Raw genomic sequence first — 269,172 nt, forward strand, 5'->3', positions numbered from 1 at the left:
TTTTTAGTTGACTAGGGGGGGGGCAGCCCCCCCCCCCTCTGCGCACCCCTATGGTCGCAGGCCAGAAATTTCGGCCACCTGGGGTTCTTTAACGTGCACTGACATCACACAGGACACGGGCCTCTACCATTTTGCCTCCACTGAAATGTGACCGCCGCAGCAGGGATCGAACCCGCGACTTTCAGGTCAGCAGCCGAGCGCCGTAACCATGTTCACCGAGGCGGTCTGTTATGAGGAATATTATTCGAGCGTCCTCAAGCCGTAGACTGTAACCGGACAGTATTTACTGCTAGTATAAGTCCCATTTCAATCTTTCTTATATTTCGTACGACGCGTACAAGCATATTTTGTGATTAGATAAACATCACAATGGTGAAGAGTTCTTGACAGGATGTATGCACTATTCTTCGAACCCAAGAGGCACTTATTCTCTCTCTGTTCGGAACTACTTCAAATAATCACAATTTCTTCATAAAGTTGCATAGTGCTATAAATACTTAAGCGTATGATTTCCTGCCAAATGATTATGGGATCATCACATTATTGAAGTATGTTAGCAAAGCTTGTAAAGTATTGAAAATTGTACACCAAAACTTGAAGTAATCGTTCTTTTTGCGGCGCTATACTGTAACATCAGGATCCATGATGGCAGTTAGGCGCGCAAAGCACACAAGATACACAAGAAAGAACTAGACAATACGAGCGTTCACTTCAAACGTAATTTGTAGTACGCAGGGCTGTTTCAGTCGTTAAAATTTTCTATTCTCTAATCAGGCCGTTTTGTCGTCACTGATAGCCATTTGCACATGTCGTACAAGTGCAACGTCAAGACAAAACGGAAAGGCTAGACACACACGTGCGCAATCGTGTGTCTACGCACATGTGAGCCTATAGTCTTTCCGTTTTGTCCTGGGGTACCAGGTGTAGCGGAGCAAAAGAACGATGCTATACCAACTAGCCCGTGTCGAAGCCTTATTGACCTTAATCAATCCCACCGGTGGCGCTACCCACCGGTGGGACTGAAATAAAAACAAGAAACAAAAAGGAAGCGATGCTCACCGTCTTTAATGGGAACTTGCGCCCTTGCAAGGTAACCTCGAGACAGATGCCACTCGGATGACACTAGTATCGCTATGGCAACCAGAAGGGCCGGATTGAAATGCATCGTAGGGGTGCGTGTGCTGATTCGACGCCGTCGACTCTCGGAGTGAGTCTAGACTCCTCGAGTACGCCCACTTATGGCCGATGGATGATACCGGCTCGAAGGCGCTGACAGAGGTTCATATGTTTTCGAACGACGCCGCTGTTAGGAGCGTAGTCGATTTTTCAGCGACCTTTCCTCGATTCATTGGCGCCGACGTTGCTTTTACGGGTGCCATAGCCTCAGAAGAAAAGCAAAATGTCAAGGTCTCCTGTGTCGCAGTGGCGATGCTGTCTGCTGAACGAGGAAAAATCCGGTTGAGTTATGGTCTGCGTTACAAGTGGCAGAGGAATGTGGAGAGGGGAGAGGGGGGAGCGAGGGGGGCGCCTACCTTGACCGTGACTGGGAGAAGGGAGGAGGAGGTCTTCATCGTGAGGATGCAGGACATTGCGTATAAACAGACAGGTTCGCACACGTACCTAGTCTATTTAAAACGCAACGCTATATAGACTCGCCATGAGCCCTATCCTTCTCCCATAGATAGATAGATAGATAGATAGATAGATAGATAGATAGATAGATAGATAGATAGATAGATAGATAGATAGATAGATAGATAGATAGATAGATAGATAGATAGATAGATAGATAGATAGATAGATAGATAGATAGATAGATAGATAGATAGATAGATAGATAGATAGATAGATAGATAGGATAGATAGATAGATAGATAGATAGATAGATAGATAGATAGATAGATAGATAGATAGATAGATAGATAGATAGATAGATAGATAGATAGATAGATAGATGTTCAAAATGACGAGCAAACCGTACGAAAATATTTTTGTGTCAAGCGTGTCGGCCGGCGCCCGGCCCTCGTTAGGGAAAGACGTTGGTCTCAGGTTCGAATCCCGGAAAGCCACGAAATCTTGGGGAAGCTACCTACTTTTGTGAGACACCTGTATTTCCGTGTGTCACGACCCGCCACGGTGGTCTTGTAGTTACGGTGCTCGACTGCTGACCCTAAGTTCACGGGATCGAATCCCGGCCCCATTTCGATGAAGTCAAAATGCTGGAGGTCCGTGTGCTTAGATTTAGGTGCACGTTAAAGAAAGTCTAGGTTGTTAAAATGGGCCGGAGCACTCACTACTCTCTCATAACTATATTGGGGTTTTGGGACGTAAAACCCGTAGAATTATTATTATATTATGTAATTGCGTGTATCTTAAAAACTGGTAGGAGGCAATTTATTCCGTTTTGCTGCTGCTTGCGCATCTAAATACAATAAACTAGTGGAGTTTAGACTTCACTTCCTTTTGTTTTGTTTTGTTTTTGTCTGAAGCAATATCTCCGTCTCTACCACGCACTTCCTTTAAGTACTGCGGCCTGTTTGTGCGGCTCCGCTATCTCATTGGAAAAAAAGAACTCGCGAGTCATCGATCATCGCTAAATGCACAAAACGAATCAGAGAAAAAAAAAAGCTACAGATAAAAACTCATTATTATGCCTTTTTTTTTCTGCTTTATATTCTGACAGACGGTACTGAGGACAGGCAGCCGCGTAAATTTGCCAGTTTTACTGGGTTACAAATCATGCCTCTAATAATATGCAGCCGGCGTCCTCACAGACTTATAGAAAACTTGCGGTGTAAAAGAAAGAAACGAGGCGCGCGACACGTTCTCAATAGATACGCCCGAGTGTTTCAATGTGCGTCGACGCAAAACAAAAAACGAGCAAGGAATCTATCGAGGCAACCTGCAACTGGGTCTGCGCCTATTTACTCGGTCGCAAAGATACGGTGCAGTGAGTCGAGTTGCTGCTGCCGGCTTGCAAACAAGTGGGAAGAGAGAGAGAAAGGCTGTGAATGTGGCGCAGGTATGCAAAAATTCAGGAAGCTTCGCACTCGTGGTGCCAAGTCAGAAGGAAGAGCGGAGCTGGCTGGCCTTCTCTTTTTTCACTTCATTTTCTATTTCTTCTCTTTATTTCTTTTTCTCTCTGTTTCTTGTCTCTCTTTTGTGTATCTGTTTCTTTCTATTTCTCTCTTTCCCTCTCAATCCGTCGATGAAGTAGATGCGCCTGAAAGACGAGGACGAAGAGTAGACGGGACACACACTGCGCATGCGCAGTGTGTCCCGTCTCCTCTTCGTCCTCGTCTTACCAAGCGCATCCACTTCATCGACATGCAGAACCAACTGGCACTGACCCTCTCTATCTGTTTCTATTTCTTTCTCGATCTTTCTATATTTCTCTCTATTATTCCCTTTCTTTCTGTCTCTCTCTATTTATCGCTTCCTCTTTCTCTTTATCTCTCTCTCTCTTTCTGTCTTGCTTTCTGTATTTTCTATCTCTTTTTCATGTACGTTTCTTTCTGCATCTTTCTATGTCTTTATTCTCTTTATTTATCTCTATTTTAATCTTCCCCTTTCTTTCTATCGCTTTCTTTCGCTCTCTCTATTTTCTCTTTCTTTCTCTCTCTGTTTCGCGTGTTTCGCGTGCTCCACTTCGCCGAGCACAGTTTTCGTTTAACGCTCTCACCTGCTGTACACGGTAGTGGGGCTTGCCCAATTTCTATGGCGCATACCCACCTGAGGAGTTTTGCACGGCGGAGAACAAGTTACCGATAACTTAAACAACTTCGCTGTTAAATGGAAAGTGGTTAGGTGGCTATCTTACGCTGGTGGAGGGGAACCAGAGGCGGCGCCATGATTCCTTCTTTCTTTTTAAGGGGGGAGGGGGGAGTGCACCCACGTCAAGTGAGTTCCTCTCTCCGGGGAGGCAGAGAGACGGGGAACTTATTCATAGTAATAAACACCGCAAAAAACTAGAGACAAAAGGGTAGAACAACACGTCCCGTGTTGTTCTTCCATTTTGTCTCTAGTTTTTCGCGCTGTTAACTATTATGAATACATACGAACTAGCCCAGCTTACCACTCTCTTGGGGAACTTATGCGTTGTGTTTTGACTGTTTGCTCTTGAGAGGCAAAGGTGGTTCAATGTAAGCCGATCGAGAATACAAAGAAGACAATGACTTTCACCTTCGAATCGTCTTAGGCAAATACATGAGGGACCCTGTGACTTTTTGGACAGCCGCCAGGTGCGTCAAGTCAACTTGCGTTCTGTCTTACAGAAAGAAAAGACTTTGAAAAAAAAAGAAAGAAAGCTGTGTATAAAACAGCTTGACTAGTTCACAGCCCCAGAAAAAAAAACACAAGGACAAAAAGAAGTAGGAGCGGTAACGGCACCACGGTAAACATGACGGTATGACACTTCACGGGCCGTGGGCTACAACAGGGCGTGTGCATTGAAAGTGCATTTCTCATACATAGTTGTATATAAGATTCAAAACAATATTATCAGACTGTAAAAAAAAAAAAAGATGGCGTAGAAGACAACGGAGGCTTTGCTAGTCTACTTTAAGTGAACACCTCTCTCTGCGACCACCTTTAGACTTAGTGTGCTATTCCTAATCGCGCTGTCTCTCTCTCTCTTTCTTGTGCTCTTCGCAACCGTAAACATTGCATGCAACACTGTCAGCTGTTCGAATTAGTGCGAAAGGCAGCAAAAACAACCACGGAATAGATGTCCAGCAGCGATGACGTGCGGAAGGTCGTTGAAGCTGCAGGGACCAGTTTCATACGGGTCGTATTACATTCGCCTAACAACAGTGTGCGTGATATGCTACATGGAAATAACTGCCTCGCACCCTTCCCTTCCCTCCTCCGGTGACGAGTTTTGAGGAGACAAGCGAACCCTTGCTCTCCGACTTCTCCTCAACTGGCGCCTCTTCTTTGCGCTCATTTTTGGCCTCCTCCCCTGTGGCCTGTTTGTCATACCTCGTTTTGAAAGCTTAAGTCGGGAGTCAGTATTCCATTCGCATTCGCTAGGGAGCATTGTTCCCTCATTTCTTTGTTTATGTTTGGGTACTGCACTCTTTTGTTTCCCCTATCTTTAGTCATTTCCTTCACTCTAGTTAGAAAACGGGAAAGCAGTCATAACCTGTGCACGAAGACCACCTGTTCATAGTTAAAAACAGCGCGAGGTAGATACGGACAAGAATGCACACAGGACTAGCGCGGTGGACGGCGCTAGTCCAGTGTGCGTTCCGCTCCGTGTCTACTTCGCGCTGTTTTTAACTATGGATGCGTACCAACTAGCTCACATTCACTCGCTTTTAACCACCTGTTCATAACACCTCAAGCCTGCGCACATAAACCAGGACAACCGCCGAGATAAGCCTCTCGGCAAACAAGATTACAGTGTGTCGCGGCCGCTTCAAGGGGGAGATAAGAACAGACAGGTGATGAGTCAGGCATCGGGCTTAGTGTCCGTAAGAACAGCACCGGTGTCATATTATTACAGAGTCGAACGGTCACCTAACACCCTCACTTTCCTGTGGCTAGAGGACGCAGGTTTGATTTCCGGCACGACAGCTACATTTCCAAGGGGTCAAAATCCAAGAACACCCAGTGTACTTTGGTTTAGGTTCACGTTAAAGATCCCCGCATGGTCAAAATTAGTTAGGAGTCTCTACTATGGCGTTTCTTTTTCGCTATTATTGCCAGTAACTGCCCAGATATCGCAGGTTACGTTTGAAAATCACTGTCCTCGCGTTAGAGTGTGACAGGTTATGTATATGCTGATATAATGCGCATATTTCCTAGAAGAATGTCACCTGTTTTAAGGCTAGTGAGAGCTAACAGACAGCCAAGCCAAGGAAAGTATAGGGGATGTTATTTGTAGTAATTGTGGTATAAATACGAATAAACAAAAGTATACGAAAAGATAACTTGCCGCCGGCAGAGACCGAACCTGCAACCTTTGAACAGCGCGTCCGATGATCCACCAGCTGAGCTACGGCGACGGTCATCGTCCCGTCCCCTTTATATGGTATATCTGTGAATTTAAACCTGGGGATGTTAATCAGCACCGCTCGTAGCCAGATGGCGAGTGTGGATCAATCTTTCTCTTGCCAGCTGGCGTCACATAACACGTGATTTTCTTACGAGCTGGCAGCTGACCAATAATTCCTCTCATAATACCTTAAAGCACTTAAAATCCCCCTTCTTTCGTTCATTCATAGCAAGGGTCTTGTTCTGGCAGGCTTCAATCCTTTAGGTAGTGGGCCAGATATTATTGGTCAGCTGCCAGCTTGTAAAAATATCGCATATGCGACGTGAGGCCAACAGCAACAAAAAGAGTGTTCCACACTCGCCGTCATACCTACGAGCGGCGGTGATTAACAATCCCAGGTTTAAATGCACAGATATACCCTATAAAGTGGACGGGGTGATGACCGCTGCCGTAACTAAATTGGTAGAGCGTCGGACGAGTTATTCAAAGGTTGCAGGTTCGGTCTCTGCCGGCGGCAAGTTATCTTTTCATCCACTTTAGTTTCTTAATATTTATATCACAGTTACTACAAATAACGTCCCCCATACTTTCCTTGGCTTGATTGTCTGTTAGTTCTGACTGATGCTGTGCCTAACAAAGAAAAACAATCCCTTAAAATTCCACTTTTTTCGTTGTTTCGAGGCTAGGCATTGAGGTGCTCTATAGCTGTTATACATGTGTATTCTCCTGCCGTTGAAGATGGCCGGTAAGAAAGAGAAAAAAGCTACGAAATGCAGGCCCAGTTTGTTACCCTTCACGTGGAGATGAACGTGATAGAGAGAGAGAGAATGAAGGTGAGAGTTCACGTGCACCCAGCAACCTGCAGCGTTTCTCTCTACCAGCAATACGAGGCCTAACCTCCTGATACCGCAGAAGCAGTATTTCATAGGCAAAACTGTTGCCTGTATTAGTTGCAAAAGTTATTTAGCGCAGCCTATTTTGCTGTAATGACCCGTAAATTCCCTAACAAAACGATCAGTTAAAGTCGCACGTACAGTTCGTTGCGGGATTCAAACGGTGCTATTAAATCAAGCGCCGTCTGTTTAGGTTGTGGCCTTGATAACGCTGTACACATCTCGATCAAGTGGTGTGTACTAATAGACTTCGTTCATACAGGGCTGGAAAGAAGGCGTCGGTGCAGGGGCGACGCATGCCTTATGTATTTGCAGGGTGTGTGTGTGCGTGCGTGCGTGCGTGCGTGCGTGTGTGTGTGTGTGTGTGTGTGTGTGTGTGTGTGTGTGTGTGTGTGTGTGTGTGTGTGTGTGTGTGTGTGTGTGTGTGTGTGTGCGCGCGTTCGTTCGTGCGTGCGTGCGTGCGTGTGCGCGTGTGTCATTCCGAGAAATAATTAAGGAGGACAAGATTTAAAGTCGCTCGTAGATCAACCGAATGGAAAGAAAAGCGGAGCGCGCGAACAGCGGGCGATTGAACGCACGATCGAAGAGGCTGGCAAAGAAATGAGTCCACAGCTGGAGCGACGCCAGAAATGCTACTCAAGGTCTGGGACGTGGTTTTGGTCGCGGCCGTTGCTGGTTTCGTCTTCCAGGTCGACGCGGCCGACATGGGATGGGACGCTGTGACCGTTAAGAACGGTGAATTATTGTTATCACAGTGTTTAGTCTATTGTGTTGTATATCGCTGTTGCTTGCTCGTTAAAGAGACACTAAAGTTGAAACAATTAATCGCTTAAGACTGATAAATGTTACTCCGAAAACTCTGATGTCGTCAAAAGGTGTCATAGCTCTAGCAGACGCGGACGAGGAAGACACAGCGGGACAAACGCTAACTTTCAACTGAACTAATTAACGGCAATTTAAGAAATTCAGTTCAATTGAAACTTAGAGCTTGTCCCGTTGTGCCTTCCTCGTCAGTGTTTGCTAGCGCTACAACACCTTCTGATGCACTTAACCAACTAGCACATAAAGCCGCGTTGGCAAACTTAATTTCCAATTTCGTTAATTTCACCATCATAGGTTTAATAGCGGAGAAAACCAAGGGCAAAGCCTTATTTTGAAATTTCTAGCCGAGAATGTCCGCGCGTGACGTCACGGATTTCCAAGCGCATTTGTGTCGTATTTTGGAGAGACTGACCCAACGAAATTTCCTTAAACTTGGTATGTTAAGTCTATGGCTTCCTCAGAGGACAATGTCCTTTTTTTTCGATTAGGATTGACGTAGGTCATAATAGACGCCGTCAAAATCTATGACGTCATGGCGATTGCTGAGGGAACTTCAAGGGCGTTGCGACCCGCATTTTCTTTTTTCGCGTTTTGTCGCTTACCGAGCGTCTTGTCGCGGTAAGTGTGGCGATTTTAGTATAGTGAAAGAGTAGTTTACCAGTACGAGAACAATTACTTTTCTCTTTGATGTCCTTTTAACCGTGTCCCTTACCTAAACTCGTTCACACCTGCGGCTCGCACCGGTCGTGCGACATAGTCGCAAAGCGCAAATGGTCGCTTTTGTCGAAAAGCGACGCCTTTGGTCCATTCGCGCAACCGCAGTGTCAAACCTGTGAACTAATCAAAGGCGCCTGGAAGTAACGTCAGTTTTTTATTGTGATATCAATTGTATGGACCGTCTCGACGGGTTTTTGCCGTCGCCGTCGCCGTCACCGTCGCCGTCATGTCCCTCCCGTATGAAGTCCAAATCGATAAGATCCCCCCGCGCATCCTATGTTCTACCGCGGGTAAAAGCGCGCGAGCGGGGGCGACGAACGCGGCCGAAGCAGAGATCAAACGAGCCGGCCCATTTCCGTCGCACGGAGGGTGCATGCGATAACATCAGCCCGCTCGGGAGGCCTGCCGTCGAAGCAGACAGGAAGCGCCACGCCCTTTAACGAGCAAGAAAAGACGCATGCACCCTCCGTCGCTCGGAGGGTGCATTCGTTCGGAGGGGGGAGGGAGGGGTGTCGCGCGAGCAGCGCAACTTTGAACTTTGAATCTAAGAGCACGGTCGGGATCGCTGGCGCTTGCGCTATCTCGACAGCCATCACTGCGGGCGGCTCGTATACCCTTCTACGTGCTGCGCTCTAAACGCGAAGTGACTACGCGAAGTGCCAGCCTCAATTCGTATAACACTACAATTTGTTGCTATCGCATTGACAGTTTCACCCATGCGGTGTAACTGTGACTTTCATTTCTTTTTTTTTTTTTGCTTTACGGGGCAGTGGCAACGCGAGCAGGCGCGAATCGGTGTGGCTATCATAAGGACGATAGCGCGGCGATGGGTACAGGTCACACGCAGGTTTGAACCTGGTCGCCTTGAGTGGCTTTTTGGTCGCCAAGAGATCATTGGAGCCAACGTTTCGGCAAGCGGCCTTGAATTCCTCAAGGCTGCAAGTGCCCACGTTAGCGCGCGCGCGTGTGTGTTTGTGTGTGTGCTTGTGTGTTTGTGTGTGTGCTTGTGTGTTTGTGTGTGTGCTTGCGTGTGTTTGTGTCTGTGTTAGCGTGTGTATTTGTCTTTGTTTATGTATGTGTGTGTTGTGTGTTTGTGTGCGTGTTTGCGTGTGTGTTGTGTGTGTTTGTGTTTGTGTTTGTGTGTATTTGTTCGTGTGTGTTTGTGTGCGTCTGTGTCTGTTTTGTGTGTGTGTGTGTGTGTGTGTGTGTGTGTGCGTGTGCGTGTGTGTGTGCGTGTGTGTGTGTGTGTGTGTGCGTGTGCGTGTGTGTGTGCGTGTGTGTGTGTGTGTGTGTGTGTGTGTGTGTGTGTGTGTGTGTGTGTGTGTGTGTGTGTGTGTGTGTGTGTGTGTGTGTGTGTGTGTGTGTGTGTGTGTGGGCGCGCGCGCCAAGGTAGGCGCTTGCAGTCTTGAGGAAGACAAGGCCGCTTGTCGGAACATTTGCTCCAGCGACACCCCGTGTTGAAGAATATTTCACCTCCTAAATTTTCTATCTCCCCTGAAATTCTTTTTTTTCTTTTATGTCGCCAGTCGCATGGTCGCGCGTCCGGTGCTGGTTGCAGGTGCGAACGAGACCCAAGTGTTGTCGCCTAGCCTTCCGCAATCAAGCTATGATTTATCTTTCTTTTGGCTGGTCAGCGATCTTGGAGGTGATGACATGTTCGGACAGTCAATGACTTTGTGGCTATTGTTGCTTTGTTCGTAGTTGTGAACGTTGTTGTTACCGCCACCGTCGGTTAGTCCTCTTTCTTGTCTAACTCAAACGGTCCACTCGGGCAGTGATACTGCGCGACGTTCTCATTTTACTATTGCATTTCCCTTTACTGTTGTCATTTGTCAATATTGCGATGTCATCATTATAATTAACTGCCGCGTTTACCTCGCCGCTAGGCCCTGTATATGAGCAAAAATCTAGCATACATTTCTCACAGATATAACATCTTTCAATAACGTGAGGCGCAGATATCGAAATTCCACTTCATGTGGAATAACTGATGAAACATACGGGTCTTCAGGCTCAAGGGGGATACACAACGTATGACATTGAATTTCGCAGTTCCAAAACGCGCTTTGAAATGATTAATCATATTTACCGCAAGGATCACTGTGCTTGCCTGTTCAGCCTTTTTTTTTTTTTTTTGCGCGTCGAATTACCTCACGGCGCTATTAGTGTTCGATAGCACTGACACCACAAAGTAACAATGAGGTGCTTAGCTCTTAGGCCTACTTCCATGTTGGAACTTACGTGACTTTAAAGATTGCTTCACGGCCTCATTCTTTTTTGTATTTATTTTTTGTCTAGATATTTATCCTATAGCGCAGAGGTCTCAAGCTCATCTCAGCTAGCAGGCCGCAGACCCAAAATTTAGTACAACAAGGGTCGGGACAATGAAGAAAGTCGAAGCGGGGTGAACAAAATATCACCTAACGTTGCCATTTGAAAGAATGCCTTTCTCATGTCTCATACATGGGTCATATCTGCAGAGGATTTGACGTAGGCTTCGAGGAAGATATTGATAACGATCTGCAGAATGACTAAAATTCTGAAATAGAGTTTTTGTTCAACGGTGATGTTCCAACACATAGTGACCGCATTGGGTGCCTTAGGGAAAAAAATGCTTGAGACCAGTCTCGTCTCTGTATATCTTTCCTGAAAAATTCGTTATTTATCGCAAAAGGCGAGAAAATGATGCGAATACCATTTAGCAAAGGTACAAAAGTTCATTCCTTGTGAAGCGGCGGGCCGCGTGTTTGCGACCCCTTTTATAGCGTATACTGCAACTAATGCGTGAACGTATGACAATTCATTTCAATTCAATTCAGGCAAATGCCAGTACAAGGGCAAGGAAATACCACGGGGAAGTCACGTGGACATGGAAACGCCCTGCGAACGCTGGAAATGTGAAATCACCGAGAACCTCGTGCTGTTCTTAGGGTACGTCGACCAATTTATTCAACACGTTTGTCGGTGATAATTACTGCGCTTAAGCAGTACCTCTAAAGTCCGTCTTAGATTATCGTAACAACTTCAGCTCGCGTCACGCAGCCGCGTCACACCTGTGCGAATTGCAATTCTTTATTTACAATAAATATCTGACACGGAAAACAAAAGCAAATACCAACACTAATCTCAGAAATATGTTTATTTAGTGTCTCAATATGCAACGTGCTGGTTAGCGCAAACGAGGCGCAGGACTATAGTGTAGTAAGATAAAGACGGAAGGACAGGGAGGTTAGCCAGTTCTCAGACCGGCTGGCTACCCTGTGCTGGGGGTAGGGGAATAAAAGATGATAGAACAGGAATGGTACAAAAAAAAGAAGACGAAGAAAATAAAATTTAAAGAAAACAATAATGCGATAAACGACACTCATTAAAGTCTGTCTCTAAGACCAGTTGTTCGCAAGAAACGCAACAACGCTCTCAAAGCCTTCCGTGCCGAGGACGGTCTCGGCCAGAGTCTTGAGACCCTTTCCTGCGACAATAAGAATGCGCATGACATAGGCGTTGTCTAACAACTGAATATATAATGGAAAAGCATGAAATATTTGAACCGAAAAGGAGGCAGTGAACAACCGGACCGCACTCCCCTGAAAAAAATATATATATATATTTTCAGGGGATTGCAAAATAATATCTTTTTTTTTCCAAAAACCAAAAAAAAAGTCTCATCTGTCATGCAAACTGACAATAACGCATGTTCCAAGAAGAACAGCTTTCATGACAGATGAGATTTTTCTTTTTACAAGAAAAATATATTTTCTTTCAAGAGTGTGCGGTCCAGCTGTTCACTGCCACCATTTCTGTTTAAATATTTCCAGCTTTTCCAATAATTTTCCAGTTGTTAGACAGCGTCTGCGTCGTGTATACATTCTCGTCCTGTGTTTTGTTTGCTCTGGCCATCACGAATATGTTCCAACTCGCGAAATTTGCTACCTCATTCTAATACACAAATTGTGCCTCGCCACGGTGGTCTAGTGGCTATGGCGCTCGACTGCTGACCCGAAGGTCGCGGGATCGAATCCCGGCCGCGTCGGCTGCATTTTCGATGAAGGCGGCAATGTTTGAGGCCCGTGTACTTAGATTTAGGTCCACGTTAAAGAACCCCAGGTGGTCGAAATTTCCGGAGCCCTCCACTACGGCGTCTCTCATAATCATATCGTGGTTCTGGGACGTTAAACCCCAGATATTATTATTATTAATACACAAGTTGTGAATGTCGTGTCGACGATAAATGAGCTTCAACTGCCACTTCACAAGTGCCCATGCGCCACAACAATCTGATGTTAGGTCTGAGTACGGTTATCTCTGGAGCTGCAGATAAGTTCAGCTATTTTCTTGCCTCGTGTGGTACCATCGAGCCGACCTTCAAATGTCTATTATGTGGCCATATTCACACCGTTATGACTATCATTCAATAAGATTGAAGAATCAAGCACACCACGACAAGTAAGTTTTTCGGAAGGGATGGGGGGGGGGGGGGGGGTATTTATTGTGTTTTGACTATGGTTGCTCTTGGGGTGGGGGGGGGGGGGGTGAGGTTGATCTTGGGAGGGGGGGCTGCCGACCCGCCGTGCCCTCCACCGGCGCCATTCCTGCAACCTTTCGAGACAGCCTAACAAATCCACTCTTCCGCAGCTGCGGTTCTTCACAGGTAGAGGCTCCGTGCAAGACTGTCAAGGGATCCGGGGTGTACCCCAAGTGCTGTCCCAAAGCGGTGTGCCCTAAGCGTCATAGCCGGTGAATAAAGGTGTTCAGTATGCGTACGAACAGTTTCATTACTATATTGAACGCAGTCTTTGGTAAGTTTTTTAACGGATATAAGTTTAATGAGATCTTGGTGGTAAGTTCTTTAACGGACACAGGTTTAATGAGATCTTTGTGATTGACATTATTGCACCTCTTCATCTCATTAGGCAGTTTTAGAATAGCGTACGCAAAGATAACGTTCATTGCGGTCGCCCGCTATTTCCGTCACATAACGGGGACCCGCAAGAGGATAACGTACGACGCATGCGGAGTGGCGACAAACGCTAACGCAAAGCTTTGCGTACGCTATTCTAAAACTCCCTCTTGCGTTGTTAACGAGCATATCTCGTAGTCATGTTATGTGTAAGTGCATGAAAAACTACCTGTACGGACTTCATCCGCGGTAATCTGTGTGACAACCCTGTATGTACCGGACTGCGCCCTTAGAGCTATTCTTTGTGTACAGGACTGACCACATTGAAGGTGAACACCTCATTATTATACGAGCCGGTAAAACTAGAACGCTTATTCTGATTCACGAGAAAAATATCTGCTACATGACAGTCTAATCATGGTGTCGCTAAACACAATAGCCATTTTCCGAATAATGTATTAAAAATCAGCGTCTGTGAAGCGTTGAATACTAATGAGGCATTGGCCTTAAATGTGGACGGCGTTGTACGTAGTGCTTCTGATTATTTCTTTTTTTCTTTTCTTATTCTTCCTTGTTTTATTCTGTTTCTTTGTTTTTATATTATTAATATCATCTTGATGAATAGCCGGCTCTAACGTAGCCTGCCTTTCCATGTTTTTCATATATAAATGAAAAAAAAATGTACTACCATGTTTGCAAAACGTATCCGCTAAATAAAATATTTGTGGCGCAACTGAGACAAGCAAGAAAACAAGAGAAGACAAGATAAGGCACCAGTCCGCTAAATTCGGCATCGAAAATCAATGCTGAATTTACCGGAAAAGTCACAAATTTAATTTTGAGTCAATGTACCGAGTTGTGACTCGACACAGTCAACGTACGTGGTTGACCAAAGGTCCCGAAATTTTCATAGGCGGGCGTGCTTCGTGCTTAATGTCGGCACAAGTTCTAGAAAACTAAAAAGCAAAATGTATTAATTAGCATTTTGTTAGAGCCTACAGGTGCACTTCTTTCTAAGGCGATTTCGGAGGCGGTCAAATTTTAGTGCCAACACCGATATGTAAAAATCTTTTTTAAAAAAACGACTCCTTATTCCCTCCCCTTCACCCCCACCTCTTCTCCGATCTCCAAATATCCACAGTAAATTAAGATAATATGGAAGCCGAGCGCGCAGGGAACGCAGAAAAACCACCAGGAGTGCGACCAGCTCGGTCCGCCTCAGTGGTACAGTGGTTACGGTGCTCGGCTGCTGAACCAAAGGTCGCGGGTTCGATCCCGGCCTTTAATAAGCAAATCGTGTTGCGTATCACTGTGTCGGCCGCTACTTTCAATCCTGATCCCATTTGTTGGTCACGGGGCGTTTCCGTGTGACTTCACAGCGTGGCTGCCCTTTTTCTGCGTCTCAGGCGGGCTAGCTAGGTTTCTATCTTGCGGGGTTTGAGCATAATAATTAAATTTAAATGGCTCATTGTAGCTGTGATTACTAGTTCCGAGATCACACGGAAACACGTGCGTGTGTGTGTATGTGTGTGTTCAACAAAGCACGTGCTTACGGTGCTAACGGGAAACCCCGACGATAGCACGTGAAACGGAACAATACAACAGCGGACAGCCGTGCCGATCATTCATCCTAAATTTTATGCTGCTGCGTATTTTATGGCAAGCTTTGTACGGAATCGCTGCAATGCTGTTTATAAAGTAGACCTTTCTACGCTTCGCATTTGTCGATTGCGTAGCGTCACTGCGCAGTAGCCAATGACACCGTTTTCTCATTCATATTTAAATAATATAATAATAATTGTTAGGGTTTTGGATCCCGAAACAAGGACATGATTATCAGAGACGAAGTAGTGGAGGGCTCCGGAAATTTCGGCCACCTGGGGTTCTTTAACGTGCACCGAAATCTAAGCACTCGGGCCTCTCTCATTTTTGCCTCCGTGGAAGTCCGGCCGGGATTCGATCCCGCGACCATCGGGTCAGCATTCTAGCATCGTAACCACTAGACCACCGCGGCGGGTAAGTCTACAAGTGACGCCGGAATAAAATACCGTTGTACTGCAACATGATAATAATTTAGAACTGAAATTCGGGCGAGTTTGTAGACATTGATACTTTTACAGGAACAGGATTATTGATACTTGAACGCATTGATACATTGGTTGCATGGATACTTTGATTGCATTGATAATGCATGATATTGATTATTGCATTGATACATTGATTGCATTGATACATTGAACGCATTGATACTTGAACGCAGGAACAAAATGACCAGGCTAGCGCTAACTTCAAAATAAAGTTTATTGTCAGATATCCACGCCTATTTATCAAACAACACTGATCATTAAAAAGTACACCATCAATAAACGCTTATCCGGTCTTCTCGTTTCTTTTTGTGTCGTCTCACTGCGGTCGTTGTCCAAAAAACAATAATATATATATTTCTGCCTCCTGCGCAGCGATATCACGTGCCCCGAAGTCACGGCTCTCCGAGTGCGCTCGCTCGCAATACGCCCGCATATCACGCCACCACTGCTGCTGGGTTTGCTCGAAACAAACGGGGCAGTATATACGTGCATATATGTTCAGTGCAGACTTTGTACTGTTTGCTCCGACCACAGTGTACTAGTTCCTTGCGCTCCGACAGTCACTCGCTGCAGTTACACTTATACGGCACACGCGGACGCTGCATGTTGAAGAAAAAGAAACCGGCGCCAACGTCATGCTTATGCTTCTTACCTCATAGTCTGTAAGATAGGAGTCGAAACTGATATTGTTTTCTGTTTGCTAATGTATTTTGTTTCGTCAATACATGCGCGGTACTTATACTTCGCTGACTCATTTGTGTACTTTATCTTGTTTACTGACCCTTCAGTGACCCTTCAGTGCCTTTATATTTACACGTGAGAAAAACTTGGCAAACGTTTTGCACAGTCTCCTGTGCTTTTTCTGTTTTTTTTTAACAGTCGAGATAGCTAATTAGCTCGTAAGGTGTCGCGCTGAAGGTCGAGGGCGCGGGTTCAAATCCCAGCCACGGAGGTCGCATTTAGATTAGGGGTAAATTAAAAAAGGAAAAGCGCCCACGTGGTTAGACTTACAGGTGCACGTTGAAGAACCCCAGGTGGTCGAAATTAATCCAGAGCCCTGTACTATGGCGTGCTCCTTAACCACATTGTTGTTTTGGCACGTAAAACACCGGTAATTTATTCACTTTCCTTTTCGATATTTTTTTTTAGTTTTTGGTTATATTTTGTAATGGAAAGAGAAATCTAACGGGCGCCTGTAAAGCCGCAAATATCTTGTGTAAGCCATATCAAGAAAAATAAAAGATAAAAAGGATCTCCCCTGGAAGTTTCCGAAGCTAGAAAGTGCGCTAGAAACTTGCAACCGTCGATAAGTTATTCGCGTGTTTGCTTCTAAGCCCGCGCAATCGAGATTCGATTGTAGGGTTTGTTTGTCAGCGTGCATCAGCCCGTCGAAGAATAATCAGCGCGTGGAAAAAGCACTAATCGAAAAATACCGAGAAAAGGTGTGTTTGTGTCCGCGCGTGCATGCTGATGATTAGCGCGCTATAGAGACGCGTCGCAGTGCCGATAAACGGTTCCATCCATCGGCGCTGATAGCGTCGTAGACTGCGCTATCGAACCATAGGGACACTGTTGTTCAACCCAACAACTGCAGTCGAAGCCTCCTCCCTCCCTTCGTGGACGGCTACGAAGTAGAGCACATTGCCGACGCGTCAAGACGCTGTTGCTATCGCCGCTATTGTTGTTCGACGCTGTGGACGCTATGGACGCTGTTACGGCCGTTGTCTGCGTCACGGCATCGTTAGCGACGGTCTGGTGCGTGTCTGAGGCGTACCTCCGATACATCTACTCCAAGCGCGTCGTAGAAGGTAAGCGCTTTCGTTTTTCTTATGATGTGTTAGCTGTAGGGGTGCTTAAAGGGGCAAAGAAAGTGTACGAATTTGTGTGGTGGCGGCTACTTTGTGGTTGACATAGAGTACTTTTTAGGAGCGAAGTTCCTTAGGCCCAGACCCCGCCGTCGTCGTCGAAACTCCCTGCAACATAGATGTGGCGCCGGTGCAAAAGTAAAACGCCGCGCGCGGCGGAAAAAAAAAAAAAAAAAACAAGGCGCGCGGCATTCGGCGCGCGTTGCGCAAGAAACAAGGCGCGCGGCGCAATAAACAGTTTCAAAACGTGTACTACATACATAGTCGTTTGCGTGCCTTTTCTAAGTAGCTCCGCTCATCGGTTGTATTCGTACACGGAACAACTGCTGATTTTCGTTGTCTAATATTGCGTAGTATTGGCTACTATTACCTAATCTTCGCTGTTGTTGGCTACCAAGGTAATTGAAGGTAATTAGAAATGGTTACTCGCAATTCTGACATATTTCCCCTCGCATTTACCTCGAAATGGGCACTGAACTTACGCTTGTTACGCGCGGCATACCACCGCGGTGGTCTAGTGGTTATGGTGCTCGGCTGCTGACCTGAAGGTCGCGGGATCGAATCCCGGCCGCCGCGGCCGCATTTCGACGGAAGAAAAATGACGCCCACGTGGTTAGATTCGGGTGTATACGTTAAAGAACCCCAGGTGAGTCGAAATTTGCGGAGCCCCCCACTACGGCGTACCTCATAATGACATCGTGGTTTTGGGACGTTAAAACCAAACAATTATTATTAGTATAGTATAGTGGGAGACTTCGGATTAATTTAGACCACCTGGGGTTCTTTACGGCGCACCTAAATCTAAGCACACGGGGTGTTGTTTGCTTTTAGCGCCCATCAATATGAGGCCGCTGGGGGCGGGAATCGAACCCGCGCCCTCAATTTTAGCAATGCGTCAAGTTACGTTCTAGGCTGTCATGGCGGGTCTTGAGAAAAATCAAAGTGGTGAAACATTTCACGAATTTGTGTGAAAATGGCCAGTAGTTCTTGGTTGGCCTATCGTGTATTGGCTCGCACAGTCGTCTAATATTGCGTAAGATTAGCTTAAGTTACCTGCTTTTCTCAGATGTCGGTTATCAGGATAATAGAAGCTAATAAAAGGTAATCTAGTGCATTTTTAACGTATTTATCGCTCGTTTGTCGCTAATACCCCAGTGATATTTGTTTCTTTTTTTTCATTTCGCTCCATCACGACAAATACGGCAACAAAGCTATAACACTCAAAAGACGGGATGCAGCGCTAACAACCGAAATCTTTATTCCGGAAAAGTGAAGCAAAATGAACCGGTACCGACTAGCCCAGGTCACTGCACTGAATTTTTGCTTGTCAGCTGCGATAAGATGTTGCATTGGCACAAATATTGAAGCACTTTGCGGATCTAATTACTCCGCACAGCTATTCGTTGGCAATATTTTAGATTAACGGTGAAGGTTTCGCGCTGCATAGGTCGAGGACGTGGGTTCGATTCCCCGACCACGGCGGCCGCATTTCGATGGGGTGCAGTGCGAAAAACAACCGTGAACTTCGATTTGAGTGCAGATTAAAGAACACCAAGTGGCAAAAATTTATCCGCTTAATGTGACTAAGTTATCTAAGTTGAATGTGGCTGGCCTACTGTATTTACCCGCGTATAATACATGCACCATTGCGTAAGGTTGCGTAATATCGCCTAATATTGACCACTGTTGGCTACTGCTCTCTAATGTTAGCTAGTATCGGGCTGTCAAGGTAACTGAAGGCAATTAGGGGTAATTAAGGTTGATTCAAAAGCATTTATTTCTCATTTAGCGCCAAATCTCAACTTAATTACTTTTGCTCTGGTCGCCACATGAGATAAAAGCTGTAATAGCATGACATTACAACTTCGTGGATATGTGGATTCCGCGTGCAAATCCACATAGCCCACAGAGGTTATATCTATCTATCTATCTATCTATCTATCTATCTATCTATCTATCTATCTATCTATCTATCTATCTATCTATCTATCTATCTATCTATCTATCTATCTATCTATCTATCTATCTATCTATCTATCTATCTATCTATCTATCTATCTATCTATCTAATCTCATGGCGGCAGCTGTCAGTTTGTCTTCTTCATACTGGAACGGCAGCGCAACCACACACGGACAGAAGGAAGGTATACGTAACACAGCGCTGACTCACAAATGAACATTTTATTTCAGAAACGAAACGAACAACTCCCGTTAGCTTCCCGCATGCGCCAACTGAAGGAACGCACAAATCACTGCGTATGAACAAAAAACCAAGCGAACACACAAAAAAAAAACCTTGTACATCAAAGTCACATGTACTGGTTTAAAAATTCATACTCACAATCAAGTAACGTCACCGATGGTTCACTGGTGCATGAACCAGATTGGTTCCTGGAACGCACAAATACGCAGTGATTTGTGCGTTCCATCAGTTTGCGCATGCGGAAGCTAATGGAAGTTGTTCTTTTATGTGTCGTTTCTGAAATAAAAGATTCGGTTGTGAGTCAGCGGTGTGTTGCGTGTACCTTCCTTGAGTCCGTGTGTGGTTGCGTAGCCGTTCCAGTACGAAGTACGACCAGCTAGCCCAAGTTTCAGTCCTGTTAAAGTTTATCCTCTATTCAATTAGCCCTCCGAAATACCGTTCCAGATTGCGCCTGACATGGCGGAAAGAAAACAGCTCATAAGACTGAACACCAGTAAAGAGGAGGACACAGACATTAGTGCTGACTTACAGGTCTACTGCGCTGGTCTTTTTTTTTTTTTCACTGTGTCTTACCTACACGCATAAGCTTTCACTTCAACGCCAGACAGTAGCATGCAGTTTCAGGTCATCGTTCCACCGACTTTCGTAATCTGTAGATTTCAACACAACTGATTACAGAGGGTATATCAGCCTCGTCTAAGCAACCATTCGAAAAGAAAGTATGCATGCAAGGCGGGCATGTTAGCACAAACACGAAAAAATGACAAACCAATCGTCGTTGTACGTTTTGTTCTTGCGTCTACAGCACTGACATGCCTGCCTATAGTGACAGTATACATTTTAATGAACGTTGCAGGTTCGGTCCCTGCCGGCGGCAAGCTGTCTTTTCGTCCACTTTAGTTTCTTCACATCTATATCGCAATTGTTACAATACACCTAAAACAGTATAATTAACATCCCCTACACCTTCATTGGCTTCATTATCTGCTGGTTTTCCTTAAGGTTAATACATTCATGACCTGGCGCTCTTTGGCCATCAAATGGCTCTTGCTCCGCAAAACACCATACATCATCATTAAGGTTAATAAAGTGTAAGCCAGTTCAAGTTGCAGGGGTGCGTTCCCGATGCACCACTTCTACTTACGCTGACGAGGAGTCAATTTCTTCACTTTGCAGAAATATACGCTTATTTTATTAAGGCGAAAGCCGTAATAAAATAGTTTAAAAACAAATTTTTTCTCATCAAACGCGAAAATTGTCCGTCGGCGTCGGCGGCTTCAAGACGAGTGACGCGAAAGATCACCACGCGATGGTGTCATCATATCGCGCGTCATAATAACTTCACAGATCGCCAAAATTTGTGACGTCATCATGCCTTCACTATCGTCACATAACGTGAAGTCACATGATTACGCTTGGTCAGAGGTGGAGGCAGTGCAAAAGCAGGTGAGGTGGAGAAAGCTTGCAATGCCTCCGATCCTGGAGGCAGTGCGAAACCACGTTAGGTGCAGAAAGGTTTCGGAGGGGAGGTGGGGGAGGATCAGTACGTCGACCGAGAAGAAAAAAATGACTTTCGCCTTCAAGTCGACTCAGGCGAATGCATCAGAAACCCTGAGGTTTTTTTCTTTCTTCTTCTTCTTCTTCTTTTTTTTTTTTTTGCTTAGAGCTGCGGCCCTACAGGGACACTGTATAAAGTGAAACACTAAGTCAGTTAAGAATGTTAAGCTATTCTTTGATAACTCTATTATTGTTATATTAGCGAGCATAGGTTCGTTATTACAAGAAAAAAGTAAGCTCAGAAGATTAAACGCCACGCGTTAGTTCAGTTGGTGTGATTGACACACTACAGTTGTGTGTTTGCTCGCTGTCAACGTTTAGTTTTTTATCTCTGCCCGTCGCATACCACTTGAGCAGTCTAGACAAGTTAACGCAGTTCACCCCATTCGATTCCCCGGCGCGTATGATATCTACGACCCTTTGAAAGTAAGCTCACTAGATCGGGCATTTTTTTTTTTTTTCTGTCAAAATACGTGATACGCGTAGTCTGGAATGCACTGCGGTTATTGAACGAATTGTTATTGGCACTTACACAAAAGCGCCAGACAATGTACGAGTCATTGTGCGGTAAAAGAATTCGGTGAATGAACGGCAGATTATGTTTGAGTCGTTGTATGGTAAAACGTTTCGGTGATTGAACGAATTGTTATTGTCATTTATACGAAAACGGCTGACTATCTACAAGCCATTGTACGGTAAAATGTTTCGGTTATTGAAAGAATTGTTATTGTCATTTATACAAAAACGGCAGACTATCTACGAGCCATTGTACAGTAAAAAGTTTCGGTTATTGAAAGAATTGTTATTCTCATTTATACGAAAACGGCAGACTATGTATGAGTAATTGTACGGTAAAAAGTTTCTGTGATTGAACTAATTGGTATTGGCATTTATACAAGAGTGGCAGACTGTGTATGAGTCATTGTAGGGTAAAACGGCTGGATTAAGCGACGGCTTTAAAAACTCGCACGGTCTCTTATGCGTTCACCTAAGAATACTCGAATGCGAAAGCCATGCTCTTGTTCTTCGATTTTTTTTTTGTTCTCAGTCAATTGCATTGATTACCCTCCCCCCTCTCGCCGAAAGCTTTCTGCACCTCACGTGGTTTTGCAGTGCCTCCGAGACAGTAGCGCACCCAGGAATTCTCTCAGGGGGGGGTTGAAATTCTTAGAAGCCTACAAGTGTGGGATGGGGGGGGGGGGGTGCAGGCACATTGCATAATACGCCATTTCGTTGTTTAGGCTGGAGGATTGCAACGACAAAGAAATATGAGATACCAAATAGTAATAACAATACTACTACTACTGCTAATAATAATAATAATAATAATAATAATAATAATAATAATAATAATAATAATAATAATAATAATAATAATATCAGCTGTGATGATGATGATGATCTTTCAGCATTTTACAGCAAGATCTTGAAAAACTTGAGAGGGCCAAGAAACTGTTCAGTGAAGCAGCGCACGGAGAAAATAAATGGCAAATTGAATAAACCAACGCGTAATATAGTTCCAACAAAGATGCCTTGCAAATACTTATTTTTGCTAGTTTTTCAGCTCCAGGTAGTGATAAGGGTGCTGACGTGCCGGCCTGCTGGCGGTCGCGCATTGCTGTTAAAAAAATTATTACTATGTTAGCGCAAACAAATGGGACGCAAGAAAGGCACACGAGGACACCCGGCGCCGTGTGCCTTTCTTGTGTCCCATTTATTGTGTCTTGTGCCCGATTACCACAGTAATCAGGAAATGTCATACAAACAAGCCCCATTGGCAACTTTAGCAATTAAAGAACTCTGCAACTGAGAATGTTGTGCACAATGTGAGCAGAACATCCTATATTATACTTCCTTCAAGCCTCGCCAAACTACAAATCTGAAAGTGCATCGTAAATATTTACTATAAGCTTTGTGGCATTGATTATAAACAGTATATACGTGCAGCTCAATGCAGCTGCACTGTAGCCAGGCTTACCGTTTTGCCATGTCATTCGGGTGCACAGGTTCGGCGACTGAAGTATCCTCAGTGATAAGTGACTGATCGATAAGGCGATAAGTGCTGAGTCATCGCTTCCTTTTTGGCCGCAATCGGGCATTCCGGTGCTGTCGCTGCATCTCTTGAATCTGAACACGGACTCTTTTTCGGGAAGTAGGTGAGGATCGTGTTCGACTGGCGCTTCAGCGAAATGCATGTGATGTGGTAGCTCATTCGACGCAGATTCGCGCAGCAGACACAGAAGCAAGTTCTAGCAAGCGAACTGAACGTGTGCATGGGGGCACATCAAACTTCGTAGCTTCCGTCCGATGTACAACATACAAAAAAGAAGTGGTAAAAAGAGAGAGGGCGAGAGTTGTCTGAAAAAAAGAGAAAGAAAACGTGGCATCCCAATATAACTCTCGCACTTTCCAAAGCCCTTTTTTCTTGTCACGCGTCCTTGAAAACAATTACTCAGTCTGCCCCGTCGTCTTACTCCTCCCATCTTCGCAACGTATGGATTTTCGCATAGCATTCGTGCTTGCTTGGGGTCCCTGCGTGCGCGCGGTACTGCGGCATGGCTGTCGACGCACACACTAGTTGCGCCAAGGCTTGCTCATAAGTGCAGGAACCACAGTGTACGTGCTTAAACGAATATCGCCATGTGCTCGAGCTGTACGGCCTCCCGGGTTTGCTGTCGCTTTGACGAACGAGCCGCGTACGAGGTCGCCTTTCTTCTCGCCGCTCCAATACAGCTCGTCCGTCCTCTGTCAACAAAGTTTAAAAAAAAATGCGCGGCCACCCCGCTGGCGACACCATTTGCCTGTAGAAAACGCAAGCCCCGAAGAAAACAAAAAAACACTATTTTCGAAGCGCCGCCGACGCCCTCTTATCTTTGGAACTTTGAGTGAACATTTTTCTCTACTTTTCGGAATACATACGGTTCCTTCTTGAGCGGTCGAGGGAGGGATGAACAGGGCTTCTTTTCTTGTTTGGTGGGTATGAAAGGGTGAGGCAGGCGGCGGCAGTGCTCTTCGGTCAAAGAACAGAGGAGTGCGAGGGATTGACCGGTGGGAATGAGTTGAAGAGTAAAAAGTGGTGGGGAGCACCTTTGGCGTGTGGATGTGTCGAGGTGCACTGTTAGATGAGAGACAGGGAAAGGGGATACTTGGAGTGCCGGACTGTGAGGCTGTACGCGTACATCTTTTTTTTTCTTTTCTTTTTCTTGCGCTTTGCGCGGGGAAAAGCGAAGTCCTGCCAGCATTCATTTCCGGTAATTGGCTTCAGCTGCGATGGATTGGGGACGTCTTTTCCGTCTCTCTCAGTTCCGCTGATGCAGCTCGCGTCGCAGCCAGTACAATCAGTTTTGTTGAAGATGGCTTGGGTACGCTCTTCCGGTGGCCGGTTTTTGGGAGAAGGCATAGAACGCGCTATTGTGTTCGTAATGCTGCAAACATTTTCACGAACCGCCGGTCCCCATCGTCGGCTACGGGCCACACGCTCGGAGGAGTGGGGTGTCAACAAGACCGTTTCTTTTTCTTCTTTTTTCGGCAGCCTAGTACGCCGGCGGCTTTTCAAACATGTGGTTTCACTTTGAAGTCGCGCGCGCGCCACCGTTAGCGGTTTCGAACTGGCTTCGGTCAGGTCTTTATCCCTCCCGTTTCGGACTGCACGTGTGCATGGCACAAAGGCGGCAAAGCGCAAGAGCCGACGGGCCATTCGCGTTCTTACTGTCTACGTTACTCAGTCGGCCGCGGAAACGGGCGATGGTTTTGCTGGCGCCACGGATAGCGGAGATATGTATTTCTGTCGTGATGTTGATTGGGGGACACCTGTTACTGGATTTCTCAGCTTGCGTCTTTGTGTTTTTGGAAGCGAAATGCTTCCTGAATAAAAGATTTTGGGTAGCCGTTCCTGGCGCGTTTCCTGAATATATCGCGTTTTTCTTGTTTTTCTTTCTAAAGTTGTGTGCTGCAGTGCGTTCCGGCTCTTCGCATTAATATCTTTACTACTGATGTATTGCGGATTTTTGTGGGGTTCTAAAGTGAACTGAAAATATCGACTTGTGCAGGTGTGTTTGCACAGTTTCATTTGCAAGTTACAAGGGCATCTAAAAACGACAGGGAGTCTTCTGTTCCAAGGGTGAACTGTACTCGTTGGATAAATTTAGATGAGAGAATAATTGTGACTTATGACCTCTTGACGCTCGAATGACAGTCGTTGAGACGTATCTGTGAAAGATTTTTGACAGCGGCTGCAATGAATTAAGAGCTTGTTCTTCGATGTGTTTCATTGTTATATTTGCCATGGCGACAGACATGGGCACAGGGTTCCAAATAGTGAAACGTTTATGAGAAAGTTTGCATATTTAGCAAAATTAATGCATTGTGATAAGGCAGAAAAAGAAGATTCGCACCATATGTCTCTGGAAGTGCCCAAGTGCTTCAAATGCTTTTCTCCTTTTTTTTTCGTTTTGGAGGATCGATAGTTACCTTGGTTCGGTCCTGCCAATTAGAATTACGTTAGAGCTCGTCTGCACGTAAAAAGTGGCGCTAATTGGTAACACCGTGAATATAAAGGGCATTTTAGCGGTGACACGTGGCTATATACTTTAGAGCTTGCCGTTGAATGAGTGCCTTCATTTTCATTTTGTGTTTTGTCACGGCCAGAGGGCGTGGTTTTGTAGAGCCATCTATATGATGAAAAAAGAATGTTTGTCGGCAAGGAGAGCGTACATTATTGACTATTTAAAGGAAAACAAAGGTGCTCCGTGACGGACACAATTCGTGTTCACTATAATATCAAGGATTTAAGAAAAAGTAACGAGAATGCCACCGGCATCGCAACAGGAAATGTTCATCACGCTTAAGCGAGTTTCGTTTCCATAGCGAGTAAGGCATTGAATGTACATGAAAGCGCTTGTTATTTCTATAAAATGAGTTTTATGACGTAGAATTTGAAAGAAGTTGCACATTCAAGACAGAACCAACATATATTTATTGCGCAATTTTGTCGTCGCGCCATTAGTGCCATTAATACAAGCCATGTGACACCGACAATTTAATGGTATTTAGGCACTTGATATCTTAATCTCTAATTACATTAGAAGCGTCCCAGTGAACCAGGTATAATTTGCATGTGCGCAGGTAAGTGCATTAGATTTGCCCGTGTGAACCGGATAATAACGTTACAAACGGTAAACAACACTGCGAACTCTTGTTCTGGACAAACATGTATGTAGCACTGCGTACACAGCTGGATGAGCTGCTATACGTAATATTCTTCATGTCACATGCACTGTGCACCGACGTCTGTGGTCAAGTCACGCGGCGCATTGTCATTGTACACAGCCCCTTTTAGACTTCCCCCGAGAATCAAACAAATAAAAAAAACAATAGCTTGTTTCGAATATTCCGAAATATCTCCTTGCTCTATTGCAATAATCAGAGGGGGCAAGAAAAGAAGAGGGGTCAAACTGACGACCCGTGAAAGCATCTTTTCTTTCGTCCAAAGCCGCTTCACTGGAAGTGAACGCAGAGCCACAGAGCACGCGGTTTGCGCTCTTTCAGTTTAGGAGTAGATGGGTGAATACAACGTATTTCTGGAGTAAATGAGAGAAAATCGACCTCAGACCACCTCTTGAATTGAAATAACAACGTCTGAAAGGCCCGTGAACGTGTACGCTGGATTCTCGGCGACAATGACCGTGAAGCAGTTACGAGGGGGGGGGGGGGGTCAGGTCGGCCTCAGGGGGGGTTACAACCCCCAAAACCCCCCCCGTCGGTGCGCCACTGCTCCGAGATCTGCCAAACTTTGAACAAATGATGTCCTTTCATGACATCATCATGTGAAGTCATCGTGACGTCACAAAGTTTGGCAATCTGTGATGTCATGATGACGTGACATGGTGGCGTCATCACGTGATGATTTTCTGCATCACTCGTGTTGACGCCACCGGTGACGGTTAATTTTCGCGTCTGATAAAGCTTCTAAGGCTTCCGCCTTGATAAAATTTTGCAATATTTCGAAGTGCAAAATTTTTTAATGCGAATCGTCTTCTCGGTTAGTATCGTTTCTTCGCCTTCTTCATTCTATACTCTGTTCCAGAAGTTCCGTGCAGCACTGTGGAAGCTACAGGCCTTCTCAACCAATCAGGAGAGCGAGCACATCTAAGTGTATCCTTCCGCGCCCTGTCGTCTGCTAGCGGCAAGCGCTGCAGCGAAAGCGGCAAGAGCGTCTCGGGACACTGTGCAACTGCGCAGTGAGATGAGCTGTAATTGTGAAAGCGGTTAAATATTCTCCTCGGCACCGTAAAAGCGCGCGTCTTCGAGATACTTGCACGATATCGCACAGGTGAACCAGGCGCCGCCATTTTGACTAAGGAGTGACCAAATCTGCCACCGCGGACTAATCACAACCCAAGACTGGGTCCTCCGCGGCGCTGTGGACGCTCGGGCTGTGCGGACTACTCATAAAAGTTTAGACAGTGTCGTACCATTCCTTCGTACTTTATAAGTAAAAACATAACACATACGAGCCACAGCGTTATTTCTTTCGTCATTTGCATGTTATAACACGTACAAGCAAGAACTCTTTCTTCAGTATCATGGAGCCACAAAAATTGTTTTATACAGAAAATGCGACAAAATTGTCATACAAATCACAGCTACAACACGCAGAGAAGCCTTCAAGTAAAAATCCTCCGACGAGACCGCTTGCAAAAGTCATGAGGACAAACAAAGGGCTACGTATATGGGGCACTACATCTCGCTTCGCAACAACCTGCGCTCGAGGGTCGTGTAGCCTTGGCTCTGCTGCACGGAACTTCTGGAACAGAGTATAGTGAGATTGCAGTAAAACTTTTTCGTATACCCACTTATATAGCCCTCGACCGAGAACCTTGAGAGTTTGTAATCGCTGTCACGCAGTTTCCGGCTAGCATTACGCAAGCATCGCGGAGTGATACAGTCACGCGCACCAGCAATTTCTACAGTACAAGTACGTAGCAGGGGCGTAGCCAAGGGGGGGGTTGGGGGGGTTCAAACCCCCCCCCGAAATTTTTCAATTTTGCTTGCGCATATATACACGCACACATACAAACGCACGCACGAACATACATAAAGTATGATTGAACCCCCCCCGAAAAAAATTTCTGGCTACGCCCCTGGTACGTAGATCGCATTGGAGGGCGACTTTTCAGGATGCAAAGGTTGCGGGTGCAAGAAAAACTACTGAGCCGAATGATTCATCGTGTACATCTTCTCGCTTTAGCATTGTGCATGTTTCAGTCATTCAAGGATCTCGTGATCGTTGATACGTTACGCGTGAAGCAAGAGGACGTCTTGCACGTGTTTGTCTTGGATTCAATATTTAATTTTTTCGCTTAAGTGACGGGCAACTTCCGTGTGTAGTTGTACCTTTTCCATTTTTTCTATACGGAAAGCACGCTGCGATGCCGTTCGCGTAGGAACGGGCTTGACGAATGAAGCACCGTTACCAACCCAATACCATCGACAGTTCTAAGCAAAAACGGTCACATGCTGTCTAATATGCGAGCGCATAATTCTCGATTAACGTGGAGTTTCACCGCAGGAGTGCGATGAAACTTGACTCCACGTCAGTGGTCTCGGCAGAAATTTTTTTTCGGGGTGAGGGGGGGGGAGGGGAAGGGCACGGCTTTGATCCGACATGGGGTCCGGGCAGGTAAGTGTGGTCGAGTGTCATTTTGTGCTCCGTATCCCATGGCAGAAAAACAATTTCGGGGGCACTACAGAACATTCATATGGTGTTTCTTCCGAAGAATTTCGAGTGAGTGCGTGGCTCTGTGCCATACCGAATGCAGACCCAGTAAAAAGATAACATATAAATGCAAATAGACACTGTGATTTTAAAGTTCCGTCTGTTCATGAGTATTTCGTGAAAATTGTTGTCAAAGTGCGTGATGTGTACAAGACGACTGACTGTGATGAAGAGGTGATATCTTTGTTTGATGCATTAACGCACATGAAACGGGTGTAATGTGCGATTATTAGACTATCTTGACCTGTAGTCAAGAAGGCAATAAAGAAGAAAAAAGCGCGCGTGGCTCTGTGGCAGAACACTTGCTTTCCAGCGCTTGTATTTTGGAGACATTGCCCAACTCAAAAAACGTTCCTGAAACTTTGTATGTTCAGTCTATGGCCCCCTCAGAGGACAACGTACTTAATTTTGTACTGATTAGGAACCACGTAGGCCCCAGTAGACGCCGTCAAAATTTGTAACGTCATGGCGTTTGGTGCGGGAATTTTAAGGTGGCGTCGCAACCAACATTTTCTTTTTGCGCGTTTTCTCGCTTACGAAGAGTCTTCTCGCGGCAAGCGTGGCGATTTTCGAATTGTGAAAGAGTAATACTAATATGAGAAAATTCGTTTTTCTCTTCAGTGTCCCTTTAAACCCCATAAACCAACCGACTAGCTTTTTCTCTCGTTGTACTTCAAAGCTGCTTCCTGCACACAATGTGGGCGTGTGTTATCTCAGACAAATAAATGCCGCTATCTGAGTAATCTGTGCGGATCCGGTCCATTCCGCCTTGCTATCGGCAGTGCGGCTGACACGTCAGATAGCGCCCGTTGCGTAACGTGATCGGCTTGCGGAAACGAGGTATGCCCGACTCTGCAATTGATTCGCGCTAATTTTGATGTGACAGAACTCCACACAGTAGTCTAATGACATTGAGGAGAATTGTTAGCGAACCATTTACGTATTCATGGCAGAAGGACTGTGAATTTCGATGTTGTCGGTAGCGTGCTGGTTTGGGCGAGCTTTTACAGCAATACATGAGTATAGTTATTGATTAGATTACAGCAAACCATGAGTGGTTATATGGTGCTCCATGATAAAGGTCATTTGCGCGCCTGTAAAAGACGAAGGCTACAGATCTACCTTACGTGGAATGCTTGCATGGGTCATCTGTTTTCAATGGTGTTCACTAGTTTTGATAATTACCCACCACGGAGTTCTAGTGGTTACATTATGGTGCTCTAATGCTGACCAGAAGGTCGCGGGATCGAACACCGCCCGCAGCTGCCTCATTTCGTTGGAGGCAAAATGCCAGAGGCCCGTGTGCTTAGATTTATGCGCACCTTAAAGGGGCACTAAAGAGAAACAAGTTTAGATCGATAAACAGTGCTCTGAGAACTCAGTTTCATTTTTAAATTTCGCCATCATAGGTTTATTAAGAGAGATGAAAGTAAAGTTCAAAGTGTCATTTTTAAATTTCCGGCCGAAATCTCCCCGCGTGACGTCACGAATTTCAAAGTGTATTTATCATATTTTGGTGCCATTGGCTCAACAAAATTACCCCAAACTAGGTATGTTATGTCTATGGCCCCCTCAAAGGACAATGTGTTTCATTTTTACCGATTAGGAACTACGTAGTCCCTAGTAGGCGCCGTCAAAACATGTGACGTCACGGCGAATGGTGCGGAAACTTCAATGTGGTGTCGCCACCCACATTTTCTTTCTGCGCTCTTTTTCGCTTACTAAGCGTCTTCTCGCAGCAAGCGTGATGTTTTTGGTATTGTGAAAGAGTACTTCACCAAAATGAGAAAAATCGTTTTGCTCTTTAGTGTCCCTCAAAAGAACCCCGGGTGATTGAAATTTCCGGAGCCCTCCACTACGGCGTTTACAACGACGAAATCCAAGCGCGAGACGCGCAGATTTACGCATTTTGCTGACCGAGCTTCTTGCATAGCTACCCCAGCGTTGCACCCAACGTATGAAACTGAGTGCATACCGTGTCATCAGTGTCGAAAAATCTTTCTGCGCCAATTTGTGGCTCGCAATCACGTGACATCCTGTCTTTCCAGGAACGCTGCCCTCCGACGCTCGTCGATTGATGCTGTCCAGGTCGTACGGAACGCTGGTGGACGCTTGCCAAGAGATGACTCCGTCCTACGGCGGGAACCGGCTCGCAAGCACCGACGAGGGAACGCTGAACGCAGTGCTGATCGTGGAAGACTCAAAGCCACCGCCGTATGATCACTGCCTCTTACAGGAGTCCGAGCCTCCACCCTACGTGGAATGCTTGCCGGGAGAGTGAACGCCGCGAACGCAGGACGCTTGACCACTCGTAGCCTTAACCAGAAGGCATCATCCGAGCATACCACTACATGACGCGGACGAACGTCCATAGTCGAAGCTTGACGTCACGAAGTGACGGATGTGACGCAACGATGACGCCACTTCCAGTATCCTTGCAGAGCGCGCGGAGCTGCGTCACGTGACTTTCATGTTCCAAACGCCATACGTCATCGCGCCAACCCGAGCGTTTACGTTCTTCCCCGGTAGTGTGAAATGTCACTGCGGCATTTCATACGTACAGCTGATGCAATAGCTAAGTGTGTGCTAATTTCCTTCAAAGAAACATTTTAAGAACACTCGCGTTTTAACTCTTGACACCGAAGCCCCACTGCCATGACGCCGTGCTGCTCAATTAATAAAAGGCACCACCATTCGAACCACCGGCAAGCTAAATAAATTCAACGACCTCGTTGTGCCGTCAATAAAGTTTTTTTCTGAATCGCACGCAAATTTGACATCGTAGTTCTTCAGTGGAATCAAAGTTCTTCAGTACAGCACGCAGTGGCAGCAGCTATACTGTTCAACTGCTGCAGTGAAGACCTGCCGAGTCCGCTGCGGTTATACAGTGTTACCAATAAAAAAAAAAACTATTGTTATCAGTTATAAAAGGTAAGTGTGGATACTCATCACTCATTTTTTTTTAATAAACCTAGCAGCTACAGGCTCTAATGACGTTTTAACCGCAGTTAGCCTGCTCCTGGGAATAAGGAAGTATTCACGTCAACTGTAGCTTGCCAACTTTATCAAAGTTGACGGCCGCGTCATTCAGCCGCCAGCTTCGCATTTTGCCGACGCATACACTTCCCGAGTGTATCAAGTCCTTGTCATGGGGTTTTTATAGAAATGAAAATTCATTTATTGGGGTGAATAGGGGAGACGTCCGAATGTCCTGACCCACCTCTCGGAGGTGGGTCAGGACATTCAGTGGGAGTAGTAAGAGGTGGGAGGTTCTTTCCCTTTTAGCCGAGTAGCTAACAGTAAAAAAACAAACAAATCAATTGCGTCCAGCAAATTACTGCAATCTGACTCGATAATTACTTTCCTAATTACAGGAAACTCTCACTGTGGTGACATATCAAGTGCGTTTTTTTTTTTTTTGCTATGACGGCTGAAAGTAAATCCCGGGAAACGACAATGTGGCCATGGGCGTCCGGAGGGGGGTGCAAGGGGGGGCGGCTGCCCCCCCTTTGAATTTCGGATAATATTTTTCTATGGAGTTGCGATAAGCTAGATAGCTTGATTAGCACACTCAGGTACTGGCCTTCGGGTTTGCCATTCAATTTCGCGCGTTACAAACTACTGACTAATCTTGCCTGTCATGTCACGGCAGTAAAAGAAAGGCTGCCAGGGCTGAATGCCCCCCCCCCCCCCCCCACTTGCGTATGCACCGCCTGCAAAAAGTTCTGCGGACGCCCTTGAATGTGGCCACGCATGAAAAGCTGCCATGTGAGAAGGGAAGGGGACCAAAAAAACAGAAAAAAAAGCACGGGACGTCCAGGGAAGCGGAGCCATACGAAAGGGAGTGAAATCATGACTGGGCATATATATAATGATATATAATCGAAGCAAACTGAGTAGAGAGCTAATTAGTGATTGACAAAAGCTAAATAGAAAAACACATTAGCTATGATTAATTTGGTTAATTAGTTTGCATTAATTAGTCAACGTTGCACGTCGATATAGGGTGAACGGTGAAGTAGCCACACCGGATGGCAGTCGCCTTCGAGTCGTCTTAGTGCACTGCACAAGGTATACCTGTGAGCTTTGCCTGACAGCATACCAGCTAGTCTGTTCATGGCGCCGGTCACGTGGCACGTGGCAGCGTATTCAGGTGGTATCGTTTGTTTACTGGGATGAGTTCCTGAGCCAGAAATAAGTTAGCGGGCATTTAACACGTTGCTGAAAGCACCGAAGTTAAGCGTTAATTATAATTGCCTACGATTGTTTATTTATTATTATTGGGTCAACAGATATTCCTGAGGCAAAGCTCCCCGTGCCGTCTGATGACATGGTCCACTTCGCCTTCCTGGCACTCGTATTGCGTTTACATTACAGCGGGCTAACCTGTGACGTCATCATAGGTAATACATCGAGCAGCTACCCATTTCGATTTCGACACATCATTTTCCGATCGTTTAAAATGGTTGGCTAGTCTATAAAAATCTAAACGTCTGTATTGGTTATAGGAGTGTCGATACCAGTGGAAAAAGAAAATATTTTACTATGGTTAAGAAGTCAATGCAGAATTACCTTTAGGAGTTATGTAAGTGACTGATGCGCAAATGTTGTTCTGCCGTAAGAAAATTTAGTTGCGGCTTTCCCTGAACTGTGTTTTCGGTATTTATCGGCGAAGCGCCTTTCAATTTCTTTCTGGGCGTTTGCCAGTGCCCGGAACCACCCCATGGGACTCGCACACGCGACCATCGAAACGCGTGTTATTATCTAAATGTCGGAATTCTCCTTATGTGTGCAATCTTCTGTCTGGGTTTTATATATATTGTCATAGGGCGGCCTTTTATTTCACCAACACGAAACATTTCAACAGTGCCGTTATAGAAAGTGTTCTGCATTTATTTTATTATTTTTTTTTAATCGCGCGGTTGAACGCATTCATATGGTTCAGATGCATTCGCGCTCTGCAAGCGTTGTTGTTTAGCCCAGTGGGCAGGGCACTCGCCTTCCGAACAAGAGGTCTTACGATCGAAACTGAACACCGCAAATATATAGTTTTTTTTTTTTAATTCCTTAACGTGGATTTGTGTTGCGTGGCAGAGGCGGACGGACAGGTACAATCCTGTCATTCAGCCAGCGTAGAAATGCTTACGGCACGTTAAAAATGTGATTGGCCCATTGACGTCTTTTGCTCACGCCATGAACAGCACAACTACGCAGTAAAACGACAAACCTTACCTGGATGTCCTCAGCCAAATATGCTTATGTGATTATGATCACACTTCCTTTATTGAAGTAAATTTAACCCATCCATGTTTACTTTTTTGGGGTTTCTAGTTTGGTGCACACGCTTGGTCAGTTTTTCCAGAAAAAGTCACAGTTTCGCCGCAACGGCGAAGCAATGAATGCGATAGCAATAAATTGTAATGTAACGCGAAGAATGGAAAGCAGCTCGAAATTGCCAGCGCGTCGCTCGAGCCCAAAGGACGCACGAAAAGAACGCACACAGGACGAGCGCGAACTAATGCGTCACAGCTCGACACTTTGAAGCGCACTGCTCAAACATAAAGCAGGACGCACGAAACGAACGAACAGGTACACACAAGACGAGCGCGAACTAATTGTCACAGTTGTTACTTATTTCTGTTTGAACAGCGCGCTCCTTTCGCAAACGCGGCCGCTAGCGAGCGAAGCGAAGCACCCCACCGGCCACCCCTTCTTTCCTCGAGATAAGCGCACGAAAGCGACCACGCCCTGTAGAGCGAAGAGCAACGGCGATCGCAGGAGCGGCGCGCGCACGTCGCGCCATCTATGTAGCCACTAAGAAAGCATGCTGAATTACGTGGTGTATATAAATAGCGCACCGTTAGCAGGCTGAAAGACGGTGCTGTCGTGGCCTAACGTCTGATGCGGCGGGCTGCAAATCGAGAGGTCGCCCGTTCGATTCCGCGCGTCGGAAAGAATTTCTGAATTATTTTTCTTTATGGCTTTTTTATATATATATACATACTTATACATATACGGTGAATGACGGCGACGGGGACGGACATTTTCCAGCCGAGACTGTCCATATAATTGCTATCGCAATAAGCCGGGTTCACCACCGTTGACGTCTGTTCGTGCGCTCGTTTGTATGTTTGGGTGCACATGTACACATGGCAATTTAAAATTTTCGAATTTGATAATGGGGGGGGGTAGTGCTCCCTCCCCAGGCTACGCCAGCTACGGCCGTCTCGAATCGATGTTCGACGTTCTGCAGCCTCGCAGGGTTCTGTTCCGAGTCCCTGAGTGTCCTTACGATAATGAATGTATGAGAAAACAAGCACAGTCCCTTTAATCAAGCCATGATGATACCTCTTTCCTTGATGTTTTCGGTTAGGTATGCATGCTTAGTCAGTGTATTCCAATAGAAGCGTTTTGTGCAAAGGGTTGCCCTGATGCGCCTCCTTTACCGAAATTCACGCCGAAAAGCAGTCGAAATAGTTGATGCCCTTATCTCCCCTTAGCACCAGGGGAAGCTTTAGCTCGGAAGGCATTGCATGACAGGTCGATCGCTGCAAGGTGTGACGTCAGACAAAAGTTGAGCCTTATCATGGGTGATAAGGGCCTCAACTTTTTCGACTGGCTTTAGGCATCTATTGCGGGGAAGCAAAAGCACCAGGGGAAGCTTTAGGTCGGAATGGGCTTTGCATGGCAGGCCGATCGCTGCAAAGCGTGACGTCAGACAAAAGTTGAGCCTTATCGTGGGTGATAAGGGCTGATAAGGGCCTCAACTTTCTCGACTGGTTTTGGGCATCTATTGCAGGGAAACCAACGCATCAGGGGAACCTTAAGCTCGGAAGCAACGCATAGTAGGCCCATCGCTGCAAGGTGTGACGTCAGACAAAAGTTGTGCCTTATCGTTGGTGATAAGGGCCTCAACTTTCTCGACTGGTTTTGGGCATCTATTGCAGGGAAACTAACGCATCAGGGAAACCTTGAGTTCGGAAGCAACGCATAGTAGGCCCATCGCTGCAAGGTGTGACGTCAGACAAAAGTTGTGCCTTATCGTGGGTGATAAGGGCCTCAACTTTCTCGACTGGTTTTGGGCATCTATTGCAGGGAAACTAACGCATCAGGGAAACCTTGAGCTCGGAAGCAACGCATAGTAGGCCCATCGCTGCAAGGTGTGACGTCAGACAAAAGTTGAGCCTTATCGTGGGTGATAAGGGCCTCAACTTTCTCGACTGGTTTTGGGCATCTATTGCAGGGAAACTAACGCATCAGGGAAACCTTGAGTTCGGAAGCAACGCATAGTAGGCCCATCGCTGCAAGGTGTGACGTCAGACAAAAGTTGTGCCTTATCGTGGGTGATAAGGGCCTCAACTTTCTCGACTGGCTTTGGCCATCTATTGCGCGGAAACCAACGCATCAGGGAAACCTTGAGCTCGGAAGCAACGCATAGTAGGCCCATCGCTGCAAGGTGTGACGTCAGACAAAAGTTGTGCCTTATCGTGGGTGATAAGGGCCTCAACTTTTTCGACTGGCTTTGGCCATCTATTGCGCGGAAACCAACGCATCAGGGAAACCTTGAGCTCGGAAGCAACGCACAGTAGGCCCATCGCTGCAAGGTGTGACGTCAGACAAAAGTTGTGCCTTATCGTTGGTGATAAGGGCCTCAACTTTCTCGACTGGTTTTGGGCATCTATTGCAGGGAAACTAACGCATCAGGGAAACCTTGAGTTCGGAAGCAACGCATAGTAGGCCCATCGCTGCAAGGTGTGACGTCAGACAAAAGTTGTGCCTTATCGTTGGTGATAAGGGCCTCAACTTTCTCGACTGGTTTTGGGCATCTATTGCAGGGAAACTAACGCATCAGGGAAACCTTGAGTTCGGAAGCAACGCATAGTAGGCCCATCGCTGCAAGGTGTGACGTCAGACAAAAGTTGTGCCTTATCGTGGGTGATAAGGGCCTCAACTTTTTCGACTGGCTTTGGCCATCTATTGCGCGGAAACCAACGCATCAGGGAAACCTTGAGCTCGGAAGCAACGCATAGTAGGCCCATCGCTGCAAGGTGTGACGTCAGACAAAAGTTGTGCCTTATCGTGGGTGATAAGGGCCTCAACTTTTTCGACTGGCTTTGGCCATCTATTGCGCGGAAACCAACGCATCAGGGAAACCTTGAGCTCGGAAGCAACGCATAGTAGGCCCATCGCTGCAAGGTGTGACGTCAGACAAAAGTTGTGCCTTATCGTGGGTGATAAGGGCCTCAACTTTTTCGACTGGCTTTGGCCATCTATTGCGCGGAAACCAACGCATCAGGGAAACCTTGAGCTCGGAAGCAACGCATAGTAGGCCCATCGCTGCAAGGTGTGACGTCAGACAAAAGTTGTGCCTTATCGTGGGTGATAAGGGCCTCAACTTTTTCGACTGGCTTTGGCCATCTATTGCGCGGAAACCAACGCATCAGGGAAACCTTGAGCTCGGAAGCAACGCATAGTAGGCCCATCGCTGCAAGGTGTGACGTCAGACAAAAGTTGTGCCTTATCGTTGGTGATAAGGGCCTCAACTTTCTCGACTGGTTTTGGCCATCTATTGCGCGGAAACCAACGCATCAGGGAAACCTTGAGCTCGGAAGCAACGCATAGTAGGCCCATCGCTGCAAGGTGTGACGTCAGACAAAAGTTGTGCCTTATCGTGGGTGATAAGGGCCTCAACTTTTTCGACTGGCTTTGGCCATCTATTGCGCGGAAACCAACGCATCAGGGAAACCTTGAGCTCGGAAGCAACGCATAGTAGGCCCATCGCTGCAAGGTGTGACGTCAGACAAAAGTTGTGCCTTATCGTGGGTGATAAGGGCCTCAACTTTTTCGACTGGCTTTGGCCATCTATTGCGCGGAAACCAACGCATCAGGGAAACCTTGAGCTCGGAAGCAACGCATAGTAGGCCCATCGCTGCAAGGTGTGACGTCAGACAAAAGTTGTGCCTTATCGTGGGTGATAAGGGCCTCAACTTTTCGACTGGCTTTGGCCATCTATTGCGCGGAAACCAACGCTTCAGGGAAACCTTGAGCTCGGAAGCAACCGCATAGTAGGCCCATCGCTGCAAGGTGTGACGTCAGACAAAAGTTGAGCCTTATCGTGGGTGATAAGGGCCTCAACTTTCTCGACTGGTTCTGGGCATCTATTGCAGGAAAACCAACGCATCAGGGAAACCTTGAGTTCGGAAGCAACGCATAGTAGGCCCATCGCTGCAAGGTGTGACGTCAGACAAAAGTTGTGCCTTATCGTTGGTGATAAGGGCCTCAACTTCTCGACTGGTTTTGGGCATCTATTGCAGGGAACTAACGCATCAGGGAAACCTTGAGTTCGGAAGCAACGCATAGTAGGCCCATCGCTGCAAGGTGTGACGTCAGACAAAAGTTGTGCCTTATCGTGGGTGATAAGGGCCTCAACTTTTCGACTGGCTTTGGCCATCTATTGCGCGGAAACCAACGCATCAGGGAAACCTTGAGCTCGGAAGCAACGCATAGTAGGCCCATCGCTGCAAGGTGTGACGTCAGACAAAAGTTGTGCCTTATCGTGGGTGATAAGGGCCTCAACTTTTTCGACTGGCTTGGCCATCTATTGCGCGGAAACCAACGCATCAGGGAAACCTTGAGCTCGGAAGCAACGCATAGTAGGCCCATCGCTGCAAGGTGTGACGTCAGACAAAAGTTGTGCCTTATCGTGGGTGATAAGGGCCTCAACTTTTTCGACTGGCTTTGGCCATCTATTGCGCGGAAACCAACGCATCAGGGAAACCTTGAGCTCGGAAGCAACGCATAGTAGGCCCATCGCTGCAAGGTGTGACGTCAGACAAAAGTTGTGCCTTATCGTGGGTGATAAGGGCCTCAACTTTTTCGACTGGCTTTGGCCATCTATTGCGCGGAAACCAACGCATCAGGGAAACCTTGAGCTCGGAAGCAACGCATAGTAGGCCCATCGCTGCAAGGTGTGACGTCAGACAAAAGTTGTGCCTTATCGTTGGTGATAAGGGCCTCAACTTTCTCGACTGGTTTTGGGCATCTATTGCAGGGAAACTAACGCATCAGGGAAACCTTGAGTTCGGAAGCAACGCATAGTAGGCCCATCGCTGCAAGGTGTGACGTCAGACAAAAGTTGTGCCTTATCGTTGGTGATAAGGGCCTCAACTTTCTCGACTGGTTTTGGGCATCTATTGCAGGGAAACTAACGCATCAGGGAAACCTTGAGTTCGGAAGCAACGCATAGTAGGCCCATCGCTGCAAGGTGTGACGTCAGACAAAGTTGTGCCTTATCGTGGGTGATAAGGGCCTCAACTTTTTCGACTGGCTTTGGCCATCTATTGCGCGGAAACCAACGCATCAGGGAAACCTTGAGCTCGGAAGCAACGCATAGTAGGCCCATCGCTGCAAGGTGTGACGTCAGACAAAAGTTGTGCCTTATCGTGGGTGATAAGGGCCTCAACTTTTTCGACTGGCTTTGGCCATCTATTGCGCGGAAACCAACGCATCAGGGAAACCTTGAGCTCGGAAGCAACGCATAGTAGGCCCATCGCTGCAAGGTGTGACGTCAGACAAAAGTTGTGCCTTATCGTGGGTGATAAGGGCCTCAACTTTTTCGACTGGCTTTGGCCATCTATTGCGCGGAAACCAACGCATCAGGGAAACCTTGAGCTCGGAAGCAACGCATAGTAGGCCCATCGCTGCAAGGTGTGACGTCAGACAAAAGTTGTGCCTTATCGTGGGTGATAAGGGCCTCAACTTTTTCGACTGGCTTTGGCCATCTATTGCGCGGAAACCAACGCTTCAGGGAAACCTTGAGCTCGGAAGCAACGCATAGTAGGCCCATCGCTGCAAGGTGTGACGTCAGACAAAAGTTGAGCCTTATCGTGGGTGATAAGGGCCTCAACTTTCTCGACTGGTTCTGGGCATCTATTGCAGGAAAACCAACGCATCAGGGAAACCTTGAGTTCGGAAGCAACGCATAGTAGGCCCATCGCTGCAAGGTGTGACGTCAGACAAAAGTTGTGCCTTATCGTTGGTGATAAGGGCCTCAACTTTCTCGACTGGTTTTGGGCATCTATTGCAGGGAAACTAACGCATCAGGGAAACCTTGAGTTCGGAAGCAACGCATAGTAGGCCCATCGCTGCAAGGTGTGACGTCAGACAAAAGTTGTGCCTTATCGTGGGTGATAAGGGCCTCAACTTTTCGACTGGCTTTGGCCATCTATTGCGCGGAAACCAACGCATCAGGGAAACCTTGAGCTCGGAAGCAACGCATAGTAGGCCCATCGCTGCAAGGTGTGACGTCAGACAAAAGTTGTGCCTTATCGTGGGTGATAAGGGCCTCAACTTTTTCGACTGGCTTTGGCCATCTATTGCGCGGAAACCAACGCATCAGGGAAACCTTGAGCTCGGAAGCAACGCATAGTAGGCCCATCGCTGCAAGGTGTGACGTCAGACCAAAGTTGTGCCTTATCGTGGGTGATAAGGGCCTCAACTTTTTCGACTGGCTTTGGCCATCTATTGCGCGGAAACCAACGCATCAGGGAAAACCTTGAGCTCGGAAGCAACGCATAGTAGGCCCATCGCTGCAAGGTGTGACGTCAGACAAAAGTTGTGCCTTATCGTGGGTGATAAGGGCCTCAACTTTTTCGACTGGCTTTGGCCATCTATTGCGGGGAAGCAAAGGCACCAGGGGAAGCTCTAGGTCGGAATGCTTTGCATGGCAGGTCGATCGCTGCAAGGTGTGACGTCAGACAAAAGTTGAGCCTTATCAAGGGCGATAAGGACCATAACTTTTTCGACTGCTTTTCGACATCTGTTGCGGGGAAGCAAACGCATCACTACAACCTTTATCTCGGAAGAGTCATATAAGGAGAGAAGGTCCATCGCTGGAAGGTGTGACGCCAGACAAAAGTTCAGCCTTATCATGGGTGAAGAGGGCCTCAACATTTAATATCGAAGCTGTTTAGCAAATCTTTCCTTGTGAGTCGATCGCAGAAAACTCATCTTAATGGGTATGTGCCACTGTGCGGCTACCTGAGAGCGAGCGAGTACAGAGAGAAACAAAGAAAGATATAAATAACGAGAAAAATTTTTGCCAAAAAATACCCTTCGTGTGGCGGGATTCGAACACGCGTACCCTCGACCTTAAGGCGAACGTGCTAACCACTCGGCTATCTAGGCACAGTAGGGGAGCGTAGCATAGCCTTGTATAGTATAGTGTTGCAAGGGGGTGGGAAAGAAAAGTGAGCGTGAGGAGGAGAAATGTGATGGTGAGGAGGAGGGAAAGGAGGAGGCGAGAGACTAAAGTGTATCACAGAAAGAATGAGAGAGAAATAGAGAGAAAGGAAGAGAGAACATCAAGGAAAGAGAGAAATAATTAGAGAGAGAAAACAAGTTAGAAAGAAGCATCACGTCGCGTCCTCTAGCGACCAGATTCCGCACCACCTGGGCAAGCAGCGCATGCGCAGTAGCTAAGCCACGCCCACCGACATCGCGCACAACCTCCGCTCTATAATGCATAGCCTGGCTGTGTACTCCCGAGGAGCAAGCCGTGCATCTCGAAGGTGTACGTGTCGGTCGACGGGGAGTACGAGCGGCGACGGGTTCATGCTTCGGTGTGCCATGCTTTGCGCGACTTCGACCAACTGCCCGCAATTTTTTTTCGACATCTTTTGCGGTGAAGCAAACGCATCAGGGCTACCTTTAGCTCGGAAGGCTCTTATAAGCAGAGAAGGCCCATCACATTGCAAGGTGTGACGTCAGACAAAAGTTCAGGCTATAAAACCTGTATTAATTTCGACAAATCTTCTAATAATTGAAAATAAATTTCCATAGCTTATAGGCTTACCTTTTTTTAGGATAATGAACTAAAACCGATATTGATTAATTTCGACTAATCTTCTAAAAATTGAAAAATAACTAGTTTTCAAGAACTATACCAGTTTTTTAGAATGAACTAAAACCAATTTTGATTCATTTCGACTAATCTTTTAAAAATTGAAAAATAACAAATTTCCGAAGGCTATAGGCTTGCCTTTTTTTAGAATAATGAGCTAAAACCAATTTTGAATAATGGCTATGAATCTTCCAAAAATTGTAAAATAACAAATTTCCAAGGGCTATACGACTGCCTTTTTTTTTAGTTCTCAAAACCTATCTTGATTAATTTCGACTAATCTGCAAAAGTTGAAAAATAACAAATTTCCAAAGGCTATAGGCTTGCCTTTTTTTGAGAATAATGAACTAAAACCGATTTGGAATAATTTCGATGAATCTTTTAAAAATTGAAAAATAACAAATTTCCAAAGGTTATAGGCTTATCTTTCTGGTCGAAAATGCATCCAAAATAATTTTAAATAATGGGTGGAAACTATGAAAAATGGAGAAATTAAAACAATTCCGAAGGCTTACCTTTTTGGCAAAAAAATCTGGTGTATCTGGTGTTGCAGGGAAGCTCACTTCCAGGAGACAAGGTCGGACAGTTCAATTTCTTCTAAACTGCCCAACAATTAACAGATTTGAAAAATTCTTTGGGTGAAAGCTCCCTTGACAGCATCTTGCAACTTCCAGTGTGGTAACCCAAGGGCACCGATAGGGGCCCTTTAAATTAAAGCATGAGATCACTATTTAACTAAACAACGAAACAGAGACAACCAGTAAGGCTGACAAAAACTTTCTTTTTTAATGTTTTCAATTTTTCCTGCACTCTGCACACACAAATCAGGCATGCAACATTTTGGAAGTGATGACAGCATTATGCTGTTACGTTTCTAACCAACTCACACTTGACCACAAAGTACATAAAGTGATCTCGCGACATTACAAACAGCAGTTCTCGATACTTCAAGTTACATCAATTGGCTCTGGTGCTTGTGACATGTAATGAAGAAACAAGCTCGTGTGAAAACCAGTACAAACCTGGTCAACAGGCAACTCAAATTCTTGTGCTGTACATTTAAAAGAATAAGAATAAAAAAAAAAATGTATTTTGAGAACTTGTGTTCTCATTGGCTGACCGTTTGAGAGAACTTCAGCGGCAGCCAGCTCCGAAGGCATACCCTTATCGTACGTTAAGAAGACACCTGCCCTTTCTAAAGTAAAAACCTTTCAGTCACTCAACGAAACATGAACACAGACTGAAGAAACAAATAAAAACAAGCTCTCTTAATCTATCCGTAAAAGCTACTGCAACAGCAGATATAACTTTTCAGAACCAATCGAGACGGGCACAGACTGAATACTAAGTAATGAATAATGAAATTTACACATCGAAGAGGCCACAACTTTTGCGATGTCACTGCCTGAGAAGCGCAGTTCGTTGACAAGGTAACTACTTACAAATGTGGTTAACACCTGCAGTAGACAGGATGTGCCAGTCACTGCTAGATTGCTACACCTGACTTTCTCAGCTATGAAATAAGTGAGTTAGCTGCTTTCGGAAGATCCGGCATTGCTGTGACTTGATGGAAAATGGGAGCTCGACGTGGTACGAAGACCATGTTTCAGCGTGAAGTGCTCAGTATGTTTCGGAAAGCAGCGCGGAAATCGGAACAGAATAGATGAGGGGACGAGCCTCTATGCAGTACAGAAAATGAATTGCGACGTACGGAGTAGGCGACAGGTTGCTCAGACAGATTGGTATCATCTCTTCGTTACTAAACATACCAGAACTTGAGGCACCCAGTCAAGTGAGCTAGCATCCACAATTCCTATCAGGATCAAGTTACAATTCCAATGTAAAACTAGTACACTCAAACCTCATTATAACAAAGTTACATCTTACACAAAATTAACTTCGTTATATACGAAAATTCGTTATAAACGTACATATGTATTGCAGTACTATTTTTCCTTTACTTCGTTATAACCGATATTTCGTTATATCCGTGTTCGTTATATCGAGGTTTCAGTACTTGCACTGGTGCAAGAGATGACTGGTTGCACGTGCCAACGAAACTCGCCAAACGAGTCACTGCTGATCATCGGACCAAACATGGCTGGATAAAAGTTTAGAAAAGCTTGGTGACAGCTATATGTCAAGCTCATCAAGATTTGTAAAGCCTACCCTGTCTACAAAACTAAGAAACTTGCATCGAGATGCAGTAAGTGCACAAAATAAAATGTTGTTTATAACAGTACTATACATATAGCTACAACAACAAATCAACAGCCAAGTTGAAATCTCAGAGTGTTTATGTGTTCTGTAGCCACGGTGAATTAAAAACACTGCTGCCATTCAAAGCAGTGCATGAATTTCGTCGCATTGTCCTTCTGTGTGTTGCTGTTTGATATTTTACTCAAGATAAGTTCATGCAAGCTACTCCTAAAGCAATATTATGCAGGAGCCTACCCTACTTTCACGTAATTTGGAGGCACTAAACCATCAAATGCCCAAAAAGGTGTCTATAAAAAGAATTGAAGGTTAAACTCAGTGCCGGAGAGTGGTGAGGTTTATAGGAAGAACTAATGATACGGACCGTAGTATTAACGTGTTAACTGCAATGTTGTCCTTCATTTCGTTTGTTCTTCAGGCAATGCGCATCCAATGTCAATTAGACCGGCTCTTTTCATTCAGCACTTCTGGGAAATAATGCCATCGCAACGGCGCTTTCACACCAACCACACTTCCTGCCACTCCCTTTCCAATCAGCGCACCTCAACAAGAGAGAGAAAATACTTCTGAACATGAAAAACTATACAAGTATTGACGAAAAACAACGCTGGGCTTACACTTAAGCTCACTGCAAGAGTGCGTGAACTTCCCACTTGGAAGCGTCATGACTCCACCCCACAGTCGGCAATTGCTGTGCACTCATTTCACAGATACATCTCCCTATTTCCGTAAAGAATCAGCACCTATACCCTTCCATTCCCGTTCTGCAGCTACTTGGCCCCGCCTCGAACGCCGCCCGTGCGGCTCAAAATTGGTGCGGTCCGCGGCTCCGAGGTCCGCCTCCCCTCCAGTTAGGACTCCACATGAGACCCGCTGCACCTCGTATCTGGTGGCCCCTTCCCTGTGGACCCGCCCCGCGAGCCTGCGGGCCCGATCCGCGACGTTGAGGCACCAGGCCTCGTAGCCGCACGCGGCGGCCGCGCAGACCGCGCACCACGTTTGGGCTCCTCTGCTGCTGCGGTTGCTGTGGCGATGTGATGGTTGGGGCGGCACCACCCGCAGAGGCTGGTACCGCCACGGCGTGCACCGGCGGAGGCGACGAGAAGTGGGCGAGGCTCGGCGACGGCTGCTGCGCTGCCGCAGCTTGTGCGGCACCTTGTGGAGGCGTCACCGTTGCTGCTGCCGAGCTCAGAGGCCGGCTTCGGGCTCTTCCACACGATGCGCCGCCGCTGCGGAGGTGCTTGCTGCGTCAACAGCTGCTGTGCTGACTGCTGTTGTTGCTGCGACGACCCTCCGGAGGGCGTCGTCGTGGAACCATCTCCGCCTGCATATGATGCCCGATGAATGAACGTCAACAAGAACTGAAATTTGAGCGAGCTGGTAGGAATTCAAAATTGATAGGCTTGTGCGAATATTCGAGCAGTTCGATATTCCAACAAATATTACAGTATTCGAATTCGCTTCAAAACGAAACTTAATTATTCTAAATTTCGAAGTATTCGAAATGAACGAGTAGATATATATAAACCGCATTTAACCCCCTGTAAAGGTGATTTCACTGCAGTGGAGGGGTGCTATACCGTGAATACACCTTTCCAGGCGAAATCCGCACTGCCGCGAAGCCTCACTTAAGGTTAAATGAAAAATTACCCCCACACTGATTCATCATTTCTTATCATTTTTTAAGTTTAATAGCTTGTTGTACCGGCTTATGTGCTCTAAGTATAGTACATTTAAAACGTACGTATTTTACACGTTATCACTTGCATTCTACCGAAAGTAAAATCCTGTTACTATTGAAAGTGCTTTCCACTTCTCTTTGAACCAAAAAGAATGACTTGCACATGAGTTATTTCAATTTTAAAAAAATATTGTGCACATTAGTTGGGTTATGACAAATACACTAATGTGTCTTTATAATATATGATATATACTATTCGGATTCGATTGAAGTTATCCCACCAGATCACTATTTGCTTTGAATTCGCTTCGAACCTAAAATGTACTACTTGCACAAGCCTACTTTTTTGGGGCTTGGAGCGCGAGCTGGCGGTTGTCTCTCACAGAACGTCCGCGCGGATGATTCTGTGGCTCAGTCTCACGGGACTCCATGGTGAGTCGAACGTTGGCGACACCACATTTGTTGCATGTAGCATGTGTTACGTTGTTTGTGTGTCATATTGGCACTATTGAGTTATTTGTCACGTTACTGCAAGTTATTTCTAAGGTTCAGCTGGCGAGCTCAACGTTATGTAAGGTTGGTAATAAATACAGTAGAACCCCGCTGATACGTTTTTGAAGGGACCGTACGAAATAACGTAAGAGATGGGAAACGTAAGAGCCGAAAAACAGGAAAAAACGGCAAAATATTTAGTGGTAGCAGAATTTTATTTCAATTCTTACGAGCAGCACGAAAATTGGCGCGCTCAGCCGCGATCTAGTCGATGGATAGAAACGCGGAGCTTAGGACGGCCTTATCCACAGAAATGTAATCAACGTATGTGATTTTTTTAACACCAACAGCTGTAGGCATGAAAGAACTAAGCACACGCAATCACGCCGGCGCGGCGAGTCCGACCGCGAACCGCACGCACGACCCTGCAGCTCCAACCAGCTCGAACTCCTCCCGTTCTCCGACAAATAACGATGATGATGAGTCTACGCGAACGCGATGGCAGAAGTGAATGCCATCTCGAAGGCCTTGCTTTCGCAAGCAATTACGTCATACACGCCATGTTTGTGCAATGCAAATCTCAGAGGCTATGCTTTGTCAATAGTAAATGCCATCTCGAAGGCCTTGCTTTCGCGAGCAGTTACGTCATAGACGCCATCTTCTCAATTTGAATCTCGAAGGCCATGCTTTTGTTTGCATCAATTGAAAGATTCTGTTGCTTGGCTAAAGTCCCTAGATTTTTCGCTTTTACTTAAGTACCGACAACTGCCTCCTTCACGGCCCTCTCTCTACGCGCAGCTGGCGTCCGACGCCATTTTCTTCCTAACTTGAAGATTTACAAAGCCATGTGCGTCTAAGTACATTAGCCACGCACCTTTCAGCGGACAATATGCTACCGCAACGCGCCTTTCTCCTCCCGTCAACCCCCTGTCATTAGTGAATGGGGACGCGTTTCACCAGGTGCTGGAAAAGAGTTAGGAAGAACATGGCTGCCGAAAACGAGCATTAGCCAATGAGATTCGTCGCCGGCGCTTCAATGGTTGTCGGTACTTAAGAAAGAACAGGGAAAAATCTAGGGACTTTAGCTTGTGCCTCTCATGCGGCTAATATTACGGTCAAACAAGGCCAAGCTGCGTGAAAATGCCCATGGCCGCTCTCTTTGGTAGTCACTCGGTCGGCTCCTGGCGCACTTCGCGACGTATCATACGGGGAACGGTCCCGACAGTTACGACGTAACAGCGGGGTTCCCAATACATTGTATCCTATGGGAGCTATGCCGGGACCGGCGGAAAACGACGTAACAGCCGGGAAAACGCAGCAGTGAGGAACGTAACAGCGGGGTTCTACTTATATTATTCATCTGCACGACAGCATGTACTGTGTCCTTTTGTGCCAAGAGTGGCGATGTCGCAACGTATGCCACTATGCAAAGAACAGGTTACAACGGAAGACGGTCCCTGCCGGCGCCAAGTTATCTTTCGTCCACTTTAACTTTCTTCACATCCCAATTATTACGCATACATATCCTATACAGTAAAAGCTCGTTAATTCGGATTTCACGGGACCGGAAAAAATGTCCGAATTAACCGAATGCCGAATTAACGAATGAACAGGAAAAACAACATTAAAATCAAGTTGGAGAAGCATACCTTTATTTGCTGAAGTATTTTGCAATGGTCGTCTGCGTTTTCGCGCAGATTCCGGCTGACATTACAATTTTTCTTAACTCTTCCAAATGGCCAACAGCGCGCAAACTGTCGGAAGTGCTCAGGCAAACGTCCTCTAATATCAAAAGAGCCTCCGAGACTTCCCGTGAGGTGCGATGACTTCGCGACATCATTAATAATTTCTTGATCGGCAGGAGACCAGTCGTGGCGACACAATCATCAATCGCGATGTAGTCCTGAAGGGTCATATCTGAGGGAAGGACAGCATCGAAGGTCGGGCAGTCATCGTCGGTGGACTCGGCTGACACCTCGCCGATGCCATCGTCAGCTACTGCCGCATGCTCGGGGCCTCACATGTAAACACGGTCACAACGGGGAAAAAAGAGAACTCCGCAAGAAGAGACGGTGCAGACACAACACAGGGAAAATGGCGTCAGAGGCGCAGTGGAGCGAAGAAAAAAGACGCCGACGTTCGGTGACGCTGCGATCGCCCCCACTAGTTGATGACGATGGCGATGTCACTCAGGTTTCGGTTTCGCTCCAATGGTGCCAGCGCTGCCTTACCACACTTTTGTGTAGCGGCAGCCGTCACCATTTGTCCGAATTAGCGGTGCGGAGGCCCTATTCTGACGAATTAACGAAGGTTTGGTCCCTAGATTAACATGCACTTCGGCCAGGACCAATAGAGCCGTCCGAATTATCCGAATTTCCGAATTAACGGGTGTCGAATTAACGAGCTTTTACTGTACTTTCCTTGGCATTATTGTCTGTTAGTTCTCACTGATATACGTTGAGACCTTGCACTTTAGGACTTTCGCCTGAAAACTCACCCGACGTGCCGGCTCCTCCGAGGCCTGCGCCTCAGATCCCTCAGCTCCAGTATCGGTCGTTTCGCCTTCCAATGAAAGCAGCTCCTCTCTTTCCTCTGGTGTCACTGAGGAGGACAGGAGATGACCACACATGTCCACAAAACACAGTAAACACCATCGCGTTGCAGTGCGAAAAATTAAGCCACAGCAAAGTTTGATAATAACGACTGCAAACCCGAACTTAGAGGCAAGCCCAGAATGTGATGACAGATAACCCTGACAGGGAGACTGTAGTCACAGTCTTTTTTAGCTTATTGCGTTGGCGTAAACAAGAATTTTGCTCTAGCACAGTGGAATATGTTTCACAGTGATCAGCACATGAAAGCCGCCAAAAGATATATTCGCCAGTTCAGAAAATGGGCTCCAAAGAAAACATCATTTTTGACATGATGATCAGTGATAAGATGTACATTTGCTGTAATGTGCAGAAGTGAACAACACGAAGTACATTAAAAGCTCATTAAATTGAAGTCACTGGGACCACGTGACCCGTGAGCACACACGCTGCCTGCATCTGAGTACTGTGTTGCAATGAAGCACGCCTTCTCCCAGCAAGGACGATTTCAGCAGGGCGCGAAGCGTACTATGGACTGTAGTTTTTTTTTTGCCTTGGCAGCAACGAGGCTGGGGCGCTTCACCCTTAAATAATTAACATCACTATCTGGAATTGCCGTGTGGCTCCACAGGATCGTCGTATTGCCGGGTTTGCGGCGAAATCGGTATCGGGAATTGCTGCATAGCACCTAAAATCTTCAATGAAACCGGCCTGCACTTCAAAAAGTGCAGGCCGCCACTTCAAATTATCCAGTCAAACTTGCATCAGAAAATACGGGACCGCAGAAATTCTTCAAATTAAGAGAGATTTCGAAATATCTGAGTTCAAATTATCGAGGTTTTACTGTAAGTGCTTGTGGGGTCCACTCCCACACAGATTCATTTGAGAAACTTGAAACATCCCCTTCATGTCGTATTTATTAAAGAACTACAGAATGGATCTTTTTTCTTTAGATGGCGCTTTTCTTTCTTAGACACAAACAAATGAATCCAAAAGACAACTAGGGCAAAGGAAAGCATTGGTGACTTTAACTGTGTCTTCAAGTGTAGTGTGGTAATTACGACATAAATTGAAATCAATTAAAGTTGATGAAAAATCACCTTCTCCATCGGTGGGACTTGAACCCACAACCTTTGAGTTACACATCCGATGCTCTACCAATTGTGCTACAACGGAAGACGCTTCCCCAGCCACTTTGTCGGTTATTTCTGTATGTGCAATCCCTAGGAGTGTTAGCCAGTGCCACTCGTAGCCAAGGTGGCGAGAGTGCTGAACACTCCTTTTATCAGAGGGCGTCATATGGCACGGGACCTCTGCATGAGGCAAGCAGCGACCAATAACCCCCGCATGCCAACCGAAGGAATGAAAGGGCCCCTAAACCACCTCCGATAACTTTAGCATTTAAGTAAACCGTGCATCGAATTCAAAAGTCCAAAGGCCCTTGCTATGAAGGAACGAAAGAAGGGTAAATTTTTTTCCTACCTTCAAGAATAGGCACAGGAGAGACGACGATAGTGGGCGGTGGTGAAACGACTGCCTGTTCCGCCTTTGCCGGTGACTCTTCCGTTTCCGTAGGTTCCTCCACAATTGGGGGCACGGCAACAGCAGACGAAGGCCTAGAGATCGCAGGGATGACGCAATGTTATCAAAGCAACAAAGTCATGGAGCTAGGATGAACGTATGCAAAAAGCCTTTTTTCTACATTATAGCCTCATTATAACAAAGCCACATGTGATACAAAAAGAACTTCGTTATATCCGAAAATTCGTTATAACCATGCATTCATAACACTGTATCTATGACAGGACAATTTTCATTTACTTCGTTATAGCCGATAATTCGTTATATATGTGTTGGCTATATCGAGGTTTGAGTGCACAAGCAAAGCCATTAGCACCAGTTACGCTGCAACAACATTACAGTCACCGACCGTTTATTCGTACTTGGCGGAATTGCTGAAAAGTCAGAATAATCGGGAGTTCGAAAAAAGAATTCACCCGGAAAAAAGCACCTTTCCTGGTCCAGTGGCTGGAAAAAAACGTGTCAATGCACGTCTGTACACCATGCACCAAATCGGCCTGTATTTCAACCGATGTTTGGCCACTCCTGTGGGTTGGGAATAGCACTGCAATGGCCAGCTAAATCTGCATTTGATGGCTGTGGTGTGGGAGGTGCGTCTCGTCATTACAGCAGCTACTGTCCACATGCGCTGGTTAAATAGCTGACGAATGATCTCAGCGCCCCCCAACTCCACGAAAACTCCAAGAAACTTTCGGATTGAGGTCGGCCACCTTCTACCTGGCGAATAATCGCAACTTTTTTCGCCATCGTGAAAGGCCATGTAGTAGCCGCGTTACTTTAGTTCCAACGGGGCACATGGAATGGCGGCTTCAGCGGATCAGGCTTCGCATGTCAAGCAAAAAACAAAGAAGCGAGACAGAAAGCTCAAGAAGCAAGATCAGGCCTAGCTACGGAAACATCTGACAACCGCAAACTTTCAGCGCCAAAAGGGAACGACGGTGAGCTAGTTGATGTTGCAGGGCTCGTGTTGTCATACTCTCTTTGTCCGAGTTAGGACATGCGTCGTACTCGCACGCGATGTCATTCCCCTCAAACGCCGCACCGAGCTGATTCCGATCTTGGCTTGGCTTGGCCTGCTGTTTGGCAGTGGTAGCCATTCAAATGGTTGACTGGCTAAAGTCAAAAGGCCACTGTTACGTGTAGCCAACAAACATAGCCTTCAAGATTGGTAATTTCTGCATGGATTTTGACACCGGCACGATCTCCAGCTATAGCCAGTGCAACGTATCAGTGCTGGCAACTTAGCAAAATATTGTAAACATTGCTGACAGCTTGTCATGGCACTCGATCAGCCAGCTGAAGTCCGAAAAATCGAACGGTGCACTGTGGGATGTCCGAATATCGGTTGTGAGTTTACATTACTTCAATGGGACGAGTGGCGGTGCCGCAGAGGTGCCCGAATAAACGGTCGGCGACTGTACTACAAAAGACATGCTATTACACAATGTGACGACAGAGTCCATGATGCAAAGCACAGCATAGCATACAGCATGATGCAAGTACAGCTCTTGATCACACTGAAAGTACGCCCGTGCCTGAAGAAAAAAAAATAAGTACTCAAGGTCATACGCGCTCTGACGAAAGGACGCATTTTCTTTCCCCTTTGCATCCCTCTCCCTGCTTAGCTTTAGCATGCTCGCTGGTACAGGACAAGAGAGAACGCGCTTGAAGCATGCGACAAATCCCTGTGACTCCTATCGTACTTGACGAATTCTACAAAATTTGCAGCAGTCTATTCGTAAGCCAATAAGCTCTTTCAGAGAAGGCATTCGACGATTACTTGGAAAAGTGCCCCTTTGTGCAACTATACCATTCTTTTCATGGTGACATAGCAGGTTTACGCAGAGCAGCCACTTTGGTATAACGTCGATCACGTACCCTTCGTGGACTCTGGAGCCTCGGTGACCAGCACAGTGGGTGGGCTGCGTACGACAAGCGGTCCAACCTCCTCCTCCTCCTCCTGGGAGGCTGCCGCTTCCTCAGGCGCCTCCTCGGGCGGTTCCTCGACCACACTTGCATCACCTTGGAACAGCGAGGCGTCTCGTGATTCTGTGCAGCAGACAAGCAAAGTTTGGTTTATTCAGCCATGTAGGGATGGGTGAATGAGCATTATTATACTGTCATCTTAAAACATTTCTACGTGTCATGTTCGGCTGCAAAACCTGCTTTGTGGTGGTCAAGTTAACTCCCAGCCACAGCAAATACACAAAGAACATTGCGTTTTACATCAGCAAAATTTGATAACAGGCTAGATGTTGTACATGCTTAAATTTGTGCAAAGAGAAAAGGACTCAAACCAAATGCGCACACACAAACACACTATGACACAGGACACCATTAGTGTACTATGTACGCCTACGCTTTAGCGTTCTTGATATGTAAATTTCTGCACCCAAATTTTAAGTGTGATTTACACGAATGCTCACCGGGTGGAGACATCTGCAGCGGCGTTGATGGCACGCTGCGGCCACCCCCTTCCTCAAAGTGGGGACAGGTCCATTCGGGTGTCGTCGACTCCCACACCTGCAAGTAATAACCATGTGCATGATTATTATTATTATTATTATTATTATTATTATTATTATATTATTTAACATAACTTTTCAATGCACAAGCATTATAGGGTGATTTCCTGGAACATCTGTTATAAAAAACCTAGGCCTCATAGTGCTGCCTGCAGCTATATATACAACATTGGTTGGAAAACAAGAGCAGTAGAGAAAGAAAAGGAATACGATGTCACCAGATCAAAAGAAAAAAGACCAAAAGAACTAAAAACACGAAAATATGTAATGATTCGGGTGTTTTAAACAGTCTTTGATGGCAACTGTGAAATGGTGGAAAAGTGCAAACATGGCATAACCTTCCTGAGATGCGAGTTGCGACAGACCCGATGGCTCGGGTGCCGAGACCCCTCAGACGCAGTGCAGAACACGAAGCCTCCATGGGGCACATGAGGAGAGCTGCATAGAAATAACCAAACGTTAACTGCTTAGAAATAATAACAGCAGCTATAGGGCTAGTTGGTTTTACATCTTGGGGGTAATCGCGCTTTATTAACGTGCAGTAACTGACTGAATACACCACAAACACAGAGTGCAGACTAACAAGGGCTTATGTGTATATATGTGACTGAAACGCCTGGAAATAAAACAGTTGTTCGTCTGCACTCTGTGTTTGTGGTATATTCAGTCAGTTTCTGTACGTTAAAAAAGCGTGATTACCCCCAAGGTGCTTCAGTGGCCCAAACTGCTCCCTCGTAAGAAATTAGGCTAAACTGAAATTTCGTCACAGCTGGCCTTTCGAGGCAAACAGCAAATCTCCACATCGTCAACATACCCGACAGCCTCGGCGAAGCCGTCGGTCCTTCGGGGCACAAAGAGAGTCGGAGTGCTGGGTACAATGCTGTCGTCGCCTTCTTCAAAGCCTGCGGCACTTTGACTCTGCAGACAGCGAACGATGCAACAAAGAAAAAGAATGTCACTCGAGAAATGGTACATCGGTTCTGCAGAAACCCACAAAGTGGAGAAAGGTTCACGGAAGAAAAAATTGCGATCTATCCGTTCGTAAGCACGACGCTGCTAAAGAAATGTATACGAATTTCACAGAAAAAAGGCTTCCTAAATGAAAAAATCTTGTCCTGAGCCCGGATTAAAACCCAGGACCAACGCCTTTCTGGGGTAGTTGCTCTTTCAAAACCCGTACCAGGGGTGTTATCTTAGACACCGTTAACTCTGCCATATTGTTGAATTCCCTACAGGCAGTATTTAAGCCAGTCAGGAAGGACTAGACAGCACTCAATGCCAATCAGGAGCTGACAAGATGGCGAATCCGACAGTGTCCAAAAATAGCACCCCAGTGCAAATTTTTTGTCAACTAGAAAGCCATCTAGGAAGCCAGCAGAGGCCAACTAGGAAGCTTCCCTTCTGTGAAATTTGTGCGGATTTACTTTTTAGCTTTGTGGCTACGAACGAATGAATGACAAGTACTTTTTTTCGTAGAAAAAAATGGTGGCCACAATTTTGCAAAAGGGGATGAACCCTTGAGCAGGAGCACCAAACATTCACTTCATCGTTAAGCATAACAGGACAGCTCTACTTTCCCATCAAACACATCCCAATTCACAGCACATTTTTAAGGCACAATGTTGAATGCTCCTCATGGGGACATCCTTTGGACCTTACGTTCCCACAAATACAGGCCCTCATCTTTTGCAGGGCATAATAGCTTATGGCAGCATGCATCAGAAACATAAGAATAACTAAAAAAGTAAGCTCTGCATTTTTTTTTGTGCTTATGTTTCTGTCTTCTTTCTGATTATAAGATTAATCATGATTGACCAACTAGTCCATCGGTACGTCTTAAGGGGGGACACTGCTCTCAACATTTTTTTTTCTAATTTCTTGATCGATTTTGATGATACTTAGTGAGTTTATGTATAATTGTGCACTCATTTCAAATATGCAGTTATTTTTATAGTATAACCAGTAGTGCTTAAAATACAAAATTTCATGTGCCTTTTGGGGAGGCAGATTTTTTTTCAACAAAGAGAGTTACAAAGTAAATAAGCGTATCACAATAACCTGTAATCAGAACTGAGTGCAATGCAACAAAATGGATGTTCTAAGCCCATTACAACAAAGTTACAATATGTGAACATTCACGAGTGCGTCAATTTTAAGCTGCAACTTCCTTTGCGAATGTTCAACATGCTGTAACTTTTGTTCTAATGGGCTTAGAACATCCATTTTTGTTGCATTGAACTCAGTTCTGTTGACAGGTTATTGCGATACGCTTATTTGCTTTGTAACTCTCTCTGTTAAAAAAGATCTTCCTCCCCAAACACACGAAATATTTTGTATTTTAAGTACTGGTTATACTAAAAAAATAGTTGCATATTTGAAATCGGCGCATGAAATACATAAACTCACCAAGTATCATCAAAATCGATCAAGAAATTAGAAAAAAAATTTTAAGAGCAGTGTCCCCCCTTAACAATAGTAGTTACATTGCCGACTTCATTAAATTCAGGTTCACTACATTGAGGCTTGACTCTAACATGAAAAACTGCCAACTACTTTTGTGTATGCAGAAATTTCGCCGATGCTTCACATCTGCCACATTTTTCTACCAGAGTTGAGGAAATGTTTCTGTCGTTACCAGTTAAGCGTTTCCTTCAAGATTTGCCTCGACTGTAATTTCCCTAGGCACACATTCTATCGCCAAAGTGCTCGGCATGGCACAAATGGATAACATTTCAACACAGTCTGTCTAGACGAAGTCTGAAGCAACGGCTTCGCGGAGCAACGAACACATCACAAAAGACAAGCAGAACTAGAAAGTGACGACAACGGACTGTTAGCAGCCCCGAACATTTTATTAACAACATGCATTTGGGCAAGACCCGCGAACACTAGGCCTTACGTATCAGCGGCTTCTTTATACGGACATCTGAAAAAGCCAAAAATAAAAGAAGCATGGCTTAGGCACATTCCCGTAAGGTTTCGTAAGTGTTGCATTCAGGTGACCTTCAGAGAAACGTCGACAAATTTTCTTCAATGACCAGCTCACCACTATTCCTGCTTTGCGACGTGGCGACCTCATTAGGAGACACGACTTACTCTGCCATTTTTTGCACTATTGGCAAGGAAGAGATCGCAAACACTGAGCTAATGGTAATTTAAGCATTCTTGTTGCTGAAAGTTCTTTTATATCACTTCTGGTTGCAATATCTCGCTACACCCGATTACTTTGGTGAAGGCAGTACTGGTTTAATGGGACATTGGATGTGAAGCGCTTCGGCAGGAATTTCAAAATTTTTTTTTTTACCTTGTTTTAGGAAAGCTTGCTGCCAGGAGATAACTATCACATGTAATTTGAGTGGGCCGTTGAATTCAGTTTATGACGATGTATAGCATGACTGACTGTACTATATAGATCATTATTTACGTTGTCATGACAATTAACTGCTGTAAAATGCAGTGCAATTAATTCTAACCCTCCCACTTGCTTTGCATTTGTTCTCTAGAACCTTGGCATCAAATTATGAAAATTTTACACATTTATAAACACTCAATCATAATGATTGTTGCAAAGGGTTATTTTCTTTCTATTTGACAATGGAGTAGAATTTAGTGTCCTTGGTTGCCCATTTTGCCTCAAACAGACCATTTAGAAATACCACAATGGTTTTCCTGCAATACACAACTCAATGCAATACGCAATCTTCCATCCAGCGCATAGTGCAAGCTGTGATAACTGGCAGTTGAGACACTGTCACTGTTTTGTTACTATTTATGTTGTACTATTTATGTTGTCATTACAATTGATGGCTGTAGAATATACTATAATTTATTCTAACCCTTCCACTCACTTTAAATTTGGCCTCCAGAATCTTGGCATCAAGTTATGTAAATTTCATGCATTTATGGACAGTGAATCGTAATGCTTGTAGTAAAGAGATAAAAAATGGCCAATTGCTCATGTAAAACACCTTGCTAGAGCATTTGAATGCATAAGTGAGTAATCGAATAGACAAATAACCAAATAACAAATGAAAACAAGTTGTAGTTGTAAGACACTCATTGCGTGAATGAGAGGAAGACACACTTCTTTGGGTGGCAAAGGAGATGAACGCACCGACGGGAGGACGTTCATTGCGCACTCGGGGCAGCAGGGAGGGCCTGTGCTGTTGCTGCTGCAGCAACAGGCGCTACCAGCAGAGACGTGGCACCTCCGTTGGCGGAGGAAGTGTTGACGGCTGGCTGGAGCTCTTCCTCCGCCTCGACGGGCACGGCCGAGCAGGCTGCACGTCTTCTTCCTCGGCCAGAGGCTCCTCCATTTCGTTGTCCTCGCCGCGTCGTCACCGAGGTCTGTGTGCAAGATGCCGCAACGCGTTTTCGGAAGTTTACAAAATGGCAATGAAAAAAAAAGTCAGGCCAATGGTGATGTTGTCTATCAACATCATCATTCTATCACACCATCACGTCTATCAACATCATCCTCATTGTCTATCAACATCATTGGATTGCATTATTGTTAACTCAAACAGCAATTCCTAGTTTATTTTTCATACGAGTGTACTCTTCACAGACAGAAATAGAGATGAACAAATTTTTTTTCCTTGGTGGAACCTTGGTTTATGCTTCTTTATGGGTTTAACAAGTAAAGCTAGCAGCACAGACCAAATGATTGGACAAACCCCGTTTTCCTACACTAAACACTGCCACCATAGTGTTATGTCTAATGAAACGATAGCGAAATGATCGAGCAAGAACATGCCAGGTTTTATTAACCATGGAGGTGATAGGTGATGGGTGGACTGCTCGATTGTAGCTAGGTGACCGGCGCTTGTTATGCTTCGAAGTACGGTGTCACGTTAGACTTTTTTGTCACTCAATGTAGGGCGATTTATATTTTAGACAGTACAATTCAGAGTAAAAGTCCTCTACCGCTGTCCACTACGCTATTACAATTGTTAAGAATATTTTAAGCACAACCGAAGTGTGATAAAGTGCATGTCACTGTAACAGTGCATGCCCAGCTGCAGCGCCTTTTTGCTAAGGCTCGAGATATATCGCATAGCAAACGTCCAAACCCAAAGCCTGCAGCGCACACCATCGGCCCTGTCCACTGCTCCGCTGGGCGTACTGACCTACGATCTCGATCTCGTTGCCATCGTCCATTTCCCGCTCAGCGTCGTCCAGCGACTCCGGCTCTGCCATGTCCTCTTCCGGCACATCCACTTCTCCGGGTCCGCGACTCTGCGAATGGATCATTACCATGATGGAGCTGGAGCTTTCAAATTTCAGTGATGCTACCGAGGACTTCTGATTTGGAGCAATTTTTGAAGCAGCAAAATTTCCGTTTCGGAGCACTTTGGAGCAGCAAAATTTTCATCTTGGAGCACTTTGGAGCAGCAAATTTTACATCCTGGAGTGCAATACAGAAGCATTTACATTAACATTCAAGCACCTAAGTATTATTATGGGGCTCTTATGAAGGCTAGAAATATTTCGATTCATTGCAAATCTCATGGAAAAAATCATCTCAGGAGCATAGGCGTGCGCGCAGGGGGGGGGAGCCCCCCTAATCACCTAAGAGGGGGGGGGGGGCAAAATCTGCCCCGTACATTGACCCTTGCAATAGCAATTATATGGACACTCTCGGCGGATTTTCGCCGTCGCCGTTGCCGTAATTTTCCGTATAAAGTTCAAATTAATAACATCACTACGCGCATTCTAGCCGCGGGTAAAAGCTCGCGAGCGCTGGCGACGAACGCGGCTGAAGCGGAGATTAAACTAGCCGGCCGTCTGTCTCCGCCGCACGGACAGCGCATGAGATAACATCTTCCCGCGTGCGGGCCTGCCGTCGATTGCTCATCAAACAGAGAGGAAACGCCCCACCCGTCTTTCGTAAGGAGCATGAAGGGACGCCAGGGGAGCGGAAGGGGGGGCGCTTTCGAAGGGCGCAGTCGCTTGCGCGCGCGCTATCTCAAGGCATCAGGAGACGACTCGTAAACTTGCTGTGCTCTCAACGCTTATTTCGCGTTTAGAGAACTCAGAGCAAGAAAACGCTTCGGTTCCTGGAGGGGCCATTTTCCCTTAAACCAGCCAAAAGAGTTAGCTGCTAGTCTTACTTCGTTTCACAATACAATTTTTTGGTATCGCATTCATTGCTTTGCTCTTAAGCGAAACTGAGTTTTTTTTAACCGTTAGCTATTGACCCCCGAAAGCGAGGGGCGGACGTGTAACATGGCATAGCCGCTTCACTGTGGGCCGTCAGCGACGGGCCCGCTACTGACAGCTGCGCATTTGCGGCTGCTCCGACCAAGAGATATGATTTTACTAATGAGATGACATTTTTAAAAAAGCAAGCAAAAAATTCGAATAGGAACCCTAGCACGTGAGCTCAAAAGGGCAGGGCCTTTTATGGGGTATTTACCGCAGAGTGATTACAGACTCGGACGTGCTGGCGGAAGGAATTACGAAAAAGCTGTTCTGGATGAAAATCCATGGACAAAGTATATCTGAGGAAAAGTGTCAACGCGTTTCCACCGTTCGCGTGCTCTTCCATAAACGCGAAGCAAGGAAAATTCGATATTGTCCCATATATCTACTGCGAGCGATCCCAGATTTCACTCCGCGATGTCCGGAAACAGAAGTGACAGACATTTTAGCGGCACTCATGTAGTTATTACTGAACATTGCTTTCCCTACGTGCCCTGCAACGCTTGAAACGAGCTATCAGCAGCGTTTCTGGAACAGACGACGTCCGCCGATGAATCGCCGTCGCACTTTCTCGCTACCGATAGGCCTAGACGTCACGAGCCTCAGCGGAGAGCGCGTTTTGCTGTCGAGCCGACTTGCAGAACAGAAGCTGTCTCGGCACCGTGCATGGCATCGTGGCTTACTCGGAACGCACGCACGAGCGCTATTTATTCAGCGGAATAATTCTTGGTCCATGATTGCGACTTTATTGGCAGCCCCAAGATCGAGCTGCACATGTTCTGACGCGCCGGCGGTGCGATTTCCGGTGATAGACGCCCCCAAACCCGAGACTTTGGCGCAGTTTGGCGCAAATTTCGTCGATATTATAAGGATGGCGCAGTAAATACAATTTGGCGCACTTTGGCGCAGTTGGCGCAGGAGTGCAATCACTGAAATTTCATTCAGTCGTCTATTTTTTGGTCTTCACAACAACTACAACTACGTATATTGTGAAAGGGGCCAAGCAGAAAAAGCGATTGCTTTTACCCTTGACACCGGACACTCTAAAGTCCTTTCTCTCGCATACCGTGGTGTTCTCTCTCACGCAGCGTGCGCAACTCAACAATGCAGCCTTTCAACGAACGTCCGCATCACGCTGCTGCTAGAACCGCCAGGTTGAATTCCCCGGCAGTGTTACTTGCTTCGTCATGGTCTCGGGAGGCTATGGTTTTGTCGACAGTGTGGTGCATTCGAGTCTGCACAATGGGTGCCGTCAATAAAGGCCCCGAAAAACAGCGCAGTTTTTCAAAATGTTTGCACTCCCGCTGCTTTCACAAGCAGCGGCATTTCTTTTTGCAACATTCATATGAGGAAGCGGACCTAGTCACGGAGCCCACAAACCACCTAGAGAACTTGGCGCAGTGCCGTGTGTTATAGGCGCCAACTGCTTTCTGCAAAGGGTACTTCAGAGCAACAAAAGAAGTTTACTGCAAAATACTTCACTTCTGCCTATGTGTCAGGCATATTAATGGCGTGATGAGATCTTTAGTCTCGTTCTTGGCATCCGCAACATATCAACACTGTTGCCAATAAACAAAAAACAAACGAACAGGTGCATGCATACTGTTTTACTCTTATACAGTTGGCCACTGTCAAAATAATTTCATACTCAAAGCAGACTAGCTTTGAAGAAATCGCTGCCGTTCAGTGCATGAATGAGAACACGAAACAAATGTTTTAACTTTTAAAGTGTGAAAATATACAAGGTCAGGTAAAATTACGTAGACAAAGCGCTGTGGATTTTTACTTGCCCTTACACTTTTTCTCTATGTCTCTTTACATGTGCCTGCATACTTTGCTTCAAAGTGTGCAAATTACACAAGATATGGAGACTGAGATGTGAAGTGCTACATCTTCTTTACTTGTCCTTGCAATTTTTTCTGTCTCTTTACTTGTCCCTGTGCAATTTTCTTTGAAGTGCACAAATTATACAAGGACATGTAAAATACATACACACAGCATTATGGATTTTTACTTGTCCTTGTACTTTTTTCTGCCTCTTTACTTGTCCCTATGTAATTTTCTTTAAAGTGTGCAAATTATACCAGGACGTAAAAATACATACACACAGCATTATAGATTTTTACTTGTCCTTGTACATTTTTCTGTCTTTTTACTTGCCCTGTGTAATTTTTTAAAGTGTGCAAATTATACAAGGACATGTAAAAATACATAGACACAGCATTATAGATTTTTACTCGTCTTTGCACTTTTTTCTATGTCTCTTTACTTGTCCCTGCGTAATTTACTTTAAAGTGTGCAAATTAGACAACGACACGTAAAAATACGCAGACAAAGCACTATGGATTTTATTGTCCTTGCACATTTTTAAGGTTCTGTAGTTATCCCTGCATAATTTGCTTCAAATTGCACAAATTGCATAAGGACATGTAACAATATGTAGACAAAACGCTACGTCTTTAACTTGCCCTTGCCCTTTTTTTATCTCTTTACTTGTCCTTCTGTAATTTGTACATAAAAAAGCTAAGCGAAACGCCAACATGTCGAAACTTGCATTCTTTTAACAAATGTAACCACTGCAAAACAAAGCAGACGACTCACCGCACCACACGTCACATTCATCTCTTCGTCCTCGTAATCGTCTTCCATGCCAGACTCAGCCCCCTCCAACTGTTCAGTCTGCGCCATAAGATAGTCACAGCATGCATCAGTCTACTAGAAACATATTTACTTTCCCAGCCCCATGTTCCTATTATTATTACTGAACTGTTTGGAATGGAAAAGCTCCAAACAAAATGGTTTGTGGTGAGTGTGCTCTGCTACATTAGTGAGCCATGCAGTCTGGATGGAGACTTACTGGCAAATTGCGGCTCAACATTTCAAGTAAAAACAAAGCTAAGCAATGTCTGCTAAAACAGAATTGATGATGCTGCTACCACCCAGGATAATGTTAAATCACACCTGACCTGAAAACCAACTGAGCCTTACAGCTCTAGGGTCATGCAAATAGGGTAAAGCTTTTTATTTTCTATTATTCTCCATTGAAATGAGAAAATAATAACAAGAATCATATAAGATAAGTGTTGAAACCTTGTAATCTTGGTAATCCTATTTGGTTTCCATTATTCTTAATGCAAATACATTACTTCCCTTACAGAAACATCAAAGCCTTGAAAAAGATGAAGACGCATCAATGATATGTACAGGCGCTTAGGCAACATTAAATTCTTGTCAGACCGGCATTAATACATCAATATGCGCACTTTAGGACTGCATGACTGTAAACAGCCAGCATGCGGCTTTAAGGGGAGATGCAGGTCGAAAAACGCGAGTTTTCTAAAAAATTATCGATTTTTTGTTTTCACCTGTTTCGTTAAGATTAGTACCTCTACTGTTCTGAAAAAAAAGAAATCTATGTTGAGACTCAACTGGAAATGCTTTAAAATTGCGTCTAAAGAGCCCAAGGTGGCTGTCAAAAGGCCGAAAGTGTGTCATCTTCGAGCACCTTGCCGCTGATAATGTGCCGCCGCTCGCCATTGTCGACAGCATGAGGCAAAGTGCCGAGCCTCACTCTTCAAATAACGACGATTTCCCGCGCTGCTGCAGCGCAAGAAATAATAAAAGAAGCACGCTTTTGCTGCCTTTCTCGAGCGCCGTGACTGGCTTTAAATCACGTCGTATGGATCGAGAGCAGCCATTGGCCGCAGCGCTCCTGTGTGTGCTGTGAAGCCTACTTGCAGGATCCGTGTCTCGTCGAGCAGCGCAGCTGAACAACGCTTTTCTCGAGTGCTTATCCATTATGGATGAAGAAAGCCGTAGGAAGCGCGGTCACCGGCCTGTGAAATTTCACACGGCGCACGCGGCGTCGGCGTGCGCTGAAGAAAAAATCTCTTGTCGAGGAGTCAGCTCGAAAGAGCCATGAGGGCCAAACCTATGGTGCTGGCGGATTTTAATGGCAGTGGCCACTACAAGGAAGATTGTTCTTTCTTGTGTACAAATTTCGTCGCATTCAATGACATCTTTGATAAATAAACATGCAATTTTGACTTTAAAACTCGTTTTTCTCAAAACACAAATTTTACCATTTTTGTCAATGTGCCCCTCCTTTTTCGGGTACTTCTGGTGCTCAGATTTGCATGAAATTTTTCCCAAATTTTTTCCAAAGTACGAGAAATGCAATTATCTTGTTTAAGTTACAATATTCTTATTATATAATAAAAAAAAGTTATGTAAATTTTTAATAGGGTAGGAGAAATATGAACTTCCCACGTTAAAATTTTTCACGTCTAGTACATATCTTTTATGGACTTCCTAATTAGTTATTTGCATTCCACACTTTATTTGAAACATTATGAACTATCAATTGTAAAAATTATTGAAGTTTAGGTCTGAAAAGAGGGGGGCAAAAGGCTTAAGTTTTTCACTTTGTCATGTTGCAGAACTAAAAGTATGCAACTTCCAAGAAAACTAATTAATATTTGAAATCAGCGTAAAAATCTCTACAAACACCCTAAGTTTCATTGCTCTAGGATGAATATTTAAAAAAAAAAGTGTCTTCGACCCGCATCTCCCCTTAACATTGACTTATTTCTTTTAGTGAAACCTTCTACTAATCTAGATTAAGGAGAATTACCGCATTTACTCGAATATAACACGAATCTTTTTCCAGATTCCTGCTACCTGAAGTCGACTCTCGCATTACAATCTAATACCAAAATTACTGAAATTCAAGTTGTCTAAAAAGTGCATGATGCACACAATTTTCATCTTTGTTTTATTTTTTCTTCTTGGACGCAATGAAAATTCACCTCTCACGTTACAATCGAGTAAATACGGTACACAACGCAAGGAGCAAGAGGGTGTTCTGACCTTTGGCGGCTCCTCTTCAATCACCTCGTCATCGCTCTCGACGACAATGACATCGTCCACCGTGCTAGACTGCTGCGGCTCTTCCGCACTCGTTCCGGCGAGAGAACTCGACACACCTGAAAGAAAAAAAAAAGTCTTTCAATTTGAAAAGACGAGAACCCAAAACACACAACACAGAAAAAAATGTGAAATACTTCAGGCGTCGTCCTTTGTTATGCAGAGCTTATTTATATCTCCAACAATTCGTTAAGTTCATGTTTCTTATTAGAAGTTCCCTTGCATCACTTTCCACGACCAAAGTGAATATGCAACAAATTGTGCCAAAAGCAAGCCTAATTGTATGCTGAATACTTTTAGTATAATTTCTGAATGATGAACAGTATTAGCATCTATTAGTACACCGCAAGCAATGACACAGCAATACCTGCCAGATAAAAACACTAGTGGAGCTTTAGGAACAAATAATGAGTTACTCACACAACTCTATTTTCCCAAAGTTCAATGGTTCACTAATATGTTAATTAGTCTATGATGTAAAATTACCATAGAACAGAACATCAACGCTACGTGCGAAGTCACAGCTCATCTCTCTTTTTGCTTGAGCTTCAACATCTTGCTAACAAATTACCGTATTTACTCGAATCTAAGCTGATGTTTTTTCGAAAAAAACAATGTGCGAAAGTAAGGGGGGTCGGCTTAGATTAGAGTACAATGAACAGGTTTGTTTCTTTTCTGGCCTTGCGAATTTCGGGGGTCGGCTTAGAATCGGGGCCGGCCTAGATTCGAGTAAATACGGTATAGCTGTACCTGCTTTACCCTTCAAGCTTATTCAAGATTTGTACACAATTAATTAGCCAAGAAATACGGAGTCTTTAAGACGACAGCGGGCGAGCTGGGAAGAGACCCACCTTCCTCGATTGGTTCGACCAATGGTGATGCCTCCTGGGTGCAGATGACCTCGGCCGTGCTCATGGAGGGTTTGAGCTTCTTGGAGAGCGGGGACTCGGATCGTGGTGCGGTTGACCCCAGGCTACTTTGTGTGTCCGAGCTGCACGAACATCGCCCCTGTTCAACTACTGCAACACTTACCACAAAGCGGGGATGACAACAAGAATGTGCATAGTGCCACAAAGGCAAATATACCTGCAGATGACAGTTATTAAGACTCCACCTGCAACAAAACTCCACTTTGGCTAAATTGGTTAATATTAGGGGTGCGAATATTCGAAATTTCGAATATTTTTCTAATAGTCCTTGCTATTCGATTCGATTCGCACTGAAATTTTACTATTTGAACTTCCCAAAGACAAATGCAGTCAACGTCCGGTTGAAAGTGACCCCTTCAGATTTTCAATATGCCTCACCTCATTACACTCTCGTATTGCGGCAAAGCTGCCTTTCAAGCTCCGTTTCGGTCGAACTTAGCCAAAGACAAAGTCCGGTTAAAAGTGGTCCCTAGATTTTCAATATGCTTCACCTGATCACACTCCCGTATTGCGGCAAAGCTGCCTTTCAAGCTCCGTTACAGTCGAACTTGGGCAAGAGAGAGTCAACGTCTGATTGGAAGTGGTCCCTAGATTTTCAATATGCTTCACCTCCTCACACCCCCGTATTGCGGTAAAGCTGCCTTTCAAGGTCCCTTACGGTTGAACTTAGGCAAGAGAGAGTCAACGTCCGATTGGAAGTGGTCCCTAGATTTTCAATATGCTTCACCTCATAACACTCTCGTATTGCGGCAAAGCTGCCTTTCAAGCTCCGTTACGGTCGAACTTAGGCAAGAGACAAAGTCCAGTTGGAAGTGGTCCCTAGATTTTCAATATGCTTCACCTCATCATACCCCCGTATTGCGGCAAAGCTGCCTTTCAAGCTCCGTTACGGTCGAACTTGGGCAAGAGACAGTCAACGTCCGATTGGAAGTGGTCCCTAGATTTTTAATATGCTTCACCTCCTCACACCCCCGTATTGTGGCAAAGCTGCCTTTCAAACTCCGCTACGGTCGCAAATGTATTAACTCAAGAAAACGCTGGTTCCAATATGGAGATGAAAGATGTGGCAGAGTTGGGGGCTCAATTAATGCTGTTTTGGACCTGAAATTTGGGCAGGAAGTGCGAAAAATTGGACGCCGAAGCTTTTTAGCATCCAAAATTTCAGATGTTCTTATATATCGACGTCTACGAGGCAGATTTGGAACTCCGGACTTGAAGAGAGCACACCCTTGTCTGCCACATCAGTTGGCCTTCCACAAAAGTTGAAGGAGGAGGAGAGGCTGAGGAAATGGCATCTCTGCCTATCACGTGTAAAGTGTTGTCGGCAACACTTTGGTTGCACCAAATCATGTACATAAATACCATTCGGCCTCTACATTGTCTCATTCTTGATAAGAAAGACAACTATGAAATATGACCCCACCAGCACTTCAACCTAGCGAAAAGAAACACTTTTATGTTGCTATCTCACAAGAACATACTTAGGGATTCTTTGCAACATTTTCTGTAATTTCACTTCGAATTATTCGAAAAATGTTTGAGAAATATTCGAAAATTATTCCAAATTATTCGATTCGATTCGCACTCAATCTTTATTATTCGAATTCGCTTCGCACCAAAATTTTGCTATTCGCACAGCTCTAGTTAATATGCCACAGAAACTGAACCTTACCAAAGATAAGATTAGCTATGCAAATTCCACACACAATATTTTGCTGCGAATGTTTTTCACTGGATCGCTTCCGGCATGTACCATCCAATCGGCTCAAAATAGCAGCTTGCTGATACATGTATTTCCTCAATATGCAGGAGTCAAATTCCAACACAGTAATGTTACAGACGTGTTCATAGACCAATTACAATCACTTCATACATACCCATACCTTGGGAGCGTACACCAAACTGTTTTTTTTAATGAATCACATCTCCTTCCCCTGCCAAAAATCCTTTCTATTGCCAAACACATCCTGCACTCACATGCATGCCATTGCCTTGAGGGTTTCAAGTTTTCAACCAAACAAGCGACATAAGACATTTTACCTGGATGGCTCCTGGTCCACATCCCGCGGCCGCTTGTGTGCTCCGGCTGCTCCAGAGGCCGACGATGGGCCCATCGGTCTAGGTGGCTGCAGAGGAACAACACACATTTCATCATGCAAGACTCAAGTCATGGGATACAAATGACTCAGATACAACAAACCTGGTCATACTGAATCTCTCGTTTCTACTGACCATTGTAATGCACATGTTATGAATTAAGCGGTTTTTAAAAGATTGAAAAACATAGCAGCAAAAAATTTTAAAGTTGTTTGAATCACTAAAACTTTGAATTAATCGAGGCCTACTGTGTTGTTTCTTAGTAGTAATGAAGGTGGCGGATCTAAAAAAACAGAAAAAAAAACTTACACCATTTCCCGCTAAGAGGACCATGAGGCGATGCGAAGCCGAGCACTTGCATGATCGCGTTCCGTTGGCGTTCATTGGGCATGCTACCGACCTCGCGTCGTGGAACGCGAAGAGGACGCTACGCGCGTCTTGTCTTCCCTCTAGCCTGGCGTTAATTCTCACAGTGGCGAGCGGGGACCCGGTCGACGAGCGTGCAAGAGGGGGGCAGTGTAGGAGAGGAGAGAGAGGGGGAGGGCCGCGCATGTCTGGTGCTCATCGCGGCGTTGCGCAGGAGAGATTTCGGCATGTCTAGCCCGCGTTTCAGAGGAAGACTGGAAAGGGGAGGGGAGAGGGAAGTTGAGAGGGGAAAGGGGAAGAGGACAGGAGGAAGGTGAGGGGGAGTGGAGAGGAGGGTGTGTGGAGAGGGGGTAATGCACATGCCAGTAAGTGTGGTCACAGCACGGACACCACCACCACCACCACCGGATTGCACTCCGCCATAAGATACTTCGCATCTAAAAGAAGAAGAATGCTAGCACGCAGCAAGAACACTTTAAACCAGGGGTTTCAAACTCACATCAGCTACCAGGCCGCAGTCCCGAAATTAAGTCCCACAAAGGGCCGGGCCAGTGAAAAAGTTGGAAGCCGTGGGGAGGAGGAGGGAAGGGGTGGGTGGTTTGAACAAATGTTGGAAGAAGGCCTTTGCCATATCTCACATGTGGATCATTTATGAAACGAATTTGACGTCAGATTCGATAAACATATCGCTGCCTATTTCCACAATCACTAAAACCTGGACTGAAGTAGACAGAGTTTTCGCTCCGCAATTATGTTTCCACACAAGGTGATCGTATGGGGTGCCTCCGAAAAAAGAAATGCTTAAGACTAGTCACATCTGTGTAGCTTACCTGAACAAAACGTTCGTAATCAAGATAGGTGAGAAAATAATGCAGGTACCATTTAGCAATAACCGCTAGCCACAAAGTAAAAAAAAAAATGGGCGAAGACTATCATGTGCGGGCCACGGGCCGCTTGCGAAAGGTCGGTGGGCCGTGTGTTTGAGACCCCCTGCTTTAAACATTCACTACAGCAATATTTTCTCGAAACCGCTTTCTTTTTTGTTTGCGTGATGACGCAAGGGTAGTCATGTGGGGCAGAACGTTGTGACATTTTAGTGCTGGCTACTACGACTCACTCGATCCCTCGCCATCATAATTTGTTGTTTGATACAGCTACTGTAACGCAGTCTGACATAGCAGCATCACAAGCAATGGAGACACATTCTTAGCGAGCGCACTCTACTCCACAAAAGCAACAACGACCACACCGATGTGCAGACGATGCCACACATACCAGCCGCAGTGCTGGGCTCCGCCGGTTGTGCCGACGGCGTGACGGTGACCGACACCGTACTGGTTGGCACCACGAGTTCAACACCAGAGTCTGTTCCTGCAAAAGGAAGGTGGGAAAAAATATGATCAGACACATCATATCGCCACACGCGTTTATTAAGGCGAAAGCCTTAGATGCCTTGTCAATAGGGGTGTGCGAATATTCGAAAGTTTCGAATATTCGTCGAATATTCGAAAGTTTCGAATATTCGTCGAATATTACATTCGAATATTCGTATTCGATTCGAAAATCGTGTATTCGAAAAGTTTCGAATATCCGATAACTTCGAATATTCGAAAGATTCGAATATGCGATTCGATTATCATGCATAAATAACTCGTCTTCCCCATTTCTGCTGCGTTCGTATCGCTAAAACATTGCCGAGAGGGGCGATAACATCATAAGTACACGGAGGCATGATATCTGCCTGCGACGAGCGCCCCAATACGTATGATTTACTGCTGGTGCATCTCCGACGTGCAGCGCTGTTGGCAATCATGTACCGTACATTTTCAATATTATGCGGTCGTAACGTGCTGCACTACCACTCGTTCACTACGCGGGACCACTTCTGAAGAAAGACAGTGACCCACGTGACTGGTGGCGGACTGTAGGCACCTTCAGATACCCCAGTCTGGCAAAGCTTTGCCCCATGTACCTCCCTATACCAGCCACTTCTGTTCCAAGCGAGCGTGCGTTTTCAGTGGCAGGGGGGGTTGTCTCTGTTAGAAGGGAGCGCCTGCTGCCTGATCATGTGGAGCAACTCATATTTCTTCATGATAACATCTAGTCATCACTTTCATTGTGCCGTGATATTTGCTTGCGTTGTGGTGTGTATTGTGCTAGCCTGGACATTGTGTTCTGGAGATAGCAGTGTATGTTATGTTGCCAGTCAGGCTGTTAATGTTTTTTTTTCAAATAGCTACATGTTAAATAAATATTGTTACTGTGGAGGCATTTTTTCTTTGATATTCGATATTCAATTCGATATTCGAAGGTGGATACAGCATAGACCGCTTATAACGTAAGTCGCCGGAGTCGCGAATATCCGCACTATAAGCGGTACCGCACTATAACCAAAACAACATTTTTGAAAGGTTGCACGTGTGCAAAACATGACCAACAGGCAGGCGCGCGATTCCGACTATCGAAGCATGCGACTGGGACGTAAGTTTGCATCTGCTTACATTTGAAAATGTTGAACGGTTAGCGTCCGCGGACCTGCGGTGCCGACGTAACGAACGCGGAAAAAATGCGCCGTCACGATAAGTCGCCGCGGTATCGCACTGCGCGTGCGCGATTTCGAAAACGGTGGCGACCACAAACCACCACACCAGTGTTCCACACGCACGCCCGCGTTTTCGTTAGAGATGTAAGTTACCCCTTCTAAATGCAACAACTGCAAAATGTTTCATTGACTCGGCAGCAAACCGCAACTTCTGTAGTACGCGGCCGCCGACATGGCAGCTAGCGCTTGTTAGGCCTAGCGTGCGCGTTGCAACTTGGCATGCCGTCGCGAGAAGCTTGCACTAGACGACACGGAGATCGGGCGTAGAATAGATCGCACTCGCGAGCTAAACCGAGGGGCATCACGCGTGAAAACGAAGTTTCGGTTCGCTGTCGGGAGAACAGCCGCAGCAACCATCCTGAAAAAGTATTTCAAGCTTGTAAGTCCGCCTGTTGGTGGCAAAGGCGAAAGCACAATCGCGTCTCAAAGCATTGTTACTTGCGGGGGAATCGAGGTCGCACGCGCGATATCTGCGCTCTACGACGAAGCAACTATTTTCCCGACGAAGACAAACAGCGCTAACGCGCCCTTGATGCGGACGCGGGCGCCCGTACGTAGCGGAGCGCGCATGTCAAGCGGCCGAAGAAAGGGGGGCAAAGGCTTCTCCGTGCCTCCCACCGCAGTCCCTTTTTTTCTGCCCCCGCTCCTTGTTCGTTCGTTCCGCGTCCCCTCCTCCTTCGTAACGCCCCTCCTCCCTCCCCCGCCGGCGCATCTCCGCTGAGAAGCACGCTCGCTCCCTCGCATCTCTGAGAACGTTCCGGCAGCCGCATTATAACCGGTCTTTCATCTCGGGGGACTGCACAATAAGCGGTATGCGTATACATGGAGTTCTATGGGAGGGTAAACGGGAGTCAGAAAAAACCGCATTATAGCCGGTACTGCACTGTAAGCGGTTACGTTATAAGTGGTCTGAGCTGTATTCGTATTCGATTCGTATTCGAAAAATTTGATATTCACACACCCCTACTTGTCAAACATGAAAATTGACCGGTGTCACGCGTTGGCATCCCACATTGGCGGCGCAAACACGAGTGATGCAAAAAATCATTACGTGATGACGTCATCATGATGTCACTGTGATGTCACATCGTGACGTCACTGTGATGTCACATCGTGACGTCATCACAACATCAGCTTGCTTGGTCAAAGGTGGGGCGATCCTGTAGGCAGCGTAAAACAAGGTGAAGTGCAGAAAGCTTACAGTGCCTCTGATCCTGCAGGCATCGCAAAAACCCGTTAGTTGCACAAAGCTTTTGGAAGGGGGCACGGGAGGTTCAATACATCAACTAAAAAGAAAAAGAAGAATAAGATGGCTTTCGCCTTTGAGTCGACTGAGGCTGACACATAAGGGACCCACCCTGTGAGTTTTTTGTTGTTTTGATGTGATTGGGTTTCCCCCACAAAAACTGTAACCGCCGCTCGGCACAGGCCGCATCACAATGTTTGCGACATTTCTTGGTTATTTTTACACCATTCTGATAAGATTGCATGTGCGACATGAGTAACCTAGTTTATTCTGGAGCTAACACGAGCCCCAGTGACAACGCTGGAATTTTCTACAATTCACGCACAATGAATGACGCGTTCTCTTGCCGATCAGATTACCAACGACCAACGATTGTGCGTGCCGCTATCAGTGCACAGCGTGTATTGCTTGTACTTTGAGTTTTCATTTTCTGGGCATAAGTTAGCCCAATAAAGAGTTTCGTCATTACCAGTGTGACTGCAGCCTTCTTCCGCGTCACCACCACGCGACAATATTTTACAAATGCAGTAAAGTCAAACTTCTATACAAAGAAACAACGTAGTAATGAAACCAGCAGACATTATTTGCATCCTTTAACAGTATTGTACTATGACACAAATGGAAAGGAATTAAAGGGGCCCTGCAACACTTTTCCGAGTTATAATGGAATAGTCTCACTATTAGCGCATGACACTTCACGAATCACATGCCACAAAAATCTTTAAAATCTGTCAAGTACAAGTGGAGTTACAGGTATTTGTTGCACGCTTGAAGCGCTTTCTCTCTCCTTTCGTGCCAGCGAGCGCACTGAAAGCTATGCAGGGAGGGGGATGACAAGGGGGCAAGAAGATGGTCTCTTCGTCAGCGCGTGTCATGACCTTGAGCACTTTCTTTCCTTGTTTTTCTTCAAATGCGCGGCTTTCAGAGTGATCGTGAGCACGTGTGCGAGCAGGTGGTGGCATCCCACGGCAGCCACGGTAACTGCGCAGCCCGCGATGCTCAAATCAGCCAACCGCCGTGGATGTGGGTATATGGCGCAGAAATTTGGGTATATGGCATCATTTGTAGAGAGAAGAGGGGGAGATTTTTAGCTGACTTTGAGAATTAATTGTAAATTCTAGGCCTCGTGCCGTGCTATAATGTTTGGCTTGCGTGTTCTCGGGAGCCTCGACTACCGATTGGCAGTGCTTTCTGACCATGCTCAAAAAGTGTTGCAGGGCCCCTTTAAAGTGGACAAAAAAGCAACTTTGCCGCCAGTAGGGATCGAGCCTACAACCTTCGGATAACGCATCCTATGCTCTACCGATAGCGCATGACACAATGTACAATATATCTGAAAGACTGACGCTTCATCAGTTGGAACCTGTTGGTACCCGATGAATGAATTGTAGGTGGCTTTATTTGCAGACTATTCAATGCAGAAATTTGGGCTAGTTCGTGATACATTTTATTAAGTGCAAATCCACATTAACGCAAAGAACAGACACACATACAGAGCAGCCCATGCAGTCTATGTGTCTTTTCTTTGTGTTAGCCCTGTTTTATGCTATGTTCACTTTATTTGCACCTTAGGTGTACACTTGGAACTATGCCATGCCTAGGAACCAGCTACAAGGTGATTACGCATTGTACTTCCATCTGATTAGGCGTAACAGATGGTTTGTTCAGCTACTTCCCGGTTGTGTTTCACTTTAAGCTTATCGCAAAAACCAGCATTATTTAACACCCTTGGTGCATACCGGGCAACGAGACATCGGGTGTTGCTGAGCTCGCTTCCTGAACAGGTGCCACAACCACCGTCGCTGGCTGCACCTCGGCTTGCTGCACGGCAGGTGAGGGAGTCACCGCGGCAGCGACTGATGCAGACACCGCTGAGGACACCGCAGTGGACACCGATGTAGAGGTTGCCGCAGTGGGCACCGCGGCTGCTGTCACCAGAGTGGGCGCTGTTGATACTGCTGGACTCTGCACTTCCACTGCACCGGGAAAGCACTACTGAATTCCATAATAATAATTTGTGGGGTTTTATGTCCCAAAACCAAGGTATCATTATGAGGCACATCATAGTGAGGGGGCTCTGGAAATTCCGACCATCTGATGTTCTTTAACGTGCACTGACGTCACAGAGTACACGGGCCCCTAGCATATCGCCTCCATCGAAATGCGACTGCTGCAGCTGGATTCAAGCCCGCGACTTTCGGTTCAGCAGTAGAGGCCCATAACCATTGAGCCATCGCGGTGGATAACTGAATTGAATTCAAATAATTTTCCTTATTACATACATTACAAGTACCTTTCAATGTCTATTTTATAAAGAAGGAGGCCTCAAAGTCAAATGGTGCAAATGCTAACATACCAGCAAACCTGGTGACACCTCGAAAGGCTGCAGCGGCATCGTAAACAAATGATTGCCCGTAAAGTTTATAGATGTCAGTGATCATACTGGTATTCGTAACTATACGGCGTCGGCATGCATGTGTGATCTGCTGTCTCCCGTGCCTGATAACTGGTTGCCCCTTGCAATCTTAATGCACTTTTCCGCGTGACACCAGTGTACTGCAGTGAGAGTCACTTAAACATTCCGCACACAACCAGAAAGTTTTAGAGCCGATGTAGTTATTTTCTTTTCACGGTGGTGCTAGCACAGTATTTTGGGAGATATATGGCCATGCCCATACAATCAGAAGGATTGCTCAAAATTTGGGAGTCTCCCGGGCAAACCGGAAGAGTTAAGAGGTACGTACTAATATTTACACCATTTGAAACAGGGCTCTTTATGCGGTCAGTAAAAAAAAAATTATGGCAGCTTTGCACTAGTGGTGCCGGTCCTGAAGGAAGAGCGCAGCTGGGTGGCCTTCATTGTTTCTCTTTATTTTCTTTCTTCTCTTTCTCTCTGCTTCTTGTATCTGTTTTTTGTACCTGTGGTTTCCTATTTCATTCTTTCTACACTCAAACCTCATTACACCAAAGTCACATCTGCCACGAAAATAACTTCGTTATATCCGAAAATTCGTTAAAAACGTTTATTTGTAACACTGTATCTATGACAACACTATTCTTCATTTACTTCGTTATAACCGATAATTCGTTATATCCATGTTCGTTATATTGAGGTTTGAGTGTATTTCTCTCTTTCTTTCTCTTTCAGTCTTGCTCTCTTTATCGTGTCTGTTTCTTTCTATCTTTCTCTCTCTTTGTCTTTCTATCTCTTTATTCCCTTCATTACTCTCTATTTTTCTCTTTCTTACTCTCTCTCTCTTTCACGCGTTTGACATGTTCCATTTCGCCGAGCAGAGCTTTTGTTTTAACGATTGCACCTGCTGTACTCGGTAGTGGGGCTTGTCCAATTCCTGTGGCATATACCCACCTGTGCTTTTGTACGAACACCAAAGTTTCTACTGCCGGCTTAAACAGCTCAGCTGTTAATATTTTGTCGTAGTTAGTCTTTAAAACCGAGGTCTGCACCCCAACCACTCACCCTCTGGAGGTGGAGCAGCTGCGGCACTCAAGGCTGCGGTCGGTGCCACGGTGGCGAGGCGGGCAGCCTGGGTGATGGGCCGGATGCTAGCAGTAGGGGTAAGCCGTGCCACGCTGGGTCCTGGGCGCTGCAGCACGGCTGCACTCTGTGCCGGTGGCGTCAGCGGCCGCACGTTGGCCGTGACCGGCTCGCTGGGTGCGCCACTCCCATGGCCACTGCACGCATGATTTACGAATGATTTACTCTTAAAAGGGTGCTGTGCAAAAGAACCATAATACAAAAAGAAAGAACACGAACGTTATTTTGTGTACCACCGCTCTAAGATGAATTACCAAATCACCCAGCAGTCCGTCCTTCTGAAATGATTTACTTGCCGAGTGCTTTGCATGAAATCCCACAGTGTGTGGAATCCACCAGAATTTTTTTCCCAATTTGAACCACAGGTTTGTGCTATTTTTTTTTATGCTTCCGTGAAACACGTATCAGTGGTGCACTGATATGATGAAGCATAAATATGGAGCATTTAGCACTCTATCACTTGCAGTAGTGCAGGTTTCCGTTTGCCTGCACATGGCTTGAGACACCCACACAAGCAAAGCAAAACACATAAACATTCGCAGTCTGTGGTATTTTTGTCAGGAGACTTCTAAGAACGTAATCATAGACAGCTAAACAAAACTTGCTCGTTAGCAGAATTTTTCACATGCGACGCAACCTTAGTAAAATCGTACAAGTCTAGATACATGAAATTGACTTAAATTTCACAGATTTGCAGAAGCTTGTATGGAAGATTAGACAAAAGCAGGGAATTGATGAGAGATGAAAACATGCAGTCAACTCACCCTGTCCTCTCCACAGGTGCAGTTACCATGGTAGGTTTAGCTTGCTTCTGCTGCTGTTGATTCAGCTGCATAATTTTTTTTTTCAAGAAATACAGCAACCAAACCCATGGCTTGGCATGAGCCATGCATGGCATGCTAATATGAGTCATAGCACTGTCCCAAAGCTTTGAAGAATGATTTTGCCGTTAATTTTAATTTCAACCATCAACAGAGTGGCATAGCTGAAGGGCAAACAAAACATCAAAATCGTTTGCTGCTTGGCAATCATGACTAGAGAAAGCATTTCAAATCCTCAGTGGTCAGAGCTTTAAAAAAACTTGTAGAACATGCCACACAAGTTTTTCTTGCCTTTTTCAAGTCCTAGCTGTACAACTACAACAATAATGGACGAATTAAATTCAAGCAAAAAATTACAAAGTAGAACACAGCTTTCTATGCCACATCAGTTCTGCAGAATCCCATAAGAGAGTGGAGGAGTTATGAGAGAGAAAATTGCCATCCACTCATTTGGAGCACCAAGCTTCAAGGAGGGCGACTGCCTCTGCAAGGTGTTGGTGCCGGGCTCAAGTCCCACATCGGGACGAATTTTTCGTTAACTAGGAAGCTTTTCTTCCTGAGATATCCATATGAATTTCCTAGTAGCTTTGTGCTACGAACGTGAGGACAGCAGTTCTCCCTTTCATAGAAGAGCTTTCGCAAGCAATAACTTGGGAACCCTATCCTGCGCTTCTAATTACACTTGAACTCCATTACAATGAAGTTGCATCTGACATGAAAGTGGCTTCACTAAGTATAAAAATTTGTTATAAACGAACATTATAAAACCCCCAAAATTCGATTGGCCTCACCTTCTGGGTGAGTTCGTCCACCTGTCGCTGAGCCCTGTCGAGGGCCTCGCGGGTGTCGCGCATCTCCTTCTCCTGGCGCAGCAGCCGACCCTCGAACTGCGACCGCAGGCTGCTCTCCCGCAACGCACTCTCCTCTGCACAAGCCACAACAAGGAAGCCTTCTAAGACCCTTTTATCCTTTTGTTCCGTTTACCATTCCTGGGCCAATGATTCCTACAGGAATTGATGCATGACAGTAGCATCCAAGTTGTGAATTGTTGGCGTAGTCGTAGCAACATTCGTAAGGAAGACGAGTGCAAATGTGGTACAAAAAGAAGAAAAGACGTCGACAAGAAAAACACGCTGAAGCATCTATACTATCCCAACTCTTTTCATTTAAAGCAAAAGCCATTATGAGATCACAACAACAGTGCCGTAGTTGTCCACCGCTCCCGCCGGTGTCCGCAACCGCTATCACGCAAAATAAGAAAAATGAAATGATAAAAAATACCCAGGATCGGATGGGATTTGAACCCAGAACCCCTGCGTGGCAGTCGAGTATTCTACCACAGAGCCATCCTGGTGCTTGAAACTCCTTTGCAAAGAAGACCCTATACAGGTGTGATGTCGGGCAAGGAACCGCATTAACCAGGGATCACACAATGTGCTCAACGAGTGTGTTATTTAAAGCTTTCCACCCACTACAAAGCTCAGCCATAATTCTTCGTCATCAGCCACATGCAGCATCAAAAAGTACACATAATGCCTTAGAGATGTGTAGCGGGTACCTCGCTTATGCACAGAAAGACAAATAATGGCATTGTGGGAGCTTTCCTACTTCACAAAAATTATGATTTATGGCGTAGTTGATACCGTGCATGTGTACTTGTATTAGCTGCCCCAAGAGAGTTTATAACGGGCTCTAGAAAGGCCGCTCTTTCACTTTCACTGTGATTGTGCTATGCATTAAAAGCAGACCTGGCTTTTTTTATAGCAGTGGGTAATCTTTGCATGCTGTGATCATGCTGCTTACATCAGAAAAAAGAAAAGCAATAACAGTGCTGTTGCTCCATAGAAACGTGTCTTGAAAAGGTGCACTAGCGAACACAATGCTCCGGTACAACAATTATGCACCAAGTGAAACTGGTGGCTCACGTTTCAACTGCTCCATGGAGGCGATGCGCTGGTTGAGACCTTCGAGGTTCTGCTTCAGGGTCTGGTTCTCCTTGGTCAGGGCTTCATTCTTGGCTACATCATGAACAGGAAACTGAGTCATCACAAGTAGACTGAACGATGACACTGCAACTTTTCTCCACAAAGCCAGCAGTAAAATTGACAGCAAGAGTGACAGATTCAACAGGGTCATTACCTTACGCAATAAACAGCAGAGAAACTAAAAACTAAGTTAACTCCTGGTGCTTTACATACCAAAACCACAATGTGATTATGCAACCTTCAAGTGCCTTGCGCACTGATAAACAGTGAGATCTGTGGGCAGGGAGTTAAAAGAACGCTGGCAGGAGGAACAAAGCCAGAGAATTTGTTTCAATGTTGCACACGTACTGTTGAAGTCGGCGATGCGCTTGCGTGCCTGCACGATGAGGCCCTTGGCCTGGCTGGCCGCACTGTTTGCCTGCTCCTTCTCGGCAGCAAGCTGCACGCTTTCCTGCACACAAGAGGGCATGCACGTGCACCTGCAAATGCTTCTTTTTGCTTTGTTTCAACAGCTATGCACAGTAAATCACTGGAATCTGAACAAAACGCAAAGATTTATCAGACAGCTGCGCGTGACAGCCGCAACTTTTATGATTTCATTCATTTTTATGCCTGGGAGGTCTTACAGGTCACTTTAGGGCAGGGGCCTCAAACACGCCGCCCACAGACCTTTCGCTGGCGGCCCGACCTACATACGACTGTCTCCGTCCCACATCGTTTTTTTTAGTAAGTATGTTAATGACCTACATAGATGTGATTGGTCTCAAGCAGTATGTTTGTGAGGCACCCCACTCGGTCCCCATGCGTTAAAACACAACCGTGGATGCTTCACTCATTCAGGAGATCAGCACTGATACATTTCTCGAAACCCGACATCAAATCCCCTTCTGAAATGACCCACATACGAGATATGGGAAAGCCCTTCTTTCAAATGGAGTCCCCCCTGTTCAAACCTCCTTCACAAGTATCGCAACTGCAGCCCGCTAGCTAAAGTGAGTTCGAGACCCCTGCCCTACAGTCTTTGAACTATGGAACCCTAGTCTGTAAAACATCTCCTTCATTTTGTGCACCGCTACTCTGGTAACAGTAAACTTGAAGTTGAACAGTCACCTTAGGGGAAAGGGGCAAAACTACTCACGGCCTTGGCACGGTCCAGCTCCTGGGTGAGGCTGGTCTGGCGCTCCTGAAGCTGGCGCACACTGGCGTCCAGGTCGGAGCGTGCCTGTGCCCCTTCGGTCTCGGCCTTTGTTTGGGCCTCCTCCAGCTCGGAGCAGCGCTTCTCCAGGGACTCCTTGGAGGACTTCAGCTCCTCAAACTGACTGCGGTAGTGGCGCGCTATCTTCTTCACCTGCACGTGGCAGTCGACAAAGCTAATGCAATTCGTGCCAGCAACTTTTTGCTTCTTCCTGACCAGACTGCATGAACAAAGATGCGTGTCTTATGTGTAGTAATGAATTCAAGCAAGAGACAAGTTCGGGGCAAGATGGGGGCCTGAAAAGATGCCAAGTCACTGAACAAAAAATGCTGCTGGAGCCAAAGTTCTGACTAGGAAACGTGCCTTCGTGAACGCTTTGACAAGTCTAATAGTTGAAATGGCTCCAACGACACTGTTCAACAACTTCTCACGCATCAGGGGAGAACACTGTCCTATTAACAAACAGACTACAACACGTAGAAATTTAATAATTTCCACACCATCATCTGAGGTTTAAGTCATACTATAAAAAAATATCATAGGTCCAACTGTACACACAAAATGAACTTCGCAATTATTTGGGACAAAAATGCCATATTAATATGAATCTGACTACTCATTACGCCACATCAATACGAATCTGGCGGCATTTGTGCAGTCTTGACTTCTCTCTTGCATCCGTGTTTGCACGCCCAGTCTTTTTACATGAATACCTGCCAAGTAGCTCCGCTCTCTGTTATTCTAAGACTACTTAAGGAGACGTTGCCAGTGATGTCAGTGTACGAGTCGAAATTAGGCAGATGTTACACGAACTGAAGATGGTGAAAACAAAGGTCTGTGCATTATTTAGCCTTAAATTTAAGTGAGTTTTCGAGTACTGTACTCGTGTTTCAGTGTTGACCCCTTTCATGCCAACAGATGCCTCTGTGGCATGGCGATTAATTATAATAAAGAAGTGTGTACTAATCAGAAATGACTGTTAATCAAAGGGTATTTAATTATCAATTCGATCCATACTCTGAAAACATTTTAGCACCAGTGGACAATGACAGAAGGGAGAAGTAGACAACACAAAGCCAATAGTGTTGTCTATGTCTCCTTTCTGCCCATGCCCGCTAACGCTAAAATGTTTTGCGAGTTCAAGTACCAACACGCCCAACATACAGCAGTGCTATCGATTTCATTAGATCCATATCTAATTCAGCCTCCGGAAATGCCATAATAATTCAATAATAATAATTCAAACATAATAATTAATAACTGTAGGGGTTTTACGTCCCACAACCATGATATGATTGTGAGGGATGCCGTAGTGGAAGGCTCCGTAAATTTTGATCATCTGGTGTTCTTCAACGTGCACCTAAATCTAAGTGCACAGGCCTCCAGTGCTTCGACTCCATCGAAACACGGCCACTGCGGCCGGGATTCGATCCTGCAACCTTCAGGGTCAGCAGTCGAGCACCATAACCACTAGACCAGTGTGGCGGGTGCCATTCAAACAACTCCATGCTGGTACATCTATGGAAATCGTCTAATTGGACAGCAGTATATAAGTCATCAAACAAACATCGATTCTTTCACTTTGACGATCAACTTGTGAGGTTGTACCTGGACGATGGTCTTCAGCTTCTCCTCCTTGTCCGCGCGGAGCGCTTGAAGCTCGGTGGCCGCCTTCTCAGCCTCGGCCTTCAGCAGATCGGCTTCCGCACGGACGGCCTGGAGCTCCTTTTGAGTGTCCCTCTGCAACGCGGCAATCTGCGACGAGAGCTCGGCACGCACCGCCTTGGTCTCTTCCGCGGCTGCGTTGAGACGCTGCTTGTAGTCCGCCACCTCATCCCGGTACGTCGCCAACTGCCGCTTGACGGCGACCAGCTCCTCACCGCGGTTGTGCGCCTCCCGCTTCAAGTTGGTGTTCTCCTCCCTGAGTGAACAAAGCACGGTTGAAAAAATTGCCACAGCTTGCACTGGTGGTGCAAGGCTGGAGCAAACAGTGGGGCAGCCTTCATTGTTTATTTTTCTTTCTCTCCATTTTTTTTCTCTTTTTTTGGTCTGTTTCTTTCTCGCTCTTTCTATCTTTCCTTCTCTTTTTCTCTCTTTAATTCTCGCTTTCTCTCTTTATAATAATAATAATAGCAATAATAATCTTTATTCTGTGTCTGTTTCTTTCTATCTCTGTCTATTTGTTTTTTCTCTGTCTTTCTATCTTTTTTCTTCCTTCCCTTTCCCTCTCTCTCTGCACTCATTATCATGCCCGTCGAAGTTATTGCATCCCACGCTAGACAAATCGGCGCAGAGAACAGCATGTGCCAGGCGCACGTGCTCGAGGAGCGAAGAAGATGAAGAAGAGGATGACGAGAGTGTGCGCTGGCATGATGATGATAGTTCTTGCTAAGATGAATCGGGGGTTTGCTGAGCTTAAACTGCTCTGTAGTGAAAATGTTAAAAAATTGAAATTAAATTTTGGGGTTTTAAAGGGACACTAAAGAAAAACACGATTTTTCTTGTATTGGTGAATTACAATTTCACAATAACAAAGGCACCACTCTTACCACGACAAGATGCTTGGTAAGGGAGAAAACGCGCAAGAAGAAAATACAGGTGGCGATGCTGCCTCGTAGTCATCATCATCATCATCAGCCTGTCTACGCCCACTGCAGGGCAAAGGCCTCTCCCATGTTCCGCCAATCAACCCGGTCCTGTGCTTTCTGCTGCCACGTTATACCTACAAACTTCTTAATCTCATCTACCCACATAATTTTCTGTCTGTGATCTACTTACCTACCTATTTACTTACCTACCTACTTACCTACCCACCTATTTTCTGTCATCTACCCACCTAATGTTCTGCCATTAAATTGAGGACGAAGCAGCGAGCGATGGAAAGGAAAATGATAGGTGTAACCTTAAGATACAGGAAGAGAGCAGAGTGGGTCAGGGAACAAACGGGGGTTAAGGATATCATAGTTGAAATCAAGAAGAAGAAATGGGTATGGGCCGGGCACGTAGCACGTCAGCAGGATAACCGGTGGTCATTAAGGGTAACCGACTGGATTCCAAGAGATGGCCTTGTAGTGTCCGCCACCAATTCACCGTGACATCACAGATTTTGACGGTGTATGCTAGGGCCTACGTAATCATTTGTCACTAAAATTGATACACATCGTGTTCTAAGGGACACATAGTCTTAATGTTGTGATTTTGATAGAATCAATGTGACCAAAGTACGCAAACAGGCTTTGAAATTTATGACGTCGCATTGACATGCTGAAGTTTCAGCACGAAATTGAAACATGATACTTTGACCTTCTTTTCTGATAACCCTCTTCTGATAATTAACCTATGGTGACAAAATTAAATGACAATAGCGTTCTGAAAGAATAATTTACCTGTCTAAACTTAATGTTTCACTTTAGAGTCCCCTTAAGTGCCAAAACTGCGATAGGATTATGATGCACACAGTAGTGGGCGACTCATGGTTAATTTCGACCACCTGGTTTTCTCTAATGTATACCTAAATTTTTTCTTCTCTTTTGCTCAGCCATGTATTTGTGTATGCATGTCTGGAATAAAGACTCAGACTAAACCCAAACACATGGGCATTTTAGCATTTCACCCCAGGGAAAATGCAACCATTGAGCGCAAAGCCGGGAGGCAGGTGCTTTCTTTAATACAACTACTGCAGCAGCAACCTCTGTTGAGAGGCTATGCTACGGATTGCCTGGAAACATAAAGTTAAACACTATGTACAGTACTCATGCATTAAAACGCGACAACAAATTTAGCATAACGACTGGCATGCGCATTGCTCGAGATAACCACGTCATGTCGCAACAAATCTGGTCTCTAACAATAATGCTGGCGCTGATCAACGTGTTCGAGTAGAAATTAAGCCGATACGACCCAAAGTGAAGACGGTGGAAATGTAAGTATGTGCGTTTCGTAGCCTTAAATTGTCCTGTTTCAATCCATGAGTACTGTACGCCTTTTAAAAGTCCGAGGAGTGACTCATATTTAAAAAGGGGTTCCCTGCCTATAAATATGACAGGATGGAGCGGAATTTGATGTCGGTATGATAACGGAAAATGCTTTCTTCTGTTCGCATCTAGTTCCGTACATTGCAGCAGGATGTGAAGCACAGTAAGACACTCGCCACATTTATCACACAAGGATGGATCACTACCGGACAAAAGGTATGAGGGTGTGCTGTGTGTATGTCCTATCCTAAGTCTGCAAAGTGTTACTTCTCTATAGCACGTTTTTGATATCGGTGGCCAATTAACAAGATGCGGCTTGATAAGATGCAGCTTATTTTGTGTTCGCCTATCCCATAAGCATTGCCAATAAGCCCTGAGCTTTCGTTTTAGGAAAGGCTTTAGGTCTAGTGCAGGTACAGCTTTGGATGTGCCGGCACCATTTTCGTGGATGGATGCAGCTAGCTGGTCCACCAACACGTTTCCCTCAATCTCGCGGTGCCCTAGCACCCAGCATACTATCTATGCTGTTTGAACGTGAAGTTGAGCATAAGAGTGAGCAAAGCAAGACAAGGTTTTTATGTTTTTTCAGAGTTTTCAAAGCTTTTACAACGCTTAGAAAATCTGTGTATATAACTGCACTTCGTAGTTTTTAATTCTTTAATGTGTTTAACGGCTAAAAATATCGCATTAGCCTCTGCTGTGAAGATGCTTGTATTAGAGTGGAAAATGCCGGCATCTGAAAAGAATGGACCGACTGCTGTGTAGGATATACGAGCGTGAGACTTCGAAGCATCCGTAAAGAATTCAGAACAAGTGCATTAGTGCTGCAGTTCGAGGAAGTATGTACGGATATGTGCAATAGGCGCATGCTTCATAACTCATCTAGGTCCTCACATGGAGTAGGGCTGTCTCACCGAAGGACGGCTGTGAAAGAGGGCAGAACTGGACAAATCATTGATAGTAGACTGTTCACTTTGAGAAAATATACAAAGGGCATGTAGGATCTCTGCAGGCGGAGCGAACACACGTTTGATTCAACGTAGAGGCATTCTACGGGACTCATTCGAAAAGCACCCGTAGAAATGCGAATGCCCAGATGGTGGGCAGGGTCAAGCATCTTCAAGGCACTTGGTCTCGCAGACTCAATAGACTATGGCCTCGTAGTCTAGGCGTGTGTGTATGAGGCTCTTGTACAGATTCACGAGACATTTTCTGTCACTGCTCCATGCTGTACGTGACATGACCTTTAATATATTCTATCATAGACTTTATTTTAAGGCACTTGATGTGTGGCACAAAGGTTAGCTTCACGTCTAAGATTAGGCCTAAAAATTTATGCTCCGTTTTTAGACCTACCATGGGATTTTATGTGGATAAAACTGAATGATTTTTGGCAGTGGGGAAATTGTGCAGTAGCCCGCACACTTTGTTCTGTTTCTCACGAGCTTCACGGCGCTCGTCATTCCACCAAGGGACATGACGTTTGCATGCCACCCCACTTAGTTCTGATACACATTTCAAAGCAGCATCAATTATAAAACTGGTAAAATACTGAACAGCACCATCAACTCCCAAGGAAGACATGTCAGCCCACAAGATAGTAGTAAAACTTCAGAACTTTTCCCAATCGGCTGTGTCAATATTCCACAGGGGAGCCTGTGGTGAAAATTCGTTCTCTTTGTGTTGTCAGCAGTATGGGAAGTGGTCGCTCCTATAAGGGTTTTTAACCACTTCCAAGTTAAAATCAAGTAAAAGCTTGGGAGAGAAAAATGCTCAGACCAATAGATGAATATGTTTTGTTCGCAAGGCTAAAAAACGTAGGTTCTTTCCTATTTAACAGAGAGGCACCAGCTGAAAAGAGGAAGTTGTCAATCAAACGACCCTTCGCATCGCTGCGAGTGTCATCCCACAAGCTGCTGTGAGCATTAAAATCGCCGAGAACGAGGTAAGGTTCTGGCAGTTCATCCATAAATTAATGAAATTCACGTTTGTGCAGCTGGTACTGTAAGCAAATGATAACAAGTTTGTTGGAATACAGCTAGAACAGCCACTGCCTCTATTGCTGTTTGGAGTGGGAGGTGCTGACATGCCACATTTCTGTCAAGTATGATGGCCACACCGCCAAATGATGCGACTGCATCTTGGCGATGCTTGTGGAAAATTACACACTGACGAAGAAAATTCGTGTGTAGAATTTAGGTGCATTTCGCGCACACACAGCACCTTAGGACAAAATTTACTTTAAAGTTCTTGTACACCGTCTAGATTGTGAACAAGTTGCCTGATGTTCCATTTTATTGTTTCCATATTAAAAGTCTGTTAGTGCAGTGTGTCGACAGGGAGGAAAATTACTTATTTTACAGAGCCTTTGTCAGACCCTGTAATTGGGGCTCTGTCTTTTTTTGAGCATTCGAGGGCTTCTGGCCGCTCCTTGGGTGCAGCCTCCACTGGTGGGAAAGAAGTGTCCGATGCCTCGTGCGAGACACGCCAGGACCTTGGTCTAACGAGGTGTGTGTATGCAAAGTAGGCTTTGTCACTACGGACGCAGCCTTCGATCCCACCAGGCCAGAGGTCGAGGGGACCTCTTTAGCTTCTGGGCTGCCCAGGCTGCTGCCAGAGCTTTTAGAGGCCACTGGTGTGGCTGTGTTGACTCGAGCCTGGGCAGCCTTGGCTGCTCATACCATGGGGGCAGGTGTCAGCACAGCACACTGTGAGTGGCATGGGTGACCCTGTTGCACTACATTTGGCGAATAATGGTTTGTCTGCAATGTGGGGAGAGAGATAGGAAAGGGCAACTGCCGATTCCCCCTGGTTGGGTCAGCCCAGGGGTGCCATCCACGTGAAGCCGGGGCCTTAAAGGTCCAATGACCTGGCATCCACTCAATGACCACGATCCCCTTTTATCTGGACGTGGCTAAGCGTGGGAGGGGGTTGAACGCACACCCCACCCCCTGTTGGCTCATTTTTGTGGTGACGCCGACCACCAAACACCTGCTTGCGCATACGCCCCTGCGGGGGGTATTTTTCTACTCTGTCCCATTTTTCCTATGTTTGCATGCTGTGCTATACACTGCTGTCACGAGCTACAGCCAAGCACTCTACTATGTTGTCGGAGCTCTTTGTTGGCATACCGAATTTTACCCCTTCGCCCACCTAGTTCTGCACATCTGTGGGTTTCATGTAAGCTCTCACAGTTTTCTTTTTCATTTGGCCTATTTTAACGCAAATGCGTTACATCACGCGAGCTACAAAATGTGCAAAGCGAGACTACTAAGACAACAATACTTGAGCAGACGCTCCCATGACGTTGACAGCCAGAGTAGCCAGTTCCGCATATAGTCGGACCCCGCCGATACATTTTTCGCGGGACCGTAGGAAAAAAAACGTAAGGTCCGGGAAACGGGAACAAAATGAGAAATCAGTGTAGCGGCACGCAATATGACGCACACAAGCCTGAAGAAACGGCCGGCCTCGTCGGCGTTTAAAATGTTCTTCGGCTCGTCGTTCTTTATTATGCTCACTACGGCCTCCTCACAGCTGTCGACGGTTGCAATATCGGCGCTTGCAGCCTCCCCTCTCACAGCGCGGTAGGTTATGCCGTGTCTCTTTTTGAAACGGTCGATCCATCCGTTCGAGGCGCTGAAACCGTCGATGCCGAGCCCGCCGGCGATCTCCAGCGCCTTTTCGCGCAGGATCGTGCCGTCAAGGTTCACGCCGGCCGCCCTGGCCTGCTTAAACCACTCTAAACAAGCCTCGTCGAGCTGGACGTGCTTCGCGCTTCGGGCTTGCTTGCACTTCGTGTCGAACACCCGGGCGTGTTCTTCAATTTCGCGTTGTTTCGCGACAACGGAGTTCAGGGTGGAAGGCGTCAGTCCTAGCTCCCTCGCGATCAATAGCCTCTTCCTTGTCGGGTTCTCTTTCACTACGCGGAGAATGTCTAACTTCTCTTGCAGCGAAAGTGATTTCCGCTTTCTAGGTCTCATCCTGTTTGTCTATTCGGCGCTCGACATCGCACGGGCACACGACCAACGCAGCAGCCCACAAGAAAGCGCAAGAAAGCATTTCCTACAATAGCGATAGCGATGGGTCCACCCCCAGTAACGTTGCCGGTACTCGCTCCACGCAAACAGGTCGTCTCCGGGCGACAAAAACCGATCTCGGAGTCCGTACATTTGCGGCATGCATAGAAACCAATTTACCAATTTTTTGCACAAAAACACGTTATCAACACCATGTTTAGATGGGAAGATACAGATCTCGGAGGCCGTGTTTCTGGTGGCGAGATTTAAAGGGACGCTAAAGGGAAAAACGATTTTTCGCCTACTAGTAAATTACAATTTCACAATACCGAAAACACCACTCTTACCGCGAGAAGACCTTTGCTAAGCGAGAAAACGCACGAAAAGAAAATGCGGGTGGCGACGCCACCTTGAAATTACTACACCAAACGCCGTGACGCCATAGATTTTGACGGCGTCTACTAGGTAATACGTAGTTCATAATCGGTAAAAATTAGGTGCACTGTTCTCTGAGGGGGCCATAGAAGTAACATACCGAGTTTCAGGGCATTTCGTTGCGCCAAAATACGACAAATACTTTGTGAAATCCGTGACGTCAGGCGCGGAGATTTCGGCGCGAAATTTAAAAATGAAACTTCGGCCTTAATTTTCTCGTCTATTAATAAACCTATGATGGTGAAATTGACGACATTCGAGTTCTCAGAGTACAATTTATCTAAACCAATTAATTATTTCACTTTCGTGTTTCTTTAAAAAATTTAAGGCAACTTTGCACAAGTGGTGCCAAGCCTGAAGGAAGTGCATAGCTGGGTGACCTTCTCTTTCTTTCATTTTCTCTCTTCACTCTATTTTCTGTCTTCTTTTTCTACTTCTGTCTTTTTCTCGCTCTTTCTAGCTCTCTTTCTCTCTCCCTCTCTACTTCTTTGGTTCCTCTTTCTTTCTATCTCTTTCTCTTTTTGCCTATATCTTTCTCTCTCTTTGATTCTCTATCTTTCCGTCTTTCGTTCTCTTTGTGTTTTGTTTTTCCTTTCTTTCTATTTCTATCTCTTTCTTTCTATGCTACGCTTTACTCTCTCCCCTCCTTTCCCTCCTCCTCACTCTCACATCTCTCCCCCTCGCTTCCCTTTCCCACCCCCTTGCTATAATATATATTAAGCAAGCCTATGTTTTACTCTGCTAGTGTGCCTGGATAGCATAGTGGTTTCAAAGCTCGCTTTGGGATCGTGGGTACACGGGTGCGAATCCTGCCTCAAGAAATTTTTTAGCCAAGAATTTTTCTCTTTCTTTCTATCCCTTCTTTCTCTCTCTGAACTCGCTCTCTTGCCCATCCGAGTTAATGCACCCCACGCCAGAAAAAACGCTGCAGCGGGAGAGCCCCGTGCCAGGTGCACATTTTCAGAGAGCGAAGCAGATGATGAAGAGGACAAAGAGAGAGCACACCGGTGAGTTATTGCATTGCGTACGCTAGAAAGGCAGAGGCCATTTATGATGATAATAGTTTGTGCAAACGTGTAATGGTATGATGAAAAGTATAACAGCTCCCGTTTAGAGTGCACTATAGATACCGCCCTTCGATTCGACTATAGATACCGGCCAATTCGATTGTCAAGCCACCAAGCGGACCAAGCCAAGCGGTGTGAAAAGTCAACATGACTGCCTGGACTCAATGCTGAATTTGCGTTACACTTAAGGTCGCACCATCGCTGAGCTAGTATGCTCAAGGTTGTACAGAAATTGAGAGCACTTAATTTCATGGCTTCAACAAATTTATTGGCGTCAAATTATGAACTGGTGGGTATTCTTTCAGATTATGCATGGGTTCAATTTCTTTAATTTTGTTCTCTCTTTTTGCCTCATTGAGCCCCTTCAAAAGAAAAGGAAACCCTCGTGATGCAAAAGAATATGAGCATTGACTTTGTCAATTCTTGCTCTACGCAGCCAGTTTGTGCAGCACACAGCTTACAGAGCTGCAGCAAGCTGCCTACTATCTTTGAATGCCAGGGCACTGCGCTGAACATACAGGGTGCTTTGTTTTTTTGGACAATACAGATTTCTTATAAAAATTCTGTGACAGTCACGCTCCAGTCGTTTTCGCACATACACTCCATGTCAAGGCAGAAATGCTTCACCGCAACTAAAATGAAATTGACAAAACTAATTAACAGAAACTCATCCATTAGCTTTTTAATTATTGACATGAGGGCAGCTGTTTATACTATAAAGTTGCAGTGTGTGCCAATTTATGGCATACCCATTTTTTAGAAATTAAAAAGTTGCGCTTAATTCAAGATAGTCATCATTGAATTTTACAAGCAAAATTGAAACTGATTGCACCCAGCGTGTAGAAAATGCGGCCTCTCTGTTATGTAAGACCAGAACTACATGCGACAAGGAATTGACGAAATTTGAATCAGGGCATGCAGAAGTATAATTTGGTCAGGAAAATCAGCAAGCATTCTGTAATACACAAGCAGACAGCTTATACTTCAAATGGAATGTGTCGTGCTTATTTGTTTCTTTCGTGATCCATAAACAGGAGCGAAAAAGTATTTCGCCTGTCTGCAAGAAATGCCCCAGTGACTGCCTCGAGTGTTATGCTTCACAGAGAAAGAAAAGGTTGATATTGCGGTTTTCTTGCACACAGCTCAAAAGAAACAGATAAGTACCAAACACAACATGCAAAGTGTGCTGGTACCACTTGCCCGTCTTCACGCTACCAACGGTGGATCAAGCATTAGGCTCTCTGGCCGGTGCGAAATGGCTTTCGAAGCTTGACGCTTACTCGGGGTTCCATCAAGTCCGACTAAGTAGGGACTGTGAAGAACTAACTACAGTGCAGACCACTTATAACGTAACCGCATATAGTGCAGGACCGGTTATAATGCGGTCTTTTTCGACTCCCGTTTACCCTCCCATAGAACCGCATGTATACGCATACCGCTTATTGTGCAGTCCCCCAAGATGAAATACCGTTTATAATGCGGTTGCGGGAAAATATTTCTGACAAACGCGGTAACGAGTGCAGTTCTCAAAGGAGGTACGCCGCTGGGGAGGGAGCGACGAGGTCGTTACGAAGGGCGAGGGCACGCACAGTGAACGAACGAGGGGCGGAGGGAGGAAAAAGACCGCGGCAGCGCTGTGCGGGTTCGCCGAGTGGGGAAGGATGGTGGTTGCCTAGGCGACGGAGTAGCCTTTGCACCGGCGGCGGCAAGGCTCCGCGGCCGCTTGCAGGCAGCGCGTTCCGCGTGGAACGTTGTTTCCTGTCGGGAAAAGCGTCGTCGTTATCACACTTGCTACAGATATCGCGTTTGCTACCTCGTCCGCAAATTGAAAAGTTTTGCGGCTTCATGACGCGAGCTTTCGCCTTTTCTGCCAGTGCGCGGACTTAAACGAGCTTGGCGGGCTTTTGTCGCTGTTGATCTCCCGGGCGCGAACACAAACTTCGTATCACGCGCGCTGTTCTTGGGTTAGTGCTTGAGTGCGATCTTTTCGACGTCCGATCTTCATGTTGTCTTAGACAAACTTCCCGCGACAACATGCTGAACCGCAGGCTAGGCCTAATCAGCGTTGGTTGCTTTTCGGTAGCGGTCGCGGGCGATAAAAGTTGCGGTTTGGTGCGGAATCAACGAAACTTTTTGCGATGGCTGCACTTGAAGGGAAGGGAATCATATCGTTAATGAATACGAGGACATGGTTGGCACATGCAACTCTCGAATGGTGGTTCCGGATTCGATTGCAATGTCTTGGACATCGCGTGCGCGCCCGTGAAATCGAACGATCGGTACCGCTCAGCACGTGAAATTTCGGTCGCGATTCGACATGGTTTCTGTGTAATGCGCATACCTCGAGGTGGCCTGAAACGTAGTCGGCGAATTTCCGCGATGGCACATTGTTTTGTTTGCTTTTTTCCCCCGTGTTCATTTCGTTGGCAATGCGGGTCTTTGGCGGTTAATTTTTGAACATTCGGAGATTTAAGTGGTTGTAAGCGCCCCAAATCGCATAGGTCGATTATCGGACACGCGAGGCTACATGCTCAACACGTTTTGCGCAAGTGTAGCCTTTGAAGAAGGTTGTTTTGGTTATAGTGCGGTACCGCTTATAGTGCGGATATTCGCGACTCCGGCGGGAGGTACTGTTTTACTAGACTACCGTTCGAAATTACGTCCGCTCCGGAGTATTTCCAGAAAAGGATGTCCGAAATCCTATGCGGCCTGCCAGATGTTGTCAACGTCATGGATGACATTCTAGTGTTTGGTAATACGAAATCCCAACACGACGAACGTTTAGCAGAGGTTATGTCACGCCTGGCTGGCGCAAACGTGACTCTGAACAAGGAAAAGTGCCAGTTCGGCGTTAACAAAGTGAAATTTCTGGGCCATATTCTGAATGAGAATGGAATTGAGCCTGATCCAGCAAAGGTTAGCGCTGTTAAAAATCTAAACGCCCCGAAAAATGTCACCGAACTGAGAAGCTTGCTCGGCATGGCTAATCACCTAGGTCGCTTTTTGCCTCACCTGGCGCAGACTACTGCTCCGATGCGGGCTCTTTTGCACAAAGATAGCGAATGGGTCTGGGCGTGTGACCAAGAAAAGGCGCTCAACGAGCTGAAAGGGCTAATTTGTTCTGCGCAGTGTAGTATGGCCACGTACGATGCAACACTTCCTACCGTCCTTTCAGCGGATGCATCCTCTTTTGGACTGGGAGCTGTACTTTTTCAAACGCAGAAAGACGGCCACCGTAGACCAATAGCTTTCGCATCTCGGTCCCTCACGAACACAGAGCGGCAATACTCCCAGATAGAAAAGGAAGCGCTAGCACTGACGTGGGCAGCCGAAAGATTTGACGAGTACATCCGTGGCCTAAACGTTACCTTCGAAACGGATCACAAGCCCTTAGTGTCCTTACTAGGCCAGATGGCCATTGATGATATGCCCCCGAGAATTCAACGCTTTCGGCTCCGACTAATGCGCTATCTTTTCAGTGTTCAGTACGTTCCCGGCAAATCGCTAGTCACAGCCGACACCCTTTCGCGGTCTCCAGTTGCATGCAGCAATTTTGAAAAGGGCTTGTGTGTGTCAGATGTCACAGCATACTCTAAGGCGTGTTTGCTTGGCTTGGAAACGGGCGACAATTTTTTGTCTAGAGTGAGAGAATGTCAAATGAATGATCCCATTTGTAAACACCTGCGCAGGCTGTGTAAGGCCAATTGGCCAAGGAAACCGAATGTTCCGTCTTTCCTCATGCCTTACTGGCAAGATAGAGCATGCCTTAATATGATTGATGGTCTCTTGCTGAAAGGAACAAGGCTGGTAATCCCGCTATCTCTAAGAACAGATGTGCTGCGCAGATTGCATGACGGGCATCAGGGGATTGGGCGTTGTCGCAGTGTGGCTAAATGTTCTGTCTGGTGGCCAGGGTTGAGCACCGAACTGGCACAGTTCGTGAATCAGTGCACTGTTTGCGCACAGCATGCTCAGCAACTGGCCGAGCCCATGATAGCAACCGCAATGCCATCGTTTCCTTGGGAGAGAGTGGGAGTAGATCTGTGCGTAATCAACGGCCAGGTATACCTTGTCGCAGTGGATTATCTTTCACGGTACCCTGAGGTAGTCAATCTTCCCTCCACAAAGTCTGGAACGGTCATTGATAGACTGAAAGATATTTTTGCTAGGCATGGAATCCCTGAGTGTGTGCTGACAGATAACGGTCCTCAGTTCGTGGCCAGCGAGTTTGAACAGTTCGCGGTGTCATACGGGTTTCGCCAAGTCACCGTGAGTCCGAGGCACCCACAGGGGAACGGGGAAGTAGAGCGAATGGTTCAGACGGTTAAGCACCTCATTCTAAAGTCTAAAGACCCTTACCTGGCATTGCTGGCTTACAGGGCGACGCCCGGCATTCTTGGAGTCAGTCCTGCTGAAGTACTTATGGGTAGGCGATTGAGGACAAGAGTTCCAATGCTACCGCGTCATCGAAATCCGGAAAAAAGCGGCCCGAAAGAAGTCGTGGCCCGCGACCAGGAGGTCAGGCAGCGGCCGTGCCGCTACTACAAGCAACGCCATCGTTCCAGACGGCTTTCCAAGCTAGAAGCAGGGGACCTGGTCTGGGCGACAGACATGCAATCCAAGGCCACAGTCCTCGAACCAGCACCAAAACCGCGGTCATATGTAGTGCGAACAGACGACGGGGTGGTCCTCCGCCGAAACAGAACCGTCTACCAAAAGAAAGGGCCTACACGGAAACTTACGAATTTCCAGAAAGCTCAGAGGAGCCAAGCGGGGCACAAATGGCTCGTAGCCCAGATGGCTTGCCAGCAACAGATTCAGCGGTGCCTCCGACTCGCGTTGTGGCCAATAGTGAACCCACTCCCATTGTAACGCGGTTTGGTAGAGTGGTAAAGAAGCCCATACGACTGGGCATTGATGAGTAGTGGTTTGGTGTTTTGTTTTGTATAACATATATTCTGTTTTGTTTTGTACAACAGATATTCTCTATCATGTATGTGCGCATGTTCCGGTGCTTGGAATAAAAAAGGGGGGATGTGCTGGTACCGCTTGCCCGTGTTCGGCGTGTGACGTCAGAACAGATAGCGGGGCGACCACTGTGTGCGCCAAGCTACCTTGACCACGTGATGTTCCCCGGAGTGTATATTATCGACCGGCACAATAAAGAAGGGAGCTTTTCCTTTCGTCACCGAGAGCGCAGCTCGTCGACTGGTTATTGCGACACGCATACGCGTCGCGCTCGTATGCAGTGTCACGACACAAAGGCAATGCGATCAGCTGGCACAAGTGAGATGACTTGTCGCTTTTCACGAAAAGATACGGCCCCAACGCCCCTTCATCCAAATTTTGTCACTTCCTTGTCACGGGTAGTTCCGGTCTGACTTAAAAGAGAGGCCACCTAGATTAATTACTTTTTAAGCTTAAAAGCTAGTTATACGGGCTTATATGTGCTAAGTATAGCAACATTAAAACGTGACATACAGTCGAACCTCGATATATCGAACGGCACGGCGATCGCGAAATAGTTCGATATATCCAGAATTCGATATAAAAAATCACGTAAAAAATGCGTCAAGAACTTGTGGAAAACAACCAACGAACCAATCGTGGTGCAGTAAATACTCACTTGAAGATTCAAACAAAGTATTTATTGTGTTGGCTTAAAATACTGAAAAAGAGTAGCCTGCTTTTTGTTGGCAATGGCGTGTTTGACGACTGCGTCCTCAATATAGTCCAGGCGATCCACAAGTGAAAGGCCGGTGCCTTCAATCGCGCTGCAGTGGCGGCGCGCAAGGGCCAAAGCGGCTACGACCTCAGCTGATGTCGGGAGCGGGGCACCATCAGCGCTTGCGGGATCCACCTCGGCAGCGTCTTCATTCGGCTGCTCAGCGGTAGCTTCGGCGACGATCTCTACATCCGTTAGCTCCGCCGTTGTACCAGTGCTGTCGTCACCTCCAACGAAGTCTTCGATGCACATGCTTTGCGGCTCCGCACCAACAAAGCTCTCCAGCTTGCTCCACGTTTCGGCGAGCTCGCTTTCTTCATCTGCGCATGCCAACTCAGCTTCCTCGGATTCTTCCACTGATGCTTCGTCAGTGCGTCCACCGAAGCCCGCATGCCGAAAGCAGTTGGCTATCGTCGACTGCTTGACGTTTTCCCACAACGCCTTGAGCATTTGGATGGCGCCCAAAAGATCGATCTTCAGATCTTGGCCCATCCGGAGTCTTACAAGCAAAATGTCTATCAGCCGACGCTTGTAGATAGACTTAAATGTGCGGATAATGCCCTGGTCCAACGGTTGGAGCTTCGAAGTGGTGTTGGGCGGCAGAAATACCACTTCGATGCTGCTCAGCTGGGCATCGGTGTGGTGTGCCGTGCAGTTATCGACGATAAGGTATACCTTCCGTCCCTGACGCACCAGGTCCGAATCCCACGCCTTCAGCCACTTAAGGAAAATATCCCTCGTCATCCACGACTTCTTATTCCAGGCATAAGTCACCGGAATATTGGGGCAGTTCCGCATGCACCTCGGGGTTTTAAATTTGCCAATTACAAGTGGCCGCAGCTTCGTGCTCCCATCCATATTGGCAGCCAATAGGACCGTCACACGGGCCTTGCCTTGCTTGCCCCCGTGGCACTTGTCCCCGCGAGTGTCCAGCGTTTGCCGCGGAAGCATTTGCCAGAACAGGCCCGTCTCGTCAGCATTAAAGATTTGGCTCGGCTCATACTTGGCGAGAACTTTGGGCCACTCATGATCAAGCCACTTCTGAATTTCTTCAACATTGGCGTCCTCACTCTCTCCCGACACAGTCTTCACGACAATGTTGAAACGAGTCTTAAAACGTTGTAGCCAACCGCTACTCGCACTGAAATTCTCGACGCCGAGAATGAATGCAAAGTTCTTTGCCTTCTGTTGCAACATCGGCCCCGATACAGGAATATTTCGGGCCCTTGCGTCCATGAACCACTTGTGGAGAGACTTCTCAACATCTTCAAAAGCAGCTTTGCGTACACGCCGCGCGCCCGAGTGCTGACTCTTCTCGGCCTTGGCCTTTATGTCGGCTTTGTTTTTGAGCAGAGTACACAATGTGCTCCTTGGTATGCCTAACCCGTCCGCGACGCTCGACTTCTTCTCACCATTCTCAACGCTCTGGATTGCTTCCAGTTTTACTGCAAATGTCAGGGTCGTCCGTTTCTTCGCGTCTGCAGCCATCGCTACACACACCACAACGCGCGGCAGGCCTAACACACGAGCACAACAACGACCGATGCAACGGATGCCTGGCGATACTATCAAGGAGGAGCTGGTGCAACAAGTGCAGTGCGTCGTTGCTGCAAGGCTGCGGCGTGCGTATGCCGCTACGTTCAAGTGGCGCACTCGGCGCCATCGATGTGTGCAGCAGTCGTAAACGCCCACCGCGCTACCGCTATTTTCGAGAGTTGCGGGAAAGCTCGCCGCCTGTCAACGGAGCGCGGCGGGAAAGCTCGCCGCCTGTCAACGGAGCGCGGGCGGTTTGGGGTGGCCGAGTTCGATATATCCATTATATGTCAAACTTCGTTCGAAATAAAAAATTAAAAATGCATGCGATTTCCCACGTGATATAGGAACCGTTCGATATAGGCAATAATTCGATATGTCCGTGTTCGATATATCGAGGTTTGACTGTATTTTACAGCTTACAACTTGCACCCTACTTCTACGTAACTTGGTACGTAACTAATCAAAATTGCTCCCACTTCACTTTGAACCAAAAAAAGTGACATTCCCACACTCCTACTGTCAATTCTTAAAAATACTGTACAAATTAACTGGGTCATTAACTGGGTCATTACTCATTAGAGAAGTGCTCATTTTTCTTTATAATATGTGATATTACTATTCAAGCTATTTGATTCGAAATTATTCGACCGAATCCCCATTCGCTTTGAAGTCACTACAAACCTCAAATTTACTATTCGGCCATCTCTAGTTACAACAACTGCACTGCAAACTGCACCGAGTGAGACCACCATGGCAACCGCACATGAATAGACGCTCCCACGATGTTGACAGTTGAGCATGCAATGAAAGTAAAGCTTCTTGGCCACATGGCATGCCGTGCCAAACTCACGCGAGCTTTCGGAAGGCCTCAGGGTCGGTGCGGCTGGACTGCTCGAGCAGCTGGTTGGTGCGCTGCTGCCAGCGCTGCACCTCCGTCCGCAGGAAGCCCACGTCCGCCTGCAAGGCCTCCGCCTGGGCAGCGCGGGTGCGGACCTCGTCGCGGAGGGGTCCCAACTCCCGCTCGAGCTGCGCGCACCGTTCCTCCAACTGCTGCTTGCTATCCACCAGCTCCGTGCGCTCGTCTCGCAGTGCCCGGTTGCTCTCCGTCAGCAGTTGCACCATCTCCACCTTGCGGAGAAGCTCCGCGTGCTGCGCATCGCTCGTGGCACGTGCCTGCGTGCGCGTACGACCAAGTGAGTATGGGCAAACAGCGAGTGAACGGGCATGCAGAGACAAGTCGGCAAAACCCCTCACTCAGACCATAGAGTTTCCTAAAATGACCTAGAGGGAACTCTGGCACTGCGATCGTTCAGCCACCATGGGAATGATGGGTAGTACACGGATTTGCCTAGTCTTCGTGCTTGTGGGCTTCGAACGCACTTGTGGCTTTGTTTATTGCTATGTTTTGGTTTTCTTTCGGATAAAAGAATGGATCGTTGTGAACTTCGTGACCAGATTTGAATCGGTGAGCCTAAAGAAGTTAAAGTGGTGAAGTGAAACTGCTGATTTTTGCTGAACTTCGTTTTGCGACAAAGCGGATGCAGGCGACGCGGAGCCAAACGGAGCCGAAATAACGAAGTTTAGACAAATCCGTGTACTACCCATGATTCCCATGTTGGCCGAAGCGCGATGCATTGCAGCTCTCATAGACACTAGCGCCAGAGTTCCCTCTAGTAAGTATTGTAGGAAACTCTATGACTCAGACCACGGAGCAAGAAACATTTAGAATGTGCAACTCCATTATTTGAGGCGACCAGATAATGTCACGCTCCCAAAGAGCCACAACATGCTAGCGGCATTTGGCGGCAGACAAGGAAATTGCCGCCATTTCGGCTGCCAAGAGAACCGGTCACATGTGTTGCTTCCGTACGAAAGCAGTCACAGAAGGTGGACGTGGTGCACATTCGGCCGCAATCGTTCGTTTCAATAAAACTTCCTCTCGGGCTAGTTGGTGTTGTATCCCAGACGTCATATTTTTTTAGCGAACAGGAACAAAAAGAATGAACTGGCTGAGAAGAGGAGAAGAAGAAAAGAAGACAGTGCACAGGGCAAGCGCTAAACATCAACTGGCTTTATTTAGGAAAACAAACCACGGAAAAGACAGATCACCTAAAGCGCATGCGCGCAAACGTAGCATAGCTGATCGATCATCCACCTGAATAATCTAAACTCGTTGCCGTACAAACGTATGGACGTGTCACTAATACACTCTGTGCCCTTGCTCTTAATATAGAAAGCTTCCAGCAACTCCCTTCCCATGGCGTCACCACCCCTACCCAGAATCTTGATCTCGCTTAGCCTCGGTGCACACGTGCAGGCTGAGCAATGGACCGGCAAATGCGCATTACTATTATTTTTCAACGACAACTCATGTTCCCACGCATCATTGTTGATGCACCTCCCGGTCTGACCTACGTAGGTCTTCCCACATGATAGTGGTATGGCATACACGACGCCTATTGCGCACCTCACGTACGGTGGCATGGTTCTTTTTGCATCCATGCTTCTCTTTTTCATCGCATACGCGTGCGCACAGGCCACCCAGTTTCCGAGAGGCGCAGAACATTACAAACACCATGCTTGCTGGCAACCTTCTTAGGTGGTGGGACATCCTGTGGATATACGGTACCACTTCAGGTCCTTGCCTCACTCATGCGTCACTGGCAATTTGCGGTTTCATGCCTCTCATCTTCTTCAAGATGTTGCACTGTCTTCTTTTGTGCATTGTCTTCTTTTCTTCTTCTCCTCTTCTGAGCCAGTTTGTTCTTTTTCTCCTGTTTGCGCTAAAAAAATATGACGTCTGGGAATCATTCGTTTCTTGCTCCATCACCATGGATTCCTTGATTAGGTGCACGGAAACTGACTCAACAAAAAATTACGTGCACGCTAAAGCAAATGCTGCTCTATTCTGCTCACAAATGCTGCCAAACACAGCACACGGAGAAGTGCTCGCCCGACTGGCAACGTTTTTTGTTTTCCTGCTATGTGGTTGTGCCTTTGCCCCACAAGGCGCCGCCGATTAAAGTGCCTCAGTCGGTGCAAGCTATTTTTGTGGCATTATCTGATCGCTCGCGGTCGAGCATTCTAACGGGAGTTGCACGCCCTAAACGTTTCCTGCTCCATGATTCAAACTCATTCCAACACAGACTGACCAGCGAGTTTGAGCCTGAGCAAAACTGGCTGAAAAAACTTCTGGTGAATCATAGTCTCAGCGAGCTTGGCTGAGCGTAATTTTGGGGAATTTGAGCGCAAGTTGCAAGTTCAGCTGACTCTGATTCTTGTGATTTTGAGTCCAAGTGAGATGCGCTGTGCAGGATATTGAAGAGTCTGAGTTCAAGTGTACCCAATGGAATAGAATTCTGGTGAGCATGAGTCTGAGTGAGCCCGGTTAACTGAATCTGAGTGAGTTTGGCTGAGCTGAAAACTAGTGATCTTGAGAACCCGACAGAGCAAAAGTTTAGTGAGTCTGAAGTGAGTGAGCCCAAAGCAAAAAAATATACTTTTTGATTGAATCTGAATGAGTTCCACTTATTTTGCCTACCTATGAGGAGAGAAGAGATTAGAACTTAAAGGGTTAGTAATAGGGGTGTGCGAATATTTGAAATTTCGAATATTTTTCTAACAGTGTTTGCTATTCGATTCGATTCGCACTAGAACTTTGCTATTCGAACTATTCGAACTTCCCAAAAACAAATATTGTCAACGTCCGATTGCGAGTGACCCCTTCACATTTTCAATATGCTTCACCTCATTACATTGTCGTATTGCGGCAAAGCTGCTTTTCAAGCTCCGTTACGGTCGAACATTGCCAAGACACAGTCAACGTCCGATTAATAGTGGTCTCTAAATTTTCAATATACTTCACCTCATCACACCCCGGTAATGCGGCAAAGCTGCCTTTCAAGCTCCGTTACGGTCGAACTTTGCCAAGAGAAGGTCAACGTCCGAGTGGAAGTGGTCCCTAGATTTTCAATATGCTTCACCTCATCACATCCCAGTATTGCGGCAAAGCTGCCTTTCACACTCTGCTACGGTCGCAAATGTAACTCGAGAAAACGCTCGTTCCAACATGGAGATGAAAGATGTGGCAGAGGTGGAGGCTCAATTAATGCTGTTTTGGACCTGAAATTTGGGCAGGAAGTCCGAAAAATTGGAAGCCGACGCTTTTTAGCATCCAAAATTTCAGACGTTCTTATATATTGACGTCCACGAGGCAGATTTGGAACCCCGGACTTGAAGGGAGCGCACCCTTGCCCGCCACATCAGTTGGGCTTCCACAGAAGTTGAAAGAGGAGGAGAGGCTGAGGAAATGGCATCTTTGCCTATCATGTGTAAAGTGTTGTCGGTAACACTTTGGTTGCACCAAATCATGTACATGAATACAATTCGGCCTCTACATTGCCTCATTCTTGATAAGACAACTATGAAACACCACCCCGCCATTGCTTCATCAACCTAGCGAAAAGAAACACTTTCATGTTGCTATCTCATAAGAATGTGCTTAGGAATCCTCTCCGACTTTTTTTCTGCAATTTCGCTTCGAAGTATTCAAAAAATATTCTAGAAATATTCGAGAAATATTCGAAAAATATTCGATTCGATTCGCACTCACACTTTAATATTCGAATTCGCTTCGCACCCAAAATTTTGCTATTCGCACAGCTCTAGTTAGTAACAATTATGCCTCCTACCAGTGCCCGCTCGTGCTCGGTGCGCAGTTCCTGCTGCGCTTGCCGGAGACTGGCAGACCGATGCTCCAGTTGGACGGTGAGCCGTGCGCACTCAGCCTCGGCCGCTTCTGCCCGTGCCGCCACCAGCTCTTTCTCGCGGCGCAGAAAGTTGACCACCTCGCGGAGCTGTTCCATGCTGCGGTCCCCACTGACAGCAGCACCAGCCGCTGCACCGTCAGCAACCGGTGCATCGGGCCACGTCTTCTGCTGCAGCACTGCCACCTGCAAATGACACGAACACCAGCTGTGAACAGTGGCGTTGGGAAAACTTCTTGCGGATGACAAGCGCAGTTACGGCGAGCGAAAGAAACATTAGGCAGGACCTATTCGGGTTATGTACAAGCGAGAGCTCCATTGCACGAAGATTGAATAATGACAATATTGCTGTTATAACAATAGACCGGTAGCATTAACTAACACTTACCATCACTTAGCCAACATATGAACTATTCAGCCATATTCAGCCAGCATTAGGCTACACAGGCCAGTACTAACCAGTACTATACTCATGGACAACTTTTCTTGGCAATGAAGGGCACACTACAGAGTCAAACTACACATGTGCTACCGCGGCAGAATATGGTCCTACAATCTGCCTTTCTCACGATGCCACGACGCCTGCACCTTTACCCTAGCGGAAATGTCGCAAAACGTCTCTTTGCTTCTGCAGTAGTCCCACTTGTTCCGGCCCCTACCAAAACCCGACCAACACAGCAGAGGGCAGCACAGGAAAATGAAAGAGGCGGATTGCGTCCGCTTTTTCTGCATGAGAATTAAAAAAGACAACATGCTTTGTTTTCCACAGGACGCTGTTTGAAAAGAGGCGCAACACGCACCAAGGAAATATATTTATATATGTTTTACTTTACGCAGTGTCGTTTCACAAATTTGCACGTGTGAAAGCTTCGGACCTTTTACGTGCACCTCACAGTCAAAATGGAGTCTTCGTCTTCAGGTGAGCGCTCGTCACCCTCCAGCTTTCCCAACGACTCACAGAAGAAGTTTGGGATGAATTTCACTAACAAATGGCTGTCTAAGCAGACGAAGCGAATGGTATGCAATGCTATTATTTGTGCACGGCCGCTCGAGTAATCGAACAGCCGTCGCAGGAGATACGGAAGGTTCAAAACTGAAAATAAATTTAAAAGGAGCGCCGACCCAGACTACAGTAGACTCTCAGTAAACGAAAATCTCTTAAACGGAATTGCTGCTTAAGGGGGGACGTGCCTTTCGGAACGAACTTTCTTGTTTCTGGTTAGATCTTGATGAAAATTGGCACAAAGACTAAAAATGACCTCATAATGCTTACATAAAAATTTCAAGATGATATCACGAAAACTTTCTGAGAAACAAATAATTTCATTACTGGACCTCGTGGAGCGGCTGGAGAGTTTAACAAATGACATAAAAAGTTGATAAACACTGTGTGCAGAGGCAAATGTATGCTGAAGGGGGCTGCGTTTTCAAAATAATTTTTTTGCAACACTAAAAATTGTAGTTCATGTTTTCTCCACTGATACTTCAATGAGCACATTTGCACTACAAACAAGAAACCCTACCAAAAATTTTTAAAAGACTAAATTAAAAAAATAAGAACGCAGCCCCCTGAAGCAGAGTCCAAGGAGCATTACAAAAAAAACAGAATCAAAATCTGTCAAGTAGTTGCGAAGGTACCTGCTCCACGAGCTGAGCAACATGCCAAAAAAACAGTATTGAGAAAACGAGGTTCAAAGTTTTGCGTCACGTTTACATGCCTAATAGGCACCAGGGTTGTAGTCCTTAGTGTCCTTTGCAGTGCGGTGTCACTTGGACATCTGACCTTTAGCCTGATGAGCTTTCGCAGCCTTTTTTTTTTCCGCATGGCATCTTTTTCGGCTGCTCTACGAAGTGCATGGCGTCCAGGTTGGAGACCAAGAGATGCAAAATTGGGTGTAGGCATGGAGGTCTTGTGGTGAATTCCCCTATGTGATACATTCATCACAGACCAAAAATCGCTGAGTGCAGCTGATCCCTTTCCAATCGTTTTTATAGCTTGCATGGCCCGAATATTGACTTCAAATAACTTGCTGTTTTCCATTCGCGGCGACGACCACGCATTTTTCGCGTCCGCGCCGCAAGTAGTGCAGGTGAGCATCATCTTTACCGCTAACCTGTGCTTAGTTCCGTGCTTAGTCCCGGCTCTTTGCACTGCGGGCACAGGGCACTGCCAAACTGACCATTCAGGTCCGCGCGTTGTACGAGCAAAAACTTATCTTCGTCTTCCGAGTGACATCTCGCGCTCCGTCGCAGACACTGCTCTTAGGGACTCCTGAACAGCCGCGGCGCGTTCGCGAGATGTCTCCGCTGACACGAAACGAGGCTGTAATCGGGCCCGAATCGTGCTACTGGTGGTGCTGGTAGACAGCCTCGCAACCTCGCGCGAAGTACTTGGCTGAGCATCCGCGATGTCTACATCCTTGGCGAAGTGCTTGGCTGAGCATCCGCGATGTCTACATCCTCGCGCGAAATGCTTGGCTGAGCATTCGCGATGTCTACATCCTCGCGCGAAATGCTTGGCTGAGCATCCGCGATGTCTACATCTTCGCGCGAAGTGCTTGGCTGAGCATCCGCGATGTCTACATCCTCGCGCGAAGTGCTAGGCTTAGCATCCGCGATGTCTGCAGCCTGCGCGGAACGACGAACGGATGTTTCCTCCGACGGCACAAAGCACTGTTTCGTCGATACTCGCGGACGATGCTCCGTGCGTGCTTGTGCTCAGCTGCGAGTCCTCGTCGTGCCGCACGCCGTCGTCGCTGCTCGCAGAAGTCGCCGGACTGAATTTCTTTTTCACGATCGGCGGCTTCGGCTTACGCGCACCAAATCGCTGCGCAGTCTTGCGTTTCTTCTTGAACGATCGCCGGTCCATGATCGCATGCAGGAACCGCGTTGCGCCAAACTGGACAACTTTTTTCTCCTTTCACGAGCGCCGGTCTTATCACAGCGCGATGCGATCTCGAAACCACGCCGCGGCGAGTTGAAAACACACGCAGTAAGCGGCCCGTCAGCGCTGTCGGCGCATAGAGCAGACGACCTTTGCGCCGATTGCTACAAGCGACCGCACGGGCAACCAATGCGGAGCCGCCGTACAGTCACGTGACGCGCGTCGCCAATCGGAAACTGTCGTGATACCTTTAAACTTTGGCTTGCTGTGCGCTTGCTCTTGTCTGGTTCAGCCGGCCGAGGCGGCAAATTTGAAACGGAAGAATCGCGCTATCCGTAGAGACAAAGATGGCGGCGCTAGGTTACGTGGATGCGGAGATATCGCGGCTCGAAAAACGCCGTTTTTTCGCAATTTCCGTGAAATTCATCGCCACCCTAGCTTCGATAAACATTTTTTACGTCATTTCTACGCCGTTTTCAGGGACGAAACTTCGAAATTAGATAGAAAAGGGGTCACAGAATGTGAAAATGAGATTTTCAAAAAATCGATTTTTTGGCCAAATTTCGCGATGCCAAAGCCGCGTCCCCCCTTAAATGGAACTGCCTGTGCAATGATTGGTTTTGTGCTTGAATTCTGCACCCCTGTTACTCTCTCAGTAAACGGAACTCCTGTTAAATGGAACACATTTTCCTGGTCCCTTCAGGTTCTGTTAGATGAGAGTCTACTGTACTTCGCGGAGAAGCGCATGTGCTGTAGCTCCACCCTCGTAGCCTTTCCTTCATTGCCAAGAAAAGTTGTCCGTGTGTGTAGTAATCTGAAAGTAAATGTGGTAGGCCAAGGAACAACTGTTTGCAGTTCAGTGTTATCCTTTCACAAGGGGACAAGGTCACTTACCGTGTCCTTGTTCACCTGTGTCGTTGTGTCTTCTTGTGTCTGTTCACCCAGCTGAGTAAACAAGGACACAAGGACACTTACAGTGTCCTTGTTCACCTGCGTACTTGTGTTTTGTATCTTTGTTCACCCAGCTGAGTAAACAAAAGCACAAGGACACTTACAGTGTCGTTGTTCACCTGTATCCTTGTGTCTTTGTTCACCCAGTTGGGTGAACAAGGACACAAGACAAGACGACACGACACAAGGACACTTACCGTGTCCTTGCTCACCCAGTGCGATTTTATTTGACGATAATGTGCCAACAAACCCAGATTTCAACTATGCAGACTTCAACAAGTTTCTGCACAACTTCAGTGATTCAAGGGACCTTTGGCTCAAGGGCCTTCGAAACGCCTGAGTCGCACCATGCTGCTTCGTCGCACGGCCACACGCACCTGTGAGCTCAGCATTTCCATCTGTTGATGCAGCAGAGAGTTCTGATGCGACAGCTCCTCGACCCGCTTGGCCAGCGCGTCCTTCTCAGCGCGAAGCTGCTGTTCCTGCTGGGACCAGGACTCGCGGGCTGCCGTCAGTGTCTCCTCGGCGCCCTTGGCCTGCTGCTCCAGCCGGGAGATCTCCTGTCGCACCTGATCCAGCTACAGGTGTAAAAGAAGAAAGCCGCGAAAGGAAAGCCGAAGCGTCATGAAAATGCAGTAACAGGCCCTCCTCCCCTGGAGACGATTACAAGAATGTGAATGATAACGATGACCTGAGGTGTTATTCTGGACACTGTCAAATCCCAACCATATGATCAGATTTCACAATGGCGGCATTTTAAGCCAATCAGAGAGTCCGTAGCAGCCCTCTGAGACAAGCAGAGCTCACAAGATGACGAGTTCAACACCAAGGTGGCATTTGACATTGTCCAGAATAGCACCCCAGGACAGCACCAGGACTGCATGACAATAATGGTGATTGTAATGGCAACAGCAACAATGGTACAAAGATAACTAGACTGTGACAATGGGAACCATACTGCGACATTGACACAAGGACCCCAATGATGAAGCGAACTTCTTTTGCAAAACTCAAAATCCAGTGGCCCAGATAAAAGGAAAATGCAGCTGTGCGAAGAATGGGGTTGAACGGCTCTCCACATACTGGAGAACGAAATGCTTACATTAGTTTTTTTTTTTTGATGGAGAGCGAAGGTTACATACAAGAAAGTATGGCAAAAACAGAATCTTCACAGCTTACACACCTCTGCCCTTGTTGCCGAGAGGGCTTCAATGTCAGCCGCATGCAGCAGGACTTCCCGTTCGTACTTCTCTTGAGCCTTGCACACAAAAACACAACAACAAAATCAGGCAAACTCGTGAACGAGGGCTAGATGATATATGAAAAAGAAGGGAAAACTAGAGCTGTGCGAATAGCAAAATTTTGGGTGCGAAGCGAATTCGAATAATAAATATTGAGTGCGAATCGAATCGAATAATTTCGAATAATTTTTGAATATTTCTCAAACATTTTTCGAATAATTCAAAGTGAAATTACAGAAAAAGTTGCAGAGAATCCCTAAGTATGTTTTTGTGAGATAGCAACATGAAAGTGTTTCTTTTCGCTAGGTTGATGAAGCGCTGCTGGGGTCATATTTCATAGTTGTCTTTCTTATCAAGAATGAGGCAATGTAGAGGCCGAATTCTATTTCTGTAGATGATTTGGTGCAAAAAAAGTGTTGCCGACAACACTTTACACGTGATGGGCAAAAATGCCATTTTCTCAGCCTCTCCTCCTCTCTCAACTTCTGTGGAAGGCCAACTGGTGTGGCAGACAAGGGTGTGCTCCCTTCAAGTCTGGAGTTCCAAATCTGCCTCGTAGACGTCGATATATAAGAACATCTGAAATTTTGGATGCTAAAAAGCTTTGGCGTCCGATTTCTCGGACTTCCTGCCCAAATTTCAGGTCCAAAACAGTATTAATTGAGCCCCCAACTCTGCCAAATCTTTCATCTCCATATTGGAACCAGCATTTTCTTGAGTTAATACATTTGCGACCGTAGTGGAGTTTGAAAGGCAGCTTTGCCGCAATACGGGGGTGTGATGAGGTGAAGCATATTGAAAATCTAGGGAGCACTTCCAATCAGACGTTGACTGTCTCTTGCCTAAGTTCGACCGTAACGGAGCTTGAAAGGCAGTTTTGCCGCAATACGGGGGTGTGATGAGGTGAAGCATATTGAAAATCTAGGGACCACTTCCAACCGGACTTTGTCTCTTGGCTAATTCGACCGTAACGGAGCTTGAAAGGCAGCTTTGCCGCAATACGAGAGTGTAATGAGGTGAAGCATATTGAAAATCTGAAGGGGTCACTTTCAATCGGACGTTGACTGCATTTGTCTTTGGGAAGTTCGAATAGTTCGAATAGTAAAATTTCAGTGCGAATCGAATCGAATAGTAAACACTATTCGAAAAATATTCGAAATTTCGAATATTCGCACACCCCTAGGGAAAACACCAATTTCTATTAAAATCAGGTCACAGCATACATATTCATTCAGTAAATCTAACAAATTGAGTGCTACAAACTAAGCTCCAAAGCAATTTAGAATAACAAGACTTGGTCACTTCACAGCGGAACAACAAATTCACAAAATTCCCAAACCTGCTTGGCCAGCGAGAGCTGCACGTCCTGGTCAAGCACGTGCTCGGCGTCCCTCCGGGCTCGGTCTGCAACCTTGCTCTGCGCTTCCATCAGCTCGTTGCGCATGGCCGCAAGTTGTTTTTCCAGATCTTCAACCTGTGTGACAGATGTGAAGCAGTTGTGACGTGCACACAATAGATTCATTGTGCTTCGGTGTTATGTGGTTTATCAGCAAGACGACGACAAGGACACTGGGGCACGCGCAACACTGCGCCAACAACGCGGCGAGCTTGGGAGGAGACGAAAACAGAAGGCAGACAGTGTTTGGTGTTCAACACAGTCAGGTGACAAGGTCCAAATGTCAAACCTCTGCGACGTGGTCTGCCAGTTGAAGCTGCAGGCTTCACATGGCCGTTAATGATCTCCAATGCTCTAAATCAGCAAGGCACCTGCTTCATCAATAGCCTTCGCAAGCAGACACTGACCTCGTCGAAGCCACCTCATACCACTCACCATACCTTGTAGCCTCACCTCACTAAAGCCCTTTTTATGTGACAGTAGGTGAGCCCGTGTCGGTTCAGACTGCCTTTCCATCCTGCTTAGAAGTGACGCTTATTATCTAGCTCTTGCTTCTTCTGTGTTTGTATAGTTTACTGTGGTGTGTGCGCTTTGTGTATGTATAATACAAAGTAACGTGCAAAGCCTGCAAGCAGCATCATCGGTCTTGTGGGAACATCCACGTCCCCAACCTGAACATTTTTGCGAACCGCACCGTTCACACCCCAACAGCACACCTCTTCAAAGTAATGAATGCCATGACAAGTAAAATGGCTAATAGCGGCACTCGTGAAAACATATCAGCATGTAATAATTCAAGCTCATGTAAATTAATATTCAGACCAAATGGGGAAAAAACAAACTTTGAAATTTCGGCAGGCTAGCTATGTCTTGAAAACTTTTGTTTGTGTGATCTCGTAACTGAAAACTCATCCTGTCCAGTGCAGCCTGTCCTGCCTACTTCTGACAAAAAACTGAAGTGGCGAAGGGTGCGCTGTGGAAAAACGTTTGTGGAATTCTGCAAAAACTTACCTTGGCCTTGTTTTCCTCGAGCAGGCGCACTTTATCATTGGCCAGCTCATGGCACTGCTGCTCCAACCGGGCCACCTTGTCCTCAAGTTCACTCTTAGCTGCAAAGCACATGCAAATGTGTACACACCTTCATTTATGAAAGAAAACACGTGACTGTGCGCCCAGCACTCCACAGTGACTCCCCAGCGACCCGTGACATGCAGTTAGAAAACTTGTTTTATTGCTTGTTAATAACAACGTACATGGGCTACAGAAAAAAACAATAACTGATAAAAGTGCAAACATTAAAAACGTAAACCAAAGGGCCAGGCTTGTGCGAATAGTAAATTTTAGGTTCGAAGCCAATTCGAAGCGAATAGTGATTCGGTTTCGAATCGGATTTGAATAGTATATATCACATATTATAAAGAAAAATTAGCATATTTCTCATTACCCAACTAGCCTGCACAATATTTTTTAAAATTTAAACAAGGCATGTGCAATGTAATTCTCTTTGGCTCAAAGGGAAGTGGAAGCAACTTTGAATAGTAGCAGAATTTGACATTCGGTAGAATGCAAGTGATAATGTGTAAAATACCTTACGTTTTAAAATTTACTATAATTGGAGCATATAGGTCAACATAACAAGCTTTTAAACTTAAAAAATGATGAATCGATGTGAGGGTAATTTGTTCATTTAACCTTGAAATGGGGCTTCGCGAAAGTGCGAATATCCCTTGGATAGGTGTTTTCACGGCATAGCACTCCTGCGCTGCAGTGAAACCACCTTTACAGGGTGTTACATGCGGTTTACATATGTCTATTTCGAATAGTTCGAAATTTCGATTAATTTAAATTCATTTCGAAGCGATTTCGAATACCGTAATATTTGTTCCAATATTCGAACTGCTCGAATATTCGCACAAGCCTGCAAAGGGCTAAGAACGGTTAGTTAGTAGTGTTAGTAATGCATAGAAGCATAAAACTGTAAAGGCGTATAACAATAAAACCACTTCTCAAATACACTCAAACCTCGTTATAACAAAGTCACATCTGCCACGAAAATAACTTCGTTATATCCGAAAATTCGTTATAAACGTTTATTTTTAACACTGTAGTTATGACAAGACTATTCCTCATTTACTTCGTTATAACCGATAATTCGTTATATCTGTGTTCGTTATATCGAGGTTTGAGTGTAACTACAGTAGACTCTCATTAAAGGGACACTAAAGGCAAATAACAATTTATGTCAGAGAGAAAGCTCAATGTATGACAACTTATGTATGTCCCAGATCGGCGAGCACCTCACGCAGTTTTCGGACGCTGCGAGTGAGGTCGCTCATTTTCCAGCCATTTCTATGGTGGCAGAATGGCAGTAAGGAAAAAAAAAAAAGGAGGCAGCATGAAGCCTTGCGGTCAGCTTTCGCACGGTAACTTTTCTTGATGCCGTTCTCTGCAGCTACGACCTCCTACGATGAACCAAACAATGCCTTGGAACGCAAGAAGGCACAAATGCAAAAACTGATAACCACAATAACTTTCCATCGCATAAAGGTTCACTGAGTCCCTAAACTCGTCGATTCCACAATGTGCCACAAAAGGTTGTCCGTCTTTTCGGTAACGGCAGGACCGATCGATCGGTGATTACGACTTCCGCGCGACTGCGGCGATGCCTTCGCAGATAAGCATCAGACAAGAGCGAAGGCGAGGTGGCGGCCGTCGATGTACGTCCCACTATGACTTATAGCCAACGACCTTATCACAGTCATCTGTAGATATCTGCTCGGCTGTGCGTGTGGCGTACGCCGTACGCTGTGCGGATTGACGGTGGTACGAGCGCGCCATGATGCCGTTCACAAGTTTGCTGCCGCCGCGTCATGCGAGACCACGTCTCTTTGAAGAAACGAAAGTAGCTCGCTGCGTCGATGCACCGACAGCGAGCGTATACTGTGTTTGACAAGGTGGCAACTCAAGTTCACTGTGCATCGTCGTGCAGGGCCGCTAGAGCATCGCGGAGACGTAAAGTGCACGTTGCTTGCAAAATGCTTGTTTTCGCCGCGTTGAATGAATAGGCTACTCGCCGCACCTGTGCACGGTCCGGAGACATATGGCATACAGCTAGCGGCCCGGCAGTGACTCCGCAAGCCGAGTAGGCAACGTGCTGCACGCAACTAGCCAGGGCTCGTGAACATGCAGAAGGTGTCACTTCATGATGCGAAAAGACTTAGCTAGGCACCGGAGGGGTTGTTAGCACTTTAATAAATGTGCACAGAAAAAAAAGGCTTGGCCGCTAAGCGCAGTTTTTTAAGGGTGAGTCCATATACAACAAACTATAACGACCCCCTTTCGCGACACTTTCGAGTTCGTTATAAACGGGTTCAACTGTACTTTGAATTTTCCAGTAATTCAAATTCGTGTCAAAGAGAATTCCGGATATTCAAAGTGCTCGAATATTCACCCAAGCTTAATTAAAACATAGTAAACATGCCCATTTCTGTTCTTTCTCAAGTTCTTCCTTGATGGCGCGCGTCTTTTTTGTATTTCAGTAATTAATTAAAACAACTCGCCTTGCTGAGCCTGCTCTAAGGCCTCTTGAACGTGACTGCTGAGGGTGTCCTGTTCGGCAAGGCGTGCTTCAGCCTGAGAGCACACCGCTTGCAAGGACTCCGAGTGCTGCCGCACTGCTTGCAGCTCGGCTTGCAGCTCTGGAAGCACGGGTGAATGAAATGGGAATTAAAACACAATGCGCAAGAATGAACCAAAGAATGAAGAGATGCAAGCAGAGCTGCCAACACCTTTTTTTCCAAGGGTGTTCTTAAAGGGGCCCTGCAACATTTTTTCAGCATGGTCAGAAAATGCTGCCGATCGGTAGTCGAGGCTCCTGAGAACATGTAAGCTAAACGTTACAGCTCAGGACGCGGCCTGGTATTCGCAATTAATTCTTAAAGTCAGGTGGAACTTGTTCCCTGTTCTCTCAACAAATGACGCCATAAACCCAAATGACCGCACCGTAAACCCAAAGTCGATGGCCATTGGCTGACTTGAGCACCATGAGTTGCATAGTTACATAGTTACCACAGAAGCTACGGGATGCCGCCACATGCCCACTCGCGTGCTCGCAATCACACTGAAAGTAAGCCACGTGTTCGAAGAAAAACAAAAGAAAAGAAAGCGCTGACGAAGGGCCGCATCTTCTTGCCCCCTTGTCATCCCCTCCCCAACTGCGTAGCTTGCAGCACACTCGCTGGTACGAAAGGAGAGAGAAAGCGCTTAAAGCATGCCACAAATCCCTGTAACTGCGCTCGTACTTGACGGATTCTAAAAAGTTTTGCGGCAGTCAATTCGTGAGGCAATAAATTTTTGATGATTACTTGAAAAAGTGTTGCAGGACCCCTTTAAAGGCATTCAAGACAGTCACCCTGGCAGAGCATTTTCAAGGGTTAATGATGCCTGGAAGCTTGAAAGCAAAAAACTGTCTTAAACAACGAGCAAGCATTTTTTTATATAGCACATACTGTCGAGACATTTCTGTATAAACAATAATGCACCACCACAAACAAGACTGCTTCCAGCCATAAAGACGCTAAATGGATAGGTGTGCAGTACAGGTTTGATGTCGATTGAATGGCAGGTAAGCTTGCTGGTGCATTCAATACTAACTCAACAAATTAATTTCAACAATAAATGCCTGGCAATACATATAAATAGACCCTTTCATTAATTGTAAAGCTAGCTTTCCTGTGACGTATTTTGCCAGGTCAATGGCGACATATTACTTGCCGCATGTATGTGCACAGTTAGTTTTTTTCTTGTACATAAGGCAGGCCTTGGCGTGCACTGCTATCATTTTGCTTTCACAACCCGTAACACGATCACTAGTACAAATAACGAGAAACCATAGCAGGGGCTGACCTTTGACCTTCTCCTGGGTCTTGGTCAGTAGGCTCCTCAGAGAGCTCACTTCTGCTGACTCGGCTGCAATGCAAAAGAACAACTTTATGGCCGATGGATTATGACAAACACGAAAACACTAGCGACAAGTGGTGCACATAGCACGTTCACTTATGCAAAGTGAAAGCCCTTGGCTGTGCTTTCGCAAATATGCAACAATGGTCCCATTAGGGAAGCACCTATCACATTACAAAAAGCTTTAATGAGCTCAGTGCTAAGTACCACATGCCAAAAAAGAGACAAAATGACGTAAGGGCAAACTGCAACACTCTGGTTAAAGCAGTCATAAATGAGCAGGGTATACTGTACTTTCTCATGTATAACTCACCCTTGCATATAAGCGGCACCCCTCTAGCTACAAACAAAGAAAAAAAAAACATTTTTTTAAATTTTGTGAACCTGTCTTCCTTGCATTACCGTGAAGCAATGCCGTGAACCCAACGTCAACACCTAATTAAACGAAAAAAAAAAAAACGAAAAGAGCAAGGACTGGAGTATTGAATAAAATGTTGCAAAGCCCTCACCTGCGTCTTCGCTGCGTGCTTGATGCGACTGCTTCTCAGAGAGCTGGTAACAGAATAAAACAAATGAGAAGCAGTTTCAGTATATCCACCTCAAAGTACCAGACACACGAAATGATAGACAGACCAATGGGCTCTTCACAATGCCGGAGGCAGCTTCAATAGCACCTTCGAGCATATATCCCACCAAGCAGCCAAATGAGACATTTTTTGCAACTATACTGGTGAGAGCTACCATATTTTCTCGCACATAACCTGCCTCCTGCATATAACACACCTCCAATACGACCCACGTAACAATGTTCAGAAGATCCCCCCATGTATTACCCGCGCATTTCAACCATGCAAGCTAATTTCACACCTTGATAGAAATGAGCCCACTGACCATGCCCAAAGATCGCAAAAGCTTTATAGTTGAACTCGCATATATCGAACAGTCGCAGAATCCCTCGAATTCTACATATAAATTATTTTATATATCGAATTACCCATATATATAGAACTTTCTTGAGATCCCCTTCACGTTCGGTATATCCAGAGTTAAGCTGTATATTCACATGGTTTCAGCCACCACTGTCACTGATATCTTCCTTGCGGTGACGTGAAACCACCTTACACACCAAATTCGCATATAACCCACGCCCCTGCTTTAGCACTCAATTCTCTTTATTCCTTGCGTGGGTTATATGCATGGACATATGGTACAAATGAAAACAAGCACTCTGTCCCTTTGCCCAGCCATCTCTTGCTTAGTGCCACAACAGCTTTTACCGATAGTCACAACATATCGCCTAGCCCAATCCTCCATGCTTCTTACGAGAGGCAAGCTGTCGATAGGCATGGGCCAATATTCGAGCACTTCGAATATTTGGTGGAATATTACAGTATTCGAATTCGTTTCGACCCGGATTTGAAATTTCCAAAATTTCAAAGTATTCGAAACGAACAAATAGACGTTCTTTTTCACTGCATGTAACTCCCTTAAAGGGTGGTTCCACGGCAGTGTTGGGCTGCTAAGTCATGGAACCATCTATCCAGGGGAAATCCGCACTGCAGCCACACTGAAGTTAAGTGTGCATATTACCTGTACCTCAATAATTATTTTCGCTTCTTGAAGTATAGAAACGCGTTATACAGGCTTATATGCGCTAAGCATAACAAATTTTTAAAAGTAACATATTTTATAGCTTATAGCTTGCACCCTACTGCTATTCAAATCCTGCTACTATTAAAGTTGTTTCCACTTGAACCAAAAGGGTGTCATTCGTACATGCCTAGTTCCAATTCTTAAAAATATTGTGCAAGTCAGTTGAGTCATGACAAAAATACTAATTTTTCTTTATAATATGCGATACAGTCGAACCCGGTTATAACGAACTCGAAAGTGTCGCGAAAAGTGGTCGTTATATCAGTAGTTCATTGTATATGGACTCGCCCTTACAAACGTGCGCTTAGCGGCCAAGCTGTTTTTTTTTTCTTTGTGCACTTTTATTAAAGTGCTAACAATCCCTTCGGTGACAAGCTAAGCCTTTTCGCGTCGTGAAGCGACGTCCGCTGCGTGCTCACGAGTGAATCAACCGCCTTTGCAATGAGCTGACACCGTTTCACCGAAGTGCGGTACCGCGACGTGGAGCCGATCATCCCTGGCTAGTTGCGTGCAGCGCGTCGCCTACTCGGCTCGCGGAGTCGCTGCCGGGCCGCTTGCTGTATGCCGTATGCGCGCGTTTGTACATTCGCGCTTGCTTCACTCCGGACCGTGAACGGATGCGGAGACTAGCCTCTTCGTTCAACGCGGCGAAAACAAGCATTTTCCAAGCAACGCGCACTCTATGTCTCCGCGATGCTCTCGCGGCCCTGCACGACGACGCGCGGCGCACTTGAGTTGTCACCTAGTCAAACACGCAGTATACGCTCGCTGTCAGCGCATCGACGTTTCTCGGTGCCTGCGCCGCTCAACAACAGCGAGCTACTTTCGTTTCTACAAAGCGACGCGCACTTTAAAGCGGTCTCGCCCGACGCGGCGGCGGCGAACTTGCGAACGGCAGCATGGCGCGCTCGTACCGCCGTCAATCCGCAGTGTACGGCGTACGCCACACGCGCAGCCGAGCGGATATCTACAGATGACTGTGATAAGGTTGTCGGCTATAAGTCATAACTGCACGTTCATCGACGGCCACCACCTCACCTTCGCTCTTTTCTGATGCTTATCCGCGAAGGCATCGCCGCAGTCGCGCGGAAGTCGTAATCACCGATCGACCGGTCTCTGCCGTTACCGAAAAGACGGATGACTTTTCGCGGCACCTTGTGGCGTTGACGAGTTTAGGGACGCAGTGAACCTTTTTGCGATGGAAAGTTATCGCGGTTATCACTTCTTGCATTTACGCCTTCTCGCGTTCCAAGGCATTGTTTGGTTCATCGCAGGCGGTCGTAGCTGCAGAGAACGGCGTCAGGAAAGGTTACTGTGCGAAAGCTGACATCAAGGCTTCATGCTGCCTACTATTTCTTTTCCCTCACTGCCATTCTACCACTGAAGAAACACCTGGAAAGTGAGCGATGTCGCTCGCAGCGTCCGAAATCTGCGTGCGGTGCTCGCCGATCTGGGTAAAACTGGAGCGGGGCACGCGCGAGCGCGCGCCCCTGTCACGCTTCAGAAGGCCTGTTTTAACTTTTTTTCGCTTCGTATGCACCATATTTTTACCGCGACCGTGTCTGAAGTGTTCGTTGTAAAAGTAGGAGGCCTTGAAAAATGTTCGCTATATCTGGATGCAGCTTCAATGGTTAGCATAGGAAAATCGTAAGTGCACCCAAATATGGTCGTTATAACCGATAGATCGTTATATGTGGGATCGTTATAAGTGGGTTCGACTGTATATACTATTCGATTCGAAATCATTAGAACTATTCCCTTCAAATTCACTTCAAGCCTCAAAATGACTCTTCGCCCATCCCTAGTGAATGAAAAGCACCCGTACTTCTTGTCGAGCCTGATGGAGTTGCGCATAAGCGTCAACCAGCTCATCTGTGGACTTGCGTGAACGCTCCGCCTCCGCTGCGGCACGCTCCTGGGCCTCACGCAGCTGTCGCTCCCAGGCGGCTGCCAACGAAGTCTGCTGCTCCGCCTGTGCCTCCAGCTGTCTTTGCAGTGACTCACACCGAAGCTCCAGTTGAGCCATCTGCACCACAAATACATGAACTGACACCAGGCAGTGCTATGTGCGAATCACGGAATACTATATTTTACTTGCATTTTGATTGCTCTTTTTTCTTTAGGGGAGACGCTGGTTTTCTGAACCAACATACCGTATTTTTTTGCATATAACCCGCCCTTACATACTATATCCCGCACCCCCGCTTTTTAAGCACATTTTTCCGTTTTTCCGTGCAGGTTATATGCGAGAAAATACGATATCACCAAAAAATCGACTTGTTGAAAGATTTTTTTGCAATCTAGACGTCCGCAACAATGCGTTCTGATGTGTACTTATTTTTTATTGCACTCTGAAGTCAGCTTCGTGACCATTTTTGTTGACAAATGCACCCCCGGAAAGAGGCACTTTTTTCCTATGTGCTGTGTTATTGCCCACATTATTTTTCATGCAGTAGTCAGATTTCAATGATTCTTGTTGAAATTGAAAGCTTATGAGTTCCTACACACAATAAAGCTAATCAATTATAACATCTTTCATAACAAAATATTTTCTTTGGTGATACAGCTGATAAAAATTCTGAGGTGCGCAACCACTATAATAGACGTGGCAACAACTTTTATAAGAACAGAGCTAAAATTAGAGCGATGGTCTAGTTTTGATCTCTCATTGTTCTAGAATATGCCCATATAAATTTTTCTATGACATTCACTGATAAAATCACAGAAAATTTAGGCATGTTGATTTTTCAGAATATATTAAATATCTCAATAACTACTTCAGATGAGAAAATACATATCGCATATCTGCTCCTAAAGGCTGAAATATACCTTGCCTGCAAATTTAATTTGTATAAGATAAAAATTAAATTTTTTTTGAAAAGACCAATGCCTCTAAAAAAAGACTGTAGCAGATTTAGGGCGTGGGGTCTCAAAAGAGACCACCGCTCTCGGAACACACGGACACAGTCACGCCATCGAGCAACAAACACGTGGACATTTATTAACTGCTTTTACAAACGGCGAGCTCACCAGCCAAACCGAATACTTAACTAGTAACACGTTAATAACCAAATAAAATGCCAATAAAACACACAGTGAACATAACACACACAAAACAACATAACACATACAATGTACCATGAATGCAGTGTCGCCAACGTCTGACTCACCACGAGGGCCCATGGAAAGGAGCTGCGGTATCATCCCCGCGGACAAACCGCAAGAGACGTCCGTTCCCACATGCTGCCAAACCCCAAAGAGATTCGCTGCTGTTTCCTGTGCGCCGGCCTAACCTGCTTCCCGCCAGGCGGCACTGCTGGTGCCACCGCACTAGAGTTACTGTATATGCTACCTTTAGGTAGCAGAGTTGCGCATAGGTCCGCCATCTTGCCCGCCGTGGCATCCACGTTAAGCAGGAAAGCCACCTCTCTGGAATGTAGGAGCCGACGCAGCTGCTGTTGTTGCTGCTGTCCTCTCGGCGCAGCGGCTCCGTGCACCTTCTCGTTCGTTCATAACGCGTCGCTGGCGCAATGACTTTCGATTCGAAGAAAAAAAAAAGAATGGAAAGCTCGGAGAAACAATAATTTGAGATGGAACAGGTGGAGATGGAACACTATCGCAAGTAATATTTTTGTTTTAAATGACAATTAGGAAAAGTGCGACGGTCACGATTCTGGACCAATTAAATTCAGTCTAATTATTCGTTTCACGTAGTTTTTGATGCAGCGCTTCAAAAGATTAAGTGAATAGCTCGAGAAAACAAGTGCTAAAATTATCACTGTGTTTTACAAATAGCGCAAGCTAACGAGAATTCCGCGTACGTCTAGGTAGGTGTGGCATATAATAAACACTTGGTCATGCTTCAAACTTTTATGCCGCACAGTGCTCGGAATGACTCATGCTGTTTTGATGGACCTGTAAGGTTCATATTCACACACATCGCCTCCTTCACACAGTCACTCGCGCATATTTTTACCGTTTTGTCCCGTTCGATTTGTAGTCAACCTTTGACCAGTGAGAGAGAAGCGATATATATCCTGTTCGTTATCGCCGGCTTCTGACGTCTCATGCGCAGCAGCCACTTGAGACGGCGATGGACGACGGAGACAGACTTGCCACACGGAATCGAGAAGAAGGCCTTTCCGTGCTCTTGTCGGTTCGTGCAGTGGGGAGCGCAGCATCCTGTCATTGTCGCAACTTCGCAACACTGAGTCAGGGCGCTGCGCCGCGCAGACGTTCGCAAAAACGGACAGCAGAAGACACCACCGCAACAACGACAAACAATCCAAACTCAGCTGGACGAACACTGTAGCTGGACCGTCTTGCGCTTCGCCGGACGGCTTGATTTGGCTTGATACAGTGGTGGTGGCGCGGCGATCGCCAGCACCCGCGCGGCCGTGAAGTTGGCTTTGCCCAAAACGGATGCTTTTTGCGCACGTGAGCGCGCTGGGCGAATGGTGGCGCGAGCGGCGAGTTCTATCAGAGGCGCAACTCTGCTACCTAAAGGTAGCATATACAGTAACTCTACACCGCACTAACCGTACACCATGCAAGCACAGCACCACCTCTTGCTCGGCAGCATTTAAGCTAACGACTAATCTGCTGGATGCGCATTTGCCATGAGGCAAAAACGACTTTACAGGTGGTACTAGCAGCCCCACAAGGGGTATGATCATTACGTTGGTTAAATTGCAGAAGTTAACAAAAGTTGTATGTCGAAGGTTTAGAAGTTTTCATAATGGCTACCGTGACTATAACCAATAAATCGAGTTTAAGAAGGCCTACATTTTTAATAAATGCACCGAAAAATGAAACTTATTCAAATTTCAATTCCAATAAGTTTCTCTTTCATTCAACAGACATTTCACGACCCCTGGAAAGCTTGGCACTTACATAGGGGATTGTGAAACACTGTTAACCAGTAGCTTTGGCATCTCCAATGCCAAATGTATGCCATTTTGAAACAATTTAGCTGAAAGTGCAAGGACAAAAAGGATCTCAAAATTCCACATAAAGACACGTTTATGCACAATCCTCAGTTTGCACTCAAGCAATACCCTGATAATGTTTATTAAAGCGAGCAGTCTCAGAGTACTTTCACAATAAATTTTTCCTGATGAATGCACACCTTTTCCTCTCGAAAAATGAAACTTCACTTGTGAAACCTCACTCACCTTGGCCAGGTCAGCAGCGTTGCGCTCCGAATCCATACGCTCCAAGTTGAGCTGCAGCGTCTGCAGGTTGGATAGTATGCGCGCCTGCAAAAGAGATAAAGTGAAACTTGGAGGACGCTTGAGCTTCGCCTTTAACAGTACAATGCGATAGCGTAGTCGGGTCCCGGGTGCATCGCTTTCCCAACTCCTGGCCTGGATTCGGTTCTCGGTACGCCTCAACCGTGCCGCGAGGAAACGAACTTCTGTGCGCATAACATTGGCCATTTCAAGCTATCCTAGAATGCCTACTGCAAATACAGTTGCGCAGTGCCCACTACGCCATAATTCTTACTACGTGTCCGTGAGGCAACCCGCGCACCTGCAGTTTGTTGATGATGTTGCTGATAATGAGGATTAATTACGCCTGTGCGCTTTGTAATTGGTGGGCCTTTAGACCAACCACTCGCTGCACTATTCACACGTTTTGACGACTGTTGCAATTCTACGCTTCTGCCACTCCTCGCACTACATGACATTCGTATAGGGTTTTTTCCTGAAAGAGTATCAAGCTGTGGTGTAGATCTGTGGTAGAACACTTGCCTGCTACGCATAAGTCCTGGGTTGCACACAGTGCTTTTACAACCATACTTCAGTTCTTATTCATGATGATTTCCCTTTTCTCGAACTCTGCTCGCATTGAACGAAGGGTACAGTTATGTACGGCGGCATTCATATCTTGCTAAAAAACGCCAAAAGATGATCTGATGGCGTTACAAGGAGCCCTTTCTTATTTCGCCAAGTGAGAGTTTATAAACTGAAAGTAAGACGTGGAAAAGTCATTTGCAGAGAAGTTCAATACCCTCAAAAATGTACTCCGAGTGCAAAACACTCAAAATGCAATCAGACACGCAAAGAGCACGTTGAGTGTCTTGCGCTCAGAGTGCACATGTGGCCACGAAGGCAGCAACTTCACACATTTCCAATAAGATGCAGTTGGAGAAACACTGAACTATGACATAAACCTGAAGACATGCTGCTGTACTTGGCAATGTTAAAGGGGCCCTGCAACACTTTTTGAGCATGGTCAGAAAGCACTGCCGATTGGTATTCGAGGCTCCTGAGAACACGCGAGCCAAACATTATAGTGCAGCACGCAGCCTGAAATTTACAATGAATTCTCAAAGTAAGTTAGAAATAGTTCCCTCTTCTCGACAAATGACGCCATATACCTAAATTACTGCGCCATATACTTAAAGTCCATGGCCATTGGCTGATTTGAGCATCATGAGCTGTGTAGTCACCATGGCCGCCACGAGATGCCACCATGTGCTCGCGCACACTTTCACGATCACACTGAAAAGTAAGCCACGCGTCCAAAGAAGAAAAAAATGAAAAGAAAGTGCTTAAGGTCATGGCGTGCGTGTGACACAACTTTCCCCCGTGCCATCCCTCCCTGCTTAGCTTCCAACATGCTCGTAGGGACATGAAAAGAGAGAAAGCAATTACAGTGTGCAATGAATCCCGTTAACTCCGCTCGTACTTGACGGATTATAAAAATTTTTGCAGCGGTCGATTCAAGAAGTAATAAGCTCTTTTAATGAAGCCACCCAACGATTACTTGGAAAAAGTGTTCCAGGGCCCCTTTAAGGTACATTTAACGAGGCTTACCTGGGACCCTTTTTCCTGATGCAGCGACGCCAGGTCACGCTCCAATCGCAGGTTTGTTTCACGCAGCTGGTCGCGCTCGGCCCTTGCGCTCTCGAGCAGCACCTCGGCGCGGGACGCCGCCTCCTGTGCTGATGAGAGCTCCTGTGCAAACAAGACAGAAATGAGAGAAGTAAACCATTATCTCAAAGGACTCACTACAGTATAACCTCGTTACAACGTATCTGTTTACAACAGACATTCGGATATTACGTACCAATGTGCGGCGTTATGCCGACCTCCGTATTTGCTCCATTGATTGAGCTTCGTTTACAACGGATTCTGGTACAACGGACATTCGGATATAATTGACTAAAATGTCAGGCCAGCAAGGTGGTCAGGACTCCTTTAGAGCGGACTTTTCTACCACGGACATACCAAACTCAATAACTTCCGACTTCAAACATCGCTTAGCATACTTTCGGGACGGGAACAGCGCGCCGCGGATATCGACGCACCCATTTAAGAACGAAGGTCGCCGATCTCCGGTCTGTCAATGATCAGCTAAGCCTAGCTGTAGCGACAAAAAATTGGCGCACAGCGTGCATGGCGTTGCGTTTTGGGACGCAGGCGCGCGATATTGCTAGCCGCTGCCACCGCTTCTCCAAGCGGTTGCTGCGCGGCGAGCTTGGCCGGGGGATCCGCTGCCAATGGGCAGAATGCCCATCCGCGGTTCCTAGGAGCCAGCGGGCAACGTGATTCGTTGCTTGCGACGAAGGAGATTGCGGCTTCTTCGCTTTCGCATGTCCGCTAGCGTGATGTTCTTGCCCGCAAAGTTCGGGTTTGTCTCGTACATCGGCACCGTGAGCGGAGTTAGGCCTAGCCACGACATCGAGTAGAAAGCTCGGTTGCAATGTGCGTGGCCGCGGTGCCCGATGTTTCAAAGTACGTCATGCTCGATTGCGAGTGCAAAGAGTTGTCCCGCAGTGGTCTTCGTCATAAGCTCCAAAGTGCTGATAAGAAGAACCTCTAATAGCGGGTCCAACGAGTCAACGCTATTACAGTCGCACGTCTGCGATGTTCGCGATGAGTGCGGCGCGCTATCGTAATCTGATAATTGAGCTTCCGCTTGCAGCTGCCTAACTAAAGCGTTCTAAATTATCGTCGACCCGTGAACACAGAACGAGTGCGAACGCGTCACTAAGTTGCGCAATTTTCGACAGCCACGTCCTCGCGACGCAGAAACAGCAGACGACGATCCCGAAGCGAGCATCGCGGCAGAAGCAGCCAATCGGAGGCCTCAAATTGAACTTCAAACATGTGCTTTTTGTACGCTAGTTACTGGAGGAGCTAGCTGAAACGGAGAACTTGAACAAGGAGAAATGCTCTTTGGCGCCCGGTTACGCCGTTGCGGTTACGCCGTTGCCGGCGCCCGGTTACGCCGTTGCCGAGCTATAATTTTGAAAAACGCTGTTTTTTTGTTTTTGTTATTTTCGCAATTTTCGCCAAGTCGGCAGATGCAAAAAAGAATTGATATAGCATTTCTATGTAGTTTTCAGTGAAGATATCTTGGAATCGGATAGAAAATGGGCTACAGAAACTGAAAATGCAATTTTCCAAAAATCACATTGTTTTTGGTCCCCCGGTAAAAATAAGACCATGTTTGTGACTCGTAATTCTCTCCGGTTATAACAGACCCATTCGGTGTTTACATGAAAGTCTGTTGTAACAGTACACTCAAACCTCATTATAATGAACACAGATATAACGAATTATCGGTTATAACGAAGTAAATGAAGAATAGTCTTGTCATAGCTACAGTGTTAAAAATAAACGTCTATAATGAATTTTCGGATATAACGAAGTTATTTTCGTGGCAGATGCAACTTTGTTATAATGAGGTTTGAGTGTACTTGGATTTTACATACTCCCTTAATAACAGACCAAAATCCTCTTCACTATGAAGGTCTGTTGTAATGAGGTTATACTACAGATAAAATTCAATACAGACCCTCACAACATGAATTAAGGGATTATCTCAGTAAGGAACTTCAGGAGCCAACTGCTCCTACAATTACATAGTGCAGGGGTTGTGGGCTCAGTTTCCAGCAGCGGCAAGTTTTTTCGTTTTTTTTTTGTCCCCTTTTGCTTTGTCTTATAGTTACCACACCCAAGTAAAAAACCACAAACAATGTCCCCTATGCTTTCCTTGGATCGATCACCTGTAGATTTGTCGAAATACTTGTAGATGTGATAAATTCTGTTACACTAAGATATACTCTTGCAGAGCCTTTCTTTTTTTTGGTACGCAGTCACGCTGTTACACTACAAACCCTTACACCTGGAGGCCTCACTGAAAAATGTTTATCCATTAAATGAACACTGAAATGAATTTTGAATATTTTCCGATCATTGCTCTAAATAAAAACAGTAGTGCTGAGAACCCTAAAAAGAGTATTGCAGGGCCTGGGAATGCATTTAATATATATTTAATACCACTACCTTAAAAAAACACTTTTAGTTTTGATATAGAGGGGGCACACAGTGATGTGCAAACACAGTGTGACGTCACGGGAAGACAGCAACTTGCGACGTACTGGCAGCCACTCAGTCGTCTGCTGTCAGTCACACATGGTGCACGTAAACAAGCGATTTGTTGTTCAGCGACTCCGACTGCAATTTCTGCGATTTAGACTGCATGCAGGCTGCAGAGTTTGCAAACCCAGTGAACTGTGACACAGTTTATTGACTCGTCCTGGTAACGTCCACTGCGGCGGGGTTGGCTTGCAGATGCTAGGCAAGAAAAGCTTTAAGATCAAAGTAAAATATTCTACACGTTTTTTCCGACTCCAGTGCGTAAAGAGTGTTAGCATTAACGAAATAATTGTGTTACAAACTGAAAACAAGCGCTACAATTCTTTTGTTAAGCTATGCACCAACTCGCCCAATGTTACATTTGGCTAAAGCGTTAGCATCGCATACCAAGGAAACGAAAAATGCCTCTTTCGCGACGCCTCAAAATCGTGTCAGTACTCTTTTAACGACCGAGCGACACCAACCTGTCTCAGGGTAGTCAGTGCCTGCTGGTGTTGCACCAGGGTGTCGCCCAAGTGGTGCGAGCGCTCGCGTAGTGTTGCGGCCTCCTGCCTCAGCGGCTCGAGGCTGTCCTGAGCCAGCTTCAGCCGCTCCTGCACGTGCTTCAGCTCGGCCTCTTTCCGAGCCACGTCCAGTCGCAGCTGCAGGCCCTCCTCTCGGGCTGTCGACAGCTGCTCCGTCACCATTCTGCGTGACAATCGCGTGCAGGCCCATTTGTTGATGTGGTGTGATGATGAGTTCAATGGCACGACTATGGCAAATAAGCTAGAAGTTTGGGGAAGATGGAACCTTGAAGCGATGCAACATTTTGGAACACGGGTTGTTGCTGGAGCCAACGTTTTGGCAAGCGGACTTGTCCTCTTCAAGTCGCAGCCTTGAAGAAGACAAGTCCGCTTGTCAAAACGATGGCTCCAGCGACACCCCGTGCTCCAAGGATTTTTCATCACAACAATGTCATCAGTGGCGTAGTCAAGGGGGGGGGGGGATTCTTCAATTTTGCATGTGTGTATACAGTGAACTCCCGTTAAGACGAACTCAGTCGAGACGAATTCTCGCTTATACCGAACAACACGGGACCATTTGTTTGGTTTCCCACAGACCCTACGCAAAAAAAATTCGCTTAAGGGGAGACGCGGGCCTTTTTTTTATTTCTTTTATAAGCTGGGTGAACTGAACGAAATTTAACAAACTTATCCCATTTTTTCTGCAGATTCCAAATCTCTAATTAGATTTTTGGTAGCTGCCTTAGTACAAAAGATGTGCAATCTCTAAAAGCATATTTCTTACGGGAATTTTCGGCAACTTTGCTTTGTCAAACACAGAAACAAAGTATGTGGCAAGGCTGCCAGAGAGCTGGTTTAGCCGGTGATGCTAGTCCGATTGTCTTCAACAAACTTTGAATGCAAGATTAATAGACATAAATGTGAGTGAAATTTTTTTGCTGCATATTATTTCTGATAATCGAGAATTATAATATGGTGAACAACATTATAAGAAAATAAATAGCATCACCGGCTAGACCAGCTTCCTGGCAATCTTGCCACATACTTTGTTTTTGTGTTTGACAAAGCAAAGTTGCCAAAAATCCCCGTAAGAAATATGCTTAAATATGTGTTAGAAATTGCATATATTTTGTTCTAATGCAGCTATTAAAAATCTAGTTAGAGATGTTGAATCTGCAGAAAAAGCTGAATGAGTGTATTAAATTTCATGCCATTCACCCAACTTTTAAAAAAACATTTTTTAAGACCCACGTCTCCCCTTAAGACGAACCACACAAGTGTACTCTTCTGTTAAGACGAACTTTCGCGGTGATCGACAACGCTAGCAATTCTGAGAAACGAACACTGCAGTCTTGATGGGGCATTCAAGCGACCGAGAAAAAATCACAGCATATCCACAGAGTGAATGATGATGAGTGGGCGAAGCTGCGGAGGTTCATCGGTAAACCGTGAATCTTCCGTGAATTCTGCCCAGTACATCATCACCGACGTGAGATCGGGCGCGTTTATACTAAAGGTTCCATGAGTTATGACGACTTGCAGCCCACTTTAATTTTACATGTACGCTGTGAATTTTCATTGTTTAGAAAACCATTGCTTTAGAAAAATCTGGCGTCTTTCGTTAAGCAGCTGGCGTCTTTTCGTTTTGCTTTAGAAACATCTGGCGTTCTTTCGTTCTGCTTTTACAAAACATCTGGCGTCTTTCGTTGGTTTATTTCATCAATCAACGGCGTTTTGAACAAAATTTTTATTGTTTAATCACGCACAGGAGAAATCTCACCAGGCACTACCTTGGAGGTAAACAATGGCTGCTAATGGGAATGAGAGACAGAAGAAGTCGGCTTTTAGCTAACACTTACACTTCTACTTCTACTAACGTTTCCTACTGGAACATGCCAATGGCTGCTAATGGGGAATGAGAGACAGAAGAATTCGGCTTTTAGTTAACGCGCACGCTGCGAATTTTTTTAGTGTTCAACAACGCACAGGAAAAATCTCCCACCGGCACCACCTTGGAGGTCAAAGCGTAAGACTTGTTACGGACTACGACTACTACTACTACCTACTACTACGACGACGACGACTACGAGGGACGAACGGGTGCCGCCTTAAGGAGCTTCACCCCTAAAAGCAAAACAGATGAAAAAAAAGCGCTTCCTGGAGCAAAGACTCAAGCAAATCGCGACACAGAGGGCGCGAGATAAACGAAGACCGGTCAGCGGATAAAGGCAGTATACCCTCTCACCCCCAGCCTGTGCGTGGGGCAGGTGTGGGCTTTATCAGCAAAGAAAGCAACAAAAAGAGTAGGGGGATTTACAACTTGGACCCCCAAGCCATTGTGTCCTTTTGTATTCCCCCCCCCCCCCCCCGTTCTTCGGTTTCCCAGCTGGAGTACAAAGGAGAACAGAAGAACACAAGAGCTTGGGGCCCTTCCGCTACAATCGAGCCGATCACGGCGCACTCCCGTCAAAGGGGTCAGGTGCATTGTCATCGCCATCACACAATGGCGGCCGAGCAAATGTATTTTGTGGTCAATTCTTGTTGGTTCGCGTAGCACCTGTACGCGTTGTATCTGTTCCCAGTGAAGTGCAAATTGTGATGAGCCATTTTGATTATGGAAGCGCACGACAAAGGACGGCTATTTTGCACAGTGAATATAGCTGCGTAGTGTCTTTTTCGTGTGCGCGAGGCTTGTGACCGTGAGTAGCACGATGGGATATCTTCAGCTGCACATCGATCAGGGAAAGTTACTATGGGCCGAAAACGGGAAAATATCTGGACCTCGAAGAAAACCTTGCAGACTTTTTTAACCCTTTGCGGTCCAAAACCTTTACCCACTTTCCGGCTCTAGCGGTCCGAAACTATTTCGCCAGTTTCTGGCGCCGCGAATAAAAACACAAGCTGTGGAAGAGAAACGCACAGGATATTTATTTTTGCTCCTGCATTCTGCAGGCAACTCTTTTAGTGATATTTGGGCAACGTATGATACCGCTCAAAGCATTCCCCTGTGTGCAGGCCAGGGTTATTACTGCAGGTTTCCACCGCCGCCGTCGTCGTCTTCGTCACTCACTTCTGTCGAATCACTGTCATCACTGTCTGGTGGAGGCACGTAATTCTCTTCCTCACTAAAGTCATCCTCGCTTTCGCTAAAAGCACCGCCGTAAAACGCACGCGGTGAAAACGTGGCCATGCTTCTCAGCGAACCGCGCGCGCGAGTGGGTACGCTCTAGGCCCCGTGCTGATCATAGTGCTGCACCCTAGTGTCAAAAAAGTAAAACCTCAACAAACAAAGCTCACTTATTCCTCAAGAGATGGCCCTTCATGTATACAAAAAATGCGCGCGACTCGCGGTGAGAAAACAGCAAAATTTAAACCACGAACACCCTTGTCGGGCGGGGCCCGACAGCGGACCGCTACGGCCGTGTTGCGTTGTCGGGCGCTGCCCGACAACGGACCGCAAAGGGTTAAGCAACTCAGCGTATAATGACTTTGTCAAGGCAACAACACGCGACCAAGGCGTATCCAGAAGTGATCTCAGAGCCAGGAAAACAGGCTCACAGAAGAAAAGGAACTGCCAGGACAACAAATTTTACATTCTTTGAAGAAAAATTGTGCTTGTCTCTTCATTTTTTTTCTAATCGTCAACATAGGAGCGTGTTACAGTTTTATCATGTAAATGTGGTAGCACATACCTTCAGGAGCACTTTTATTTTTGAACACGCGAAATCGGGTGCTCGTAACATTCGTCTAAATACTCTGCTTGAAGGCATAGTTTTTCTCTAGATGAGCCAAATAAATTATTTTTCTTGTCTTTTTGCCCCCATTGTAAGTCTACTCCAGTGTTTTCAAGTAGTAGCATATTTGGATGCACTTGGCATGTTAGCATGTCTCTTTTTGGGGGCACTTCTGATAAGCCGAACTCCTGATAAGACGAACAGATGACCACCGCGGTCCCTTCGAGTTCATCTTAACGGGAGTCTACTGTATATACTACACGCACACATAAAAACACAGGCATAAACATGCATAAAGTATGGTCTCAACCCCCCCCCCCCCCCGAAAAAAACTTCTGGCTATGCTACTGAATGTCATGCTTAATAACAAGCCTTTCTCATGTGATAGACCAAAGCTAGAAAATTGTAATACCACTGTCGTTTATTAACGCAATAGCATTAAAGAGCTCGTTTGCCAGAAATTCCGGTGTTGACACCGGCGTCGGTATCTTTGGCTGTGAGCAAAAAATCGCCGTCATCTGTGAGTGAAAAATCACGATGGATTCAAATAAAAAAATCATGGGTCCAAGCAGGAATCGAACCCAGGCTTTCTGCGTTCCAAGCAAGTGTTCTACCAGAGAGCCACGCCAGTGGCTCTGTGGCTTGAAATTGTTATGGAAAAAAAAACCTATACATCTGTCATGTAGTGCATTAGTTCCCTTAACACACGTAATATTGCATGGCAGAAGCTTAGAATTGAACCAGGCATCAAACCATATAAAATGTGCAACGAGTGGGTAGTGGGTGGCTTAAAGGGCCATCGTTACAATGCGCTCAGGCATAATTAATAATCAGCATCAGCAGCAGCAACAGCATCAACAAATAGTGCAGCTCCAAAGGTGTGCATATTGCCTTACGGCATTCATAGCGAGTACACTTCCCTAATTTGCACAATGATGAATTATGCCACAGTGGGCACTTTGCAACTGCACTTGCAGTAGGCATTGTATGAATGTTACGCGCACTTTCCTCGCGGCCTGGCTATCAATTGAGAAGGCAATGAAAACGGGGCCCGATTACACTATTCGTCTACTCTTGAAGCCGAAGCTCAAGCGACAAAGTTTTATCGTGTACACTCGACTAAGGGCCGCGCTCGTGTAAGGGCCGCTCCCCCCAACTTGGCAGTCAAAATTTTGAAAAAAAAAAAGAAAAAATCTGTCATCATGTCTCGTGTACGGCTCATTTCGCGGGAGACACCAGATGGCAACAGCTGTCCTGCGGCTTCAGGCGCACGGCACTATCTGGGAGATCTTGTCGCTTTTCTCTCCGGCGCCACTGATCCTTTGTGCGGCCGTTCATTTTGACGACTGCCTATAGCACAACCGCTTGCGATGGAAAAGCTAGACGTCGGATATCCCGTCATTAGGTATATATGGATGGATGGATGGATGTAAAACTTCATTGTAAGTCCTGAGGTGCACGACGGGACAGTCAGGCCAAGCCCAACCGCCGCATCGTGGGCCCTCTGGACAGCCCATAGTTGAGCCTCGACATCAGGGCTCTTGATAGCGGATAGCCACTTGTCTTCATTGGATTGGTCCGTGCCCCGTAACGAGGGGCAATGCCAGAGCATGTGGTCTAGACTAGCGAATTCATTGCAGTGCCTGCAGGAGCTATTGGGATAAATGCTGGGATAAATTTTATGTAATAAAGCCGGGCTGGGATACGAACCCATCTGAAGTAACCTGAGAGTCCATGCCTGCGCTCGATTTAATTTCTTGTTAGGAAGGGGAAAGTCTCTTCTGTGGAGATAGAAGTGCTGCGTAATTTCGTTGTAAGTGGTCGGATAATCTCTGTTCTCCACAACTGCGGGCCGGCGAGGGAGTTCTCCGCGGTCGTGGAAAGCGAGACCTCGCGCCGTGGAGTGGGCCAGCTCGTTCAGGTTTGTGGAGCCTCCCCTGATGGATCCCATGTGAGCGGGGAACCACGTGAGAGTGTGGGTGGTGATGCTTTTGCCCTCCGGTATGTGACAGGCTTCCTTACACACGGCCTCAACGCTGAAGGCGCGGATGGCTGCCCTGGAGTCGCTGAATATATGTTCATGTTTATCGTCCAGAAGGGCCAAGGCGATGGCCACTTGCTCGGCCGCACACGGCGACGGGCATCGTACCGAAGCGGCGTTAATGGTCGCGCCCCTGTGGTTGATCGACACTGCTGCAAAACTATTGCTGTTGGCATACTGGGAAAAATTTGCAGCGTAAAATAACACAAGGACGAGAAGGGAGGACACAACACGTGCGCTCCCTTCTCATCCTTGTGTTATTTTGCGCTGCAAATTTTTCCTAATGTCTTACCAACAAGGCCGAATTTCTCCCCTTGGGCATACTGGGCTGCGACTACGAAGCAGCTGCCGCCAGGAAGTTCTGTCGCCCGACGTAGGAGCGCCGCCGCCCTGGCCTTTATTCTTTCCACGTTGCGCTTGGAATGCATATTGCACGGGGCGGGGGATATGATGATTGTTGTCTTTCAGCCCTTTCGAAAGGCTCTGGTAGGCGTCTTCAACCTTGGCGGGCGGGACGCCCATCTCTATGAGGAGCCATCTGCCTGCCCTTGTGCCGGAGAGTCTGACAACCTGCGCCCTTTCTTGCGCTTCTTCAATCTCTTCCAGAGTATACATGGCACGATTAAATAGGTTTTTCCATACCCGGATCGAAAATTGAACAGAAATTTCACACTTCCGTGGAAGGGCTGCACCCCATCAAAATCGCGGAAGTGCAGCCCTTACACGAGTGCATACGGTAATCATTTTCTTTTTACAGTGGGGCTAGGGCTGCTTTTCGGGAGATTTATGGCCATGCCCGTATAATTGGGAGGATCGTTCAATATTTGGGAGTCTCCCGGGCAAATAGGGAGAGTAGGCAGGTATGCATTAGAAACTTTTGTGCAACAACCAAACGTGACATTCCAAAGCAAGCAAGCTAGAAAACTAGCAGGGTCAGCAAAAATCAGCAGGCTACATTTTTACCCACCTGTGGTTCTCGGCCATTTCCTTCTTGTAGGTGTCAAACTCTTGCTGGAGTTCGGCCAGGGCAGCCTTGGGGTCCTGTGGCACCGCCCTGCTTGGTTTGCCAAGCGGCTTGTCGGGCGTGCGCTTACCACTCACAGCCGGCGTCGATGCAGCGTGCGGCTCGAAGACACTTTCATCTTCCTGCCAGAAAGAACAGAAAGCAGGTAGCAAAGAATTTCCTCACGAAAAATGACACAAAAGGACTCTCGCAAAAGGAAGATTTCTAGGTAAAGTATGATGGCGCCATCGCTTCTTTTAACCTCAGAGGAATTATGACTCGCCATGCCTCCCATCTCTCCATCAACGTGATCAAAACTGGTATGGAGTACCTTCAACCCTTTTTTTGGTTTCGTTTCTTTTATTGAGATAATAATTATATGGTCACTCTTGGTGGGTTTTTGACATCGCCATCCCTGTCATGTTGCGCAAAAGGTCCAAATCGATAACATTGCCCCATGCATCGCATGTTCTATGTGCCAGTGAAAGCAAACAAGCACTGCGGACAAACGCTGCTGAAGCAGAGATGAAATAAGCTGGCCATCTCCGTCACATGTAGGCTGCAAGCAATAACATCACACCGTGTGCGAGAGCTGCCATCAATCGCTCAAGCAGAAAAGAAAACACCTGACAGGATGAGCATCATTATATAGCTTGCGTTTTCAGCACCTTCAGCTGACAGTTAGCGCTCATCCTATAACTCAATCCTGGAGTTGTTTTAACAGTGGAGCCGTTTAAGCTCAGAGAAACTCCGTTGGTTGCGAACAGAAATCATCATCATGAATCGGCACGCGCTCTCTTCGTCCTCTTCTTCATTTTCTGCTTCGCTCCCAGAACACACACGCCGACTTGTCCGGCATGGGATGCAATAACTCTGATTGGGCGAGAGAATGAGTAGAGAGGGAGAGAGAAAGAAATAGAGATAGAAAGAGGAAGAGAGAAATAAAAGAGAAAGAAAGTGAAAGAAGACAGAAAAGGATAGAGAAAGGAACAGACACAAAGAAAAGAGATACACAAAACAAAAAGCAAGACAGAAGGAGAAATAGAGAGAATCAAAGAAACAGGGGGAGAAAGAAAGAAGTGAGAAACAGAGAGAGAGAGAGGGAAGAAAGAAAGAAGCAGCAAGAAATAGAAAGAAGTAGGATGGAAAGTTGGGCCAGTTGGAATGCATGCATTCAAGTGGCATGTTTGAACTAGTTCTTAAGAATGTGCACGTGTTGTTCAATAATATGCTTTACTGTCTTACTTATGCGCATGTTTGCTATGCCCTGCTTTGTATTTCCCGTTTTATTTTTTCGAAATAAACCTTTCAGTTGCGAGACAGCACTCGTTATGTGCACTCTGTGTTCCTTACGTCTTCGTCTTTAATGCTGCATCAATCATGCAAATAGAAAGAAATAGAGCGAAATAGAAATGAACAGAGACAAAAAAGAGATAGAAAATCAGAGAGAAAGAGAGGAAGAAACAAGGAAGGCTGCCCAGCTCCGCACTACCTTCAGGCTTGGCACTACTAGTGCAAAGCTGCCTTCTATTCTTTTTTCTGTCATGCTGACCTTTAACTATGCAACCGTACCAACTAGCCCAGCCTTCCACCCCACTGCCAAGAGAACGGCCGGCACCTACCATCGGTGTGGGCAGCTCAATGTCCTTGCGGCCGCTGCTGGTGAGCAGGGCGCGGTACATGTCGCGCTGGCGCGTCGTCGATGCCACCAGTGCCATCTGGCGGTTGCGCTCCTGCTCCAGCTCCTGCAGTTGGGCCATCACGGCTTCCAGCTTCTCTCGCAACTCGCAACTCCTGGAGAAAAACACAAATGACAGAAAACTTACCCCAGTTCTACCCAGCAAAAGCAGCGGAGCTGCAGTTCTCCTGCGTTTCCTTTGCGATTTTCTGTGATGTTTTGTGAGTTTGTGTGGGTATCTGTGACTGCGTTATTTGGAGGCGTGTGCGAATACTCGAGCAGTTCTAATATTCGAACGAATATTACAGCATTGGAATTTACTTGGACCCAAATTCAAGTTATTCTAAATTGCGAGGTATTCGAAATGAACGAATAGACATATATTAACCGCATGTAACCCCCAGTAAAGGTGGTTTCACAGCAGTGGAGGTATGCTCTACCGTGAATACACCTTTCCAGGAGAAATCCGCACTGCCGCGAAGCCCCACTTCAAGGTTAAATGAACATATTAACCTCCCATTGATTCATCATTTTTTAAGTTGTAAAGCTTCTTATACTGGCTTATATGCTCTAGGTAAAGTAAATTTCAAAACGTAACGTATTTTACCGGTTATCACTTGCATCCTACTGAAATTCAAGGTTGCTTCCACTTCCCTTTGAACCAAAAAGAACGATATTTGCACATGCCTTGTTTCAATTTTAAAATATATTGTGCAGGTTAGCTGGGCCATGAGAAATATGCTCATTTTTCTTTATAATATGTGATATACAGTATTCGAATCGAAATTATTCGACCAAATCGCTATTCGCTTCGAATCTGAAACTTACTACAGTAGACTCTCGTTATAACGAAGCGGGATATAACGAACTAATGGATATAACGAAGCAATCGTAATTCCCCTTGAAATTCCCATAGACGCCCATGTATTTAAAACCTCATTTTAACGAAGCTAAAATTTCCTCGCAATGGATATAACGAACCTTTTTTTTTCCCCACCGAGCATTTACTGATCATTTTGGTAGCCGGCAAGCCAATGTCTTATAGCGCGCGACCGTTTACGTCCCATCACGGATGCGGCAATTCAAAACTCGCGCCTCGCGCTCCCGAGGAGCCGCCTGCCAACATGCGCGAGGGTGCGCGCTTGCCTGCCTCCCCTTTCTACTGAAACTCGTGGACCCACCCGCACATGTCACCCGGCCTCCCCTCTCCCGCTGAACTCGTGGACCCGCCCGCTCTCCTGTTGCGCGCGTGGACGCCGCGACTCCGCGGCGATGACGGCGACTGCGGGCCAGGGCCTTGTTGTTACTTGTTGTTTGCTGCGTGCGCATCAGAACAGCGTCTCTCTCGGTTCCCGCCGCTAGACAGGAGATGGACGACGGCAACGGCAAACGAAAGCGCAAAACAATTACAATCGAGCAGAAGGTGGCTATGTTGAAAGCCGTTGAGTCCGGCGTCAAGAAGAAAAAAGTTGCCAAGATTTCGGCATAGCGTTGAGCACGGTACCGCAAGCGTGTAATCGACCGAATTCTACTCAATATGAGCATGAAGCGCGAGACTACAATCGACCTCTACATGGCGATCAAGATGCTACAGGCTGCTTGGATGTCTGTAACAGCAAGCACGATCGCCAACTGCTTCCGGCATGCCTCATTTGGCGTCAACAGCGGCGGTGACAGCGAAGATATCGGTGCTGCCGCCAATGAGGGTGCCGTGGGTGACCAAGACCTGGCGTCGTGGGACGCTCTCCTTGACGCCGGAGTTGTGCCCGACTGCGACACCTTCTGCACGTACGTGTACGTCAGTGCCGATGCTGACGCGGTGACAACCGAAGAGCTGACAGAAGCTGAAATTGTGCGCGCGGTGATAGGGGTGGTGAATGACGACAGTGACGAATGTGTCGACAACAGCCCGGAGTTGGCGACATGTGTTCCCCAATGTACAGACATGTGGTCTGTACATTGGGGAAACACGCATTGACAAGGTAAACGCGTATACTTACCGTGGCGTCACTCTAGACCCTTCATTCCACTGGACATCACATATAGACAATTTGTGTAGAAAACTAAGCTTTGCATGCTTTACATTGTTTAAAGCTAGGAACTACTTCAACTTACACACACTCCGTGTATTATACTTTAACGTTTTTCACTCTCACCTAACCTATTGCATTGAATGATGGAGCTACACATATGCTTCATATTGCTCCGTCGTTAACATTTTGCAAAAGAGAGCTGTACGAACCATTGCATCAGCACCCAAAGATGCACCATCGACTGAAATTTTCAGAAATCCCAACATAATGCCTTTTAATATGGCTAGGCAATACAAAAGCGCAACATTAGTACACAAAATAATGAATAAAAACGTGCCCCTTCACTCATCAGTCTTAATAAAACCTAGAGGTCACACTCGACAGGCGGAACAACTAAATCTTAACCTGCCGATAGTCCACAATGTTTACGGCCGTCGAACAGTATCCTTTGTTGGTGCAAAAATCTGGAACAGTATCCCTACCCTAATTAAATGCCTGCCAAATATGACGCAATCACTCAGGAAACTCTTCCTATCGGGGAGTTACCAGTCACCATATTGATATCGAACTAATAACTCTGTGTACATACACATTGATTCTGTTCTTTTTTATTTTTTTTTGCATGATCGTATCGTAAAATGTGATTTGTGATTGAATCTTATATATCAACATTGTAGTCGCTAAATAAACCACAATATGCAATGTCTTTAACGGATCCTTAACTAGCCATATCGGCTACGGATCCGGATGTTCTCGCAGCAATTTTGTAAATCATTTCAATGAAAATAAAAACGTTCTTCTTAACCCGATGTTCCGACGTCCGCGCAAGCGCTGGATGCGACAGAACTGCTTCGCCGCTTCTTCGGCGCTCACGATGACGGCGAGGACGGACTCGACATAGCGGCAGCGGCCGAAAAAGGCATCGTCCGCCTGAGGAAGACACGCCAGAAGTCTATTAAGGATTTTTTTTCTGCTAAGTGAGTCGCCAGCTGGAGTGCCGAGTTTGGCGTGAATAAAGTAGGAATTCTTCGCAGTTTTTTCTTTTACTAGTTTTTCTCCGTGCGACGGCCGTTTTTCGTTTGCGTGGCGGGCTGCTGTGAGATTCGGTGGTGAGTACATCCTCTAATTGTCGGTAGAAATGGATATTGGCTATAACGAACTAATGGTTATAACGAAGTAATTACGACTCCCCCTTCAACTTCGTTATAACGAGGTTTTACTGTATTCGCACAAGCCTAGTGATTACATTATTTGTAGAGTAGAGATGCAAGGGAAAGGACGTGTGGAAGCCCCTACCACACCGACTTTAGGCCCTTTTCACGCTCGAGCCGCCCTTCCCCATTTTACTTTGCAGCTACCGCTTCGTCCGCGGCCGAGGCAGTTACACCATCTATGGGTGTATCTGGTAACTGGAGCGTGACAAGCATCACAGACCCTCATCTATCGTCCGGCCCAGCCCTAGACCAGTTCCGTTAAAAGGTTGAGCAAAGATAACTCTACAGTGAGCATTACGGTGAGTCTTTGCACACAAGGTAAAATCCTATGAAGCGCTTTTCTTTACTGCAACAGCAGCTAATAGCTCAAATTTCAGTGATTTCGCGATAAATTCAAGACGAGTGTGTTACTGTTACCCTTACTTACCTTTAGTCACCTTCAAGTTACCTTGATAGCCCAGATTATCCAACAATGCTCGTTATTCTGCATGTATATACAGTAGGCAAACCACATGCAAACAGGTAGACTCCTGTGCTACAGGTTGTATGTTTGAATCCACTGAGAACATGATTTTCAAATTTTTAGTTTTAGTATCTTTATTATTGATTTATTTGAGCTTACCTCCTATTGTTTAGGTTTCATTTTCTTTTTTGTGTTTTCCCATTAGGGGGCCCTGCTATCGCAACAAAAAATTCACGCACGCTTTTTCCAAGCTTTTGGCTCATAATGCTTCTAAAGCTAAGACATTAAAAAGTGCAACTCTTACACGAGTGTATGTGGTACTTGCGGTCACCTACCTCTCCTCGGCGGCCTTCTTCTCTTCTTCCTCCTGTTTCTCACTCAGTTCTCGCACCACAGCCAACAGCTCTGCGTTCTTCTGTTGCAGCTCCTCAATGTTCCTGCACACACCAACAGTAAAGGACACGTCACACCTAACACTGTAACATTTTGCACCTAACACTGCAACAACCTGTCACACTTAACGCAACAACCCGTCACACCTAACACTGTACAACTTGCCATGCCTAACAGTGCAAAAACCCATCACACCTAACACTGCAACAACCTGTCACACCTAACACTGCAACAACCCATCACACATAGCAGTGCAACAACCCGTCACACCTAACACGGCAACAAACCTGTCACACCTAGCACAGCAACAACCCATCCCCCCTAACAACACAACAATCCATCACACCTAACATTGCAACAACCCATCACACCTAACACTACAACACCTAACACTACAACAAAAAAGATACTGTAAGTGATGCTAGATATTGTGATATCTCAAATGCTACTAGCATATCCACAAAGTGATAGGCGACTGTAGTAAAGTGACAAGTCCAGATCCATGCATAATAAGTGGACCTGGTCACCACGGGACCACACCTGAACGTGACGAGGTGCTTGGAGATGACTTCAGAGGCAGTGAGCGGAGGCGAGGCATCATCGTTAGAAGAGCTGACTTCCTCCTGCGACAGAGGAACACCACCACCGCGTGCGTCCTCCACCTCTCGTATGAGCTGACACACCTGCAACACCGACACATTTCCGCGTGAATGCTCTTTCACTTGCTTGTCACAACTAGGTGACAGGGATAGTCTGGCAGTAACACACATGAGAACACATACACTTCTAAAATTCAATGACTCACGTTGTCCTAAAAACCCCCAGTAGGCAAATTATTTGTTTGTTTGTTTGTTTTATTTCATACTGCCAGCTTGTTTTGCAAGCCATAGGCAGGAGTGGGTTGTACTAAAGAAAATGCTGAAAAATCTAATAGCTTGTGATGCACAAGAAACGATGATATCCAATATAACACATGGGAAGCTGCAGGTGAAAATATTAACGAATGCAGAGATTGCAAGAAGAAATAATGACAGTAAAGGACAAATAATAAAAAAATAAAAAATTACAAGAATGTGCAACAGAGCACATGTTCACAGAATGGTGTGCTCAGGCAATGAAAAAGAGCATCCTTTATTTGTCCTTATGCATAATTTCTGATTTTAAGAAATATTTTATAATGTGTAACAGAGTGAGAGGAACGAGCAAACATTTGGAACACGGAGACGTGAACATTGCTAATCAAAAATTCAACTTGTCTTTACTCGAGAACTACAGTCAACTGCTGATTTTTTGGACGTCTGATTTTCCGGACATGCTCGAAAATTCGGACGCTTTCGCGGCACTGTCACCAGCCCCATATATGTCAATGTATAAGAACGTCCAAAATTTCTCACGCGGAAACTCTTCCGCGTCTGATTTTTCTTACTTTCTGCTGCCCAAGTTGCGGGTGTACAAGGCATTAATTGAAGCCCCCACCTCTGCTGTGTCTATCATTTCGTAGGTTCGAACTACCGCTTTCGCAAGTCGATCTGTCTGCGACAGTAGCAGAGTTCGAAAGTCAGCTTTGCCGCAATGCCGAAGTGTTATGGGGTGAAGCAAACCACAAATTCAAAGGGGCCGCTATCACGGCGCCGTGCAGCGATGTCTTTACGGATAGGAAGCAGAAATGCGCGGAGGCGTGATGGCAGCAGGTGGCAAGTGCACCAGTATGGCTTAATCACTGACAACCCTTACGATAAGCATCTTCAGTTAACTGCTCGGTAGTGCACGTGGCCTACCGCAGTTACATGCGTACTGCACACATTTAATAGGCATGAACCCAAACGCGCCGCGCCACCATTCATGCTGCCTCTTTGCGTGAGACCGCTAAGTGCGCCGCACAGACGCCTTGCCTTCACGAATGAAACCAGCTCGCCATTGCCGCGCCCGTGTGCAGTCAGGAACAGAGTGGGCATCACGAACCCTTTCATGACAAACCCGTGCATACGGTACAGCAACAGTACAGTGGTGACATCAGCTTAGTTGGTGATGTGCTGCACACAAATCGAAATGATCGGCTTCACACAGCAGCAAATGCTGCGTATCGGCGGAGATTTGGCGATGTGTGTGCACATTGCTTACGTGTGCACATGCATCGGGCAATGTTGGACGTCACCTGCTCTACCGCCACAGTCTTTGTGTTCCGCGTCATCATTTTCGAACATTCCATGCGAGAGAGCCGTAATCTATTCCGTGCTTTGCTGGTATCAGCGGCGCTCATCACGAGACGCAAATTTGCAAGTGCGTTTGGCCCGTAGTTAAGCGGGGTTCGCGGCAGGTACCAAACGTATCTGCTAGAGGCTGGGTGTGCACCAAAATACAGTCGAACCCGTTTATAACGAACTCGAAAGTCTCGCGAAAAGTGGTCGTTATATCAGTAGTTCGTTGTATATGGACTCGCCCTTAAAAACGTGCGCTTAGCGGCCAAGCCGTTTTTTTTTTCTTTGTGCACTTTTATTAAAGTGCTAACAACCCCTTCGGTGACAAGCTAAGCCTTTTCGCATCGTGAAGCGACGCCCGCTGCGTGCTCACGAGTGAATTAACCGCCTTTGCAATGAGCTGACACCGTTTCACCGATGTGCGGTACCGCGACGTGGAGCCGATCATGCCTGGCTAGTTGCGTGCAGCGTGTCGCCTACTCGGGTCGCGGAGTCACTGCCGGGCCGCTTGCTGTATGCCGTATGCGCGCGTTTGTACGTTCTTCGTGCTTGCTTCACTCCGGACCGTGCACGGGTGCGGCGACTAGCCTCTTCGTTCAACGCGGCGAAAACAAGCATTTTCCAAGCAACGCGCACTCTACGTCTCTGCGATGCTCTCGCGGCCCTGCACGACGATGCGCGGCGCACTTGAAACACGCTGTATACGCCTGCTGTCAGTGCATCGACGTTTCTCGGTGCCCGCGCCGCTCAACAACAGGGAGCTACTTTCGTTTCTACAAAGCGACGCGCACTTAAAAAAAAAAGCGGTCTCGCACGACGCGGCGGCGGCGAACTTGCAAACGGCAGCATGGCGCGCTCGTACCGCCGTCAATCCGCAGTGTACAGCGTACGCCACACGCAAAGCCGAGTATCTACAGATGACTATGATAAGGTTGTCGGCTATAAGGCATAATTTCACGTTCACCGACGGCCGCCACCTCGCCTTCGTTCTTTTCTGATGCTTATCCGCGAAGGCATCGCCGCAATCGCGCGGAAGTCGTAATCACCGATCGACCGGTCTCTGCCGTTACCAAAAAGACGGAAGACTTTGCGCGGCACATTGTGGCGTCGACGAGTTTAGGGACGCAGTGAACCTTTTTGCGATGGAAAGCTATCGCGGTTATCACTTTTTGCATTTATGCCTTCTTGCGTTTCAAGGCATTGTTTGGTTCATCGCAGGCGGTCGTAGCAGCAGACAACGGCGTCAGGAAAGGTTACCGTGCGAAAGCTGACCGCAAGGCTTCATGCTGCCTACTATTTTTTTTTTTCCTCACTGCCATTCTATCACTGAATAAATGCCTGGAAAGTGAGCGACCTCGCTCGCAGCATTCGAAATCTGCGTGCGGTGCTCGCCAATCTGGGTATCTTAGTCGCGAGTAAACTGGAGCGGGGCACGCGCGAGCGCGCGTCCCTGTCACGCTTTAGAAGGAATGTCTTAACTTTTTTTCGCTTCGTATGCGCCATGTTTTTACTGCGACCGTGTCCGAAGTGTTCGTTGTAAAAGTAGGAGGCTTTGAAAAATGTTCGCTATATCTGGACGCAGCTTCAATGGTTAGCATAGGAAAATCGTAAGTGCACCCAAATATGGTCGTTATAACCGATAGATCGTTATATGTGGGATCGTTATAAGTGGGTTCGACTGTACTTGATAAGTGTACTGGGAGGCATTAAAGCTATTTCGGACGTGGCTGTGGCGATCTGACCGCCTGAGCGGAATAAAAAAGCATGAATTCATTTTTTCGGACTGCCCAATTTTCGGACGATTTCGCGGTCCCTAGGGAGTCCGAAAAATCGGACGTCGACTGTATTCACATGCTTGATATGCAGTTCAATTATGGCACTGTCTGACTGGTATTCGATTGAGCCTCAACAATCAACATTCGCGTACCTCAATTACAATGTAGCGTCCAAAAACAAAGCTTACCTGCCGCGAGAGGTCCTTCGCTTGCTGCTGCCACCGACGAAGCTCACGCTGAGCATGGGCAAGTGCAGCTCGTGCCTCGTCCCGCTCTTGCGCCCGCTGCTCTTGCTCAACCAGGGCACCGGTCAGCTGCTCCCTCAATGTCGCCACGCAGGACACGGCTTTTTCGTACTCCTGCAGCCACGAATAGGCTTGCTATTGGAACTCACGCTATAGTAGAATCTCAATCATTCTAGATCTTTAAATTCGAATTGGCAGATAATTTTGACTGCGCAGCTGTTATCACCTGAGATGTATGTATTTGAAAAGGAAAAAAACATGCCAGGAATTTCTATTCAAAGAACCATTCAGTGGTTATTTAAAACAAGATTACTTCCTCCTACAGACCACATTTTGGAATAAAGTGGTTCGTAGCTGGTGCCACAGAGAGCACACATAGCTAGGCTGCCTCAGGCTTTTCAGCAGCCCTTCTCCCCACCACCCTTGTAATAAGATTTCTTCACCTTAAAGGTACTTCTTTTTAATTATGCAATGTTAGCACCACTTAGTGATCATCACCCATCACATGCTTAGCCTTGTTTGCACTGCTGTGCACTGGCAGCTAGCACACCAGAACACTGGTACAGTCCTCGTGAAACTGAACAAGTGAGCTAGTACAGCAGCAATTAGGAAGCGGCACGGCTCCTCTGCGACTTTGCACATAAAACATGCTCCAAATATGCTATATAACTTTGGGAAGGGGGGAGGGTGGGGGAGGGGTTGAATATTTTGAATGAGTGCCTTGCCAATAGCATTAAAGAAATGACTTTTAATTGAATGCAAAGTAACGGGAATTGAATACTGGAAGTTTGAAATATTCGCAATACTACTGCCATATTTTCTCGTGCATAAGCTGTTCAAAACAAGCAGAAAATTTGGAGCTAATGCCAGGGTCCAGGTAATACACGAATTTTGGCACGCAAGTTGGTTTCATGGCACTGCTTCACGGTAATGAAAAGATGACATTACATAAGCATTAGTTTTTTTCCCCAATTCTATCTTTTTTTCACAGCTTGCAGTTGGAAGTGCAGGTTATTTGCAGGGGTGGGTTATACGCGAGAAAATACAGTAATACTCACCCAATTGGCAACACCACCCCCCCCATCCCTCCGAAAAGAGAGGTTTTCCAAGGATATCACTTGCCTGCATGTGTCGTGCCACTATGGGAACCTTGTCGGCCAACTCCTGGGAAAGCTCGTTGAGCTGCTGCTGCAGTGCGTCCTTCTCGCGGATGGCCTGTGTCAGCGCTCGCTGCTGCTCCAGCCGCTCCGACAGCAGCTCCGTCAGGCTCAGTCCGGATTCCCGCGCCAGGCCCGACACGTGTGCGGCAGGGAACAGCTTCTCCACAACGCTGCCTACACAAACCCACAACACAGCTAAGTGCTGGTAGACCTGGTACAAGACGAGCTATAGATTGTTTTGTTTGCTTACTGATACGTACAGCAGTGCTATTATAAGCACGCATTAGGGGAGCTATTCTCCACGTGTCCAACTAATAAACTGTTCATTTCAGCTGCCTCTGATTGGCTGGAGCTCGGTGAGCAGTGCGCCCCGGTTCCAGTTCTTCTTCCGCAACGTCATTTCGATGTCATAGAGCTTTCACAATTCGGCCAACAATATCGGCCAACAACTGCAGAATGGCAGGTGGCTGCATACAGTTTAGATGTCAAGAGCTAACAAGAGCTCACCAAGAAAGCATGGGCAGCATTTTTCACCAATGAAGTACCAGACTACACTCTGTTCCATACATAGCGGTCAATGCTGCGGAGTCTACGCAAGAAGTTTGATCAGCAAAACGTGTAGCTCCACGCGTCTCATAGCCGCGTTTCGTTGTAAGTGCTCGTGCGATCAAGCAAGGGAATGCGTGTCAAGCATTGTGACGCTTGTGGAGATAGGTTTGCACTAGGCTTACCTACGAGCGCGACCGTGTAGGGACGCGACGTTCTCCACTGCCGCAGCGAACAAAGACGCTACGGCCGGGTTCGTCGATTCTCCGGCACGGCGCAGAAACCACGCACGAGGCAGGTAACAACAACAACGGGTTTATTAACCCAAGATGCAGCACAGTACGACACTCACAGGCTTGCAGGCCGTAAGGGGAACTCCGCAAGACTGATCGAGTACGCTTGCCAGCAGCGCTAAGACTACCACACAAAGGGCAGCGGTCGAGCACACGAACGAGAAGCCGCCTGCTAGAGCAGCGCGTCAACCTCTCGTGCTAGCCTGAGAGCATCTGACGCGGGCAAGCCCGCGCCAGACAGAAGCGAGCTCAAGGGGGAAGGGGGTTGTCACTGGCGGCCAATGAGGAACGGCGTTGCACAGTGACGTAAGCTAGCTTGGTGGCGTGAGCATGTGAGCATGTCGAGGCATGCCCGGACGCGTGCCCGCGCGCCGGGAAGCTGACGCATGGCTGGCGCTGCCGCCGCGGTCGCCATACCGCCGATTAACGGCGGTCCCCGGCGCTCGAGCCGCGCGAGCCCAACGCACGTGCTAGCTGGGGAACGAGGCGCCAAAGGGGTGGGCGCGCTCGATTCCCACATTCCCCCCTCCTAAAGACCGAGGCCAGCCTGTGAAAGAGGCTGTCCGAGGCCAAGTGGCAAGGTCAGCTCAGCCGCAAGGGGGCTGGCCAACGGGGCAAAGTCCAACAGGGGGGTGTCGTCTTCCCAAAGGTACAAGTCCATAGGTCGTCCATGGCCACACAAAAGTTCCACCGAAAGTTCCACCACAAGGGGAAAGCCCACCGCCGGGAAGAAGGTCCACAGCCCAGGAGGAACGGGGACAAGACTGCACAAGGGCGGGCAGCCAGCCCGCTTGAAGTTCGCCGGAACAGCAGGCAGCCAGGAACGGAGGCCGGAGCGACCACGCTCGGGCCTGGGCCAAAGCTTGAGTGGGCGGAATAGCCGCCGAGGGTGGCTACCGAAGCTGCCAGGTGGGTAAGGCAGGGTGGAGGTGACTGCAGGGCAGAAGGTGGGTACCAGGTCACAGCTGGAGGGACCAGAGAACAGCAGGCCACAGGCTCAGCGACAGGCTGGGCGGCCCAGTAGAGCCAGGCGCAGGGAGATGACAGGGCGACGCAGGAGTGGACAAAAATGTCCCCGGCATAGCCAGCTTGCCAAAAAGGGTGCCTGCCTGACAGTGCTGCCCAACAAAGGGGGCGCTTGCCAGGTTATGGCTTGGACAACACGTCAGAGGGTATTTTCGGCCAAGAGGGCCTTCTACCACTTCCCGACGTGTGCCGCCGCACCTTAGCGGTTATTCTCCATTCACTGTCATGGTATGGAATAAAGTCCAGCTACCTGTCAGTGGGAGAAAGGTTGCTTAAGTGCGTTTCCGCAGATTGTACCGATGGCGTGGCTTGGAGCCAGCCTTCTCACGGTTTTCCTGCGGTTCCGTGACCGCCTCCCCCCCTCCCAAGTCGTTGCTGCGGGCAACGAAAGGTTTGAGGTCGGAGACGTTAACTGGACCGCCGACTTGTCTCCCTTGGGAGTCAGCCAGCCTGTACACCAGAGGCGACACTTTGGTCTGCACTCGGTATGGGCCCAACCACTTGGCCGACAGGGAGGCAGAGATGCCTTTGGCAGCGTCACTCAAGACGTGATTGCGCCTGAGGACGAGGTCGCCGACATCGTAGTGCACTTCCCGATGCGACCGGTCGTATTGAGCCTTCTGTCCAGCTCGCGCTTTTGCCAGGTTGGAACGCGCCAGGTCGAGGGCTGCGTCCATCCGTGAGCGCAGTTCCGCCGCGTAGCCAGACGGGCCGGCTTTTGTGGCGGACGCCCCGCTGCCGCCCCGCAGAACGCGGTCCATGGGGTTAGGCAGCTCTCTCCCAAAGTTGAGGAAAGCGGGCGTGTACCCGGTTGAACGGTTCACCGTGGACCGCAAGGAGAAGCCTATCTCGTTAAGACAGGCATCCCAATCCCTGTGTTGCTGCGCAAAGGCTGTCAGCAAGGGCTTGAGGTTTCGGTTTATCCGCTCAGTCGAGTTGGCCTGTGGGTGATACGTGGTTGTTTTGCGGTGCTTAATGCCAAAGGCAGCACACGCATCCACAAACACCTTGGCCGTGAAATAGGACGCATTGTCCGTGATCAACTCCGCCGGAAAGCCAAAGCGGGTAAAGACCTCGATCAACTTGTCCCAGATTGCGCGTGCCGTTAGCTTCCGAAGGGGAAACAGCTCGACCCACTTCGTGAAGTGATCTGTGACAGCCAGGAGAAAAACATGGCCTCTCCGGCTTCTTAGGAAAGGTCCCATTATGTCACAGGCCGCGACTTGCCAGGGTTGTTGGCTGTCGATCGGCTGCATGAGCCCGGGGGGCTTGCCACCACGAGGCTTCACACATTGGCACACGCGGCATGAGCGGGCGTAGTGAAGGGCATCACGCTTCATGCCAGGCCAGGTAGCAGAGCGGCACAACTTTTGAAAAGTCTTAAGGCCACTCGCATGTCCGGCCAACCGCGAGTCGTGGAAATAGCCGAGGGTGGCTTTCCTTAGACTGCGGGGTATCACCACCTTGAAAGACTCCTGGGGAGCTTCTTCAGATGGGACATAGCGCAGGAGAACGCCATCAGCATCAAGCAGATACGAGTCCAACGTGCCCGCAGCAATACCAGTCTGCGTCCGGCACTCGGCGCCGACAGCAATACCAGCTGCCCATTTGCGCCCGGCGGCTTGACCGCCCCGCTCCTCTTGGGAGCTCAGCTCTTTGAGCCCGTCAACAATTTGCTGACAAAACGGATCGTCCTGCTGTGCCTTAAGTAGGTCCTCTCTGCTGAAGACGATACCGGCTGACGTGACAGGGTCTACCAGGTATGCGTCCTCACCCGAGGCGGTCGACTCGAAAGCCACTGCGCCGTCGGGGTTCGCGCCGTTCGACCCATTGGAGCCAGGAGCCCCTGAGTCTACTCGGTGCGAGTGCTCTTGGGAGTGGCGGACACAAGTGTCAGACGCCAGAACGGGGGCACGCGACAAGGCGTCGGCCACGACGTTCGAACTCCCTTTCCGGTAGCGCACAACAAAGTTGTACCGCTGCAAGGTCAACGCCCAGCGCGCGAGGCGGCCCGAGGGCTCGCGCAAGCGCTTAAGCCAGGTGAGTGCCATGTGGTCCGTCTCCACCACGAATGACACACCGTCGACGTAGCAGTCGAACTTCCGGAGAGCAAAGACTATAGCGAGACATTCCCGTTCAGTCACGCTGTAGTTGCGCTCGGCGGCGTTAAGTGACCGGCTCGCAAAGGCGACTGGCCGGAGGACGCCGTCGTGCTCCTGAAGCAGTACCGCTCCGAGACCCCGGTCGCTCGCGTCCGCTTGGACAACGAACTCCTTGTTGAGGTCGGGCAGCTTCAGATCGGCTGTGGCCACTAGAGCTTGAGATAGAGCCTTGAAGGCTCGCTCTTGCTCTGGCCCCCAGCTCCATCGTGCCGACTTTTTCAACAGTGCGGTCAAGGGCGCTTGGAGGTCCGCGCAGTTTGGGATGAACTGCCGGTAGTAGTTCACCATGCCCAAAAAGCGCCTCAGGCCCTGAATGTTCGCCGGCGTCGGGTACTCCACAATGGCTCGTACCTTCTCCTCGCACGGCAGAACGCGACCGCTCTCGATGGTAAAGCCCAATAGTGAAATGCGAGTCTCAGCTATTTGAGCTTTCTTCGGGTTCAAGGTCAACCCGGCGGCACGCAACCTCTCGAGGACATCCTCCAAGTGGCGGAGGTGCTCCTCGAACGTTCGAGAGAAGATGACGATGTCGTCGAGGTACGCCATGGCGTGTTGCCATTTAGCGTCCCCGAGAACGCGGTCTATCAGTCTCTGGAACGTAGCTGCAGCTCCAGAACAGCCAAACGGCATGCGGGTAAACTCGTACAAACCTCTGTGGGAGGTGAACGCAGTTTTCTCCGCGTCAGCCGGCTCCATCTGAACCTGCAGGTAACCGCGGCTAGCATCCAAGGTGCTGAAGTAGCAAGCACCGCCTAGCGCAGCCACGATCGAGTCAACGTTAGGCATAGGATAAGCATCCTTCCTCGTGACCTCGTTCAGCCGGCGGTAGTCCACACAGAGCCGGTGAGAGCCGTCTCTTTTGGGGACCATTACCACCGGTGAACCCCAGGGACTGTTTGAGCGTTGGACAACTCCGGTCTCAATCAACTCATCCAATGCCTGGTCAATTGCTTTCCTCTTTGCCGCACTGACGGGGCGAGGATTGCATTTCCACGGTTGTGCGTCGCCTGTGTCAATCCGGTGCCTCACCAGAGAGGTGCAACCCGGGCGTTCCGTGAACATGTCACTGAAACGTGTCAACAGCGACGACAGGCGTGCCTTCTCATGTGTCGACAAGCTGTCCGGCAAAGGCGGCAGCGAGCGATCCGAGCTGCTGCTTACCGGGGTGGTCACCGGCGTAGCCGAGACCTCGTCCACCACGGTAGCGCTATGCTCGAGAGAAAGCGGTAGGCACGGACCGTTTTCCGCCGCGCCGGCCAAGGGGCCAGTCTTGGCGTCGGAGTGAGAGACGCGGGCCGAAGGGGCCACGCTTTGTCTCCTCTCCTCCTGCTCTCTCGTGGCGTCCGGCGACTTACGGGCAGCCGAGACCGCGGGAGGAGTAGCGAATGGCCGTAGGGCGCCGGAAGGGCCGTCCCTGTAGCCTCCGCTCGCGACGTCTATCACGATACCCGTGTGCGCGAGAAAGTCGCGACCAAGAATCACGGGCACGGAAAGACCCGGGAGATGCACGAAGCGCTGTCGGCGCGCGCGATTCTCCCAGCGCACAACCAACCGCGCAGCGCCGCACGAGGTGGCGGTACCGCTGGCGAGATGGAAGGCAGTGTCGCAAGCTCGAATGCGGACAGAGCGGTCGCGCAAATGAGCCATAACCTCTTCGCCGAACAGCGAGATCGAAGCCCCGCTATCCAGCAACGCCGCAAACTCTCGACCAGCGATCGTAAGGGCGATGAACGGCGCCGGCGTGGCTGGAAAGTCATGTCCAGCGCGACACGCCATCGGTGCCAGAGGTTGGGTTACACCCCCATGCTCTCGTACTGCTGTAGCCGCCGGCGAGGGGGAGCTCACCGACGGCTCACCCCGTTTCCCGACGGGCGAGCAGGCCCTTGCGTCGGGTGGGGCGCGTTGCATGATCGCGCGGTGTGGCCACGCTCATGACAACGGTAGCAGACGACGCCTTTTCCCCCATCAGTGAGGGATTTTGGCGACCCTTGAGAGCTAGGAGGCCTCCGTTCGCTAGCCGCAGGGGGGGCTCCGCGATCGGATCTCTTCTCGTGCGTTGGGGCACGGGGGTTCCGTTCTCGTTCGCCCTGCAGTGCAAAGGGGCACGCCCGGGCGTACGAGTACGGGTCGAGAGCGCGGTCCGAAACGTCCGGCGCGTCTCGTTGCTCTCTCACGGCCGAGGCCACCTCGTGATTAGGGGGATTACGGGGTGACGAGTCACCACCAGCCCACGCACAACGAGGCTCGAGAGAAGCGGACGGCGGCGGCGGCGGGCGGTAGGCTCTCGCCGCCAGTATGTCGCCCTGAATACGCTTCGCATCGGATGCCAGCTCGTTTAGGTCACGATAACGGGCGCTCCGAAGGTAAGCGGCGAAGGTTGGATGAGCCTGACGTATGACTCGCTCCACCTTCTCGGCGTCTGATGCCGTAGGATCGGCAAGGAGGTAGAGCTCCTGCAAAGCCCGGACGTACTCGAGAAGAGATTCGTCGGGATGCTGTGTGCGAAGCTCTAGCTCGCGACGCATGCGGCGCTCGTAGTCGGGAGGAAGGAATTCGCTACGGAAGAGCGCCCTAAACTCCTCCATCGAACGAGCTTGGTGGCCGACAAGTCGGTACCACCGCGCCGCTTGGGCTGTCAGCGATACAGGCAATACGCTACCGAGCATAACGCTGTCGCTCAGCCCCATCGCCCGCTGATAGCGGTGCAGCGCCTCGAGGTACTCTGTGGCACTCATGCGGTCCGAATAACCGCTGTACTCAGGCAGAGGTACCCTTAAGCTACTCGGTACGCTTGGCTGAGGGGACTCGGGGTCTCCCTTTACAGCACAAGGCTGCGAGCGCGCCGCTTCCAACAGGACGTTTAGGAGCTGCGCCGCAGTTGCGTGCAGCGGCGATTGCTCCGAGGCGGGCGCGGCCGTAACAGGTGCGCGCGCCTGTTCCCCAACATGCGCGTCCGACCGAAAAGGGCCAGTACACGGCATGGAGGAGGGTAGGGTTTGCGCTCCGACTGGTGCTTGAGGCCTCACGCGACTGGCAAACGGGTCGACAGCGGAGCACGGTGGCCCGCATCCGTCGAAAACGTCGCCTACGCGAGTCTCCGGCCAGCGAGCGTCGGTGAACGCGGCGACGTCGTCGGTTAAGCGAGCAGGCTCGCGAACGACACCGTCAACCCTTTGCGCTCGCGACCACGGCGGGTCAGGAAGCGCGTTCCCGCCAACACCTGAGTGCCCCCGGTAGGAAGGATCGGGTGCGGCGATTTGAGCTGTCAACCGTGCTGCTGACGGGGAAAGGCCAGCGAGCGGAGACTGCGCCCGGGACGGGCCCGTAAGCGCGTGAGTCTCGAACAGCTGATACAGCCCGTTACTGGCTTGCCTAGGACTGTGGTCCTCGTTCAAGCGGCTCGCATCACTGTAAGGGGCCCCGAAAAAGGGATCTCTCCCAGTGAACGAAAGCAGAGGGTCGCCGAGAGGGCCGTACCCCGTGCTGTCGCAGCCGTCCGCCTCGAACGAGATCAAGTCCGTCGCCACAGGATCGAACAGGAACGAGCGCCTCGAGGGGGTCTGCTCTGAAGCCATGCCGAAACCAAGTTGGGCGCCAGTTATGTGGAGATAGGTTTGCACTAGGCTTACCTACGAGCGCGACCGTGTAGGGACGCGACGTTCTCCACTGCCGCAGCGAACAAAGACGCTACGGCCGGGTTCGTCGATTCTCCGGCACGGCGCAGAAACCACGCACGAGGCAGGTAACAACAACAACGGGTTTATTAACCCAAGATGCAGCACAGTACGACACTCACAGGCTTGCAGGCCGTAAGGGGAACTCCGCAAGACTGATCGAGTACGCTTGCCAGCAGCGCTAAGACTACCACACAAAGGGCAGCGGTCGAGCACACGAACGAGAAGCCGCCTGCTAGAGCAGCGCGTCAACCTCTCGTGCTAGCCTGAGAGCATCTGACGCGGGCAAGCCCGCGCCAGACAGAAGCGAGCTCAAGGGGGAAGGGGGTTGTCACTGGCGGCCAATGAGGAACGGCGTTGCACAGTGACGTAAGCTAGCTTGGTGGCGTGAGCATGTGAGCATGTCGAGGCATGCCCGGACGCGTGCCCGCGCGCCGGGAAGCTGACGCATGGCTGGCGCTGCCGCCGCGGTCGCCATACCGCCGATTAACGGCGGTCCCCGGCGCTCGAGCCGCGCGAGCCCAACGCACGTGCTAGCTGGGGAACGAGGCGCCAAAGGGGTGGGCGCGCTCGATTCCCACACGCTTCAAATGAAAAACAAAGAAACGAAAACAATGAGATGGCAAGAGATGTAGAACAGCATATTCACAGCCATATAACAGTTCCTTATCTCTAAGCCACAAAAATTTAATTCATTACTCAGGGTAAAACTGAAGGAAATCACATTGTAGGTGCAAAACAAGAATGAACTACAGTAGACTCTCATTATGGAACCTGATGGGACCAGGAAAACATGTTCTGTTAAACAGGAGTTCCATTTACTGAGAAAAGAACTGGGGTGCGGAATTCAACTATGAAACCAATAATGTGAGAGCCAGCGGTTGCATTTAAGGGGGGGACGAGGGTCTTAAAATAGTGAAATATCGTAAAAGATGTCAACTTTTGATGTCGTAAAAGATGTCGTAAAAGATAAGTATTTGTAGTCCAAATTATGCTTTGGAAGAATATGTTATGGCAAAATGGCCTTTCTTTTTCTTGCAGGCTCAACAGATTAAATTCAAAATGTTTTTAAATATTGAAACGCGACTTTCCCAGCTTTGTTTACTTTTGTGAAGTGAATCTGCCTTACAAAAGTTTTGAGGAGCTTTCTGTGAACATATTTAAACAAACTTGGTATCACTCTTTTCAGCAGCACCTGAACTACAGGCTAAAGCTCTTTCTTTTTTTCTGAACCTTGATGCAATTGTAATTATTTGATAAGTACCTGCTAATTACTGGAAGCTAATTTTTAACTTCCAAGTTTTAAAATTGTTTCTGATCAAAGAAACAGCTGTTTTGACATCTAATTTCCTTTGCCTGTGAGGTGGACCTTTTAGAAGAACCACGTAGCCCTGAAAAGTAACTTTTTGTATTGTAAGTTGCCATAACGACACGTAAGAAATTACTAGAGCTGTGTGAATAGCAAAATTTTGGGTGCGAAGCGAATTCGAATAATAAAGATTGAGTGCGAATCGAATCGAATAATTTTCGAATATTTCTTAAACATTTTTCGAATACTTTGAAGTGAAATTACAGAAAAAAGTTGCAGAGAATCCTAAGTATGTTCTTGTGAGATCGCAACATAAAAGCGTTTCTTTTTGCTAGGTTGATGAAGCGCTGGCGGGGTGGTATTTCATAGTTGTCTTATCAAGAATGGGGCAATGTAGAGGTCGAATTGTATTTATGTAGATGACTTGGTGCAACCAAAGTGTTGCCGACAACACTTCACACGTGATAGGCAAAGATGCCATTTCCTCAGCCTTTCCTCCTCTTTCAACTTCTGTGGAAGCCCAACTGATGTGGCGGACAAGGGTGTGCTCCCTTCAAGTTCGGAGTTCCAAGCAGTGATGTGATTGACTGAAGCTGTTTTGGAGCAGGTTTTTGGAGCAGGAAAAAGGACTTTTGGAGCAGCCAAGAACGCGTTTTGGAGCAGGGAAAACAGCTTTTGGAGCAGCTAAAAACTCACTGCCAAGTGGAAAAATGGACCGTGTGAAGCAAAACAGTCAAATAAGGAAGGAAAGAGATGATTCTTAAGGGCTCGTTTATCTTTGTTAGACACAATATTATTGAGCACTAACAGACAATAACGCCAAGGAAAGTAAGGGGTTGTTATGTGTAGTATTTAGAATATAAATGTGAAGAAAGTAAAGTGGACGAAAAGATAACCTGCCGCCGGCAGGGACCAAACCTGCGACCTTCGAATAACGCGTCCGATGCTCTACCGCTGAGCTACGGCGGCGGTCATCCTCCCGTCCACTTTGTGGGGTATATATGTGCATTTAAACCTAGGAGTGTTAGTCAGCGCCAATCGCAGCCATGGCGGCGAGTGTGGAACACTCTTTTTTGCCTGTTGGCGCCACGTAGCACGTGATCTTTTTGCGAGCTGGCAGCCGACCAATAATCCCTCGCATACTACCTGAGGGCATCATGTCTGCCAGGACGAGACCCTCGCTATGAATGAAGGAAAGAGATGATTCTTAAGGGCTCGTTTATCTTTGTTAGACGCAATATTATTGAGAACTAACAGACAATAACGCCAAGGAAAGTAAGGGGTTGTTATGTGTAGTATTTAGAATATAAATGTGAAGAAAGTAAACTCTTTTGAAGTCAAGTGTTCTGTCTAATAACAGCCCCATTAGCATAAACATTGGCGTTGCAGTCTTACAATGGCTTAGAGTGGCCGAACTAACAACGCAGGTAGGGTTTCCCAGCTAAAGTTGAATTTCGGTGATACCAATCTGAAAGGGGAGCAATCCTATTGCCCAAACTTTCGTATCACCAAAAAACTAGCAAAACCTGTTTTCAAACCACGATATACACACAAAACATGTATTTCCGTCAAAAGAACTCGCGTACGACTTTGTGGGACACACGTGAACGGACCAATAAGGGACGGCGCAGCTGGCTGCCGCGAAAGCGCGCGTCAAAGCTTTGCTTGAGGCCAATTGAAAACTATAAGTGCCAAAGTCCGCTCCACCATAGTGACAAGCGAAGATCGACACGAACGCCGAAAGGCTTCGTGCCTTTTTTTACGACTATATTGCCTTTAATCTACCGCTGCGTTAGCCGCGTACCTTCGGAGCTCATAGTCGCTATCTATGATCGCGTTGATAGCGACCGTGGTTTCGTGCGCGGCAGTTGCGGCAAACGGTAGTTCCGTTTTCAATCCGCGTGCGCTGGCCGCGCACGTGCCTTCAAAACTACGTCGTTTGTTGCTATCTGTGATCGCATCTGCCGCGGTTTTGTCCGCGGTGTTTGCGGAAAGCAGCGTCGCTTTGACTGGGTGAGCGTTGGATGCGCGTGCACTTTCGGAGTTGCCGTCAGTTTCGTCGTCGCCATACATGATCGTGTCAAGAGCGACCGCGGTTTCGTCCACAGCGGTTGTGGCAAACGATAACCACAGTTCTCACAGCGTATGCGGTGGCCGCGCACGTACTTCCGAAGCTTCCAGCATTCTGCTCTCGGCCGTCGCTCGACGGATTCGGTACCAAAGTTCGTATCACCCGCCGCGACGCGGAAAAGTGTTCGGACCATCCGAATTTCGGCCCATTCGACACAGTGGAATTCCGCTGGGGAATTTCACGAATTCGTATCAGCCGCTTACGTTTACATCAACCCCTCCTTAATTGGTTTACTATGGGCTCGCAAAAAGCCTGGATCGGATTGGGCTGCAATTTTTGTCAATGTGGCTACATCACGCACAGAAATTTTGATTTCCAGATTTTCCCGCCACCGTACAAACGTAAGAATTGGCCGAAATCCGGGAGACTTGGTAGATATGCACTATGCAGGAGACTTTCATTCGTTTGCAGGAAAACTGTTTACGATTTCGCAGTCTGTGAACATCCTCTGAAATAAAGATGTGGCCGTATCTGCCCAAGAGAAAAATTCTCAGAACGAAGTCTCTCTGCACGAACCACGCGGTCGCCTGAGAACGTAGCTGAACACTGCGAGAAGCCCAAACACGTCTGACATGCAGGTCTTTGGGGTTTTCAGTACACCTGCTCAATTCCGGTACTACTTCGTAGCCTCAACGTGCCTCTTGCTTGTAGCATGTCGCTTTATCGCTGCAAAACCATGCTGTCCGCAGTTAATAGTCTGACTATGGACAATGCAAAATCCACTGCCATCGCTGCCTTGGCGACACCATCTTCGTCCATCTTGTTCAGGATGTCGACATTGAACTTGGTGGAACGACCTGAGGCTCTGAGACTGCGACACATGCACAAACAATGCGAAAAGCAATTCTCCTCAAGAAACGTGTAGCGATATACGCTTTTTGCTAATCCCGCCGAGGACGGAATAGTCTTTGTTGCTAGCCGTTCCACGGCGAACCTAGTTTTCCACGAGTTTTGCTCCCCTACTGGAGTCGCGTTCCGGGAAAATCCTCAAACAACACGAAGCTGCCAATTAACTGCGCCAGTTCACGGCTGGTGCGATGCTTGTCCGCCACCTTTCCAGCTTCTCGGTTTGCGATAACCGCGGTTAGGAGGCTAACTGCTGTTATGTCTGCTGTGTAGCTACCCCTAACCGAGGTTAGCCGTAACCGTAGTCAGCTTAACCACGGTTGTCCGTGTGACAGGGGTGTAACACTGGTTCGAGCAAGGGAATTTAAACAATGAGGCATAAACAAGACATACAAGGACGTCGCTGTACTAACAATTGAAATTTTATTTCTATGCTGCTGCGGTGGTCACACCAGCTCGCGGCAAGCCACTCCTTCCAAGGTGCATTTTTTGGGGGTCACGCCAATTTACAACAGCCTGGAGAGGATTCTGTCGGCCCCAAAAAGCCTGAGCAAGCCAAACCAGTGCTTAACGAGCCTTCCCATGAATCTGCGTCCGGTCAGGTACCCCAAAAAGCGCCGGGCGGCATGCCGCGAAAAATGATGCACAAACCCAGTGCTCTTGCGGCACGAAAATTTTGCCGCGCGACAGCTTTGGAGTGTCGTGTTTTGCCGCCGGCGGCACGCTGCGTACATTTTTACGCTAGTGGCGCAGTTTTGGCGCAGAACAGCAGAGATGTAGCAGGATGTAGCAGATTTCACGTCTTGGCGCAGTTTGGCGCAATTGGCGCAGCTATCACATCACTGTCCAAGTCTGCCTCGTAGACGTCGATATATAAGAACATCTGAAATTTTGGATGCTGAAAAGCTTCGGCGTTCGATTTTTTGGACTTGCTGCCTAAATTTCAGGTCCAAAACAGCATTAAGGGGGGAGGTGGCATTGAAAAAAAACTTTTTTGTTTGTTGACCTAGAGCAATGAAATTTGGCATGCATACTAATAAGTGTCTCGAATAGGGAAATATGCAGTTTCATCATGATACCTTGAGTAGTTCTCAAGTTACATCATGCTACATGGTCCAATTATATGGTCTGCTCGTGGAAAGCCTAACGCTGTAACAAAACATGCCAGGAAGCTGCAAATGGTGTTGATCTTTACTCAAAAGAAGACTACAAGGTATGACACTCTCAGAATTGTTTAGTAAATTCTCTCTTTTTTTTTAGAGATCATCATGGCTGCTGACACACATTGTCAGAAACAGTGTCATGGACAAATCATCATCTAGAAAAAAAACTGGGCCATAAACAAGAAATTGAAGAATGTCATACCCACAAGCAGTGTTCAGGGATTCAGGAAAAAGGAACAGAATCAAAATCGGTCCAGTCATTCCCGTGCTACTCTTTCCACGAGCAATGCACAATGTCCAAAACACACTTGTGAGAAAAAGCCTATCAAAGTTTTCGAAGTTGTTTGCATTTGTTAGAACGCACCAGCAGTGTAGTCCTTGGTGTCCTTGTGTAGAGGCAACCTTTTGCATCTCTGCCCCTTCACTTTATGCATGTGCAATGACTTCCTTGCTCGCTGAGCGTCTTTTTAGCAGCCCTGTGGAGGGTAAGGGCCCCAGGTTGCACACCCATTGCAGCACAAATCTTGGTGTAAGCTTGACAGTTGCCTGCATTGTACCTCGCAACTGCCTCATGGACTGCTACTTCCACAGTGAAGAGGGAGGCATGCTGCTGCTTAGAAATTAGTGACCAAATCACCAAGTGAAGGCTTCCAGCGGCATTTTGTGTCTTGTTGCCACTGCAACGAGCCTGCAGTTGAAGGTCAGACAGGCGTTGGTACACTGGCCACAACGCTTCAACAACTTTGTTGGGCAGGTTATACGTGTGTGGAGGTTGTGGCTTCCCTCTGCTGCACGGTGCCTGCACCAGCTGCGGGCACCGGAAGGACAGAGCTCGTGATGAGGTTCTGCATCTGTCGATGAAACATTACGAAAGGTGGCAATCACTGCTTTCTTCATGTCTTCGACGTCCGTGTTGCTTCGCAGTGCTAGGCCATAATAGCTGGTGAGCCTTTTGATCAAGCCCTGCGTCAGGCCAATGTTGTCACGGATAGCCAGGCCATAACAACTAGTCAGTCTTTTAATCAGGCTGCCCCATCCTCCTAGTCGATCCTTCTTGCTTCTTGACACGTGTTGGAGAGCTGTACCCATCCTCTCTTTGACATGATTTATACAGTCTTCTTTAGCCAGTGGAATAAATCTGTACGTTCTTTCTTCAGGAAGAGTGAGGAAAGTATCACTGTCTCCATCACAAACAATGAATGCGTACCGGAGGTCATTCTTTCCTGTGACCTTCTGAATAAAATTAAGGTGGGGGACGTGGCATTCAGTACCAACTTTCTTATTCCTTCGTAGGTTTTGATGAAAATTGGCACAGTTATTGCAAACATTTCTAGGATCAAATATCTGAGCAGTTTATTCAATAACACGAGTTGGTCAGATATAAATTCAACTCCCTGCTTCACACAGGCCACGCTCATTTGCAAACCTCACCTGTGATGCGTTTCATCATACACTCGGTCGCGGAAACGATAATTTGCGAGGCATTCGTTATCTTAGAAGATTCATCAGAGCTAGCGGCGATACCAAGCACGAATCCAAGCGTGCCTAAATTGCGTCACCAGCGCTTTCTTTCAAGCCGATGTACTCGGCCGCGGGGTCCGGGAAGTCGGCGCACGATATGCTGGCTGGCGGCATTCGGTGACAATGCTCCTAGCCGCGGCGACGAAACATCGGCGCGCATAACGTGCTTGGTCTCGCATTTTGCGGCGCCGACGCGCGAAATTGCTAGCCGCTGTTCCGAGCGGTCAATGCGCGACGAGTTTGGCCGGGAGGTCCGCTGCCGATTCGTAAAATGCCCATCCGCACTTTCGAGGAGCCAGCGGACGATGCGATTTGTTGCTTGTGACGAAGCACAGTGCGGCTTGTCCGCTAGCGCGATGTCCTTGCCCGCAAAGTTCGGATTCGTCTCGTAAACCAGCGCCGTGAGCGGAGTTAGGCCTAGCCACGACTCCGAGCAGTAAGCTCGGTCGCGGTGTGCGTGGCCGCGGTGCCCGATGTTTCAAAGCAAGTCATGTTCGATCGCGAGTACAAAGAGTAGTCCCGCGAAGTTATTCGTCACGGAGTACGAAGTGCTGACAAGCTGAACTTTTACCCGAGACGCGCATCTGCGATGTTCGCGACGAGCGCGGCACGCTATCGTTTATCGTACACTGATGACTGCGCTTCCGCTTGCAGCTGTCAAACTACAGGGTAATCATATTCTAAATTGTCGTCGACCCGTGCACACAGAACGAGTGAACGCGTCACTAAGTAGCGCGATTTTCGACAGTCGTAACATCAGGTAACATCGCGACGCGTAAGCAGCAGACGGCTGTCCTCTCGGAGCGAGCATCGGACCAATGACGAGGCGTGCTGGAGCAACATGGCGGACGCGGCCAATCAGAGGCCTCGAAACGACCTTCAGAGATTTGCTTTTTGTGCGCTTGTTTTCAAAGGGAGGAGCCAGCTGAGGCGGGGAATTTGAAAACGAAGAAATGCTCTTTACGGCGAGCTCAAAATGGCGGCGCCCGGTTGTACCGTTGCGAAGCAAGACTTTTTTGAAAACCACCATTTTTTTGCGATCTCCACAATAATTTTCGCCACCTCAGCACGTGCAACAAATTTTTTAAAGCACTTCTAGGTGGTTTTCAGTGAAGATATTTTGGAATCAGATAGAATAAGGGCTACAGAAACTGAAAATGTGATTTTCAAAAAATCGATTTTTTTGCCATTTTGCGCGATACGAAAGCCGCGTCCCCCCACATCTTTCATCTCCATGTTGGAACCAGCGTTTTCTTGAGTTTATACATTTGCGACCGTCGCAGAGCTTGAAAGGCAGCTTTGCCGCAATACGGGGGTGTGATGAGGTGAAGCATATTGAAAATCTAGGGACCACTTCCAATTGGACGTTGACTGTCTCTTTGCTAAGTTCGACCGCAACGGAGCTTGAAAGGCAGCTTTGCCGCAATACGAGAGTGTAATGAGGTGAAGCATATTGGAAATCTGTAGGGGTCACTTTCAATCGGACGTTGACTGTATTTGTTTTTGGGAAGTTCGAATAGTTCGAACAGTAAAATTCCAGTGCGAATCGAATCGAATAACAAACATTATTAAAAAAATATTCGAAATTTCGAATATTCGCACACCCCTAGAAATTACCTAATTACAATGTGGAAATTTGCCATTACCTCCTTTCAAAATGGGATATTAGAAATATGTTTGCAGATTTGTAATCTCCATTTAATGGTGCACGTGCATGCCGATTCAAGACTCTCATCCCCCCTTAAGCAGCAGTTCCGTTTAAGAGATTTCTGTTTACAGAGAGTTTACTGTATTTCCTGGTCTGAGCACATGTACTACAAGAAGTCTCACTAGCCTCCACAGCTAGGACTGCTATGTATGGAATGGAGTATAGGGACTCAAACATGACGAGCCTCTTTTAAAAAATCGTGAAGATAGTCATCGTCACTGAACGCTTGCCTTACCTTTACCCTCGAGCAGGCAGTTGGCCAGATGCAGCTCCTTGCGCAGTGATTCGATGATGGCCTCCTTCTTCGTCAGCTCCTCTTCGTGGCTGGCCTGGCACTCCTTCAGGGCCTCCTGAGAGCGTTCGGCCGCAGCCCGTGTTTCCAGCAGCAGCGCCTGCATCTCCTCCAGCGTGGCCACCAGCTCGTCGATGCGCTGCCGCCGATTCTCCGACAGCTCCTGCACACAAAGCCAATGAGAACAGACACCCACGAACGTGCACAGGGGCACCAAGTGCATCACTATCATCATCATCTGTCACTCTGGTGATACCGGTAGTACCGACACCTACCAAGGCCCTACCAAAACAGCAGAGGGGAGCACAGGAAAATGAAGAAGGCGGGTTAACCCAGACCTGCGCTTGCTGCGGCCACACTATCTCCACAAACTTATCAATCTCATCTGCACACCTAGCTTTCTGCCTGCCCCTGGTGCACCTGCCTTCTCCGGAATCCAGTCCGTTACTCTTACCTAGGGGTGTGCAAATATTCGAAATTTTGAATATTTTCCGCATAGTGTTTGCTATTTGATTCGATTCGCACTGGAACAAATACAGTCAACGTCAGATTGAAAGTGACCCCTTCAGATGTTCAATATGCTTCAATGCACACTCTCGTATTGCGGCAAAGCTGCCTTTCAAGCTCTGCTACGGTTGAACTTTGCCAAGAGACAGTCAACGTCCGATTGGAAATGGTCCCTAGATTTTCAATATGCATCACTTCATCACACCCCGGTATTGCGGCAAAGCTGCCTTTCAAGCTCCGCTACGGTCGAACTTTGCCAAGAGACAGTCAACGTCCGATTGGAAGTGGTCTCTAGATTTTCAATATGCATCACTTCATCACACCCCGGTATTGCGGCAAAGCTGCCTTTCAAGCTCCGCTACGGTCGAACTTTGCCAAGAGACAGTCAACGTCCGATTGGAAATGGTCCCTAGATTTTCAATATGCATCACTTCATCACACCCCGGTATTGCGGCAAAGCTGCCTTTCAAGCTCCGCTACGGTCGAACTTTGCCAAGAGACAGTCAACGTCCGATTGGAAGTGGTCTCTAGATTTTCAATATGCATCACTTCATCACACCCCGGTATTGCGGCAAAGCTGCCTTTCAAGCTCCGCTACGGTCGAACTTTGCTAAGAGACAGTCAACGTCCGATTTGAAGTGGTCCCCAGATTTTTAATATGCTTCACCTCATCACACCCCGGTATTGCGGCAAAGCTGCCTTTCAAGCGCTGCTACGGTCGCAAACGTACTAACTCAAGAAAATGTTGGTTTCAACAAGGAGATGAAAGATGTGGCAGAGGTGAGGGCTCAATTAATGCTGTTTTGAACCTGAAATTTGGGCAGGAAGTTAGAAAAATCGGAAGCCAAAACTTTTAGCATCCAAAATTTCAGGTGTTCTTACGACGTCTAAGAGGCAGATTTGGAACTCCGGTCTTGAAGGGAGCACACCCTTGTCGACCACATCAGTTGGGCTTCTACAAAAGTTGAAAGAGGAGGAGAGGCTGAGGAAATGGCACCTTTGCCTATCACGCGTAAAGTGTTGTCGGCAACACTTTGGTTGCACCAAATCATGTGCATAAATACAATTCGGTCTCTACATTGCCTCATTCTTGATAAGACAACTATGAAACACCACCCCACCAGTGCTTCATCAACCAAGCGAAAAGAAACACTTTCATGTTGCTATCTCATAAGAATATCCTTAGGAATCCTCTCTAACTTTTTTTTCTGCAATTTCACTTCGAAGTATTCGAAAAATATTCGAGAAATATTCGATTCAATTCACACTGACACTTCAGTATTCAATTTCGCTTCACACCCGAAATTTTGCTATTCGCACAGCTCTACTCTTAACCCTTTGAGGCGCTTTGTACAAAATTGTGCACACAACATGTTTGCGCTAGTTGTGTCAACTAGTAGCTAAGAAAGGGCAAGATACATTGAGGTTTGGATTGATTGAACCTCCTACGTAATAAATGCGCCTTCATTTAGGTGTATACTGTTGCATATGATCACTCTGCCAAAGGCACTACCATGTTCGAGATGTTGCCCTCCGTGATCTACATCAAAAGTATAATTTTTTTTTGCTCAAGATTAATACAACTGGAATCGAAATTGCACTATACAGTTGAACCCGACTATATCGAACCCATTTACATCGAATTATCCTGTATATCGAACAACTTCTGAACACAGTGTAGTTACAGTGAAAATATATAACGAAAATTACGGTTACATCGAACAAGAATAGCAGTGACTCGCAGTATATCGAACGTCAAGCGGGGCAAAAGTGACCCCGGAAGTTGGCTTTCCCTTGTAGCGGCGGGGAAACTGGCGCTTCTTTCCACTGCTCACTCCAAAAGTGGTTTAACCCGGCGGCGCATGACCCGCTCTCCCTACCGTGACCGCACCGCATCAGTCGAGCCGCCGTCACCCCCCGGCAAAAAATGATCCTGACCCGCCCGAAGCGCTTGCTGAGACAGCCAATCAAGGCCTCTTGTACTCTTATCGTGCGAGTTATCTCCCTGCATTTCTCGTTCGTTGTGTTTCGCACCATGTGCCTGTGCCGTGATGGCTAGCGTGAAGCGGCAGAATTTGCCTTTCGCCGTGAAGCTCAAAATTATAAATCCAGTCGAACGTGGTGAGAAGTCAGACGTCGCGGCAGCGTGCAAGATTACGAGGAGCACTCTCGGCACGATCTTGAAGAATAAGGCGGAGATTAGGGATAAAGCGGACAAAAGACCCAGTGCCCGTGGCGGCCGACGCGTACGCATAGCCATGTATGACGACGTCAAGGCAGCCGTGTACAAGTGGTTCGTTGATGTTCAGTTGCGCAACCTCCCCGTGTCCGGCCCCATGATAGAACAAAAAGCAAAGGACATGGCTTTTGACCTTGGCAAGGAGGATTTTCAAGGTGGTTCCGGCTGGCTACAGCAGTTCAAAGAAACGACGATTAGAAACGACGATCCTTTGCCCATATCCTCAGAGGTGATTGGTGCTCTTGCACTAGTCCTGCGCTTCTGCGCGAATGTGGAAGGTTGCGGCCTCGCCTGCTCCGACTCTTAGACCATGCTGAGAAATGCGTGCTGTCGCAGGCAGCGAAGTTGCTCAAACAGAAAAAAATGGAAGACTATTTCAAGCGCAACTAAGGTAGCTTCGTCAATAAAGTGCTTTTATGAATGGTGTGTGAATTTATGACGTCCAATTCTTTAGCAGGCTTATATCGAATTATGCCCTATATCGAACTGACAGGCGTTTTTTTGCGAATTCGATATATCCGGGTTTGACTGTATCTCTAGCCTGAGATCTGATTCTATCTATACAAAAACAGAACATTAATTAATTCAGGATAAATAGATATTTAATTCCAAATTAATCAAGATTATGTACTTTGAAACACACAAATCAAAGTATCAAGACATTACTTTTGTTGCAATACCAAGTGCCTTGAAATAATGTGTAGTTTTGACACATTTACAGACAGTTCTTCATAGGTCATGCCTGAAAGGGTTAGCGACCAGATGCCAGCACAAATCCAGCCACTCTGTGTTTTCTGCCGCGCCACAAACACTAAGAAGCCAAGCAGATTGGTCACACGAGTGACACACCAAGACAGATCCACATCCCAAAACACCTAAAACTTTGCGTGGTAACATGGTGTGATCTGCAGCAATTCGCATGTTTTAAACCTTAGAATAAGTTTGACTTTCATTAAATTCACATCCATAAAAATTCATTTTCATAATTCACTTTCTAAGAATTCACCTTCAAAAGAATTCCCATTCATTAGAATTCACAGGAATTCACTTTCATAGGAATTCGCCTTCATAAGAAATCACATTCACAAGAATGAATAACTTACACACTTTACGCAGAGCGCCTAAATCTGTCTTTTAATGACTCGAAAAGCCAATGCTAGTGGCTCATTCAGTTCGTAAAACATCAACAAAACTGTTTCAGGGTTAGTATGAGTATACACCACAAGAAGAAAGTGCATGATACACCAGACATGGCAGAGGCCGGCAAAAAAATGTAGAGCTCACTCAGACTCACTCAAGAAATGTGCCCACTCACTAAATTTTCCAAACTCAGACTCAGACTTGCAGCTCGATTTGAGCCTGAGCCTGGTGTGTTTGCCGACCTATGAACATGGCTATGTTGCCTAGTAGTAAAGGTCAAGGAAACACCTTGTGCATGTCGACTAGTCTCCGCTGTGCCTGCAGCTCGGTCTGGAAGTGAGCCTCGAGGTTGGCCTTCGCCTCCCGAGCTTCGTCCAGGAGGGTGGCCGTTGTCCTCGACCTCTCCTCCATCTCAGCCACACTCGAACGCCAGGTCTCCAATTGTCTGGTCAGGGAGCTTACCTACAAATGAGAGGCAAGTGATTATGTGTGTATGCTCTACAACTAATGTAGCACTTAGTAAATGAGAGCTTATCGGCAATGTAATGGTAATGTACTCTCAGTGAACAGAAACCTTTTAAACGGAATTGCTGCTTAAATAGAACTGCCTCTAATATGATTGGTTTCATACTTGAATTCTGCACCACTAATTACCTCTCAGTAAACGGAACTCCTGTTAATGGAACATATTTTCCCGGTCCCTTCAGGTTCTGTTCAATGAGTCTACTGTATCTAATGAAGCACTTGTCGGTAATAAGTGAAGTTTAAAAAGAGTTAAAGAAAGAGTTAAAAGGGCAACTCCAAGAAGAAGGCCAAGAAAATGTAATGAAATTTTTGTTTCACTTCAATGATGCTGAATTCACAGCTATAACTATTAAAGGGGCCCTGCAACATTTTTCCAGCATGGTCAGAAAACGCTGCCGATCAGTGGTCGAGGCTCCCAAGAACACACGAGCCATCTTATAGTGCAGCATGCGGCCTGAAATTTACAATTAATTCTCGAAGTCAGCAAGAAATCGTTCCCTCTTCTCTCGACGAATGATGCCATAAACCCAAAGTACACAGCCATTGGCCAACTGGAGCATCGTGAGCTGCATAGTTACTATGGGCGTCTTGGGATGCCGCCACGTGCCAGCACTCGTGCTTACAGTGAAAGTAAGCCGCGCGTTCGAAGAAAAAAGAAAAGTGCTCAAGGTCATGAAGCGCGCTGACAAAAGGGCACATCTTGCCCACTAGTCGCCCCCTCCCCCCATATGTAACTTGCAGCGTGTTCGCTGGTACCCCCTAACCCCATATGTAGTCACCGGACAATGTATATGTATTGACAACCCAGTGCTCCTCCTCTACCAGCGAGGAGAAGCACTAGGTCATGAGGAGTGGCAAGCCAACAAACGGAGAGTAGTGAAGACAAGATCTAAACGAGCAAGAGGCGCTTTCGGATCATCAAACACTTGTAACTCCACTATTACGGCACTGTTTCGAAAAATTCTCGCGGCTACTTGTCCGTTGCAGACTCATGCATAACTGCAACCACACAACTAAATTTTGACCTCTGGGTGGTTTGGGGCCCTTTAAGAGTGATCCGTACAGTGCACACTGGCAAACATGAAGCCACGGACGAGCCAATGAGTCAAACATGAGTGCACATGTAGACACAGGACAGGCAATTGCACACTTAAAAAAAAGAAGAGAATGCTGGCCAACCTGCTCCTTCTGGTGGTCTAGCTGTGCCTGTAGGTCGAGGGTGAGGCCCGCCTTGCTGCGGCGCAGCTGAGCTGCCTCCTGTCGGTGAGCAGAGGCTTCCTCTCGCAACTCTTCGACTTGGGCCTGAATCAGCTCCCGTTCTTGCTGAAGACGCTTCTCCGCATGCTGCACAGAGGTAAGAAACAGTTGAATAACAAAATCAAAAGGTGAAGACATCGTGAACGGTGTTGACGCATACCTGCCAACCTGGTAACCTCGAAATTCGGGAGATTTGAAAAGCGGGGGAGATGCGACAGAAGAAAGCAGGTGTACGTATTAATTTTAGGCGTGTGCGAATATTCGAAATTTCGAATATTTTTCGAATACTGTTTGCTATTCGATTCGATTCGCACTGAAGTTTTACTATTTGAACTATTCGAACTTCCCAAAGACAAATGCAGTCAACGTCCGGTTGAAAGTGACCCCTTCAGATTTTCAATATGCTTCACCTCATTACACTCTCGTATTGCGGCAAAGCTGCCTTTCAAGCTCCGTTACGGTCGAACTTAGCCAAGAGACAAAGTTCGGTTGAAAGTGGTCGCTAGATTTTCAATATGCTTCACCTCATTACACTCTCGTATTGCGGCAAAGCTGCCTTTCAAGCTCCGTTACGGTCGAACTTAGCCAAGAGACAGTCAACGTCCGTTTGGAAGTGGTCCCTAGATTTTCAATATGCTTCACCTCATCACACCCCCGTATTGCGGCAAAGCTGCCTTTCAAGCTCCGCTACGGTCGCAAATGTATAAACTCAAGAAAACGCTGGTTCCAATATGGAGATGAAAGATGGGGCAGAGTTGGGGTCTCAATTAATGCTGTTTTGGACCTGAAATTTGGGCAGGAAGTCCAAAAAATAGGATGCCGAAGCTTTTTAGCATCCAAAATTTCAGATGTTCTTATATATTGACGTCTACGAGGCAGATTTGGAACTCCGGACTTGAAGGGAGCACACCCTTGTCCGCCACATCAGTTGGGCTTCCACAGAAGTTGAAAGAGAAGGAGAGGCTGAGGAAATGGCATCTCTGCCTATCACATGTAAAATGTTGTCGGCAACACTTTGGTTGCACCAAATCATGTACATAAATATAATTCGGCCTCTACATTGCCTCATTCTTGATAAGAACGACAACTATGAAATATGACCCCACCAGCGCTTCATCAACCTAGCGAAAAGAAACACTTTCATGTTGCTATCTCTCAAGAACATACTTAGGGATTCTCTGCAACTTTTTCTGTAATTTCACTTCGAATTATTCGAAAAATGTTTGAGAAATATTCGAAAATTATTCGAAATTATTCGATTCGATTCGCACTCAATCTTTATTATTCGAATTCGCTTCGCACCCAAAATTTTGCTATTCGCACAGCTCTAATTAATTTACTGTTTCCCGGGGTCAAAGCAACGTCATAAGTGCATGATTGCCAGTGAAGTTTGTAGAAATTGGCGATCATACTGGCACTCATAATGAAACGGCGCGTGCACATGTGCGTAATTAAGGGAGAAAATAGCTAGCAAACCAGTGGCAATCTTAATGCGCTTTTCACATGACACCAGTGTACTGTGGCAAAAGCGACACCAGTGTACTGCGCAAAATGGTGGTCTGCTGTGCCAGTTGGTGAAACATCTTATAGAAGTATGAGCATCTGTCCTGTCAATTCCTTTCCATCTCTGCTGTTTTTTCCACTCATACTTTTACAATATGACGAGCGTTCCACACGCGATCAGAAAATTTTAGACAGCAGTGTCCTTAGTAATTATTATTTTCTTCTCGCAGTCAGGAGGATTGCTTAAAATTCGCGAGTCTGCTGGACAAATCGGGCGAGTTGACAGGTATGCTTACGAATGCATTTGGATGACCCTGCCTAAACGCGGTCTTTGTCTGGCCCGGGCACTTAATATGCAGCTACAACAAAAGCATTGACAACGATGTGTGCATAATAACGATTAGTGCTACGGGTACCCAGCATTCAGGATAGGCCATGGCAAGAATTTTTTTTTTTTTTGCACTCTATTCTGTGTTCATGCCAGGGTGAGCATGAACACAGAGTAGCATGAACACGGAAATAGACACGCAGTATAGCCTGGCATGAACACAGAACACCCTAGCATGAACACAGTATAGAGGCATTCTGTGTTCAGAATTCTAAGTTGCTTGGTGTTCATGCCGTGACCACCAAGCAAGCATCACTTGGACTGCTGATGAAGTGCGAATAGAAACATTGACATAGACCCATCATTATCAAAGTGCAGCATGAGTCAAGATTTCACACTCATAATTATGATGGGCTGTGAGCACATGAAGCTGTCGCGGTCCAAATCGATTTTAGCAGCAACAATATGAAGAATGAGCCTACTGCATAGCAGAATCTCAATAAGCGGAAAGTGCTTAACAGAACAGCTGTAAATCGAACTGCTTCTTTTTTTTTTTTTGACATTTTTGAATTTGGGCACTGCACACCAGTGCTACCTCTATCCCAGTAAACAAAACTTCTGTTAAATGAAACACGCTTTTCCAGCCGCGTCAGGTTTCATGGTGTTTCTACTGTATGCTGAATTTTTCACATAGCATCGGCACAGTTACACAGTAGACTCTCTATAAAAGGAATCTGAAGGGACCAGGAAAACATGGTCCGTTTAACAAGAGTTCCATTTTTTTAGAGAGGAACAGGTGAGCAGAATTCAAGTGCGAAACCAATTGCGTTAAAAGCATTTGTTCCATTTAAGCAGTGATTCTGTTTAAAAGATTTCCTTTTACTGAGTGTCTACTGCACTCAGTTATATTTGGAACCATATGCAAATGAGCGTACAAGCAGCAGTGGCGTACCTGTGCACTGAGCAGCTGCAACTGAAGCTCCTCGAGGCGCACCGCCTGCTCGCGCTGCTGCTGCTGGCTGCTGCTCAGCTCGGACTGTAGCGACTCCACTTGCCCTGGACACACATAGAAGAACACATGTGCAGTCACAAACAGACCTCAGTTCTCCCACAAGAACAGCAAAGCAATCATCGTCTTGTACGAGACTGGAACTTTCAAACAGCATAACTTCCAGCATGTAGCCATGATGCGATTATGCGATGATGCATGGTTAGTGATGTACATCCATGCAAGTGTGCAGTTCTTATGCATAAGCCTTGCAAGGAGGGGGAGAACTGTGAGAAGCAGTTCAACAACTGAACAACACTGCTGTATTCTGTAGCAGTAATTGCAAACGAGTTCTGCGGAATCTCGCAGGATGGCGGAAGCGTTTGAAATGAATAATTGACAACCATCTATTTGTACCACAAAGTCACAAGGAAAACACTTCCTTGTGGCTACAAACGAGTGGTTAAGAAAAGTTGGGAAGTTGGTACGGATTTATGATGTAAAACAGCGCATAAGAAAAGGGGCGGGTTGTCCTGAGTGCTGTCCTGAGCGCAGACCTTGTTAAAAGGGTACTGACAGGAAAATTTTCAGTTGTTTTTTAAGTCAAATGAAAGACAAAGTTTTCAAGAGCCTAAAAAATGTACTGGAAAGCGTGAGTGCACCCTGACAAATGAATTAGGGTACATGCTCTTAAAAGCTAGTTTCGGTTCTTACTGTCCCCTGACGTCGCGGCACAGTACGATCTTCTTGTCACGTGCTCGCGCAAAAGATATTGTGACGTTTCCTCAGCCGCTCCGCTGCATGGCTACATTGGCGATGCACAAGTGGCCATTCTGAGTGTTCTGGCACTTAACGTCACCACAATTAGCCGTGCTGGTGCGTGGAGTCACCGGAATTGACACTGCAGCCTGACGTCCTGATAGTGTCGATGTCAGTAAGTGCGGCAGGCAAAAATTGACTTTAGCGTCAAAATAAAATGTCTCATCAGCATTTACTGAGCTTCACACTCGGTCAGAGTCACCTCTGCATGCAGGAGATTTGTATGACGGAGCAAACTCATCTTCAAAAATTGGTGGCAGTACCCCTTTAACATAAGTAACGCTGCTGCTATAAGACAACCTGTCAAAGATGCAATTAGCTCAATAAGTTAATTGCTCGCTGTGAGACTTGCTGACGTACCATTGAGTGAGGACAGCTCCTGCGTACGCTTCTCCATGGCCTGCAGCAATTCCAGCTTCTCCTTCGTCACCTGCTCCAGGTTCCTCTTGCTCAGCTCCTAACGAACACACAAAGAAGTCCAATGCATCTAAATGAATGTTACGGTCACTCACCAAGACAAAGATTAGGAGCCCTTCCCATACCGGGAAAATGGAGGCAAGCGAAGCTTGGCGTGTGTGTGCCTGACCAACTACTTTTCTTTCTTTCTATCGCATTGAGCAATGCTCCCTCGTAACTTTTTCCTTCCTCCATGCAGGCAATCAGACCATCATCCACGTGATCAGCAGCGCAACACTTCAGTTGCTACAGGCAACAACGAAGGTCATACGTTCATATCCAGGCAACAATGAAATGTGGCGACGTGAAATGGCAAGGGACCTCGAAAAAGATCAGATTGTCATACCAGAAACGGCTGATCGCCGATGAGCCCATGAGTGGGAAAGCATCAATTATTGGAAAATGGCGCATACAAATATATGAATGTGACCGGAGCACCTTCAAGGGCCGCATTTCTGTACACTCGATAGCGCCAGGTTTTTCGTACGACACCGCCGCCGCTACCACCAAAACCTGCAACTCATAACAAGGTTCACTTGAAAAAGAATACTTCTGATGTTTCTGAACCTCTGCAGGTTCCTTGTTCACAATCATGATGATGAACGATATTGTGATGATATCAATCACCATGATGAATGAAATGAAATTCTTCACGATGACGAATGATCACAATACAAAAACAGCGCTGTCACTTGAAAGGACACTAATGCGAAACACTCAATTTAGACTCAGTTCAGACTGATAAGTTCCTCTTCGAGAACTCTACTGCCATTAAATTCACCATCATAGGTTGTTATCAAAAAGTGAAAACGAAGTTGAAAGCTCACTTTTATTTTATTGTCGAGCCCACAATCCACACAGCAGTGGAATGTCACCGATTTCCAGGTCTTTTTCTTTCTTTGTTGTATTAAGTCTATGTTCATATGTTCCCAAAACTTGCCACGTCAAGTCTCTGGCTGTCGCTTACACTGAAGCAAAAGCACAGACGGCCCAGCCAGTGCGCCACCCACGGCAAGGCTGAGCGACCAAGTGCCAACAGAGCAGTCGTTAAAGCTTCATCCAGTCATGTGGTACCGTAGCAGAGGCTACGAGCAAGCACAGCTGCGACGCGATGCATTTTCCACGGCGGATCACGCGGCGGGACATCGCGCCTGCCACACCTGTGCTCAGGCAGCTCGTGCTCCGGCAGCTCAAGGTCATTGCGACTCGATGACCGACCTTGGGAGACATGGCGTAGTAGAGCTTTCACTCTAAAGAGAAAGGAAGACTACACTGCAGCTGTCAAAGCAGGTATGTACATGACATGCGAGAAGAAATAGCTCTCAATGCAACAAGCCAGAGGTCCTCACCAAGTCAGCCTTGGTGGCCGCAGTCGTCGCCTTGGCCCCTTCCAGTTCCACTCGGCAGGTGCCCAGCTCAGACGCTGCAGAAACAACAGATATACAGTGTTTCTCGTACATTTAGCAATCTAGGATACCAAAACTTGCTCAGTGGTCATCCTTCACTTCATGTATGAGCACCAAGCTGACAGTGTACAGTGCTCACGGATTGAAACGCAACTATTTAGGCCTAAGTAATCCACGTATTTTCATTCCCATCATGTTCAGTTCATGTCATATAGGTGTAATTTTGACTCGAACACTGACATCAAGGCCAACATTGCCTTTAGCGACCATATTCATGGTTATATGATGCAGTTATCTTGATGCAAATTGTGTACACGAGTCATTATGGTAAAAGTTTTTATGTCCCGTTTCAATCCGTAAGCACCTGAGTTGCCAGTTCCGCTTATAAGCGGATTTGAGCTTCTTTTTTTGTTTTTTTGTTTTTTCACTGTGTCGCTTGTATAATTCTCGAGTTGATTGTTGTATTTCGGGGGCTTAGTTATGCTTTTCCTGCAAATATAGTTATTTTAGTGCTCTTCACATTCAAGAACAGTGCGCTGGTCGACGACTTTGCGTAATTGAGCGTTGAAATCGAACATACGTTGGGGGAATCAACAAGTAATGTTATTGATGCACTGGCAAACGTGCGCTGAAAAGAGGCAGTGACTACCCCGGAGGCTATGCCAAAAGTAAATATGTGCTTTCATGCATGGTTGTGCATATTTTCACTGTACAAAATAATAAAGGTTATTTTATACCTTCGCTTCGTACTTGAGTGACTTTTTCATTATAGTTAAAAGATATTTTAAAGAATGAGAAAATTTATTAACATTTCGCTTATTTTGGGCTTCTTCGCAAAATTCATGTCACTTTTTTGGGGGCTCCTTTTGGAATGATTATTCGCTTGTTGGCTCGTCAGCATCTGACAACTCTGGTGAGCACTGTAGATCAGTTGACATACGAGTGTCACAAAGTTCCATTCAATTCAATTCAATGCTTTATCTTTCACTGAACAATGAAAGAAAGGAGCAGTCACAAAAAGCTACTACAGTGAGTAGCTTGGCTAGGTGACTGCTCCCTTAGAACAACAGCAATGGACAGCATATAGAACATACATCACTAAAAAAGAAGAACACAAAAAAAAGAGGTACACGAGATAAAACTGTTACACATTGGTGCTAGATTCTTCAAGAGTGGATTAAAAGAAAAGCTTTCGTGTTAAACAGTTTTAGCGAGATGAAGCAAATCTATAAAAAAAAAAGAATTAAAAAATAATGACAATGGTAAAAAATAAGGCATTATACAGAACTCAAGCAAAGTTACTACGAAAAACTGCGCAAAATAAACAGGGACAAGTGAGACACACGCACAAGCGCAGACTAGCAACTGGAAGTTTATTGTAGGAGTATTGTAATGGAGTACCAACTCGCCCAACACTCAGTCCTTTCAAGCAAAGTCTAGTGAAATCAAATAATGTTGCAGATCGTCTCATACGTTACATATCTTCATAAAAACATGTCACAAACATCTTGCAATGACGTACTTGCAATGTCAGCACCTTTTTTTTTTTCGTTGCAAGCTGTTTAGCAATCAAGGTAGCTAGTACTGTAGTATGTTTTCCATAGTTGGTACTATAACTGAAAAGAAAAAACGAACATAGGAAAGGAACGCCCATACCGAGCTGTGCTGCCTGCTGCTTGGCCCTCTCGCAGGCATCTTCAAGTGCAGTGACCTGGGCACGGTGCTCAGAGAGCGCTGCTTCCAACTGGAACGAGCTGCGCTCTGCACAAAATCAAACCATCAAGCATGCATGAGTCTTGCAGTGAAGTCAACGCTGACAGCAATGCTTAGCTTCAGAACCAAACTGGTGTCAAGTTGAGAGCAGAACACGTAATGCAGGAATCGGGGAAAATAAAGAATTAAATCAACTGACTGAATGACTCTTTGGTGATACTGAATACATGAGACACTCTTTACTGCAATCAATCAGGACTGAATTCCTCAATTACAATTAAACCCCACCCCCCCTTCCCAAGTGCAATAAAAACATACAATTCCAAATGAACTCAATCACGACTGAAACTACTCCATTTGAATGGGGTAGGCACGGCCTATATAAGATGCTAAAAAAAAGTAAGCGCTGAACTAACCTTGACCAATAGGTGTTCTTGACATGCATTTTTTTGGATTTCTGCGTGCAATATAAATCAGGATGCGAACAAAACATCTCAATATCAAGCCCATGACCTCTCATCCAACAAGAAAAAAACACAATAAACGCTTGGTCACTATTAAACACTGCCAAGTGGCTGTTACAGGTTCTTGTCAATAACGTAGCCGTTCACATGCAATTGCTTACAGTAATACATGTAATTAATTACATGTTGTCGCAGTTCATCAATTAATTGATTAGTGGTGTTGCTCGGTAACACTCCCTGCAATTCAATTTGTTACGTAGAGGCATGGCTTCAAGTAAAGATTCTGTGCTGGGTATTATGGCAGCAAGGAAGATGTGTGCTATAAGCCCGTCAACTGACTGTGAATAGACTAGCTGTCAGCACAAAGACAGCCAACCGAGAGCAAACCTTCATACAGTGCAGTTAACTGGTTGTAATTAAACTCAACCTCTATTTGCTCCACTGATGTGTTTACTGGGCTTTCGGACCTTTCATATGCTTCCCATAAATTGTAAAAACACACAAGCCATGAAGTGTTTTATTTTTTTTGTATTTGAGTTCGGTTCGGTAATTAATAGTGGACACTGAAAATGAAAGAAAAGTTTTGTAAAAAACAAACAATGTTTCTAAAGATTGGCAAACAAAAAACATGTCTTCCACTCCATACGCTGACATCTATGTTAGCAAAACATTTGCGTAGACAAGTTCATCTTCATCTAGCCGTCAGCTCAACAGTGAACAACATAAACATAATTATCTACCTAAACAAGTTTCTTGTGGGCTCTGTTGAGAAAATGAGCTAGAAAATGTTGAGAAAATGAGCGATGACTTCCATGCCAATGACGCAGTAGGAACCCTAGAAGAGTAAATTGAATCTAAAGCCCAGACAAGTCCATTGGTAAACAATGTCAGATGAGTTGTCACAATCATTCAAGGCAAAATGACAAGAATAGAAACCAAATACAAAAAATGGGCTTGTAGTCCTCATCTGTCGAGTCAAGAAAAGCGCCATTAATTGTTGCTTTGTCCATGGCTATCAGAGCCTTGAATTAGCCTGAACAAACAACTTATTGAAAGTGCACACTACTAAACTATAGAGAACGTTAACATGGTTCATCAAGCTGGTTTAGGGCTGATTAGCTAGTTCAATTAGAGATAGTTAACAGCGTTAAAATACAAATACGACTCTTACACATGCTTTAATTGTACAGTGGACTTCCTTTGCAGTGAGAGTTTTATACCCAGACAGTAACCAATACATGGGCCAGTCTTCAACACGTCATTGCCTACCACCCTTGATTTCTGTGACAAAGAGGTAGCAGGAATTCTTGTAAATGTGGGCCTTCTTGTGGCTGTAACCTCCACACAATAACGAAAAAGCAATTGTTTTGCTTCAAGTGAACAGTGACAAGTACATACTTCTTAGAGTGACAATGGGTGCAAGCTGCAATCGCTCTAGGATTGTCATAGACGTGACTATTCGGCCATAAAGGCAGACTTGCCACAATCAACCAAAGTGAGCTTTCATTTTGTAACACGGCAAACACGTTTAAAGTGTTATGCAACATCGAGATGCGCAAGAACGTCAGAGACAGGATTTGTGGTTAGGTTACAGGTGAACGGTCTCGTTAAATTACGCGTAAGCATTGAGGAATGCTTCGTTGTGAAAAATTAGCGCTAAACCGACAGGAACGCAGGGGAAATAAACACAGGCCAACCGTTGTCTTGTGTTGATCTTTTTTTTCATCCCATCGGTTTAGCGCCAACTTTTTTTTAATACATCAGTTCCTACACGCCCAGCTATCGATACTTTTGAATCGAGCGAATGATTGTGTTATACTTTCAACAAACCGCGGTAACTGAGCACGTGAACACAGAAGAGCCCTCAATATAAGTAAGAAGCAACTTTAATCCAGGAATTTTGAATTTGGTACGAGAACACTGTACCGTCAACGTAGGTTGTCAACAAGATAGCTGTCAACGGGACAGTTGCAAATTTAAGGTGATATTTTCTCATACGTGATAATTCGTGTCATCGTCGCGCTGGTAAAAACACGCTTGAGTCATCTCGCGTAAAGGATGGCACGATATTTGAAACTACTAGACGCTGCCGGCTTACCGCATCGCGCCTTGAGTTGTGCGTTTTCCTCACGCAACTCTTCGGTGGTTTTTGTGTTCAGAGAGACGTAGCTCTCGAGCTTGGCCCTGCTGGCTTCAGCGAGGAGCTCTATCTCCTCCACGTCCAGAATATCCGTCAACATGACGCCGACGGCTGCACTGCCGGCACGACTTTAACAATTAACGGCGAGAAATACCCGCCATGTGCCGAAAGACGCCGGCTTTTCGCGATGATGACCGAATGGTGGTGCGGAAACGGAAACGCGGGGAAAAACATCACGTGACACTCGAAACGATAGAAGCGCGAAATCTGAATTTGATTTTGGGTGGAAGCGATGGCCGAAGCGCCCGCCTTGTATTTACACCGGATATTTGCTCCGTACGGGGTGGCACTGCACCCACAATCCGAACCTGAAAAGCATCGAACCAGATAACACATGCACGGCACAACGGGAGGCCACCCTGACGAATCCAAAGATTCCGGACAAAGATTTTCGGGAATGGCTCACAGAGAGGACAATGAAGTAGAGGGAACAGGGGCATCGCCAGGATTTATTTTTTACGGTAGGGGCTGACAATTCGCCCCTACCCCTGCTCTGGATACGTGTATATGCAACCTCACCTAGCCTAACCTGCACTAAAGATATCTTCTTTGTCAAGTCGCGTCTTCACTACCTCATTTCATTCTTTTTCTACGCAGACCCTATACTGTTTTAGCAACAACTTGTATGTTTGGGCGAGTCGGTTGATGATGTGAAAACTAGAAGCAGCACGAAAAAAACGACGACAAAAAAGGAACACACACAACAGGACTAGCGCTGTACTGCCAACTGAATGTTTATTGAAAGTTCACCAGTTATAGCTATGCCACCAAAAACGCCTTGTCACACAAAAAAAAAAACGCCACAAAAAATCAATGATTGCGGACATACGTATTGCTATACTAGCAGGTGTTTATCGAGAAAACATCTCTCATGAGTAGTTAAACTCAGTGACGCCGCGCTGACACACTTACCTCCAGCTTTATTGATGAAATAAGCTTCCACGATTTCTCTTTCTTTTTTGGGTTTTCCAAACGTCAAAAAGCTAGTTTCCGCGAACATGGGTGTGCATGCGCATTTTTTACAGTGGGAGGCTACTGCCATAGCCATTTTTCACATTGTTCTTATGTTGCCTGGCCCAATCATTAAAGCATTGCCCAGTTTGTCCGATGTACACTCTCCCACGACTTAATGGTATCTCATAAACAACATCAGAGGTGCACTTGGTGAATTATGGTTAGTAGTACATATCATTTGTTTTCGACTTCTGATGGAATTACACAGCGTTTGAATGTTTACGGGGAGCGGAAAATACGAGGTTAACTTGGCGCCTGTTGACCATTTTCTTCAGGTTATGCGATAACCTGTGCACATACGGTATCACGTGAAACGGTCTATTGTCTTTTTCTTGCTCATCATTTTTTCTTCCTGAACGCTTCAATCTTTGTAGCAAAGTTTCACTCACAGCTGTGATGACGGAAGTTGGATTATTAACCGAATGATTCAAGTCGTTAAGTCTGTTGCATTAGGCTAGCCTTCATTTGGTGCTTACATGATTTATTCATTGCACTTTGTACACAAGTGATGGCGATTCCCCTTTTTACAAGCTTTGAATGAGCACTATCATACGGAAGGATGCATTTCTTAGATCTAGGTAGATACGCCCCGCAGACATGTTAATTAGACGCAAGAAAGGAAATAGTAATGTCCAAAAACTGTATGGTATTATTCTTAGGCATTTCAAAAGTGAACTTCAGTCCCCTTCCATGCATCCTAAAAATGCCCAGAATATTTTGGACTTCGTCATCAAAACAGTAACCCGGACGTTTCTTCAAAATAATGAGGTAGTCATCAACGTAGCGATACATACCAGTGACTGGTGAGTCATTTAACGCAGCGCTAATACGGTTGTCAACGCTAGATAAAAATACGTCACTGACAATGGGCGCAATGGATGATCCACTACAAATGGCGGTGCGTTGAATGTAAAAAGTTCCATTGTGATTAGTGGCTGTTGAATTCAGATAAAATTCTAAAAGGGTGATGAAATTGTCAACGTTTATGCCTGCTGAGTTTTGGAAGTCTTGTTCATTTGTTTCACTGATTTTATCCCACACAGCGGCTAGCAAACCATCACATGGAAGAGAATAAAACAAATATTCTACGTCTACAGAAAACGCCGTCACACCGTTTCTGTTAGTGACACAAAGACCGCTTAGTTCATTCACGAAATCCTCAGAACTATTCACTCAACGGAAGTTTCTTCAAATGTCCTTGCAAGAACCTTCCGACATGCAACTGCCACGAAGCTTTTTCGGACACAATTATCCTTAACGGGTATGGTGGGTTTGTGCGTTTTACACGTGAAAAAGACGTCAAGGAACTCATAATCTGCCTTTCTTGTGATGTTCTTCAAATGTTCCAAATTAAGATCTCCAAGTAACTTGAGAGCTACCTTCCGTTGCTTCTTTGGATCGAAGTTCACTACCTTGAAGCGGTCTTTGTGTCACTAACGGAAACAGTGTGACGGCGTTTTCTGTAGACGTAGAAGATTTGTTTTATTCTCTTCCATGCTAGCCACTGTGCGGGATAAAATCAGTGAAACAAATGAACAAGACTTCCAAAACTCAGCAGGCATAAACGTTGACGATTTCATCACCCTTTTAGAATTTTATCTGAATTCAACAGCCACTAATCACAATGGAACTTTTTACACTCAACGCACCGGTGTTTGTATTGAATCATGCATTGCGCCCATTCTCAGTGACATATTTTTATCTAACGTTGACAACCGTATTTGCGCTGCGTTAAATGACTCTCCAGTCACTGGTATTTATCGCTACGTTGATGACTACCTCATTCTTTTGAAGAAACGTCCGGGTTACTGTTTTGATGACGAAGTCCAAAATATTCCGGGCATTTTTAGGATGCATGGAGGGAGACGGAAGTTCACTTTTGAAACGCCTAAGAATAATAACATACAGTTTTTGGACATTAATATTTCCTTTCTTGCGTCTAATGAACATGTCTACTGGGCATTCCTCCGTATGGTAGTGCTCATTCCAAGCTTGTAAAAAGGGGAATCGCCATCATTTGTGTACAAAGTGCAATTAACAAATCCTCTGAGCACCAAATGAAGGCTAGCCAAATGCAACAGACTGAACGACTTGAATCATTCGGTAATCCAACTTCCGTCATCACAGCTGTGAGTGAATCTTTGCTGCAAAGATTGAAGTGTTCAGGAAGAAAAACTGATGAGCAAGAAAAAGACAAGAGACCGTTTCGCGTGATACCGTATGTGCACAGGTTATCGCATAACCTGAAGAAAGTGGCCAACAGGCACCAAGTCAACCTCGTATTTTCCGCTCCCCGTAAACTTTCGACGCTGTGTAATGCTATGAAAGGTCGAAAACAAATGATATATGCTACTAACCATGAAACAAAATTCACCAAGTGTACCTCTGATGCTATTTATGAGATATCATTAAGTTGCAATGTGGGAGAGTGTACGTAGGACATTATTGACGACAGTGCTTGCCGCTATCAGTGTACAGCATGTATTACTTCACTTGCACTTTAACTTTTGACTTCCTGGGCACAAGTTCGCCCGAATAAAGATTTTCGTCTCGAACACGCCTACTGCCGCCTTCTTCAACGTCACGCCCACGTGACGATATGCATTGGCGTAGCTAGGGTGGGGGAGGGTGGGTAAACACTCCCCCTCCTCGAAATTTTTAAATATTGCATGTGCATATCTGCACGCACACATGCAAACACACACAAAGGATGCTTGAACACCCTCCCCCCCCCCCCAAAAAAAAAATAAAATTAATTAAATAAAAATTCTGGCTACGCCCTTGCCTACAGCTAAATTATACAATGATCGATGGTTGACCCTGCAACCACCACATATGTTTTTCTTTTATGCTATGTTTCTTCATACCTGACAGTAGATATTGTTAAACAATCTGATTCCCAGCGTTTCGTGTGACTGCCGAATGAGAATAACAGGCTGACGCTATTATAGAGTGGGTATGAAGGCAGGAAACAGTGAAATGCGGATGCTTTCAACATAATCAGTATTTTTTCACGATTTTCTTTATCTGTGAGAACCCCTCTCTCCACCAGTTTCGCAATCTGCATTCATACTCGTCAGCGAGTGCAGATTGAATGCGATGTGGGTCACTCGCTTGCATGTGCTGTTGTAGTGAACATCACGAAGCGTACGAAGCCGAGGAAAGCAGAGATGGCGACGCCAGGCAGCAACGAAGGTGCAACTCCGGTACAAGCGACCGGGACGGCAGCTCCGACCGTGTCTACTAGAGTCTCGACGTCGTCCAATGGCAAGAATAATAAGGACGTCGCAGAGTCTGGCGTTCCGGCGGTGCCCTGCGGGCCTAAGGACAACAGAACTACACAGCCAGATGCTGCGCCTTCGTCGACTGTTAAACAACGCAGCACTACAGAACACCACGCTACGGCGGCGTCAAGCAGTGTGAGTGCCGACAGCGCGGCAAAGGTCGGCAGTGCTCCGGACTACACAGGTGCTGACAAGGATGCAACTTCGACGAGTCATCTGAAGACGTCAAGTGGTCCGGTCGCTGACGTAACCGAGGCTACGGATGGGGGTGCTGCAAGAGGGCAGTGCGCTCAAAAGGGGCCGGGACCGGAAAATTGTGGAATACGAAGCCCTTCAAAGACTCGCGGCGCTGTCCATATTACCACGGCTACTGTGAAGTCGGGTGGAGACAAACCTGCCGGCACTAAAGCCTACGTCGATGCAGCTGCTGCTGCACCCGTCGGTGTCGTCGCTGAGGAAGTAGCTAACCGCGTAACCCTTCCTGTCGTGACGCCTCCTGGTTTGAGAACTTCTGGCGCGGCTACTCCCGAGGTGCCACCTCCGGGCGCGACGACACAAGCTCTGGCGACTCCGACGAGCCCGATGCCTACAAGCGGGAAGTCTCCCGGCAGTTCTGGTCCGGACGGCGCCGACCCAAAGAACCTGGGCGACGCGCATGCAGGGGCGAAAAGACCCACGGGACGTACAGCCGCTGCGAAGGTGCCACGCCTCGACAAGACTACGACTACGGACACTGGCACGGCGAATACCGACGCCGCTAGGCCTGCTGGCTCTGCAGCTACGCGCGCCGCTGCACCGCAGCCCACGGTACCTACTACGGTACTTGGTGGTACGAGCCTCGACGGCGCGAACGTTGATAAGCCTATCGGAACTGCGGAACCTGGACTGCCGAAGGACAATGTCTTTAGGGATGGTGGCTCCAATTCTGGTGGTGCAGTGGAGATGGTGACTCTTGGAGCGGTGTCCGGCGCTACCGAAGCCGTGGCTACCACAAGCACGGGTGCGAAAGCGTTCACCGCTACAGACGGTTCCGCAAGAAGTACTACCGGTCGCGACGCGCCTGCCAGTGCTGGAAACGTCGACGTTGCGGGGCCTAGTAGAGTGACGACGGTTAGAAGTCCCGGTGTTTCACGTGCGATCGCCACCGAGGAGTCTCCTCCTGGGCCCAGCTCTGCGAAGGCACCGCGCATTGCCGGAACGCCGCCACCGCCGGCGATGAATTCCGCGGCTACCGATCGCATCCTCGAGGAGCTGAACGATGTCGCCCGTGACCCGCCGCCAAATTGTTCGGCTGGTCTCGTCCATTCGGACGACCTTTTCAACTGGCGCGCCGTCATAGTGGGTCCGCAGGGGACGCCTTACGAAGGAGGCATGTTCCACCTGGCACATATCCTTTCCCGACGACTACCCTCACAGCCCGCCCAAGGTATACCGATATAGATACATCTTGCTCTAAACGGGACCCGTTCGGGGTGAGGGGGGGGGGGGGGAATAGCAGCCATGGCGTTTCACTGCCAGGTCGCAGGATGCAATACCTGCCGGTAAAATGCAAAAAACGAAAGTCTACCCTGCATTTCGTGCACAAGGAATCTCAGCTATTCAAACTTAGCCCAGTCTCTCGCTACGGCGTACCTCATCTGAATTGGCTTCGGCTCGTGAAACTGAAAAATTCACTCTGCAAATTGGTAGTAGGTTGACACTGACAATATACATATACCTAAGTTTATAGATGAATAGTTTCGTATAATAAATCACATGGATGGCAAATTCGAAATCACGCGTCAGATAAAGATTACGTGACAAAGACATGACCGTGTACTAGCGCAGTTCAGAGACAACACGTTGCCTACGTCGTTACATGTATGGTCAACTAAAGCGTGAAGTTTTGCTTATACATGCAGGTAGCCAGTTGATGTGAAATATGCGCATATACAAAAATTTTTCGTGTAAAACAACGAACATGGTCTTGCTGCTTTTTGTCCATATTGCGCTGAGCTAAATTGGGTAACGAATTTCACGAGCTTTACGACGCAGAGAAACACAACCAGGCCCGTAGCTGAAGTCCTTTACTATTTGAGACAAACACCTATTTTGATTATTTATTTTGGCTAAAATACACCCTCCATCAAAATTTCGTAGGGGGGGGGGGGCTCCGGGGGGGCACGAAGTCGGAGAGCGCATGCTCAATTGATAGCATACCTTATAAAGGCATACCTTTCAGTGATGATAAAGGGCTGATAAATTAGTCCTTAGTCTGCGCTCTTCTATCTCGCCTATCGCTATATGTTTGTGTCGTGACAAAAAATTCTTGAACACGGCGTGTCGCTGGAGCCAACGTCTCGACAACTGGCTTGTCTTCAAGGCTGCAACTGCCCACCTTAGCGTATACGTGTATACGAATTTGTACGAATCATACACACAGACGCGCTGAGATAGGCTGCCTTGAAGACAAGACCACTTGTTTAAATTCAGTGACACCCCGTGTTCAAGGGTTTGTATAGCTTCCATCTTCTGAATTTCTGCCCATGTTGTGTCGTGAAATTTCAATTTCCTGAATACCTTCAAAAGGGGGTAAGAAGGGGCCCACTGGGACAGAGAGGTCGGGCACTTATGCGTTGTGTTCCGTCTACGTTGCTGATTTTTTTTTTCTGAGGTTGGGGGGGGGGGGGGGGCAGGAGGGGACAGGTGAAAATTTTGAGGGGCAGCCACTCTGGCGCCGCCCCTGTTTTGCTGAATCATTGCCAAAATTGTGCATTGCATGCCTATCTTGGCAGAACTTGCAGCTGGGCTGGTTGGTACATAACTTCGGGAAGAAGCACGCTCTTTTCTCGTGCTTCTTCTTTCTGCTAGCGGTGCTTAGGCGCTTACGTTTTTCTTGAAGCCATGCCTATCAATTTTCCCACTGATTCCAGTTGAAACCTTGTGTTCCTTTTCTTTAGTGGGGGGGTTCAACTACCTTTTATGCATGTTCATGCCTGTGCTTGAATGTCTGCGTGTATATATACACACGCAAAATTGAAAACTTTCTAGGGGAATCTGAACCCCGCCGCCCCGGCTGCGTCAGCGGTTGGGTATAGAAGTGCCCTGCACTTTAGTGATACATGCAGCACTTCATCTCATCGGTTACTAACTGTGCAGCCTATCTCGGGCGACACATGCTTATGTATAGGACTGCGAACGGTTCTTGAACATCGCGTTTAAGCACAATCAAGATGTCTCGTTGCGCAGGTTACCTTCAAGACCAAAATCTACCATCCCAACGTGAGCGACGAGGGCGACATCTCCCTGGACGTCCTCCTCTGGAATTGGTCGCCACAGATGAGAGTGGGCCAGGTGCTGCTGTCCATTTGTTGGCTGCTGGGAGAGCCGGACATTGAGAACGCGGTCAATGAGCACGCGGCCTATAACTACACGGAAGACCCCGACGAGTACAACGTAATCGCCCGCAAGTGCACCGAGACGAACGCGTTATAAGGCCTTTGTAGCCTGAGCTATCGGTTTGTAATGGCAACGTCTGACCGTGGCTTTCATTTTAGAAGCGTGACAAGGCTCGAAGACGTGCCCTCCGAGATGCCCCTACGTAATCTCGGAAGCAATGTATTGTGCACGTTGTCTTGACGGAGAGCATTGTACGCCGTCTCATTTATCGCTATCAAATGTGTGCCTTGTGAACGATTTTTTAATCGAATGTGTGAATTTACGGCGAGATAAACGTGCGCTTGCGCGTACAAGCGCGTTATTCGACGGGAAATAAACGTGATGTTCGAGGTAAACAAACCATTTTTGTCTGTTCTTCGTACCAGTTTGTGCCAATATGGAGATGCGCACCGCCACGGTGAGTTATGGCGTTCGACTGCTGACTCGAAGGTGGCGGGAATCGAATCCCGGCCGCGGCGGCTGCATTTTCGATGGAGGCGAAAATGTTTGAGGCCCGTGTACTTATATCTACGGCGTCCCTCAATCATATCGTGGTTTTGCGACGTTAAACCCCAGATATTAATACGGAGAGGCGTTCTCTGGCGTCATCAGTTAGGGTTGGGGGCAGGGGGAGGGGTGTGACCGCCTTCCCCACACAGGGCCGCAATCCTTACCAGCTTCATTTTGATCAATCTGCGTAGATATTCTGCTGAGAAACTTGGGAACATAAACTTCCATGCACTGATTATATAAACAAAGCATTTATGTGTGCTACCATCAATGCATCAGGCGACTCCGCGTGTGCGTGCTGTCAAGCTTTTTAAAGGAGACAGGGAGCACCGCCGTTCTGGACTGCTGCACGAGTGTGGAAAGGCTGACGCACGGTGACGTAACTGCCTTCGCAGTGCTTTTTTTTTGGGGGGGGGGGGGGGGTACGAGTTTTTGCAACAGCCCAGAGCTAATTGCGGCGGCTCCCAGAGAGTAAAAGGACACAAGCAGAAAGAATAGCCAGAAGGCCATGCAGAAATGCATGTAATAAATAGCACCTGGTTACAGCAAACTGGCAAGATGACTGGCTCACCAAGATCATGCACGTAGAGTCATTATCATCATCATTCAACAAAATTTCTCGGAAGCGTTGTAGCTCTAATTACTAAGACGAACGTGTGTGAACGGTATAATTGCTTGCAAGAAAGAACGCTTTTCAAGTCCTGCCCCAGATAATCATAATTATTTGCATGAGCCATTTCATAGACGCGATCATGGCAGTAGCGTAGCCAGAAATTTTGTAGCGTTAGCTACACTTGCCTTGCCGGAGCCGATTTCGCGTGGATCGTCACAAGCCGTGCTGCGCATGCGCGAGGATCAGTGATGTCACACAGCTGGCTCACCGGAGCCGGCATCTCACGCGCTCTCCACCACCGCCGCCGGCCTGCGCTTTCCAGAGGAGTGACGTCGTAGCCTTGGTATACGTATTGGCGCCAGCGCGGCCGCTGCTATTCGCCTTCGCTGTGCAGTCGCCGTCTGACACTGTGCTGGAGCCGCTTGATAGCGCCTCTGACTGGCGTTTGCAGGTGGAAACGCCATAGAGAAGGAGAGCGCAAATGCTGCTCAGCGGCGCAGAAGAGCCGAGAAGCTTATCTCATCGGATACCGAAGTAGTTGCCTGGCAATTAGCGGTTCAGCGTACGAAGAATGAACAGAAGAAGGCTAATAATCCTAGACAATCTGGAAAGCTAAGAATAATCATCTGAACTTTTGCCAACGCTACGTACATCCTGGTATAGCCGAACTAAGCCGCTGCAATTTTTTTTAACAGCGAGGCTGTTTAGCAAATCGTTCCTTGTCCGGCGAACCAAAAAACTATCATCATCATGATCGGGTATGTGCCACAGAAATTGGGTAAATCTCACTACTCACCACTGGTTCACTAAAAATGAAGAAGGCAACAGTTAGCCCAGCAAATGGCTGTGAAGCGGTGGCGGCGAGCCGAAGACCCCGAGTACGAACACACACGGCGTGTGTGTTCCGAGTGCCAGGCATGACTGGTAGACAGAGTTTCATACTATACTATGCCATAACGCTATGTACCCATCCGTGCGTAGTACTATAGTTTCATAATATAGTATGAAATTCTACGCTGGCAAAGATAAGCACATGAGGTGCGATAGCGCCAGCAAGAACAATATTCTAGCACTACGGTGACGCAGGCAGAAAGCACAGATTCACCTAGCGACAGTCAAGGCACGTCGGAGTTTGAGTGGGCCGACAGTCACGCTGTTCGCGTTTCTTTCCATCGCGTTAGCACATGCGTGATACATAAGAATTGTTTCGGTGAGAACGCTTTTGATGATGATTATGATGATGATGATGATGATGGCCTCTTCCTGATGGCTCTCACCCACAAGGGGGGATGGGCCAATAACCGGGCGGCAGGATGCTTAAGGAAAAGACCTATGAAACTAAACAAATCTGGAAATTTAGATGAAAAATGAAACATCGAATAGGTGCGATTGTTTAACGACTAAGCGGTCAGACTATCGTTTGGGCTTTCTGAGATAAATAATGACAGATTTCAAATCAAGATTATGAACAGAGAAAAATAGACTAACACGGTAATCTTTTTGTCTCATATATGTAACCGAACACAGCAGGGCAGACATCCCTGTGGCTATAAACTAACGAAGTGCCACCAAATGATAAAATTACTGGAACATTTATTGCTAATCCTAACTTCTGAAATGGAGCTACAAGGTACCTTTTTTCTCTGATTAGAATAGCGAAGACAAAATAAAAAGAAATGCTCTATTGTTTCGATTTCGTTGCAAAACATGCATAACGAGGATGCCTTGAGTCCAGCTTTATGTAGGTAGCAATTAAATTGCGGAATGCTTTTGAAAAGAACCGCAGTAAGACGAAGACGACGAAGAAGAATACAAAATGGGGGAGCCAAGCAAGAAGGAGCCTGTTTCATTGCCGACCCCCCGCGGTGGGTTGCGCCAGGTCGCTCAGGGACATGCAAACAACGAACCAAATACTACAGAAAAGACCGCTGCGCCAAAAGCACCGACTGGACCGACAGCACCGTCAAAGCGCGCCGATTCCGAAGCCGCAGATGCCAGGGTCGATACTGGGAGCGGGTGCTCTTACTACTCTACCGCGCCGACCAACGACGTGACATCACCCAAAGCAATGGGCGCGGACGCTAATATTGCGAATCGCAAAAAGCTTCTGAGGCCAAGAACATCGCTTCCGGCACAGCGGAGCCCCGTGTCGGGAAAACTGCTAGCGTTACTCAGAGTGCTTCGAACGAAGCATGCGGACCAACAAAGAGCACTGCAAGCGTTGCTACAGGAGGGGGCACTGGTACGTTTCCGGTTGCTTTGTCATCACGTGGCGCGGGCCTCGTAATCTTACTGTCTAAAACAGCGACTGTATGTAGACTTCATAATTAGGAGAACCTCGCACAACGGCACATCGTAAGGTCCAGGGCAAGGCCGCCACGATGGTCTAGAGATTATGGTGCTCGAGTGCTGACCCGAAGGTCGTGGGATCGAATCCCGGCCGCGGCGGCTGATTTCGATGGAGGCGAAATGCTAGAGTCCCGTGCTGGAGATTTAGGAGCGCGTTAAAGAACACCGGATGGTCAAAATTTTCGGAGCCCTCCACGACGGCGTCCTTCAAGATCATATTGTGGTTTTGGAACGTAAAACCCGAACCATTATTCAGGTCCAGGATAGGTCACGGGGGAAGGGGTGGGGGAAGCCGCCCCCAATAATTTCTACCTGCCCCCCCCCCCCCCCAAGAGCACGCATAGTCAGAACATAACGCAGAAGTTCATCTATCTATCTATCTATCTATCTATCTATCTATCTATCTATCTATCTATCTATCTATCTATCTATCTATCTATCTATCTATCTATCTATCTATCTATCTATCTATCTATCTATCTATCTATCTATCTATCTATCTATCTATCTAATTGCAGCAACAGCTACCACGGGCCATCCGGTCACTGCAAAGCCTAGCAAAACCGAAACCGTTCTCCCCGGAACTTCACAGTCGCCTCAGAATGCCGCAAGTTCGGCATCGCCCAAGACCCAGTCGGCGGCCCAAAGACGCCTCAACGAGGAACTCGCAGATTTAGTCCGCGACCCGCCGCCTGGCTGTTCGGCCTATCCAGCGAGTCGCGACTACCCCTTCAAGTGGCGCGCCGTGATCGCAGGGCCCAAGAACACCCCTTTCGAGGGAGGAACCTTCAGCATAGACGTCACCTTTCCCCAGGACTATCCCAACCACCCTCCCAAGGTACTGCGCCGTAGATACATTCATAATGTCGAACTGATACGAGGGAAGTCGTTCAAGGCATAGGGTTTCATAATAATGCATTCGAGGGAAATCTGGCGTTAGTGTTTGAGGGAGCTGCAACTCACGACGCTTTAGCTAGCATGGCAATGATGGGTAGTACATGGATTTGCCTAAGCTTCGTTCTTTACGCTCCGTGTGGTGGCCTGTTGCATTTCGATGGAGGTGAATTGCTAGAGGCACGCGTGTACTTATAGATTTAGGTACACGGTAAAGAACCCCAGGTGGCCGAAAGTTCCGCAGCCCTCCACCACGACGTCCCTTGTGATCATGTCGTGGTTTTGGGACGTAAAATCCCATCAATTATTATTATAATCCGTGTGGCCTGTAGCCGCTTTGTCGCATGGCGAAGTTCAGCAAAAGTCCAGCAGTCCAACTTAACCACCTTATCACTTTTAGGCTCACTAATTCAAATCAGCTCATGAGGTTCACAACGAGCCGTTTTCTTATCCGAAACAAAAGCTAAAACGCAACAATAAACAGAGCCAAAAGTGCATTCGAAGCCGCAAGCACGAAGCCTAGGCAAATCCATAAGCTACCCATCATTCCACGGTGGTTGAACGATCCCTGCGCCCAGGGGCGTAACCAGAAATTTTTTTCGGGGGGGGGGGGGGGGGGTTCAGTCATACTTTATGTATCTTCGTGCGTGCGTTTGTATGTGCGCGTGTATATATACGCCAGCAAAACTGAAAAATTTCGGGGGGGTTTGAACCCCCCCTCCCCCTGGCTACGCCCCTGCCTGCGCCACAGTTCTCTCTAGTAAATATTGTAGGCCCCTAAACCACTCCGAGTTCGAAGACGAGAGAATGGTTTCTTTCTCTCCCTCACTACAGTTTCTACAGACGCTATCTCCTCCTGGCCAGTTATTTATTAATGAAACACTTGGACAATGCCAGCAATACGCGTTGAGGCTATCAGGATTTTGCGCTTTTAGGCAACACGCTGTTATCTCCGCTTGCGCATTTAAACGCACTAAACTAAATGAAAACTTTGTATGTTAAGATGTCTGTATTTTTAGACGAGCTTGCCCTCGTCTTTCCTGTGTTGCTGTGTCTACTTTCGCACTGAGCAGTTTTAAAGAGAAAGAAAGCACTCTCTCGACTATGAACTTGGAGTGTTGTAGTGGCCCTTTAAGTTCGCCCCCTTCAAATGTTACGGAAAGTAACATACGCTGCCAGTTTTATCTGCGGTTCTCTTCTCGCAGATAAAGTTCACTACCAAAATCTACCACCCGAACGTGAGCGAAGACGGCGACATCGGCCTGGACATCATACGCAGCAAATGGTCGCCGGGGGTGACCGTCGAATCCGTACTTCTAGCCATCGTCGACCTAATGAAAACCCCGGACATGAACTGCGTGCTTCACAGGAAAGCGGCCCAGCACTACAAGGAGGATTACCAGCTGTACGACACGATCGCCCGCGAATGGACCCAGACATTTGCGGAGCCGGATGAGGAGGATCCCGGCGTGTGGCCACCGGTCATCTAGTGGACGCCGCTCTTCTCGGAGGCACATCCACTAAGCAAGGCCGCCAAGAAAGTCATTTTGGAGATCTCCGTAAAAAGATAAGGATGAATAAAACGAGCTTGATTTTGAATGCCGTGTTTGGGCGATGCTGCGATGCCGAGTGACATGGTTCGTCGTCGTGTGTTTTTTGTAGCACCGATCGCACAGAAACGTATGAGAGATTATACGCCTAGTTGATCCCGCGAACTTTCTTGAGTTAGGCTCGCGCTTGCACCTAACGCCTTATAAAGCAAAATTCAGGCGCCCTTTCCTTATCGGGAAAATGCCGCCTCCTAATTGTCTTCTTCCTCCATTCCGGGAATTGGATCCCTTCATCCTCGTGCTTAGCAGCGCATTACTTCAGTTGCTACTGGCAACAAGGACAGTCATGCGCTCATATCCCGGCAACAATGAAATGTGGAAACGGGCGTAATGACAAGTGACCTCGATAAGCGATCAGACTGCAATATAAAAAACGGCTGATCGCCGAAAAGTCCACGATCGAGAGAGCATCAATTAATGGAAAACGGCACGTACACATGTGAAAATACACGTGACCGTGGCACCTTCTAGGGTCGCATTTCTGCACGCTCGACGGCGTCGGGCTTCCCACGTACGACTTATACCTACCGAAGTCTGTGTGTCCCTCACAGACCCTTCTGCGAGTAAGACACAAGACACTCTTGGATAAGGCCCCTTTGTTCAAGTGCAGCAATGCTACGTCATATACATTCGAGTTCAATTTTTTTTCTTTCATTGTGAAGAATCGTACAACCAGGACAACTGGTCGCACTTCCAGTTAGGACGTAACTGGGACCACTTGCTTTCACTTTAACTGGCTAGTTTCCAACTGGGACTAGCTGCTTCCAGTTCAACTGGTCATGGTTCCCGTTGGTGGCTAGTTGAGTTGTAACTGGAACCAGCTGCTAACTGGAACCATTTGTAACTGGAACCAATTGTTCCCAGTTGGTTCCGAACTGGGACCAATTTGATCCCAATTAAGTTTAAACCAGCTGGATTCCCAGTTACACATTTTCTTCCGGGATCGCTTGAATAAGAGAGGGTGTTGTTACAAGCAGGTAATTGCGAACGCTAGTTACTCTTATTAGGAAGAAGGCCTTCGCGATGAAAAGCAAAAAGGGCAAGAATGAAAACTTCGACAGCAGCAATGACCTTTGATTTGTTTTTCACCGCGTTCGCACCCTCGCAGCAGGCTGAAGTGTATCTCGAGGTCGCCTTGTTAGTGCCACGAAAACCGGATGTAATACGTACTCGGCACAGATTGTTGAGGACGACGTCGTCTTCAAACTTCCTGGCGGTAATGAGCAACAGAGACTTGTAGGACGCCGTCAGGATTGCCTGAGTTTCCGATCGGTCGCTGCGGTTGCACACGTAGAAAAGTTCTGCTTTCAAACGTGTCGGTTCGAGTGTCTTTGTCTCAGCAAAAAAATGATGCCCAGCGTGTTCGCCGTAGTCCTCTGGTTCGTCGGTGTGTACGCCTTGGACACCACGACTCCGAAGCCACCGGGTCAAGGCGAGGGTCAGCCTCCGTTCCCCGGTCCGGTGCCCATCATAGAAGTCAAGGACGTCGGAGTCATTGGCGGTGAGAGCTGTAGCGATTCGCTGTATACATCAGACCCTCGTCGATACAATTCTGCATAATACGTTTTTCGGCCTAATACGTTTATCTTTTATTCCCGGCCAGTGTCTCTTGGAAATAATGCATTTTCATGCATTTAATACGATTATAATCTTTCCCGAAATTGGATAATACGACCGCGAAAGTGGATCTTGACCGATATATCTAGAAATCCTACGTTTATCCTTCGGTATACTAGCTCAAACCGCGTTCCAGCAAGCCACGATGTGCACGCTGCAGAGCCGCTGATGCCGCAGCAGCGTCGGTTTTACGGCGAAAAGATCAATGCCATCGGCGAGGCACGCACTCGGACGAACACTTGGACCTACTTCGAAGCTTCGTTGCCAATGCAGAGCTGAGTGAACAAACTGCATTTTCTTTTTAACTTCTCAGAAGAATGTACTCCTAGACGTTGAAAAGAAGATTGTGCAAAGCAGATTGACCAGCTACTTCAATGTTGCTCAACAAAAGTGAATAGCTGACGGAGTATGCATATTTTCCTCCCTTTTTAAACCTTTTTGGTTAACACAATTTTTGCATAATACTTTTTATTTTCCGGCTCCCGTAAAAAAAAAAAAAAAACCTATCAAAGACATTCCACTGTATTACGGAGTTGGTGTTGGTCAATTTTATTGTAGAACGATAGAGCTAGGAACCGCGGCACGCTAAGATTAACTTTCATATATATATTTTTTTTCAATTATTTTAACATTGATATGAAAATAGGTACATCAGTTATCTTATAAAGGCAAAGCCCCATAACTCCATATAGGAGTCGTGAAGGCGGCCCTTATGTCATATTCTGTTATACAAACACAAGAGCGTGAGAGAACAAAGCGTAACGGTAGGAGTACGAAACATTCTCATCAGGCAAGTGACGCGAGTATAATAGAACGTACAAGGTTAGTTTCTGTAACAGGTAAATGACAGTGGTTCTGTTAGGTCTGTGACTAGTTCGTTCCAGAGCTGTGGTGTGTTATGCGTGAATGTAAATCGTCCATAATTAGTGCGAGATTTCGGAACGGTTAAAGTTTTTGAGGTCACCGATGTATGGGGCATTTGGATAAGCAACGTTTACCGAAGGGCACAGTATAATGTTGTGCATGATTTTGTAGAGCAAAACGAGAACGTGGTAGTCAACGCAACCAAGGCCCGTATTCTCAAACGATCGCAAAAGGCGATAGTATCGCGTTTGGTGACGTAGAATTTGATGCGTTCAATAAGTAAAAAAAAGACTTGCCTGTGACGTCATTGTTGCAACTGGCCGTTGGTACTACGAATGTCTCACAACACGGGAGTGAGCGCACTGTACCGCACTGTACGAGCGCAGAGCAACCCGAGTACGGCGTTTTCGAGCGTGTGCTGCTGCTTCTACGCAGTGGCCAGGCTTGGCCGGCTTGGCTGTGGCTACTTGAAGTGTAAGACGTGTTGAAAGTGCTTTCAACGTTTTTTTGTTCGATTATTTAATGCACAGTATAATATTTAAAGAATGCAACTTTGCGTGAAACGTATTTTCGTTGATAGTTTAACACGGCGTGCTCGGAGAGTTCAGCTGTAGCGTGCAGCCGCAGCGACATCGTCTCAAGATCTCAACATGTTGCCGGCTCGCGATAAGCCACGCGAGCAACGCACGGTTCATGCTCCTGGGACGTTCAAACCACGAACAAACACGCGCTGGCAAAGAACGAGTGCTGATAACACCTCAAGGTAATGCTCGATGAAAGCTTCAGCGTAAAAAATGCTGCGTATATCCACCGAGGATTGAATACTAGAAGCTACCGCCTACGTCACTGAAATGCTAGACTTCACCACGAACCGATGGTTAACGGTGCCTTCGCTTATTGCAAATATGTCGAGAGCACCGTCGAGCACCATGACGCAAAATTGACGTCGGCGGAACTACCAGATGGCGCCCTAACTTTTCCGGTTTGCTCAATAGCCAATCAGCGCGCACCAAAGGCGATACTTTTGCGATTGTCGCCTTTTGGGAATACGGGCCCAAATTCCCAGGTTTAGTTTTTCAAAGCAACACGAGGGGCGCCCAAAAGAGTATTAACGTGTCTCTTTAAAGAGGTTCAAATACGTAGCATGTCAAGACTCCCCGAAAGGAGTCACACATACTCATTTTTTTTTTCATTGCTTAGAGTCAACGTTTCTAGATTATTTTCAGTTAGCAAACTAGCTTCCAGAGGCGGCCAGGTTTTGTCGCCGTTGCGCGAGATGGCGCTGGCGTAGCGTTGAGATCGGTGACGCTTGCATCAGCCTCGTGCTTTTGCTTCGTTGTTGGTGCTGGCGCATTAATCACGAATGTATTCTGAGGTTTCACACGTTCCATAGACGAAAGGGCATTTTGCAGTGATCGTGCGTACGTACTTGAGTAGAGGCTGCGAAGTGTCAGCGCGGATTATCGACATGCCGAGGTGCAGCGCGCCGAGCTGTTCGGGGTATGCTTCGGCTTTAGCAAGTCCTGTACCGCGGCATTTCTTATGGGACCCTGTCTGTATGTTTAGAGGCATTTCAACCAGTTTTTCAGTTGAGCTGCAAAGGAACCGGGTCTGTTTCGACACTTTTTGAACCCTTCTTGGCGCACTTCGGGACTGTGATGTGGCATTAATGTGTCGGTTCTCCCGTTCACAAGGACACCACTGCTGCCATAATATCTGGGGCTTTTACGTGCCAAAACCACAATCGATATGATTATGATGCACGCCGTTGTATTGCCTCCGGAAATTTAGACCATCGAGTGTTTAACGTGCACTGACATCGCACAGTACGCGGTCCTCTAGCACATCCATCGAAATGCGACCGCCGCGGCTAGGATCGAACCCGCGACCTTCGGGTCAGCAGTCGAGCACCGTAACCATTGCAGCACCGAGACGGACCGCCACTAGTGCATAGCTTCTTCACTCATACATAGTGTCAAGGATGCATATTACTGCCAAAGATGCCTAAGTTCTTAAGAAAAGGTCGCATCCGCAAAAAAGAAATTAAAGCTAATGTGAAGGCTTCCCGTGCAGTTCCTTCTTCGTAAGCAGCATTGCGGTTGTATTAGGGGTGTGCGAATAGTGATTTTTGAGGACGAACAGATGTTCACGTCCTTGTAATAACTTCAGTATTTATTTATTTATTTATTTATTTATTTATTTATTTATTTATTTATTTATTTATTTATTTATTTATTTATTTATTTGTTTATTATACTCAAAAGTCTCAAAACGGGACATTACATTCCGGAAGGAAAGGTCGGTTAGGACGATGTCAAATAGAAGGGTATTCCATTTTTTTTTAAGTATACTACAGGCCCTTCACGGCCCGTGCGAGCAGTGGGTACATGAATACATGAAAGTATATACATTGCCGAACATTTGTGCTGAACATTCAGTATACTGAATGAGGTTCATGAAAGCGTCAGTCGTACTGCAATTTGCAACACACAATATCGTTAGATAAATTGTTCCAGTGAGACATAGCCGACGGAAAAAGGGAGTGTTTGTGAGCGTTTACACGACCTATAGTGACTGGCGATTTGCTTTAGAATGGTACGCCGACCATTAACGCGCTTTGTGCGGAAAAAAAACTTTATTTATGGGACAGAGGGATTTAACCTGAATTATGTTATCCAGCTAACTAAAATCCCCACCCAAGCACTATGCGTACGGCTAACCAGCGAAGCTGAAACGTGCGGCCCCTGTGTTCATCGTTGGGTTAATCGCCACGGTTCACTAAAGTATTTCTCAAATACCGTCTGTCTATAAATCGTAACTGCATGGTGTTTGCCGCCCATGTGTTCCCTTCATTATTATTGGACCGTTGCTGAGTAGTGGGGCTTGCCAAATTTGTGCCACATATGCTCTTGAGGTTTTTGGGCACATATAACGGACGAAATTAGGTTTCGCCCATACTACAGCTTGGCTGTAAAAGAAGGTCGACACGTATTAGAATGCAGGGGCGTAGCCAGAAATTTTTTTCGGAGGGGGGGGGGGGGTTCAACCATACTTTATGTACGTTCGTGCGTGCGTTTGTATGTGTGCATGCCTATATACGCAAGCAAAACTGAAAAATTTCGGGGGGGGGGGGGGGTTTGAACCCCCCCTTGGCTACGCCCCTGTTAGAATGGGCGCATATACTATAGCTACGCAGCATTTGTAGGCGTGTGGTGGGAGGAACGCATTGGAATGGTGATTTGTTTTCTTTTGGTCAGTGAATGAAAGCAACTAAAAAATTAAGAATTAGAGCACTTTCACCGCAGGAGTTGAGCGAGGATGTTCGTTCTGTAGGTAACAAAGTCCCCAAAGAGCGAAGTGGCCTGTTTCGCCACAGGAGCTCTCGCCTTCTAATACGCCCTACAGGGATGAAATTTACCGTACTTTTGCGCCAATTTTGTCCTTACCTCGTTGCAGTTGACATATTGAAATATTCATAAAATATTCGGGCTTACAAACGACGGCTATTCGATTCGATGATAGAATGTAAGATATAGAATCGAAGAATCGAAGGCAGATTCGATAGAATCGAACTGTTCCATTTCAATATCGAAATTTTCAAGTACTCGCACATATCCTGTAAATACATCGCTGCAAATAATGTATTTGTTGCATTCTGTTTCACGAAATCGAATGAAAATGACAAGACGTGTTTTTCTGGCTGTCTTGTTGGTTTTTGATTTGCTAGGTTTTTCAGCAGCTCGCGTAATACGTGTTCAGGTGAGGTTGGAATATGATTGAGCAGATGATCCTAATGATTTGCGCATATACTGGCGAAAAATAATGCCGGTTACAACGGGAAACGGAATGAAGGTAAGCGCACTGTGCAGCGTTTGCCTTATTTTTTACTTATTTTTTTTCCCCATGCCATGTCTTACGTGTTGTTTGCTTCTTGTTATAATGCTGAGATACAACTAAAGCTCGCGTTTCACTCAAGCCAAGTGAAATGAGAGCGACTACCACATCGAGTTAACCGTTGTGGTAGTTGTCGGCCCCTTTCAATCAGCAGCGCAGTAGCAGACGACGCGCCGAGACCAATCCTAACTAAATCCTAACGCGACCGCAGCGTCCCCGCCTGGTTGGCGATCGCGTCGAGCCGCTCCGCGCCACTGGAAGGCCGCGCTCTTTGCCAACTGAAGTAATCTAAAAACGTTGCTTAGAGTGCATAATGTGTCCTGTGGCGTAGTGGGGACGTTGCTGGTGTACTTGTATTAGTAGCCACAAGAGAGTTTATAACGGGCTCTAGAAATGCCGCTCTTCCAGCTTTCGCCGTGACATCCCTACCGAAAATTCTCGTATGACACATTTGCCTCGTATCCAATAATCTCGTATGAACACATATGAATCATATGTGTTCTCGTATGATCATACGAGATTATTGGATATGTGTCATACGTGTCATATGAGATTTTTCGATAGGGATGTGCTGCGCTATCCGCGCAGGCCTGGCGTTTTTTTTTTTTTTTGCTGTCTGGATCTCGGTAATTTGTTTATTTCCTATTTTATTTTTTCTTTCCTTCTACCTATCTTAATTTCCTCGAAAGGGCAGGAGGCGTTGTGTCCCCCTTGGTGGCAGTTGTCAGCCTGCCCCCTCCATATTTCCTCTGTGTCCTTGTATGCTTGCGTATACGTTTCAAATAATAACAGTACATAACTCTTGGTGCTACTTTTTCTTTTTTTCTAGGAAAGTGCTCCTATGGTGGACTAATGCTGGAACCGACCACGCTGAACCTGATGAAAGAACCCTGCGAAGCCTGGACTTGCGACGCTGAAAACTACACAATCACCATTCAGAGGTCGGCTACCTATACCTTCGGTTGAGACTGGTGTTACACACGCTGTGCTATCAAGCGCGGAAAGTTACCGACGGCATCGACGGCGTCGTCATGAGTGATCCAAAAAAAATCATCATCACGTGACGACGCCATCATGACGTCACAGGTCATCATGACGTGATGACGCCATCATGACGCCACATGTGCAGTTGGCGCACATGCCGCCAACTACAGCATGCGATTCGATCAATCTTCAATGCATATTTTGACTAGCAGGAATCAGGATTTCAGTGCAACAACTCGAACCGATATCCTGAAACTAGCGTCATTTCCACGATCTTATGCCAATTGGACGTACCCTAACGGACTAAGCGGTTTCGATTCTGCAAATAGAACATACGCGTCAATATTCCTTCAATTTTGCTGATATAAAATATTTTAGTACTGTAATCAAAGAACTAGGAAGAGGAAACAACGTTATTGATGCCATGGAATGGGTCAGGTGAGGGGGGGATGGGGTCAGCCCTAGTAGCACCAAATGTTGACACAACGTTGCCACCACATTGAGAAAGTTGCTTCAACGTGGTGGCGACATTGCGTGCTACTTGAGAGGAAAGACGATGGGCCCTCAGGCCGCTCTAGAGGGCCGAAAGTCTTTGTGCTTCGGCGACACCTATGGCGCAGCATACAATCTGGAGTTGGTCTTCCGGTCGTGAGCTGCGCAGAGCAGCCTCCCATCGCTCCTGTCTCTCAGCGCCCGCAAAGGGGGGATTCGGCTTGTTTGGACAATGAGGATACACGTGTTTAATGTCGGCTCGCGGACTCGAGCAGAGACGACAATGGGGTAAGGCGTCATCACCCTGACGAATTTGGGAATTGATGAAGTGGGAAATCAAGGTGCTCATTTGTAGTCGGCGCCAAACGATTTCACCAGCCTGGAACAGCAATTTGTGGGCTGGTGGGTATAGATCATGCGAGGATTGCCGTAATGTGAAGTAATTTCATGATGGGTGAGTAGGTATCCCCGCGGACTGCGAAAGGAAGGCAGACCGACCACTGCCCGCTTGACGAGTGCTCGGGCTTGTTCATGGGCGGCTGTATTCCCGGGATGTCCACAATGCTCTGGAACCCATAAAATAGTGATTATTCGTTTAGGGGGAGGGAGGGATTGTAGGATACGAGATACGGATAGGATACGGTAGGCGCTGACTCTTTATTATCTCGCAGTTTCTGAGACATGCGGTTGTCATGAAGCATTTTGGCTGTAATGAAGTATAGCCCCATGTCAAAAACACTCCTTCAGAATTCACTGGAGGAAGTTTGTAGCTTTAGTACACATGCGCAACAAATCAGTGCCATAGCCAAATTTTTTTTTCGATGGGTAAAGGGGGTGGGTGGGGTGGGGGGGGTTCAACCATATTTTATGTGTGTTCGTTCGCGCGTTCGCTTGTATGCGTGTATGTATATACATGCAAAATTGGAGCATTTGAGGGAGGTAGGGATTTGAACCCCCTCCCCCCCTTACCATGGCTACGTTAGTGCAACGAATGTTCAAGGAAGGAGCACTGGTATAGCTACCCTTGAATTCTAGTTGGTAGTCTGGAGTATTGCGTGCATTGCTCTGAGGCCGCGCATTCGGCTGCCACTGGTGGCAAGTTGTCTTTCACTTGAGTTGCATCCTTCTTTTTCTTCCATGGGTAAAACAGCGCAAAGGAAACACGGACAAGCAGGCGCAAGACTGGTCTTTTCATTCATAGTGTCCTACACTTCATATAAAAGAACACATATAATATACGTCACGCTTTCCTTGGCGTCATCGTACGTTGGATTCGTGCGGAACGGAAGACAATAGAAACAAAGGGCGTTTCACATTGCTTTGAGCGCTTGTTGGGGCTCACTGTTCAATAACGACAGAACGAGATCAAAATCAGTGACGTCAGCCTTTATCTCTCTGGGGCTCCAAATGAAGAGATTGTGTTCACTGAGAGCTTTACTAATCTCTAGTGATTGTTGATTACAAACAGACCTCCCGTAACAGCGACAGGTGTGAGCTTTTGTGTGAGCTAGGGACTGCAAGAAACCGACTTACAAGAAAATTCACGAAAATCTGCTTCATTTTATTTTCTTTTCGTTGGCCTCCGTGCTCGACAATATGAATTCAAAGGCTTATTCACAGAGTCACTCCTAGGCTTCAGCGGGAAAAATATATATCCAATCATCAAGTCAAAACTTTTGCCCGAGGTTTACAAAAACTGTCATGTTTCGAAAATTAGTTTGATGGAATAGTTTAATTAGGCTGCAAACCATTTAGCGTTTCATAGAACGGAGCCGCAAGCTAAGAATTCTTAATTAATCAAGTCAACGAAACCCTCGATTTCTGAGTAAGTACTTTAAAAATTGGACAGTTCAGAAGCTCAGTGGGAGCCTTATTCAGGCAATCAGACACTGGCCTTGAAAAATGTAGCGTGTGGTACAAAAGGCCCCGTTAACTTAGTGAGCTTAGTTATAACAAGATAAAAACAGGGTCCGAGGTGGAATCGAACCCACGTACTCTGCACGCCACTCAAGTGCTCTACCACAGATGCACGGGACAATCAGTGCTTACATCAGTGCTTACATCAGTGCTTGAAACTGCTTCAGCATGATATCCTATACAGTCGTGTAATGTCGGGCATAGTCGTGCCAACAGATGTGATATTGCGTGGAAGAAGCGTACAATCACACCAGGCGTCACACCATGTGAATTGCGTAACAAGTGGTTCGTTAAAAGCTGCCATTACGCTAGGATTGGACGAGCTATAATTCATCATCATCATCGACCACAGTATCAGCGAAGTGTGCAGCTGCTCACGTGACCTCCCGAGCTTCGATGATGGTAATGATGATGACAACATAGGCTCGTTGGATGGCTTTCGCCTTCGAGTAGTCTTAGGAGGATGCATAAGGGACCCTTGACTTTTTCCTTCTGCTTCATTGTTTCTTTTCTTTTTTTTCTGTTTACACAGATGCGGAGATTTCCAGGTGCCACAAAACTGCGAACTGGAGGCCGCACTTGAAGCCTTCCCAAGCTGCTGTCCGATTCTCATCTGCGGAGGAATTTGAGCGCGGATGCCGCTCGGTGGAAGGAGCGCGAATTTTGTTCCGGAAGGCTACGAATGAAACTACAAACATTTACATAAAAAAATAAAACACAAGACCATTCGCAGCTTTGCGAATGAGTACTTCCACGCCTTTCACTTTGCTTACGATGTACTTTGAGTAAGACGCCCAAGTGAGGTTTTCATGTAGCACAGAGCGGCTGCCCAAGTCAACTGACTCAGGGGTCAACATACGTGTATTATGGTCACTGTGGGTAAGTGATTTCAACGTTGGCTGCTAGCGACAAGGATATTTTTCTAAGATAAACCACTGACTCTTTTTATGATAAACTGCTATAAACTAGCCCAAGTTTCGATCATTCAGAAAGCTAATTAATTGATCTTAATTACTCAGCCGTATATGTATTTGCATCTTTTGTGCGAGTAATGTCTGCCGCTTGGAGTAATCAAGATCAAATACTACACTTATGCTATCGCTCATGGAAGAGTTCAATTTTTTTGTTTTTCTGTTTTTTTTTTAAGAGAAACACTCGGTATGACGAAACGTGGATTTCAGGATTGGAAAAGAAAAAAAAATTCACACTTTTCTTTTCGCTGCCAAGTACTTGAGTATGCATCAGCAGCTGTGCATACAACCTATAATGTCGATCTTTAAACTGAAAAAATGCAAAACCGCTAGGAGTCTTTCAGCCTTGTCCTTGCATGTAAAAAAGCTAAGTGCAGCATAATCACGAACGTTCACTAACTAGATCTGTCAATCGCTTAACTAAACACAATGAAGAAGATTGTCACGGTCCGCGTATACAAGCTAGTCTAATTAATACCTTGTTTTGTAGCAAATACTCACAACAAAGTAAGCGAGCGTGATCCTCAGCGGTATAGTATGCCGGCTAATTAGCGCTATTGTTTTGTTAATTAAGACGATAAGAACGTGCTTTCTTTTTCAAGCCGCTATGCTGAAAGCAGCGAATATTTCGCTTCAGATCTTTATCTTGCTCCTTTAGGTTGTGCGTTTTCTATGACAGCTACACTTTCGATACTTACCTGTTACACGTGCTCCATATTTCATATTACTGATCAGCATGCAGGAGCATATGAGAACGAAACAAGGTGTGATATTTTGTTGGGCATATTGTGTTAAACTCTTGTTTTTTCAAGGCGAAAGTCTTTGCCACATCAAACACGCAAATTGACTGTCGACGTGAACACGAGTGATGAAAAAAAAATCGTTATCACGTGATGTCATCATCACACGACGTCATCATGACGTCAAGATCTTTAAAATGTTTGACGTGAAGATGAAGTAATCATATGACACGGTCGCTTGGAAAGGGTGGGCCGATCACGGAGGCGGTGCAAAACCAGGTGAGGCGCAGAAAGCTTGCCATGCCTCCGATCCTGGAGGCAGTGCGAAACCACGTTAGGTTCAAAAAGCTTTCAGAAAGGGCGGAGGAAGATCAATAAATCGAGCGAGAAGAATAAGAAGAAGCTGTCTTTCGCCTTCGAGTTGTCTTAGGCGAATGCATAGGGCACCCTGTGACTTTTTATGTCGACTATATTAACGGCAAGATGAGAACTATAGTTTATAGCTTTTTTTATAGTTGAGACGCTTACACACGCACATGTTCACGCACACGGAGCTTTAATTAGCATAATCAACTATCCCTCAAACGGTTTGCACAGTTGAAACTAGATAGGGAGAGTACCACAGGAGTGAGGGGACCGAATTACTCTTCGTTTACTCGCTCGAGACATCTAACGGGGTGAAACGAATCGTTCACTCCGTGGAAAACGAGAGAGTGAAATGTTCTTTGTACTCCGCTTTCTTTAAAGCGTGTATAATGTTCGTTCTACTCTTGCGGCAAAAGACAGCAAATAAAGCATGTCTTATACTTCAGGTGCAAGGAGCCGGTACGGAAAATGGCGAGGTGTCGATATGAAAGAGTGAAATATGCAGCTCATACGAACGTGCCCCTTGGAGAGCCTTAATTTACCACTATATCCCCCCCCCCCCCTTCTGCGGCTTTATAATTAGGGATGCCAAAGTGGGGAAGAATGTGTATGAGTTCGTGTGGCGCCTAACGTATTTGCTGGCGCATTATCAGCATTGTTCACTGACTACGTATTCACTTGCTAACGCCAGCAGCACTGATGTTTATTAAAGTCCTTACTGCTGGCTAGCGTCAACTACTTTTGGTCATCAAGGTAAGTTTATCAACGTGGGCATTGGCGTAGCCAGGTGGTGACAGGGGGTTGATGGCGTCAACTCCCCTGAAGTTATTCGATTTTGCGTGCGTATACATATACATGCACACATACGAACGCACACACGGACACACTTAAAGTTTGGCAGAATCCCCCCCCCCCCCAAATAAAAAATAATAAAAGGGTTTTAGCGACGCCCCTGATTGTCGGTTATCAAGGTAACCAAGATAAGCTTATTACAGTCGACTATCAAGGTGAGAGTAATTAAATAAGAGATAATTAAACGTAATGATAACGCATTTCAGTCGTTTACTTACCACTAAATCGCCACTGATATATTTCATTTGCAAACGAAGTTAATTCGCTGGCTATTTATTTCTGCAAGCGTCTATCGACCGCGACCGCGTCGCCAGCACCGTTAGACTGAGGCGGGGTTTCGACGACGCCGAAACGGAAGTCGATGTCGCAGATGCAAAACATCCCGTTGCACCATGCCTCCTTGGCGCCGCGCCCGAAGCACTCGTCTTCGCACTCTTTTTCCGTGCAACACGTGACTACGGAAATCACCGCCATGCTGCAGATTACGGCCATCGTGAGCGGAGCGCAGGCAGCCGAGAAGGATCGCTGGCGTACCGAGACTCGCATGCTACAGCAAGACTGTTGACGTTCCGTACTTTTGTATGGATCGACGTTGGTCTGCTGGAAACACAGATTAGTACGCAAGAGATATAGATAAAACAAGACGAATGAGTTGCGCATACTACACTTTAACCCTTTCAGCTCTGAAATTTTTATTTTTGTCGGATACTTTTTAGTACGTATTTTCCTAATAGTTAGGACCTCAGAAGATCACAAACCAAAAATTTAGCCAGTGGTGTAAGTTCAAGAGAGTTGTAAGCTGGGCTAGTTGGTATGTATTCGTAGTAATAAACAGCGCGAGAAAAACTAGACACAAAAGGGAAGAACAGCAAAAAAAAAAAAAAGGAAGCGCTCGTCCCGTGTTGTTCTTCCCTTTGGTCTTTAGTTTGTTTTTTTTTCGCGCTGTTTATTACTATGGTGTAAGTATTTATGGATTTACAGACATGACCTCAAATTAAGCCATCAGGGCTCAGTGGTCATGAAATGAAAGAAATAGCTTTTTTTAGGGGCGAAGCTCCCCGCCGTCGCGTCTCCCGTATCATTCAATAGATGGCGCTGTCCCATAGAGATGTGTGCAATATGTGTGCAAAAAAAGAAAGAAAAAGGAAGAACAAAAGAAGAGAAAAAAGAAGAAAAAACAGAAAGAAAAGCAGCGGCACCCTGCACGCTAGATGGCGTGCAGTAATCAAAGCGGCGTATCGCTTTGATTACTGCTGGGCAAAACCACTGAACATTTCACGGTGTAACCATGATTGCTTCAGGAGCTTCGCCCAAGCTCTTCATCATTCACCCGTGGATATGCTGTAATTTTTCATTCTTGCTGCTCACTAGAGTACACAAAATCTGAACCAACGTCGTGTGAACCAACGTGAATTGTGAATTACGTGTGTTATTCATAATTATGTACATATTTTGCGTCTAACTGCTTGACTTCTGGAAAAAACGCGATGTTTTGATGGCACTTTATGTTCGCATTTTGTTATGTGATGTATGACTGGTTATTCATGTGTGTACGCTGGTGATCGGCGCTTTGTCAGGCTTTCTTCGCCTTTACGCCGATCCCCTAGGCAACTATGCATACTGGTTGTCTGAAATAAATATGATATTTGGAAGTGTGGAAGTCCCTTAAACAACTTCAGGACTTCGTCCCAAAAACGGCGCTTACCCGCCTCAGCTCGCCCGCGTCGGCGTCACCCATGACTTCGGTCAAGCTTCTTCTTCTTTGCGGCTCCCAACTCCACAAAAATGTCACAATGGTGGTATCGGTCGCAGTGGGGATCGTACTCCACCAACAATTAGCATTTTTGGTTTCATTTCCGAGGTGCTAGGGGAAATTTTGCGTGGTGTCGTCAATTGACGACGCCAGGGCCGAAAGGGTTAAGAAAAGAAAGACTCATTCGACTCTTTTTTGCTACATATGTGACTCTCACAGGCATAACTCTCTGAAGAGACACGCTAACTCTCTTTTGAAGAGTCGTCCATCCCACGACTCTCGTAAAGAGGGTCAAGTGTCTCTTTAAAGAGAGTTATACATGTGAGAGGCACTTATGTAGCAAAAAAGAGTAAAATGACTCTTTCTTTTTTTCTTAGAGTGTAAGGTTGAATGCTCTTTCAGGTCGCAAAGGAAACGTGGGTCGTATGAACTTCACCTCGCGGCTATCTATCTATCTATCTATCTATCTATCTATCTATCTATCTATCTATCTATCTATCTATCTATCTATCTATCTATCTATCTATCTATCTATCTATCTATCTATCTATCTATCTATCTATCTATCTATCTATCTATCTATCTATCTATCTATCTATCTATCTATCTATCTATCTATCTATCTATCTATCTATCTATCTATCTATCTATCTATCTATCTATCTATCTATCTATCTATCTATCTATCTATCTATCTATTTCAGATTCTTCTCACCTTCGGTACTTTGGTTTAGTTCCTGTTTTAGTTTCTCTTAGTTCTTTTAGTTTTTTTAGATAAAACAACTAAGTTTTATCTTGTCCTAAACTCATTAATTCTAGCGTTACCTAGCCTAGCTAGAATTTCCAGCGCGCGACAATATTTAAAAATTCGCATCTTCATCGCTTTTTTGTTTGTTTGTTTTTTTACTACAGGAACATACTAGCACACTTCCTGAAGAAAAAAATAAACGTGAAGACCTACCGGAGGGTTTCTTTGTGCTTTTGATATTGGCAATTTCTCGGCACTTAGCCTCACCCTGCGTGGCACGAAATGCCTACGCTCATTGGTCCTCGAGATCACGAGAGAGAAATTCAAGAACACAAAAGAGTGCCACACACAAAGGCTTGCGGCTCGTTCCTTACATTTTGGAAGCGGCGCTGAGTAACAAAACGCCCGCACCTAAACAAATATGCGTTAAGAATAGCACAGATTTGTTATTCAAGTGCTCGTGAAAGGCGCGAATATTTACGAAAGTGAGCTTTTCTTGGAATCACTCTAAAGTGTTGTGGAAAAGAAATCATCGCAATTTCCCGGGAACTGCACTTGAAGCATTGAGTACAAAGCAGTATTTCTTTCGGCGAGACTCGAAGTCACCCGCGCAGTTTGCCGAACGCGAAAACTTGGCGTGCTCTAGATTTTTTGAAACATTTTATTTCACTTCGTTGCGAAATAATATTGTACAGTTGGACACGAATTACATGAATTAAGAAATACGGCCTTTTTACCAGTATTATAATAAATATTTTATTCCGCTTGCGACAAGATAGTAATGATAATTGCCTTAGTTTTACTTGCCAAAACCACGATTATGAGGGACGCCGTAGTGGAGGGCTCCGGAAATTATGACCGCCTGGGGCTCTTTAACGTGCACTTAAATATAAGAACACGGGTCACTGGCATTTCGCTTCCCTCGAAATGCGGCCGCCACGGTCGGGATTCGATCCCGCGACCTTCGGGTCAGTAGTCGAACAGACCACTAGACCACCGCGGCGGGTGATAAGAAAGGATTGGGATTAGTTTAAAATAATTGTCGCAAACACAGCTGCAGGTTGGACAAGTTCGAGTTTATTAACCTTTTATCATGCGCGATAACATGATTACGGATGATTATCATATCCGGAGGTCCCATATTTATCAAACTGTCAGGGAGACACCCTAATGCTAAACACATGCATGTCAAGTGCAAATTGCCGCATAAGATAAAATGAACTCGATATTGCCAGCAACAATGGTTGAAAAATCCCGCCCTTCTTTCATAAATCAGCCCCCTGGGTTAAAGAAGTGGTGCCACGAAATTTGTGGCTTGGCGCTGTAAGCGTTTCCTATAGCTCCAGGAAGCATGATGCACGCACCAAGATTCATGTATTCTCGCTAAATAATTTATTATCGCCTTTTGATGTGGACAACTTTCGGTTTCGGTTTCTGGGCGCCGAGGTTGGGCAATGACGTAGAGGTGTAGGGGGCTTGGTCACGTTACCACGCAAGGCTCTGACGCACTTAGCGAGGAAGCGATCAAAACTCGGCGAGTGATGCAGCAACCGATGCTTTGCCGGAACTAGAATATATTCTAGTTCACTACAGCCGGTACGTACGTTGCGGAGGTGGCGGAGGTCCGGAGGTCACTCACGTCATTACTGCAGATCTGGTGTGACGTCACTACAACTTTCGTTGCCCATCCTGCAGAGCTATGTCAGAGTTGGCGCGCTAGCGATGGGTCTCGATCGAAAGAATGGGCATTTCGGTACACTTTGGAAGTGAATAAAAATATATTCTAAACGTTTGCTGTGTCCGACACTTCGTGTGGAGTGTCCTTGCATGCAGAGGAAACCCACAGCAGGCTTGTTATAGCCTCGAAATTTGATGGCACCACCCCTTTATTGGGTTACGAAGGCTTACAAAAATTAGGAGCCCTCGCCCTGTCGGGAAAGCGGGGGCAAGAGAATCTGGGCGTGTGTGCCTCACCAACGACTTTCTTTCTTTCTTTCTTTCTTTCTTTCTTTCTTTCTTTCTTTCTTTCTTTCTTTCTTTCTTTCTTTCTTTCTTTCTTTCTTTCTTTCTTTCTTTCGCCTTGCGCAATGCTCCCGCCTAACTTTTTCCTTCCTCCATGCCGGAAACTGGACCGTCATCCACGTGCTTAGCAGTGCAACACTTCAGTTGCCACAGGCAATAACGACGGTCATGCGATCACATCCAGGAAATAATGAAATGTGGCAACGTGAAATGACAAGTCACCTCAACAACCTCGATAAAATACCAGATTTTCGTATCAGTGACGGCTGATCGGCTACAAGGCCACGATCGAGAGACCATCAGTTATTGGAGGACGGCGCATGCAAATGCGCGTATGACCGGCACACCTTCGAAGGCCTTATTTGCATACACCCGCGTTTCTGTACGCTCGCGGACGCTGGTTTTTTTGGCGGTCACAGCTACACAAAAAAAAGAATAATATTTGTGAGGCAATACGAGGTTCGCTTGAAAAAGTAAAAGTAATATACACAAAAAAAGAAGCCATCAAGGCGTCCTTTTTTGTCGGTTCCTTTCCGCCCGCTTGACAGGTGTTTGTGAAACAACAATAAAAATGTAACATATTTTTTTGCCTTCTTTTCTTGAGTGCGAAGTCGTATGCGAGGTGAGTGCGCGCCACGAGGAATGGGCCCGTTTTTATGTGGATGCAAATGCGACAGAATGGCGTCAGCTATGTCTTATGTTCGGGATAATTTACGCACTCGCTGAGACGCCCGCGGGAGGGCTGCCACATGCAAATTGCTGCCGTGGTCGAGACATATTTTGTAGAAAATCAGCCAGTTCAACGCCGTGAAAAGCCGTCGGACAGTGAAGCTCTAAGCGCGCGAGTGTATGCGTGATCGAGCATAATCGTGATCTTGAGCATCATTACAATCATCATTTGGCATCATCATCGTCCTCATCATCATTCTGTTTAGTTTATTCCTTTATTCACTCCCTCCTCTGGTGACGTGACATGCATGACGCCCTACTACTACTACTACTACTACTACTACTACTACTACTACTACTACTACTGCTGCTGCTGCTGCTGCTGCTGCTGCTACTACGACCACGACGACGACGGCACAGACCACAGAGTAGATTAAGACAGCTTCCTATAAAAAAAAGCGACTAAAATACAAAAGAAAAGAATGTAGCTCTGCCGTCCTCGAGGTTGAAGATGAGCCGTAGGTCAGCGTTGAAGGGGCCCTGCGACACTTTTCCAAGTAATCGTCGAATGGCATCATTAAAAGGGCTAATTTACTCACGAATCCACTGCTGCAAAATTTTTAGAATCCGTCAAGCACAAGCGGAGTTACAGAGATTTGCCGCATGCTTCAAGCGCATTCTCTCTCCTTTCTCACCAGCGAGCGCGCAGAAAGCTCCTCAGGGGGGGGGGGGGGGGAGGGAATGACAAGGGGGCAAGGATATGAGTCCGTTCGTCAGCGCGCGTCATGAGCGTTAGCACTTTTTTTTTTCAACACGCGGCTTACTTTCAGTGATCGCGAGTGCTCGAACGGGCCCGTGGCGGCATCCCGCGGCGGCCACGGTAACTATGCAGCTCACGATGCTCAAATCAGCCAATGGCCGTGGACTTTGGGTTTATAGCATCGTTTGTCGAGGGAAGTGGGAACGATTTCTAGCTGACTTTGAGAAATATTTGTAAATTCCAGGCCGCGTGCTGCGCTATAGTGTTTGGCTCGCGTGTTCTCAGGAGACTCGACTCGGGAGACGGAAGGTGCAATCTTCACCTCTTAGAGGAAACGAAAGTAGTTTAAACGACAGAAAGATGATCTAGTTGTTAAGCATAGGCGTGCGCACAAGGGAAGGGGGAGCCCCCCTCCCCATAATCAGGTAAGGAGGGCGCCAAGTTAGCCCCATATCTTTACTCAGTCGGGCGTGTTCCGTCATTGTTTAATGTGCGAGGATATGGCTATGTAGGTTCCTGACTATAATGCGGTCGAGGATCCTGATGTTGCATCCGAAATACGGTTTACTTCCCACATTTAAATCCGTAAAGGGGGGCGGGGGGAGGGGCTCTGCGGTGAAATTCCACCCACTCCCTCCCCTCCAAAAGGAGGACCCTGCGGATGATTGTGTTGGTAAGAATCCATCGTCAATGAAGGGGTAAGGCGTGTAAACACGGACACAAGAGAATAGAACAACAGAACAAAAACGATGTTGGTGTTGTCTTGTTCTCTTATCTTGTGTCCGTGTTTGCACAACTTACCATAGTTTATAACGAAAGTATTCATCACTGTAACAGTTTTTTTAGTTGGATTATCTGCGCTGTGCTTTCGGAATGGAGCGATCAACAGTGCCTGAACAAAAGAAAAACTTATAGGGTCATTCGTGTATCGGCCGGAGTCGACTCGAAACGAATTACATCTTCTTCTTTTTCTTTCAAGTCGATGCACTGACTTCGAAGGTTTTCTGCAACTAACGTAATTTTTCAGTGCCTCCAGGATCGGAGGCATTGTAAGCTTTCTGCACCTCAGCTTGTTTTGCGCTGCCTCCGGGAACGGCCCACCTTTGACCAAGCAATGATGTCATGTGGTGACGTCACCATGTGACTTTCATTTCATTTTCGTTTCATTTTATTTCCTTAAAGACCCCTCTTGGGGGTGTTACATAAGGAGTGGATATATATCTAAATTGTACAAATAACCACATATGTTAATTGCGCGACAGGTGATGTGTTACACTTAGCAGGAATAAAGTCGGGCAGGTAGTGGCGGCAGTGCTGTGGGAAGCGACGACATGTTTACGTCATATGGTGACGTCATCAAGCGGGGGGACGCCGACGGAGACGCCGACGCGGGACGCCGGTCAATTTTCGCGTTTGATGAGACATGCAAGGCTTTCGCCTCAAAACTCGAACGCGTATGGTGACCGTAAATGTAGAATGACATATTAATAACCATGTCCGTGACCATGACCATGACCGCTCGATACAATATGATGTATCGAGCGGTCACAGCTATACTTTCATAAACGCCTAATAGATTTCGCCTTAAGTCTATTAGCTTTACTTAAGGGACCACAGTTACTTTTTTTTAAAGCCAGGCTCGTTTAAATGGGACATATTCCGGGAACTGTCCCGTCTCCTCTGCTACCTCACTGAGAAAGGAAAAGAGAGGAGTTGATTTAAGCGACCCAGAGTGACGGCGTCTGCCTTTTAAAGAGGAAAAGAGAGAAAGCCGACAGGAGGCAACATGGCGTCGCGTCGAAGACACGTTGTAATGAGTGAAATACACCTGCGACGGCGGCGGAAGCAGTCACCTTCTGCTTCGCGCTGGCAGCCGCTCACAAAGGCGTCGTGCGCGGCCCGAAATAGGAACGAATGAGACCTTGTTCGCGGGTCTTTACTTCACGCCAATGCACGCTCGCGCAACCACTGTGGCAGCGCGGCATAGAAGAGCGAGCAAGAAGAGAGGTTTGGACTCGAGTGCCATTGTTGTCGTGTTTGTTTGTTTTGTTTGTGTAATTCTCGTTTTTCTTGTCGTGTAACGTCGACGGCTTGTGGAACTTACCGAACGTGAGGCGTTTGTCGGGAGGGAGTGGTTATGGACAAGTGTGGTTTGTGAGGAGCACATTCCTGAGCGCAACCCGCACTGCCGAGGACCTGACTCTGGGGAGGCGAATGCCATTGTGAGCCCATCGGGATTTCGAGCCGCGGCTTCGCTCATGCAACATCGTGGCTTCATGTGAAGACGGGAAGGTAACTAAAGTGCCGATCCAGGAGGAGACTCAAGACAAGACAAGCCGGGACATCAACACCGTCGAATACGGTTGTCTACGCTTCTTGTCGGAATCGCATCAACCCGTAAGCTCTTGCATTGTTCAGCCAAGCTTACTTGGTTTTCATAGATGTAGATCAGCGGTCACAAACACGCGGCCCGCGGATCTTTCGATAGCGGCCCGGCCCGCACATGACTGTCTTCGTCCCATATATCCAATTTCTTAAGTATGTTCATGAGCTACATAGAAGCTACATAGCTACATTGACCGGTCTCAAGTATTTGTTTTCGTAAGGCGCTCCATACGGTCACCATGCATGTGTTGAAACATAGCCGTGGAACAAAAACTCGGTATTTCAGAATCGGCGTCCAGTCAGTTTGGAGATCAGTATTGCTGTTCCGCAAATCCTGACGCGAAATCCCCTTCATAAATGACCCATATACGAGATAGAGTAAAGGCCTTCTTTCAAATGGCAACGTTAGCTGGAATCTTATACAAGAACTTTCACCCTGCTTTACTTATTTTCTTTTTTTTTTTACTGTGCCGGCCCTTGTGGGACTAAATTTCGTGACTGCGGCCCGCTAGGTGGGTGATATTGAGACAAAATTCGTAAACAAAATTCGTTGCTGGGCTAGCTGGTTCATAATGTTAAACACTGGATAGCGCGGATTTGACACAGGACAGATAAATTCCTGTGCATCAATGTTCTGTCTCTGCCCTGTGTCTAAACCGCGCTATCCAGTATTTAAGATTATGAGTTTGAGACCCCTGAAGATCAATAACAGGTGTTGACAACTAAATATTTCGGTCCACATGGAAGCTTTCCTCTTTCGGTACTCGTGTATTTCTGATTAGAAAATGCGTGGCTGCTTTTCTGGGAGCGGTACGCTGCAGCTACATATTTATTGCGTAGAGCTATTTCTTTCCGAGAGTACAGACTTCTGGGCTAGTTGGTTCCGTGCATGCATTCAATGGAGCCATAGCGCTGAAAACACCGGAACCAAGTACAGGACGTGCGCGGACATCAAACAAATGTCCCGTCTCCTTCCTTGGTCCCTGTGTTTTCAGTGCTATGGCTTTTTTTTTATTAAGTGTGTTTAAGGAGAGGTTGGTGCCTAGGCATGGCTCCGGCTACTCCTCTTCCATTACGTAATAATTTGCGTCATGAAGTTATCAATAACAATAAAGTAATGCAAAATTTACGCACGACAATGTCCACTCACAAAAACAATGTTAACGCATCAACAAAAACGTTCACACACAAGAAACGTTCTAGCTCTACAGAAGAGGTCATCTTACCGTTCTTTACAGAAGGTGATCGCTCAACACTCACTCGGCAGTCGTCCGCACTTTAAACGCAGCTGTCATGAAACAAGAGAGACGACGAGAAACATGCGCCCAGAAGTACCTGGCGATAATTAACAATGGTAGCAATAATTGTTTATGTGAGTCAGTATCCTTCTGATATTCCTGATTCTTCTAAAATCTGTACTGGTGTGCGGGAAGCGATGTTTTCAAGGAGGAGGAAGGAAATGAAGGAAAGGCAGGGAGGTTAACCAGACGCGCGTCCGGTTTGCTACCCTACGCTGGGGGGAAGGGATGAAGGGATTAAAAGAAAGAAAGAAGAGGGAAGAAGGCACTGTCAGGGTACATATGCACCTGTCCATTGAATGCCTACAAGCGGTCGTTTAAGCCGGTCGATTTTAAAAACAGCAGTAATGCTCGCGTCGCTTTGCTGGCCTGCGATGCAAAGGGGCACGATCCGAGGATCTTCTCTTCGGAAAACGGTCTGTCGTCTAACTTATTCAGCACATCGCGCAGAACGTTTCGTTCGTTCACAAAACGTCCACAGAAACACAGTAGATGTTCTATCGTTTCGTTGCTATTGCACGAGTCACATTTTGAGGTGTCTGCCATTCCTATGTGAAAAGAGTACGCCTTCGTGAAAGCTACTCCTAACCACAAGCGGCACAGTAAAGTTGCATCACGGCGGGGGAGGTGCGATGGAACTTGGAGCTTCCTCGATGGGTCTAGTTCATGCAGGCGACGGTTCCAGACATTGGAGTCACTCAACCAAGTTTGCGTCATGGTGTCAGCGAACGAGCGCAGACCCCTTGCAGCGTCTGTCAAGAATTTCTGTTGACCATGTGCCCAAAACTTTTGCTTGTGATAGTGGCTGTCTATCCAACCTATTTAGTTTTTCTTCATTGAATTATTTCGCTCCGACCTCCGTGTGATCCATTACTCATCTCGTTTGACTTACTGAGCAGCTACGTCAGTTAGCACGCTCTTGAGCTTGATCTAGTTAAATCTTCACGATGTTCTGGTTAGTGCACACGTGTCCCGGTTTGTCGTCTACGTTAATAACGCGTACAGTCTACACAAGAAGTTTAGGCACCATGAGACGCATGAAGAAAGCTGAACATTCCCGCTACTTCGGAAGGCAGCCATGAATTTAGTTTTCCGGCCGATTCCAAAACTCGCTAACATGTAGTGCGCAGTTCGACTGAACACAGTCTCAAATTATTGGGTATTCGATGTTTTATTCTTTTTTTTTTCAGACCTAGTTGTCTCTAAACTTTTTACGCCGACTGCGCTTGCTGAGGTAACTTCGTTTATTGTCTGTTGTGAAGTTAACAGTCTGGGGAGTCGCTCCAACGCCGCCTACATGTGAGCTGAATGATGTTGTTTTCACGTGAGCTTAAGCGTACATTGTTTAAAAAAAAGTGGTAAAAAAGGTAGTAACTGCAACGTGTTTGCTACCCCCTTGACACGTTTACTACTTTCCGCTAACGTTTTCTACTTTAGAGGTAGTAAATATTGCCGTTACTACTTAGCGTGTCAGGGCTAGTAGAGGTTACTAGTTGTGTACGTGACGAGTTAGTGAACGTTACTACTCATATCGGTTGCGGTATGTTGAGCTGTAATTGTGAAAGGGCTATGAATAACGTAAAACTATAACGCCAAACTATAATTTTCTTAATCATGTTGGAAAAACAGATTTGTGCTACGCCATGGCACACGTCTATGCAAATAGTGAGGTATAGAAGTCCGGGTCGAAAACATCAAGTGTAAGTCTCAGTTCATAGTTATCTCACCTATACAACGTGTGCTACCCCAAATTAGGGCTGTATATGTCCTTATTCGGGCTGCTGTTAGAGTGTGTGCCGCCTAGAAGCCTTGGCATTCTGTGGGTGCCTATATGTGTGTGTGTGTGTTGTCGTTAATGGTTCGTTCATACCCCTGTGTATTTACCAAGGTAATCACATGAAGAGACAATACCATACGGTGTCGCTTTTTTATTAGAGCTTCTCAGGGCATTTAAGTTACTAACTTTGTATTACTACTTTCCTCTATGAGTAGTGTCGTGGTAGTAAAGTTACTAACTTGGCAGTTACTACCTTCACTTGCTGCATGAGTAGTAAACGTCGTGACAGGCGCTGACTGCTTCAAAGTTAGAAGTACCACCACTTTTTTTAAAGAGGGTAGCGTCTTTTTAAAATGGGCACAAAGTATGAACCAAGATAGGACGTTTTTCGTCAACAGCAGCATGACGACATAACACCGTTAGAAAGGTGAACCTGCGGTCATTACTGTAGCAAACGTGAACTCCTCAGGTTGTGTTGATTGACGAGAGGACTATATGGGTAGCAGGCCCGTAGCCAGAAGGAGTGCCCTAGGGGACCCCCCCCCCCCCCCCCCCCCCCCGAAGTATCGATGGAGGTCGTGGGCGCGTCCCGCAGACGAGGCTCCCTAGGGGGCCATCGCCTCCTCAGGACCAAATAAAGTTATTCAGTCATTCAGTCAGGGGAGTGTTCTACCGAAAGTAAGTGATGAAAATAGGTGTTTTTCTAAAATAGTCAAAGTCTTCAGCAAACCGTAAGTACTTTTTTCTCGGCTAATGTAAACATTACGCATATTAAAGGGGTCATGAAGCACCCCTTGGGCTTGTTGAAAAAACACATCCTGCGGAAAGCTGACACGGCTATGAACTGCTCTGCCAAATGTTACAGTCGTGCGCGCCGCGTAAAGGCCACAAGCGGAGCGCGAAGTTGCCGTTTCCTCAAGCGCCCTCTTTTCAAACAGAGGCCGGTTCTCACTCTCGTCGGTGGGCGGGGCGTCTGCCCGTTTACGTCGCGGATCTGCCTGTTTACGTCGCAAGAGACATAGCATGCTTATTGGCCGACAGGCGACGTAAATTGAGAGCGGCGTTCGGATCAGATGCGCTTCTTGCCGCGGGGTGCCGCCACTTGCCGGCGCCGCACTCCTCAGTAAACGGTAGCCGCAATCGCGCAAGCGAATCACAGCGGGAGAGCGATCGCGTTTCATGACGCGCGCTGACGTGACTTCGTTCCCCCGTGCCATCCCTCCCTGTCTAGCTTCCAGTGCGCTCGTCGGCACGAGAAAAGAGAGAAAGCGCTGGGAGCGTGCGCCAAACCCCCGTAACTCCGCTCATTCTTGACGGATTCGAGAATTTTTTGCCGCAGTCGATTCGGAAGGCAGTAAACTCCGATACTGAGGTCAATAGATCATTACTAGGAAAAGTGGTCCATGACCCCTTTAAGAAATAAAGGTTTGTCGTTACTACCTAAAACATTATGTTTGCTGAGAACGATGTCTGAATTCCTGATGAAATTTGCTAGGGCATTCAAATTTCCCACCTAAAACTAGCGACACAAACGTGTGTTTGTATGAACAAATCAACGATCTGAATCACTCGAGAAGGGTTTGACGTCGCTGAAATTAGTAAGCGTTATTGGATGGAGCCAATGAAGCTGTTATGCAAATCCTCTCTGTGGGTTGCAGCGATGGCTGAGGGTGGAGCTGAAGTTCTCTTTTTAGGTTGTTACTTGTAACCTACTTTAGCAACCAAGGTTCACAGAGCATCCAAGCAATGTAATCGTAGTAAAATTGCCGATGTCAAACGAATTCTTGCACAAGCCACACACATTACGTCTTTTTAGATTGAACGCTTTTAAGCGCCGTTTCTGGGCACATTTATTATGTGTAAACACTATTGTGGCGCGGTCGTTTATACTGTAGTACCGGAAATAGCAATGTATATTTCCACTTATGTGTAATTTTTTTACATTGTTGTGGTTATTGACAACTTCTGTAAACTCTTACGCAAGCAGCAGAAATAGACGGAGCCACGCCTTGGCATCAACCCATTCTTTTAAATACATTTATAATAACAAAGAAAGACAGCGTGAAGTGTTAACATTTTTAGCACTGAGTTCATTTTGCCTCTCAGACTGCCTAGACAAAGCTTTAGGTGCCTTGTGCGGTGTCGTTAATGTCACCATCATAGGCTCATTAAGAGAAGAGAGAATCAAAGTCAAAGTTTCATTTTTAAATTTCGCGACGAAATCTCCCCACGTGACGTCACGGATTTCAATATGTTTCATTCGTATTTCGGCCACACTGGCTCAACGAAATTTTCTGAAACTTGCTATGCTAAGTCTCTGGCACCCTCAGAGGACAATGTACTTCATGTTCACCGATTATGAACTACGTAGGCCCTAGTAGACGCTGTCAAAATCTATGACATCGCAGCGATTGGTGCGAGAACATCAATGTGGTGTCGCTGCCCGCATTTCCTTCTTGCGCGTTTTCTCGCTTACCAAGCATCTTATCGCAGAAAACGTGGTGTTTTTTTTTGGTATTGTGAAAAAGTAATTTACTAATACGAGAAGAATCGTTTTTTTCTCCTTAGTGTCCCTTTAAAGAATAAAGCGCGAGTGATTTTCTTCTTACACCTGCTGTGTAGACCCCAGCGAGCTGGGCAGGCCGGGCATATGTAAATCATTCAAGGTAGAGTGAACGACTCCTTTCAAAGGCCAGCCTAAATTTCCTTTTCGACAGGTACAGCAGCCGTTACTCCATGAGTGAGTGATTTACGCGATCCATAAAGTGCCAACGAAATCATCGTACTTGTATGCATACGGATGAGTGCGCTTTTTTCTTTTTTTCAATGCACAGTGGGCAATTTTGCGCTCGTTTGTGCAAGTAAGAGTGAAATCGCTAAAGCTTCTCTTCAAGAGGGGATCCCACATAAAGGAGAGCATACTACAGCTGGTCTGGTAGCAAAAAAAAAATCTTCGAGCTGTATACCACCTCAAAAGACAAAGCCAGCTTGCGAAAGACAAAGAAGTGCTGGTAATAAGTAACATCCTAAATAAGGTATTGATTTCTCCCAACTTACTACGTCAATTTTATAGAAAAACTTGTCTATATACAGTTGACACAGAAGTCGTGTTCTCCTGAAGTTTTTTAAAACCCACAGTGATTTTACAAGGAAACTTGTCATGAACAATACTCGCTTCGCGCTTGTAAATTTCGCTCATGAGTTTAATTTTACAAAATACTTCGTCAATGCAAGAGAAATATAAATTACAGATAAAATTAGACGAGCCACACTTGTCGTTCAGCGTTGGGGGAATAGGACGAATAAACTGCCCAAATATTTTTCTGCAGTAACTATGGTGGACTTGCGTGCGTAAGCGTTGTGTGCTGCCTGCTCATCTCCGTCGTTTTTGATACCGTACACGCTTGAAAGGCTCGGGGTGCGAGTCCCAGTACATTTCGGAGGCCACAGGTTCGATACCCTACACGTACGCATGGAAAATTGGGGCAAGCTGGATTGTCCGATATTTTACACGCTTGGAAGAGTCAACGGGTTCGGGTTATGTGCACTTTAGAGGTAGGGGGTTCGATACTATGCATGCTCAGATGGCAGAGTGCTCAAAGAAGCCCCGAAAGGTACGGTAAGCCGTGGATTCGAGTCGTTCTGGATCACTATACACCACTATATGTGTCTATCGCCTATTTCCTGTCTGCCTTCCCTTACACATCCCGCAGTGCAGAATATCAAATTCGAATATTCATCTTTAGGTTATAACCACCCTGCCTTCTGCATCTATCTATCTATCTTAGAGCTGTGCACGGGCCGTATTTCCGAGCCCGAGCCCGGCCCGGGCCCGCTGACTTTGTCGAAGGCCCGCCCGAGCCCGACGGCAAAGGGCTGCGAGCCCGCCCGGCCCGGCCCGACGTAAGAAAACACAATCCCGGGCCCGGCCCGGCCCGGCCCGGCTTTTTGAAGGTTCGCTGCGAAAACAAAACATTGTTTTCCGGTAATTTGGCATTTTATTGAGCATATCAAATATGATCAAACGACACACGACGAACAGTCTCTATTACACAGATTACAAAATACAAGGAGACGGCCTCATGCCAGCAACAATGGAGTTCGCTCGCCAAAGCCGTCACGTGTACGGGGTATGTCCATGCAAGCGTCAGCTTGCACGAAGGCGATCTACGTCGGGTCGTTCGTCGCTGTCGCGTGCATTTTCACTCATGGGATTTGGCCGTAAATCTAACGCGAACAGTCGCGTGGCGCCGTCATTAGCTCAGGTGGTGTTACTTCCCTGTTTGTCGGAGTGCAACAGAGGCAGTGCTTTACCTGCTCTCTTTTTGTTTAAAGTAGGGAATGGAAAGGAAAAGCGGTAAAGGGCGGTCGCGGAAAAGGCGCTGTGTGCGTGCTGGAAAACAATTCCCGCTCATTCTCTATATTTCGGGCTTGAGTCGGGCTTTGCGCCGGGCCCGAGCCCGGCCCGATAAAACTCCAAGTAGCCCGAGCCCGGCCCGGGCCCGAGGTGAAAGTACGTCGGCCCGCCCGAGCCCGGCCCGCGGGCCGGGTCGGGCTCGGGCTTTCGGGCTACCCGGAGCCCGTGCACACCTCTAATCTATCTATCTATCTATCTATCTATCTATCTATCTATCTATCTATCTATCTATCTATCTATCTATCTATCTATCTATCTATCTATCTATCTATCTATCTATCTATCTATCTATCTATCTATCTATCTATCTATCTATCTGTCTGTCTGTCTGTCTGTCTGTCTGTCTGTCTGTCTGTCTGTCTGTCTGTCTGTCCAAAAAATTAGTGCATATTCCACGTTACCGCTGCCCTTTTCATGCGCAGAGCCATGCGGAGACGCCCAACCCGTGACAAGGCCTGAGTCGACAAGTTTCTAGGGCACCACAAGAATCAAACGAGTTGGGGCGGCGGCTTTTGTAACAGTGACAAGAATCGACAGCCATGAACTCTGTAATCTTTCTGGCGCTGACCATTGCGTCTTCAACGCTGCTGCTAAACCGGGTGGCGTGCCAGATTGAGTGCGACTTGAAGAGTTGCGAAAATCAGTGCATGTCACTCAATGCCTGGCGGTGGAGTTGCGAGGGGGAAGGCTGTCTTTGTACGTTTCATCTGGACGATGCGAAGGCTCTGTGCGAGAAAGGTGGCGGAATTGCCGGCGGAAGCGGTGGCGGAAGTGGTGGTGGGGGTGGAAACGAGCCTGACAAGAAGAAAAAGGACCAAGAGCACGATTACGATGATGATTATGACGACATATTTTACGACGACAACCATGATGGCGGCTCAAGAGAAACTGGAAGACCCCCTGGTGGTCAAGGCGGCGGCAAGAAGACCACGAAGACTCCCGGTCTGTAGGAAAAACTTCAATTTACTTCATTATGGTTAAAGCAGCGCAGACAACATAGACCAAGAAAGTACGAAAGTAGGGGAATTGTCCGAGGGGCTAGTTTTTCTGTTATAGACAACTAATGAAACCGACAGAAAATTAAGCCAAGGAAAGCAGAGGGAACATTTTTTGTGGTTTCTTAACTGTATTGCAATGATTCTCACTTAAATGGAACGAAATAAAAGCGGGAAAAAATCCCCCTTTCCGTCGGTGGGATCGAAACCCGCAACCTTCGTATTACGTGGAATTGTCGGTTTCATTAGTTGTGTATAGATCAAGAAAGATACACAACACGCACTTACTCGCAACTGAAAGGTTTATTAAAAAAAAACATAAACAGAAGGTGAACTCTAATGAATTGCGCAGTCGAAGCCACGTAGAAAACTTGTCAACTTGCAAAAACGCAAAAAACAACAACAAAATAGTCGAATAAACAAACTTAACATCTTGCAACAGTATAAAAAGATGGCGCATAAGAATGACAACATATCTTCACAAAATGCCTTCAAAATCCCAGTAACCAAAAAATATGTGTACCCCGCCTCCAAGAAACTGATCTCGCTTCGCGATAAAGTCACTGAATAACAACTGACGCAGATTTCACCAGCATTCTTAATGAATTTTTAACTGGAATTTTGAAGGCATTTTTGAGCATGTGTTGTCATTCTTATGTTCTACCTATTTTTAATAATGCAAAATGAGTTTGCTTAGTCAACCATTTCATTTTTGTTTGCAAGTTGGCAAGTTATCTACGCAGCGCCGACTGCGCAGTTCATTTGAATTTACCTTCTTTTTATGTTTTTTCTAATAATTTTTTCAGTTGCGAGTAAGTGCCTGTGGTGCATCTTTCTGTGTCCGTGTTGTTTGCGCTGCTTTAACCATAATAGAACCATATCAACTAGCCCAGTTGTCGACTTTTTATTTATTTACTAAGGCGTAAGGCCTCGCATGTCTCATGCGAGAGTGACCGCTCTCGCCGTTTAGGCAGTGGTACGTATGAGTGGTCAGATGAGAAGCCTTATTTTTCCGCCGAAGAAGCAGTATTGTTTATGTAATGAAGTTCTAGATTTTACAAAGTACGTTTTAGGTCTTACATACTTCGTTGACGCGTCATGCCGCGGTGGTGTGACCACACGTACGCGTGGCAGCGAGTCAGCGCGTGGCGTGTAGACTAGGCGCCGCGCCCTGTCTCTAGGAAGAGAGAGGGATCACAGCTTCGTGTAGCCGCGCGTCCTCTCCCTCAATAGGGAGAGGGTGAGACGCCGAGTTTACACGCCACGCGCTGACGCGCTGCAATGAGTACGTGCGGTCAGGCCTTTACGGCGCTCGCCTGCTGACCCGAAGGTCGCGGGTTCGATTCCAGCCGTGGCGGTCGCATTTCGAAGGAGGCGAAATGCTAAAGGCCCGTGTACTGTGCGATCTCGGTGGACGTTAAAGAACACCGGACGGTCAAAATTTCCGGAGCCCTCCACTATGACGTGCCTCATAATCATATCGTGGTGTTGGCACGCAAAGATATTATTACATACTTCGTTGACGCGATGTTCTGTTTCACGTCCTTCAGAGCGTCCTCAGTGATAGTTGTCAGTAGACAAAATGTACTTCAAGGAATTACAAGAATCCTTGCTTTCAGCAACGCAAGTAACGCATTTGATTTTGACGAAACGACCAAAACATGTTTTTACAGTTGCTGAAGGATATTTGTGCAATTAGAAATTTGACTCAACCACTAGCTTCACGAACATCCCGAATTAGTTAAGCGCTTGCTATCTTACAATTATTCACACTTGCTGAAGCCCTGCGTACGCCAACATACCGTAGACAAACTTGTAGGCTGATTGTGTAATTGCACCAGTGGCATAAATCGACAAAAATCGCAAGAGGGTACACATCTTGCAATGGCGACCATTTCATCTTTATGAATATAAATTTTGTTTCTAACCATTTAGCAATTAAAACAGCGCATTGATTTAAAACACAAAACGAGTGTTACTTTTTTTAAAATAACACGATCACAGTCGAGCAATCGGATTCATAGATCATGGTTAATGGCTTCCGCCAAATCGTCTGCATGAATAACGGTAGGTGATCGGGGATTCTTTAGTTACTTTGCATATTAAAGCGCAGCGGAGCGAAACATTTGCGGCACGTCAACCCGTAGCATTTCAGACAGCTCGTGCTATACAGCGCCTCTTGAAACGAAAAGCGAATTTTCGCCTTTGTAGTTCGTTTTCGCTCTTTAGAAGGGCTTCAGATTTCAGGGTTTCAGATTTCAGAGCTCACTATACTTCACTGTCAAGCTATATAAATACGACGTTTGAAAGATAAATCCTCAAAGGGGGCCGGGGCAGGGGGGGGGGGATATTTGCAAGGGGTGTTTCCACCGACCTGAACATAAGGAGGGTCAGGACCATAGGCGTGCGTAAGGTTCTCCATTAGGGGGGACCGAGTTTAACCACAGCGCACCCCTCCCCCTTTTCCCATGGTCGAGTTCCCTTCCCCCCCCCCCCCCCCAAAAAAAAAAAAAAACGAGCTCCGCAATGGATGCAAAAGTGAAAATGCAGCGATTACGTGATTCTCACAAAGATCTGCCATTGGTCGCCGGTTTTCCTGGCTAAAGCTGCGAAGTAAGTAGGTCGATCTTTGCATGCAACATCAGGGGTCCTTGATCACCATTATTGTATAAAAACATGCGTAGCCATAACCCTGAGCATTAGAAAGTGACGCGAAACTTTTGACTGAATAAGGATTGGGGGGGGGGGGGGCACAATTGGCAACTCCTATAGATGGTTAGGGGGCGCCCCCTCCCACCCCCCTTGCGAACTCCTATGGTCAGGGCCCCCTTGGCCCCCTATGACCTACACCAGTGAGTTGCACGCTTGAATAAATTAACACGCAAGTTATCTCATTTAGGTGGCAGCAAGAAGAGCAAAGGCACGACCAAGCGGCCAGGAGGCGGTGGAAAGCCAACAAAGAGGCCAGGACAAGGTGGCAAGCCGCCCGGTGGCAAACCACCCGGTGGCAAACCACCCGGTGGCAAACCACCCGTTGGGAAACCACCTGGTGGCAAACCACCTGGTGGCGATAAGGGCAAGGTCACACCACCCGGTGGGGATTATGATGAGTCTGACGAGACGCTAAGTACTCCTGAGTACAGTACTTCCGACAGCACACCGAGCACCCCCGGATATAGTACTACTGACAGTAGCAGCAGCATGTCGTTTTCCAGCGAGGACGACTACGGACAAGAGGACTACGGTCAAAAGGACTACGGTCAGAAGGGCCACGGTCAGAAGGACTACGCAGCCAGGGCCAGACCATCGTCTCTCAGTCTCCTGCCCCGTAAGGCGCTGGAACCGACGAACGGAGGAGGCGGTAGCCGCGTCGGAAAAGTCGGGAAGATGCACATGCCGTTCGTCGTCAAGAGTCTGCACATGCCGTTGTCCTCCAAGCAGGTGATGGAACAGCTCAAGCGGCAGAAGGGAGACATTCCCATGAGAAAGATCGAGGATTTCTTGAGGAAGGGTGGTCGTTAAATAAAATCTCTACACGTTGTTGCTGTTGTATTTCTCTCGGGTAAATGCAGCGCAACTTATGTGAAGACAGGAGACTCAGATATATACTGCTAAACTGCAGAGCGCGAATTCAGTACAGGACATAGAAAAACACACAGAGCACAGGACTCGAATAAATTGACTATGCAATTACCACGCTCTCCTACGTCCCTGTACTGAGTTTGCTCTCTGCAGTTTAGCATTGTGAACCAACTATCCCAGCAACTAGCCCTCTACAGATAGATACATACGAACGCCGTATGCGTCTAGGCTCATTCACACTTGCGATATGTACCGGTCCCGCGACCGTTTGCAAGTGGCGACCAAAAAGCCACTCAAAAGCCACCGATGTTCACACCTGCGTGCGACGTTCACCCGTCGCCACACAGAATTCATGTCTGCTCGCACTGCCATTGCCCCGCAAAATGAGCTGACGCCCTGTTCCTGCGCATGAGATTGGTTCAGAGGCTTGCGACTGCAGTCGTGCGACTGAAAGACCGAGCAGCGAGCGACTGAACCAAAGGAGTCGCTTTGCGACCAAAGCGGCCATTTACGACCAGTCGCTTTAGGACTAACTTGGTCGCGTAACTGGTGCTAGTCGCAAGTGTGAACGAGCCTTCTGTCTGTGTCTCCTGTCTTCGTCTAAGTCGCGCGTCGCGCTGCATCTGTCCGAGTATGCATAGGCATGCGCACAGAAAGCGGGGGGGGGGGGCAGGGGGGGCGCCCCCTATAGTCACCTAAGAGGGGGGGGGGGGTCGCCGGGATTAACATTTCGACCCCTCCCTGTTGGGGAACCCTGCCTACGCTATGCGAGTATATATGTACCAACTCGCCCAAGTCAAGGTATTATTGTATTTCTCTGCTTTTATGTGCCAACGCGAATTTCCGTATCCTAAAGTGCGTGGCAGCTAAACTTCCCGTCCCCGCCTCATGCGGGAGGGCCACGTGACGAAAGCAGAAACAACCGATCATGTGTCACGTGACACGTCATACCATAAAAATTGAATGAAAGAAAAAGGCTCGACCTGGAGTTGCGTAAGTATATCGCTATGTTGCCGGCGTCAGCGGTTGGCCTCGAAGGCATTCCCGTAAAACCCCCAGCAAGCGCACCCTCAAATTCCGCTGCTATCTTCAAATTTCCACGACGTTTGGGCAGTACTGCGTGTAAAAAATAGACGTCAATTATGTGACCCCGTATCCACAAATATCCACAAAACGGCTGTTACGTTAGAACTGTTTATTAGATAGCATTTCAGGCCTATCCCGATAGTGGACATATTTATGTCAGAGTGTACGTATCGAGGAGTACAGTGCGTGCACGGAAGAAAACAGCGAGACAGAGAGAGAGAGAGAGAAAGAAGGGTAAAGGAGAGACAATTAGGTTAACCAGAGGACATCAGTTGGTTACGCTGCACTTGTACCTCTAAAGAAAGACGATGAGCAAAAAGCACAACTTACTGCCGTTTAAAAATGCCAAGCTACAATCGCATATGCAGACACGTCAGCGTAAATGAGCTTTGGTGGAGCAGCTGGCACAGAAACAAATGAAATTGTTATCTAATTGCTTCATAGAGATTTGCTGCGCGAAGGAGCTTAATTATATTAACTTTATTGGGACTGCGGACAAAAGGACCAACTCGTAGACTGGTTTCTTCGTTGGTTTCTTCGTTAGGCCTAGAGCTTTGAACTCGCCGTCGTAACTTATGGCGACTACGGCGTTGTACAGTTAAACATAGAGAGGAGGAGGTTGATTCCCGACCTCGTTTGCAGTATTTCTAAGGGGCGTAATATAAAAAAAGAAAATGTCCGCGTAAATTAATTTAGGTGCACGTTCAGGAAATGCGGTCACATTATTTCCGGAGTCTACAGTATACGGCGCGCCTCACACCGTGGTTTTGGCGGTAATGTTTAGTGGTATTTAGTGCTCGACCGGTAGTGCTTCCAAGTACTTCCGGTCGAGCACTTCTGGTTTTCCGAATACTCAGAAACTCTTCTAAAAAATAAAACTGGTACGAAATCGATTGTTCTGGTTCAAGTTAAGAGTTGTATTACATACATATGATATCGGAGCACACGTTTACTTAATATAAGGGCCAATTTGGTGTCAGGATAATTAATGAAAAAAAAAAAGATCTGAATGAGTTCATTGAAAGAGCAGACTGTTTTCTTGTGAGCAGCTGGCGTCGTTGCGGCACCTAGCGGAGCAGATCTTAACCACGCGCTTCTTTATGCATGGCCTCTGAGATCTGCTTCGGCAGCGCTAGGAAACAAAGTTAACTCAAGCAATACACCAGGGCACACGAACGCAGTCGTGCGACCCTTACAAAAATGAATTTATGCAATCTATAGGCCTTTTTAACCCATTTTTAGACAATCTATAGACCATCTACATACATTTTTGTACGGGGAGTGTTACTACTAGACTAGGCACCCAAGTCAAAGATTATATGAATCACGTCCAACATTTTAGCTGTTTTAAGTAAATGATTTCGCTATTGCTTTTTTTTCTTTGAACACAGTATTCCTCCTCTCAGACGGTGCAATAGTGCAGCCAAGTTTGCACTCGAATGCGAGTTAGTATACGGTCGTTAGTATTCTAACCATCGTCGCTGACGAACCTGACGACTGCATTAAACTTGTCTCAATTCTATATACGCTCATTGATCTAACGTAAGAGAACGCTTGCGTGCAGGGTGTGTCCGTATTTCGCTCTCTTGCAAAAGTATAGCGGCTTAGATTTGCACAAGACTACTGGCGGTTGACCGTTCTGACTTCTTTTGACAGAGTAGTACCGTGCGCGAGCAGTGTCTCTACATCCAATTGCAGTTAAGGGGCCAGCAATGTGAAAGGTGTTAGTCCGAGTGTCCCATTTAACAGTGGACCGTACTGTACAACAGCGATAAATTTTGAGCAGAATCGCAGAGCACGTTTCGCTCTTCCGCTGGTAGTTCATCTTGAGAGTCATGGGCACTTGGTGAAGCTCAAGGAGTACAGAAGTTGTTAATTTATCACTTTATAGTGTTTCTTTCTCGGCGCTACACAGCAAATGTCCAAGTAACGCGAATGGACGCCATTAGACCCCATAACCACTTTCTTCAACTACGACCAGCCCTCGAAGATGACGTAACAATTTTTTCGTTGTCGAGCTCTTCGGGGTGCGGAAGCACTTGCACACGTCCGGCATACCGTTACCACCCGGTACGCAGCATACGCCGTACTCCCAGCCGGCCTTTAGGCACTCCGTCGTGCACACTTCTTTGTTGCACGTACACTGGACGGCCGGTAGAAGCGTTGCCATGACGACGAGAAAGCTGAACAACAGCGCCACCTTGACGCCGGGACGGGCAACGTCTGGTAGTTGTGGCAGGTATACTTTTGCACGCTGCATGTCGATCTGCCTTCCTCCTGAATGTTAAAAGTCAGAGAGCAACACCTCTGTACACGTCCTTTCGATACAACAGACAAATATAGTGATTGAAGCACGTTCATTATCAATTAATATCACCAACGTTCATCAGGATTCCATAAAATCTAAAGTATCACGTTTGAGTCAACAGCTGAGCACAGCAACCACTGTACCACCGTGGTAGCTAGATAAGTTCAACTAGTAGTGTCTTGCGCGCAAGACAATCTCGTCAGAGACAGAGAGATAAAGGTAAGTGAAAAGCAGGGAGGTTAACCAGAAGAAAGATATCCGGTTTGCTACCCTGCACTGGGCAAGGGGGGGCAAGTGGGAAGGAAGGGAAGAAAGAACAGAGAGAAAGGATTAAAATAAGCAAACACACACACATGCACACATGCACAGAAGTGTCACAGTCGTTCAGTGAGGTTGGTGACCGCATAATCTTCAGCAACGCCTTATCAGAACAGTCTAAAACAGCTATGAAGGCTCCCAAACATTCCGGCGTGCCATGAACCGAGCGGTGGCAGCACGTGTAACAGTTATAACAGCATTTGTGCGTGAAGCGCGGTCGCATGAAAGTAAAGAAACAAGCGCGCGTGGCAATATTTAGATCACGTTCCAAGAAACGTATGGCTCAGACGGCACAAATGGGCCCACACCAGGGCGACAGAGGTGCCGTGACTCTTCCGAAGTGCTCAAGCCCTGTCTCACACTACATGTTACAGCTGCAAGCTCTGACCAAGATGTACGGTATTGTTGACAAGGGGTGCACGTTGTAGTTATATACCGGCAGAGGGAGTTTATTCCACTCCTGGACTATAAGCGCAGGTGTGTGTGTGACTAATCTTACGGGCTCATACAAGCAGCGCGAACGGGAAGGAAAAGTTGCGCGACGTCTTTACGGTTGGTATTAAACTACTCCCACGCAAACAAGGAGTATCTGACAAAAGATTTCAAGTAACATGAAATATTAAATGTATCTTGGTTTGTTCTCAGTACAATTCGTACATTGAGTAAGTCACTCTGGCGGCGCGCTGCTACACGAGAAAGGTAAGTGTACTTTGAAAATGATCGTAATGGCGATAGATACTTCACTACACTCCAACAAATTTTTGTTATTTCAGGCAATGTTTCTTAAGTAACAGTGTGTTACAGCTATAAGCAGTCCTTAAAATAAACTTAACGTACAAACGCGGCGGCTGCGGCCATTGCACGGCGTGCGTGTGCTGGGCATGTGGTCGTGGCTGTATACTGCCTAAGAGCGAGAACAGCAGAGCAGTTTTTTTTTTGTGTGGTATAGCTTGTTTTAATGCATCAGAATATTCCTAATAACGAAAAGGATAGTTTAAAAAATGCTGCCAACTCAGCTTCGGATAATACCTTTTCATTCTCGAGCCACTGCTACCGAGGCTAGGCACTCTGCCGCAGTGAAGTGACTTTAACGAACGCGTTCGCCAGCAAGTGCACTTTGCAGCGAGTGTCACTAAGCAGTTCCCGTGTGACAGCGTGCGAATGACGCTAGCGGTAAAGTGCACTCCCTCAAAGTGCACTTAAGTTGCCCCGTGTGACAGGGGTGACAGAGACACAGCATAAGTGTCAAGGGGAAGCGTGACTAAGATCAGAAAACTTAGAATTAGGAATCGGTCTTCGCATTGCCTCTATTCCTAAATAAGAATATTTTTCGAATAATTTACGGATACTTCAGAATGTTAAGTGTACAAAAGAAATTTCGGGAGCCGTCGTCCTATCGGCAAAATGGGGGCTAGCGAAGCTTAAATGTGCGTGCCTGGCGCACTGCTTTTCTTTCTTTCTTCTTCTTCTTTCTTTCTTTCTTTCTTTCTTTCTTTCTTTCTTTCTTTCTTTCTTTCTTTCTTTCTTTCTTTCTTTCTCATTGCACAATGCTCCCTCCTAACTTTTTTCTTCCTCCATGCCGCGAATTCGACCTCCATCCACGTGCTTAGCCGCGCGACACATCAGTTGCTACAGGCAACAACGATGGTCATACGTTCATATGCAGGCGACAATGAAACGCGGCAGCGCGAAATGACAAGCGACCTCGATAAGAGATCAGATAGCCGTATCAGAAAGGGCTGATCATCGACAAGCCCCGGTCGAGAGAAAATGGTGCGTACAAACACGCATGTGAGAGGCGCACCTTCGAGGGCTACCTGTACGCTCTGTACGCTCGCTGGCGCTGGGTTTTAGCAGCGGAGCTGTTTAAGCTCGACGTTAGGCCACGCAGAGTGAACAAAAGCTATCATCCTCATGATCGGCCTCTATCTTCTACCGCGTTGCCTGGCCGCGCGCGCTCTCTTCGTCCTCTTCTTCATCTTCTTAAGACCTCGTTAATTAAGCTTTATTACGGTTAAATGTTAATTAAGAGCATCATAATTTTGGTCAGCTAATTAAGACCATGTTAATTAGGACCTTGGTGATTAACAAATCTTTATTATGACCTTGCTAATTAAGGTATTGCAGTGTATTTATTCCTAATTATGACTGTCATTACCATGACATTGCTAATTAAGACAGAGCTTATTTAGAACATACTCATTAATGGTTCACTTCGTATAGCCAAGACGACGCTTCGCCAAGCAATATAGTTCTACGCTTGACATAGCCAAGCCTTGCGATGCTTAGTCAAACCTAGCAGCGATTCAGTCGAGCTTGTAAAAGCCGACAGAAGCTAAGTCTTCAATAAAACGTCCTATTGGGCGAGTTGGCGATCTATCACAGACGACATTTCTTAGCGCAAAAGTGGAAAAGGAAGGAATTAAGTGACTTTATTCTGGAAAAAATTACCACCGAAAGTAATTTTTTTCCGAAATAAAGTCAGTTGATGTTTAGCGCTCGCCCTGTGCACTGTGTTCTTTTCTTCTCTTCTTAATTCCTTCCTTTTCCACTTCTGCGCTAAAAAATGTCGTCTGTGAAGCTAAGTCGTGCCACAATCTCCGCTGATAGTCCAGTCTTGCATCACTAGTGCAACCTGCCCACATTTTTCTTTCCGCATACGGCGCCACCGAATTCTGTGAGTAATAACAAGTATCGCTTGAAAAAGAAAAAAAAAGATTGTGCTCGATCTTCCGCTCAATTTCTGAAGACGTGTCAATGAACGTGGGCATTTCCAGTTGGATGTATTCGGAACTTAAACTCGCAACAAAAAGGAAAACACATAGTACTGAGCTAAGAAACGACGAAAATATGACAGGGTGTCAGAACGAGGACGTGCATCAAAGACGTGGCTTACCGATACGAAGAACTCTTTTCGTCCCGCGCAGGCGTCCTCAAGGCTCCGCAATTCTAAAGCGACGTAATGGGAGAGCACATGCTTTCCTGGATGCTTCTCCGAAAAGTCTTCCTCGAGGCGGAGGCGAAAGATAAAAAAACGTTAATGCCCAGGCGCCTTATACAATCGTGCTTTCATCGCGGTTAATATGCGCGGGACTGCCTGTCAGCAGGCTCACACGCGCAGGCAAACACGAGCAAGCAGACGCATGTTCATATATATACACTTGCATTCAGACGTCATTTCAACGCTTAGTGTTATGCTGCTTATATGTATATCGTTTTTTGGCGATTGACAGCACATTCTGGCCCGGTGTACAGGAATTACTACTGGGCTGACAAACGCGTTTTCTTTTTTTGTGCTTATGTCATCTTGCGCATAAGGTGATAAAGATAAAATGATTTCGTTTTTTTTATTAGAGTGAACGTTTGTCGCCTTTTACACATGCCCCTCTTCACCTACTTTTATCGACACACACACACACACACAAACACACACACACACACACACACACGCACACACACACACACACACACACACATGCACGCACGCACGCACGCACGCACACACACACACACACACACACACACACACACACACACACACACACACACACACACACACACACACACGCACACACACACACACACACACACACACACGACGCACATGCAGCTGTCTTTCCTAGTACAGCGAGAGAGATTGATACATATTAGATTCGAAAAGCGGGGATATTAAAAAATATGCGGAAGGTACATACTAAATTTGCTGAGTATTTCTTTAGAAAGGTAGAAATATAAACATTAGGAAAAAGAGAACAAAGGTTGAAGATCAATTGGGCGTGATAATTCAAAAGTTGTGGTCTCGGATTCCGCCTACGGAAGGGGTGATTTTTTGACCACTCAAATTGATTTTTATTTACCGCGTAATTACCACACTACAGATAAATCCAATTAATGTCCGCTATGATTTTCTTGGCCTAATTGCCTGCAGGATTCATTTGGTTCTGTTGGTAGAGTGTGTTTGTTCTCCAAGCCTGAGGGGTGATTCAGTACCCCTTTAAAGGCAGAGACCCGCCACGGTGATCTGTGCGGTTATGGTGCTGGACTGCTGACCCGAAGGTCGCGCCATCGAGTCCCGGCTGCGGCGGCTGCATTTTAGATGCAGCCGAAATGCCAGAGGCTCGTGTGTACCTAGATTTAGGCGCACGTTAAAGAGCCCCAGATAGTCGAAATTGCCGGAGTCCTCCACTACGGCGTCCCTCATAATCACATCGTGGTTTTGGGACGTACCACTCCAACAATTATTATTATTTTTAAAAGCAGACTTAAGCGATTGAATGATTTATTGAGATAATTTAAATAAAAATCAATACCTTTACATACGACATGTACGGCAAATACACTGACAAGGCAATGGTCAGGCATGGTAAGGATATCATTAGGGAATTCTCGCGATCTCTCCGTAATATACCAACTAAGTTATTAAAGACAGTGAGGCGTTATAAAACGCTCAGTGCGGAGCCTGAATCCGTTAAACTCCACAAAAGGGTAAAGAAATGAATCCGAAGCCAAGCGAAAGCTTCAAAAGCAGCATTTTCTGTTCGTTCCCCTGGAAGATTTCTTTTTTTTTTCTCTCCGCCATATTCACAGCCATATGTTGCACAGACGCCTCGAGGCGTCACGTGAAACACCGAGAAAACAAATCTCACAGTTATTTTATGCATATTACGAGCGACACGTATTCACTCATCTGTCGTACAAACCACCGATAGAGGAAGGGGGATTACAATTATTTGCCTGCAACTTTACTTGTAAGTAAATAGAGAGCGCTGGCTATATTTTTTTTTAGTTTTGAATGAGAAGCATGTCTTAGCGAACCAAGGGCACTTTGTCCGCATCTATCTATCTATCTATCTATCTATCTATCTATCTATCTATCTATCTATCTATCTATCTATCTATCTATCTATCTATCTATCTATCTATCTATCTATCTATCTATCTATCTATCTATCTATCTATCTATCTATCTATCTATCTATCTATCTATCTATCTATCTATCTATCTATCTATCTATCTATCTATCTATCTATCTATCTATCTATCTATCTATCTATACGGCTACAATTGGGCGCTCTCGCAGCCGTCTTCTTAATTTGACACATAACAAAATTTGCATGGGAGACAATTAGTATAGATTTACTAATTATTTTAGATTTACTAATACTATAGATTAGTGTTCGCTATCGGCGTTTGTAACAATGTAATAAACATTACATATTAATTCCTATGACTCGCCAAGCTATGGTCAACCATTGCTCAACCAGGAGGAATACTGCAAAAACCGCTTCTTATATTGCGCACTGTAACTACATCGCACTGTAGCGTGCAGTGCATTTCTATAAATGACGTCTGTGCTCTAACGTGAGCACCGACGTCAAGGACCTCGTAAAACCACGATCAATCTCGTAGCCGGGGGGGGGGGGGGGGGGGGGGGGGGGGGAGGGGACGCTTAAGTTGTTGCTTTCTCGAATAGGTAGCGCTGGGTTTTTCACTTATGATGCCGCCACCACCACCGATATCTGTAACTCATAAAAAGCTTCGCTTGAATATTGATTAGTGTTGACAAGTGTTGCCTTATGTCGCGTATCATGTGTTCACTGTTAATAACACCGACATTTGGAACAATAGTTGCAAAACAAAGTATGTTCCTGCACGTTGTTTGCTTCCCAAGGATCCATTTATTGTACCCAGGCGCCACACAAGGTATGGAAAAAAGAGTACGAGATTGCTACGTTCCTGTACATTTCAATAAGCTACCTCCAAGTGTACGGCGCACCCGGACTAAACATAAGTCAAAAAAGCTTCTCAGGAGAATGATTTATTTATCGTCGCAAACAAAGTGGTTGTTCTCTCTCCTGTGCCGTATTTTATTTCATTTTATTTCATTTTGTAATATAAGCAAATGTATAACTTCAAAGATTGCTGTTTTCCGCTGCTGCCAGGCACTGCCGCTCAAGCCGTATGTGGCTTTGGCAGGCCTGATATGTGTATTACTTTCTCATGTAATGCACAATAAAGATTTGATTTGATTTGATTTGATTTGATTTGATTTCTCTAAACCCACTCAATCTCCACCCGAAGTTTGAGATGTCTACCAATCCTATGCCTTCCTTTTTCTTTTTTTCTCGACCATTAGTGTCCTACAGGATCGTACCGTCACGCAACTCCGGGAAAGGGGCCAGGCTGCGACAGAAGCGATGCTTTCTTGGTGCCATGAAATGACGCTGTCACCAACACGGAGCTACCACATCCGCAAGCCCTTGGCGTGCCGCGGAACGTCGTTTCTCGGCTCCCTGTTGCCTTTCTTCGTAATAGTCACCGTGCTTACGACGACGCCTTTACGTGCGACCGCCACGGAGGAAGGATGCGACGAGTACCCGTGTACGGCGATGTGCGTGGGCAAAGGGTTCGACGATGGCAGGTGCAGCAGCGAGCCCGACTACAGGGACATGTGCCGCTGCGGGTACGTCCTCGGAAGAGCGCCGAGGGAACCTCCTAGTGAGGCGGAGTAGTATTAACGTGCGGACGTGAACGAGGGAAAAAGATGACGGGCTCGCACTAAGCCACATCCGCCTGTGGGTAAAGTGAAATAAAGTTTGGATGGATGAATGGAAACAAGAAAATCCTGCGCTAATGTCGTTCTTGCGTAGGTCTTCGTGTAGTTCTAAATCCTGCGCTTCATGCACCTCCGTTACCGTGAAACCCGAAGAAGTGCGTAGCCCGGGCAACCCAGAGATTCCCTTGGCAATCGCGTGCTTGCCACTGCCTCAGCAATCGCGCGTTTGCCGAGGCGGTGGCGCCCTCTCTTGCGCAGCGCGGGTCTCAGCCGGATGCCTCAGAGTGTTTTGCATGATTTTAGGTAAATTACTGCGATTAATTATTGCATTAACTTACGCTGTGCCGTGTCGCGGTTCCCACTATTTTAAGGCGAAAGCCTTAGATGCCTCACCTAACACGAAATTTGACCGTCGGCATCCCGCGTCGGCGGCATCTCGCGTCCTGCGGCGTCGGGGACGAGTGATGCAAAAAATTGATCACGAGATGACGTCACCACACGACGTCACAGATCGCCAGAATTCGTGACGTCATTATGACGTCATAATGACGTAACGTCACGTGATGACGTCATCACATCGCATCACAGCTTGGCCAAAGGTGTCCGATCACGGAGGCAATGCAAAACCAGGTGAGGTGCCTCCTATCTTGGAGGCAGTGCAAAACCACGTTAAGTGCATAAAGGGTGACGGGGCAGCATCATTACATCGGCTGAGAGGAAAAAGAAGATTGCTTTCGCCTTTGAGTCGTCTTTAGTGAATGCATAAGGGACCCTGGGAGTTTTCGCCCGCATCACTACACTGGCAGAGCCAGGGCCGACAATGACATGCCACTCTACCAAGGACGTCACATGTGACGTTTATGCTCAGGTCGCGTGACCCAGAGTATGAGGCAGATGTTCAGGGGTAGATGAAAGCTTGAAGCGAAGAAAAATTCTTGAATACGGGCTTTAACTGCAGCCAACGTTTCGACAAGCTGTCTTGTGTGCTTAAACGCTGGAACTGCTTACCTTGGCGCGTGCATGTGTATGCTTCGTACACCCTCCTCCCCCCCCCCCCCCCAATCGAAACAGAAGAGGACCTTGAAGAAGACAAGGCCACTTGTTGAAAGGTTGGCTCCAGCGACAGCCTGTATTCAAGGATTCGTCACCCGAGGTGTCGAGGTACAAATAGAATGTCCCGTTGGAACTGTACACAAGCGTTTTCCTTCAACTCATTCAACGTTGAAACAAAGAGGCCTAGCACGAAGTCACGATGACGAGTACGTGTTCTATCCGTTTTATCAGCTTCTTCAGCTACAATGCAATGTGCTTTACTATGAACCGACCACAATAGGCTCTCCGATAGGTACTAGACTTTTCCTCTTCTTGTTTTCATCACAGCTGTGATGCGTACAGCAAAATGCGGTGTCCTTCAGCGCGCAAGATGTTGTAGTGCAGGTACCAGACGGAACGAGTGCCGTCCAGGGAGCCTGGAAAAAGGTGAAAATAAAAGCCTTAAATGCACACATGATCGGAGCTTCGCAATGAACGAAATGAAATGGTGAACAGGATTTTCAGAAGCCGTATTCAGTCACACAAGATTTTAAAGCGTGCAGGCGTGGCCAATCTTCATACTTGGTATGTGTGTGTCACGGACGGCGATTTTTGCGTCCCGGCGTCACGGCGAATTAACGGGCGCCGCACTTCCCCGCTGACCGGCGGGAGCCGCGTACTCTTGAAAAGAGCCGGGAAGTGCTGAATGGGGTGTCCTTCTTCGAACGTCGCCGCGGACGATTGATCCTTTGTACCTACGGCGGCGGCAGGATCTTGCAAAGGCCGCGAGGTACTCCGAACAAGCTTTTGACTTCAAGACGCTCCGGCTGAGAGCCAAGCAAACTGACCGTTCCCACGGGAAAAACTTCTGGTGGACAAGCCGTATGGCAGCACCCCGACAGATCGTCACCCTCGCTCAGTTGAGGACCCTCTCCTAATTAAAAGGGGGTGTGGTCAGTGTAATTTTAGGGCGGAGTTTCGAACGATGAAACGCGCATGATTGGACCCAGGTAGAGGTCCCTTGTTCCCCCAGGAAAAGGATGGGGGGACACGAGAATGATTTAAGCGCAGGATTTGGCCCTGCTAAGCAGTCTAGTCGCTTACCAACATGGTGTAGAAGCAGATCAACAAGTATCCCTTCTGGAAGTTTTTAGTGTGGCTCTGTATCGGCTGGCCACCTAAACTTAGCCGTTCGTTTAGTTGTGACGAGAAATTAACGTCCGCATCGTAGACATCGGAGCTTCCTCTCGGGTTAGCTCAACCTGCCCGAGGTCGCCTTCAAGCACTAGCCTCCCGGAAACACCAGCGTTGCAACACCACCGACATCGCAGTCGTGCCAGAACTCTCTGTGACTTCTCGCATCCGATCGTCGTGGACTCAACGCTGCGGTCATCACACGTATGCCTTCCCCTGTTTATATCTTCGAACTTTCGCATCAGTAGTTTCAGTGTTTGTTAGTTTTGTGTAGTTTATAATCCTTCTCTCCTGTATCTGATTTATTGTGTTTGTAGGTAGTTGTTAGTGTTGTGTAGTTTATAATCCTTCTCTCCTGTATCTGATTTATTGAGTTTGTATGTAGTTGTTAGTTTGTAATAAGTGCTGTATTAGAGTTCTTGTGCCGCAATATCCTTAGAGTAAAGTTCTTTTGTTTTGTTTCCCACGTCTCTGATCTCTTCACTGTCTCTGCTTGCGTACGGAACGAACTAACCTGCTGTCATTCCCGTCGCCGACTTCGCGCCGGCGACGCTGGTGGCAGCTTGTAACAAAACTGGCGTCTGCGACAGGACGTTCCGTACAAGAGTAAGACAGTGAGGGGTGAACGAGAACCGTGCGGACAGCGTAGCGATAGATCCGCGCAGTTGAAGCGGTTGCGTCCTGCATGCGTATTATGAGCGCACTGTTTTTAGAATGGTAATATAGTGATACTTTGTAGTATTGAGGTAATGGATTTTGATAAGTGGATCGCGTACTGCAAACAGTTAGACCTCGAGGGTGCCGAACTGAGACAATGGATTAAGGAGCAGCAGGAACAGGCGCAGGCGTTAGCCAGAGAAGAGCGGGCACTGGCCCGGGAGGGAAAGGAAAAGGAGAGAGAACGGGAGGAAAAAGAGAGAGAACGGGAGGAAAAGCACAGGAAGAGGATGCAAGTATTAGACGAGGAGTGTGAAAGATTGAAACGCGAGTGGGAACGACTGGAACGCGAGCAAGACAGAAAGCAGCGGAGTGATGAATCCGTAGATGTAGCGCACGAAAGGTGCGAGGAACAGTCGAGTGCGGTGCAATTCAGAGCCGTAGAGAAGGCTAGCACGAGCGAAGGTAGCAGCATGTTCAAGAATGAACCAAGGTTGGAAGCTGCGAAAGATGCTGCGCTAAGAGGACAGGCCGCCGAAGACCACAGTAAGCGCGACGAGGTGCTGTGTCAGTGGAACGCTACAGAAACAGCTAATACAGTTATGGAAAATCTGGCCCAAACACCAAGTGAGTGTGTCGTGGCGTTGGATCTTGCATGCGGTGTCCAAGGAGAATTCGACCCGCTAGGCAAGAATACCAGAGCAAGGTCAGGAGATGGCGCCAAAGTACAGAGTACTGATTACAATGCAGTTGTGGACAGCTCCCAGGCGCGCGACCTAGGTTGTTCAGAGGAAAGCAGCTGCATTGTCCCTAAGCGCGTTAGGCTGTCCGCCAGTCTGCCGAGCAAAGAAGACGATGACTTGTTCGTCGGTCATTTAGACAGTGCGGACGAGAAAGCTAACGAGAGCTTCGAGAAAGTTGATGAGCATCAGCTGCAAGCGGGATGCTCGAAGGTGAGCCCCAAGAAGAGGCATAGACGCAAGCGGCACCGTAGGGCGCGCAGGGCGGCAAAGAGCACTACGCGTGTAAAGAAAGACTCGAAACGCTGGAGCAGTGTAGCCGGAGTGAGGCGTTTGTCATCTTTTACAAGATTGTTTTCCACACATCTGCACCGCCAGACGAAAAGAAAAAGAAAGGCGGGTTGTGCGCCAATGCAGCCAGTGGGAAGGGGTCGGCTCTCCCGCCGTTCTATCCACGGCACGTTTGATGGGGCACGGGAGTGCAGAATCCGTGGTTCCCAAGAAGTAGCCCAACGAGGGGAAGAACGCAGGCCTCCAGCGAAAAGCTTGGTGGGGTTCGGAGGCGAAGCGAATGGGTTTCGCGATTGTTGTAGTCCCCGTCCCACAAGAAAGGCCCAGAGGGGGCGACCACCGCGCGTATGTCTCAAAAGTAAACGACAGCCGTCAAATTTTGAGTAACTGTCGCTACCGGATTTGTTTTCTTTGTTTTGAACTTATGTTTTGATTGTTTATTTTGGTTTTCGCATGTTTCTTTTGGTAAATCGGCTTCCAGATATTGTTTACGTGACTAGTTTTGAGGTTTTGATTATTTCTTAAGCGTGTATGTTTTTCTTTTGGAGATAAGCGTTGTGCGGTTGCATAACGACACGCATCGGACACAAGTCTAGGAGCAGTGCTCATGCAGGCCCACGAAGGCAAGCCCCACCCCACAGCTTATGCCAGCCGAAAGCTGCTTCCACGGGAGGCTGCCTATAGTACCGTCGAAAGCGAATGTCTCGCGTTGGTATGGGGAATTCAGAAATTCTCCATGTACTTGTATGGAGTACATTTTTGTGTCCAGACAGATCACCAGCCACTGAGTTATATCCAACAGGCAAAACAGCTGAACGCTCGAGTACTTCGGTGGAGTTTACTACTGCAAGAGTACCAGTTCACCATTACGCATATTAAGGGCAGCGAAAACGTGGGAGCCGATTACTTGAGCCGGATATAGTTCTTTGAGGTCTGGGGAGCATGTTAGCATTTTTTTCCTTTCGTCGTTGTTATATTTTTGTATGTGCGTATTTCATTGTATAAGAAGTGTATCTTGAGTTAATATTTTTGCTTGGTGCACCGGTTGTTCTTACATGTTGTAATGCACATGGAAGGATTTCACAGTAGAGGAGCGCAATGGTTCCGTTTTGTTTCGTAGTATACATTCGTGCAGTGTATTCTGTATTGATGGGTGCCGTGTACGGCTATTTCTTTTTCTTGTTTGTATGGCGCATTGACATTGTTGTGTGTAACTGAAGCTGGTACTCTAATAATTGTTTTTTGTTGTTAACTTGATGCGCTCTGCCTATTATCTTGTGTAAGAGAAGGACAGTCCTTATTTCTCCATTGTTGGTGGTGTTCCGTTCCTTGTTGTTGAAAAATTGCCCTCCGTGTGAGCAAATGTTATGAATAACATTCTGAAAGTGGGGGGCAATGTCACGGACGGCGATTTTTGCGTCCCGGCGTCACGGCGAATTAACGGGCGCCGCTCTTCCCCGCTGACCGGCGGGAGCCGCGTACTCTTGAAAAGAGCCGGGAAGTGCTGAATGGGGTGTCCTTCTTCGAACGTCGCCGCGGACGATTGATCCTTTGTACCTACGGCGGCGGCAGGATCTTGCAAAGGCCGCGAGGTACTCCGAACAAGCTTTTGACTTCAAGACGCTCCGGCTGAGAGCCAAGCAAACTGACCGTTCCCACGGGAAAAACTTCTGGTGGACAAGCCGTATGGCAGCACCCCGACAGATCGTCACCCTCGCTCAGTTGAGGACCCTCTCCTAATTAAAAGGGGGTGTGGTCAGTGTAATTTTAGGGCGGAGTTTCGAACGATGAAACGCGCATGATTGGACCCAGGTAGAGGTCCCTTGTTCCCCCAGGAAAAGGATGAGGGGACACGAGAATGATTTAAGCGCAGGATTTGGCCCTGCTAAGCAGTCTAGTCGCTTACCAACATGGTGTAGAAGCAGATCAACAAGTATCCCTTCTGGAAGTTTTTAGTGTGGCTCTGTATCGGCTGGCCACCTAAACTTAGCCGTTCGTTTAGTTGTGACGAGAAATTAACGTCCGCATCGTAGACATCGGAGCTTCCTCTCGGGTTAGCTCAACCTGCCCGAGGTCGCCTTCAAGCACTAGCCTCCCGGAAACACCAGCGTTGCAACACCACCGACATCGCAGTCGTGCCAGAACTCTCTGTGACTTCTCGCATCCGATCGTCGTGGACTCAACGCTGCCGGTCATCACACGTATGCCTTCCCCTGTTTATATCTTCGAACTTTCGCATCAGTAGTTTTAGTGTTTGTTAGTTTTGTGTAGTTTATAATCCTTCTCTCCTGTATCTGATTTATTGTGTTTGTAGGTAGTTGTTAGTGTTGTGTAGTTTATAATCCTTCTCTCCTGTATCTGATTTATTGAGTTTGTATGTAGTTGTTAGTTTGTAATAAGTGCGGTATGAGAGTTCTTGTGCCGCAATATCCTTAGAGTAAAGTTCTTTTGTTTTGTTTCCCACGTCTCTGATCTCTTCACTGTCTCTGCTTGCGTACGGAACGAACTAACCTGCTGTCATTCCCGTCGCCGACTTCGCGCCGGCGACGCTGGTGGCAGCTTGTAACAGTGTGCCTTACACTGTCTTTGTATTTGTGTATTCGCGCTACATTGTGACGTTTAGCGAGCCATCTCGAAGAAACGCAGAACATCAAAGGAGTTCAAATCGTCTCTTGGCCCATGCATGAGAACAAGAAAGCCCTGAAACAGCTGATCTCGTCTTCCCTCCTGAAGAGGTTAATGGCCATGGTGCGCGAACGGTGTCTTGTTTGTCCTATGTACAGCGCCTGTCTCGAATGCACGTTCCCGTAGAATGACATAACAGCCATATTTTATTAAGGCGAAAGCCTTAGCTACCTCATCAAACGTAAAAATTGAGCATCGGCGTCAACATGGGTGACGCAAAAAATCACCATAGCGTGTTGACATCACCATATGACGTCATCAAGACGTCACAGATCGTCTAAATTTGTGTCGTCATCGTGACGTCACGTGACATCGTCGCTTGGCCAAAGAGGGCCGATTACGGAGGCAGTGCAAAACCAGGGGAGGTGCAGAAAGCTTGTAATGCCTCCGATCCTGGAGGAAGTGCAGAACCACGTTAGGGGCGTAAAGCTTTTGGAGGTGGGCGGGGCAAGATCAGAGAATAAAAAGAAGACGGCTTTCGCTTTGGAGTCGTCTTAGGCGAATGCAAAACGAACCCTGTGAGTTTTCCATAAATGCCTACCGTACCTGCACCGTTAAACGCAAACTCTTATTTGGTGGGTTGATTGATTGATTGCAATAGCTTTAATGATTGAAATAACTTTAATGATTTTGTGGAGAGTTCTGGGGCTTTTTTTTTACCTTCCAGTGGCGTTCCGTCTTGGCGGAAGGACGAACCAAACGTCCGAGCAGTGACACCTCTTCTCGCCCCTATATGGCCAGAACTCGAGACACACGCCCGTCAGGTGGCGCCAGGAGACGCATAGCCTGCGACAAAAGGCCTCCTGGCAATCTCCGGAGTCGTCTTTTGTAGCCTCCGCTAACACTAACGTGGTCGCCAGGATCGCCATCATTACGTCCGTCGTTGTCATGGCGACCGGTGGAGTGACGAAAGTCTGATGGCTACATTCTAATTATATGATGGGTGCCTTTCTGAGCGAGTCCGCTTGGCATGTCTAGTTCCGTAGAGCTGGTCGTTGACTGAAGAAAAAAATAATAAAAAGACGATATAATCAAGTAAACGGTATACTACAACTGTTTTGGTCCATTTATACCGAGTGTGAGTAGTTCGTATGCGCTACGGCTAACTCCAAGTGTGCGCAGCAATTGCATTTTCCGTGGTTCCACTCGTCTGCCATGTAGCGCTCCACATCCATTAAAAGGGTACTGACACCATTTTTCGAAGGTGAGTTTACTCTGTCATACAAATCCCCTGTATACAGAGACGGCTTTGAGCTAGTGTGAAGCTCAGGAAATCATGATAAGATATTTTATTTTGATATTTTTCCGCGGCGCACCTACCGACACCGACAATAGCTTGACCTCGGGCTACAGTACTGATTCTGGTGACTTCACGCAGCAGTCCCAAAACTTCCAAAATGGCCGCCCGTGCGTCACTTACGGAGCAACGGTGCGAAGCAGCCGTGGAAACGTCACGATATATTGCACGAGCACGTGAAGAGAAGCTCACACCGCGTTGTGACCTCAGGGTACGGTAGGAACCGAAAATAGCTTTTAAAAACATATTGTAATTACCTTTTCAAAGTGCACTCATGCTTAACAGTACATTTTTTTGGCACTTGAGGGCTTGGCCTCTCATTTGACGCAAGAAAACGACAACTGAAAATCCTCGTGTCAATAGCCCTTTAAATACTTTTTCATTGAAAATAGTAAATTGAATTTTTCATTATATAGCAAATACTTTTTCATTGAAAACCAGGATATCTAACGAACCTACATTGATAAACTAAGTGTACTTTATGAAAAAATATATTTATGAGGATTATATGGTTTGTTTTAATTATGAAATAGTATTGTATGCCGTTCTGGTAAACTCTGTAATTGACCTGTCTGTTTGATTTTTTAAACACTGGACCGGAAACTAGCCTTCCTTGGCTATCGGTCCAGGTAATTGTACAAGTGTGTTTGTGTGGAGAAAAATAAAGCACTTCACTTCAAAAAAAAAAGGGGGAGGGGGCCTAAACAACATCTGAAAATAAAAGAACGAATGCGTTATTCTCGCTTGGCGTCTCCCGTCTCTTCGGCACAATTAATGACGCCAGCAGTCCGTTTACGCGACGTCATGATGAAATAAGCTCTCGATTGGTCCTTACACGGGGAGTATCAGTTGTGAATTGCCTCCTACCCTAGTTCGCCATGCAGTCCCACGCCCGTTCTGCCTTGACTCGCATGACTATCGTGCGCCAACTGATTTCGCTTAGTTGTGTGCGTTTAACTCCACAAGCGGAGATACCAGCGTGTAGCCTAAAAGCGCGAAATCCCGATAGGCACAACGCTTAGTGCCGATATTTTCCGCTTGTTTTTGAAGACATGAGTGCATGGTGTGGAGGAGATAACACCTGTATGAAAAATAGTGTAGGCGAGAAAGAAACCGCTCTCTCGACTTTGAATTCGGAGTGACTTAGGAGCCTTTTAATACGAATCATTCTTGGGGAAGCTCGCAAAACATCGCCAGGTCTCGCAGAGTACTATATACTATATTGTTTGGTCTCGCGATGTCTCGTAAAGTCTCGCCTGGATTTTCGTTTACAGTGAAGACCTCTCTGTTCACCGTAAAGACTGGCAGACAGACGCAGGCTAAAGATCATAACCACGTCCCCTTTTACAGCAAAGCATTTCTTCGCGTAGTAGACAGGGTCATAACAACGTTCGACACATTCGTCTAGAAAATGCACTAAGAAAACTCACTCGTAAAACAGCAAATGCCGTCGTCCTCTGTATTCGTAGATAGCGGCGGTGAAGCTCGCTTTAATCCATTCTGCGTTTGATCCAGGCTTCGGAAACAGCCAGCGTTCGTCCTCTAACGCCGGCGTTAGTAAACAAAAAAGAGTGCTCCGTCAATCTAAATTGCAGTCGTTGGAGCTCAATTACAATTCTTTACAGGCTGTATAGCGGTGCTGCTAAGACATCCTAAAACAAAAAGCGTTCCTCGAGAACGGTCGTCTTTGAAGTTTCTTCCAGCTGACACTGAATGTGTGTTCTTCGAAACAGAGCCGATGGATGAGAACAAAAGAAAAAAAAAAGCATGGGTAAAAGCGTACGTTTTACACGCAGCAATAAAAGGACCAGGCATCAGTACACAAGGTCGACATCTGGTGTTTGGGGGCCCGGGTCAACTAATTCTTTTAGGGGCGCGTACCATCTCTCCAAAAATTGCAAGTTAATGCGCCTTCTGCATTCTTAAGTGCTGTCCTGTGCTGTTTTGTTAAGGTATTGGTAGGTGCCGGGACAACCGCTATGGCCAGAAGCAAAGCCTCCGAGATAAAGAGGTGTTTCGGGACTTTCCCGCTTGGGCAAGGGCGCATGCGCCGTGGCATCGTGAAAAAAGGCAGATTCGTACTTGATTTTGTTGTAGTAAGAGAGCACAAAAATACAGTGCAATAATGAATTATATTTATTAACTGTCTAGACGGCGCTCTCTTAAGCCAAGGAATGTGTGTGAAAGGCAGGACACCACTATGCATGCGCCGAGGTCCATTACATTAAAAATGTTTCAACTAGAAATAAATGAATAATTGTGGTATATATTGAACAATCACATCGAATATATGGCTGGCTTTAAACGTAGGTGTGTAAGTGGAGAAAAATATGTGCAGAGATATTGCTTGAAAATCTCGGTATAATATTACCACTGACGAAGCCGGGTAGGGGGGGTGTTATAAGTCTCCCCCGCCCCCAGACATTTTTCAGTTTTGCATGTGTATATATAAACTTACGCATACGAACGCACACACGAACTATAGATAAAGTATGGTTGAACCCCACCCCCCCTTTTCCCGGAACTAAAAAAAATATTTCTGGCTACGCTACTGACTGTGACCGCTGCTTGCAGCTGATTACGTGAGTCGAACTGCTCTGGTAGCCTGGTATTTTATTATCGCTCATAAAATAGGACCAGTGTCCACATCTTCAACCATTCTTCATCTTCATCATCGGAAGACTATTTGCTGCTGTTGCTGCTACTGCTGCCCATTCGTACTGCGGCAGTAGTAGTACATATTGCTCGTCTGCCAAGTGATAGTCGATGGTGTCGGAACACGCGCAGCCCATGTATCTCACGCTGTTGTGGTAGTGGCTCAGGCACTTGCCGGGTCCTCGTCCGCTGTCACGACACTGCTTGAAGCACGCGTAACTGAGGCATTGTCCCCGGGACAGAGACAGCAGGGCCGAAACCGCGACCATCGCCGTCAGCAAAGCCGACACAAACGGCGAAGCCCCGTTGGCACGGAATCTGCAGGCACTGGCAATCATCGCAAGAGGCATCTTGGCCGATGTTCTGGATCGTTCACAACTGCGGTGAGAACATGCAGTTGAGTATAAGTTATCCCAAAAGATGAGGGCATATTTAACTGATAAGCAGCATACGTTATCAGCTCTTGTGTCCCCTGCTCGTCGATAACGGATTCCACACTTTACGTAACTAAACAGTAAAGTGAAAGAATGAATCGGCTTATATTGATGAAGTGTACTCTGAGAACTGTAATGCCGTTAAGTTCACCATCAGAAGCTTATTAACAGAAGAGATAATCAAGGTCAATGTTTCCTTTTTAAATCTCGCTCGGAAATCGCGCGTGGCGTCACGTATTTAAAAGTGTACTTCATTTTTACCGATTAGCAAATACGTAGGACATGCTGGCACCGTCCGCAGCGGCTACCTCGACTTAGCTACAAACTTCTGTTCGTGCTTGAATTATAGCACAAAAACATAGCATGCGGTATGACTATGTCTGGTATCATTAGAGCGTTGGTTTCTACATATTTCTGCAAAAGAACGGCTGCTGAAGTGGCCGACCGGCCTCCCTGGACAAGTATGATTCCGACTGTATAGTATACAGCCGCAGCCGCTGGCGGCGGCTGCGGCTTCACAGTACAAGGGCAGCGCACGTTCTCTATGCACATATTCGACGAATAGTTCAAAACGAAAACTCCACGTTCTGGAAAGCGAATACTAACTCACCTGGGAATGCTTTCGAAGGCGTTTCTTTCTTTTTTTTCGTGGCCGCGTGAAGTTCAAGTCGAGAGCTGAGTGGCCTCAGGGGCCGACTCCCCGGCGCTGTTCATGCAGCCACGTCGCGGGGTTCCCGTTTCTTTTATACGCCAAAGCATTAGCAACAAGCGACACGAAAATATGAAACGTCGCGTCAGGAAAACACGAAGCATGAAGAAATTTTTGCGTTTTCTCCAATGCATTTAGTCTAGACGCCGTGCGAGGTTAACCGAGCAAGAGAGTGCAAAAGAAAATTGTTTGCACCCCCAAAAAAAGCAGTAGAATGTTTGTTGCCGCTACGTTTACATACCTTCTTCCTTTTTCCTGTCTTTTTTTTTCCTACGCCGTTTTTGTAGCTTTCTCTCCTTAAAGGGGTACTCGCACGAAAATTTTCAGTTGTCGCGTTTTTTTTTTTCTGCGTCAAATGAAAGGCCGAATCCTCAAGAGCGTAGAAAATGTACTGGCAAGCGTGAGTGCGCACTGAAAAAGTATTCACCCCATGTTTTTAAAAGCTAGTTTCGGTTCATACTGTATGCTAACGACACAACACGGTACGAGCACGACATCGTGATGTTTCCGCAGCCGCTCCGCTCCTGTATAGCACCTGTATAGTTCCTGACTCCAGTGGTGACGCACAGGCCGCCATTTAGAATGTTTTTTGCATGACCATGCCGAGATCGAAACTGTCGTACAGGCCCAGGAATTCAACTAAGCGTATGAATTTAACACGCGGGTATACAAGCAAGCAAATAAGTCGCCAGTGATGGATATACACGTAGCAGACATATAATTTTCGAAGAATAGGTGAATCATTATAAGACCTCAGTGTCAGCCCTGTAGCTAGCCCCCACCCCTTCTCGAAAATTTGGTGAAGTACGTGTTTTTACAAAAAATAAATAATAAAAATAGGTGTTTTCCTCAAATGGTCAAGGTTTCCAGCAAGTGGCCCCCTCCCCCCCCACCCCCCCCCCCCCCCCGAAAAAGATTTCTGGCTAGGGGCCTGCTCAGTGTGCTACCATCACATGTGAGAGTTGCCGCACTAAAACACATCACAGTGTATACCTAAACTTACAGTGGACGCCAAAAGTTTAGAGACCGCTAGGTTCGAGAAAAATTTAAATTTCTCGTCAATTTGCGTCTGTATTCGGTCGAACTGCGCAGTACATGTGGTTAGAGCGTTTTAGAACAGGCCAGAAATCTAATTTCAAAGCTGCCTGCCGGAGCCACGGGAATATGAAGCTTTTTCTTGTGTCAAATGGTTTATAAACTTTTTACGCTCCCCGTACAGTGAATGTATGTAACTCTACGAAGAGCCACAGGCATGCGCGAACAAGAAGTTTCTTTTTATTGCGTTCCTTAAAAAAAAACCTTCTTGTGTGCAAGGATCCGCATATGGGGGGGAGGGGGTACAATGGACAATAGAATATTTTTAGTGCCGGGGCTCCAAAGAACCTAGCGTACGCATGCTCTTGTAATTTAAAAGGGTAGGAGGGTAACGTTTGTTCGTGTCCCATCTTGACATTCGTTGTGTTTCCGCGCTATTTTGCGCTATAGATCATGCTCTTGTGTTCCTCTGCACTCCGAGCCGTCCCCTAGGGGAATACAAAGAAACGCAAGGGCTTGACTACTCAAGCCGCTTTGGATCTCCGGCACTAAAACTCTCCATTGTCTGGCAGCGCCTGTGCCCGCTCTGTCTCTCTTATACGCAAACACAAGCAAACAAAGAAGGAAGCTCACTTGCACAAACGGCATGACTTGCTTTCTATAAAAGGTATAATTAAATTTACACATTTTGTTTTTAAGATTTCATGTAGACAGAAACTACAGAAAAGTGCTTTTTCAAGCTGGCATGTAACGCAGTTGGGCACGCAGTCAAACTGTTTCACGAAAAGGAATGTAAATTTTTCGTTTAATATACCTTTAGGCCAGGCCCGTAGCCAGCAGTTTTTCGGTGGGGGGGCACTTACTGAAAACCTTGACAACTTAAGAAAAATACATATTTTTATTATTTATTTTCGATAAAACACCCTACTCCATCAAAATCTCGGGGGGGAGGGGGGTCTCTACCCCCCCCCCCCCCGGGGTCTGCTTTAGGCATTTGATTTATAAGTTTTCGGGACTCGAGCTTGCCATTTCACCTGATGTACACGAGATTCCATAAGCTGTTTGCAAAAATAAAAACATACAAGACTAAACCTGAGCCCCCGCCCTCTGACCCCTTAAGTGCCTGTCCCCCCCTTCCCCCTTCTCTCCCCCCTCTCCTCCCCCAATTTCGAACAGCTGAGCGTGAACTCGCGCATGCGCCTACAAATAGATTAAGAGCCATATCGTGTACAACGTGAGCCGGGATTCATCGTGTTTGGCTAAATTTCACTTTCCGCGGCATGCCTCGAATCGCTGGAGACCTGCCCAAAAAAGAGAGAAAAATAAAATGAGAAGAGGCAAACTACCCACTCTGAGCCACGCACCGTTTGCTCTTGCAAAGCACGCCTACAAATTAAAGTCACTACGGTATACACATATAGTGATAGCATGTGAACTAATTCCCTTTCTTTTTTTTCCCAAAGCGTTGCGGAGGCTCTCAGCGCTAAGGTAACCATAGTGCCGAGGCCGCACTCAAAGGACGCCGCCGCATTCCAAGTGTAATTTGTCGTTCTCGCAATTAAGAACGAGCGGATGGTGCCTACATGCACTTAACAATTTGTAACTTGCAAGATAATAGCTAGAACCTGTGTCTTCTTGTAAGCTTATATTCGTTTGCTTGTTTTTTTTTTGTCTTTCATTGGTTACAAAATAAAGAATGGTAATTCAAGGGCTCGTTTTTCTTTGCTACACAAAACGTTAATGAGAACTAACAGACACTCAAGCCAAGGAAAGTGTAGCCGGGGTTGTTATTTGCAGCAATAATGATATAAATGTGAATACATTCAAGTGGACGAAAATACAACTTGCCGCCGGCAGGGACCGAACTTGCAGCCTTCGAGCAACGCGTCCGATGCTCTACCAATTGAGCTACGGTGGTAGAGCATTGGTAGAGCATCGGGCGCGTTATTCGAAGGTTGCAGGTTCGCTCTCTGCCGGCGGCAGGTTCTTTTTTCGTCACTTTAGTTTCTTCACATTTATATCATAATTACTGCAAATAACAACGGGAATACTTACCTTGGCTTGATTGTCTGTTAGTTTTAATTAACATTGGTTACAACATGGCATATTAGAAAAGGAAGGAAGTTGAGTTAGATTATGCAGAAACATGTCTGTGTCATCGGCCACAGGCAAATCGAAATATGTGTGCGTCGTTCTTCAATGCATCGACACTGAGGCTTCCACCTTCATGTCTTCTTAGCGATTGTGTAGAAAACTTCGCAGAATTTTACTATGTCTGCTTAAAACGCATGAACATTGTGAAAAGTTTGTTTTTGAGGGTATAACGATGACGTTGATTATTCTATCTATAAACACGGACTTCAGGTTATAACGGGCTGTGTTCGTAAGCTGCCCACGACCACTTTCATCATGTCGGCGTAGGAGCCGGAGAGCGCTGCCCACAGAGTCCGTTCGACGGCTTCGGCCGCTTTTGTCGCGAAAATGTCGTCCACGTCGGGATGAATAAGCACGCTGCTCATTTTCTGCATAGTCACGTTGACGGAGCTCAGGCGGAACTCGGTGAGCTGTGTTCGCCTTCCTAATGGAATAGGAAAAAAAAAGAAAAGCCATCATTATGCGATATGGCAAAGATGGCACTAAAAAGTGCGTGTTTTGCCTGCGAAGTTCAGTCAGAACTTCAGTCAGTGTTTTTTTTTCTGCAGTGACAAAACTTACTTTACGAAACATCCTAAGGTCGCTTTAATGCTGCATCATTTCTTCTGCTATTCTTGCTGACATTTTTTTTCATAGCAGGTGTAAACAATTTAAATGTGCTCTATCCTTATATTATTATTATTATTATTATTATTATTATTATTATTATTATTATTATTATTATTATTATTATTATTATTATATTATTGTTATTATTATATTATTATTATTATTATTATTATTATTATTATTATTATTATTATTATTATTATTATTATTATTATTATTATTATTATTATTATTATTATTATTATTATTATTATTATTATTCAACAACACTGAAAAGTCAGACGGATATGTGTTTAACCAAGCCCACCTGGACTAGCGGTGATCTCTATGGCACCGTGTCCCTCGTGGACAAAGAACTGCAAGTCGCGGCTGTCAACGCCGGGAGTGCCCGGATGAAGAACGTACGTAGCCGTCAAGCCGGCGAACGACAGCGGACACGTGATGACGTTCGAGCCGGCTGACTGCACTTTGTAGCAGTCTCCCTGACGCTGAACTCGGCGTCGAAAGCGCCTGACCGTTCCGTTGCTGATCTCGAAAGGGTAGAACTCAAGCACAGTGTCGTTCTGTACATCCACTTCGAAGTAGGCGTCTTCTAGAGGGAAGGAGTCGCGCGGTGCGGCTTGCAGCAAGTTGTCCATGAAGTAGTTGAGCGAGGACTGGCCCGACTGCACTACATCTGTTTTGTAAAGGTGCACGAACGAGAAATAAGCGAGCCGCAAGAAAGACATTTCACCGAAAGGGCGAAGCAGCGAATGCGGCAGCAACAAATTGCAATGTTATACGAAGTAAGGCTTGCAGCTAACTTTTAATAATGTGTGGGGTTTTACGTGCCAAATGTTCATAATGTTCATGTTCATATTGTTTCCTGGGACTCACCGAGTGCGGATCTCTTTTTTGCAAAGTAGCGTATTAAAAATCCAGAACCTGTACAAATACCGCTTGAGTGTCAGGTATAAACTCGAAACTCGAAAAAACATAAACCCACTTACGGTACCTTGCTGATTTGCATACCCGACAAGCAGCATATGTGACAAGGCATGCAGAAACTTGGGTTGTGCAGACACCCAGAATAAATTCAGGCAGGAAACGTCTGCTAATCACTCTTCGTTGACTATTAAATTCGTATGCGCATAATAATTTTGATCTCCACAGTTCGTCAAACACTGCTTTGCGTGTCATGTATGCTAACATGTAGATTCCGTTCCTTTTTTTTTTTTTTTTGTAGCGATGCCTGTGCGTATCGAATGTGAACGTTATCTATACTATATTGTATAATCTCTTTTTGTTTCGCTCTCGCATTTGTCGATTATTGTATATTTGTCGTTACACTTTCAATACTGTTGTTGATGAGCCCTGTTGTGAAGCCGCTGGCAAGCTAACGGGTGCCGCGGTTCTGTCAAGCTGTTTCTGACAGCTTCTTCTGCGCCTCCTCTGTCTGTACCTCTACAAGGCAAAATTAAAAGAATTGGATTTGATTTGAAAACCCCCACATTATTATGAGGCACGCAGTAGTGGAGGGCTCCGGAAATTCCAACCATCTGGCGTTCTTTAACGTGCACTGACAGCAGCTAAGTCTTTTAGATCCGATCTCGCGTAACTCTACAAAACGTTCGTATAAGGGAATACGGCCGCTCCAGGGAGAGAAGCGCTTTTCGTGCTGGCTGTCGTCTCAACGCGAAGTAAGCGCTGAGAGCACAGCACAGACAAATGTATGGGAACCGTCTACTGATGTCTTTCGAGATGGCGCATGCGCCAACGCTCGAAAATCGCGCGTTTATGAGCAAAGTTGGCAGTTACTACTCGAGCGACGCCCTGTTGTCATAAGCAACAGGACTTCTAATATGCAGTGTCAACGCATTTCGAGTTGTCCATTAATTTGCCCTCGCGCTGCGAATTGCTAGCCTCGATCCTGGTTAGCTCAATTGGTAGAGTGACCACCTCGGAAAGGCGTTGGTCCCGGGTTCGATCCCCGGACTAGGGCGAATTTTTCGGTAATTAAGAAGCTTTCTTTCAGAGAAATCAGCATGGATTTCGTTGTGGCTTCGTGCTATGAACGGGTGGTTGTCTCATTACCCCTTTCATAAGCCTTCCTCCAACTTGCGGGACTCAGCAGAACCTATTTGCAACACTTTTAAGGCGAAAACCTTTGCATGTCGAGTTATTTATTTATTTATTTATTTATTTATTTATTTATTAAGAGAATACTGCAGGCCATACTTCGTGTGAACGTGGCCTTGAACGAAAGCCGGCGTGGGAAAAGCGAATCATAAATGATCTCGTGACATCTAGGGAAGCGAAACACACAAAAAAGCGAATGAAAGAATGACTGTGCATATATGTGATGATAATCAAAGCAAATTAAGTGAGTAGAGAGTTAATTGATAATCAACGCACATTAAGTGAGTCGGGTTACGTAGTGGATGTTAATCAGAGAAAAAGTTCGTTGGTGACGGTAAAATGAGAAAAAGTTGAATAGTGAAAGTTAATTAGCGAACGTAGGACGTCTACATAAAGTACAGGGTAAAATAGCCACACCAAATGGCTTTCACCTTCGAGTCATACGGCTCGCCTTATGCCGTCACCTAAGACTTCTCAGGCAAATGCATACTGTGCTTTTTGGGCTGTCGCACAAAATCTATCGGTAGGTCAAAGAACATTTTCATCACGAGAACTAGTGACCCTAAAATCAAATAAAGTTAGTTAGATAAACCAGGACGTCCATATAATATGCACGATAAAATAGCCAGAATGTGTGGATTTCGCGGTCGAGTCGTACGATTCATCTTATGAATTCGCCTAAGACGTCTTAGGCGAACGCATAAGGGACCCTCTGTGTTTTTGGACGGTCGCACAATGACGTACTGGTAGGTAAAAAATACTTTCATTACGTGAACACGCCGCCCATCGGAGATTTCACAGTGTGGGTCGCAAGACTAAACGTGCTGAACGGTGCTAAACGAAATGTTAGGCCATCAACGGCAGAGCTCTAGAATGGCGCTCAGCGTTTTGCAAGATGTGTCAGCATTAAAACGATGAAAGAGCACATTGCCAAAGTAACAAAACAGCAGAAAAGTAAGTACATCTGGCAATGCCACCTCATGTTGTGTAATTGTCTAATCAGCTCCCCCTGATGGGACAATTCTGACAATTTCTCTCATATACTTGAATGATATCGCTTGATTTCGAGACACCATAGCCGCTTAAAGTGTTAAATATGTAACCAAAGAAAACATAAAACTTACGTAGCAGAAGGATAAGAATGGGCACTAATATATGCAGCATCCTCGTTGTTCTGGAAAATAAAAATTATTTGTTTCGCGTTATTATCACCGCATTTGTCGTGACCAGTCGAACGGATATTCTGACCCATGTGTTCGTTGAACATGATCAAATAAAAAAAGCCGGTGCCGGTATAGACTATTTCGTTACATAAGATGACAACTTCTTGAACGTTGGATAATTTTTCATCTCTGCAAGATTCCATCTTCCCTTGACCTTCTGCCCTATTTCATTACATGACACCAAGAAACAAACCTTGTCTCTTAAGAAACAGGAAGTGTGTATTTGAAGGTGCTTGTACTCTAGCAACTCACGGTCACTCACCTCGCACAACGAGTCGATGGTCTACAGCCCGCCTTTCGGTCCAATAGTCGTCCGCATCCGCTTATGGTTTTGCGACGCAGTCCAGTACCCTAACAGTACGAGAGGGTCTATGTGCACCGCAACAGCACTGCGGCACGTGACCTAAGAAGGAATGTCACATGACGCTACCACTGTCGTACAATTGCAAATGAAAGGCAAGATTCTGCCTGTAAGTATCGCTATTTCACTAGTGTCAGTGGTTGGTCCCGTGTCACAGGGAGGGGGAGGGGGGCAATAACCTACGCCGTGCCACTTCGCGGCCCTTACTACTTTGCCGGCATCACTACTGCCAGGGTCGACAGGGACGCGGCATCCTACAAACGACATTACACGTGACGTCTCTGATGAGGTCTCGTGACCCGTATTCCTTGAGCAAGTAAAACCCTTCCTAACGGTGCGCGTGGGCAGAGGAGAATAATGACGCAGTGGGCCTTTCCCCGGGACGTAACTGTGTAAACGTTAATCTTTACCGTAGAATTTATCAGCGGTGTTTGTTCCCGTAAGATTTTGAAGGGGCCTCGGACAATCCAACTCTGATAAGGCTGATAGACCTGTTTCCTTTCGACGAGGCTACGATAGGGCACTGTTACGGTAAAGATAAGGCGGAAAAACATGCACACGTGCTTAGAATGTACGGTACTGTTGTCCCCTACACGTGTGAAATGATCCGCGCGTGTTCAAGTGGACGACCGCATGCAAATAGGCTGAAAGTGTTCCCTTTCAATCAAGCACTTGTCGATAAGGAACGCGAAGGAAAATCCCGCAGACGTGCGTCAAAAAAAAATGCAGACAGTACTTGAAACGGGGGAGTCCGTTTGACCCGAAACGATTAGTAGCGCAGGAAACACAGACACAAAAAAATAAGACACGAGACGACATTACGAGCCCTCGTTTACTTTTTGTGTCTGTGTTTCCTGCGCTGCTAATCGTTCCAGATATGCATAAATCACCACATTTCTGTTTGACACGCCACGGTGCTGTAGTGGTCATGGTGCTCGACTGCTAAGCGCCCCCCCCCCCCCCATATCTCACCTGCCCCCCCCCCCCCCCCCCCCTACGCGCACACCTAGGACACCTATGACTCTCCGCTTGTGTCCTTCTTTGCACTCGTTACACGGCACCGTGACAATTGCAACCCATTTGGGAAATCAGAGGTGGTATTTGCTTTTTAATTTCTATATAAGGAAAAGAAAACGTTGGAAGGTTGGCTACGTTCCCCCACACGTTAGAACCGGCCTATGCCAACAACATGATAGTCGCATTTAAGAAACAAACAAAAGCAAGAAAAACTACGAATAAAAGTTGGGATTTCGGACACAAATTAAACAAGGATAACCAATGCTATCCTAATGTTTCTCTACGGCCTGGGGTTAGAGTAACAGCGCCGTTTTCCGATACACTAAATCCTGCACTTGTTGATGTGCTTTCCAACGAACCCATTCGCCCTCGCCTCCACCCCAAGTCCACTGATTCTTTTTTTGCCGCCATTGTTCGTGATTGCTGGGTTGGCCTTACCATATGGGAGAGCCCTTGGAATTTCCGACGCAGCGCACCGTATCATCAGGTCCTCCGATAGGAGACTGTGTCTGTCGAATACGCTTCGTTCCGCCTTCAAGATAACGGTGTCTTGTTCACAGCGCAACTGACTCCTGTCGCCACGTGCCCATAGTGAAATGTTTTCGATTGCTTTTGCGATAGGACCGGACCGCTTCTTCTACTGACTGCGCGAAGAAGGTGAGTGTGGGAAAGGCGAGTCATAACAGCTCTTCGCTGTTTTCTAACATGTAATTATTAAGGTAACATTAGTTAATTTATTATTCTTATTATTAGATTAAGGGAGCACATCGATCACGGTGTGCTAGCGGGCATGTCACGTGACATCTTTTGCATTTAACAGGCACCCGCAGTAAGCAGAAACACACTAATACTGATCATTATTATATGTTGCTTTATTAATAAGTATTAGCCTTTCATAGATAGAAAGATAGGAACTGTCTAATCGCACGTTTTGCAGACCGATATAAAACTTTCTAATCGGAATTCTTTGGTCAGCTTCGTTGCTTTAGAAGTTAGTTAACTAATCTTGCCTAATTAAGCGATTAAGCAGAACACGAACATAGTGTGACCTACTCCATACAATACTCAGCAGCATGCACTTGGACGCGTCGTAGAGTTCGTCGGCACATTTTTAAACTCTGGCTAGGCGTAGCTGTGTTAGCCTGTGTAGGATTGCTCACTGACAGCAAAGAAATTCACTCACAGGCGACAAAGCATTTCCCAGCAGAAATGGTAGCCAGCTTCGCGTAGAAATTCCAATAACGCGAGATTCATGTGTTGTGAACATTCGCGGAGCTTATAAGGTTCTCTGACAGACTGTTTTATTGACATTTATGACGCTTCCAAAGAAGTTTAAAGGGACTGTCTACCACTCGGAAAAGTTTTTCTGATTGTGGTGAAAATGAGAAGATCGTTCGTCCCATCGGCGGCAACGTGCATGCTTTTGCCCCATAAAAAGGAATGATATTTTTAATTTGATGTTGAAAATCGTGAAAGAATGACCGCTAGCGTCACCCAACGGCGATGTGGTTCAATCCACTGGTATGACAAGAAATCCTCGAAAGTAGACTCATTTTGCTTAAAAACAAACATGTATAACGTGAAATTGTATTTTACGCACTTGAGGCACCTTTCGGTTGCGTCAGAGAGTAATTTTTTGCCTTTTTTTTTCCTCACGCATCCAAAAAGCCGCCCTGTGGCACTGCTTGCGGCGTTGTCTTCGATTTCATCTGCTTCAACTCATGCGCGATGCCATGCGGCTCTCCGCGCTGGTCGTACTGTGCCGCTGTATTGTTGTTAGGATGTCTCACATGTGCTGCGCTGTGAAGGCGCGCATTTATTGTCTCTTTTTGATGAATCGACTTGGCTTTGATTGCGGCAGCAGTGCTAAAAGAAACGCATAGACTGCGATTACAGCAAAACAAGTGTTCTGTAATCGTATAATAAGGCTTCATTTAACCGCTAGCGCACTAAAAACGACTGTTACAATTCATTACAATAGTGTTCAGCGAAAATAAAGTAATCCTGCACAAATCACATGTGCTTTCGGTTTTAATTTTTACCGGCACTACAATCGTCATCGCGTCCACCGACCAGTGGTGTGGACATGTTTCGCGCCAATGGAAGAAGACCGAACGCCGATCAAAAAATTCTGTTTGAAAAATTTCTACTCACTTTCCAGAGAAACCGCTGCAAGGTTGGACACCTCAGACGGTACGCTTTCTATTGCGGTACGAAAGAGAAAAGCGATGAAGGACGGTAGACAGTCCCGTTAACCATGACGAGTGGGATGGTCTCAAGAATTGCCACGTAACTCTCTTTCAGGTTCACCAAGATGCTGTTCATTGTCGCAACTCTGCTACTGCTGCTCCGTAAGAAATGCATTTATTTCGTTCTCTATATATTAGCAAATATTTGAGGAAGAGAGTTAGAAAAGTAAATGAAAGGCAGAGAGGTTAGCCAGGTTGTGCTCGGTTTGCTACCCTACACGAGGGGAGGGAGAGATGTTGAACACGGCTTGCTGTTAGCCTGGCGGAAAGGCCGCTTTATTTGTAGGTTAACTGGCTTCATCTCTTGCCTTTGAGGTGCTCCTTCATTAAAAATACCTGAATAGCAGGATTAAAGATAACACATTAAGCTTTCTTTTCAAATTCTATAAGCGGACTTATACGGTAGAAATTAGAGCTTTTAGAAATTTGGTCTTGCCGGTTATGCTATGAAACGGTTTTTCTTTTCTTTAGCATCACCGTGTATATATTATGTGTGATTGTTGAGTTTTGACAGTTATGCTAAGTTGTATATTGTCACGTGGTCGTGACGTCGACGAAGACAGCAGCCGGCGCGTTCAAGATGAAATTGTTTATTTGGCCGAACTTGTGGCCGGGAAATGAAAGCTCAAACTACAGCAATGCACGCTGTACACTGATAGCGGCGAACAGGGCGTCGACCGTCGAAAAAAACTGCTCATGGCTGGGACGCGCCGTCTTTTATACATCACCCATCGAACTTTCCAGTCTTATCACTGGTGGCCGCGCAAGCTCCTGGATAATCGAGACTATTCGCGTCCTGCGCGCAATCTTAACAAAATGATCTACTACAATGGCGAAGCTTCTCGAACACTGCGGCACGGTCAGCGTCGAGCGTTGCTAACCGTCCTTGCTGGTCAAACCCGAATACATCAAAATAAAACAAGAAGCGGGCGTGGCAATATAGTATGTGCTGCGGATTTGTTATGTTCGGAAATTTTGGACCCTACATGCTCTATGTTCGATGCCTCTAAGAGCTAATGAGTAGCCGGCGCCTTATTTGTGTGTAAACATCTCCTTACATCATGTAAATAAAAAACAGGCTTTCCGTTTTTTCTTTCTCTTTTTTCTTTTTTTCTTGTGAAGTTACCCAAAAAGGTCTGTTCTCATTAGTACTAATAGAGCCGTAGACTGATGACAACATTGCCTTACGGCACATTGAATAGTCAATAACGTTTTCATTCAGGGGTCCCTGAGATGGCGTGTTGAAATTCTGTAAGGGCCTACGCCACCTGCTCTACGGGTTGATAAAACTTAGAGTGTTTTAGCGGTGCTGGTTTACCATACGGTAAGTACAGGAATACCGTGCCGTCGTGTTTGGCATGTAGCTTTTCTTAAAAGTTTTAGCCTCGCGAGTTGCTCACTGCTCACGGTAACGTGATGATATGATCAATGTGACTAATAGAGATCTTGGAGAGTAAAAGAAAAATTGAAGCAGCGTCACTGACTTAACGTCGCGCGGACAGGTTAAACAGCGGAGCCGGTGGGATCATACTGCTATTTCATTGCTTGGCGTTGCTCATAACGTTTAGTGGAACGAAGGTGAGTGGTGGAGCTTACCCGATTTCTGTGGCACATATTATTATTATTATTATTATTATTATTATTATTATTATTATTATTATTATTATTATTATTATTATTACTATTATTATTATTTGATTTGCATGTACACAAGGACACAGAGGAAAGAAGATAAGAAAGAAAAAAAAATGACGAAGACTTGGACAAAAATAAGATCTTTAGTGGACCGGAGGTGAGTAGTGGAGCTCGCCAAATTTCTGCGGCAACATACACGCTCGAAGCTGCGTTGCGCTCCGCAGATGATAGTCTGACCGCTCGCTGCTTTATTTTAAATCTAAATTTCCAGCTTCGTTTAGCTCTATAGGTCTTTACCTTAAACATCCTGCGCCTGCTTCTTGGCCAATCCCCCTTGTGGGTGAGCGCCATCGGAAAGAGGTCATCATCACCACCACCAACTCGACCTTAAACAACTCACTGTTAGAAAGCATGCATAGCACAATGATCCGGTATTGTCATATATACCGTGCGGTTTAATGGCACCGCTTAAACTATTGTCAAAACCATTTCGGGGTTCCTTCAGCTCAATGTTGTACCGAACAAATTTCCATCCATCACGTATTTCTCTTTCAACAGACGGTGCGTCCTGTGGTCACTCGTCGCAAAACTTCTTCGCGGACAACTTGCCGAGTTTCGTCCCGCGCGACGCCTTTCCGCTGCGGGACATCGGCTTCGAGGTGGACGTGATGAATGACACCGTGCTCGAGGCGTACCCTTTCGAGCTGGTCAACGGCAAGGTGTGGCGCTTCCAGCGCCGCGTCCAGCGTGCCGGCGACTGCGAGAGGACCTTCTCGGCTGGCGGCACGCTGCACATCGCTTGCGCGTTGTCCTTCGCCGGACTGATGGCTAGGTACGACGTCGTAGACAGTTCTCCGGCTCGTGAAGAAAGCCTCGAGCTGCAGTTCTTCGTCCGCGAGGGTCACGGAAGGATCGAGGTTGCAGCCACCCAGAGTAAGCCTGGTTCATAACTTTGCATGTATTTTGACAGCGGTGCTGTTTAAGATCGGAGTAAGGCCGGTGTTTCAGAAAACTCGGCCGGGTATGCGCCACAGATATTGGGCAAGCACCACTACCGAGTACAGCAGGTGCGAGGGAAAGCGAGGGAGAGTGAGGGAGAGCGGTGGAGAAGGGGTGTGGAGCCTGGGGTGGGAGAGAGTAAAGCCTAAAACGAGAAGTGCTGAGGCAAGGAGCCGGTGTGCTGAGGCAAGGAGAGAAAGAGAAAGAAAAAGAGAGAGAAAAGTGAGAAAATTAAATAGAGAGGGAGCGTCTACTTGGCTTTCCTAGGCATGACAGCCCTTTTTTGTGCTCCTGTGGCTATATCTAGGCTTAACTGGCTAGGCTTGGCAGTTCTGCTAAGGAAGGCCACCCAGCTCTGCTGTATCTTCAGGCTTGGCACCACCAGTGCAAAGCTGCCCTAATTCTTCTATGTAAACTCGGAGTGAGATGCATACAGACAACTGGATCTGAGGAAACTGAATTTCCCAGCGATTTGTGACTGTATTGGGTCTGACTGCACCTTGTATGTTGTTAGCGCTGTGCAGTGTCTCTTCCTTCTCTGGAGCTCTTTCTTGAGTTTCCCTAACCTGGCCCAGACTCGCATTAAATTGCATCAAAATTTTTGAAACATACAGCCGTTCTCAATACTGGCCCTACTTCAACGTTGACAGAGTGAGAGATAAAATACAGGAAATGCAGGGACGTTAACTAGACTACGTCCAGTTTGCTACCCCACACATAGGGATCGGAATAGGAAGGTAAAAGAAAGAGAGAGAAATAAACTATCAGTGCACACTGTGCTGGTACCGCTTGCCCGTGTTCGGCGTGTGACGTCACAACAGATAGCGGGGCGACAACTGTGTGCGCCAAGCTACCTTGACCACGTGATGTTCCCCGGAGTGTATATTATCGACCGGCACAATAAAGAGGGGAGTTTTTTTCCTTTCGTCACCGAGAGCGCAGCTCGTCGACTGGTTATTGCGACACGCATACGCGTCGCGCTCGTATGCAGTGTCACGACATGGTGTCAGAAGTGTGGACTGGTCAACTATCTCGCTGAGGCCGTGGACGGCAGCATTCCCACGAAATGGCAGACAAGCCCACAACGGTAATCCCGGGGCTCCAGCAGCCACCACCGCTGGACTTCGACAAAACGTCGGAGTGGCCGGCGTGGATCGACCACTTCGATGACTACCGCTTCGCCACAGCTCTCAATGAACGTTCGGGAGAGGCCCAGGTACGCACGCTACTTTACACAATGGGCCGCCAAGCCCGCGAAGTCTTTGCTACATTTGGGCTGACCGGCGAAGAAGCAAAAAGTTATGATGTCGTCAAGCAAAAGTTCGACAGTCATTTCGTCAAAGAAAGGAACATTGTTTATGAAAGTGCCTGCTTTCACAGACGCCAACAACGGCCAGAAGAATCGGTGGATCAGTTCGCAACCGCACTTCACGTGCTGGCAGACCGCTGCGACTTCGGAGATATGAAGAAGAGACTCATCCGAGACCGGTTTGTCGTCGGGCTCCGGGACGCTCAACTATCCGAGGCCTTGCAGATGGACCCGCAGCTGACATTGGCTACGGCGCTGGCCAAGGCTCGCCTCAAGGAAACCGTGCGACAGCAGCAGCAGAGCCTTCGACCGGAAGGGGTGCACATCGGTGGCCTGCCAGAACTTCAGGAACAAGGCGCCGTCGTGGACGCCGTGGGCCACCAGAAACGCCCGCAACACAACGGGGGACGGTGTCCCTACTGCGTCGGCGACGCGCACCCGAGGTCGACGTGCCCGGCCCGAGCTTCCAAGTGCCACTGCTGTGGTAACAAAGGACATTTTGCGAGGGCCTGCCTCAAGAAAGCTGGGTCAGCAGAAAGAAAGGTACGCGTCTGGGCTGTCGAATGTGATACCGGAGAAACTTTCATTGGCGCGATTGACGCGGCCGGGAAAGCGCGCTATGTGCAGGTTCTGATTAACTCTGTGCCTATCCTTGCTAAAGTTGATTCCGGTGCAGAAGTGTCGGTTCTACCTTCTACATTTCCAGGATTACCCACCCGCCTGGATAACGCAGACGAGGTGCTACAGGGGGCTGGCGGCAACAAGCTCAATGTTCTAGGCAAATTTGTCGCAGAGATTGCGTGGAAAGGGAGGACGGTCCGTCAAACGTGCTATGTCGTTAGCCCTCTTCGCGACGTACTTCTCGGGCTGCCAGCCTTAGAGGCTTTAGGTGTTGTCAAATTTGCCGACGCGCTTAGTGCAGACGAGCAACGGTATGAAACCCTTTTTCCGCGCATGGGGCGAAGTCTAGGCACAATCCCAGGAGAATACACTATTAGGCTACAACCGGGTGCCATTCCGCATGCCATAACCGTTCCACGGCGAGTGCCGATTCCGCTCGTGGGAAAGCTAAAGCACGAAATCGAGAGACTCGTGCGCATGGGAATAATTAGAAAGGTAGACGGCCCCACGGATTGGTGCGCAGGAATAGTCCTGGTAACGAAACAGTCGGGCGAACTGAGAGTATGCGTCGACCTCACAAAGCTAAATAAGTGCGTCGTTCGTGAGCGCTTCACGCTACCAACGGTGGATCAAGCATTAGGCTCTCTGGCCGGTGCGAAATGGTTTTCGAAGCTTGACGCCTACTCGGGGTTCCATCAAGTCCGACTAAGTACGGACTGTGAAGAACTAACTACGTTCTTGACTCCATTCGGGAGGTACTGTTTTACTAGACTACCGTTCGGAATTACGTCCGCTCCGGAGTATTTCCAGAAAAGGATGTCCGAAATCCTATGCGGCCTGCCAGGTGTTGTCAACGTCATGGATGACATTCTAGTGTTTGGTAATACGAAATCCCAACACGACGAACGTTTAGCAGAGGTTATGTCACGCCTGGCTAGCGCAAACGTGACTCTGAACAAGGAAAAGTGCCAGTTCGGCGTTAACAAAGTGAAATTTCTGGGCCATATTCTGAATGAGAATGGAATTGAGCCTGATCCAGCAAAGGTTAGCGCTGTTAAAAATCTAAACGCCCCGAAAAATGTCACCGAACTGAGAAGCTTGCTAGGCATGGCTAATCACCTAGGTCGCTTTTTGCCTCACCTGGCGCAGACTACTGCTCCGATGCGTGCTCTTTTGCACAAAGATAGCGAATGGGTCTGGGGGTGTGACCAAGAAAAGGCGCTCAACGAGCTGAAAGGGCTAATTTGTTCTGCGCAGTGTATGGCCATGTACGATGCAACACTTCCTACCGTCCTTTCAGCGGATGCATCCTCTTTCGGACTGGGAGCTGTACTTTTTCAAACGCAGAAAGACGGCCACCGTAGACCAATAGCTTTCGCATCTCGATCCCTCACGAACACAGAGCGGCGATACTCCCAGATAGAAAAGGAAGCGCTAGCACTGACGTGGGCAGCCGAAAGATTTGACGAGTACATCCGTGGCCTAAACGTTACCTTCGAAACGGATCACAAGCCCTTAGTGTCCTTACTAGGCCAGATGGCCATTGATGATATGCCCCCGAGAATTCAACGCTTTCGGCTCCGACTAATGCGCTATCTTTTCAGTGTTCAGTACGTTCCCGGCAAATCGCTAGTCACAGCCGACACCCTTTCGCGGTCTCCAGTCGCATGCAGCAATTTTGAAAAGGGCTTGTGTGTGTCAGATGTCACAGCATACTCTAAGGCGTGTTTGCTTGGCTTGGAAACGGGCGACAATTTTTTGTCTAGAGTGAGAGAATGTCAAATGAATGATCCCATTTGTAAACACCTGCGCAGGCTGTGTAAGGCCAATTGGCCAAGGAAACCGAATGTTCCGTCTTTCCTCATGCCTTACTGGCAAGATAGAGCATGCCTTAATATGATTGATGGTCTCTTGCTGAAAGGAACAAGGCTGGTAATCCCACTATCTCTAAGAACAGATGTGCTGCGCAGATTGCATGATGGGCATCAGGGGATTGGGCGTTGTCGCAGTGTGGCTAAATGTTCTGTCTGGTGGCCAGGTTTGAGCACCGAACTGGCACAGTTCGTGAATCAGTGCACTGTTTGCGCACAGCATGCTCAGCAACGGGCCGAGCCCATGATAGCAACCGCAACGCCATCGTTTCCTTGGGAGAGAGTGGGAGTAGATCTGTGCGTAATCAACGGTCAGGCATACCTTGTCGCAGTGGATTATCTTTCACGGTACCCTGAGGTAGTCAATCTTCCCTCCACAAAGTCTGGAACGGTCATTGATAGACTGAAAGATATTTTTGCTAGGCATGGAATCCCTGAGTGTGTGGTGACAGACAACGGTCCTCAGTTCGTGGCCACCGAGTTTGAACAGTTCGCGGTGTCATACGGGTTTCGCCATGTCACCGTGAGTCCGAGGCACCCACAGGGGAACGGGGAAGTAGAGCGAATGGTTCAGACGGTTAAGCACCTCATTCTAAAGTCTAAAGACCCTTACCTGGCATTGCTGGCTTACAGGGCGACGCCCGGCATTCTTGGAGTCAGTCCTGCTGAAGTACTTATGGGTAGGCGATTGAGGACAAGAGTCCCAATGCTACCGCGTCATCGAAATCCGGAAAAAAGCGGCCCGAAAGAAGTCGTGGCCCGCGACCAGGAGGTCAGGCAGCGGCAGTGCCGCTACTACAACCAACGCCATCGTGCCAGACGGCTTTCCAAGCTAGAAGCAGGGGACCTGGTCTGGGTGACAGACATGCAATCCAAGGCCACAGTCCTCGAACCAGCACCAAAACCGCGGTCATATGTAGTGCGAACAGACGACGGTGTGGTCCTCCGCCGAAACAGGAGAATGCTTAACCGTCTACCAAAAGAAAGGGCGCACACGGAAACTTACGAATTTCCAGAAAACTTGGAGGAGCCAAGCGGGGCACAAATGGCTCGTAGCCCAGATGGCTCGACAGCAACAGATTCAGCGGTGCCTCCGACTCGCGTTGTGGCCAATAGTGAACCCACCCCCATTGTAACGCGGTTTGGTAGAGTGGTAAAGAAGCCCATACGACTGGGCATTGATGAGTAGTGGTTTGGTGTTTTGTTTTGTATAACATATATTCTGTTTTGTTTGGTACAACAGATATTCTCTATCATGTATGTGCGCATGTTCCGGTGCTTGGAATAAAAAAAGGGGGGATGTGCTGGTACCGCTTGCCCGTGTTCGGCGTGTGACGTCACAACAGATAGCGGGGCGACAACTGTGTGCGCCAAGCTACCTTGACCACGTGATGTTCCCCGGAGTGTATATTATCGACCGGCACAATAAAGAGGGGAGTTTTTTTCCTTTCGTCACCGAGAGCGCAGCTCGTCGACTGGTTATTGCGACACGCATACGCGTCGCGCTCGTATGCAGTGTCACGACACACACATTTAACAACACAAGCGCTGCAGCGTAGCAAAGGCGGTCGCTCAATCTCCTTGCCTTCAAGAACAGCAGGAGGGCTCGTGTGGCTCTCTGGCCTGATGAGCTGTGAAGTCTCAAAAGCTTTCCATCAGTAAAAGGCTATCTTTAATAAGTGCCGCTTGAGTTTACGGCGTTAGATCTGTTTACCTGAACACACCCTTCAAGCGTGTAGCCCCTGTACTCATCCTATTTTTATTCTGAAACTAAGTATTCTGTGTTCTTTCGCTGTTTCTTTTTGTTTCGTTATCAGGAAAGCCAACACAGCTGACTACACTCCGGCTCTCTTCCCTCAAGATGGAGATGAAAGAACTCAACCGGCTTCTCGTCCATCCCGACATCGACGCCATTTTCGCGCTCAAGGCAACTGAGAATGTAGAGAGGACACTGTGGGAAGTGCTGGAGATATCGTACGCCGCTCTGATAAGCGAAATGCTGCAAAGCATACGACCCAGGTTGCCAATGAGCCCATAGGCTATAGGATATTCATACTTTTATAACGTATTTGCGTTGAGCCAAATGTACGAAGGACTAAGGGCAAAGAGAACAGGACAAGTCTTTGTCCTTAATCCTTCGGGCCTTCAGGCCTTTCGCTCAGCGCGACTACGTTAGAATACCGTACCAACTAGCCCATGTTGAAGATTTGTTGATATTCACGGTTGCTTGATAATTCCCATGCTGTACTTGCATTCACTGAACTTTTGCCGTCTCTTTCATTTTTTCAAGACGCAGTAATAGACAGAGAGACGAGAGAAAAGAAAAAGCAGCGAAGTCAACCAGACGCATGTCCGGTTTCATAACTTACACAGAGGAAAGGGTGCTGAAAGGTAAAAGATGCAAAAAAGGGAGAAAGCGTGACGAGTGTCGATACATTCGAATGGCCTTCCTGACGGTAACCTCATCCCATTTACTAACACAAGTTGTACCCGTAGCTTCTCCACTTTGAACTTAACACCTTCCTTCGTTCGTTCTGACACATTTAAATAGTGTTTTTTATCTCACGTGCTATAGAGCACTGGAATTCTCTTCCCAGTAACATACGCTTGTTACCACTAAAATATTTTATAATTTCAAATGAAGAACATCTTAGTTACATCAAACTACTTCATTATTATTGTGTTCCTTTGTTCATTTGTTTTTTATTAGTAGCATCTTCTCGAAGTTTTGTTTATTGTCTTACTAGCATTATATAACGTTTCCATTCCTGATGTAGCCCTGTACGGGGCTGCAGTATATTTAAACAGATAAAAATAAATAAATAGATAAACAAATAAAAAGATAATAAATGAAAAGGCGCATCTTCAGCATAAACCTTGGCGGGCTGCATAAATAAACCATCCCTTCCCCCTGTACAGGGTAGCATACCGGTTATGCCAAACTGGTTAACATCCCTGTCTTTCCTCCCTCCCGTTTTCCTCTCTCTCTTCTTGGCGGGCAATGCATGTGAGGTCCGCGAATATACATAGGCGAACACTGCGAGGTGGTCGACTGAATGAGATATGTTTTGAGATATACCCGAGCACTGAGCCGCCGTAAATTGAACAATTTATTGAACTATGACTGAAACTGGTGTGTCCACCGATAGTTGAAGAGCTCAAGTGTAATTACATGCTGATGAGTTGATAGATCAATCGAAATTAACAGGTTGACAGGATGACCGGCGATATTTTGCCTTATGTGGTAATTTCTTTACGCATGTCATCTGTTGGTTCAGTTTTCTGTTGCCTTGCTTGAATTTCGACTTTTCCGCTCATTTGGAAATTTATCTTCAGCAATGACGTACAGGTAGGTGTCTGTATGGTCTCTATAGTCCTGGAGACCATGTTGGCTGCAGTCTTTTCGTGTAATCATGTTTTGCAAACTCAAATAAACCTGAACAAACTCGAAATGAAAGTTCATGTTTATTCATCCCAAACATTCGAGTAATAAATAAAGCACGCACGCAGCATGCCTCAAATGCTACACTTACTTGCGAGAAAATCACAGCGAAACTTACAAACTTTGTGGGCGCTCTAGGTAATGATAAATGAAGTACCACGAGTCAGGTTAGTTCTGTACGCTGATTAAGACACAAGAAGAGAGCGGAGTGAACTATAGAACAAAGAGCGGCCGCTCATATTCTAGTTGACACTAAGAGAATGCAGAGCCGTTCCACTACTATGAATATGGAAGCCGCCGATGCCAGCGGCTGCGGCTGCACGTCGTTTGCGCGCCCATTCGCGTTTCTGTGCGCGTTGGTGCTCCTTCGATTCCCGCTCTTCTTTCCTCCGAGCCACGGTGTTAGAATACTATTAGAATACACCGGTGTTATAATACTAGCCACGGTGTTAGAACTATTCCAGCACCGTGCTCCGAGCGAAGGACACGCGTCCGTCGCAAAGCGAGTCCAAAGGGCAACTGCTGATAACAGCGCTAAAGCGATCTCTGCGTCACGAGACAAAGGCGCCCAACGATTGATGGTAAGCGCCGCCGCCGAATATCGCGACTTTTGTGAAAAAGGCATCGGCGGGGGTGAGGGGTGCCGAAAATTGTTGTTCTACGCGCCCGTTTTTCTGCTGACGCGATACGCGAGAACATAGCCATGTACAGCGTCACTGTAGAAAATCAAGCTAGAGAGGTCAGGTAATGCGAAGGAAAGATAACCGATCAAGCCTCAAGGCGACGGAATGGGTACCAAGGGATGGGAGGGATGCAGAGGGTGTCAGGTGGCGTGATGAAATTGTGAAATTGGCAGGGCTAATATGGAATCGGCTCGCTCAGGACAGAATAAATTCAAGTTGATGACAGAGAGCGGCAAGTTCACTGGAATGCAAAGGGAACTATAATTAGGGAGCATTAAAAAAGGAGCCGCATTTGCTCACGTTTTGTGTGAGCACAATACGAAACGAATGCACTGAATAAAGAAACAGAAGCAGCGGCATTTGCCCGCAGAGAAGATCGATCAGTACGCAGTGCGAGACAACTTGTCAAATGACAGTGAAACGCACACGAATTTAGACCGAAAAAAAAACACTGAATCGTCGGGACAGCACATCACAAAGTTGCCATGCGCACCGAAGCCGTAGTTGTAACGAAATTGTTTTTCAACTGCACTGATAGCGTCCGCGCAACAGTAGTTGTTTGTGTACTCACAAATTCTCATATTTTGCGGCCTAAAGTTCACAGCGCGGTGCCAAAACGCGCTCGTAGCAAAAGCGAAACCATCAGTACGAACATACATGCAGACACTCATACATGCAGAGGCACCGTCAGTTGTCGCGAACCCGTGCGATTGCTGGCTTGAGGCTTCTTTCTGTTATGCTCCGTTTGGTTATACAGGCAGCCTACTCTAACGAAATATTTCGCATAGTTTGCCCTCAGCGAGTGACTACCTTTCACGCAAGAAGCCGGTTCAGGGGTCTCCAACGCGGTGACCGCGTGAAGCGGGTGCTCGGTTTTCTGCAAAGAGACAGCGACTGTAGACTATCTTGTGCTTTCAGTTAATCGAAAATGATTATTTTTACAGTAAAGAACACAGTTCCTTTCGAAAGTGCTCACAGAAATGCCCTGGAGAGCTTCCGCGAGGTGTTTTTGTAGAGCGCCGACAGCAAAACCTATGGGGAGCGCGCCGGCGGTATCCTACCTAGCACGCAATCGAGGCGCGTCCGATAGAGGGCGACTCCGTAATATCGCGTTTGCCGTTCGCATGCCGTTCGGCGCTGTGGTGACGCGATGGCTCGCCGACGGAGCCGGGTCAGGCCGGGCAGGCGCGGCGCCACCGCCTCCTCGGCGCGTTCACACTGAGACATTCGGCGGCGAGAGCGCGCGGAATCCGCTTCGGCGGCAGCGAGATCCGCCGGAAAATCCCTTTCCGCGTGGATCGGTCCTAGACCGATTTTTGCGGCAGCTGCCGCCGGATTCCCTCACTACGAACCAATCGGAATGCGAGTAGAACATTCGAAAAATGGCGGCGTGCTTGTGATATTGCAGTCCTCGAAGCCCGCAGCAACAGCGAAGTCTTTCGTAATCATCCTGTAGCTCTCGACAAGTGCCAAGTGTTGTCGCGATTATCATCTTTACAATACACCATCGCGATCTCGCAAAACGGGTAGCATTATCTCGGCTCGGCCAAGCTTCCCGCGTCTTGCAAATCAGGGCGAACCAACCACGACTGCTTGCGTCGTTCCTTGTTCGGCGAACGCATGTTTCTCCTTGTCAGACATCGCCAGAAAGTTGCTTTCCAGCGGGCCCAGCAGTTCCACGACCCTGCTCCTGTTTATGCGCTTCGCCATAACGAAACGCGTACACAACGCATAGCGCGTCGATGCCAGCGTTCCTTCGGGCGAAGGGACGATGACAACTAGGCGCCCTAGTTTCGGCGGTGCGGTTGCTAAGGGTACGTACTCACTAGCGGCAAAAACGCGTGCGACACGCCGCCTGCGGCAAAAGCGTTCGCGGCAGGCACGTGCGTTCGTGTTCCCATTCGCGTTTTACGTGACGCGGCAGCGATGCCTGTAGTCTCGAGTTGTCTCGATGCGTTCGATACTTTTCGTGACAACACACACCCGCGCGCGGCCTTCGTTCAGCGATGTCGTTTTCGCACGCACGTGTATTTTGCCGGAGGGTGTACGTCGAAGGCTTTCGTCGGCTGTGCTTCTTTTCCGGCCACATTCAGCGATGTTGAATCGTGACGAGGAGATACTGGTGACTGTTAATATTATAGTGCTCGTTTGTTCTTTGCTTCTGCGACGCCGACGTGCCCGAAGGCGGCCGAGAAGGTTTTGGGTGCGCCCGATCTGGCGGTACAGAGAGAATGACGGCCAGGCTCAAGCTCTGCTTCCGTGCCTGCGCGTGGTTCAAAGGTTCCGTTTTCGCCGAACTGCGCTTCGCCCGGCACCCTGCTTCGCTCATGCGGTCGCGTCTGTGTGGTAGTTTCGGTATCGCTTACTGCCGCGTGTGTTTTGGGCGCTCGTGAAAATCGCTCTGACAGAAAGTTCGACAAAAAATGTTTGAGGCCCGTGTACTTAGATTTAGGTGCACGTTAAAGAACCCCAGGTGGTCGAAATTTCCGGAGCCCTCCACTACGGCGTCTCTCATAATCATATCTTGGTTTTGGGACGTTAAACCCCAGATATTATTATTAGAAAGTTCGACAAAATGCCGCATGCATGTGATGTTGCCGGATGCCCGAATGGCGCACGCCGCCAGTGCACGCCACCGCGCAGTAAAGGCGGGCAACGTTGGGCACGGCAGCAGTGACGTGACAAACACCGCTTTCAGGTGGGTGATTTGAAGTGCGCTAACGCAATGCGGACCACTAAAACGTGATTTTATTTCAAAATAAGCCCTTCCTTGACACAAAAGTAGCACAACGAGGTTTCTGGACCGTTATTTCAACAATCAACGTCGACTGAATATTTGCCTTTAGTGTCCCTTTAAGTAAGAGCCATTAGTTTAAACAACGCTCGCTTCGTTTCTCAATCACATATTCAAATACGTCCGAAATATGACGCATTTCCAGCATCAATAATAGGAATTACCAGTGGTAATCGAAAAAAAAGAACTAATAAAAATTTGGGACCCCCAAGCTTCGCCTTTCAGAATTGAACGCGACAGCGACATCCTGTCCCTAGTGCGTACTTCAACCACTTAGTGCATACTTTTTATTGTACGATGTCACTCGAGAAGTGTAAATTGTAGATTACTACTATGTAATCGATATCTTTGAAAGTGGCTTGTGTCAGTGAAGTGTCTTCTTCCAATGTCACGTGGTGTTAATGAAGAATGGAATAATATTTAAATAACCCTTACGTATTTGTTTGTTCCATATAATATATTTCCATTCCTAACAAGGCGCGTTGTTTGTATTTAATGTTTCTGGTATTTTTTTTCTTCCGGTACTTGCTTATCACTCATTATTACTTTTATTGACTACGTATTCACTCATGCCCTGTTTATGATTAAATATTCATTCTTTGCTTCATTATTTGCTATCCGTGTCTGATCTTCTGTTAATTATTCCTCTGAACGTCGCTCTTGCACTTGCGCGGGTCGACCGAACCCTGCAGCGAAGTGTGGACGAAGTGCCTCGTCAACGGCCTATTCGCTAGGCATGACCTCCGAGATTTTGCGGCGTACGTGTCGCTCTCCAGTCTCATTTTCGATGGAGGCGAAAATGCTTGAGGGCCGTGTGCTTAGAGGGTGCACTTTAAAGAAGACCAGATGGGCAAAATTTCCGGAGCCCTCCACTATGGCGTCTCTCATAATCATATCGTGGTTTTGAGACGCGCATTATAATAATCTGCCATTCATTATAATCGTTTGCTTGCAGACAGGTAGCGACTCGAATACACGGCTCACTTTTGATTGGTTCTCATTTTGCCGCATGCCGCGAAAAATGGGTTTCGCACCCATTTGCGCGTTTGCCGCGCGTTGCTGCCGCTTTTCGAGATTCCTGCCGCTCGCAACACCATCGCTCGCCGAGCGCGACGTGTCGCGCGTCTCTTTGCCGCAAGTGAGAACGTACCTTCAGCCGATTTCCTTGGCGCACGCGCGTGTCTTTTGCTGGAGCTGCTCCGCGCCTGCTCTTCCCTTAATCACTCCTCCTGAACATCGCTCGTGCAATTGCACGGGTCCACCGAACCCTGCAGCGAAGTGCGGAGAAGCTGCATTGTTAACGGCCTATTGCCTTGGCACGGCTTTCGAGAGTTTAAGGCGTGTGTGTCAGTTTAGTCTCGGAGGCCACGCATTATAATTCTTTGCGTGCAGATAGCTGGCGTCGCAACTGCGCGGCTCGCTTCTGATTGGTTCTCATTTTGCGGCGTGCCGCGAAAAATGGGTCTAGCACGCACTCGCGCGTTTGCCGCGCGTTGCTGCCGTTTTTTGTGACTCCTGCCGCTCGCGACAGCATCACTTGCTGCGCGCGGCGTGTCGCGCGCGTTTTTGCCGCTAGTGAGTACGTACCTTAAGCGGTGTGAACAATGTTCAATTTCGGCGGCGCGCGAATTCCGGTCGCTGTGGCCGGCGGATACCCCAGTGTGAATGAGCCATCAATAGAGAGTTTTAGTGCTGGGGACCCCAAGCCACCTGCGTACGCACGCTCTTACGTTCCTTTGTACTCCCAGCCGCATCCACCGAGAATACAAAAGAGCGCAAGGGCCCGCGCGCCCCCAAGCCCGCGGGAACCCAGCACTAAAACTCTCTAATGTCGGTCTTTTGGAATGCGTTGCGTTGGTTGCGCGGGTTGCGTCAGTTGCCTGTCTTGTAGTTTCGTGTTCGAGCGAACATGCGCATCTTTGGTGGCGGGGACGCCAGGCTCCGTGCTCGAAGTGACGCTTGGAGGGCGGAATCTTCGTGGAGCTCCGGACACGGACAACGCGCGCCTGTTAACGGCGAGTGCACTGCTTTCGTAGGTACTAATTATACAGCTTTAGTTGGGCGTCTGCAGTAGCTCTGCGGAAGTAGGCTGCCAGCCATTTCCAACAGCAGCCTGCGTTCGCGGGGTTGTTGCGGATGCCCAATAAAACTGTCAGTTCATCTTGATTGAAACAGCGCCCACGAAACGACGACGGAGTATAAGAAAACACAGGACAGGCGCTGTCCTGTGTTTACGTCCTGTGTAAACTAACGAGCTGACACCGTTAGGCGCATTGCTGTAAAAGCTCCCATAAAATGAGCGAGTCAAACAATTATGAAGGGTGATTGTTTGCTGACCGCACATTGTGTCTGCACGGCTGAATGTGCGAGATGTCGTTTTTAGATGCGCTTTAGTCTACTTCATAGACATTTCCTTCGACGTTGAGTGTGCAGCATGCTTCCGTGCGTGGGAACGTGAAAAAAAAAAGTGTGTACAGAACACAGAGAGTCCAGTGTACAGACGCGCTATATATTATTTTTTTTGCTTAAAGACGGTAGTTTAAGATGCAGATATAGTACGATGCTTCCAGCGCGTACGCGTTAGTCACTAAGTTGGACACGCCTCGCCGGTAAGGTGGAAAGCTCGAGACTTTCGATGGCGCGCGTTGTTGAGGCCGCGGCCGTGCACTATTTTACCTCGTTTCTGTTTGCTGTTTTCGTGGTTTGCCTACATCTGCGATGAAGTTTGACTTTGTAACCGAATCGAGTGATTGTACGTGACTGTGGAAGCTATGTGCGTTAATTCCAGCATATGACATGTCTGATCTCGACGTAGACGGCGCACGCGCGCACTGGGTGTCGTTCGGGTGCTCGTACTCGCATTCGTTTTTCTGAGTATTTAAGGATGGCTTACGTTTGTAAAACAGGCGG

General features: G+C 46.9%; 8 protein-coding genes across 8 annotated transcripts in view; 5 read left to right on the forward strand and 3 right to left on the reverse strand.

Annotated features, from left to right (window-relative positions):
* LOC119400366 (U-scoloptoxin(16)-Er6a) overlaps positions 1 to 1,363 on the reverse strand; it is a 4,533-nt gene extending 3,170 nt beyond the window's left edge. Inside the window, exon 1 of the mRNA XM_037667380.2 lies at positions 1,060 to 1,363. Coding sequence (XP_037523308.1) covers positions 1,060 to 1,165 — 106 coding nt within the window. The 5' untranslated portion in view covers positions 1,166 to 1,363. The remainder of the gene's footprint in view (positions 1 to 1,059) is intronic.
* A 15,510-nt stretch (positions 1,364 to 16,873) lies between these two features.
* Positions 16,874 to 31,571, forward strand: LOC119400369 (uncharacterized). Its single transcript, XM_037667383.2, has 2 exons — positions 16,874 to 17,222; positions 30,865 to 31,571. Exons 1-2 carry the CDS (start codon positions 17,117 to 17,119, stop codon positions 31,095 to 31,097), a joined length of 339 nt encoding a protein of 112 aa, XP_037523311.1. The 5' UTR covers positions 16,874 to 17,116; the 3' UTR covers positions 31,098 to 31,571.
* Positions 31,572 to 55,718: 24,147 nt separating this feature from the next.
* On the reverse strand, positions 55,719 to 173,504 carry LOC119399204 (nucleoprotein TPR). Its single transcript, XM_037666018.1, has 43 exons — positions 173,284 to 173,504; positions 170,665 to 170,769; positions 168,952 to 169,025; positions 167,507 to 167,603; positions 166,292 to 166,395; positions 163,431 to 163,595; positions 162,015 to 162,188; positions 157,784 to 158,003; positions 141,132 to 141,343; positions 139,953 to 140,123; positions 136,332 to 136,474; positions 135,734 to 135,835; positions 131,633 to 131,804; positions 129,975 to 130,153; positions 123,194 to 123,416; positions 120,159 to 120,299; positions 118,512 to 118,595; positions 115,163 to 115,363; positions 112,194 to 112,236; positions 111,631 to 111,693; positions 110,286 to 110,423; positions 107,737 to 107,834; positions 106,669 to 106,803; positions 105,272 to 105,346; positions 104,466 to 104,666; positions 100,179 to 100,439; positions 96,338 to 96,660; positions 80,340 to 80,652; positions 78,675 to 78,884; positions 77,885 to 77,987; positions 77,477 to 77,569; positions 76,343 to 76,476; positions 75,495 to 75,559; positions 74,653 to 74,867; positions 72,914 to 73,150; positions 68,576 to 68,697; positions 66,904 to 66,989; positions 64,786 to 64,925; positions 63,878 to 63,993; positions 61,610 to 61,687; positions 57,934 to 58,042; positions 56,919 to 57,151; positions 55,719 to 55,730 (listed from the first exon to the last, which is right to left on the reverse strand). Exons 1-43 carry the CDS (start codon positions 173,423 to 173,425, stop codon positions 55,719 to 55,721), a joined length of 6,312 nt encoding a protein of 2,103 aa, XP_037521946.1. The 5' UTR covers positions 173,426 to 173,504.
* Positions 173,505 to 177,410: 3,906 nt separating this feature from the next.
* On the forward strand, positions 177,411 to 181,456 carry LOC119400370 (mucin-5AC-like). Its single transcript, XM_037667385.2, is given in 3 exon segments — positions 177,411 to 179,066; positions 179,068 to 179,109; positions 180,912 to 181,456. Coding segments are annotated over 3 exon segments (1,785 nt in total). The 5' UTR covers positions 177,411 to 177,569; the 3' UTR covers positions 181,158 to 181,456.
* A 2,583-nt stretch (positions 181,457 to 184,039) lies between these two features.
* LOC119399205 (ubiquitin-conjugating enzyme E2 D4-like) lies at positions 184,040 to 187,051 on the forward strand. Its single transcript, XM_049417569.1, has 4 exons — positions 184,040 to 184,088; positions 184,328 to 184,465; positions 185,091 to 185,410; positions 186,672 to 187,051. The coding sequence occupies exons 1-4, from the start codon at positions 184,040 to 184,042 to the stop codon at positions 186,954 to 186,956; spliced, it is 792 nt and encodes a 263-aa protein (XP_049273526.1). The 3' UTR covers positions 186,957 to 187,051.
* A 1,290-nt stretch (positions 187,052 to 188,341) lies between these two features.
* On the forward strand, positions 188,342 to 197,612 carry LOC119400371 (uncharacterized). The gene is made up of 3 exons (XM_037667386.2): positions 188,342 to 188,577; positions 194,281 to 194,392; positions 197,377 to 197,612. The coding sequence occupies exons 1-3, from the start codon at positions 188,424 to 188,426 to the stop codon at positions 197,471 to 197,473; spliced, it is 363 nt and encodes a 120-aa protein (XP_037523314.1). The 5' UTR covers positions 188,342 to 188,423; the 3' UTR covers positions 197,474 to 197,612.
* A 10,106-nt stretch (positions 197,613 to 207,718) lies between these two features.
* LOC119399206 (pro-resilin) lies at positions 207,719 to 220,119 on the forward strand. The gene is made up of 3 exons (XM_037666020.2): positions 207,719 to 208,122; positions 216,025 to 216,544; positions 219,497 to 220,119. Exons 2-3 carry the CDS (start codon positions 216,142 to 216,144, stop codon positions 220,117 to 220,119), a joined length of 1,026 nt encoding a protein of 341 aa, XP_037521948.1. The 5' UTR covers positions 207,719 to 208,122; positions 216,025 to 216,141.
* Positions 220,120 to 245,350: 25,231 nt separating this feature from the next.
* On the reverse strand, positions 245,351 to 246,668 carry LOC119400998 (uncharacterized). The gene is made up of 2 exons (XM_037667855.2): positions 246,248 to 246,668; positions 245,351 to 245,755 (listed from the first exon to the last, which is right to left on the reverse strand). The coding sequence occupies exons 1-2, from the start codon at positions 246,666 to 246,668 to the stop codon at positions 245,538 to 245,540; spliced, it is 639 nt and encodes a 212-aa protein (XP_037523783.2). The 3' UTR covers positions 245,351 to 245,537.
* Positions 246,669 to 269,172: the final 22,504 nt, after the last annotated feature.

Source organism: Rhipicephalus sanguineus, chromosome 7 (genome assembly GCF_013339695.2).
Source record: "Rhipicephalus sanguineus isolate Rsan-2018 chromosome 7, BIME_Rsan_1.4, whole genome shotgun sequence".
Taxonomy (NCBI): Eukaryota; Metazoa; Arthropoda; class Arachnida; order Ixodida; family Ixodidae; genus Rhipicephalus; species Rhipicephalus sanguineus.

What these genes read in the sequence shown, in the direction of transcription:
- LOC119400369 (XM_037667383.2), top strand. Translation starts at nt 17,117, where the DNA reads ATGGACGCTGTTACGGCCGTTGTCTGCGTCACGGCATCGTTAGCGACG. An exon ending in CTCCAAGCGCGTCGTAGAAG is followed by an intron (nt 17,223 to 30,864) that starts GTAAGCGCTTTC and finishes CTGTCTTTCCAG; the next exon opens with GAACGCTGCCCTCCGACGCT.
- LOC119399204 (XM_037666018.1), bottom strand. Translation starts at nt 173,425, where the DNA reads ATGTTGACGGATATTCTGGACGTGGAGGAGATAGAGCTCCTCGCTGAA. An exon ending in AAGAAGGCCGCCGAGGAGAG is followed by an intron (nt 131,805 to 135,733) that starts GTAGGTGACCGC and finishes GTTTTTCTCCAG; the next exon opens with GAGTTGCGAGTTGCGAGAGA. An exon ending in AGCTGGACCGTGCCAAGGCC is followed by an intron (nt 77,988 to 78,674) that starts GTGAGTAGTTTT and finishes TCTTGTGTGCAG; the next exon opens with GAAAGCGTGCAGCTTGCTGC.
- LOC119399205 (XM_049417569.1), top strand. Translation starts at nt 184,040, where the DNA reads ATGGGGGAGCCAAGCAAGAAGGAGCCTGTTTCATTGCCGACCCCCCGC. An exon ending in TTCATTGCCGACCCCCCGCG is followed by an intron (nt 184,089 to 184,327) that starts GTGGGTTGCGCC and finishes AATCGCAAAAAG; the next exon opens with CTTCTGAGGCCAAGAACATC. An exon ending in TGCTACAGGAGGGGGCACTG is followed by an intron (nt 184,466 to 185,090) that starts GTACGTTTCCGG and finishes ATCTAATTGCAG; the next exon opens with CAACAGCTACCACGGGCCAT.
- LOC119400371 (XM_037667386.2), top strand. Translation starts at nt 188,424, where the DNA reads ATGATGCCCAGCGTGTTCGCCGTAGTCCTCTGGTTCGTCGGTGTGTAC. An exon ending in GGACGTCGGAGTCATTGGCG is followed by an intron (nt 188,578 to 194,280) that starts GTGAGAGCTGTA and finishes CTTTTTTTCTAG; the next exon opens with GAAAGTGCTCCTATGGTGGA. An exon ending in TACACAATCACCATTCAGAG is followed by an intron (nt 194,393 to 197,376) that starts GTCGGCTACCTA and finishes CTGTTTACACAG; the next exon opens with ATGCGGAGATTTCCAGGTGC.
- LOC119399206 (XM_037666020.2), top strand. Translation starts at nt 216,142, where the DNA reads ATGAACTCTGTAATCTTTCTGGCGCTGACCATTGCGTCTTCAACGCTG. An exon ending in GAAGACCACGAAGACTCCCG is followed by an intron (nt 216,545 to 219,496) that starts GTCTGTAGGAAA and finishes TATCTCATTTAG; the next exon opens with GTGGCAGCAAGAAGAGCAAA.
- LOC119400998 (XM_037667855.2), bottom strand. Translation starts at nt 246,668, where the DNA reads ATGTCTTTCTTGCGGCTCGCTTATTTCTCGTTCGTGCACCTTTACAAA. An exon ending in AGAGATCACCGCTAGTCCAG is followed by an intron (nt 245,756 to 246,247) that starts GTGGGCTTGGTT and finishes CTATTCCATTAG; the next exon opens with GAAGGCGAACACAGCTCACC.